Source organism: Schistocerca americana, chromosome 3 (assembly GCF_021461395.2).
Source record: "Schistocerca americana isolate TAMUIC-IGC-003095 chromosome 3, iqSchAmer2.1, whole genome shotgun sequence".
Classification (NCBI taxonomy): Eukaryota; Metazoa; Arthropoda; class Insecta; order Orthoptera; family Acrididae; genus Schistocerca; species Schistocerca americana.
The window spans coordinates 257,597,826-257,886,183 of NC_060121.1; the positions used below are offsets into that span (position 1 = coordinate 257,597,826).

General features: G+C 43.6%; 2 protein-coding genes across 2 annotated transcripts; one reads left to right on the forward strand and one right to left on the reverse strand.

Moving 5' to 3' along the window:
- Window positions 1-118,312: 118,312 nt before the first annotated feature.
- On the reverse strand, window positions 118,313-124,903 carry LOC124606005 (vicilin-like seed storage protein At2g18540; the record flags this gene model as incomplete). Its single annotated transcript, XM_047137968.1, has 2 exons — window positions 124,847-124,903; window positions 118,313-119,086 (listed from the first exon to the last, which is right to left on the reverse strand). Coding segments are annotated over exons 1-2 (831 nt in total), but the record flags the coding sequence as incomplete, so codon positions are not given.
- Window positions 124,842-240,552, forward strand: LOC124606208 (protein THEM6-like). The gene is made up of 3 exons (XM_047138180.1): window positions 124,842-125,061; window positions 216,658-216,872; window positions 237,732-240,552. The coding sequence occupies exons 1-3, from the start codon at window positions 124,902-124,904 to the stop codon at window positions 237,978-237,980; spliced, it is 624 nt and encodes a 207-aa protein (XP_046994136.1). The 5' UTR covers window positions 124,842-124,901; the 3' UTR covers window positions 237,981-240,552.
- Window positions 240,553-288,358: the final 47,806 nt, after the last annotated feature.

Genomic DNA, 288,358 nt, shown 5'->3' on the forward strand with positions numbered 1-288,358 from the left:
AATATTTGTTTTGATATCCCCTACAACCTCCCAGAGTATGTCGGTTTAAATACTTTTCACCCTGTATACTCTACTATTCAAAAAAGAAAAATATGGTTCGAAAGAACAGGGAACTAGAGAAACATATATTAGAGCCCTACGCCACAGCGGGGAATACTCTACCCACCTGCTGGCCAAGGCGGCACACCACGATACGTACGGCGACTGAAGCCGTGGACAGCGGCAATCTGTTATTAATGGCGCGTTCTCGAAAAATGTAAGTACGCAGTCTCGCGTTCGGTTAATTCGGAACGCAGGTACTTTCCTATGAGCCTCTGAAACCCTGGTGGATTCCAGTGTGCAGGTTGACCCGTTTGCTGGTCTGCATTTTCTCGAAGCCGAGGAGGGGGCACAAATGAGGGGACGTCGCCATATCCTCTGCTTGCCGCTAACGGTATACAGTTATCCGTCCCGTCTGAGTTTGTTTCTGGTTCCGTTGCGTTAGCGCTTGGCCGCATTTGAATTTGTTTCCTTAGCGCCTCCTCCAATTTCTTCTCCATGCGCGTGTTGATCGCTTCCTGTTGCGCTTTGAACGAAAGGAGAGTCCGGACCTCTTCAGTCTCGCTCACTGTAATTGCAGTTGTTACCTCCGAACCTGTCCCTAATTTGCGCAGCTCACATTCTAATTTGTCCATGGCCGTTGAGTCGTCATTTTGCCGCTCTTCCACGCATTCGATCTTCTTGTTCAAATTGATCACCGCCTCTCGTCCTTGCAATCCTATGCGTTTACTAGCTTTCAGCGCTTCAGCTGCTGCTCGTCTTGCGAAACTTGCAACACTCTTGGCACTCTCTGCCATCGTCTTAGCATCATCTGCAATCTTTAAACCTTTCATTGCTTTGGTGTTTACTTTCCTTAGGTTTTTCTGGAGTTTATTTGCCCATGACTTGTGTTCCTGTCGCATCTGATTTACCTGAGCCCCGATATTTTTTATGTCCGACCTCGTCTCATTAATTTTCGCCTCCATTCCATTTAGTCCATTAATCTGTTCCTCCATCCATTCAGTCCAGACTCCATTCCCTTTAGTCTATCAAGTTTCTTCTCCATTCCCATTAAAAATGCCACTAGACTGAAGTCCTCTTCGTTTTCCTCAGTATCGTGATCGACCGAACTGATACATGATTCCTGCGTTGTAGTTCCCGCCTCATAGCGTTCTGATATCGCCCTCTGTCCGGATTTCTAATAAGCACATCTGCCTCGATATGTTGTGGTACTCACATCTGTCACACGCGATCTGACACTGCCTGTCCCCTCAAGAAAAGCCATCTCGCTTTCGTCTCGCTGATCCCCTTGTTGTGCGACCTCATTGTTGCTAGCACTGTTCAACAGCAACGCTTCCCTACGTCCAAACGGTGCCTCAGTCGTTTCATTGCGCTCTTCCTCCATGACGTATGCTTTATTTTCCCGCTCCCAGTCTACTTGTCTAGCCCTACTTCTCGTTATCATTCGAATTCACTGTCAACAACAACTTTAATTATCCATGGAACACGTGGACAACCTATTATCTAACTCACAAGATATATGCAGTGTAATGCAATGACGGTAGTAAACGAGATTCAAAATCAAAAACAACCAAATACAAAGCAAATACAATAGCAAACACCACAAAAATAATACGACAACGCCGTTAGCAACGACGGGAAATCGGTCGACTAATGATACAGAAGTCGCTGACACAAATGCACTATAAATAAAACAAATAAACACATAAACAACTCAATCAGATCATTAAATATCTACAGCATAATAATGAACCATATTTTTCTTAATAATGCGCACCTATTCGGCAAGTACGCAAACTGATAGCATCATGGAAGTGAAAAGGACCAAGAATCTGGCAGCGGTACGTCAAATGAAAAAACTTGGTTGATAAAGTAAGAGATCCTGGGAGGGGACGCCAAATGAAAAGCTTCTACTTATGTATATAATCTAGACTGTAATAAAAAAATGGTAAGGAACTGTTAATCAGAACTAAGGGAGAACTTGTGATCTAAATCACAATAGAATTATTCATTATTAACATTACAAGACAACAAAAATGACGAAAGAAACATTACACAAATATCTTTTATTTAACAAACGTTTTCGCTAACATGAGGTCTATGGTGTACAAAGTGATCACCTGGGGATCGACACACGACACTAACCAGAACACTAATCGCTTTATCTGACTTCATACACGTGTATCCGGGTTATGGCACAAAATTACGCCACCACCAAGCATCTAAACTCTACTATTCAAAAAAGAAAAATATGGTTCGAAAGAACGGGGTGCTGAGAACATATATTAGAGCCCTACGCCGCAGAGGCGAATACTTTACTCTGCTGCTGGTCAAGGCGGCACACCACAATGCCTATGGCGACTGAAGTCGTGGACGGCGGCAATCTGTTATTAATGGCGTGTTCCCAAAAAATGTAAGTACGCAGTCTCGCGTTTGGTTAATTCGGAATGCAGGTACTTTCCTATGAGCCTGTGAAACCCGGTGGATTCCAGTGTGCAGGTTGACCCGTTTGCTGGTCTGCCAAACCAATTTGACTCTGGCCATGACTGTGAGCGACGGAATTTGTCATATGTTTAGACGGCCGACTCAAGACAATTAAGTACACCCATGCTTCACTCATTGTAAGCGTGATGATATAAGCAGTACCTCTGACGGTTCAAAAGGTGACTGGCACAGGCTCTAAATGGCACACTTGCAAAGGACACAAGTCTCACCATTTAGGTAGAGACCTGCAGCTCTTTACTAGCGAAGTGCCAGTACTAGAGTGACGTCTTCCTTTCTGGTCGCTTCTCCTCAAATGGTTCAAATGGCTCTGAGCACTATGGGACTTAACTTCTAAGGTCATCAGTCCCCTAGAACTTAGAACTACTTAAACCTAACTAACCTAAGGACATCACACGCATCCATGCCCGAGGCAGGATTCGAACCTGCCACCGTAGCGGCACGCGGTTCCAGACTGTAGCGCCTTTAACCGCTTGGCCACACCGGCCGGCGCTTCTCCTCAGCTCGGTACCAAAAGCACATTTTACATTACAGACTCCCCCCACTTTCGCACAAGCCACTCATGAGCTGGAGCCTGGCATTGTTAGCTGGGAGAGCGACCTTTGCTTTGCAAACACCGATTTGACCAGTCAGAGACTTTAAAGTTAATTGTGAGAAAAAGGACAAAAGATTCTGCTTCGCAGCCTCTTCCCCACACGTTTGCCGTGTCTTTTGCTATCAAAATGCTCAGGGCAGAATTACAGCCCTCCATAAACAGCTTGTTATCTCCCCTGTTGCGTCCATTTCAAAGTTTCCAAAGAAAGGCCATAAACTCGCTAAACGCCTCGTGCTTTCACAAATATGTTTTGAAACAGAGGCTGGATGTGTGGGCGCCAGTCGCCCTGTCCCACGGAAATTCGCAGAACGTTCACAGTTCTTTTGTCGGCTTCCTCCCTAACAAGAGCCCATCCTCGGCTTTATTGCGGGGTCTACAATACGCTAGCCAGTGCAGCCGCGACTTTTCAGCGCTACTCTGTATGCCTGGATGCACCTGCCTGTCGTCTGGTGTCAACTAAATGTGTTTTCACAAAGAGACGGCGGAACTCGGCCGTCGGGAAATGTCTCCTCACGTTCCGCAGAAGAAACGCGCTTTGCTGGGTCCACCATTGCTGCAGCTTTTATTGCATTCGCTTAAATCGGGACCCTATTCCTCTGAACGCAGGTAAAGCTTACCGTCATTCCTTTCCTAGAGCACGCAAACAAGACCATTAACTATTGCCCACTATTTCATCATAATGTATGAAGCAAAATCGCAGTAAAGATCATATTCCATAAGAACATGAAGCGGCATAACACCGAATCAGAAGTGAGAGTGCCCTGCAATCTCTCACGCTCGAGCGGCCCATCTCTACAACAGGAACAGGCAGGTATCTCTCGGGGAAGCGCTAGGCTTTGACGGTTACCGGCCACTCAGAGCGCTACGCGTGTATTTTTCGGTGCAGTATAGTTTAAGGACAAAGCACTCTCTTCCTGGACAACACATCGAGCGTTCGTGATTTGATATGAAGGCCTTTGCAGCAGGCTTCGAGATTTCGGATTGCATCTACATGACTGTAAACCATGATTGCATTGTGATTATGTAAAATTGTCTTCTTTGTGCACTGCATTTAGCATTCTGACCTGCTATGGAAAGCGTTACGCCTTTGTTCTGGCTTTTGATCTCATCAGAACACGTAATGATCAGCATCCCTTTCTGAGTTAACAATACAGAAATTCAAGTGACTTACAGACAGGTTCCCTTGCTTGCAAAGTCGTGTTTCAGAAGACTATTAATTTATTTTGAAAGATTCTTGTGGAATTATGTTGGAAGGGGACGTTAAATGGTTTAATCTGATGTTTTTGCTTGTCCATGACTTGCTTTGTGTATCTTACTTGCTCAGATATTATACTGGATTTAACATACGTTTGGTTTTCTTGAGTTTATTATTTTGCACCTTAACCTTCGTTCACAAATTCAGCCACATGTAATTTACCTCAAATGGCTCTGAGCACTATGGGACTTAACACCTGAGGTCATCAGTCCCCTAGAACTTAGAACTAGTTAAACCTAACTAACCTAAGGACATCACACACATCCATACCCGAGGCAGGATTCGAACCTGCGGCCTTTGCGGTGGCGCGGTTCCAGACTGAAGCGCCTAGAACCGCTCGGCCACAACGGCCGGCCGTATTTTACCTCCATGTGTAAATACTTCCAATTTCGTTCATGCAAAATCTTGCTACTCATTTACACTGGCAACTGCGGAAGAGCTATGATGTACACACAAGCATCACTTGCAATTACCTACCATGAGAACTTTTCAACAATTCAGGTAGAGCGACCCAAATGTAATCCTATGAGACACGCAGAGGTAGAGATGGCATCCATGTATATTATTCCTTCTACCACAGAAACTCTCACTTTTCAGATTATTGGGTAGCGTAGGACAGAAATGGACACACACATTTGTCCTGCGTGCGTCGTTTCCAGATCATGCCAGCCAATATGTCGACTCGCCGTCAGGGATGCACTACTGACCTATGTTGTTTCTCAGTTTAGCAGTCTGCAGCGATCTTTACTAGATTCCAATATGATTAAATGAGCAGATGTTTTGGAGTCTACCTTAAAGTAATTGCTTAAAAGACCACACTGGTCACTTTGGAGCGGAAGTTACGGCAATGAAATAGTGTAAATGTACCAATCAGGCGTGGGAATTCAGCGAAGTAAGATGAGTCAACGCAGAGAAGTGACACAATAGCAGAAAGTGGCTATGGGGTTTGGTCACTTGAACACATCACGAACAAAACTGCCCAATTTGACGGGGGCTGCCCAACGTGTGTACAAGGAACGGTGAACAACTTACACTCATGTAATGCGGTCTAAGAGCAACGCTCGTAGAAATGCCTACTAACCCAAGGAACTGCAGTCAACTGTCCCGCCTTGTCAATGACAGGCGGTTTCAAACCCGGCAGGAAATTATGATGTTAGCGAATTCAGTTTCCTCTCAACTAGTTTCCGAGCAAACATTGCGAAGGAAACTGCATGCAATTGATATTTGGTGTCCAGTACCTCGCATAAGCCGCTGTTCACAGCTGTACATAATGCTGCGTGTATTCAATGAACCAAAAAATATAGAAACTGGACAATACGTGGCTGGAGGTGTTTATCGTGGACCATGAGTCGTAGTTTTGCCTCTTTTCGCATGATGTAAAGCGTTAAGTGCACTGATGGTCCGAAGAGACGTTTAACTCGCTGTGTGTAGCGTTGAGATCAGAAACGTAACGAGTACGTATCCAATGTTGCGAGTTGGATGCTTCACGTAACAAGGCAACGCTGTTGTATCACTGCTAACGGGCTTCGTTCATTCCCGCTGTAGTTCCACGAGTATGACGAGTCTTAGAACTGTGGCGCTGCGGTCTCTTTATCTCGTCGACTCGTTTTCTATTACTGAAGAACGCAGGAGTGTAACGCTACTCGCGAGCTATTGTTAGTACGGTAAATGAATCCACAATCTTGCTGCTGTAAAGTAGCACTTTACAAGGCAAAATGGCCGGTTGTCGCGATCAGATGGCCTTTAGCGAAGCTGTACTTTGTGAGTCTGTACAGGGTGTAAGACGAAAATTAATTGATGCAATATACAGGGTGTTTATAAATGAACATGGGGTTTTAACGCTTTATAATATTTATTACATTAAACTTACAGTTTTAAATGGTATGTCAAATGAAAGAGCAACTCAAACACACCGAGCGAGGTGGCGCAGTGGTAGCACACTGGACTCGCATTCGGGAGGACGACGGTTCAATCCCGCGTCCGGCCATCCTGATTTAGGTTTTCCGCGATTTCCCTAAATCGGTCCAGGCAAATGCTGGGATGGTTCCTTTGAAAGGGTACGGCCGACTTCCTTCCATCCTTCCCTTATCCGATGAGACCGATGACCTCGCTGTTTGGTCTCTTCCCCCAAACAACCCATCCCCAACTCAAACAGTTATGTTTGACACCAGTGTACATGCTTCTGCCGCAATCCGCTACACAGCGGTAGCAGCGAAGATGGCGACTAGTGAACAGAAAGCGTTTTGTGTTTTGCAGTTTGCAAAGACCGAATCTGTAGTTACTGTGAAACCTGCATTCCAGCTGAAGTTCGGTTGTGATCCTCCAACAGATAATAACATTCGTGGATGGTATCATCAATTTGAAGATACTGGCTGCTTTTGTAAAGGGAAGAGCACAGGACGACCAAGAGTTAGTGAACAGACTGTTGAGCGAGTGAGAAGTCGTTCACTCATAGCCCAAAGAAATCAGTCTTGAATGCTAGTCGTGAATTACAAGTTCCTGTGTCGACTGTTTGGAAAGTTTTGAGAAAACGCGTACAACTATCTCCTTACTGTTCACAGTTACTACAGGCTCTAAAGCCGGCAGACCGTGGATTACATGGCAACTTCGCAAACGAAATGTTGTTTCATGACGATGAAGATGATCTGGATCATGTTGTCTTCAGTGATGAATCGACCTTTCTCCTTCGTGGACATGTTAACACCCACAATGTGCGCATCTGGGGCTCAGAAAATCCTCACGAGGTGGTACAAATGCGACAAGATTCCCCTAAAGTGACTGTTTTTTGTGCCGTATCCCAGCGGAGAGTTTATGGGCCTTTCTTGTTTGGCGCTTCTTACCTTGATACACTAGAGCAATGGCTCTTCCCTCAGTTGGAAGAAGATGAGCCAGAGAACTTCATTTTCCAGCAAGATGATGCGCCACCTCACTGGCATAGTGAAGTACGCGTCTGGTTGAACTTCACTGTACCCAAGCGCTGGATAGGCCGCAAGGTGCCCAATGACAGGACTTGCTCTGCATGGCCTCCACGTTCACCTGACCTAACGCCGTGCGATTTTTTCCTTTGGAGCTTCATCAAGGATCGTGTGTTCGTGCCTCTGCTACCAGCAGACCTCCCTGAATTAAGAAACCGGATTGAAGCAGCTGTTGCTACAATAACTGAAGACACACTTATCAACGTTTGGGAAGAACTCGGCTATAAATTTTATGTGTGCCATGTGAGAAATGGTGCTCACATTGAACATTTATAAGGTTCTTGGTAAAACTGTCTGAGTTTCTCTTTCATTTGACATATCATTTACAACTGTAAGTTTAATATAATAAATATTATAAAGCATTAAAACCCCAATATTCATTTATAAACACCTTTTATACAATTGTAAATGTGTTCTATCAGAGGAGAAGTGATATTCGGAATAATTGTCATGCTATAGGACGCACTTCAAACGAAAAACACACAAATTTTGTCTAATACAAACAAAAAGGTTGTATTCTTCTTTATTCCATCTCCATCATGAGAAAATATGTATGCTATGTCTGTCGAAAGCTGGACACAGAACAACGACATTGTTATATCCCTGTGACAAAAAAGCGCGCTGTTTCTGTATTCATTTGGTCATGACAAATCGCGTCTCTGCCGTCGCTACAGACTCGGTAGCGCCTCAGAAGTGTGCATATGTCAGTGTAACTGTTAGACATTCTCTGGATAGATATTAAAGTAAATTTACAGCAGTCTTAGGAAAAGTTTTATCTATATAGACGTATGTAGAAACGAAACAATATTCATTGCTAACCGATCAGTCGTCAAATTGGTACATAATAATCGTATTCCCAATGATTTCTTCTGTGATTTAGGCAGGTCGGACATTTTGTGACATTTCGGTTTGCACTCGAGAGAGGCTATAAAGCCGAAATCATGATTTTTTAAAACAAATGAACAGTACTTTACAATTTAATAGCGGAAATTTCTTTCAAGACGGTTGTGTACATAGTGGGAATGCCACCAGTCTGTGGTTATAATTGGGAACTCACGTACTCGCTCTCCTTTCTGAGCGAGTCAAGTCCACTTGTACGTGACAACACACACAGGTAACGCGTGGGCTGAGGCGGAGCCTCACGAGCCGGTCTACGGCCGCATGGAGACGGCAAGCTCACAGATGACGTCACAGCACTCGCTGACGGGGCCAACGAGATATACTGGCCTTGCAACGAACTTGTGGCGTCACACTAGTCGGCTTGTCCGCCACACTTCGTGAACGCTCGACTCCGTGCAGGGTCCACGGGAAATTAATATTTAATTGGAAAGGTACCCACTACGTGCCTTAATTTTGTCGTGAGCTATCGGGAACTTTTATGCATTTAATCGTACATTTAATAATTATTAAAGTAGCCCGAAATAGTTACCCGCTCCGCACCGGAGACGGCTGCTAGCACTCGTAAGCCCTGCAGTGTGCCGGCCAGGGTGGCCCAGCGGTTCTAGGCGCTTCAGTCCGGAACCGCGCGACCGCTACGGTAGCAGGTTCGCATCCCGCCTCGGGCATGGATGTGTCTGATGTCCTTAGGTTAGTTAGGCTTAAGTAGTTCTAGGTTCTAGGAGACTGATGACCTCAGATGTTAAGTCCCATAGTGCTCAGAGCCATTTGAACCATTTTGAATCCTGCAGTGTCACGGGCTGTGACGTACGCGCCGAGACCTGTCTTTCTCGCAGGCCTGGAATCGCTGACGAGTGTAAAGCGAGTATACGGATCTCATTTCTGATCTCTACTAGTGTGGAGGGTCTCGTTTAGACCGTAGGTGGTTCTGTGATGATTTGTGGGCGTTTTTCGTATCGCAACTTGGGGCCGCTCATTCGGATTACCGTGAACAAGAACCAATATTTTATCATTATCGATGCCTATGCGAGACCCTTTCTGCTACACCTACATGGCATGTTTGCTGTGGTCACTCCCGTCTTCCAAGACGACGACTGTCGTGATCACCAGCTGCACACATGCGTCTCTAGTTTGACAAACAGGCATCCTGCCACCCCTCGACTGGCCCGCTAAAACTCCGGAACTTAACCCCACAGGAAATATCAGGACCACTTACAATACAGATTAGCCGAGCGGTCTAAGGCGCTGCAGTCATGGACTGTGCGGCTGGTCCCGGCGGAGGTTCGAGTCCTCCCTCGGGCATGGGTGTGTGTGTTTGTCCTTAGGATAATTTAGGTGAAGTAGTGTGTAAGCTTAGGGACTGACGACCTTAGGAGTTAAGCCCCATAAGATTTCACACACATTTGAACATTTTTAGAATAAAGAGTGAAATGTAGCAAACACGCCCTTCCTCGCTGACTTGAGGCAGTTTCATGAAATACTTTTTTTGGCAACCTTTTTTTAAAAATGCGGACGTACGATATGAAAGATAGATGAACATCTGGATATCTATCATTATACTCCTAAACAATTCCATTTGAATTCCCTTGATAAGCTTAAAATTTTTCTTAGTTTAATAAAATACTCACAGTAATTTTTAACTGAACAGTGATTTTCGTAACAATGCTTTTTTTCAGAGTATTTTTTGATCTCTTGAGGCAGTTTTATGCCTCTTCACTTTGCTGAGGTTCCTTTTTCTGCCGTGTCCCATTAATCTACTAGTAGTTTGATTGATTGGTTTTCATTCTGACTTTGTAGTGCACAGTAGCGAGCGCCTATTTAAAGTTGGCCACTCGCGGATTGCGTCTGTGGGCAGGCAACATACACTCTGCTTCGAGGAAACGTGTAAGTTATGCACGTAAATTCTTGCGTTTTCAATTTGAGAATTCTTCCTCTAAACCTCAGTCATTATTGCGAATATTTTTAACCTTAAGAGTTGCTAACACTACAGTCTTTCGTAGTTATTTGTAGCCTTAGTTCCGACAATTAGTGTGCTGATGTACATTCTGAATGCCTCTCCTGGCCTGTTTAGTTGTCGCGAAACTGTGTAACGTAGGAACGTGAGAATTGTTTTTGGACCGTGCTAGTACTCAATTCTTTAGAAAATCAAAAATTACAATCTCACCACACTTATTTAAAGGAAATAGGAAGCCAGGGATCACTAGTGATGGACAAATTTGTGATTGTTAAACAATTTTAATTTGACTCAAAACAGACTTTATTATAAACTTCAGTTCATACATTTGCCCTCTTACTGCTGCAATATACAAATCTTCACTTTAATTGAATTACATAAACACGAATAAGAAACTTTTTTTGCGCCCTCAACCACACCATAGTAGGCACGGTGAAATAATCAATCATAAACAATCGGTCTTGTTTAATCATACCCCAAAAGACTAGTAACACTATACACTTCCATCACAAGTTACACAGCCACATAATATCACAACTTCCTGAAAAAAGAAAGATCTTAAAGCTTAATAAAACTTAACTGCCTACATAAAGGTCTACAGTGAAACATGCTTGTACTAAAAATGCAAAGCGGGTCAACCAAGGTCGAAAAACTGGCACACAGGAAAAAATAGGAAGTTGCACTTTCATTAAAGATACAGAAATGATTATCATAAGTGTTAAATAAGAATGGTTAGTAATAACTCCACCAGTAAAATGACTTACAGAAACGCTAATATTAACAAAGTGGTCTCACTTAACTAACGGACATAATGACTCGGAATGATTCCCAAATTGCACTTAACTTTAGAGAACAGCGTTAAGGGCCGGCCGAAGTGGCCGAGCGGATCTAGGCCCTGCAGTCTGGAACCGCGTGACCGCTACGGTCGTAGGTTCGAATCCTGCCTCGGGCATGGATGTGTGTGATGTCCTTAGGTTAGTTAGGTTTAAGTGGTTCTAAATTCTAGGGGACTGATGACCTCAGAAGTTAAGCCCCATAGTGCTCAGAGCCATTTGAACCATTTGAACAGCGTTAAGGCACACAGCAGTGTTTGGAAGCAATAACGCTACGGCCGGAAGGCAATACGAGCGTTCACTCCTCACGGCTTGTGAACAGGCTCACTAGCAGAGCGGTATATATTTATATATAGTCCGACCGGCCTCACAATGAGCGGTCCTGACAAGAATACATAACCACACCGACGCCAGGAAACGAACAGACTTACCAAAGGGCCTGCAGCACAAATAGATTACAATGAAAATAAGGTCAAATCACAGCCACGCTGGAATATATAATAAGCATGCCCCCAAAATCTTATGGAGCAATACGCTAACATTACCCGTCTCTCAGTAAATTAGCAGGAAACTTAGAGATCACTTCCAGTTGCCTTAAGGCACTTTCAACATTAAATAAACATACCAAATCCTGCCGTGACAAATGATTAAACTATTAACTCTATGGCTGCAGGGCGCGTACACAACTGCAACCAGTCCCAAAGCGGTCAATATGTCCTAAAACAAGTTGAAATTTGCATGAAAACCACTTAAAACCCAGACTCCACAGATGATGAGAAACGAAATGAGGAACATCAGCCTGCTTAAAATAGACACTGTGGAACCAAGTTCAGAACCATCTCCGGCAGCTACCCCTTCCACAATAAGTTTCAACAAGCTTCTTAGTGAAACACAGAATAAAAGTTACGTAACGGATCTTGCAAATTAGGAGCTGGGAAGCTGTTCAGCGTGAGACGACGAACCCACCACAATTTTGCACGTCAAGGCGCCCAGTGATCAGCGCCGTACATCCGGCGCGACAAAAGACAAGGGCGGCGAGCACGGCGAGGCCCGTGCACCACGGTTAGGGACGCGGGCTTGTTTTCGACATAAGTTGGCTAGTTGAACGCCGACCGGAGACTCACCCGTCACACGTTCACCCGTAAAACCTCCGGGGGGAACAGGACAGCCGAATATCGATATCAGCGATGCAAGTAGAACATCCTACCGCTGGTCGCCACGGCAGGCGAACTTTGGTTTCTTATATAATTAATTTAATTTCCTAGTATTTCACTAAAACCCATACTTTTATGTACGACTTCATACACGACGGTAAAGAGGGGTGGGCTACAGAGTGGTCCGGCAGCTGTCGTCGTAGGAAAGCTGGGCAGGAGCAGAAATTATTAGCGAACAAATTAACACAGTAAACAGAAGATTTACTTAACTTGAATTTCTCCAAATGTAGGAAGACTCATTACAAATAATGCAGTCACCTAGGAGGAGGCACTCTGAACTAAACACGAACGATGGTGTCGGAACCACGACTAGGCGGCGTCTGCGAAGCATCACTTAGCAAAGAGGCATCAAGTGCGAGTGGACTGTGTGGCTACTGCCGGCCATCCTATATCGTGGAGCAGAGGGCGCCTGTAGCCCAGAGCTGCTAAGGGCGTGGCTCAGTGCGCACACACCACTGGGTCCGCCAGATCCTGCACAGGTGCTATTAGCGTCTGTCGGAAATTTGCAATTTCGATGCCAACTTTGACACGTGTGGGGTGGTATCTATACGTGATACCACAAGTATGAACAAGGGAAAGCTGAAATGTGGAAGCAGTACACAGAGGATCTATGCAGGATGGTCAAAACCAGTCCGAAAAGCTTGTAATGGTGTTGTAGTGGAGGTTGCGCTTAAAAATAACTGTTAAGAAAAAAATTAGGTACGTTGTGGCGTTTCCGAGTTATTTAGTGTTGAAATTAGCCAATCAGGGCATTGCGAGAGCAAATTCAAGCAATTTCGCTCGCTAAAACTCAGTAATAGAGACATCTATAGGTATTTAACTTACGACAATTGTTAGAAAGCTTATTAAGCGTTAAAATGTGCCTTTTCAGAAGTGATAAATTTAAGCTAGGTGAGCAAAAGATCTACATCTACATCCAAATGGATACTCTGCAAATCACATTTAAGTGCCTGGCAGAGGGTTCATAGAACCACCTTCACAATTCTCTATTTTCCAATCTCGTATAGCGCGCGGGAAGAATGAACACCTATACCTTTCTGCACGAGCTCTGATTTCCCTTATTTTATCGTGATGATCGTTCCTCCCTAAGTAGGTCGGTGTTAACAAAATATTTTCGCATTCGGAGGAGAAAGTTGGTGATTGGAATTTCGTGAGAAGATTCCGCGCAACGAAAAACGCCTTTCTTCTAATGATCTCCAGCCCAAATCCCGTATCATTGCTGTGACACTCTCTCCCATATTTCACGATAATACAAAACGTGCTGCCTTTTTTGAACTTTTTCGATATACTCCGCCAGTCCTACCTGGTAATGATCCCACACCGCGCAGCACTATTCTAAAAGAGGACGGACAAGCGTAGTGTAGGCACTCTCCTCAGTAGGTCTGTTACATTTTCTAAGTGTCCTGCCAATAAAACGCAGCCTTTGGTTAGCCTTCCCCGCAACATTTTCTGTGTGTTCTTTTCAATTTAACTTGTTCGTAATTGTAATACCTAGGTATTTAGTTGAATTAACGACTTTTAGATTAGACTGATTTATCGTGTAACCGAAGTTTAACGAGTTCCTCTCAGTACTCATGTGACTGACCTCACACTTTTCGTTATTTAGGGTCAACTGCCACTTTTCGCACCATTCAAATATGTTTTCTAAATCGTTTTGCAGTTTGTTTTGGTCTTCTGATGACTTTATTAGTCGATAAACGACAGCGTCATCTGCAAACAACCGAAGACGGCTCCTCAGATTGTCTCCCAAATCGTTTATATAGATAAGGAACAGCAAAGTGCCTATAACACTACCTTGGGGAACGCCTGAAATCACTTCTGTTTTACTCCATGACTTTCCGTCAATTACTACGAACTGTGACCTCTCTGACAGGAAATCGCAAATCCAGTCACATAACTGAGACGATATTCCATAAACATGCAATTTTACTACGAGCTGCTTTTGTGGTACAGTGTCAAAAGCCTTCCGGAAATCCAGGAATACAGAATCGATCTGAAATCCCTTGCCAATAGCACTCAGCCCTTCATGTGAATAAAGAGCTAGTTGTGTTTCACAGGAACGATGTTTTCTAAAACCATGTTGACTGTGTGTCAATAGACCGTTTCCTTCCAGATAATTCATAATGTTCGAACACAATATATGTTCTAAAATCCTGCTGCATATCGACGTTAACGATATGCGCCTATAATTTAGTGGATTACTCCTACTTCTTGAACATTAGTGTGACCTGTGCAACTTTCCAGTCTATGGGTACGGATCTTTGTCGAGCGAACGGTTGTATATGATAAGTATGGAGCTAATGCATCAGTATACTCCAAAAGGAAACTAATTGGTATGCAGTCTGTACCAGAAGACTTGCTTTTATTAAGTGATTTGAGTTGCTTCACTACTCCGAGGATATTTACTTCTACGTTTCTCATGTTGGCAGCTGTTCTCGATTCCAATTCTAGAATATTTACTTCGTCTTCTTTTGTGAAGGCATTTCGGAAAGCTGTGTTTAGTAACTCTGCTTTGGCAGCACTGTCTTCGATAGTATCTCCATTGTTATCGCGCAGAGAAGGCATAATAGTTTCTTGCCGGTAACATGCTTCACATACGACCAGAATCTCTTTGGATTTTCTGCCAGGTTTCGAGACAAAGTTTCGTTGTGGAAAGTGTTATAGGCGTCTCGCATTGAACTTCGCGCTAAGTTTCGAGCTTATGTAAAGGATCGCCAATCTTGGGGATTTTGCGTCTGTTTAAATTTGGCATGTTTGTTTCGTTGTTTCTGAAACAGTGTTCTAACCCGTTTTGTGTACCAAGTAGGATCAGCCCCGTCTTTTGTTAGTTTATTTGGTATAAACCTGTCAATTCCTGCCGATGCTATTTCTCTGAATTTAAGCCACATCTGGTCTACACTTACAATATCAATTTGAAATGAGTGGAGATTGTCTCTCAGGTAGGCGTCAAGTGAATTTGATATGTCTAGTCGGTCTGAGGAAATTAAATGAAGAAGATATTTGGCGACACAGCCTCTGGCAGGCCGCTTCAGTTTGCACACACGACGACCTGATCGGCTTTATTTCAGTTCCAAATAACTCAGAAACGGCGCAACGTATCGAATTATTTTTTTCCCCTAACTCTCATTTCTCAGCACAACACCCCCTCCGCCTTGCAACACCCTTGAAAATCTTCAGATTGTTTGTGGCCACCCTGTATACAAGGAAACAAACTTGAGAACCATGTTTATAGACTCCGAAGAGGAATTTTTTGAGAATCGGATGAGAGATGTGGTATTGCGAAAAGTATTTGACAGAGCTTTGGAAGACCTAAGTAGGAAAAAAAAGCTCCTGGAATAGACGACATGCCTTCAGATTTATTGAGATCCTTGGGAGAGCCAGCCACGACGAAACTATTCCACTTGGTTCAAATGGTTCAAATGGCTCTGAGCACTATGGGACTCAACTGCTGTGGTCATTAGTCCCCTAGAACTTAGAACTACTTAAACCTAACTAACCTAAGGACATCACACACATCCATGCCCGAGGCAGGATTCGAACCTGCCACCGTAGCAGTCGCACGGTTCCGGACTGCGCGCCTAGAACCGCGAGACCACCGTGGCCGGCTATTCCACTTGGTGTGCAAGACAAAATAAACAAGTGAAATATCCTCAGACTTCGAGAGTCAAGTAATGTATCCAATTCTAAAGAAGGTAGGTGCAGACACGTGAGAATACTACCAAACCACGAGTTTAATAAGTCTACGTTGCAGAATACTGACATAATTTACAAAAGAGTGGAATAACTGATGGGAGCTGACCCCTGGGAAAATCAACTTGGCTTCCTCAGAAATTTGGGAACATTCGTGGTAATACTGACAATATAAATTATCTTAGAAGGTAGGTAAAAGAAAGTGAAACCCACGTTTACAGCATTTGTAGATATAGGGGAATCTTTTACAATGTCGTCTGAAACACGGGCTTTGGAATCCTGAAAGTAAAAGGGATGAAATACGGTGAGTGAAATGTTTTTTATAACTTACGCTGAAACTACACTGCAACTCTAATAGTCCATGGACATGAAAGGCAAGTAGTGGTTGAGAAGGGAATGAAACATTCTTGTAGCCTATCCTCGATGTTATTCAATCTGTACATTTAGCAAACAGTAAAGGATACCAAGGAGGAATTCGGAAAGGCAATTAAAGTTCATAGAGAAGAAACAAAAATTTTAAGATTTGTCGATCTCACATCTACATCTACATCATACTCCACAAGCCGCCTAATGGTGTGTGGAAGAGGGTACTTTCGGTACCACTATCTGATCCTTCCAATCCTGTTCCACTCGCGAATAGTGTGTGGGAAGAAGGATGTCGGTAAATCTCTTTATTGGCTCTAATTCTCGAATTTTCTCCTCGCGATATGTATGTCGGGGAAGCAATATGTCCTCTGACTCCTGAAAAGCGCTGTCCCGAAATTTCAATAGTAAATCTCTCTGTGACGTACAACGCCCCTCTTGTAACGTCTGCCAATGGAGTTTCTTTAGCCAGTGGAGTTTCTTTAGCATCTCCGTAACGCTCTTTCGCCAGCCAAACGATCCCGTGACGAAACGCGCCGCTCTTCGTTGGATCTTCTCTGTCTCCTCTATCAGTCCTACCTGACAGGGATCCCATATAGATGAACAATACTCAAGAATCGGGCGAACAAGCGCCTTATAAGCCACTTCTATCGTGGATGAGATATATTTCCTTAAGATTCTTCCGATGAATCTGAGTTTAGTGTCTGCTTTTCCCACTATCTGTTTTATTTGGTCATTCCACTTAAGGTCGCTCTGGATAGTTACGCCTAGATATTTTACGGCAGACGCTGTCTCCAGCTGTTTGTGCCGGCCGCTGTGGCCGAGCGGTTCTAGGCGCTTCAGTCCGGAACCGCGCTGCTATTACGGTCGCAGGTTCGAATCCTGCCTCGGGTATGGATGTGTGAGATGTCCTTAGGTTGGTTAGGTTTAAGTAGTTCTACGTCTAGGGGACTGATGACCTCGGATGTTAAGTCCCATAGTGCTTAGAGCCATTTGAACCATCTGAATCCATATGTTTGTCATCAATAGTGTAGCTGTACAGTAGTGGATTTCTCTTCCTATGTATGCGTAATAGGTTACATTTATTTACGTTCAGGGTCAACTGCCAGAGTCTGCACCATTCATCCATTCTCTGCAGGTCGTTCTGCAAATTCTTACTATCTTCTGGCGTTGCTACTTTGGTATAAACAACTTCATCATCTGCGAATAGCCTTAAAGAGCATATGACGCTTTCTACTAGACCATATATATATATATTGTGAATAACAACGGTCCTATCACACTTCCCTGTTGTGTTCCGGATATTAACTTTACATCTTTCGATTTAGTTCCGACGAAGAGCGACTTGTTGAGTCCTATCTGCAAGAAAGTTTTGAATCTAATCGCAGATCTGCTCCGATACTCTGTAAGCTCGTTTTTTTTTCAATAATTGGCAATGCGGGACGGTGTCAAATGTCTTACTGAAATCAAGAAACACGGCATGAATCTGAGCGCCGTTGTCCACTGCGCTGTGGATCTCATGGAGGAACAGAGCTGGCTGAGTTTCGCAGGATCTCTGTTTGCGGAATTCAAGTTGATTTTATACAGGAGCTGTTCATTTTCCAAGAACCTCATAATTCTTTAGCATAAAACATGTTCCATAATTCTTCAACAGATTCATTTTAACGATATAGGCCTATAATTGTGTGAATCTGTCTTACGGTGCCGGCCGGTGTGGCCGAGCGGTTCTAGGCGCTTCAGTCCGGAACCGCGCGACCGCCAAGGTCGCAGGTTCGAATCCTGCCTCGGGCATGGATGTGTGTGATGTCCTTAGGTTGGTTAGGTTTAGGTAGTTCTACGTTCTAGGGGACTGATGACCTCAGATGTTAAGTCCCATAGAGCTCAGAGCCATTTGAACCATTTTTTTGTCTTACGAACTTTCTTAAAAACGGGAATGACGTGCGCTTTTTTCCAGTCGTTAGGTACCTTTCGTTGCTCAATTCTGCGAGAAACGGCAAATAATTTGAACAACAGTTGATCGGGATAGATAGTGTCTTGAAAAGCGAGTAATAGATGAACATCAGGAAAAATAAACAAGAGTAACGCAATGTAATAGAAATAAACCAGGCGATTCTCAGGGAATTAGTTTAGAAAATGAAAGATTACACATAAAAGGGGAGTTAATAAGTAATGCGACACTTTTTTTCTGAAAGCAGGTTGGTTTTATTGGGATTCCAATACACCGCATAATTCCCCACGCTTTTGGCTACAAAACCTTATTCCTCAATATAATCTCCGTTCAACATCACGGCCTTACGCCACCTTACTGGGAGGGCCTGTATGCCCGTATGCTACCACTCTACAGGTCAACGTCGGAACCAGTAACTTTCCCATCATCTACGAAGTGCCTCCTTCATTGGGCTAAACAGATGGAAGGTGCGAGATCCGAGCTATAGGGTGGATGAGGTAGAACAGTCCAATCAAGCTTTGTGAGCTCCTCGCGAGGCCATGCGTTGTCATGGAGAAAAAGTTTGTTTGCATTTTTGTGGCGACAAACATGCTGAAGTCCTTTCTTCAATTTCCTGATGGTAGCGCAGTTCAGAGTCGATCGTTGCACCATGACGGAGGTACATCAAACAGAATAATTCCTTCAGAGGCCCCGAAGACCGTCATCATAATTTTACCGGCTTTGAATTTTTTTCTTCACAGGAGGGGCCGTGTGGCGCCACTCCATGGATTGCAGTTTTGTTTCTGGTTCAAACTGACGAACCTATTTTTCCATCACCTGTCATGATGTTCGACAAAAAATTGTCACGATCTGCCTCGTAATGTGCAATCAATTCTTCGGAAATGGTCCTTCGTCGCTCTTTGTGGTCTTCTGTTAGTTCAAATGGCTCTAAGCACTATGGAACTTTACATCTGAGGTCATCAGTCCCCTAGACTTGGAACTACTTAACCCTCGCTAACCTAAGGACATCACACACATCCATGCCCGAGGCAGGATTCGAACCTGCGCCAGCAGCAGCAGCGCGGTTCCGGACTGAAGCGCCTAGAACCGCTCGGCTACAGCTGCCGGCCCGACCTTCTGTTAGGCGGCGAGGAATCCATCGGTTACATAGTTTTGAGTTCCCCAACGGTTGGATGAGTATGTCACCAACTACCAACAGACACCTCCAGTTGACGTGTTTGAGATCCGTCATCACCTCGAATGAGAGTGTCCGCACGTTCCAACACAGCGGACGTCACAGCTGTGTGCCGTAGATCGGATAGATTTGAGCGATCTTGTTGCCAGGATGACATGTCTCGCTCAAATCGACTCACCGTAGTTTTGTTGACTGCCAGGTCTCTGTAGGCATTCTGCAAGCGTCTATGAATATCTACAATGCGATGGTTTTCCGCCAAAAGGAACTCAGTGACAGCTCTCCCTGTAACGCACCTCAATTACAGGCGCCATTCTGAAGGCTACATATAGCGCTGCCACTTGACGGTACTTCAAAGAACTATAGGGGCTGAAACGAGAACATTCAACGATGTTCCACAACAAATTCCGCGTTTGTTCAACTGAAATTGGCCTAGAAAAAAGATGCGTTGCATTCTTATTGAACGCCTCTCGTAGCAGATGAGTTTTTCTATTTGGACAGTAAAACGAAATGATGATCGAAGTAGAGAGCATACAAAATGCAGGCAGGCAGGGCAAGAATAGCGTTTCTGAAGAAGAGAAATATATTAACATCTAAAAAGATAAATTTAAGAGCTGGAAAATCTTTTCTGAAGGTATTTATTCGGAGCGTAGCCTTGTGCTGTAGTGAAATGTGGATGATAAGTCATAAGAGTCGAGGGGCATGAAAGGGAGGCCGTGGTTTGGAAGGAAGTGAGACAGGGTTGTAGCCTATCCCCTATGTTATTCAATCTGTATACTGAGCAAGCAGTAAAGGAAACAAAAGAAAAATTCGGAGTAGGAATTAAAATCCATGGAGAAGAAATAAAAACTTTGAGGTTTGCCGATAACATTGTAATTCTGTCAGAGACAGCAAAGGACCAGAAAGAGCAGGTGAACGGAATGGACAGTGTCTTGAAAGGAGGATATAAGATGAACATCAACAAAAGCAAAGCGAGGATAACGAGATGTAGTCGAATTAAATCGGGTAATGCTGAGGGAATAAGATTAGGAAATGAGACACTTAAAGTAGTAAATGAGTTTTGCTATTTGGGGAGAAAAATAACTGATGATGGTCGAAGTAGAGAGGATATAAAATGTAGACTGGCAATGGCAAGGAAAGCGTTTCTCAAGAAGAGAAATTTGTTAACATCGAGTATAGATTTAAGTGTCAGGAAGTCGTTTCTGAAAGTATTTGTATGCACTTATGGAGTGTAGCCATGTATGGAAGTGAAACGTGGGCGATAAATAGTTTAGACAGGAAGAGAATAGAAGCTTTCGAAAAGTGGTGCTACAGAAGAATGCTGAACATTAGATGGGCAGATCACATAACTAATGAGGAGGTTTGAATATAATTGGGGAGAAGATAAATTTGTGGCACAAATTGACTAGAAGAAGGGATCGCTTGGTAGAACTTATTCTTAGGCATCAAGGGATCACTAATTTAGTATTGGAGGGCAGCGTGGAGGGTAAAAATCGTAGAGGGAGACCAAAAGATGAATACACTGAGCAGATTCAGTAGGGTGTAGGTTGCAGTTGGTACTGGGAGATGAAGAAGCTTGCACAGGATAGAGTAGCATGGAGAGCTGCATCAAACCAGTCTTTGGACTGGACAACAACAACAACAACAACAACAAGTCATTGAAACAAAAAGAGAATAGAAGCTTTTGAAATGTGGTGCTGTGGGACAATACTGAGGTTTAGATGTGTAGATCCAATAGGAAATGAGTGGTTCGTGAACCGAATTGAAGGTAAAAATAAAATTCATGGGACCAATTGACTAAAAAAGGAGAACGGTTGATGGGACTCTTGTTGATGCGTAAGGAATTGTGATGTGGTAATGGAAGTATTGGAAGCAGAAATTGTAGAGGGAGACATAAACTTGAATCAGTAAGCAGGTTCATACGGATGAAGGTTGCGGTACTTATGCAGAAATGAAGAGGCTTGTACAGGATAGACAAGCATGAAGATCTGAATGAAAGTAATTTGCAGGCTCAAGATCATAACAATACTATTATACAGGGTGGTCCTTGATCGTGACCGGACCAAATATCTCACGAAATAAGCGTCAAACGAAAAAACTACAAAGAACGAAACTTGTCTACCTTGAAGGGGGAAACCAGATGGCGCTATGGTTGGCCCGCTAGATGGCGCTGCCATAGGTCAAACGGATATCAACTGCGTTTTTTAAAATAGGAACGCCCATTTTTAGTATATATTCGTGTAGTACGTAAAGAAATATGAATGTTTTAGTTGGACCACTTTTTTCGCTTTGTGATAGATTGCGCTGTAATAATCACAAACATATGGCTCACAATTTGAGACGAACAGTTGGTAACAGGTAGATTTTTTAAATTAAAATACAGAACTTAGGTACGTTTGAACATTTTATTTCGGTTGTTCCAATGTGATACATGTACCTTTGTAAACTTATCACTTCTGAGAACGCATGCTGTTACAGCGTGATTACCTGCAAATACCACATTAATGCAATAAATGCTGAAAATGATGTCCGTTCAACCTCAATGCATTTGGCAATACGTGTAACGACATTCCTCTCAACAGCGAGTAATTCGCCTACCGTAATGTTCGCACATGCAATAGAACGCGTGCAAAAAATCTGTCCTCGTCCCGTAATTTCTCTTGTGCGCAGTGGAAGAACTGTACATGACGTTCAGAGTCGTCGCCATGCAATTCTTGGTGCATAGAAATATGGTACGGGTGCAATCGATGTTGATGTAGCATTCTCAACACCGACGTTTTTGAGATTCCCGATTCTCGCGAAATTTGTCTGCTACTGATGTGCGGATTAGCCGCGACAGCAGCTAAAACACCTACTTGGGCATCATCATTTGTTGCAGGTCGTGGATGACGTTTCACATGTGGCTGAACACTTCCTATTTCCTTAAATAACGTAACTATACGGCGAACGATCCGGACACTTGGATGATGTCGTCCAGGATACCGAACAGCATACATAGCACACGCCCGTTGGGCATTTTGATCACAATAGCCATACATCAACACGATATTGACCTTTTCCGCAACTGGTAAACGGTCCATTTTAACACGGGTAATGTATCACGAAGCAAATACTGTCCGCACTGGCAGAATGTTACGTGATTCCACGTACTTATACGTTTGTGACTATTACAGCGTCACCTATCACAAAGCGAAAAAGTGGTCCAACTAAAACATTCATATTTCTTTATACTATACGAATATGTAATAAAAAAGGGAGTTCCTATTTAAAGAAACGCAGTTGATATCCGTTTGACCTATGGCAGCGCCATCTAGCGGGCAAACCATAGCGCCATCTGGTTTCCCCGTTCAAGCTAGACGAGTTTCGTTCTTTGTAGGTTTTTCGTTGATACTTATTTCGTGAGATATTTGGCCCATCCTGTAGTCTCTTGCTTTTCTTTTCTGTAAAACATGTCACCTGGTGATGATTTTCTAACGAGTGGAAACCGGTAATGAAACTATTTGTGCAAGCTGAGGCTAGAAAATACAATAATATGGTGAACAATGGATGTCATCCGCCAAAACCGCCAATATCACTTATTCATAAAGATTTCCGAAGATGGCAACACAGAACTGCCGAAACCGGTACTCTATAGGAATAAATGATTTTAGCGATCTCGGCTGTTGAAAATTTATCCAGTGTTAGTAATACTACAGATCGCCTCCCGCGCTATGTCTTAAGTGTACAATAATATGATGGTTTGTGTCGGTGTAAGTAAAGAACTTTCGGCTGTCGAGTTTCAAGAGCTTCCTTGCGCAAAACTGCAGATTCCACAGCAGTTTGGAATTCCTCCGAATGTGGCACCTGTTGTTCAGCGGGTCGGTATGGTAAGGAACCTATGGGGAAACGGAAGACGTCAGCGGTTTTGGTAGGCGCTCGCCGGGCGCGCATGCGCAGTGCCGCCGCGCTCGCTGCCACGGCGTCGAAACATCGATTGCCGTGAGGAAGGCTTGGCTAGCATCAGTCTGTGGTGTGCAGTGCGCCGAGCCGGACGGAGACTACGACCGCCTGCAGCTGCGAGACAGGTCAGTCGCCGGCTGCCGGTGTCTTCCCGTCCGCCGGACAGACATATTTCAATACCATGCCTTCCAGGAGGACAAACTGTTGTCACGCCTTACTCGATCCCGTTATTCGATTTTCTTCATAACAACAGTTTTCCGTTAAGGAAGTAGTGTATCGATGAGGTGTTTAATAAAGAATGTCTAGAGTTGTGCTGAAGATCATTGTTATATGAGCAGGTGTTTGTGTGATTTATGGACAACGAAGAAATTATTTATCTGGCAGAACTGACCACTGTTTCGAATGTTCAGTCTCCAACTCTCTTTCCGTTATGCATTGTCGTGTGCATTAGAAATTTTAAATGGCTTCTGAATTATAACTTGTTTTGTGCAGTTTGTTTACAGTTGAGCCATTGTTGCTACATTTTCCCCTCTTCTGTTAGAAGCCGAAGATGTAACTAAGACTTTTTGAGTAAATAGTTGTCGTTTATAAAAGCATTCGCTATATTTTCCTGTACTCATTAGTCGAACAGTTGTTCTAATATTTCTGTTTTTACTAGAGGAACGGATATCGTTTAAGTATACAGTTTATCACAGAACTAAGTTTAGCTAGATGGCAATTGTCCTTACCGGAAAGGTGATTTTTTTTAAAACACTTCTATTTTCAGAAGCGACTGTGTGATTATAATGCAAAAATTCATTGTAAATAACTTTTTATGACGTATTTCGGCCCTTTTTATTGCGTGTAGTTCATTACAACTAACTTTAAAGGAGAAGTTGGTTTAAGGAACGTAGAATTTTCAAGGGTTGTTGACACGACCTTTTATCGCTCGAAAAGTCGATATTTGGAGGTAAAATTAAGGCGGATATTCTTGTTTCCGAATAGACGCGAACCGTCGAAGCGTGTAGGGCGGGATATGTCAGCTGTGTTGGAGGTAAAGGAGTAAACGAGCATGTCAATAAAGACGTCCGTTAACGCAGCACTGCGGACCCCGCATTGCTCAACAGCGCCGGGTATGAATCTGCTCTTCCGTATATTTGCTCCCTATTACGTGACTGTTATTTGTTTTTGTTGCTATTATTATTGCTATTGACACCTTTTATAAGCCGCATTCATAGGATTATTTATTAGAATCTACCGAGTGTAATATTTGTTTATATTTTTGTTGGCACAACAAATTACTTACCAGTGTAAAATATTAAGGCATCAGCCATCCTGTGGCCATTGATTAAAAGACTGCATGTACTTTTTGCGTGTTTCATCGAGAAGCAGTCGTGAACGCGTAATGGGTGGTGTGTGAATGCAGTCAGTTTGGGTACATAAGCAAAGACGCAAATTCTGTATAAGGTAATACTTACTGTGGCTACGTTGGGCTTGTAACTTTTTGTCAGAAATTAAATTTTATCGGTAGGCTGTATTATGATGAATACATTTTAATTTTTGCCGAAAGCTTTCAACCCTTACGAAACCATGATTTTAAATCTCAACAGGTTCATAGCGGCTGTGAAACCAAAAGAAGTTAGCGTTTAATAACGCTAATAAAAAAAAACGAGAAAAGTTTGTAACAGTCAGAACATACGCACAAAGTTTGTCTATCGGAACAGAGAGAACCAAAAAAGGAAGCATGAGCTCTGTATAAACTTGTTTGTCCAGCAAAGTCACACGTTTTTTACACACATTCTTGCTGCGTGTGGTTGACCTTTAATATTTTCTCATAAATCTGCTGCTCATTATTAAAACCCAGTTTTCTCCACCGGTTAGTCCTAGTATTAAAGACTCCCCTACAAAGCTAAAATGCTGGAGGATTCCCCGATTACCTCGAAAAGGAGAATGCTCTTGGCAAAAAGCAGGCATTAGTCCCGATGCTCAACTTGCTTTCTATGTGGCACATACTGAATCTACGATTCAGAGAAGCGAATACTCTTTAATCCGTCACACTGGAGCAGTGTTTAAGGTACTAGACTCGCTATCGGGAGAAGCGGTGTTTAAACCTCCGTCTGGTTAATCAATTTAGATTTTCTGCGGGTTCCCTAAATCGTTTAAGCAAACACCAAGAGGGTGCCTTTGACACGCAAAAGTACTTCATAACTCTCATTTTCGTTTCCTGAGCATATGTGTAATACCCTAATCTTGGTTATGGTGTACAGCAAAAAATTGACAGGATGTTGCTGAGTTCATCCATTCTTTACCGCCCATTCACCTACCGTTCAATGAATGCGTTTGCTCGATCAGATATGTTTGCGATAGGACGCTTCTGATAGCGCATATCTTTAACGTTAAATGGCGCTGCTTTAATCTGCTACATACCTCGTAAATGTTTGATTTAATGTGGAACTCACTCGACTCAGTATCTCTTGCCCGTCCGGACGAGAATTATCAGGTATATTTAGAGTCGTTTAGTAGTCATTGCGTTCTGGTAGGAAATGGATTAAGGAAGACTGTTTCCACTGAACAGCACAATATAGATTTTCCGAAATGGTAATTGTTTACGCTCCGCTTAAACTTTAGTCTCATATTGAAATTAACCTCATCATTTGAGTTGTGTTATAGAAAGTTTTGGTCCTCGGTAAGTGTGTGTGTGTGTGTGTGTGTGTGTGTGTGTGTGTGTGTGTGTGTGTGTGTGTGTGTGTGTGTACTCCATAAGCCAACTCAGTGCGTGGCGGAGGGTACTTCGGGTATTGCTATGTTCCCTTCTGTTCCATCTGGTCGCACGTAAATTAGTTTGATGTTCAAATTGAAGGCAAGAGAAAAATATTAAATTCTCAATTAACAAAATTATACGTATTAGTACCATATCACAGTTTGTTCATTACATATGCACAAGTCGGTGGAACCGAAATAAGGAGCACCAGTATTGTAAAGACCACTCAAACTGAGCAAAACATCAGCCATATCAGATTCATTAGATTTTAAATCGAATAAATCGCGGAATTAGCCCCTTCCTTATCACATTCTTAACGAAGATGTCACGCAGTAAGTAGGTTCGCATTAGTTGAGGAGACCTCACATTACTTCTGTTCATAAAGCTATAAGATGTGAAAGAACACAAGACCATCACTTCAAATATCACTAATTTCTATATGTTACAGGGTACTAGAGCACATTGTGCTCTCTAATAGAGAATAAAGGGAAAAAGAAATACCTCTTAGAAAACCACCAAGGGTTCAGGAAAACTGATTCTGTGAAGATTTAACATCCTGAAAATGGTACATGTAAGTAAAGAGGTAGCTTGTCTTTCTTGATTTGACAAAGGCGTTAGAGCCTGTAATCTATTGTTGATTGAGAAGAACGGTACGATGATGATATGGAGTCACCTTACATGTGGAACTGACTGAGAATCCTCGGCTGATGGAAACAGTTAAGTTCTACTGGACGCAGAATGTCCAATAAAACTAGAGTAACAATGGCTTTACCCCAAGGAAATTTAGAAGGCCCCCTAACGTTCTTGAAAGAAAGAAAAATTCATATGGTGTCAGTAGCATACTGATTGCTCACTCGTGTTATAAGCAGGGAAAAGAATAGTCACTAGATGTTCCATGGAAACGCTGAATAGTTTGGAATGACAACACTAAACATTGAGAAATGAAAGATTTCTACAGCAAAGAACCAGCCCAGCAGTAGCTTTCCTGAACCTATAAAATAATTTAGATACTTGGTAGGGTAATGGTAAAAAGCGATGTAAAAGTGGGACGAACGTGTAAAATTAGTAGGGAAGATAAATGGGACGCATTTGTTAAGAGGAATAAAAAGTCTGACATTTTACAATGAGTTTTTCTTCATGCCACATGTTTCGGAAGTTATCTTCAATGTTAGTGTGTAAATACAACTGATGAATTTAGCGTGTGTGTACACACACACACACACACACACACACACACACACACACACACACACACACACACACACACACACGCGCACGCACAAAGCGCGTGCTCGAGTATGAGAAGACACTTCTAGAAACATTCGCTGAAAGTATGAAACAGTGAGAAGGTCACCATTCATTGTACAGAGATGGACTAGTGTACCTCGCTTTTGTATTTGTGGAGACCATTCCTGCACCTGTTCCTCATAATAACTCCCCTTATATGGTTTTACAGTTTGCGAATTCCAAGAAAAAATATCCCCGTGTGTGCTGACACAGAGGAGATAATTGGTGTTGCTACATGGGCAGCCAGCGCTGAAGAGCTGTGCGATTTTCTCAGAGGACACTTTCTTGGAAAATAAGCACCGTATGCCTGCCGCTGGCGGCTCCTCGGATGCTCAAGCATTTGTGGAAAAACTTTCTCTGCAAAACCGTAATCTTTCGAAAGAATTGGTCCTGCAGTTAGTTACTTGTGGAAATGGAAGTACAGAGAGATGGACTTGCGTGGAAGGAGGGGGCATGGGAAAAGGATGATTTATATGCTGGCAGGTGTTCACCTCTGGCTATGTGCAATGGAGGAGGCGTTCTTTAAGCCAAACAGATCACAGCCCATAACCTTAGGAACCATTAGAGAATACTTTCTGGTTGCTGATGCACACCGTGGTGATGATTATCAGTCTGGATATCTTCAGCAGTACCAAACATTTGTTTTACAGTAGTGATTCAGACTGTATAATACCGAGTCGAGAGCTGTTATCTCGCGAATACTTTAAAAGGCCACATATCCCATTGTTTCACCATTGCTTCGTTTGCTGGTAATGCCATTTGGTACGAAAAAGTAGTGTAATGGTTGTAGTTTTGTTAGTGTAATGGTTGTAGTTTTGTTGTTGTTGTTTTTTCAGTAACTTCATACTTGACAAGGAAATTTCAGATTTGGTAAACCGGCACGTGTCAGATAACACAGCTCCAACTGAAGCTGTAGAAGTTGCTGATGTCTCCGCGCACTTTTTATAGCCTGATTATTCACGTCCCACTCTTCTGCTTACCACAAACGTCGAGTAATGCTATATAGAAAATTGAACTTGTTTCTCTTCAGCTTCCTTCGTGGGTTATAACAATGACAGAAATAGCAGATACATTTTCTGTGGACAAACAATCTTTGATGGGATCGTTGTTGGTTCACTCAACCAATACTTAGTTTGAACTATGTAAAGAAAATGTGGGGTCTGAAAGTAATTAATACCTTTACGATAGTTCATTATTAGACACCTAATCTGCCCTTAATCTGGGAGTTGAAGCTCATTCTCCTAGGATGGTTGGTGTCGGCTCTTCTATACAGGGTGTTATGTGCCGTATATACTCAAGACTCAGGGAAACAAAGTGAGGTCCAGTAAATGTGGTTCCGGAAATGCATACACTGTGAGATGAACACATGTTCATAGGAGGGGCTTAAAGTAATTATGGGTATTAGTATAGTCAATGGATTAATACCCTGTCAGCATGACCAACAGTGTTCCAATGTCGTTGTCAGAGCCGTAGGTACATATTAATATGAACATTTGGTAGTCTGCAGTCATCTGTATAGAGTAGTTGTATCGTAGTTCGTAATGTTACGTATTGCGTGATTTTTAATTGTATGTATCATGACGTCTCAGTACATACACGAAGTCTCAGTACATACACGAAAGATTTAGTTTGCAATTTTCTGGTGATTTAATCTGTATGGCGGGCCGGTGTTCGAACCTGGAACCTGTCCCTTTTGCGGCAAGTGTTCTATTGACTGAGCTACCCAGGCACTCTCACGAAAGCCTCTCGAAACTTTGCTTTCGCTAGTACCTCTCTCACAGCTTCCAAACTTAACACAGGTTCGCTAGCTCTACTGGAAAGAAAAGGATATTGCGGGAAAATGGCTTACCCACAGCCTAGGGACTTGTTTGTAGAATGTATTTGCACTCTGACTCGAAGTGTGCGCTGATTTGAAACTTGTGGGCAGATTAAAACTGTGTGCAGGACCAATAAACTTTGCAAAGGTTGAGAGTTCGAGTACTGATCCGGCACAGTTTTCATATGCAAAGAAGTTTCAATTCTGAGGACGCGCTGCTGCGGATTGAAAACTCATAATGAAGTATTCTAGGGGTTTACTGTTTCGATGTTTGTACCAGATGGTTGTAATTAAAGTGCAGCTATTCAAAGAGATCCAGTATAGGTTGTTAATTATCATATGGCAACGAAACTTGGTAGAAATTCTAAGGAGTTAAGCAGAACCGATTTACGGTGGAAAATATTTCCAATTTTGCCCACCATGTGCAAATCTGGCGCTGTGAATGCAAGAGACGTATAGAAATGACATATAGAAATTTGCAATAGATTAGGAACGCGACGTGGTCAGGATAGGTCATACAAGAGAGAATGACATAATTTTCATTTTATTATTAAGCGCCGCTTACAGTTTGTTCAATATGAACACCGGAGACTTCGACGAAATGCTGTATAGCGCCAGATTTGCACCTGGTGGCCAAAATTGGACCTAATTTTGTTCTGTGTAAATCTGTTCCGCATTAACGCATTAGTACAACTACAAAGTTTCGCCGGCATTCAATAATTACAGACCACACCGGACCTCAGTGAGCAACTGTACTTTAATTATAATACGTATGTGCTTCAAAAAGCAAGTTACACTCGTCTCACGCCAAGGCCATTGCGCAACAAGAGTGGCAAATTATCCGAAGAGAGTAAATGTTCCGGTTTTCCTGCAGACAGTTCCACTGCGGTACGGATAACAGGGGCATCATAATAGGCGGCTGGAAACGTGCTCCAAAATTGAAGTGTACGAGACAGCACGATTCTTGTGGGCAAAATGTCTAAACTGTATCGATTCATTGTGAAATTCTGGCTGTATGTAGACCAAATCCAATGTCCAGCCTTAGTGAAAGAATTGGCCAAGGACACATAGACGTTGGTAATGCTGATCGGCAATGAAGGACTTCGACCATTGTGTATGGTGTCCAGACAATCGAGGTGGGGGGGGGGGGGGACGCAGCAAATGCAGATAGCAATAGATTTTCTAGCGACAAAGACATTCACACAGCGGTTCTCAAATGGCTCTGTGACCAAGGAACACACTTTAATCGTTGAGGAATTGAACTACTGAGACAACTCTCCGGCCGTTGTTTATAGACTTGGTGACTGTTGAATAACGGTGTCGTGTATCTGTCAGTTTGAAGTGTAGTGCATCATTCAGTAACTTTGTTGGCCTCTCATAGTAGTGTGCAACTTGTGGAAGTCCCATGGTAAGAGTTGTTAGAAAAGAGGAAACATTTTTCTGACATTTCTTAACAATGGAGGACTACAACTCAAGAAGCAGATTTTGCGAAACTGATTTCTGCTATGATTTATTAAAATATTTAACACACGAAGAATTACAGACCTTGATTGTGCGTTGGCACTGACTGAAATCGATGGGAAAAGCTGAAAGTTTGTGCCTGATTTGGATTCAAACCCAGGTCCCCTGCTTACTAGGCAGATGCTCTGACCACTGAGCCATCCAGACAGTGGTCATTGCAACTGCACGTTCTACCGTAGCACGCCTCCCGTCAAACCCAAATTCTCAACTTATCCACAAATGTAGTACTCCTTGCCTATTATCCTCATTATTCGCGGCATTTCGCCGATTCTCGTAAGAGTTCCACCTGGTGTGAGATCGCTGACCGACAATAATGCTCTAGGGGCACCACCTCTGTAGTGTCTGGGTAAGTTGAGAACATGGGTCTGATGGGAGGCATGCTAGGGTAGTCTCAGTGGTCAGAGAATCTGCCTGGTAACCAGGAGACCCAGTTCAGCACACAATTTTCAACTTTCCCTATTGATTTCAATCAGTGCCCACTCGCAGCCAAGGTGTGCAATTCCTTTGCGTATTAATTCGTAATGGATGCTGGATCAAAAAATGTCTGTTTTGGGACATGTCCCACTTGCACGTTAGCTCAAATCTCTGAGCTACTGCGTACCCTTATACAATTTTCATGGCGTGTCGTGAGTACAGGATTGAGGATTTGGAGGAGGTAATAAATTTCGCGCCACATTGGTATGGGTAATTCACAGTAGATATGTAAAGTGTCAGCGACGTGGAGCTGGGCAGTTTGCCGAGTCCCTACGGAGTTGGAACAACAGAGGCCTGGTGGGCAGTGCCAGTGCGTAATGCGTGCGGAGGTTACGCAGCTTCTCGGAACAGCCGCTACCTGGCACGCCAGTGACCGCACTTTCGTCCTTGTTCGCTTCTCGCTCTCCCAGCGTAACCGTAAGGACTCGCAGCTGTTCGCGCCGCGTAATTTCCCACTGCTCCTTACCTTCTAGGAACGTGTGAAACGCGCGTGCAGCTCAGAACACAAACTACTGAATGTATAGTAATGCAGGAGAAGTGCTGCTGTCGGCAGCGCGGAGCATATTCCACTGAGGAGACTAAAGTTATAGGATAGCGATACGCACACAGAAGGATGGCGGTAGTACAGCGTACACAAGGTATAAAAGGGCACTCCATTGACAGAGCCGTGTTTTTTACTCAGGCTATTCATGGGAAAAGGTTTCTGACGTAATTACGATCGCACGACGCCAATTAAGATAATCGGCCGTGGCAGAGCACGCACTGAGTGAGACCGACCACGTAATACGAGGGTCACTCCAAAAGAAATGCACACGCTATTTTTTAAAATCCGTGTTTTATTCTACATGATTGAGTTTTACAGTGTGTACATACATCCTTTAGGAACAATATTTTCATTTCTCCACATAATTTCCATCCCTCTCAACTGCCTTACGCCATCTTGGAACCAGCGCCTGTATACCCGCATGGTAAAATTCTGGACCAACCTGTTGGAGCCACTGTTTGGCAGCGTGCACAAGGGAGTCATCTTCAAACCTTGTTCCACGAAGAGAGTTGTTCAGTTTCCCAAAGAGATGATAGTCACATGGAGCCAGGTCAGGACTGTAATGCGAGTGTTTGTGTTGTCCATCCGAGCTTTGTGATCGCTTCCATGGTTTTTTGACTGACATGTGGCCGTGCATTGTCATGCAACAGCAAAACATCCTGCTTTTGCCGATGTGGTCGAACACGACTCAGTCGAGCTTGAAGTTTCTTCAGTGTCATCACATATGCATCAGAATTCATGGTGGTTCGTTAACTCCTTGCACATTGTCTGGATGTGTGTGCAGTACGAGGCGTGCCGCTGCGAGGACAATCCTCAATATTGCAGTGGCCGCGTTCGTCACGTAACCCGCTTGCCCGCCGACTAACTGTACTGCGATCGACAGCAGCACCTCCACACACCTTTTTCAACCTCTTGTGGATGTTTCCCACTGTCTCGGCCGGACGGGGTGGCCGAGCGGTTCTAGGCGCTGCAGTCTGTAACTCTGCGACCGCTACGGTCGCAGGTTCGAATCCTGCCTCGGGCATGGATGTGTGTGATGTCCTTAGGTTAGTTAGGTTTAAGTAGATCTAAGTTCTAGGGGACTGATGACCTCAGATGTTAAGTACCATAGTGCTCAGAGCCAGCCCCACTGTCTCGTTTTCACAGCACAGGAATTCTATGAGAGTACATTGCTTCTGACGAACGTCAAGTGTAGCAGCCATCTTGAAGACATGCTGTGACGGCACCACTCACGGGAACAGGTTGAACAAGTTTGAAGACAAGCGGGAAGGATGTATCTACACACTGTAAAACTTTCACGCATGCAGAATGTATTTTTACAAAAATAGTGTGCATTTCTTTTGGAGTGACCCTCGTAAAATTCTCCGACACGCAAGTTCTGGCTGTAGCCACGTGTTCAGAGAAGCTGTAGAAATACAAAAACATGTGAATAGCTTCAACAAGAAAGAGGAAAGCCTTAAGGTAAAGGGATCCTGGTTTCCAGTACTGCAGCGAACGACCGTCGCAGGTAGCAAGAGAACCACACCAGAAATGACCGCGGAGAAGCCCTCGGACGTTGGCACGCCAGGTACATACAGCCTGCGGCCACGAGCTCGGCTCCAGTTCGCCGCCGGCAATGGAGGGTGAAGCTTTGACAATGCCAGCCATTCGTGCGGGCGAAACATCAGTAAAATCAGATGAACGTCGGGGAGGAGACCAAACTACCAGGTCATCGGTCTCTTGGGATTGTGGAAGAATGCGGAAGGAAGTCGGCCGTGCCCTTTCAAAGGAACCATCCCGGCATTTGCCTGAAGCGGTTTAGGGAAATCACAGAAAACCCAAATCAGGATGGCCGGACGCGGGATTGAACCGTGGTCCTCCCGAATGCGAGTCCAGTGTGTTAACCACTGCGCCACCTCGCTCGGTGGGAATTAAGACTTTGGGAGAGTAATGGAAGTTGGAGCTAGACGCACGGGACATGCCATATCAGAAATCGTTAGACAATTTAATATACCGAGATCCACAATGTCAATAGCGTGTCCAGGATACCTAATTTCTAACATTGTCACTCACCACGGACAACGCAGTGGCTGACGGCCTTCTCTTAAAGACCGAGAGCAGCGGCGTTCTCGTAGTTAGCAACACTTTGTGAAATAGCCGCAGAAATCAATGTGGGACCTACGACTGACATAACCGTTAGGACAGCGCGGCAAAATTTGACGTTAATGGGCTACGTCAGAAGATGACGGACGTCATTGCCTTTGCTAACAGCACGACATCGGCTGCAGCACTTTCCTGAGCTCGTGACTGCATCGGTTGGACCCTTTGACGACTGGAAAACAGTGATCTGGTGAAATGAGTCCAGATTTCAGTGGCTAACAGCTGACAAGGGGTAGAACTCACGAAGCCATGGATCAAACTTGTTAATCAGGCACAACGCAAGTTGGTGGTGGCTCCATAATGATGTGGGCCGTTTTTACATGGAATGGACTGCGGTCCAGCTGAACCGATCATTGACTAGAAACAGTCGTTCTGCTATTTGGAGACCATTTGCAGCCATTCACGGACTTCATGTCCCCGAACAACGATGTCATGTCACCGGGCCATTACAGTTCGAGATTGGTTCGAAGAGCATTCTGGACAGTTCGAGCGAGTACTTTGGTCACTCAGATCGCCCGACAAGAATCCCATCGAACATTTAAGGGACATAATTGAGGTCAGTTCATGCAGAAAACCATGCACCAGCAACGCTTCCTCAGTTATGGACAGCTATAGAGGCAGCATGGCTTAATATTTCTTCAGGAGACTTCCAACGAATTAGTCTGCAGAAGGAGCTCCGACACGATATTAGGTGTTATCCCATGACTTTTGTCACCTCGGTGTAAAGCATAAGTCTAGGGATCACGAGTAAAACACGGGTGAACTACGCACACCCGCAGATTACGCGTTTTAATTATACAGGATTCCTTTAAAATCCAGGTATTCCATAAAATTATAGCTTGTTAATTACTAGAGACCGAGCGCATAATGTTTGTTGTAAAGCATTTAGCAGCTGCGTTTTTTCTGTTGTGCCAGAATTTCAGTGTGATCCTCTCGTCACTAGTAGAACATGAAGGCGATTTTAGAGCTGTGCCCATGTACGGTTCAGCACTGTAACATCAGTTCTGGTTGATGATTGTGTAGCAATGTCACAGACTGGAACTGTGTGCACGCAATCCTTAACACCACGAAATGAAGTCTAATGGCGGGGAGTGCGCGCGTGTTATGGAGTGGAACCATCACGTCTCTTTATAAAAAGTTTTTGAACCACCTCATTGTGCTTGTTTTGCCGGTGGTGCGCTCCCATTCTGGCGTCGATAAATCCGCAGTAGGATTGTCACAGGTTTGGTTTTTCCATACCAGATGACATATTGCGCCTTCTCCTGGTCTGTCGCCATTTTGGTGCACTGTCAAACGTGCAACAAAGGACAAATAAAAAAAACTTTGACTGCTAAACTTTCACAAAAATCGCAATTCTCTATTTCTTATAGTGTCCAAGTTGTGATTACAAAGGCGTTTTTCGTTGCGACGGGATCTTCTCACGAAATTTCAATCACCAGTTTTCTCCTCCGGTTGCGAAAACATTGTCACCCACCTACATAGGGAGAAATGATCATCACGATAAAATAAGAGATATCAGGGCTCGCACGGAAAAATTTAAGTGCTCGTTTTTCCCGCGCGCCGTTAGAGAGTGGAACGGTTGAGAGACAGCATGAAGGTGGTTCATTGAACCCTCTGCCAGGCACTTTATTGTGAATAGCAGAGTAATCACGTAGATGTAGATGTAAATGTATATGATAATGGGACTTCATGGACACCGTATACACTGAGGTTGATCTTTGACGAACGTATTACATCTGTAAGCCAGTTTCAAATAACTGTGTTAATCAGAAGAGAGGCTTTGCAGTACCTGATTTGCTTAAAGGGATACAAATCTGGGAAGGAATACAGCCAGGAAACCTTTCACTACGACACCCTTGAAATAGGCGTTCTTGTCACATCAAATTCTTCCAGATGTGCCTTGCAAGAGAACGGAGAAAGTGTTGGCCGTGGAAGAAGTTAATAGGTTGGAAATCCACCGCCTGTTTGCGGAATCGTGGCGAACTTTTCCGCAGTAGTCTTGTGCTGCTGGAAGCTCTCCGGTGCTGCTTCGTGCGAAGGACGACAACACGGATAAGGCGTAGACGCTACAGCAATTGACGTCTCGCAGCATCGTACACTTAAATGTGTGTGTCTGGAAGAGTAAAAGAAACACAAGAACCAACTACTATTACGCTCTTCCCCCCCCGATTATCTTTGTATTGCTTCCGCGCGTGCTAAACGATCTTGTGACGAAAGGCGTCTCTCTCTCTCTCTCTCTCTCTCTCTCTCTCTCTCTCTCTCCTGCCTGTTAAGAAAGAGTCACAGACTGATACACAATACTTAAGAATCGATCGAACAAGGTAACTTCTTTCGTGGGAGGGGCAATTTGCTTACGGTTCTTCAAACAAATCTGTTGGGCTTACGCTTCTCCTAAAGTAAGTCTTCTGAGGACGTTCCACCTCAGATAGCTCTTGGCGGTTACTACTGTGTATTTTACAGTTTTTACTGTTTTCAGTTATTCATCCAACAATAATGTAATCTAACAGTAAAGGTTCTCTTCACCAATTTATGCGCAATATATTCTACTGGCGTAGTGTCAACGACCGATCTCTACACCAACCGCCGATCCACTATAGGTCTTTCTACATTTCGCAGTAGCTTCTGGCGGTGCCTTTTTCCTATGTAATACCGGTTCATCCGTCAACATCCCCGTGGAGTTTATCCACCGAATCACTTTAACATATTGTGAACTTTAATGGCTTTTGGCGTAATCTCCAAGTTTCTTTTACACCCGAAGATTTCGCTTCTCTAATAACGTTGCACCATCTACTATGCAGACCTCAGTCCAGCCAGATTTAATGAGATATTCAGAACCAGCTGAGTTACATAAGTGTTCTCAGTACCCATGATGATTAGTATAAGATTTCTCTAAAAAGATTATAATATGCGAGCATAAAAATGCTTCCACAATTTTTCAATAGTGTTACTTATGCAGAACTATTTACCGATCACAATACTCTATAGTTTGCTATTATGCGCGCATACGTCAAAGTGGCAGTTTCAGGTGAGCGTGTTTTGAACTATGGTTGCATAAGATATCTGTAGGGGTCGGGTCTGGATTACGACTTTTGACGCTGCCAACCCTGACAGTGATGTGGTGACCGTTAACAAAGGGTGCCAATGTAAAGTTTGAGTATCAAACAAGCATTAGTTTTGAAGAATAAAGTTTTTTCAAAATATTCCACTCTAACACAGAGCGCCTTGAGAGAGGGAGGTGAGTCTTGTTGCTCTGCTCTGCTCTGCTCCTATCCCGTCTCCTCCCGCGCCCTTGGGGCAGTGAGTTCTCGTTTGCTTACGCTCGTAGTTGGCTGCGACATTAGTGTCCGCAATGTAACTTCAACGTCCTATCAACACAAGAGTAATAGCGGAGCAGTTGCGTGGAGGGAGGAATCTGAGGTCTTCCTGAGTGCGCTGCTTCGAGAATCGTCTGAAGTTATGCAGGGAAACTCCTCAGATTTAGTTATAAGTTGGCACAGTGGATAGGCCTTGAAAAACTGAACACAGATCAATCGAGACAACAGGAAGAAGTTGTGTGGAACTATGAAAAAAAAAGCAAAATATACAAATTGAGTAGTCCATGCGCAAGATAGGCAACATCAAGGATAGGGTGAGCTCAGGAGCGCCGTGATCCCGTGGTTAGCGTGAGCAGCTGCTGAACGAGAGGTCCTTGGTTCAAGGCTTTCCTCGAGTGAAAAGTTAAATTTTTTATTTTCAGACAATTATTATGTCCGTCCGTCCGATGCGAGGTAACTGCGCTGTAGTATGATGACGCTACACCTAAACACATCGAAACACATGACGTCAGTCGACTACAGCGCACGGAAGAGAGAGTATTCCTGCTAACGAGGCTCCCTGGCTGGCAGTAGACTGTTCACTACTTTGGACGACAGTGCATTAAATACGTGAGATGCATTCTGGGGCAATAAGAATCCAGCAAATACAGCTCGCGACTTCAATAACAATGTCAATGAATATTTTCCGAACTGTAAGGCATCAGAAAGCTTCTTAAGGGATCGAACGATTGTCGAACATTTGTATGATTATTTCCTACATTTGTTGATACAGTACGTGTGGTGATGATTGTCTGAAAGTAGAAAATTAAACTACTCCCTCGAGGCAAGACTTGAACCAAGGACCTCTCGTTCCGCAGCTGCTCACGCTAACCACGCGTCCACGGCGCTCCTGAGCTCAGACTATCCTTGATGTTACTTATCTTGCGCATGGACTACTCAGTTTATATATTTTGCTTATTTTTTCATAGTTCCACACAACTTCTTCCTGTTTTCTCGATTGATCTGTGTTCAGTGTTTCAAGGCCTATCCACTGTGCCAACTTATAACTAAATCTGAGGAGGGTGCGATGGCGAGGTTCCCTTGTGAGTAGAGATTTAACTATACTGAAGTCTCGCTCAGTATTGTTAGTCCTCCATCTAGATGTCGTTAAAGTTCGCTGACGTTTTAGAGCAAATTAATATTACTGTTGGGGAAAATCAGTGCTAAGCGAATGTTAGAGATAGTGGAGAGATTATAGCATAGTGCATTCTGGCGTCCAGGAGGGGGAGACTTTCCTGCTACACCTTACAAGCATAAAGTTTTCCCACACGTCAGTGCTTGAACTGGCTGAATGCGAGCTTCGTTCCTGCTACTAACAATGTCCCACATAATTATGCAACACAACACAGTTCTTAGTCTCCTCTCCTATTTTTCTTCACGTGTAAATCGGTTTGAGGATTTGACGATGGCTAAGTGTGTCACTTTGACTTTTCATCAGCCGGGAGTTCATTTCTTACCATAATTTTTCGCTTCGTACTCTTCAGTTTCACTAAACTTAAGCATCGCTCAGCTGCATCATGCTCTATCTGCTTCTCTTTTCTCAATTTATCACGTTTCAAAAATGGTTCAAATGGCTCTGAGCACTATGGAACTTAACTGCTGAGGTCATCAGTCCCGTAGAACTTAGTACTTAAACCTAACCAACCTCAGGACAACACACACATCCATGCCCGAGGCAGGATTAGAACCTGCGACCGTAGTGGTCGCGCGGTTCCAGACTGTAGCGCCTAGAACCGCTCGGCCACCCTGGCCGGCTATCACGTTTCACTCCTTCACAAAACTGTAATGGAGGCTTATATTTAGCGTAAGTAGATTCTGTGCCGGCAAAAAGCACGCCTTAGATGTACCATCATACTTCTGGTATCATCTGTGTTAAGTCAGTCGCGAAAGATATTTTCTAGATATGTGTACGTGCATGATTGTAGCAGTGTGTGTGTGTGTGTGTGTGTGTGTGTGTGTGTGTGTGTGTGTGTGTTCAATATATTGCTGGCTAATGCTCTACGTGTTTTTTAGTATTATCATTGCTGCTTTTTCTGTAGCAAGCTGTCGGCCCCTTCCGTGTACTGGCTTTGTCTTGACGTTTCGAGACACTTGGTCTTCTCTCACTTCAGTTGTTCTACACTGTCACCCATACATCGTTTTTGGGCATGCGTTCTCTCTGCGTTATGCATTTGTTGTCGATGAATCTTTACGAAGAAAACTCTGCCTAGAGTTAATATTTTCTGTCACACAGATTTAGATCCATCCTGGTCATACAACAGGGACAAGGCATACTCCGTAAGTTTCTTTGATGGACACGGGGTTAAAACCACTGAAAATTCTTATCTCGAGATTCTTAATATAGAAATCTATCAAAATCAGTTTAATATAGATTACAGTACTGGATAAAATTCAGTTACAAAAATATTTAGACATTAATGCGGCTTATTGTGAGGGCCTTTTCAGCAAGATAAGTGTCCTTTAAGAAGTCTTTACTACTACCTCAATTTTTCACACTGATGCGCGATGGGAGCTTTAGATCCTGCCCGTTGGAAGATAGTTCGTAAACAGTATGCTGTCCTTGTGCCAGAAAGTGGGACCGTAACCTTGTTGTCAGGTAGCCTGATAGGCCAGTTCTCTTGAACTGATCTGTGATATTTCATTATTAACTAAACAAACGTTTCCGGCTTTTTTTGAAATTAGCTTCTACAACCCTGGGAGCGTCCTACCGAAAAACTTCATGGGGGAATGTAGTGAGACACGAAAATCTCGCCCGCAGCTAGATCATTAGAGAAACGGTGAATCTAACAGGGACGGGGAAGAAAGCAAGAAAATATCCCGGAAACGCCTTAACAAATAGGAAATATGAAAATGAGGAAAAACTTAAATCTGGGTAGCCGTACAGCAAATTGAATCCTGCTCCTCTCGAATAAGAGTTCAGCGGCCTGTTTGTGCCACCTCAGTCGGTTCTTAATTTCACCTTGGCTGTAAAGTGTACATTTTCTTTCCAGTTTACAGTTTGGAGATGAAATATCATACAAGCACACCACACAAAAAAAATCGGTCACTCTCAGGAGATATCACGCTAATGCCGCGTGACACCGCCATTAGCGTTGATAGTCTCAACTCGGTGAGGAAGAGTCCACAAGTTTCTTCCGGTAAGCCACATCCAGGTTAAGGGACAAATCTGTGATCAGATCCCGCCAAGCTACCAGATACATATCTTAGACTGCTACGTTTTACCCGCTGTTATATGGAATTATCGGGTGATTTAGGGGGCCAGTCTAAATGCGATAGCGTATTTGAGTGGTCGTGGAACCAGGAACGTATGTGTGTGCACCTCTGAACAGTTACATCGAAAGAGGGGTGTGGTGTCACCGCCAGACACCACACTTGCTAGGTGGTAGCCTTTAAATCGGCCCGATCCGTTAGTATACGTCGGACCCGCGTGTTGCCACTATCAGTGATTGCAGACCGACCGCCGCCACACGGCAGGTCTGGTCTAGAGACTCCCTAGCACTCGCCCCAGTTGTACAGCCGACTTTGTTAGCGATGGTTCACTGTCTACATACGCTCTCATTTGCAGAGACGACAGTTTAGCATAGCCTTCAGCTACGTCATTTGCTACGACCTAGCAAGGCGCCATATTCAGTTACTATGAATGTATTCTGAAACAGATAATATTGTGAATCATGTACCGTAAACAGCGACGTTCATCATTAATGGATTAAAGTTAAGTATCAAACTAATTACGTCCGCTTTCTGGCTTCTAATTCCTTGTCATGTACCAGACCTCACGTCAGTATAGTTCTTCCCTCCTCATGCTATCCTGCGTGAGCTAAAACGCGTGCATTTCGACCTCCACTAGTAACACGGTGGTGGCTCTTCTGCCAACACAAGGGGAGTGTCCATACCATGCGATAGTTGAACTTAAATAGTGACAACTATTTTTTTATAACTGATACAAAACATACACGTTTTAAAGTTTTACTATCCTTCGAAGTAGTCACAACCATTGTTTATAACCCGTTGCCAGTGATGTGGAAGTGGTAGGATACCCTTAGCAACGCCAGTTGTGCTGATAGTGGCGCGGTCTGTTGTCTGACGAATCTTTGTAACAGTTTTGAAGCGAATGTCATGAAGTGCTCCCTTCAATTTAGGAATAAAGTTGAAGCCACATGGGCTTAAGTCTGGGGAGTGTAGTGGGTGGCACAACACTTTGCAACCCCGTCGATCGAACAGTCCCGAACTTGCAACGTATACACCCCAGCATTGCCCTGCAAAATGACGGGCGGGTCCAGCAGAAAGTGCCGCCGCTTCTTTCTCCAAGCTTGTCGCACGCTTCCAAAACTGAGCAGCCTGGCGGATGAAGCAGCGACGCTTTCTGCAGGATGGTGCTCGGGCGCATATGGGGTAGATTCTGGCTTGGTCGGTCAATGGGGCTGGGAAATGCTGTGCCATCCACCACACTTCCCGTGAGTTCAGCTTGATTCCTAAATTCGAAGAATGTGGTGGTAGAGAATCATTTTTCTGCTGACCGTGTTTATGAGCAAATATCACGTTACGTCATCACTTATTGTAGCAGAGGCAAATTATAAAAGATGCTATTGAAAATAAACAATGAAGATACACAAATTTAAAATGCTAAGATGCTAGATTGTTGAGACTTAAATATGACCGATATCAGATGATAAACTTTGGACTGGATGACTTGCGAGGTATGTGAACCGAGGCGTCTAATAAGTGGAGTGCTCTAATATAAAACACGCGAGCAGTAACAACTGTTCTGTTGTTTTTTTTTCGGATGGTACCGCTGCAGTGACTGTCTTCTTGTTTTCAGCTCAGTGCGAAGCGCCTAGTTTTCGTCAGCTGTGACATAAAGGTCACTCCATTGGCCTCAAACTGCTCCAACAGTTCAGATGAAACTGGTTAGTCTTTGGATCTTGTGGTCTATTCTGAGCATTCGTAGAATCAATCTTGAGCACACCTTTGAATATCCAAGAGCAGTAGTAGTTCGTGCAAAATTTTACCAGTGTGCTACAACGTGGCCTTTAGCTTTTTGACTTAAAAGGGTAGTAATCGTAGCTAAATTGAGTATAGTAATTTTGTGCGTATAAAACTGAACTACTTAAACATAAATCTCAGAATTAATACTTTAATATTGCGACGAATAAAATGAAAAAGTTAGTAACAAGAGCCGAACACATGTGAAATGATTTCAGTCCAAGAACTAGACCACTCAGCTACGGCGCCATTATAACAGCAGCTCCTCAAAAATTCCTGATACTTTACATTTGGACAGTTTCAAAGAGAGAAGTTACCTGGTGATGTGAGTAACGTAGCACTCATAGTGCCGGAAGGGATGACGTCACGTCAGAGCATGTGCAGCCCAAAACACAGCTGCGTCTCTTCTGAGCTGATCGTTGGCAGAATGATCATTTCAGCACTCGATACTTGCTTCTAGTTACCACTCAGAGGGCGCTACAGAATACATTTTCGTTCCTTTTGTCTGCATACGATCGTGCATCCAAAGAGAGCTGTAATTTTAGTGCGATTACCGGCTCGGATTTGAAGAGATGGAATTTTCGTATGATATTTACAGTGTGCTACACCACATAATTGCACAACCATCTGCCACTGTCAGAGTATCAAACATAACGCGCGCGCGCGTGCGCACACACACACACACACACACACACACACACACACACACACACACACACACACACACACACGTCGAGTTGTGACGCACCGGTCTGTTCAAATGGCTCTGAGGAGTAAGGGACTGAACTTCTAAGTCATCAGTCCCCTAGAACTTAGAACTACTTAAACCTAACTATCCTAAGGACATCACACACATCCATGCCCGAGGCAGGATTCGAACCTGCGACCGTAGCGGTCACGCGGTTGCAGACTGTATCGCCTAGAATCGCTCGGCCACACCGGCCGGATCAGTGGTCTGTAGGAATGAATAATGGCATCCGTACGATTCACCACTTCGTGAGCAATGGCTGTGATGCGTCCCGAACGTGGCCGATCATTGAGCTGTTTCTGCACTTCCATACTCTTTTACTCCCTTTAACCATCACCCATCAGCACTATCACCATATACTGTACGCAAACGCTTATGGATATTCACCTAGTTTCTCTTTATGCAACCAAGAATTGTTACGTCACATGACTTGTAACGAGCGTCTTGCGTACCGCTGTTTTGATGGTTCTCTACAGCTCTGCCACCTGTTTGAAATGCTCGCAATATGCAGGAGAAACTTCGTATTAAAAGTATCTATAAAAACTGGGCATTATTTATTGAATGAATTTCTTAGGTTGGCTCTTCTACAGACCACGAGCGAGCGATGTGGCGCAATGGTTAGCACACTGGGCTCGCTTCCGGGAAGGCGATGGTTCAAACCCGCGTCCGGCCATCCAGATTTAGGTTTTCCGTGACTTCACTAAATCGCTCCAGGCAAATGCCGGGATGGTTCCTTTGAAACGGCACGGAAAATTTCCTTCCCCATCCTTGACACAATCCGTGCTTGTACTCGGTCTCAAATGACGTCGACGCTGACGGGGCGTTAAACCCAATCTTCCTTCCTTCCTCCTTCGGAGAGAAACTTGCTGGCCGCGTCACTGACTGTGACCGTGATTGCCGGACAGTGTTTGTGTGCGGTTACTTAGCCTCGAGCATGGGCCGCCGTGCATCACGGCTGTGCGCCGCCATGAATCAATAATACCACGTCCCTTGGTGAATGCCGCGCCTCGGCTGGAACGGAACTTAGTTTCTTCAGGATGAAATATTTGTTGCTTAACGAAGTATACAGTTTCTAATTTAACGAAAAATGTTTAACGCGGTGGAAACGCACTTACAGACTAAAACCAGTCCCTCAGCGTCGTTCCAGAGATGCAGATACTCAGTCGCTAGATCAGTTACCATAGTACATGTACTCCTAAAACGTAGTTACTACTTTCACAGTTTTATAGATAATTTGGATTTGAAACCAGTCGGACGAGACATCAGGATCGCATGAAAATATTGTCTAAACCATGTTAGAAGGGCCGCGCGGTTCGAGGCGTCATGTCACGAATTGCGCGGCCCCTTCCGCCGAAGGTTAGTCCTCTCTCGGGCAGTAGTGTGTAGGTGCAGGGACCGTTGTATAAAGGAAACTGAGAACTCTGTGGCATGATGAGACTTTACTGTGATACGGCTTACTGAAAAGGTAATATAGTTCTTAAAATAGTTCTTCTATAGCGTTCTACTATTGTTGATCTTTAGTTATTCAAATTTTCTTCGATACAATAGTTGAATGTTTAAAATCTTTTCTAAACTTTGAGACAATTCCAGTAAAATATGCAAAGAGGTCCCGTAGGCTAGATCACCACCAAGAACTGATTTTACAGTTTTTTAAAAGAATAAAATTTTCTGTCGTATACATTCCTGTCCAATGGCCCTACGTATGGATATATTCTATGCTTACTTAAGCGATCTGTGTGTATATTTTGGGACAGACTGCTATCTTTGCCCCAATAATTGCCTGTTTAGTATATTAGTTCCTCAATGCTTGACGGGGCCGAAAAAGCATGCTTTTGCTATGTTGCTAGGTCGGCAGTAACAAATCTCGATAAATACGGTAGCATGACTATCGTCCTTATTGCCAATTATGCCTTCTGTTTGGTAAATAGTATAATTTTAATCCTGATTATTCTTGCTTTCTGTTAGTTCATATTTTTACTGTCTTCGCTCGTCTGATAGGTTTGACAATTTTAAGCAAGACATAAAAAGTTCTCTTCAGATTTAATGTATGCTAGTTACTTAAGTCTCTTTAATTGTCCTCTACTGTATTTTTTATGCTGTTTTTTTACTTCACTTTAGTGCCTAAATTATTTATGTTCTTGTAGTCATACGTGCCTACTATCTGATAACGCAAACTCCAGAACTGGTCCTTAGGGTAGCAGTATAAGAATCTCTAGAGAGGTTCCATGTTGCCGTGGATACAGACAGCCGTCTCACTGAGCAAGTTAGTAACCTGGGACTAAACATAGCACGCAATTAACAAATGTAGAGAATAAAATTTTTTATCCAATGTTTTATCCAATGGTTTATTCGTTATTTCTCTTCCGCGTGTCCTTACAAATGTTTCCGCAAAGTTTCACTGTCGTACGATCATTCGTTTTTTCGTGGGAGTAGAGCAAGTTTAATCATAACCACCTAGTATTTCAAGTCACCATCTTACGAAAGAGCTACACCAAAAACCGTCTAACTCTTTCTATTAAATGATTTCTTTTGTGACCAGAATTTTACTCAGAACTTCTGTTTTTGAGCTGACTGCACAAGAACATAACTATATTCAAAAATTAGCCATACTTCGTCGACTGTTTAATATACAAGAGTTTCCACCACCAAACCATACTGCAGCGTAGTCGAGAACGACTCTTTAAATGCTATAGTGCTGTACGGGTGTTGGCAAGAATACTAAATTAGTTTCGGATAATCAGAGGTAGTAGATGTTATCTGATCACCTGAGAACAAACGGGTAAAAAGAAGCGCAAGAGTGTCTATTTTATAACGGTGAGGGGCCTTGAAGATGTAACGTGCAAGTCTAGAACAAAAATCTGACGTCACATGAAAGTATAGTGTAATGGACACCAATTATTTTTTGCAAACTAGTTCCGATTTGACCACGCCACAATATTTAATGCAAGCTCGGTCATTCCAGAAAAAGTCCGTTTTTCAACAGGTCTGAAGCCAAATCTCGCCATTTAACATTACCTCTTGTTTTTTCGATGCTTTCAACATATGCAGAAGAGGGGAGCCGGCGTAAGCAACAGATTTGCCATATCACTCGCTGCTAAAACAAATAATTAAGAAGACAAAGGAAAACATTTTTAATGACAGCAGATCATTCGCTCCTATCTGGAACGATGTGATACTACTACGGGGAAAACCCATGTAGTCTCTGATACATAGTGAACTGTGATAGCGGCTGGTCAGATATTTGACAAAGATATTCACCAAACCGCCTTGCAAACTGAAGTTTTTTATTTTCTCTACCAGTTTCGGCAACTCATTATGCCATCTTCAGGCCCCATATGCACGTCTCAAAAATAATAGGTATTGTCATACTGGGGCCATATGTTTCTGGATGCTGTGTATTCTCAACTGCAATTTGTTTTGCAGTCAAGTCTTCAAAGGAAGCTCTTGAGAATTCTCGACATTCAGAAACATATGGCCCCAATATGACAATATCGATTATTTTTAAGAGGTTCATATGGGACCTAAGGATGGTATAAAGAATTACCGAAACTGGTAACGAAAATAAAATAAAAGAACTTCTCAATTTGCACGGCTGTTTGGCGTATTTCTTAGTTAAATAAACCTATTTAGAGTTTTAATGTGCCTTACAGACACACTCGGGCAAAAATTAACAACTCACAGAAAAGATGGATGAACCTGGAAGGTGCTTTCTGAACCCAACGTGGACAGCTTGATAGAAAAAATCGCGTAAAAATGTTGCACACCGCTATCTGTCGCGCAATGCTTGAAACATCTCGGTCAGCTTAGCAAGCTGGCCTCCAAGTAACTATTAATAAGGCTGGTGGGACTGGAACTTGCAGCTTAGCTTTTGTCGGACTTCAGACTGAAGTTTCTTCTGGGAATTTACCCCCAGCGGGCGGAGACTTGGTGTGCTGATGCAATCGCAGAGATAGCGATCAGAGGTAAAGCATTCTGAAACCTGCCGGTCCCAGAGGCGTGCAATTCCCGCTGCGGGTCCGGGGTAAGAATCTACATCTACATCTATACTCCGCGAGCCACCTTACGGTGTGTGGCGGAGGGTACTTATTGTACCACTATCTGATCCCCCCTTCCCTGTTCCATTCACGAATTGTGCGTGGGAAGAACGACTGCTTGTAAGTCTCCGTATTTGCTCTAATTTCGCGGATCTTTTCGTTGTGATCATTACGCGAGATATATGTGGGCGGTAGTAATATGTTGCCCATCTCTTCCCGGAATGTGCTCTCTCGTAATTTCGATAATAAACCTCTCCGTATTGCGTAACGCCTTTCTTGAAGTGTCCGCCACTGGAGCTTGTTCAGCATCTCCGCTGACTAAATGTCCCCATGACGAATCGCGCTGCTTTTCGCTGGATCATGTCTATCTCTTCTATTAATCCAACCTGGTAAGGGTCCCATACTGATGAGCAATACTCAAGAATCGGACGAACAAGCGTTTTGTAAGCTACTTCTTTCGTCGATGAGTCACATTTTCTTAGAATTCTTCCTATGAATCTCAACCTGGCGCCTGCTTTTCCCACTATTTGTTTTATGTGATCATTCCACTTCAGATCGCTCCGGATAGTAACTCCTAAGTATTTTACGGTCGTTACCGCTTCCAATGATTTACCACCTATGGCATAATCGTACTGGAATGGATTTCTGCCCCTATGTATGCGCATTATATTACATTTATCTACGTTTAGGGAAAGCTGCCAGCTGTCGCACCATGCATTAATCCTCTGCAGGTCTTCCTGGAGTACGTACGAGTCTTCTGATGTTGCTACTTTCTTGTAGACAACCGTGTCACCTGCAAATAGCCTCACGGAGCTACCGATGTTGTCAACTAAGTCATTTATGTATATTGTAAACAATAAAGGTCCTATCACGCTTGCTTGCGGTACTCCCGAAATTACCTCTACATCTGCAGATTTTGAACCGTTAAGAATGACATGTTGTGTTCTTTCTTCTAGGAAATCCTGAATCCAATCACAAACCTGGTCCGATATTCCGTAAGCTCGTATTTTTTTCACTAAACGTAAGTGCGGAACCGTATCAAATGCCTTCCTGAAGTCCAGGAATACGGCATCAATCTGCTCGCCAGTGTCTACGGCACTGTGAATTTCTTGGGCAAATAGGGCGAGCTGAGTTTCACATGATCTCTGTTTGCGGAATCCATGTTGGTTATGATGGAGATTTGTATTATCTAAGAACGTCATAATACGAGAACACAAAACATGTTCCATTATTCTACAACAGATTGACGTAAGCGAAATAGGCCTATAATTATTCGCATCTGATTTATGACCCTTCTTGAAAATGGGAACGACCTGCGCTTTCTTCCAGTCGCTAGGTACTTTACGTTCTTCCAGCGATCTACGATAAATTGCTGATAGAAAGGGGGCAAGTTCTTTAGCATAATCACTGTAGAATCTTAAGGGTATCTCGTCTGGTCCGGATGCTTTTCCGCTACTAAGTGATAGCAGTTGTTTTTCAATTCCGATATCGTTTATTTCAATATTTTCCATTTTGGCGTCCGTGCGACGGCTGAAGTCAGGGACCGTGTTAAGATTTTCCGCAGTGAAACAGTTTCGGAACACTGAATTCAGTATTTCTGCCTTTCTTCGGTCGTCCTCTGTTTCGGTGCCATCGTGGTCAACGAGTGACTGAATAGGGGATTTAGATCCGCTTACCGATTTTACATATGACAAAAACTTTTTAGGGTTCTTGTTTAGATTGTTTGCCAATGTTTTATGTTCGAATTCGTTGAATGCTTCTCTCATTGCTCTCTTTACGCTCTTTTTCGCTTCGTTCAGCTTTTCCTTATCAGCTATGATTCGACTACTCTTAAACCTATGATGAAGCTTTCTTTGTTTCCGTAGTACCTTTCGTACATGATTGTTATACCAGAGGTATTCCTGCCTGTCGTAAGAGGCGACTAAAAGGAGTTTCAACCGTTTCGGCCTTCCATGTGATGGTCCCCCTTGGGGTTTGACCTCCATTTTTCAAAATTCTACAGAAGTACGAGCCTTTTGGGGAAGGACACCTTACGTGGTGTACCACTGGTCCTAAGTGCACTAAGACCTTGGCACTCAGCATTGTACCGGCGTTGTAACCATACCCACTATTCCTCAAATTGGGCCTAAACGCCTGATGGGTTGTAAAAGTTACGCCCATAGTGCGTCCCCATCTGCACCAGCGATCATGATGGACTTTCCATGGCACCAGAAATCCAGCACGGTAGCCAGCCCGTTGTGGTGGGGTCGTCATGTACCCTCTAGGTTGTAGCCCCCTGACAACACAGGGATCGTACTGCCGATACCTGAGCTGCACCCTTCCCACGTCGGCCAAGGAGTAGATGCCCATCTCCTTGGGGCATCAGGACTCCCGGCAACGGTCATCCTGCCAGGTGGCCCTTGCTGAGGCTGGGTGGCGCCCATGGGGAGAGCCCCTGGTCGGAGTGAGTGGTATGGGGGCGGACGTTTCACAGATGAAACGTCAACACGTATCAGGTCGCTCTGCGGCAGAGTCTTTCAAAAGAAAAGGTACCGTTTCTAGTTCTGGTTCTCCTGCCCTTTCCCCCTTGGCCACTCCCTGGGAGGAGGGACAGGCCCACCGGCTTAGGGCGAAGTACTTCCCCCGCTATTTGGTCTGTTCTCGAACCGATGGGGGGACGTTCGCCACCTCCAAGCCCATGTTCTTTGTTCAGCACATTGAGGACATCTTCGGGGAAATCGAGGCTCTCAGCAAGATGCGTTCAGGGTCCATTCTTATCAAGACCACCTCCGCCACACAGTCGGCGGCGCTCCAGGCGTGCGACCGCCTAGGGGACATCCCAGTGTCCATTGTCCCGCATCTGGCACTAAATAGGACGCAGGGGGTTATTTTTCATCATGACCTCCTGCTACAATCTGATGAGCTCAAGGCCAACCTGGAGTGCCGAGCGTGCATTTCGTCCGGCGAGTACAGCGCGGCCCCATAGACCGTCGCATCGACACCGGGGCCTTTATCCTCGCCTTCGAGGGGGACGTTCTCCCGGAGAAGGTAAAGGTGATGTGCTACTGGTGCGACGTGCGACCTTACGTCCCGCCTCCTATGCGCTGTTTTCGGTGTTTGCGCTTTGGGCACATGTCGTCATGGTGTGAGGCTGAGCCCCTTTGTGGCGATTGTGGACGTCCTCTTCGTGAGGAACATACATGCACCCCACCACCTCGGTGCATTAATTGTCCTGGCATCCACTCGCCTAGATCCTCAGACTGCCCCGCATATCAGAAGGAGAAGAAGATACAAGAACTCAAAACTTTGGATCGGCTCTCTTATTCTGAGGCCAGGAAGAAGTATGACCACCTCCATCCCGTGCCGTTGACCACTTCGTTTGCCTCAGTTGTGTCCACTCCTTCTGCGGTATCCTCACCCCTATCCTGTCCCCCCTCTGCCTCCTCCGCCCATCAGGGGGCTCTGCCTTCACCTCCCAAATCCCTCCCTTCCAAATCCTCCTCCCCCGTGGCCCCCGCCCCTCTGCCCCAGGGGCCACCCTTCCTCCTGCTCCTCCTCCTCCTCCTCCTCCTCCTCCTCCTCCTCCTCCTCTCCCCCCGCCACCTGAGAAGCGATCCTCTTCTCAGGCGTCCATCGGGGAAACGTTCCGGACCCCAGCTTCCGAGGTCCGGCGTTCCAAAACGGACCCCTCGCGTGAGGACCTTCTTCGGGTCCAGCCCACCATCCCTGCGCCTCCTCGGACTTCCAAGAAGGCCTCCAAGAAGAAGTCTCTATCCCCCTCTCCACCACGGCGCGTTTCGTCTGACGCTCCATCTGTGAGTCGCTGCTCCCGGCCGTCCTCAGTTTCGCCGGGACGCTCTGCTGCCAGGCGCTCAGCCGGCCTTTCGTCGGCAAATGATGCGGCCCGTCCTACACAACCAGGGACAGCGGCCGCAGCTGGCGACGAGTCGATGGAACTGGATCCGCCTCCCGTCGGTTGTAGCGTAGTTCCCTCGCAACCTGGCCCTCCGCGGCCGTCGAGGTGACCAGCTCTTCCCCCGTCTCGTTCCCCCAACCTTTTGACTAGCGATGGCGTTGTTTCATTGGAACATAAGAGGTATTCGATCTAATCGGGAGGAATTACAACTGCTCCTCCGCCTGCACTGGCCGCTCGTCCTTGGTCTCCAGGAAACCAAGTTGCGCCCGACTGACCGTATTGCCTTTACCCACTATACCTCGGAGCGGTATGACCTCACCCCTGTGGACGGTATCCCAGCTCATGGTGGGGTCATGTTGCTCGTTCGGGACGATGTTTATTACCATCCCATCCCATTGACCACCCCACTCCAAGCAATAGCTGTCCGCATTACTCTTTCTGCTTTTACTTTTTCAGTTTGTACCATCTACACTCCTCCATCATCTGCTGTTAGTCGGGCTGACATGATGCACCTGATCGTTCAGCTTCCCCCGCCGTTTTTATTGTTTGGCGACTTCAATGCCCATCATCCCCTTTGGGGCTCTCCTGCGTCCTGTCCAAGAGGCTCACTCTTGGCGGATGTCTTCAACCATCTCAATCTTGTCTGCCTCAATACTGGCGCCCCGACTTTCCTCTCGGACGCTACTCATACCTACTCCCACTTGGACCTCTCGATCTGTTCTACCACTCTTGCCCGTCGGTTAGAGTAGTATGTCCTTTCTGACACCTATTCGAGCGACCACTTCCCTTGTGTCGTTCGTCTCCTGCACCACACCCCATCCCCATGTCCTTCGAGCTGGAACATACTGAAATACATTTAGTACGAAAACATGACTAATTTTTATCAATGGAACAGAAAAGAGAAAATGTGGCTGTAAACTATAATCGTTGAGTTTAACGAATTATCTTCATACAATTGGTTTCAGAGTTCAGTAAAACATCTGGTACGGTTATCCTACGCTCCATGATGGTATTTGTTTGAGCAATGTTTTTCGCTGTAACAGCTTCGTTCACACACTAGCCTTAATGCAGAGGATTGATTACATAGTTGTTAATAGTACATAATGCTCATAATTTTGGTAAAGTGTGATACCGATAAAATTTGAGTCTATACCACTGTTATATGCTGTCACAGTAGAAGTAACATAACTGCCTGCTTGCAAAAAAGGAAATTCGTGGGAAAATAGTTTCAATACAAAAGAAATTAACTTGGTGACTCATCCGATATTGCGTAAAATTCTGCAGAAGGTCTTGGAAGTCTGACATAAATTGCTAATATGGAAGTTTCACCAAATATGTGTGTTCCTGTAATAAGATTCTGAGTTCTTTGTAATGGGTGAGAATATTGGAGCTGCCGAGTTTATCAACACTGCTATAACAGGTTCTTAGCTATCACAAACATCTCCCAAAAACATAGCTATAACTATGGTATCGTTGAACGAAGATGGGTAGAATTTTTTGCTATACAGCCATCAGAAATACGTTTGACATATAAGGAGTTTTAAAACGGAAAGGTACGAGACATCATAACAACCAGACCGTGTACAAAAGGCATGGTGTCTGTTCTTTCGTACATGTCAGACAGAAGACACCACGTGCCCATCGCCCGCCGCCTTTTATCCCGGGAAAGCTACCAGCAGTTAACTGATAGCACACTCAGTAGACCTGCGGCCCTCCTGGAGGGGCTGGGCAGAGAAAAAATTCTGGCCCCCTATCTGAGACTGATACCCCTGCGGGTCCGGGGTAAGAATAGGCCCGAGGTATTCCTGCCTGTCGTAAGAGGCGACAAGGAGTCCATCCCCCTCACGGGGGTAGTTAGCGCCTGCGTCCGGAGACGGACGGTTTCACGACCTATAATCGTGGTCTTTTTGGTTTTTCTCTTCTCGTTTCTTCCTTCCTTTTGTTGGTTCCTTTCTTTGCTCTTCTCTACTTCACTGTCTTCCTTACTCTTTCCCTTGACTTCTCCTTGCCTTCTCATTGCCTTTTTCTCCTTGCCTTCTCATTGCCTCCTTCTCCTTGCCTTCTCATTGCCTCCTTCTCCTTGCCTTCTCATTGCCTCCTTCTCCTTGCTTTCTCATTGCCTTCTTCTCCTTGCCTTCTCTGGTCTCCGCCTCGGCGTTTGAGACAGTCTGTCCTCTTTCTCCCTCTCTCTTCTTTTTCCTCTTCTTCCTTCCTCCCTGTGCGTGTCTGAAGGCCGACCCACGCGTTTGCACGCGTAGCCGGTGACGGGGTAACGCGTAAGTCCCCGCCCTGGGTAGACATGTAAGGCACGCGCGTACCCCCTGGTAAAGGCCAGGCCCGGGGAGGGGTGATTGCCTGAGCTGATACCTTCTGACCATGCCGATTGGTCCCTCCGTCTGTTTCTCGGGAGGTGTGACCTGAGGTGTAAACATTCACCTAAGGCGGGAGTGCCCTCTGAGAGGGTCCCCACAAGGAAGGAGCGCGCCATCGGAGACGCTGGCAATCATGGGGGATTCCTCCGCAATGGATTCTACTCCATCGCTTTCGACTTCGACCCACAAACGGAAACGTGACCAGCCAACAGTGACAAAAGTACTACCGCCTGCCCCACAGTTCCTCGTAGTTTCTCGATCTGAGGACGGAAAGGATTTTTCCTCTGTCAACCCTTTCGTTATCCAGAAGGGCGTAGATGCCATAGCCGGATCTGTCAAATCTTGTACCAGGTTGCGTAACGGTACCTTATTACTAGAAACTGAGAGTGCCTTTCAGGCACAAAAACTGCTTCGGGCCACACTCTTGTACACGTTCCCTGTCCGGGTGGAGGCCCACCGCACTTTGAATTCGTCTCGTGGTGTAGTCTATAGTAGCTCCCTCGACGGATTGACTGACGAGGAGATTCAATCTTTCCTCGCTGAGCAGGGCGTGACGGCTGTCCATCGGGTCATGAAAAAGGTCAACAATGACCTTGTACCGACCCGGACAATTTTCTTGACCTTCGATAGTGTTAAGCTGCCATCGCGCATCAAGGCGGGCTACGAGGTTATTTCTGTTCGCCCCTATGTCCCGACACCTACGCGCTGCTACCAGTGTCAGCGTTTCAATCACACTCGACAGTCTTGCTCCAATGCGGCTAAATGTGTCACTTGTGGCAGGGATGCCCATGAGGGTGACTGTCCACCTCCGTCTCCTCGTTGTGTGAACTGTCAGGGTGACCATGCCGCATCCTCCCGCGACTGTCCTGTCTATAAGGAAGAACGCTGTATCCAGGAAATTCGAGTCAAAGAGAAAGTGTCCACCTCGGCTGCTCGCAAGCTATTGGCTAGTAGGAAGCCCACGCTGCTCCCAGCGGGGAAATACAGCACTGTCCTCGCCTCTCCTCGGACTACCCGGGAGGTAGCAACCCAGACATGCGATCTGACCTTCAGCACCACGGTCGTCCGTTCGGCCAGTGCTAAGATCGCGCGGTCGACGTCTCCTCTTCCTCCCATCACCCCACAGACACCAGCCACTTCCTCAGCTTCTGTTCAGTCGAAGACCCCGAAGTCAGATGCACGGGCCTTCAAGAAGGAACCATCCCGTGCAGACTTCCTCCGTCCCTCGACCTCCCAGCCTTCGACTGGTACTTCCACCAAACGTCCTTCTAAAAAGGCGCATAGGAAGCACAGTTCTCCTTCTCCGCCGCGGCGCCTTTCTTCTCCTGCGCCACTCAGCGGTTGCCGCCCCAGGCCGTCATCCGTTTTGCCTGGCCGCACCGCTGGTAGCCGAACATCTGGCCGTTCACCGGCGGAGGAAGCTCCCCCTCCCGGCCATCCTCCCGAGATGGCCGATGACCCTATAGACCCCATGGACGATGACTGTCCGCCTCCTGCTAGCGGCGGCAGTGCTCGCTCGAAGCCAGGCCCTAAGCGGCCTTCGAGGTGACCCCTTCTCTCATCTTCCTTTTCTTACGATGGCACTTATTAACTGGAATATTCGCAGCATTCGCTCCAACCGAGAGGACTTGAAGTTGCTGCTCCGCTTGCATCGTCCGCTCGTCGTAGCCCTCCAGGAAACGAAGCTACGCCCATGCGATCAAATTGCCTTGGCACACTACACCTCTGTGCGTTTTGACCTACCCCCTGTGGTAGGTATCCCAGCTCATGGAGGGGTTATGTTGCTGGTCCGGGATGATATTTACTACGATCCCATCACGTTGCACACCGGCCTGCAGGCAGTTGCCATCCGCATTACTCTCCCCACTTTTACGTTTTCCTTTTGTACCGTTTACACTCCATCGTCATCTGCCGTTACCAGGGCAGACGTGATGCAACTTATTGCTCAGCTACCTGCACCATTTTTGTTACCTGGAGACTTCAATGCCCACCATCCCCTTTGGGGCTCTCCAGCATCCTGCCCGAGGGGCTCCTTGTTAGCAGACCTTTTCAACCAGCTCGATCTTGCCTGCCTCAATACTGGCGCCCCTACTTTTCTTTCGGACACATCTCACACCTATTCCCATTTAAACCTCTCTATATGTACTCCCCAACTTGCACGCCGGTTTGAGTGGTATGCACTTTCTGATACATATTCGAGCGACCACTTCCCGTGTGTTATCCATCTCCTGCAGCATACCCCCTCTCCGTGCTCATCTAGTTGGACCATCTCCAAGGCAGACTGGGGGCTCTTCTCTTCCAGGGCGACCTTTCAGGATCAAACCTTTACAAGCTGCGATCGTCAGGTCGCACACCTCACGGAAGGCATTCTCGCTGCTGCTGAATATTCCATCCCTCACCCTCCTTCTCCACGTCGCGTACCGGTCCCCTGGTGGACCGCAGCATGTAGAGACGCTTTACGTGCTCGTCGTCGTGCTTTACGCACATTTAAACGCCACCCTACAGTGGCGAATTGTATCAATTATAAACGATTACGTGCTCAGTGTCGTCGTATTATCAAAGAAAGCAAGAAAGCCAGCTGGGCTGCTTTCACGAGCACCTTCAACAGTTTTACTCCTTCTTCTGTTGTCTGGGGTAGCCTGCGCCGGCTATCTGGCACTAAGGTCCACACACCAGTTTCTGGCTTGAAGGTCGCGAATGACGTCCTTGTGGCCCCTGAGGCTGTCTCCAATGCCTTCGGCCGCTTTTTCGCAGAGGTTTCGAGCTCCGCTCATTACCACCCTGCCTTCCTCCCCCGCAAACAGGCAGAGGCGGCTAGGCCACCTAACTTCCGCTCCTCGAATCGTGAAAGTTATAATGCCCCATTCACCATGCGGGAACTCGAAAACGCACTTGGCCGGTCACGGTCCTCTGCTCCAGGGCCAGATTCTATTCATATTCAGATGCTGAAGAAACTTTCTCCTGCGGGTAAAGGTTTTCTTCTTCGTACATACAATCGCATCTGGATTGAGGGACATGTTCCCGCATGCTGGCGCGAGTCTATTGTTGTCCCGATTCCTAAGCTGGGGAAGGACAAGCACTTGCCTTCCAGTTATCGACCCATGTCGCTTACCAGCTGTGTCTGTAAAGTGATGGAGCGAATGGTTAACTCTCGTTTGGTTTGGCTGCTCGAGTCTCGACGCCTACTTACGAATGTACAATGTGGATTTCGTAGGCGCCGCTCTGCTGTTGACCATCTGGTTACCTTGTCGACCTTCATTATGAATAACTTCTTGCGGAAGCGCCCGACCGCGGCTGTGTTCTTTGATTTGGAGAAGGCTTACGACACCTGTTGGAGGGCGGGCATTCTCCGCACCATGCATACATGGGGCCTTCGCGGTCGCCTCCCTCTTTTTATTCGTTCCTTTTTAATGGATCGACAGTTCAGGGTACGTGTGGGTTCTGTCCTGTCCGACACCTTTCGCCAGGAGAATGGGGTGCCACAGGGCTCAGTTTTAAGCGTCGCTCTCTTCGCCATCGCGATCAATCCAATAATGGATTGCCTCCCAGCTGATGTATCAGGCTCCCTTTTCGTGGACGATTTTACCATCTATTGCAGCGCCCAGTGTAGACGTGTCCTGGAGCGCTGTCTTCAGCGTTCTCTTGACCGTCTTTACTCCTGGAGTGTCGCCAATGGCTTCCGTTTTTCTGCCGAGAAGACGGTCTGTATTAACTTCTGGCGCTACAAAGAGTTTCTCCCACCGTCCTTACGACTCGGTCCCGTTGCTCTCCCAATCGTGGAGACAACCAAATTTTTAGGCCTTACATTTGACAGGAAACTTAGCTGGTCTCCACATGTGTCATCTTTGGCCGCCCGTTGTACCCGTTCTTTAAATGTCCTCCGTGTTCTCAGTGGTCTGTCGTGGGGAGCGGATCGAACCGTCCTACTTCGTCTATATCGGTCGATCGTCCGCTCCAAGCTGGATTATGGGAGCTTCGTATACTCCTCTGCACGGCCATCCATCTTACGCCGCCTCAACTCCATACAACATCGGGGTTCACGACTTGCGATCGGAGCATTTTACACCAGTCCCGTAGAGTCTTCATGCTGACGCTGGCGAATTGCCACTCACCTACCGGCGCGATATACTGCTTTGTCGGTATGCCTGTCGGCTACTGTCAATGCCCGACCATCCGTCTTATCGTTCCTTTTTTGACGACTCTCTTGACCGTCAATACGGGTTGTATGTCTCTGCCCTGCTACCCCCTGGAGTTCGCTTTCGTCGCCTCCTTCAACACCTTAATATTTCACTCCCTGCAACCTTTTGAGTGGGCGAGAGCCGCACGCCACCTTGGCTCCAGGCTCAGGTCCGCGTTCACCTCGACCTCAGCTCGCTCCCAAAAGAGGTCACCCCCGGTTCGGTCTACCACTCCCGTTTTTTGGAACTTCGTTCGAAGTTCATCGACATGACTTTCATTTATACAGATGGCTCTAAGACCAATGACGGGGTCGGGTGTTCCTTTATTGTCGGGGCACAAAGTTTCAAATACCGGCTCCATGGCCATTGTTCGGTCTTCACAACTGAGCTCTTTGCCCTCTACCAGGCTGTTCTTTACATCTGCCGCCACCGACATTCTGCTTATGTCATCTGCTCAGATTCCCTGAGCGCCATCCAGAGCCTCAGTGATCCGTACCCGGTTCACCCTTTCGTACACCGGATCCAACGCTCTCTTCAGCAGCTGGTGGACGTCGGTACGCCGGTTAGCTTTATGTGGGTTCCTGGCCATGCCGGTATCCCTGGGAACGAAGCTGCAGATGCCGCGGCCAAGGCTGCGGTCCTCCAGCCTCGGACAGCTTCTTGTTGTGTCCCTTCGTCCGATTTTAGCAGGGTCATTTGTCGGCGCGTTGTGTCGCTGTGGCATGCCGATTGGGCTGCACTTACCGACAACAAGCTTCGGGCCTTAAAACCTCTTCCCGTGGCTTGGACGTCCTCCTCACGCCCTTCTCGGCGGGAGGAGGTCGTTTTAGCAAGGTTAAGAATTGGACACTGCCGGTTCAGCCATCGCCATCTGCTGACGGCTGCGCCGGCGCCGTTCTGCCCATGTGGGCACTTGCTGACGGTTAGACACATTTTAATGTCCTGTCCAGATCTTACCACACTGCGCCTCGATCTTAACCTGCCTAATACTTTAGATGCCATTTTAGCGGATGACCCACGAGCAGCAGCTCGTGTTCGTTGTTTTATCAATTTGACAAACCTCGCTAAGGACATTTGATGTTTTTTAATCCTATGCCTGTCAGTCTGTCTTTTATTGTGTTTTCCCTTTTAGTTGTTGTTGTAAACTTGTGCCTCGCGGTGCATTCTTAGAGTAGTCAGGGCGCTAATGACCATTGAAGTTGTGCGCCCGAAAACCACAAAAAAAAAAAAATCTGAGACTGAACTCAGGACCTCAGACCGGAGCCTACTTCTCAAGCCGCTAGAACAAAAGTCACAAAAAATAATTAAATTAATAAGTCTGAAGAGGAATTTATGAAAAATATGTTCAATAAACGGAAAAAGTGTCTTGCACCCGTGGCTTCGTTAGAACTTTCAGAAACGGAGATCTAAAGCCATGAGGACGAATCGTGGGTAATGTCTGGACAGCTGAGATGCTAAGGGCATTGCTAGCCAAAGGAAATTTCCAGGTTAGTCCTGGTCCGGTTTTAGTGAACGAGTAAGTTTCAAAACAGCACAAAGCAGAATGAAGAATAATATTCTGAAACAGGTGTATGGGTAAAGTAACAAGTTTTCTATGGAAATAGAAAAAAATTTGCCTTATCCACGTAGTAGGCGTGATGCAGATACGGGAGCAGGACAAAACTTACAATGTGCCTTCAGTGGCGTTCAGTCCCGTGGGAAGTACATAATCCTTAGAATCCTCTTGGCGTACTATAGAACTGCATATCTACTGCCATTACTTGTGCTTCTGTTGAGGATCTCATTTGTCCAATTGCCCACTTTTCTACGCGCACATCATTACAGTTTACATCACCTGTCGCCGTTAGTCGCTGTGTATCGCTTGCGATTTCTAGCATTTTTATCCGTGTTTGTTTCATCGATTCAGACGGACCTATTTCTGTTCCACATGCGATTAGTATTTCGTAACCCCCTTTCGCTTCACCTAAGTAAAAAAAGTTAAAAATATTGCTTTTCTAGGTACGGTTTAACTGTTCAGTGTTCATTTACACTGCCTCCGATTTGACAACGAGCTCTCCCATCGAGTTAGAAGTATACGTTGACGGGGAGGAGATGGGATGGAGGCGGAAACATCTGCAGTTTAGTATGGATAACGTGGATTAAGAGTAAAAGGGGTTGGGTTGTTTGGGGAAGGAGACCAGACAGCGAGGTCATCGGTCTCATCGGATTATGGAAGGACGGGGAAGCAAGTCGGCCGTGCCCTTTGAAAGGAACCATCCCGGCATTTGCCTGGAGAGATTTAGGGAAATCACGGAAAACCTAAATCAGGATGGCCGGACGCGGGATTGAACCGTCGTCGTCGCGAATGTGAGTCCATTGTCTAACCACTGCGCCACCTCGCTCGGTAAAAGGAATGAAGACGAAAGTAATGAGTAGCAGTAATGAGATTAGCGAGAAAGTTAACTTAGAGGCCATCAATTGTTTTTATAAAGTAACTTTGCGACCTTGGAAGCAAAATAACACATGACGGTCGAAACAAGGTGCACGTAAAAAACACAGGCAAAGAGGGCAGTTCTGGCCAAGAGAAGTCTGCTAATGTCAAAAAATGACCTTAATCTGACGAAGAAATTTCTTAGGAAGTGTAGAGCACAGCATTGTATTGTAGTGAATCATAGACTGTGGGAAGAAGTGAATCGAAGAGTTTGAGATACGGTGCTGTGGAAGGTTGTTGAAAACTAAGTAGACTGATATGGAATCTGCATACGGAAAACACTGACAGGAAGGAGGAACAGGATGACAGGCAGGACCGGTTTAAGGTCGAAGTGACCCAAGCCGGCGGTTGCGGCGGAAAAATTGAAAGGAACGCCAGAGACACCATAACTGTTACGATATCAAGAACGTATCACAGTATATACGCCACCCCTGGAGCTTGGTCTCGTGGAAAGAGACCTCAGGTCAGCCCTACATCGCAAGGTCCGCGATGTCTGGAGCTCTGAATGGCCTGTCTTGAACACGCCAAATAAGCTCCGCATGGTCAAGTTGTCCACGGCCGAATGGGACTCATCCTTGACGGGCACGCGTAGGGACTCAGTTGTTCTCTGCCGTCTCCGAATTGGACATACGCGGTTGACCCACAGCTATCTCCTTCGTCGTGAGAACCCGCCCAAGTGTCGCTGTGATGCAGGGCTGACAGTGGTCCATCTTCTGATTGACAGCCCCTTTTAGCCGTCAATGCGAACATGAGGTGACCGAGGCGTGTAACCAATGGCACCCCATACCATCACGCCGGGTGATACGCCAGTATGGCGATGACTATAACACGCTTTCAGTGTGCGTTCACCCCGATGTCGCCAAACACGGATGCGACCATCATGATGCTGTAAACAGAACCTGGATTCATCCGAAAAAATAGTTTTGCAATTCGTACACCCAGGTTCGTCGTCGAGCACACCATCGCAGGCGCTCCTGTCTGTGATGCAGCGTCAAGGGTAACCGCAGCCATGGTCTCAGAGCTGATAGTGCATGCCACTGCAAACGTCTTCGAACTGTTCGTGCAGATGATTGTTGTCTTGCAAACATCCCCATCTGTTGACTCAGGGATCGAGACGTGGCTGCACGGTCCGTTACAGCCATGAGGATGTCTGTCATCTCGACTGCTAGTGATACGAGGCCCTTTGGGATCCAGCACGGTGTTCCGTATTACTCTCCTGAACCCACCGGTTTCATATTCTGCTAACAGTCATTGGATCTCGACCAACGCGAGCACCAATGTCGCGATACGATAAACCGCAGTCGCGATAGGCTACAATCCGTGAAGGTACGCATTTCTCCTCCTTACACGAGGCATCGCAACGTTTCACCAGGGAACGCCGGTCGACTGCTGTTTGTGTATGAGAAATCGGTTGGAAACTTTCCTCATGTCAGCACGTTGTAGGTGTAGCCACCGGCGCCAGCCTTGTGTGAACGCTCTGAAAAGCTAATCATTTGTATATCACAGCATCTTCTTCCTGTAGGTTAAATTTCACGACTGTAGCACGCCATCTTCGTGGTGTGGCATTTTAATGGCCAGTAGTGTAGATCACAGGGCTATACGGTTAAGTCCATCGCATTTAGACGGAGAGGAAACCGGATTGAGGCTGTTATGGGCGTGTATGACCTGCGCCCAACAATTTTTGTTTTGACGAGCATCCGCGTAGTTGAGGGCAGTGGTGCGGCACGCGCCTGACTAGTTGGCGCCACCAAGGTTGCACTCGAGGAGGCGGATGGACGCGTCCCTGAGGAATGCAGGCTCCGCGGGCTGTCTGCATGTAAACGGCATTTTAATGCCAATGGCAACTGCTTAACATGAATCTCGAAATGCGGAGCCACCTTCATGGCTAGACCGACAGCACTTCCTCCTATTGTACAGGCAACACATGCAGTTCCTTTGTCGGCGGCTAGTGCTCGGCAGATGCTGATACCACAGATTGTAACTGTTTAACTCTTAAGACAGCACTGTTCTCAAACTGAAGGTTGGTTTCACAGCATAGAGCTTTACTTTGTATGGTCTTACTGTAAGAGATGTACCTTTGCCTTACTCAGATAGTCGAACTGATTTATCCAACTAGACAATGGAGGACTTAGAATTTAAAATAGATTCCGACCGACGGTGCAACTTGGCGTTTTTCACATTAACAAATTATTGCCAGAGGTAAGAAGGGGTACTCCAAGACCTATTACGAACCGAACCCTGAACATTGATTTGTAGTATGACACATACCGATTTCGTGTTTAGTATCTTTTTACAACTGAACCAGAGCCTCATTTAAGGTTAAGGCATTTTCAACCAAATTCTGCATTCTCAGATCCAGGATAACAGTCTAGTTTCAGCAAAGTGTAATAAACGTCGAACTGGGACCGTAAACTCACCGCAGTGGGGATTTTCTTCCACACTGAGGGCGATGTTGTACTAACTAGTAACGACGTTCTTTCATAGTTTCCTTCCACCAACGTCATTTGCTTTCAGCCTCAGCTGGTCTTAATCACTGTCGGCCATGTACATTTTCTGGCCCTATTCCCAAAGCTTTCGATTAATTCACCACGGGAACTTAAATACAAAAGCGAACAGATGGATTTTTGAAAGTAGACCGATTATACAATATGCAACAATTCACAGAAACTCAATCACTTGTTGCAGTAGCCAGAAAATGTCATGCAGCTGCTTGTGACGCAGTAAGAATCGGAAGCCTTTGTCAACGAGAGCAGACAACCACCTAAATACCTGTACTAAATCAAAACTCCAACTATTGTAAGCATTTTGATACGGTTTGCAATTAGACTGATTGACGAGGAAGTTACATATATAAAAAATCTTGTTACCGGTACGCCAGATAAATCGTCCGGTTGTGGATACTTAGTGCGACCCGTGTGAAGTTGGGCAGAACGTAAGTTATGCACAGTTAAATGTGGAACAAATACATGCGTTTCGTAAATATTCTATGAAAACCAGCATGGTAGTCGTTTTGTATCTCCATATACATCTTTCAGTAATATAAAAAACACATAATGTAACTTGACAGACAGCTAGACAAAAGAAGAAACTGCCCAGCTCGAGGTAATGATCTCAAATGTATTTTTGGAAAGCCTTTGCCCTCAGAGATTGTTAATAATACAAATAAACACCAAAAGACGTATTTGCTCTTTAATTTAAAGACTGCGCCCCGATCCCGCAGTAATGGCTATTTTTTCGCTGTAACAACTAGGCGACCACGATTGTAATCAGGGGTCTTGCCTCTTTGAGGCATTCCTTAAATACTTTCCTTATATACGACATTGAAATGTAGAAAGACGTACAGCACACACGATGTACACGACGTAATACAGCGAACGCGATGCACTGTGTGTAATCGATGCTCTGCCTTGCATTCTGTAAGAATACCTACCAAACAGTTTTCGGTAAGCTTCTTTGATGCCATGTCAGTCACATCACCCCATAAAAACGTACCAATAGCTGCCGCGATAGACCGCAGACGTAACTAGGCCTGTTATTCAAATAGAGGGTCGGCGCTCATCTGTGGTTTTTTTATTACATCACCATGAAGTCTACGCGTCATCTGCTGATGAAAATACCACCTGCACCTCTCCAGTCAAATAGTTGTGTACCCGCTGCGTCTAGCTACTCTTTATATTTTATGTCTTAATTAGGTTTCTTTCCCAGTTCAAAATTTCAACATGTGGATCTTAAAGTTCTCCCGGCCTACTGAAGACGTATTGAAGTAGCGGGAATGCGACTGGTCTTTGTTTACGTCCGAGAAGATATTTTGCCTGAGCCCCTGCCGGTCGTTTTATTAGGTGCCAGTTATCCACTAATAACGCGATACGACAATTGTATGTCTCTTCTCCCCAGATGAAATAAGTTACTCGAAAGTAAACGACAGGATATAATTTCTCAACTTCATCAGCATCATAGCGATACCCATTTGTTTAGAACCCTTTTAAGAGCTGGCGTTTTCTACCACCTTAGTACGTATGTCTGTAAGGGTATGATACACTTTAATACTCTCAAAGACTTACAGCTTAAGTTTGTATATGTTCAGTCGCTGACCAGAGATGCAAACAGTATAACAACTGGACTCTTATTCAGTCTACAAATGGCTGAGACGAGTCAGTGCGAAATTCATGCAATCAGATGAAATGGTCATTAGTTTCATATTACCAAAGATCGGCATTATTTGATTTTGCCGCACATTCGCTTGCCTAATCCTCACATGACGAAGTAACTAGAACTGATACAGTAAGGAAGAGATTACCACATAGATATCAACTCTTAACTGAAAGGGAAATGAGTAACCTACGTTGTTGCTCATACCTTAAGCAAAAGCATTGTCAACTGGCTGTAAAACACAGGATGGAGAAATATCTTTTATTGTCTGCCGTGCTCTCAGCAAACTCCGCTTAAACTGAGAATCAGTCTGATAACTGATCGTAATACCAAGTATCAGACATAATTTCCTACCGGTAGTGGAACTCAAGCCCAGTCTGTCTGTTTAGTCGTAACGAACTCGGCTAAATTTACACACAGAATAGGAAAACAGGGGTGAAGTTTCGCAACACTTGTCAGATGTGAGTGGTTACATATATTCGAATAAAATAAATTTTGTGGTCTTGGCTCGTACATACAAATAATCCGCGCCGATCGAAAAATATTAATAGCACTGAAATAAGTATGAAAATACTTAACGCAGTGAACGTAATAACAACAATGTATGCAGCAGATATGGTTCGAGCAGTTGAATAATGCAAGTCACAGCTAATAGAAAACATCAGGTAATGAGGCGAGGGAGACATTGCCAAGTAATGATACAACAGCAACAGAAAGCTCGGCAATATCTGAATGACATAATGACTGGGTGACGAGCACTCGTGCTACCACTGTCAAATTATGCAGTGTATTATCGCGATTTGCGAGTATTAATAAGGCTGAAATGATAGGTCGTCGAAACTGTAGAGTTAACAAAGCTTCTGAGGCCTCGGCATTCAGGTAAACGTCTAGCAACGTGGCGGCTAAACTGCTAATGCTCGTTGTGCCCCGATGGCGGACTATACCTATCACAGGACTGAATGTTACAATAAAATGAACCGCCTGCAGCCGCCTTATGATCTTACTGTGTAGCTACCAGTTTAGGCGCTTCAAAGCGCCATCTTCGGCCTTAGTTGACGCTGAAGGGGCTATCACAATCCATATGTACGCTGCATCAGTGCCCAACATAGCTAGTTTACGCAGACTACCTGCAAGTGTGATGTCAGCATTCCAACCATCAACTCCTAGTTGCCAGTTGGGAGTTGGAGTGCTGACATCACAGTTACAGATTGTGTGCGTAATCCACTTATGTTGGCCACTGATGCAGCGTATATATGGTTCGCGATAATCCCTTCAGCATCAACTTAGGCCTGAAGATGGCGCACTGAAGCGCCAACACTGGTAGCTACAAAGATCATAAAGACGTCTGCTAGGGTTTCATTTTCTTAAAATAATGAACGCCTGTGGCTCCAAAGACCTCTAGTCAAAAGGGTGGTCGTACGAAGCCTTGAAGCGAATGTTGTCCCGCCTAACTCAGCCAAAGAGAGAGCTGGCTGTGCTCCCTGACGTTTTTAAAAATTGACCAGAATGCCATTACCTTGTATGATTAACATGTGCCTCTCGCACTTGGTCTGAAGGAAACACTTGGGCTGTAAGATTTCAATGACTTTGACTTACTACCGCCATGTTCATGCTACATGTTTATCTATACATTGAGTGCTCATACACACAGGCTCCTTTTTAACAGAGCGAATAAACCTCTTACCTGTTGTCTCGTCAACACCTCGGAATATGAATAAAACAATTATTTTTTGTCATTAGTTTTCTAACAGGTTCGATACGGCCCTCAAAGAATTCTTCTCTTGCTGCAATCTTATCTGAGTAGCACGTCCCACCTACGTCCTCAATTATTTGTTGAATGTGCTCCAAACAATGTCTTCTTCTAAAGTTTTCACCCTATACAGCCCCCTCTAGTACTGCAGTAAAATGTAAATGCCGTGTGGCTAGGGCCTGCCGTCGGGTAGACTGTTCGCCTGGTGCAAGGCTTTAGAGTTGACGCCACTTCAGCGACTTGCGTGTCGATGCGGATGATGAAATAAGGACAACACAGCACCCAGCTGGGAATCGAACCCGGACCGTTAGCTATGACAGTCAGTCGCGCTGACCACTCAGCTACCAAGGGAGTACTGCAGTGACGACAGGCACAGTTTCTGTATTGCAGCCGGCCGGGGTGGCCGAGCGGTTCTAGGCGCTACAGTCTGGAACCGCGCGACTGCTACGGTCGCAGGTTCGAATCCTGCCTCGGGCATGAATGTGTGTGATGTCCTTACGTTAGTTAGGTTTAAGTAGTTCTAAAATATAGGGGACTGATGACCTCAGAAGTCCCATAGTGCTCAGCCATTTGAACCATTTTTTTTTTTCTGTATTGCAGACCGAAGAAATGTCAGGTTCTCAAAGGTGGGTACATAACTACAAATGAAGCATTATTAAGTCACCATTTATTCAAGATAAAGGTCAGTCATATGAGGAGAATGGATAAAACGCAAAAGTTCGCTAAAGATTGTTTCAAGATAAAAGTCCTAACTGTATAAGTTATGCATTCCTGATTCAAATACCAGTCCAGGCTAGCAGGGTGTAATCAAGACTGTTTACATTAGTAACCCGGAGCAGAAACATAAAGCGCTCGATGGTTACTCGATGATCATTGCTAGGCAGCTCGCGAATAACTGCTAGTGGAATTCTGCGGTAACTGCTCAGCACAGCACTGCAGTGGACTACACTTCACTAGTCGCAAGTCATCTGCTGTCGTGGATCTATGCGGCCTCCAAAATACTGGGCGAGAGAAGGGTTATTTGTCCCATCCTATTTTCGCATACGTGACCGGCATGAGGAAATACTCCTGGAAATTGAAATAAGAACACCGTGAATTCATTGTCCCAGGAAGGGGAAACTTTATTGACACATTCCTGGGGTCAGATACATCACATGATCACACTGACAGAACCACAGGCACATAGACACAGGCAACAGAGCATGCACAATGTCGGCACTAGTACAGTGTATATCCACCTTTCGCAGCAATGCAGGCTGCTATTCTCCCATGGAGACGATCGTAGAGATGCTGGATGTAGTCCTGTGGAACGGCTTGCCATGCCATTTCCACCTGGCGCCTCAGTTGGACCAGCGTTCGTGCTGGACGTGCAGACCGCGTGAGACGACGCTTCATCCAGTCCCAAACATGCTCAATGGGGGACAGATCCGGAGATCTTGCTGGCCAGGGTAGTTGACTTACACCTTCTAGAGCACGTTGGGTGGCACGGGATACATGTGGACGTGCATTGTCCTGTTGGAACAGCAAGTTCCCTTGCCGGTCTAGGAATGGTAGAGCGATGGGTTCGATGACGGTTTGGATGTACCGTGCACTATTCAGTGTCCCCTCGACGATCACCAGTGGTGTACGGCCAGTGTAGGAGATCGCTCCCCACACCATGATGCCGGGTGTTGGCCCTGTGTGCCTCGGTCGTATGCAGTCCTGATTGTGGCGCTCACCTGCACGGCGCCAAACACGCATACGACCATCATTGGCACCAAGGCAGAAGCGACTCTCATCGCTGAAGACGACACGTCTCCATTCGTCCCTCCATTCACGCCTGTCGCGACACCACTGGAGGCGGGCTGCACGATGTTGGCGTCAGCGGAAGACGGCCTAACGGTGTGCGGGACCGTAGCCCAGCTTCATGGAGATGGTTGCGAATGGTCCTCGCCGATACCCCAGGAGCAACAGTGTCCCTAATTTGCTGGGAAGTGGCGGTGCGGTCCCCTACGGCACTGCGTAGGATCCTACGGTCTTGGCGTGCATCCGTACGTCGCTGCGGTCCGGTCCCAGGTCGACGGGCACGTGCACCTTCCGCCGACCACTGGCGACAACATCGATGTACTGTGGAGACCTCACGCCCCACGTGTTGAGCAATTCGGCGGTACGTCCACCCGGCCTCCCGCATGCCCACTATACGCCCTCGCTCAAAGTCCGTCAACTGCACATACGGTTCACGTCCACGCTGTCGCGGCATGCTACCAGTGTTAAAGACTGCGATGGAGCTCGGTATGCCACGGCAAACTGGCTGACACTGACGGCGGCGGTGCACAAATGCTGCGCAGCTAGCGCCATTCGACGGCCAACACCGCGGTTCCTGGTGTGTCCGCTGTGCCGTGCGTGTGATCATTGCTTGTACAGCCCTCTCACAGTGTCCGGAGCAAGTATGGTGGGTCTGAGACACCGGTGTCAATGTGTTCTTTTTTCCATTTCCAGGATTGTAGTTCAGCGATGTTGGCGCCCCTGTCAGAATGGCGCCGTCCGGAAGGCTGACCATAAACGTCATTCTTGTTATGCTGCTGACGTCTATGGGTAGGGAAACTAGCGAACGTGGCTGTATTGCCGGAGGGGCTAAGCTCAAGGATACACCAACCACCTTGGAGTTTATATCATGTGCCCGAATGAAAAAGGGGCTACAGTTAAATGTAAAATTTTAATAATACTTTAATTACAGTTCATGTCACAAATAACAATACGTAATTGCCGTTTACGTTGATACACAGATCGCAGTGGGTAGGAAGAGAGCGGATGGGTTGTTGATAGGGTCCATGCTACCAGTGTCCTGTACGTCCTTGTCACAGGTGAACATCTGACCTTCCAGAGATTGTTTTAACATATGCATGTCACATGTCACGTGGGAAGATACAGGGGCTGTAAGGATTGTGTTCCACGATCTCCCATAGAAATATTTGAAGGGGCTCGAGGGACTTCTTGGCCACTTCTGGCTTCGCGTGGTCCTGGAAAAGCACTATCCCACTCGAGAGCTTGATCCTGCGCTATTTCTTGATGTTCTATCAGAGCTCAGCCTTAACAGTGGTACCCAATGGTAACTGAGAATACCACCACGTCTTATCTCCCGTCCGTCCCTTCTCGTCGGTGTTCGCGCTATGTTTATTTCACCATTGATTCTGCGGAAACTCTCATTCCTTATCATTCTATCTAGTTTTAAACATTCGTCTACAGTACCACATCTCAAACGCTTAGATTCTTTATTTCCCGATTTTCCCACAGTACATCATTCACTAAGATACAATGCTGTGCTCCAAACGTACATTCTCAGTATTTTCGTTGTCATATTTAGGGTGACATTTAATAATAGCAGACTTCTCTTGGCCAAGCATGCTCCCTTCACCTATGCTAATCTGGTTTGTTGTCCTACTTGTTAAGTCCGTCATGTGTCATTCTTCTTCCAATGTAGCAAAATTCCTTAACTTCGTGGTCACCAATTTTGACAATTTTCTCACTAATCTCATTTCTGATGATCATTACTTCCGTCCTTGTTTAGTTTACTCTCAATCGATATTCTTTAATCATTAGACTGTTCATTTCATTTAGTACACCCGGTACTACTTCACTTTCACTGAGGATAGCAACCCGTCAGTGAATCTGATCACGTTTGTCCTTAGTAAGTACTAGCTATTTAATGTTTAGCTTTAATCGCTTCGACGTATTTATTGATTGCAGAGTATATATTGCAACTTCTCAAAGCTTTGGACGTACAGCGTCGTGTAAAGGTTACTCTGAACTTACAAGAGAACAGATATTTCAGAAATAATTTGAAGAGGATGTGGTGTCATAGCAGTTACGTCTAAAAATAGTTTGGACAAATGTTTCTGGAACGAATCTCGACTATTTAGCGATATTTAAGTTATAGGTTCTAGTTAAACAGAGGCACGAGCCTAGGATTTTGTCTTTGAGGGAGTACTCCAACGAATTGTCGCTAAGAGATGACTAATGAAGAATTAGATAAAATTTGTATATTCTGATTTCAAAAATGTTGACATGCCGTCGTCATTGTTTATAGATACTTGCATATTTTTGAGTGTTACAGATAATGTGAAACAGAACTAATACTTCTAATACACAAGCCCCTATTTCCTGAGAAAGTACTTGGAAAACTTTCAGGCAACTGCAAGCTAAAAATTTCTTGCCATCCCTATATGACCTTCCCGTAGGATCTTGAAGTTTCGATTAATAGCAGCTCACATGGAAACACACGAGGAAGCACTCCTCCTGCATTCGGTCAAATTGAAAGTAGAAGATATTTAGATAGAAGAATAAAGTTTTGCGCTTTCGTATTCCTACACGGATTTGCAAAATGTATATGTAGACCCATTTCCGGTCACAGTGAGAATGGGCTGCTGGATGCTCGTGTAACATTACAAAAAGATTGCTAGCGGAGAGAACACTTCTGCACAGTGGACTTTACACGCAATCATGTCATAAAGAATGTATAATTTTATTAATATTTCTTTGTTTGAGTATAGTGAATAAAATTCTTACAAAAATTAAATCCACTTAATCTCAGGAGATAATGGTGTCCGGTTTGAACATGAGGTAGATATCGAATCTCCATTATAAAGTTGCCCTTCCGCCTCTAAAACTTCCGCTACTTACCTCCATAGGGTAAGCGTCAAATTCTTTTCGTATAAGGGTTCGGCGGTCAGCAAGTAAATCTGTGAGATAACTGAAATGCCAATTTAAAGTCAGTCACTAATATCCTTGCATCATTAAATAAAAAAAATTTCAAAATAATCATGGACGCTTTAAGAGACTGTAGGATGTCTTAAAAGCAGAATTGTTGACCCTCCCTGAGAACCTACGTATCATACATCGGTCTGTGCGTCAGTTGATAGTGCCACACCTACGTATTGCTATAACTTTACCTTCTGGAAGCCAGCGAAAAACCAAAAAGAAACATAGGAACACGATTTCAAACAGATTAGTCTGTGTATTGTCGTCTTTTTTGTCCGAATGTAATAACACTATATTTGTATTTTTACTGCGATACGATGAAGTATTGTGATCTGTTATCAGTTACTGTGTGTTCAGTTTGTACTTCACAGAATTTAATTTTAATTGTCAGAGTACCGTTTACGTAATAGTGTTGGGTGCATTGAATGCTCGCAAAGCGCCAAAAAGTTGTCGGTGATTGTCACGTTTACTGCAGCTGATAGGGAATTTAGGAAGCACCAACAGCTGACATTGAGCCACCGTCTACTGATAGTGTTGTACAATCTACGTGTATCAGTACGGCTTATCTTTCCGTCACAAGGTCATTCACATAGCGGAGCGCTTATAAGCCCTATTTCTCAATTTATGACTAAAGTATCCGTTAAACTTACTGTTCATTCAGTGCAATAAAACCTACTTTTCTTCCTGAGGTGACGTTAGCTTGTCAGTTTTCTAAATACTAAGTTAATCGTAGCTGCCGAAGCACTTAAATAGCGCACACAAGTCACGCAACACGACTAACAACTATGCCAATTGCCTATTAGTGAAATGACAGATACACTTGCGCAAAATGTTCAGAAAAACAGAATCTTTAAAAACTATAGAGGACATTCATATTCACAGGACCTGTACATTAGCGTGTTCCGCAGAAATGATTGTCATTTGAACCATATCGGCCCGCGGGTTCAATTTAAATATCGGTATCGCGGCGCACCACCACCTACCGTTAAAATGCGCCTTTGGTTCTCGTTGTCGCTGTAAACCGAAGGTAATGGGTAAGTGTGAGCAGACGTGCAGGATGCCTCGAAGACGTATGCGCGAACCGTACCATCAAGTCAGTGAGTTTGAAAGAGGCTGCATTTTTGGCATGGGGAATGTCGTGCATCCATCCGGGAAATTGATGCTCGTGTGAGAAGTGTTTCGGCACTGCAACGGCCGTGTGCATAATGGTTCACGGAATGCCGTAGAACATGACGAGGTGAATCAGGTAGCACCAGCCAGACAGCCCCGAGAAGATACAGCTCATCCGGATGGTATTGCAGAGCAGATCTGCGTCCTCCTAGGCTCTGGTGCAACAGTGGAACAGTGTAACACATCCTAATCTATCAGGGGTGACAGTCCGTCGCTGTTATTATGGCATGGGTTACGCGTGCGTCATCCACTTCTCCGCCTACCGTAAACGAATGTGCAGAAACATGCTAGATGACAATAGTCTATGGAACGACATCACTGGGGACAGCAATGGCATCAGGTAGAGATTTCGGATGAATCCGGTCTCTGTTTGAAAATAATGGCCGCATTTTGGTTCTCAGACAAGAGGAGCGGCATCACGGTGACTGCATTCGCCCAAGACAGAGCGCAGCCTCAAGGCCTTATGGTGCGGCGTGCTATCGGACACAACCACAAATCAGTTCGTGTGTGTCCAAGGCACTGTAACCAATGTGATCTACGTGAATGGCTTCCTGCGATGGGTAGCCGTACGCTTTCTGCACAACACCCCCAGACGCCATTTTCAGTATGACAATGCACGAACATGTACGTTCTTGGTGTCACAAGATGTCTGCCTTTTGCGCTGGCCGGCCACCAGACTTGTCGCCAATCGAAAATGTGTGGGATACGGTGAAACGACGGGTGCAGCACTGTGACCCAATGCTAACCACCACACATGGACTTTGGAACCAGGTAAATGCAGCATGGGTGGCTATACCACAGGACGCCATTCGCGCCTTATACGCGTCGATGCCATCCCGCATGGGACAAGTTACCAGGACCCATGGCGGACCCTGTGTCTGCAAGGCAGTAGGACGCATGCTGAACTGAGGTGACTGCAATGCTAATCATTTCTGCAGAACATATTAATGTAAGTGTCCTGTGAATATGAACGCTCTATCTGTAGTCGTTCAAGGTGCTCTCTCTCTCTCTCTCTCTCTCTCTCTCTCTCTCTCTCTCTCTCTCTCTCTCTCTCTTTTTTAAGTTTAAACTTGGTAGTTGAAAGCTATGTGCCGAAACCTCTTGCCAACCCTAAGAAAGCAAGTACTTTTAAATTCCGATTACAGTATCACCCATGTACTCTGATCTAGAAGAGTCATAGCTATCCTACCTTTAAATACTATCATTAGCTTTAAATTACTTTGAATGTGTGTGATGCCAATAACACTAATCTGAATCCATCGGCAAATAAAATTGAATACGAAGAATGGTTATCAATTATATACAGAATGGCTTCCGCATTACACCATCACATGCAGGAGTAACTGATACGTATTGAAGCTGTGCCCTATTAGAAAGAAAAATTCTTCTACTGAATTATATGAAGTCTTTGCAAATGAATACTGTTCCCAATCTCATCTCTAAACGTTCATTTAGGCCCTGCAATTATTTCTTACCTTCCAACGGATAATTCAGCTCTGCTGTATCTTGTTAAATGTAGGAATATTAAGTGCTCAGCTACATGAACCTGAAATAAATAACTCCACGGTCATTTGTCTTATCCTACTTTAGGCTTATTTTGCAAAGGAGAATTTTGTTACCTTTCTCAAAATGCAGTTACTTGTCCACGCAATAGTGAAAGGCGTGACAACACAGTAAAATTATGCTTTCCATTCAGACAGTGAAGATAAGCTCCAGTGAAATATTTGCGAGTGAATAAAAGGGTGTTTTGAAATTGTTAAAATCCTTTTAATAACAGACAAATGACTCGTACTAATATAATTGATAATTGACCCTCCCCCCCTCTAGCGTTATCATATTCTATAAAAATTAATTCCAAGTATTTAAATTACCTAAAATTTACTCTTTGGTTTTCTGATGAAATACTTTTAACTGAAGGTGAATAACAATGAATAACAAAAATTCTGAACATATGACTCATAATTCGCCCTGAATACCAAAATGTAGATATTTTTAAACACAGTGATCTTTATTTTAAAATAATTACTCGGCTATCGCTCGCAGAAAATAAAACTCGGTGCATATTACCTTTTTCACAAATTGCCGTCTCTTTATAAAATCTCAATAGTCGTTTATACTCAATTACACATCACGGAGTACCTCAAAATTTCATTGTCTGCTAAACACGTCCGCCATCAAAGATCGTCAGCGGTGACCCAACACTCTCTCTCTCTCTCTCTCTCTCTCTCTCTCTCTCTCTCTCTCTCTCTCTCTGGAGCACATTCATTGACTAGCTGGAGCTACTACTACTAATAACTTCTGACAGCGAAATAATACGCATCACTCACTGTATTTCCATGTGACACTTCTTCCGACAGACGAAAACCGGAGTAGAAAACCGTTTTTCGCTGTCGTGTTTACATGTTAAGGTCTGAAGCGGGTTGGCTAGGCCAGATAAATATGGCGTCTGTAAAACAGCCGTTACAGTTTCTGATTTAGTCAGCACAATCGCTGTTTCTTTTGATTAGGCGAGGTGTAAACGGCTTCAATCTAATAGCTCAACTTATTCTCCACTGAAAAAAACCGCTGTGTCCATATTAGCCAAAAATTTTTTAAAAAAGACGAAACCTGACAAACCAAGCAAGTTTCAAAAGCGGTTGCGTTTACATGGGAGCTAAAAACCGATTGCGGAATTGGAGAAAGCGGCAACTAGAAGTGGATTTCCAGAATCGATTTTGTTTTTACGTGACCACCCAGAAGCAGTATTGGGAAATCGGTTTACGAAATCCTGTTTTAGGAGCCCCATATAAACGGGATGGTTCCTGTGTTGAGCCGTCCAGAAATGCTCGTAGCGGCAAACATTTCTGCCATTTCTCATGGTAGATACTCCCTTCGGCCTTTATTGATAACACTGCGCAACAACTCTTTAAGTAATTTGTTAGATTGTTTCGGTCTTCAAATGGAAGAAAATATAAATCCTAATACATAACTTCGTTTTTAAAGAAAAGATAGCAACTTTTCGATAGTTCTGAAAATGTCTTGATTTCTCATATTACAAAATAGCAATGAAATAACTGAATTTTCTCATATTGACAACTCGGAAGCAAGCTATGTTTTAGTAAAAAAAAAATTTCAGTATCAAAGATCACATAAATTGATCAGCTGCACCCTATACTTCGTCTAAGTTGGATCCATGAGATATGTAACACTTCACGGAAACATAAACAGATGTAAAATTGTGGTTCTTGCTGTATATCGTGCTATTTAAGAATTATCAAGCCTCTGTGTGCCATGTATGCTTACAAGCCCGTGTGCACAAGGTGCTTTTTAACTGTAAATGATTTTGTCGACAAACCTATGTATCATTGACTATTTCATTCATTCATCATAATGAGAACAAGCACGAGGTACTAACTCACAATGGAACACGTTTTACAACAAAAAAATTTTGAAGATGACCAGTTACAAATGTCGAAAGCGTTTGTCAACAATAAAGACTAATTTGTGATCTAGGCTATTGAAAGTTTATTCCCTGGAAATGAAAAGTTTCCTTAAAGGAATTAAGATATCTAAGGGCAGGAACTTGAAGGGATACTGGTTGCCTATAATCATAAAGAATGGTGAATTTTTTAAGGACCTCTGATAATAGTAACAATACTCCACCATTCCAATTGCTCACTCAACACTACTAAAAGACAATGGAACTGGCAGACAAATTCTTAATGTGCTAACTCACGAAGAAATCCGGTTGGGATATTAACATGACTTCAAAAGGTTTTCATTTTTGATGGGTTTGCTCAATGGGTACGGAGTTTTCTCTGCTTATGGGACAGTAGGGATATTAGCAGCCTCAAAGAGCCTGTTCAGTGGCCAACTGGAGAAGCTCCTGGTTGGACGTGAAGAGTTGAAGTGTCGACCACTTGCATCTTGGAAGATCCTCTTCCACTTCTTCATGTTAAACTAGTGCTCAGTAAGTAATTCAAGGCATTTGATCCTGATTCTGAAAGCTTAAAGAAACTGAAAATGGTTTTTCATAGAAGCAGAAATCATAGGTGGAATTTTCGTGGGTCCTGCATAAGTGACAAATTCAAAGATAAACGTAGAAACCTTTCATGCATTTGTTTTGGGCGGTTGTACGAGTAGTAAAGGAGAGAAAAGTGGTTTCAGAATATCTGTAAAGTAGCACGTTCCCCACTCATATTTACGGATATTAGTTGGAGTCTGCCCTACATTCAGAGGAGCAGCGAGATTGATTTCCCCAAGACTGGCGAATTTGAAAGAAGATACCAAGGCTGTTAGGCGAACGGATGCCTCCTGATTAAATCTGGGGGCTGAAAAGAAATGTGGCATAATTTAAGAGAGAAAGATACGGTGAAATTTTAGATTGAATGTAAAATTTCATATCATCTTCGTGATACAGGATCATTTTTCATTAATTAGTTGTATACAAGTTTGTGCTTGCTCTTTCATTTACGTAATTAGTGGCCTTTTCTGAAATATCGAAAATGAAAAGTTTTTAAAAACGTTAATTTTTCCTTCTGTATTACACGAACAGAATAAAAAAATTGTTAAATAATGTAATATATCAAATTTTCACCTGGTAGGCCTTACCTGGTATGTCACATAGTGCGCCGGCCGGAGTGTCCGAGCGGTTCTAGGCGCTTCAGTCTGGAACCGCGCGACCACTACGGTCGCAGGTTCGAATCCTGCCTCGGGCATGGATGTGATGGATGTGTGTGATGTCCTTAGGTTAGTTAGGTTTAAGTAGTTCTAAGTTCTGGGGGACTGATGACCTCAGAATATAAGTCCCATAGTGCTCAGAGCCATTTGTCACATAGTGCATATAACTAATCACACACTGCTAAGCAAACCAGATAAAAGGACGATTATAAGAAATCGACGAGAGAACGTTGTTGAAATGAACATAGCTCTAATAAGTCTTATTTGAAACATGAATAGCTCGAAAAAAAACTATCAAAAATAAGTGGAAAACTGAAAAAGGTTTTATTCATAACTAAAATGAACCTAATTCCAGTTTTTCTACTGAAGACTTATTAAACTTTATACAGAGCGGGTAATAAATTGTTCCTGCATATTTCTTTAATAACAACGGCACGAAGCTGTAGGTGATCGGAGGATATCAGTGAAATATTGCAAATGGAGACACTGCTGTAATTACAAAACTAAAGAAAGGAGCCAATCTCAAACCGCAGAATTGAGACTAGCTGTGAATGCGAGTGTTACGTGATTCGTGGCAACGCTGGCGGGCGAGGGATGCATACTCTGGAAATGAGGTTCCGTGTGAGACAAATGCACCGCGCGTGTATAGTACAGCAGTTACTGTTGCTGGCGAAACCTGCCTCATTCGGTGCTCTTCCAAACCAAACCGAAGTTCACTAAATTAAATTTGTCAGGGTTCTGTATATCGTTTAGTGCGCTGTGTATTTGTCTGACGCCTTACGGTTGTAGATTTCAGATAAGGATAGCATATATATGACGAACGTTACACTCTTGCATAAAACATTAAGCCTCTCAGGCATATTTAGAATATGACCAGTACCGAGAAAAAAGCAAAAATAGCAAAGCGGACAGAAAAATTAGAATGATACAGTCAATAGTTCCAGCAGAAACACAATTCTTAATAACTGTCTGGCAAAAACAATTTTAGCTCTGACAGATGATACTTCAGCGCATTGCATACTTGATTATTTTGTGGCTTGCTGGCATTATTTTTTCTTGGTAGCCAGAAAATAGACGTGAAGTAGCTCATTTACCTTGGCAGTTTTACCTGCCTGTACAGATAACTTTTTGTTATTAAAAACAATTCCATTACAAATCTCAATACAGAGCTTTGTTCAATCTGAATGTCAATCTGCCAGTCTTACATTTTTCACTTTTCACTTGTACACAACTTCTTCCTGTCTTCTAAAGGTTTTCTCGTTGTGTAAATTTCATTTTTATTATGCTTTTGTTTCAAACAAATTACAGTATTCATAAAAGCTAAGGTGCTGCTAAAACGGACAGCATAAACTTCTGAAGTCTTGCATATGGACACAATAGGACGCAACATTTCCGTATTCTGAAAGAATGCAGAGGTTGAAAATTACCTTGTCTTTAAGTAGGTTTTACATACGAGAAACCCCGTTAAGTGCTATCTTACTGACAACTGAGGGCGAACAGACGCGGCAAGAGCAGAACGATTGTTCCGATATGAGTCATCTAAGATTAACATGATACTAACTTTAACTATTGAGGGGACTTACGGTAAAGACAAATATTCAAATCTGACTACCATTTGCAGGCATCTAAAGTGTCCTTTCGAGGATAGCGATACCGTCAGTGCACGAAAATTCGTGTTTTTCTCGTATTTTAACGATTTGAACTTCAGTTGTAAAGCTTCTACGTACTGACAATGAATCTGCCTTGGAGAAACAACGCACCACCTGGTGTTATACGTTTAATGATTTGGCACATTTCATTTACTAAAATAATTTCTTCTTCCTGCTTAGTTTACTACAAAGAGAGGCTTATTTTCAATCAGGAGAAACGCAGAACTTCGTGCATGCCCTTAACTTCATATGAGTTAGGTTCTTAAGTGTCTTTACTTTTTCTGTACTGTTCTCGTATCTTTACTTAAAAACCTTTTTCGTAAGGTAATCCTTGAAATGAGCAAGGAAGACAGATTATGGTATGATCCTAGTACACATTGTAGACGTCTCCAAATTAATGTAGTATATTCCACTCGCTTCGTTGTTACAAAGCTGAAATAATAAGGAATCTTTAAAGAAACAAAGTAGTTAACTCTCGAATAGTCTTGTATTGAATTTCACAACAGCGATGCGCTAATAGGTTCTGGTTATGAAGAACAGGCTTCACGACATTCATGGTTTATTGTTTTTACCTCTTTGCTAGGTTCTTGCCGCTTCGCGTTTAGTAGGTAATCTCTTTGATGAAAAAGTTATCGATCTTGCACTCTCAAATAATGCGCGAGAGCACTATACCTAATTCATTTCTTGCACTTCAATGCAATTAATTGCTCCTGTCCTTCCTTTTTAGACAACCATCCATCGTAGTGTTTTGATCTTCAGATCTTTAATAAGTATAGATCACTTGCTCAAAGAGGCAAGGTGATGTTAGATTGGAGATGACGAGTGCACCAATAATTTTAAAGAGAAATACTCATACCAGCGGTCAAGAGTGCCCATCGCTAGTTATGTGGAAAAATAAATGGAACTTAGTTACACAATATAGTACATCCGAAGTACTCTCTCTCTCTCTCTCTCTCTCTCTCTCTCTCTCTCTCTCTCTCTCTCTCTCTCTCTCTCTCTCTCTCCCCCTACCGTAGATATCCTTAACGGATCGTGATCAGGCGATCAGTGGCCACCTACATTGTTAAGCTTGTCGTCAACGTGGATAACTTTCACTAGACAGAGCGCCGAATCCGTGGAGTGGCTTGGCTTTAGTAGGTCAATGCTTAGCGCTAGCCACCAAAACAAGACTTGAGCCTGGTATTTGAGTTGGCCTACTTTGACCGTCGGCTAGTAGCGGAAAGCAAACTGTTGGTTTACTCCTGTGAACAAACGTTTGAGCAATCAAGTCTTACGTTTTATACTGTTATTCGTAAATTACCATAGGCTAATAACTTAGGTTCATCACGCGGCGTCAGTCTGTGTGCACATAATGCTTTTTTATCTGCTTCTAAAAGTACAACTATATTCGTGAAACATGTATTTACTTCCTTTGGAAAAAATCTGCACATGCTCAAGATTCAGTGGGAGTGAGCAATCAAGTAACTTTCCTGCTCATTTCTTTACAAAGTTAGATTTCTTTCAAAATTCATGATTTTAGAGGTTTAAATCGTTCGCAGGGGTATGTGCTACACTGCAAAACTGCATGTGCAGCCGATATAGTCTATTACATGGCAAATAACATCCAATACAAACTTAATTTATTCGTAGTATTGTCGCCAATATGGAAAAACAGGCGGTCCTACCTAAAGTTAGATAGCATGTCAGTTGTGAGTTCCTGTAAAAGGCTGTTAGAAATGCGTGTCTAATTACTTCAATACAACGATATTTGATGAAAGTTAGATCATGTCATCAGAATATTGTGAATCTATATTTTTTCTATAATGCTTTATTATTGTTTGATATCAATTCAGTTATCATAAAATTGCTGTTTAGAGCTATAACAACACATTTATGTGATTCTGCATGAAGATCTGGCTTACGATAGTGAAACGAAATAAGAAAGATTGTTTAATGCATTATCCTCTTACTGAAAATATTTCGCACCGCCTGAGTCACTTATCTCTTCTCAGGTATTGTGAAAAGATTAGACTCGTATAACATAAAATATCAGATTAACCCTGCATGAACATAATGCATTTGTTGATACAACATTTTAAAATAGTGCTACAAAATAAGTCTATTCGTAATGTGATTATAGAAAGCCTTTCCACAACCTCGAGCGGGTCATCCCTAATTCTTCTTTGTTTTCCTCCATGTGGAAGCGAGTGAAAGAAATCATGACGACTAGGTGGGATAAATGGAAACACAACAGCCTTACAATAACTATTACAACGTTATATCGTGCAGTAAACATGCAAACAGCTGATTCACATGATCTGCTCAGAGGCAAGAACTAAAAGTGCACAGGTATCTCTGGTGCAAACTATTTCATGGCATAATTAGTTTTGTTTCCCTTCACCAGGGAGCAGCACAGAGTACGATCTCACGTCTACCCCATTGCCACAATAATTTTACACCCATTACCTTCTCCAGACGAGGTGTAGTCAACCATTTTTACCTACCGCCTACTATGGAATCTGTTAGTAATAAAATTTTCTAAACGCCCACCTTTCCACAGTGATGATGATTTATGAAGTACGAAAGAAACTTTGCTTTCTAAAATTAATAAAACAGAGTTATAGCAAATTGAAGCATATAATAATGATTACTTACCAAATACTACGACAAAATTTTATGAAAACCTAATGAATGTTTTTAAAATCCCTACCGCCCCCCACGAAAACTTACACCCATCAATGGGCTTTAGGGACCAGGGTGACTACCATTGCTCTAGATAATTCTTCGTTTTTCTGGGAAATGTCACTCGTACCCTTTTTATTTTGATCCCCCTCAACTGTCTTTGTCGTAATCGTAATTACTTTCTTCCTCGTGAGTCCGTCGTACAAAAAACAGTAAAAATGCTGCTAAGTCACCAAAAACTTTGAAGACAATAGCAAATAAAGTGTATGTCTCAGCTTGTGGAGACTTGAGAAAACAGAGGAATAAAACTGAGATACGCAAGAATCTCGCGAATTAATGTTAAAAAGTAAAAGAAAAATTTAAAGGTGTGAAAATAAAGCATTAGAATCAGAATGCAAAAAAGTGTGAATAGGTCCCTGCGTGTTTTAGGGTACTAGAGTCTGTTCTGAGCTCGAGCACTGGCGTTCCTGCAGAAAAAAGGCTTCTCTCAACTAACCGGGTTCTGTGTGATCAGCAAACTTAACATGTGCGAAGCACAACTTGCTTCATTCGCACACAGTGTGCTGCAACTAGTAGACGCAGGTGAAGTATATTGCATTTGAAACAATGTACCGGACGAGGACTCGAACTGGGACCTTTGTCTTTCGCGGGCAAGTGCTGTACCGGCGGAGCTCGACTCACGACCCGCCCTCACAGCTTTACTTCTGCCACCTCCTACCTTCCAAACTTCACAGAAGTTCTCCCGCTGCAAGAAAGGAGCGCTAGTTTCGCGAGGTATTCAGGAGAACTGTGAAATTTGGAAGGCAAGTGACGAGGTACTGGCGGAAGTAAAGCTGTGAGGGCGGATCGTCAATCGAGCTCTGTCGATACAGCAGCCAGCGAAAGGTGAAGGTCCCGAGTTAGTTTCGGTCCGGCACACAGTTTTAATCTCCCAAGAAGTTCGAAATCAGAGTAAAATGACGCTGCAAAGCAAAAATTCATTCTGGAGATGCATTCCATCTTTCTAGATCATCCAAAGGCGATCGATACCGTACCATATTACGAGCGATTACGGAGATGTGATCGACGGGCAACCTTAAGAAATATACTCTAACAAAAAAAGAATAACCGCAAAGGAATTATCCGAATGGGACAGTAAGCGTGTTATGTACATGTACACACACACAAGTAGCACTTTCAGAAAAAAATTGAGTGATTTATTAAAAAGAAAGGACTTCACAAACTGAGAAAGCCAACGTGTTTGTCCGTCTCAGGCCCTTATGCAAGCAGTTACTCGGCTTGGAATTGGTTGTTAGTTATTGGATGTCCCCTGTATGCTATAGTGCCAAATTCTGTCCAATTGGCGCTTTAGTCAAAATCCAGAGCTGATTAGGGGGCCTTACCCATAATGATCCAAACGTTCTCAATTACGGAGAGATCTGGAGACTTTGCTGGCGAAGATAGGGCTTGGCAAGGACGAAAAAAGGCAGAAAAACCTCTCTTAGTGTGCGGATTGACATTATCTTGTTGAAATAGCCTAGGATGGCTTGCCAAGAAGGGCGACAAAAAGGGACGTAGAGTATCGTTGACGTTCAGCTAAGCTGTAAATATGCCACGGATGACACTTCAATTATTCCTGTTTTCGGGCCGTATGGCGGGCGACAATCAAATTGGTGGCCCGAACACTCTCCGGGACCTCCCGAAACACTTCATTGGTCCTCAGGGCTCAGTTCGAAGCAGGACTAATCACTAAGGGCAATTCTACTCTACTCAATGAGACTGCAGGCTACGACAGCGATTGGTTAACAACTTGACTGTTGTCCCCCATACGACCCGGCACCCAAGAGTGATTGTGCAGGGAGCCATTTCATTTCATAGCAGGACAGCTTTGTCATCCGTGACTGCTTTACAACGCAGCGGTACGTCAATTATGTTCTAAGCCCCGTTTTTGTTGCCCTACATGACAAGCCATCCTGCGCTTACGTCAGTATGGGTTGTACGTGTCCGCCCTGCTGCCCCCTGGAGTCCGCTTTCGTCGCCTACTTCGACAATTGGGATTTGCCCTCCCTACCACCTTCAGAGAGGATGAGAGCCCGACTCCACCTTGGCTCCAGGCTCCGGTTCATATTTATCTCGACCTCAGCTCGCTCCCGAAGGAGGGTACTCCGGCTGCAGTGTATTGCTCACGGTTTGTCGAACTTCGTGCGCGACTTGCCAGTCACACCTTTATTTACACTGATGGCTCCAAAACTGACGATGGTGTCGGCTGTGCCTTTGTCGTCAGGGCCGTCACCTTTAAATACCGGCTCCTCGACCAATGTTCGAGCTTTACGGCCGAGCTTTTTGCTCTCCATCAGGCCGTTCAGTATGCCCGCCGCCACCACCATTCATCGTATGTACTCTGATTCACTCAGTGCTCTTCAGAGCCTTGGAGCTCCTTATCCGGTCCATCCCTTGGTGCAACGGATCCAGCAGTCCCTCCATTCTTTTGCTGATGGTGGCTCTGTCAGCTTTCTGTGGGTTCCCGGCCACGTAGGAGTGCCTGGGAATGAGGCTGCTGATGCTGCAGCCAAGGCTGCAGTCCTCCTGCCTCGGCCCGCCTCCCAATGTGTCCCGTCATCTCATGTTAGTGGGGTTGTTTGTAAGAGGCTTGTGTCGTTGTGGTGGGATGCTTGGTCCTCACTTCAAGGAAACAAGCTCCGGGAAGTAACAGTTCCCAACTGCTTGGACAACCTCCTCCCGACCATCTCGGCGAGAAGAGGTCCTTCTGACCAGGTTGCGGAGTGGGCATTGCCGGTTTAGCCACCGCTACCTGCTCTCCGGTGACCCAGCCCCGCAGTGCCCTTGTGGTCATGTATTAACAGTGCGCCATGTTTTATTGTCGTGTCCCCGTTTTAGTCAATCTCGTGTTGTCCTCTCTCTGCCATCTACTTTACAGGATATTTTAGCTGATGACGCTAGAGCAGCTGCTCGTGTTCTTCGATTTATTACTTTGACTGGCTTATCCACAGACATATCTCTTTCACTTATTTTATCTGCATCTTTGTAAGAACTTTCTGGTGTCCCCCCCCCCCCCCCCTTGAGTTTTACTCGATTCTATGTGCTCTAACAATTGACTGGGCGCTAATGAACTCAGTAGTTGAGCGCCCTTAACCCCCCCCCCCCCCCCCAAAAAAAAAAAAACCTGCGCTTACATTTCAACAATATAATACCAGCCTGCACACGGCGGGAGTTGCTACGGCTTGTCTTCGTGCTAACCAAAACCTACCTTGGCCAGCAATGTCACAGGATCTCTCCCCTATTGGGAACCTTCGGAACATTATGAACGGGGTTGTCTTTGAAAGAACTTCGGTACGTAACACCCGATCAGATACTTGCATCATTTTATTACCTTCGCCAAATCTTACGCCTACACATTCTTCCCACTACTAAAGATGTAATTCCTTCATAGCAATAGTCCTCTAAAACCCTGTCTTATGAGCCCTCCCATACCCTTTGCACAGAGTTATTCTAGTAGCCACATTAGACTTTCATTCGAATATCAGTTACCAACTCACAAAGCACTGCACTTTATTTCAGCTGCCACAACAAGTTAGTTGAAACTACCTGCTGTTTGCATAAACCGGTAACTTTTCCATCCCCTTCTGTAAGCTCATCCTATACACAAAAGCTACATATACATCATTCATTCTGCACAGCTCACTTGCAACCCTGCCAGTTCTACGTTAATCAAACCGGCAGTTCCAGCACGCGACGACTCACTGACAACACTGAACCATTCAGAAACTGAATGATTGCATCACTTACCGCTCACTAACGCTGCACAGTACCAATGGTCTGCCTGGAGTAACTTCATCACAAATGAAACTTCCTAGCAGATTAAAACTGTGTGCCAGGCCAAGACTCGAACTCGGGACCTTTGCCTCTCGCGGGCAAGTGCTCTGTGAAGTTTGGAAGGTAGGAGACGAGGTACTGGCAGAAGTAAAGCTGTGAGGACTGGGCGTGAGTCGTGCTTAGGTATCTCAGATGGTAGGGCACTTGCCCGCGAAAGGCAAAGGTCCTGAGTTCGAGTCTCGGTCCGACACACAGTTTTAATCTGCCAGGAAGTTTCATATCAGCGCACACTCCGCTTGAGAGTGAAAATCTCATTCTGGATTCATCATAAATATTGGAGCGTAAGAAAAACAAATCAGGGTCCATCTGTTTCTCCACAGGAGTATATTCAAGCCAAGAATTGTCACCGTGGCCATAGGCCACTTCAAATATAAACCTGTGTCGGCACCTATTTATATATAAAGTGCCATTTAAATCACTTAATTTTTAAATATTTTATAATTTCACGACCTACATATCAGTGAAGGTAAACTGGCTGCCACCAGTCCGCCAGGTAAATCGAAATTACCAGTGCAAAAATTTACTTCATTGATCCCTTCTGTTGTCCCCCACTTGAACGCAGCATTACTCAATCTACCAAATTGTAATCATAAGTTTCCTGTGCAGACAACCCGTGGAAATGTCCAGCAATCCCGCTGCCACACTTCGTGGCGGTTTCTCCTTCTCCCTTGCTGAGACTTCCTGGCAGCTACGTGTAATCCCATACTGCACCTGTTATCAGCAATGCCACAGGCTGTGTTACGCCAGCTAGCATGCGGCGCTGCATCGTGTTTTAAGACACCGCCTGCAGCAGTTTACTGCACTGACAGCCTCCGAGGAACGTCCAGTCTCCACGGTGTGAGGTCCATCGTTAACACTATCCACTCAGCCTGTCTGGCTACTGCGCGCCCTTCAGATTCTGTACTGCACTAGGCAGTGAGCTGGGTTACTGTGTTTGTTAGCTTCTTTACATCAGGCGAAGAGATCTGCTGTTCTTTTTATAAATTGACTTGGCGAGTGTTAAAAGTTGTCATCTCAGTATTTTTGCAAATTAAGTTATCTTAAAGTTCTATCCGGTAAAAATGGCGGAAGTATCTAATTAGAGAAAGTTGCAAAAGAAAATGTCTAAGGAGAAAACATGAAATCTTTGAGATTTGGCGATGACAAGGTAATTCTGCAAGAAACTAAAGACTTCGAAGAGTAATTGAAGAAAATAGTTATGAAAAGTGACATAAGATAAACATTAACAAAACTAAAGAAGAGTTGATGGAATGTAGTCGAATTAAATCAGGTGATGGTGAAGGAATTAGATTAAGAAATTACACAAAGTAGTAGAAGAGCTTAGCTATTTCGGCAGAAAAATAACAGGTGATGATCGAAATAGAGTAGACAGCCAATAACAATAAAAGCATTTCTGAAAATAATCTAAGGCAAGAAAAGGAGTTATACGAATGGGACAGATATCGGTAGATGTGTTGTACATATGCAGAAAAACAAATGTTTAAAATTTCAGAAAAACTAGACTATTTATTAAAGAGTGAGTTTCACAAATAGAGCATGTCAATAACGCACTGGTTCACCTCTGGCCATTATGTAAGCAGTTATTGAGCTTGGCATTGATTGGTAAAGTTGTTGGATGTCCTCCTGACGGATATCGTGCCAAATTCTGTCCAGCTGGAACCTTAGATCATCAAAAATCCCGAGAAGGTTGGAGGTACCTGCCAATAACGTCCCAAATGTTCTCAATATGGGAGAGATCAGGCGACCTTGCTGGACAAGGTAGAGTTTAGCAAGCATGGAGAGAAGCGGCAGAAACGCTCGCCTTGTGCGGTAGACATTATCTTGGTGAAATGTAAGTCTAGGATGGCTTGTCACTAAGGGCAACGAAACGGTGTGGAATATCGTCGACGTACTGCTGAGTTGAAAGGGTGTCCCAGATGACAAACAAAGGTGTCCTGCTATGAAAAGAAATGGCATCCCAGACCATGACTTCTGGTATATATGTGATGTCCGTTGTTTCGGACATGTGAATAAACAGAATTTGAGTGGCATGCTAAGGTAGTCTGTGCAGTTGAAATGACCACTGTGTCCGGATGGCGTAGTGGTTAGCCCATTTCCCCAGTAAGCAGGAGACTCTGGTTCCAATCCGGTCCGGCACAGACTTAAAACTTTCCTCACTGATTTAAATCAGTGCCCACTGTCAGCTAAAAAGTCATTAAGTCCTTCGAGTCTAGATCACTCATGTTGTCAGATCATATGGTGAGCGACAGTCAGATTGGTATCCCACTGCCGTCCAGACATGTCTTCTACGCCGACATTGACTAGAGAAGAATTGTCTTCCGTAATGAGTCCCGCTTCGAACTGGGCCCTTCATGGGAAACCATCCTGTGCTTCATTTCAACGAGATAATGCCATCCCGCAAACGGCGAGAGTTTCTACTTCTTTTCGTGCTTTCCAAACTGTACCATGGCTAACAAAGTCGCCGGATCTCGTCCCAATTGAGAACATTTGGAACGTTATGGGCAGGCTCCTCCAAAGAGCTCGGCACTTAGACAATGTAGCGCACCAATTGGACAGAATTTGGTATAATACACCTCAGGAGGATACTGAGTAATTCAATAAAAGCCAAGCCTAATAATTGCTTGTGTAGGGACCAGAGGTGAACCAACGCGTTGTTGACTTGCTCAGTTAGCGAATCTCTTTCTCTTGAGTAAATCAACCAATTTTTAAGAAATTGTAGAAATTTGTTTGTCCGAACAAATAAATCACATCTACAGATTCACGTGCAATTTCGATGATTCCTTCGCGGTGCGTCTTTCCTTAGTGTATTTAGACAATGTATATTCAGTCATTTTCAAGGCACATATGCAAAGAGAGCGCGCTGTGCAAGGAAATTTAAAACCTCGGTTAGCGAGACACACGCGCGAACTAAATACTTGCGCCACCATACAACCTAAGGTAATTAAAGTCGGAAGTTATCAATAGTGAATATTAACATTTAAGAAAGTACCATTAACTCTGTCCCGCAAGAAACTATTTACAAGGTTAATTGCTAATTTAGTGTAAATTGCTAGAAGTGCACGCCAGAATCTCTGTAGTGTTACATTCAATAGGAAGCGAAAACAACGTTCTGCAGTAGGTTTGCCCGGTTGTTGTGTGGGCGCTTACGTTGTACGCATTGGTTCAAATGGCTCTGAGCACTATGAGACTTAACATCTGAGGTCATCAGTCCCCTAGAACTTAGAACTACTTAAACCTAACTAACTTAAGGACATCACACATATCCATCCCCAAGGCAGGATTCGAACCAGGGACCGTAGTAGTCGCGGGGTTCCAGACTGAAGCGCCTAGAACCGCTCGGCCACACCGGCCAGCTACACATTCATCCTCTACAATCCTGATGGTCTGACGAATGTATGACATGTCACAACTGCAAGGAATGTGGTAGACGCCGGATCAACCTTTCTAATCCCTTGGAGGGGCTGTGCTCTTAGCTAATATTTTAAAAACACACTCCGCAGCGTTAATGATATTTCGTTCGTGGTCGACCAGTCATATAGATTTTTTTTTAAGAAATTTTCTCCATTTGACTGTAAATTCACCAGCTGCGACATAGTTGCGTATATGAACAGAGATCCAATACTGTCAAATGTTTTTTATTCCAGTCTTTGATCACAATTACAATTCTTTTGACAATCCTCATATCTTTTCTACACCATGTCCTAAGGTTATAAGGTCGTAATGGCATAGTCAAAACATATAAATATACTCAGCACGATGCCATTACGGCCTTATCACTTTAGGACATGGTGTAGAAAAGATATGAGGATGGTCATTACTGACTGAAACCGGTCATCGTCAAAAGAATTGATATTGTGATCAAAGACTGGAATAATAAACATTTGCCTGTAAACTGTTTATTTCTTTTAAATAATACCAGCTTCGTAGCCATCCTCAGATGCATGTTAAAATATATATGACATGTCACAGCTGGGTCAGATGTATTTGAACATTTCGAAATGCACTTTATAATGGCTACAAAGCCGAAGTCATGATAGTGTAAAATAAATGAACAATTAACAAATAGCGGAAATTTCTTTAAAAATGCACAGCGTTTCTCTGCGTAATACGACCAACCCGTTGGAATTTGAACTGCGTAAGTCAAGAAGGCCGTAGACTTAACGTACCATCTAGTTATTTGCATCACTCACCCGATTCACGATATATAGCGCAACGCACGTCTCGTTTGTGAATCATATGGTGGTGACAACTGTCGACATGAAGACAAAATTCAGTGACAGTTGGCTTCTTATAAACGGCTTGTCCGAACGTAGTATCAACCCTCCTCCTCACCAACACATCAACGGAGGGAAAACAGGCGTCCTTTCGGGTGGATTAAATTCAAATGTTGTAAAAAACCAGCTGTTTTAATTCACTTCAGTAAGGCAAAACAGAAGTATCGTCTACATATATAAAACAGGTTACAGTGCCGCAGACTTCACATCACCCTCCTCGAAATCTTCCATAAAACGGATGGCCAAAAAAATAAAAGGCTCCCCATCGCAACTTCATCTGTTCATAGAAATGGCAATTGGAAAAAGTAGAAATACGATCGTTAATTCAACAGCATATCTAGCAACAATTAACCGTAACGAATCAGAGGAACGAGAGTGAAGACAACACACCAAAACTTACTAAAATAAGCCATTCTGGCAAAGGTTCTTATTTCAGCGAGTGTGACAGCAACGTTGGGTGAACTACCGTTCACTAACGGGCCATTCCTCATTGATTCAACACACTAAAAACATAAACAGCACCTCGAATGTTTGCAAATATTAGTGGCATGGAGTATAAAATCTTATCTATGTTAATAAATGACTTTCTTATAGATTTTACTTATTTTTAAAACGCATTTCTAGACAACTAGATAGTCTGCGGCTTTAGACAGTACACCCCTCCCCCGCAAGCCCCACGGACCTAGTCAAGTGGAAACCTTCACAGCGTTTCTTTACGGCCACAAGGACGTAATGTCCCGGTGTTGATTGCAGCATCCGGTATGTTGTTTGTTTACAGTGCACTTGAAACATGGGCGAGCTTTTAAGGCAGAAGGTCTCGTCCGCCCCATCACACGCATCTCCGGCACTAGTTCCGCAAACGATATAAGTACTTAAAGCACGTGAGCACCTTGACAATACAGGTCAGAAATACGGCTCGCGTAAGCGCCAGTCACAGTAACGTCTCGCAGATATGTCCACCTGTCTTCAAAATGTTTTAGATGTGGTGTAGGTGAAATAACATTATTTAATTGTATTGCACATACGAGCAACGCCAATTGTTTGTCACCACTCTTTTTCTCCCTGCAGCGGTGTATTGAAACGGCGCTAATTAATTTGCAATTACACGTGTAATTAGTTCCGACTAAAGGGTTGATTGGACTTATTGTCAACTGGTACATGATCGTATCGGAAATAAGGGCATGCTCGCGGTTAAGTATCAGGTGGAAAAGTAAACAGTACATCCGCCACTAGGCGGCGCTAGTAACGCAACAAGTACCATTGTATTTAAAAAAAATAGAAGTAAAATTATATTATGTTTTTACATTTCTCCATATTTCATTTAACAAATAACACATCCGTATGCATTAATTTATATACATGTATACATATCTTGTAAAACTTTAATAAACATGAATTTACGTAAGATTTAGACAATAGGAGACAGCTTCACACTAATGACATTTCATTTTCATTACAATATGAAATAAAGTAAGATCTCTTAAATAAAGTAAGTAAATAACAAAGGGGATATGAAATGTTTTAAGAAAAGGTATGTATAGGGGAACACGTCAGAATTAATGACAAAGGAAGAAAACTAAACTAATCCTTCACAAACTTGTTGTCGGACCCAGCTGGAGGGGTATGCTTAAGAGCAATCAGCACTCACATCGGGGTGGGAAGTATAAGGTTCTTTTTTAAATATTTTCATTAAAAATTAAAAGAAGAAGAAAGAAATAAAACACAACACCTAGAAGAAATAACAGTATATACAATGTTAAAAAATTGCACAATATGGAAAATAGTTACCGATAGAGGAGAGAAATCGTGAAGCCTGAGACAATTATTAAAGCCTGTAGTTAAAAGAAAATGTCCATGATAGTTAAGGGCGAAAGAATGGAAGTTCATCGTTGCTTACTTTTCTGTGGAAGCCATGAAAAAGTGAAGGGGGAGGAGGGGGAGGTGCGTGATTATGGAGTTTAGAATGAAATAAAACAACCACATGGGGTCACCTCATGGAAACGGCAGTTCCTCGATAAAAGATTGGCTACAGAACGTTAGTACGATCTATACCGAAGTTCCAGACGAAAGTGCCACATAAATTCGGTCATACAGAAAATAGGAGTGCTACAATGGGAGTATCCTAAAAAAGTATAGCATCTCCACGAAAATGGTCTGTTAATAATATCTTGATCAAGTGGAGTGGTGCCATTCGGGACTTTATCGTTTCAAATCTCTTTTCGGTCATCCGAATTTCGGTTGTCCGCGGTTTCCCCAAAAACATTTAAGGCAAATTCATGAGTTCCTTCGATAAGAACAAAGTCGATTTCCGTTCTGATCCTTCCCCAGATAGAGGTTGTATTCATTTCCATACGAACTTACTGAGGATAAAAGTCAGTGTTTGACCGTTACAACATGTATGAACGGATGAAACAGTAAAGATTAAGCATAGTCACACAGTTTATCATGGCTTTAATTAGCGCGACAGCATGACAGAAATAATCATTCTCTACCAGTAAACGATGCTCTAAATGCGTTACGCATCAAGTAAAAGGTTAAGTGTGAATCCGAATGCTCTGCCGAATTTGTGCATAAAATGGAAACAAGTCGGCAGAACACCCGAAAGCAAACTTTAATCGCTCCGAGAGAACCTGAGATCACAAAGTAAAAAGTTAATATTCAAATTCGGTCAGCGTCCGTTACAAGAAAAGCTGGTCATATTTCCTCTGTCTACATGCACTTTCCAAACGCCCACGATGGTAAAGTCAGACTTCTGCGTACCTCGGAAACGTAAGGTGACCCGATCTTTTCGCACTGTCTACGAGCAAAATAGAAAGGCTGTAAATGATACTGCCAGACCAAGTACAGTGAGTCACACTGTCTGCTTTGGCTTGCAGGACACTCGTAAAACTCATCCTTTACGGAACTAATTTACGACGCAGTTTTTAGCATACGGTCTTCGCGCAACAAGAAACATAAATTACTGTGCTGAAAGTTGCTCACGAGAGGTCACCCACCACTTTCAATAAATGACAAGATATGACGACCATACTTGTCATTCAGACACTGCAACATAAATTCTGTTATTTCTTACCAGTCACAGGCCGGTCAGTATACCGCAAGTACTCTATACTTCTTAGCTTACAACGTGCGGTAAACCAGAGTGCACTCTCGATGAGTAGCACAAATAAGACTCCTTTATTCTGCAGTGCACGTAAGAGCTATGAAACGTTACACACAGGCCACAGCGGAGTTCGACCTATCGCAATAGGGCATACTAGGTTATCGACCGGTACAGAAGGCAAACGCATGCTCTCAACTTCAATTGTCAATAGTTCGCCTTTTGTGTTCGAAGAGACCTTGGTTATACTTCGACTTGGCATTCGATACATTTTTCCTACCGTAACTATCGTCAGTGTCACAGAATTGTACATAAACTTCCAACAAGCTATTGCCGCTCACTGTGGAACATATTTTTCTCGCATGTGGTGGTGTTTCTGGGAACTGAACAACCATTTAGGCATAAAAATGGTGTTCGAAAACACCGGACACGAATCAAGCTTGCTCTGCACATTCATTATACCCTGAAGGCAGTAAACAGCGCAAACGACCGCTTCCGCGATTCTTGATATTCCGAAAGAGCACCATATAGTTCCGCAACATCCACTAGCAAATGGAGTATCCAATTAGTTATGCTGTTGAGGGGCTTCCTAGTAAACAGAATTCAGAATGTCGTTCTTAAGGGGCTGGAAGAGACTGACATATACACTGCTTGACAAAAAAGTGAAGCACCAAAAAAAGGCGAGGAGCAAAATAAAAGAAACTCGCGGGTTGGGAGAATATGTAATGTTATTTCAGCGATTACATCAAGTCATATTTATAAAGAACTTAGCAATATCAGCACACTTATTAGTATGACGTTACAACCCCTCTGCGTGCTCTGATCCGGTTCGGAAGGGCGTGAAAAAGCCGTTTTAGCCTCGCTTGAAGCGTGCTAGTCCATAACTATTGTAGTCTCTCCTTGATATCGTGGTCACTGGCAATGGGGAAGAACTGACGTCCGAGCTGGTCCTACGCGTATTCTTCCGGGGACAGATCTGTGGATCTTGCTGGCCACGGGAATATCTCAACAGCTTGCAAACAATTCATAGGTAAAAGTGCCTTGTGTGGACGAGTATTGTCCTATTGAAAAAATGGCACCACGATACCTTCGCATGTGAGTTAACATAAAACGGTGTAAGATATCTCTGAGGTTCCGTTTTGCCGTCAGCTGCCTTAGTCTCTACCACTCGTGATCTGGATTCAAACCCGACAGCTCCCTACACCACGTCGCAAAGAGTAAAACCGCTCTGGCTCTCCAGAACATTGGAAGACAGGAACCTCTTCCCAGGTGCTGACAATCATCCATCGTAGTGCACAACCATGATACATCGCTGAATAGAGTGCAGCGCCATTTATCAGCACTCCTTGCTTCCCGCTCACCGCACCACTCCAGACGCAGTCTGTAATGGCAGCCTAGACTTGGGATGGCAATTCACTAGTTTGGGTGTTATTAGTTTACCACCAATCGTGTGCGACTGCAGGGAGTCCATTATTGTTATCGATGGCAGTCGCAGATGTGAAAGACTTCAAATGGCCCTAGTACACAAAACGGCGGTCCTAACTTGTGTGGTCAGATATGGTCGACTGGAACATTAACGACAAATACGCATGCCTTTACGCTCCAGCGCAATCCAACATTGAGCCCATGTCAGATCCGAATGCCCCACAAATTTGAATGTTGCACGATATGACCAGCTGGCCAAATGGAGACCCGCAATGAAACCCTTTTCATATTTTAGCAGGTGCTGATCATTCTCTCGCAAGAGTACGCGGCATCTCCGTTCCTTTCACTGATCGCTAAACATCTGACGACATTCGGGCTTCTTATATATCCTACCAGACCTCTTAATAATACTACACTCGAACACCACTAACGCACTCTGGTGGTAGGTCTGTCACAGAACTGCAACTCTAATAATTTACTTCCCCACCAATGGTGTGTATCCGTACGACGCTACATTCACATCAGACAATGTCTTCGGAACGCTTCACGTTTTTGTCAGGCGGTGAGTATGCATGATTAGTTGTAAATAACTCCAGGATTTCGGAAGACGGCTACGCGGAAACTAAAAGACGTGCAGGAAAATGAAACGTATAATGGATAGAGTATCTTTCAAAGTTTAAGTTGCAGATTGCACCACTAGGGCTAAGCGTCTCTTAACATGTACAGCGGACCCTAAGCTTGCTTAAACTAACTTACGCTCACACACACACACACACACACACACACACACACACACACACACACACAAGAGCGAGGACTCGAACCTCCGACAGGGAGGACCCGCACGGCCCGTGACAAGGCCCTTCTGACCGCTCGGCTAACCCGCGCGGCTGCATTCCTGGGCAGCCTCAGCAGTGGCTTCAGTGATTAGCACGTTTGTACTGTTCGCCACGTCACAAACGGTGCCCACATTGAACACCTGTACTGTAATCCAGAATGAGATTTTCACTCTGCAGCGGAGTGTGCGCTGATAAACTTCCGGGCAGATTAAAACTGTGTGCCCGACCGAGACTCGAACTCGGGACCTTTGCCTTTCGCGGGCAAGTGCTCTACCATCTGAGCTACCGAAGCACGACTCACGCCCGGTACTCACAGCTTTACTTCTGCCAGTACCTCGTGTCCTACCTTCCAAACTTTACAGAAGCTCTCCTGCGAACCTGCACAGTTTTAATCTGCCAGGAAGTTTCATATCAGCGCACACTCCGCTGCAGAGTGAAAATCTCATTCTGGAAACATCCCCCAGGCTGTGGCTAAGCCATGTCTCCGCATTATCCTTTCTTTCAGGAGTGCTAGTTCTGCAAGGTTTGCAGGAGAGCGTCTGTAAAGTTTGGAAGGTAGGAGACGAGGTACTGGCAGAAGTAAAGCTGTGAGTACCGGGCGTGAGTCGTGCTTCGGTAGCTCAGATGGTAGAGCACTTGCCCGCGAAAGGCAAACGTCCCGAGTTCGAGTCTCGGTCGGGCACAGTTTTAATCTGCCAGGGAGTTTCACCTGTACTGTAAGTTCAAAACTTGGGAGGGCTTCTGCATTCACTGACAAGTGTGAGCCTTGTTTTCGCGCGGTCATCTACAGAAACCACGAAGGTACTTGTGCTTCGCCGCGCGACCAGGGAGGTCATCCCGTTTTGAAACTAGCTGCGGAATGCAAGAAAACGTGCAGATTATCAGTGCTTGGTTAAAGAATTGGCTGCTGGCCCTCAAAATAAATGTTCCGTTATGTAATATACGTAAGTAGAGAAAGAATCTCACGGTTTGACAAGGTCAGTGACTAATCACTGGAACAACCAAGTAACGAGTGGTATCGGTCCGGAGCGATTGAAGATGGAATGACTACTTGAACTTAACCGCGAGGGTAGTATATGTCAGATTTATTGAATGAACGTGTAGGAAAGCATCAAATTGCCTTCAATTAGGAAAGTGGAAATGTAAGCCACACGAAAAAGAGAGATTCTGCAGTTTTGCTTACAGATCTGGGACTTTTGCCATTTTGAACTGACGGAAGAAATAGAAAAGATGCAAAGAGAGAGTGCACTATTAGTCACAGGTTTCTGTGCCAGTGACGCTCAACGAACTGCAGTGGATAACTTTGCAAGAATGGCATTTCGATAACGGAGTGTGTTACTTATCAGTCGTCAAACACCACAGCCTTAAAGATACATATCGCGTAATCACCACGACGTCAAAAAGTGTGCCGGTACAGAAAGCCAATACACTATGTAGCCACCACTAAACACTGTCTGGTGCCTTGCGGAGTACGGATATATGTTATCCTAATGTTTCAAACGTATTATAATTAACGATTTCAAATGTTAATGTTAAAATGTGCCGGCCGCGGTGGTCGAGCTGTTCTAGGCGCTTCAGACTGGAACCGCATGACTGCTTCGGTCGCAGTTTCGAATCCTGCCTTGGGCATGGATGCGTGTGATGTCCTTAGGTTAGTTAGGTTTAAATAGTTCTAAGTTCTAGGGGACTGATGACCTCAGAAGTTAAATCGCATAGTGCTCAGAGCCATTTGAACCATTTGTTAAAATGTCTCGGTTATTGGTAACGATTCATTCTGCCACTGTGCAGACAGTCGCGAATGGAGACATTAGCAAAGCCAAAAAGTTAGTTTGGAACTTTCTGGGAAAATGACTCAGTAGCAATAAGCAAAATCTTTAACATTGTTAATGCCTACGTTCTCGAGTCACTGTTTTCATGTATTTAGTTCTGGTATACATATTGTTTCCAAGAGTGGAAAGATCACTTAGTATTTCTCTTGTGAATTCGCCGGCTTCATTGAGCTTGTATTTCTCGATGACGCCTAGGACGTCTCGAACATTCTGAAAATTGAAGAGAATATTGTCATCCACCTGAAGCTGTTTTTCGCGAGATTACAGTAGGGTACAGGAGAGATACGTTCTGCTTGAAGCAGACCTTGTCTCAGAACTTGAGCCAGAGAGCTCGGGTGCGCCTAGAATGCAACCTCGTGGGCTCGTCCTGGAGGTCGCTTGAGGTCGAGTGTCTTCCTTCAGGGACGAGGCCGGGGCTGGCAGGGAACAGCTGGAGATCTGCCCAAACGCAGCACCGCGGTCATCTGCTGGAGGCAACTCCAGAGGTTACGTTAGCGGAGGCACTATTTCCATTTGTTCTCCAGTTCTTTCCCGATTCAACGCTCGATGTCGTGGTCCTAGACATCAGGAAGGCACTGGAAATAGTCCCGCAATGCCGTTTTAATAATAAAAAAGAACGAGCTTACCGAGTATCTGACCAGATTTTGCAACTGGATTCAGGACCGCCTTGCAGAGAACTGAATACGTCACACAGTGGGCCAACTCGCTTAAAGTGGACAGTATAGAGATATAGGAAGATGCACGCTCTCACTTTAGTCCCACCATATCGTATGTAGATTGCACTGGTCCATACTTGTCCAACGCTGCAGTGGCATTCCAGTCTCGACATAACACACGTCGTAACAGTGCGGGTAGACAGTGAATCGGACGACGACGCAATTGTCAGATATTGTTGTCTACATGAGACAAGGTGGGTAGCACTTCATAAGGTATGTTCGACATTTTTAATGGGTGTAATGACATATATAGACTTCATACTCAAATACTAGAGAATATCATCACAAATCGTTGGCTCCAAAATTTCGTCTGTGTTGTTCAAAATGGCTCTGAGCACTATGGGACTCAACTGCTGAGGTCATTAGTCCCCTAGAACTTAGAACTAGTTAAACCTAACTAACCTAAGGACACCACAAACATCCATGCCCGAGGCAGGATTCGAACCTGCGACCGTAGCGGTCTTGCGGTTCCAGACTGCAGCGCCTTTAACCGCACGGCCACTTCGGCCGGCTCTGTGTTGTTCCACTTTTGTAAATTGCTCTCCTGCTAACTTCACTATTAAGTTAATATTTGCGCGCTTTCAGTGGACGGCTATTTTTATACCCCGCGACAGTCCCACACGATAAAATTCTCAAACTATTATCTGCACAAAAATGTCATTAGGTTATTCTGTTGAACTCATGCGGCCCTATTCAGAATTGTACGCAAATTTTTTTCCAAAATTGGCAACAATTTTAGAAAATGACATTTTTTCCCTAGTACTGTATTTTCGCGAAATTCTGCAGAGGCATTCAAATTTTGTACAGAGAACTCTAGAATTAAGAAATATCTTTTAAGAACTCTGAAAAATGTTTCTCGAGAGTCGAGTGCCAACTTCACTGGACTCGAAATATCCTCCAGTAATGCCCGATGCCGACATCAGTCCACATAGTTTTGACTCATGGATATGCCTGCCATAATTGAAGCTGCTTCGTTTCCGGTTTGTCAGCTATCTAAAAGTGCGCAGAAAGCTCGGCATAAGGGTATCCGGTGTTAACGAGAGGATTTTATACGCAAATATACCGCTGAGAAAACGATCCATGACGTATTCCATCGGCTTGTGGAATTTTCAGATCCATTCGTCTCGAGATTCCAGAAAATATCTGTAAAAGATTAGCAGGTGCTACCCGACGTAAAAGGCTTGATTTTCGAACAATCTTCCAATGGACAACCCGACAGATGGCCTTCTGAAAGCGGTAATGACCCAAGTGACGATTTGACGACGATTCGATTGAAAAACTAAAATATCGAATAAAACACTTAAATTTGGCATCTTCGACTTATGATTCGTTATCACCGCTCTCAAAATACCTCAAATCTGAAGTACTAATCGAATCCACTAAACTGGCGTATTGTGACGAGCCAGTTGCTCGACCACCATTGACCAGACGTTTTAAATTGGTGGGAGATCTGGAGAATGTGCTGGCCAGGGCAGCAGCCGAACATCTTCTGTATCCAGAAAGGCCCGTACAGGACCTGCAACATGCGGTCGTGGATTATCCTGCTGAAATGTAGGGTTTCGCAGGGATCGAATGAAGGGTAGAGCCACGGGTCGTAACACATCTGAAAAGTAACGTCCACTGTTCAAACCGTCGTCAATGCGAAAAAGAGGTGACGGAGAGGTGTAACAAATGGCACCCCATACCATCACGCCGGATCATACGCCAGTATGGCGATGACGAATACACGTTTCCCATGTGCGTTCACTGCGATGTCGCCAAACACGGATGCGACCATCATGATGCTGTAAACAGAACCTGGAGTCATCCGAAAAAATGACGTTTTGCCATTTGCACACCCAGGTTCGTCGCGGAGTACACCATCGCAGGTGCTCCTGTCTGTGATGCAGCGTCAGGGGTAACCGCAGCCATGGTCTCCGAGCTGATAGTCCATGCTGCTGCAAACGTCGTCGAACTGTTCGTGCAGATGGTTGTTGTCCTGTAAACTTCCCCATCTGTTAACTCGGGGATCGAGACGTGGCTGCACTATCCGTTACAGCCATGCGGATAAGATGCCTGTCATCTCGACTGCTAGTGATACGAGGCCGTTGGGATCCAGCACGGCGTTCCGTATTACCCTCCTGAACCCACCGATTCCATATTCTGCCAACAGTCATTGGATCTCGACCAACGCGAGCAGCAATGTCGCGATAAGATAAACTGCAGGCTACAATCCGACCTTCATCAAAGTCGGAAACGTGATGGCACGCATTTCTCCTCCTTACACGAGGCATCACAACGACGTTTCACCAGGCAACGCCGGTCAACTGCTGTTTGTGTATGAGAAATCGGTTGGAAACTTTCCTCATGTTAGCACGTTGTAGGTGTCGCCACCGGCGCCAACTTTGTGAGAATGCTCTGAAAAGCTAATCTTTTGCATATCACAGCATCTTCTTTCTGTCGGTTAAATTTCGCGTCTGTAGCACGTCCTCTGTGTGGTGTAGTAATTTTAATGGCCAGTAATGTAGAAAGTACGGTATTCATAAAAGAGCCTGGTCCATGTACGGCAACCTGGATGTATGGGACCCAGTTATGGTACGAAAAACTCTGTAAAAAACATCGTAGAACCACTTCATCATCATCATCAATCATCATACCGTGCACTCCGACCTGAACTAAATCCTGAACGCACTGCGGTTTAAACGCCTCGCTGGGCTCTTGATGCTCTCGACGCCTTGCATCACGTGGAACAAACATGCGAGTCGTTGGACCATTCTACAAGCCGCCTGCCATCTACTGCCCAATTTGTATTTAGCCCATCAAAGAGGTGTAGCTTTGTGCCACCGTGAGCAATGGCCTTTAGCGAGGCACCCGACTCGAAATGTCCACTGCATGCATTTCCCTTCGCAATGTTCGTGGTTGAGATGGGCCTGCATTCAAAGACAGCACCAGTTCCTGTTGCATTTAGAACAGCACATCATTGACAAGGCATACAGTCGTCTCAGGTCTCTTGGATTTTTTCCCACCATTGTTCTCACACATTTTTACACATTTCTTAGACATGTTGCACGCCTGCTTTGATACGCCAACAAGTCTGACAACTCTATGCGTGGTGTGCCCATGGTCATGTCCAAACATGATAGCACCTTTCTGCCATCCAGCCACGTCTCCACACAACTCACTGTACGTTCTCACTTCACTGCCATGACTTTCGTCAGCAGTGGACGCTAAAACGATCGCTTGGTAGCAGATATATACCGTATACATAGCTCAAAAGCGACTGTGAGCCTATTCAAAGAAGTAACTAAGATTTGGTCCGCTGAGCTTATTCTCATATAGTGTTTCAAAAACTTTTTCAGAAGAGGTAGAGAAAATAACGTGGATAACAGTTGGTTAAATAATCTGCAATCCGCCCAATTTTCATTTATAGCGTAGATAGGGAATACCATTTCTGAAACTACGTGTTCCTTCATTTATCGATGTGTCAACTTTACATTATAAGTGGCAGATGGGGAATAAATACTTTAAATTCAAATGGAAGAATTTAATTAGCTGGGAAGCCGTGTGCAAAATGGCAAAACAATAGACGACATTATCTGGTCTTCTTGTAGCACCGGCTTAAAGTTAACGGTATTTTTGAAGTCGCAGGTAAAGAACACACAGTAGCAATTTTTGCTTCCATTAACACTATGCTCTCGATAAGACAAACAAGTTGCGGAACATGAACTGTGGCGTAAGTGGGCATATTAAGTATGAAATGAAAAGATCCTGAAACCACTAGGAACGGTAAGAAGGCTAGCACAAAATCCAGATGGAAGTGTGAGGCGTGATAAAGTACGCTGGAAAACTTAACGCGGCATTGGAAAGAACATTAGACACACATTGTCGTTGTATACAAAGTCTATGATGTCTTGTGAAACTAGCGTAACAGGTAACCCTCGCCTTTTGTGAAACGATTGACTAAACACTGTAGGTAGGTTCAGGAAGGGAAGAGAGAGAATGCCAGATACACATACCCGTATCCCGACGAGAGGAACCAAAGCTAACCATTCATCCTGCCAAACAAACTGGGCATGATCTCTTGGTATGATTCATAGCGTCTGAGATGATCACACGCATAGCTTCACGACCTCGCGGATGGCGTTCACGCTTAGGACACTCCTGTCCTACAGTCCTTCCAAATGTAACGGAAAATCATCATTTAAAAATAGCTCTGTAACAGTTTGTCTTTACGGAGTTGTGCCTGCCCAACACAATTCTCTAGTGTCAGTGCTGGATGCGTTTTAATGGTGAGGGATTGTAACCAAATGTTAGCTGATAGCTGACAATTCGAACTTCCACCGCGTGAATAAGATGATCAAATATGGCGACGCTACTATAGTCCTTCACGAATAGCTACTGTAAAGTTGGATAGACGCCGTCGTGATGTTAGAACGTTTTCATATTGGTTCGCCCTCGGATGTCTGTCTAAAACTGTGCAAAGCGCATTCATTGCGAAGGAAGTAATTAATAGCCAAATTGATAGCTTGTAAGAGTAGCCTACAGTTCTTCCCGTAGGTACACTTTAATATTCCAAGAGCAATAAATTACAACCAAAAAGAGAATCTCCGACGCGGCCGGGAATCAAACGCGGGACTGCTCAACGCTAATCACTAGTTCACGAGCTGCAGACTCTTAATCCAGCAATTCCATACCTATGCCGCTGATCTTCTCCCAAGGAGGGATGTCATAACACAACATGGAGCTCACTGAAAAGAAATAAAGTACGAATTCAAAACTTTATTTACTGAAAGCAAAGCAAAATATATTCTGACATAGATAAAAAAAATTAAATCATATCTACGCTGATATATATAAATAGGACTGCGTCAGTACTGCATATTCCATTTAATAATTAATTTTCCAATACTAAACTAAAAACAAAGTAATTACCAGTGAAACTCTTGAGTATATTTTGCAAAGGAAAGTTTTTCGAAGGGGGTTTTAATATTAGAAAGAGACACTCTGAGTTCTTTTTGTATATTGTCTCCGAAGCTGTCAACGTACAAATTGCGGTTTAGAAAAAGTAGGATGTTGCAAATAGCAGTATAATGGTTCAAATGGCTCTAAGCACTATGGGACTTAACATCTGAGGTCATCAGTCCCCTAGAACTTAGAACTACTTAAACCTAACTAACCTAAGGACATTACACAATCCATGCCCGAGGCAGGAGTCGAACCTGCGACCGTAGCAGCAGCGTGGTTCCGAACTGAAGCACCTAGAACTGCTCGGCCACAGCGGTCGGAAAATAGCAGTATACGAAAAGTTCTTGTTTTCAGTGAAAAAACTCGCCAATCCCTGCCCAAAATTCAAAGAGCGATTTGTTACTGAATTCTTTTGATTTCCCCCCTATTTCTTCTTCGGCTGCTGAGTGATCTTCGGTGATGGAGAAGAGATGTCAGTGCGTAACTGCTGTGATATTTGAATGTGACAATTGAGTCAGTGAACGATGTTAAATCTGCTTTTTGTGATGGGCTATCACGAAGTAGAGATGATAAGCTTTGTTTACACTGAGGTGACACGTCATTGGATAGCGATATATATACACACACACATAGATAGCGGTACTATCGCGTACACAAGCTATAAAAAGGCAGTGAGTTGGAGCTATCATTTGTACTTAGGTGATTCATGTGAAAACGTTTCCGACGCGATTATGGTCGCATGACAGGAATTAACAGAAACTTGGAACATTCCATTTCGGAAATCGTTACGGAATGCAATATCCAGGGATCCACACTGTCGGGAGTGTGCCGAGAATAACAAATTTCAGGCATTACCTCTCACCACGGACAATGCAGTGGCTGACGGCCTTCACTTAGCGACCAAGAGCAGCCGCGTTTTCGCAGAGGTGTCAGTGCTAACAGACAAGGAACACTGCGTGAAATAACCACAGGAATCAATGTGGGACGTACGACGAACGTAACCGTTAGGACAGTGCGGCGAAATTTGGCGTTAATGGGCTACGGCAGCAGACGACCGACGCGAGTTTCTTAGCTAATAGCACGACATCGCCATCAGCGCGTCTCGCGGGTTCGTGACCATATCTATTGGATCCTAGACGACAGGAACCCGTAGCCTGGTCAGATGAGTCACGATATCAGTTGGTAAGAGCTGATGGTAGCGATGGAATGTGGTGCAGACCCCACGAAGTCATGGAGCCAAGTTGTCAGTACGGCACTGTGCAAGCTGATGATGGCTCCATAATGGCGTGGGCTGTCCTCTGGTCCAAGGAAGGGGTTATGTTCGGCTACTTTGAGACCATTTGAATCTATTGATGGTTTCAGTGTTCCCAAACGATGGAATTTTTCTGGATGTCAATGCGCCATGTCATCGGGCTACAATTGTCTGCGACTCGTGGAGGGGGGAAAAAATTCTGGACAGTTCGAGCGAATGATTTGGCCACGCAGATCGCCCGACATACACACCATCGAAAATTCGTGTGACGTAACAGAGATCATTTCGTGCACAAAATCCTGCACCGTCAACACTTCCGCAATTATTGACGTCTATAGAGACTGCATGACTCAATATTTCTGCAAGGGATTTCTAACGACTTGTTGAATGCATGGCAAGTAGAGTTATTGCACTACGCCGGGCAAAAGGAGGTCCGACACAATACTAGGAGGTATCCCATGATTTTCGTCACGCCAAAACTACAGAGGAGAAAGTTTACTGCTGTAATGAAAAGCAAAAACACACTGACTAAACGTAGCTATTGTGTATATTGCATGGACTGTTTATAGTTATAGTTTCCGTGTTGTATTCGATGTCATCCAAGCTCTCTGGGTAAGATACGGACCTACCCAGTAGTTCAGCATCTGATTCAGACAGACGCCTATGCATATGGAGGGATTGCTCGTTAAACCAAACGTGTGAATGTTAAACGTCCCCTTGAAACATTATAAATGACAGTACTGGAGAAACTCTTACGTTATTTGATTTTCAAACAGCTGAATAAAACTGAACGTACTCAGACAGTTCTCTCTTTACTTTTTCTGATCATCACTAAACTGACACACTATTTTTTTTAGCGCAACGGAATCTGACTTCCAGTAATCCCTACAAAACAATAACCCTGACCAACAATAACCTGTGCCGGCCGGAGTGGCCGTGCGGTTCTAGGCGCTGCAGTCTGGAGCCGAGCGACCGCTGCGGTCGCAGGTTCGAATCCTGCCTCGGGCATGGATGTGATGTGCTCAGGTTAGTTAGGTTTAATTAGTTCTAAGTTCTAGGCGACTGATGACCTCAGAAGTTAAGTCGCATAGTGCTCAGAGCCAGTTGAACCATTTGAACAATAACCTGTACCTTTCATGAATCACTTACCTCACAAAAATCTTCGTTACTCGAACTACTGCAATACAGCGAGTGCCAATACTGCCAGCTAAATAAGAGATTCTAACTACTGAAGGCACTAATTACTGACAGGCATAGTTAGCAAATGTAAGATTTTGATATAGAACGAACGATGTATTTACCTTAATAGTGTTCAAAAGTCATTATATATATATATATAAATAATTTTGTGACATACAATTAGTAGATCATAGTTCTAGAATGTTTACCGGTCTGAGAGTTGCTAATCTAGCTTCTGAGCAAGCTCTGTAGACATGGACGTTGAACAATAATTTAATGTTGTCATGCAGAAGTTGTCATGCAGAAGTTGTCATGCAGAAGTTGTCATGCAGAAGTTGTCATGCAGAAGTTGTCATGCAGAAGTTGTCATGCAGAAGTTGTCATGCAGAAGTTGTCATGCAGAAGTTGTCATGCAGAAGTTGTCATGCAGAAGTTGTCATGCAGAAGTTGTCATGCAGAAGTTGTCATGCAGAAGTTGTCATGCAGAAGTTGTCATGCAGAAGTTGTCATGCAGAAGTTGTCATGCAGAAGTTGTCATGCAGAAGTTGTCATGCAGAAGTTGTCATGCAGAAGTTGTCATGCAGAAGTTGTCATGCAGAAGTTGTCATGCAGAAGTTGTCATGCAGAAGTTGTCATGCAGAAGTTGTCATGCAGAAGTTGTCATGCAGAAGTTGTCATGCAGAAGTTGTCATGCAGAAGTTGTCATGCAGAAGTTGTCATGCAGAAGTTGTCATGCAGAAGTTGTCATGCAGAAGTTGTCATGCAGAAGTTGTCATGCAGAAGTTGTCATGCAGAAGTTGTCATGCAGAAGTTGTCATGCAGAAGTTGTCATGCAGAAGTTGTCATGCAGAAGTTGTCATGCAGAAGTTGTCATGCAGAAGTTGTCATGCAGAAGTTGTCATGCAGAAGTTGTCATGCAGAAGTTGTCATGCAGAAGTTGTCATGTGTCACATTAACAAAGAACATGTACTCTACTTCGGGTAGAAATGCCGAGTGCTGCATGGACAAAGACAAAAGGTTTACTTTGTTCCTCCAGGTGAACAAAATCAAGCAGTGAATCAAGGCATGGGATACTGGTCACGTGACCACCCACCGAGACTGCCAGCGGAGCAGTGGCGCAGGTTCCTGGCCCCCTCCAGTGAGCGAGCACGCGCTCCTAAACTTAGAGCACTCCGTCTCTGCACTTTCACCACTTTTACGATAGCCGTTATGTATCTTGCGCTTGTATTTTGGTGCATAACTGGTGCTCCTACCTGTTTTTGGCGGCCGCACTACCGTCTGCGTGATATTGTGCTGCCAACTGTTGCCAGAACTACTGACTGCCTGGCTAGTGTATAAACCTTGTCCACCAACGCCTAATAGAAGCTGGCCAGCCAGGTGTGAACTTCCATTTGGTCAGATGTAATCGTACTCTGGAGGGCCCAATAAACCACATTTTCATTCGTAAGATCATTTATCTGTTCATAATCCTGCAAAGTCACGTCTATAGACACTTCAGTATAAAGTCTTTGTACCCAGAGATAAGTGAACCTCTCGCCAGTGTGTGACAGATGTACCCATTACCCGCATCAGAGATCACTAACAACTAAACATTCCGGCGTGTAAAGAAACGATCTTGATGAAACTTGACGAGTGTGTAGAGGGGGCAACATAGTGCAGTACGTAGTTTTTTTGTTTGTGCCCAATTCCACTTTTAAGAGGCAAAGCACACCCTGAAAGGTGATTTGGCATATTAGGTTTAGAGGGAATTTCTTCTAAACGATGATATATAAAAGCAGTATAGGCTAATCAACTTCCCTAATAATTTGAAATTTTGCAAAATACTCCACCATTAAGAAAAAAATGTTGAAACATTCAAGCGTCTTACCAGAGGACAAGAAACTTGTTCATCTGGTGATACCAAAGGCTCGACGGCACAGGCGTATAGCCATAGTACGTAGATTGCTTTCTATGTTGGAACAACTTTGAGATTTTCAGATCTAGTTCTGTTGAATGACGGATGTGAATCTCCACTTGAGAAATAATATAACCAAGCTGCAGTCAGAACTATAGTCAATTCACTTAAAGGCTTGCCAATGAACTGAAATATGCCTGATACGAATCAGGGTATTTAGAGGCTTGCCCGTGGCAGTTTGAAATCCTGCTGAACTTCGTTTTACATTGTTTTCCACCGTGTATATTAAGTGAAGACATTTCGTTCATTTTACCTGCATTGTGTAAAAAAGGGGATGTTCTTAAGCATTTCTTTGCAGATTATGATTACAATGATTTTGTATCGGAAATTAATGTAAAACGTAAACTAACTTAAAACATCAAACAAATATAAGTAAAATTAATAATTAGTATAGTAATGAATGTTTAGACATTTAGTTAGGTACGTTGAATATAATCACAGCACATTCTGCGCAGCTTATTTTCCAAAAATATTTCAAAAACCACTTTTATTACATACGGAGTTATTTGGCTTGAAAACTTCTTCCATTTGTGTTACAAAAGTTTGTTCTTCAAAATTAATTAATCGTGGTGGGGTATATTGCAAAATTTCAAATTATAAGTTGATTAGCCTATACTGTTTCAAAGAACGTTAATTACTTAGAAACTTTTATATGAAAAACAGTTTCTATATGTCAACGTTTTTAAAATATTCTTTCTAAACCTAATATGACAAGCCCCTCTACACACTCGACAAGTTTCATAAAGGTCGTTTATTCACACTCGGAAATGTTCCCTTGTAAATTAATATCCTGCAGCACTTGTCAAGTTATAACCAAGTTTGCAACTATAACCCTAGCATATACAGCCCGTAATTTACACAGAAAACTTATACCGAGAGGTAGAAAGCTAGCTAATTAGGGTCTATCAGTAGGTAAATACGCACTCGTTAAGTGTGTTGCCGAGACATTGACATAGACTGCCATTTATGTGATCAAATCCTGCACTCCTAGAGCCTTGATAAGCGTACAGGTATAGAGAACCTCTCATTTCAAAATCTTTCTTAGATGCTTCGCTCTGTCGAGTGGTGCTTTCCGAAACCAGTTGATTGCATTTATAGCCTTATAATAGGTTGGATCTTAGAAATGCCCTGAGATTCGAATTGATATCCGTCCATCCATTCATCATCAGATACTAAAGCAAACTGTTTGTTGATTGATCCATCCTTCTGTCCCTCACCAACTGTACCATTTGGTTGTATTGCCGCAGTTCGTTGCACCAACAACATTTTGTAATATGAAAATTCTCTTGTTTTTTTCCTAATGATTTTTCCTTTCAAGATATATCTTATGAAGTTGTAACGCCGAATTAAAGGTCCAGTTAATTTAGTTGCTGTTCTCTGTATCCTGTCAATGTCCTTTTGTCTTTAACCTATTTTAGTACTTCATTAGTTTTTCAGCCCAGGATGTTTTTGCAGCTGTTCTCCATATCCATATCTCTAATGCAATTTTTTTCTTTGCCCCGTGTCCACCCTTAACTCACAGCTCTAAATGTTTCAAAAATATTTAGATGAGTTTCTTCCTTGTTTCTATATTAGGGTGTTTGGTTGTTAATAAATTGCTCTTACCTCTTAGTGCTACTTCAGACGCTGCAATTACTCTTTTAGCGTATATCATGCTTACGTTGTCACCTCTTATTGTCTTAAGTAGCAAAAATAGTTTTCTCGCTTTAGCATTTCATTTCCTATCATAATGTTTTCCCTTCTATGCCTGTTCAGTTTATTTATGACAATCGTTTTAATATTTTTGGCGTTTATTTCCAGTTTGTGATTATTCAAGGCATCAGACAAAATATTTAACTTGCAGTTCATATCCTTGCCAGAGTCTAAGGCTACTATTCCACCAGTGAAATGAATACAATGTATTCGTTTACCATTAATTTAGATTTCTTTGACGCGACTTATCATTCATTGCTCTGCAGTTTCTGTTATTCTTGAGTGAATGGGGACAACCGTGTTTGACACCTCTTACTATCCTAGCCCCTTTCTTAGTGCAACTGATAATGTAATTCTGTACTCGGATTTTTGTTATTAATTGAGAATTAATATTTTGTCTTGCCAGTCTGTTCCAATTGTATTATGTTCCCCAAACAGTATTTTCCAGTTCACTTCACGAAAAGAAAAACCCGTATAAAGTGGTGTAGAAATTGTTCTGTGAGGAAAATGGAAAATATGTAACGACAGACTACCGACGGTAAAGTAAAAGGCTGGCCTAGGACATAGTGCTAGGTAAAAAATAGATTATATTTTAATCAAATAAGGATACAGAAACGAAATAAAATGCAGTCATTTAAACCCTGGCTTAGTGATTGGTAGTGATCTCATAATAGTTACAGCCAAGTGTAGTAATAAACTTCAAAAGCAACAGACAAAGTGGTATGTAGACTGCAGAATGAAGATAAAACTGAGAAATTTAGAAAGGATATGGACAAGATATCTTAAGAAAGTGTAAGCTATCACTGAAGGAGCACATGCTGTGCTAGAAACAAAATAACTAAAGCCAAGAAAGACTCGGAATTTGCAAGAAATATTGGATCTCGCAGAAAAACTTAAGGAAAATATCTTCGGACCGATGCAGAAAAAAAATTTGCCAGGTGCAGGGACTACTCACGTACTGGTGGTTCCAGACAAGTTTAACACGGTTCATAAATTCTGGGAATCGAGAATCCCGACGATTTTTGGTTGTTCTCGATATTGATACTCGCAATATAACTGTCCTGAGAATTTCAAGACTTTTAAGAATGTTTTAATTTCAATAGCAAAAAAGGGGCAGTCATCCTGGAGGGAGGCGACAGTTGAAATAATCAGTAACTCTCCAATCAGAGCGCGGATGTTTCTTTCACATAAAACTTTAAACGCCATATCTACGTGCAGTAATCGTTCCTAGATATCTGATAATGGGTAAATGCCGAAGTACGTCATATGAGCAATAAAGTCCTACCTTGAAGGATGTTTATCTTCTGCCATTGCGACCCTGTCAGCCTGAATGCAGAACTACCGATTGTTTAAATTTAAAGTTTGACGTCGGACAACAAATGACAATAGAAATATTTTTTCGTTTGGTACGATAACAAGTCAAAAATTTTTGATTTTTTCCTATACTTGTATGGTGAAACCTCGCTTCTTGCCAGATTTCATGATTCTAGGTCAATGAAAAGTGCCCTATAGGTTTTAATAAGCGAGTTCGCGAGTATCAAAATAGATACATATATGGCCATTTTTTGTTGCATTGAGTTAGAAGGTTCAAATTTTTACACCGCCAAGGGACCTTGGTATATGACAAATTTCAACTTTATACGTGTATATGAGTCCTGAGAAAATAGCGAACAGTGGGGCAGACAGACCAAAACAAACGATAGTTATGTGCCGCATAGTAAATCATTAATGGCGAAGTCAAATAGATAAATAGACCACATAGCAAAAACAGTTAAAATTTACTCACAGGTAAGTCTTGGTTATCATCTCTAGTTTCAAAATTTTGTCATCGCCATTTTGTGATAAGATTATCGCAAGAAGTAATAAGATCCTCGACACTTCCTGCGAACTGTCTGAGAATTTTAAAACTAAAGTAGCCATATACTGTGGTAATTCCAAATTCCTCGCCCAGAGTCTTAAGAACCAAATACTAAATGAAGGAATACATGTTTGGTCTGTTCCTCCAGCTCTTACCTGAACAGTAACACAATCTGCTGCACATAAACTTCTTTTCTCCAATACAGCACATCACACAGCGCGTAAGTGTTTATCATTACCGACGTATAAAACTAGTTAAGTTTCTGCTTTGGATGGTGACCCCTTTGTGTTATTTACAATAACAATGTTTCCAAAACGGTTCTAACAAAATATTACGAGTTGTGTTAAATTAATGTGCGTTTTACATTATTTCACTATAGTGTATTCATTGTTACAGTATGACAAGATTGTCTGCCTGCCGCTGTGTCGCCACTTTGAAGTCCGCTGTACGCTCTCTCTCTCTCTCTCTCTCTCTCTCTCTCTCTCTCTGAGTTTTAATGGACTTTTGCTGTCAGACCACCGTACCCCTCCTGTCAGGAAGTTCCATATGCTTGACATCTCGGGGGAAATGAAAGCGCGACTAGCATGCGGCACGCGAATTCAGCAGGTGGGTTCCTAGAAGCGACTGGTGGTTACATTAATAGTCACGTGTCCGTATGAATGTCCTCTCAGATGTGCACAGTTTCATTTCCCGAGAGCGGTCGTTCTCTACGAAAACTGGCGGCTTTTTTCCAGAATAAAATTTCCTGAATAGACAAACATTGTTACTACCGATTGTGGAATTGTGTGTAAATGATTTTGTCGCCATAACCTGACGTCTAGTCCTAAATACAAAATATACTCTTGCACGTAAGAAGTAATTAAATGTTTCTAAACAAAAAGGTTTAAATGTTTTGTGAAATGATTTTTGTAGTACTAAGAAATAAAATAGAAAAATATTAGACTCGCCTTTTGAATGATGCTCGTAACCACGTACAGCAGGTGAGGTGCCGATTGAGAATTTTAAGTTCAATATTTATCTTATAATCTTAGAATTGTAAAGAGTTCTAGAGAATATTTGTCTAACCGGTTATGCAGACCGTGCATACTGTTGCTGTGTGGCCTTGGCAAATTTCTATTACCTGTGCCTGAAGGTGTAAAAAGTCCCAACAATTTTTTAGCCTCAAATTTTCAGTGGCTAAATTTTCAGTGGCTAAATTTTCAGTGGCTAAATTTTCAGTGGCTAAATTTTCAGTGGCTAAATTTTCAGTGGCTAAATTTTCAGTGGCTAAATTTTCAGTGGCTAAATTTTCAGTGGCTAAATTTTCAGTGGCTAAATTTTCAGTGGCTAAATTTTCAGTGGCTAAATTTTCAGTGGCTAAATTTTCAGTGGCTAAATTTTCAGTGGCTAAATTTTCAGTGGCTAAATTTTCAGTGGCTAAATTTTCAGTGGCTAAATTTTCAGTGGCTAAATTTTCAGTGGCTAAATTTTCAGTGGCTAAATTTTCAGTGGCTAAATTTTCAGTGGCTAAATTTTCAGTGGCTAAATTTTCAGTGGCTAAATTTTCAGTGGCTAAATTTTCAGTGGCTAAATTTTCAGTGGCTAAATTTTCAGTGGCTAAATTTTCAGTGGCTAAATTTTCAGTGGCTAAATTTTCAGTGGCTAAATTTTCAGTGGCTAAATTTTCAGTGGCTAAATTTTCAGTGGCTAAATTTTCAGTGGCTAAATTTTCAGTGGCTAAATTTTCAGTGGCTAAATTTTCAGTGGCTAAATTTTCAGTGGCTAAATTTTCAGTGGCTAAATTTTCAGTGGCTAAATTTTCAGTGGCTAAATTTTCAGTGGCTAAATTTTCAGTGGCTAAATTTTCAGTGGCTAAATTTTCAGTGGCTAAATTTTCAGTGGCTAAATTTTCAGTGGCTAAATTTTCAGTGGCTAAATTTTCAGTGGCTAAATTTTCAGTGGCTAAATTTTCAGTGGCTAAATTTTCAGTGGCTAAATTTTCAGTGGCTAAATTTTCAGTGGCTAATCAAATATCAGGAAGTGCGAATTCTCAATCTGCACCTCATCAGCTGTAGCTGATTTCGAGGATCATTCAAAGGTGCATCAAATATTGCTCTGATCTATTTTATTTCTTATTTTTAGACAAAGCATTTGAGAAACCTTGAAACTTTCATACTTTTATTTTAATTTTTTTGTTCAGAAAGCTATTCTCAGAATGAAAAGAGTTTAGTACTTGGTTCGAAGGAAGGCAATTAGACAGTTAAATATCACACTAATGTAACTAAGGAAAAAATGACCATGGTTTGAAGAGATGAACTTAGACACTTCATTTTTGCATACGTAGCAGCAGCTGTTGGTGAAATATTTTTTCCTACAGCCACAATTTTTTTCTTAATTACCTTGATTACTTTCAAGCAAATTTTTTTTTTTTTCTTCATACTCGATCTTATGCTGGGCAGTCTGATACCCCACCAAATACGGACAAAGACCCAGTGTGTAAGTTAATGGGCGTCATGCTTTCATTAGTCAAACATCTGACTAAACCCAACAGTTCTTAATACGTTTTTGTCATGACGACATAGTTCGGGACCGTGGCTGTTATTTGAAAACAAAAGTTGGTGTTGAGACAGCAACACTGACAGCAACGCCACCATGTTGAATGAGTTTCGTGCATCCACAGGACGTCGTGTTACAACTCAAATTGTGCTTAATAGGCTTTATGATGCGCAACTTCACTCCCGACGTCCATAGCGAGGTGCACCTTTGCAACCATGACGCCATGCAACGCGGTACAGATGGGCCCAACAACATGCCGAACGGACCGCTCAGGATAGGCATCACGTCCTCTTCGCCGATGAGTGTCGCATATGCCTTCAACCAGAAAATCGTCGGAGACGTGTTGGAAGGCGATCCGGTCAGGCTGAACGCCTTAGGCACACTGTCCAGCGAGTGCAGCAAGGTGGAGGTTCCCTGCTGTTCTGGGCTGACATTATGTGGGGCCGACGTACGCCGCTGGTGGTCATGGAAGGCGCCGTAACGACTGTACGATAGGTGAATGCCATCTTCCGACCGATAGTGCAACCATATCAGCAGCATACTGGGGGGCCATCAGTCTTCATGGACGACAATTCGCGCCCTCCATCGTGCACATCTTGTTAATGACTTCCTTCAGGATAACGACATCGCTCGACTAGAGTGGCCAGCATGTTCTCCAGACACGAAACCTATCGAACATGCCTGAGATAGATTGAAATGGGTTGTTTACGGACGACGTGACCCACGCACCACTCTGAGGGATCTATGCCGAATCGCCGTTGAGGAGTGGGACAATCTGGACCAACAGTGTCTTGATGAACTTGATTAGTATGCCACGATGAATACATGCAAACATCAATCCAAGAGAATGTGCTGCTGGGTATTAGTTGCCGTTGTGTGCAGCAGGCTGGACCACCACCTCTGAAGGTCTCGCTGTATGATGGTACAACATGCAATGGGTGGTTTTCATGAGCAATAAAAAGGACGGAAATGATGTTTGTGATGATCTCTAGCCAAATTTTCTGTACAGGTTACGGAACTCTCACAACCGAGGTGATGCAAAACTTTTTTTGATGTGTGTAGTTTCCTGGACATCTTGTAGGTTCAGTTACAGCGTATCGGTGATGGGTGGTTAGTAGCGACCCGCCCGGCTTCGTAACGGTAGCACGAAGTGTCTACGGCCGTGAGACTTCTCAAGCGTAGCAGTGGTAAATTATGAACATAGAATCTCCTCGCGAATCGGTGAGTGCATTGCCGAAATGTCATAATTGCCGCAGTAGTGCCTGACAAATCTTCAAATGCAGGCATAAAAACGCAGCGGGGTACATTGCTTTTCGGTATCTATACATACCACTAAATGTCATTAGATTCTCAAGTTTTTCCTTTGCTTTTACAATTTCATGTGATAGAAACCTTAAACTCCGCTTGTCGTACTTGATTTCGAACGTTTCTTATTCGTTGGTTTCTTATTCGTTGGTTTCTTATTCGTTGGTTTCTTATTCGTTGGTTTCTTATTCGTTGGTTTCTTATTCGTTGGTTTCTTATTCGTTGGTTTCTTATTCGTTGGTTTCTTATTCGTTGGTTTCTTATTCGGCGGTTTCTTATTCGGCGGTTTCTTATTCGGCGGTTTCTTATTCGGCGGTTTCTTATTCGGCGGTTTCTTATTCGGCGGTTTCTTATTCGGCGGTTTCTTATTCGGCGGTTTCTTATTCGGCGGTTTCTTATTCGGCGGTTTCTTATTCGGCGGTTTCTTATTCGGCGGTTTCTTATTCGGCGGTTTCTTATTCGGCGGTTTCTTATTCGGCGGTTTCTTATTCGGCGGTTTCTTATTCGGCGGTTTCTTATTCGGCGGTTTCTTATTCGGCGGTTTCTTATTCGGCGGTTTCTTATTCGGCGGTTTCTTATTCGGCGGTTTCTTATTCGGCGGTTTCTTATTCGGCGGTTTCTTATTCGGCGGTTTCTTATTCGGCGGTTTCTTATTCGGCGGTTTCTTATTCGGCGGTTTCTTATTCGGCGGTTTCTTATTCGGCGGTTTCTTATTCGGCGGTTTCTTATTCGGCGGTTTCTTATTCGGCGGTTTCAAAAACAGATTTACACACAATACTTACGAAAAAATATCTCAACAATCGGCGTAAGTATTCGAATAAATTTCCTTCCGTGAATACTTTAAAAGTCAAAATACACAGATGGGCAAGTATTTATAGCAGATGTCAGAATATCATTTAGTCACAAAAAATTGTTTACAATTTTTGATTCTGAATAAGGCATTCTCGTGGCAAACCTTGAAAACCAAAACGTTTGTCTGGATTCTTCTTAACGCTCTAAAGTTATTTCAGCTACTTTCGCAAAGTAACCCAACACTCTATATGCACTAAATGGTTTACAAGTGCACAGTACATTTCGAATGTTATTCAGTCCGATGTTAGCTCTCTGTTGTAGCGATTCGTGCTTCTAGAGATTAATGTGAACGTTGAGATTTCGGTAAATATCTCAGACTTTTTGGAGAGCATCGATACGGAACGCTAAGCTTTATGAGGTCGATGTCACTAGCTGCTTCCGTAAAATATACGCCTCCAGTTTCCTATTCCATTCACGGATGGTAATGCGTGTGGCGGAACCGGTTTATAGTATTTGGTGGCTTGAATTGCTTATAAATGATATTTCAGGTAGATAAAAAAAAAATTTTAATCAGTTTGATGTCAAAAATGATTATCCGGCTAATATTTGTCACTCTGCTAAGGAAATCTGCACTTGTTGTGTAGAAATGTGGTTTGTAAAGTCGTGTGAGTAGCAGTAAATTGCATGTCATTTTTCTCTAGCAAAAGGAACGTTTAGTCACAAAATACTACCCGCGCGCAACACTGACGTATCTCCTATTAAAATATTTCATGTAAATCGTCCGAAATAATTAGGCTTCATACGTCAGCAAATAAGAAATTGATATTACGTAACGTGCTATGAGCACTGTATTTAAGGATTCTATCTGAGTTGAATTCTGCCTTTTAAAGTAGATTCAGGACCACCAGTGCACATTTACTTCCATTCATTTACATCTAACAACAGTTAGGTTTGTTACAATTCTCGATTCAAAACTGCCGCCGAGATATTTTTGCTAAGATGGCGGCAGACAGACGATAGTCAATTTGTCTATTGTTATTCTCGATTTGTTACCAAGGTAATATATTCAGATAAAACTCTTTAAGCCTTTTATCTCTATTCTTTAGCATTTAAAATCATTTTCAGTGATAAATACCGACATTATTTTATACCAGCTACTAGTAAACTCCGCTGTAAGTTACTAGCGCTAATGGCTGCGCTCCTAATTGCGTAGCCGAAAATTAACACTCAAAAACATTAATTAGACTGGATTACAATTGAGATAAATACAAATCCACGTCTAGACAATAGCGACTCTATTTTTCAAATAATTAACAATATAGTTACAGGTTTTCTCTTTACAGACCTCACACGTCTCACGTCCGAACTGTTCATGGGTTAGCACAGATAGAACCACTGAACCGCAATTATCACAGATAACAAAAAGATTATAATTGTCGTTGTCCATGAATGTAGTTCTCTGATAAGTTTTAATTCATACAGTAATTTCATTATTACATAAATAATGAAATAATTCGTCATTTTTACACGATACAGTCCTTTTGTACGTATTATCGATAACATTTGTTGAGGTTTGTACACTTAGTTAATTTTAACGTTCTGTGGCTAGAACATAGTGTCTTGGATATTACATGCGGCAACATTGATAGAGGGTACCGTACTATATGAACCCCAATTCGTGTCGCGGATCATTAGGTGAGAGGGAGTGGTGTCCTTGAATCTGCTAAATGTGTCAGTTGCACCAAATATCTGGTATAAGCTTAAACAGACAAACCCGTCCATGTGTGAGAAAAGACATCCAATGAGACAGGCTGCTTACGTGACGTGTACGTCATTTGATTTTTCTGTACAGATCAGAAAGTGACCATGTATAGCATGAATCCGAGCTCCACTGAAACAATTCTGGATGTTGTTCGGGGGTATTTTGAGGATTTTGGTGTAACGGACCCGTGGCATCCGACGAGGCGTTCGAGCAATTAAATTTCATCGGATTTATACAGTGCAAACGCCGATGGTATGAGCTATGTGTGATGTTTAAACATTCTTTCTTTCAGTCAGTCCATTCAGCCATGTGATAAGTAAGAAACCAATGTATATTGTACTGACTGAGATCACAACTTAGAGCATGTAATCGCTCTGATTCCCATTAACAAGAGTTGTCAGTACCAATAATCTCTACCTTGTGGACGCTGTGAAATGTAAATAATTATGAAACATAAACTCACAAAACCTACAGAACTCAGGCAATTAGTAGCAACGTCTGAAATTATCGTATTTTGCTCTAATTATTAACGCAGTGGTGTTCAGTTTTCGTGTGTTAGCCAAAGTGCCTGAAACCAGTTTGGAAAAAATTGGAAACTGCTATTATCCATATGTATAAGATATATGTGACTAAAATCACTAATTTTGAAAGTAATTAAAAAATTTGCGGTATTATGCAACCCAGATCACAACAAATCAAAGAGTGTGAGATTTAAAACATTCCCAGCGGTGAATGCTCGCCCAAAGACGGCCAGAGGATTCTGTCCAGAAATATCGTGGCAACAAATTATAGCCATCCGGACTTCGCTCGAAATTTTATGGAAAATCAAGATACTTTCTGTGTAAAAGACAGCATTACTGCTGATACTACTGAAAAAAATGGTTCAAATGGCTCTGAGCACTATGGGACTTTACTTCTGAGGTCATCAGGTCCCTAGAACTTAGAACTACTTAGACCTAACTAACCTAATGACATCACACACATACATGCCCGGGGCAGGATTCGAACCTGCGACCGTAGTGGTCACGCGGTGCCAGACTGAAGCACCCAGAATCGCAGGCTGACCCATGGTTTCCTTTTGCGTGATGAGCCACCCCCGCTATGTGGTTGTGGAGCCTTCCAGTCAGTGGCCCACATTTTGGTTGAATGCCCCCTTCTTTTGGCTCTGCGTGCTAAGTACAGACTCCCCCACACTTTACCTTTGATGTTGGCTGACGATTCCCGGATGGTCTCTCTGGTTCTAGGTTTCCTCCGGGAGAGTGGTTTTTATTCTCAGTTTTAAAGTTTTTAATCTCCCTCTGGTGTTGGGGCAGGGCGGTGAGTGTTTGGGTGTCTCCCACTGTAGGCAGTGTTCAGAGATTCCCGATTCACCTCCCTGACCGGAATCCTCTTTTCTTCCCCTTTTACTCTGTTTTTACCCCTTCTTTTTAAGGCTTGGTTAGTTTTTCTATTCCCATACGTACTTTCTGCATTATAGCAGTTGTACCTTTTAAGTCACAGGTGGTCTTGCCTACGCTGCTTCAGCATAGTGTTGGGTTCGTTCTCTTGCCAACTTCCCTCATTTGTTTTTACTAATGACAACGTGACTGCCCTTTTACGTTTCCCCTTTTTCCGTTTTATTGTTCTGACTTTTCTGAGATGTCCCGTTCGCAGAATGGAGTCTATTTGCAACAAGGGACTGATGACCTTGCTGTTTGGTCCCTTTAACCTCAAACAAACAACCAACCAACCAACCCAGAATCGCTCGGCCACACCGGCCGGCTTCAGCTAAGTAATGTAAAATTATGACTGGGTGCTACGGTGCTATGGTTTATACTTGACATGGCCAAACTTTCCCCCCAGGGGATCCACAACTCTTTTGTGGATACGTGCGTAGCGAGCATGGGACCCCGACTTAATGTGGCCCTCCTTCCTTTTCCGCTTCCTTCCCTATCCATCTTCGCCCCCCCCCCTCCCCTCACCTCTGGCTCTTTCCTTCCCTTTCTCCCCCTCTGGGAGTATGGTTTGTGCCTATGTCCGGAGACGGACCCTCGTAAATGTAACACATTCTTCGCCTTCTCTGCTTGGATGGCTTCAGCCTTCCTTTGTCCTTCTCTTTTCCTTACCTCTTCTCTTTATTCTTTTCTTCGCTGCGGCGTTTGAGACCTCTCTTCTTTCCTTTCCCTTTCCTTCCTTTCCCTTTCCTTCCTTTCCCTTTCCTTCCTTTCCCTTTCCTTCCTTTCCCTTTCCTTCCTTTCCCTTTCCTTCCTTTCCCTTTCCTTCCTTTCCCTTTCCTTCCTTTCCCTTTCCTTCCTTTCCCTTTCCTTCCTTTCCCTTTCCTTCCTTTCCCTTTCCTTCCTTTCCCTTTCCTTCCTTTCCCTTTCCTTCCTTTCCCTTTCCTTCCTTTCCCTTTCCTTCCTTTCCCTTTCCTTCCTTTCCCTTTCCTTCCTTTCCCTTTCCTTCCTTTCCCTTTCCTTCCTTTCCCTTTCCTTCCTTTCCCTTTCCTTCCTTTCCCTTTCCTTCCTTTCCCTTTCCTTCCTTTCCCTTTCCTTGCTTTCCCTTTCCTTGCTTTCCCTTTCCTTGCTTTCCCTTTCCTTGCTTTCCCTTTCCTTGCTTTCCCTTTCCTTGCTTTCCCTTTCCTTGCTTTCCCTTTCCTTGCTTTCCCTTTCCTTGCTTTCCCTTTCCTTGCTTTCCCTTTCCTTGCTTTCCCTTTCCTTGCTTTCCCTTTCCTTGCTTTCCCTTTCCTTGCTTTCCCTTTCCTTGCTTTCCCTTTCCTTGCTTTCCCTTTCCTTGCTTTCCCTTTCCTTGCTTTCCCTTTCCTTGCTTTCCCTTTCCTTGCTTTCCCTTTCCTTGCTTTCCCTTTCCTTGCTTTCCCTTTCCTTGCTTTCCCTTTCCTTGCTTTCCCTTTCCTTGCTTTCCCTTTCCTTGCTTTCCCTTTCCTTGCTTTCCCTTTCCTTGCTTTCCCTTTCCTTGCTTTCCCTTTCCTTGCTTTCCCTTTCCTTGCTTTCCCTTTCCTTGCTTTCCCTTTCCTTGCTTTCCCTTTCCTTGCTTTCCCTTTCCTTGCTTTCCCTTTCCTTGCTTTCCCTTTCCTTGCTTTCCCTTTCCTTGCTTTCCCTTTCCTTGCTTTCCCTTTCCTTGCTTTCCCTTTCCTTGCTTTCCCTTTCCTTGCTTTCCCTTTCCTTGCTTCCTCCCTGTGCATGTCTGAAGGCCGACCCATGCATTTTCATGCATAGCCAGTGACGGGGTAACGCGTAATTCCCCGCCCCGGGTAGACAGGTAGGACATGTACGTACCCCCTGGTAACGGCCAGGCCCAGGGAGGGGTGATTACCCGAGCTGATACCTTCCGAAAGTGCCGATTAGTCCCTCCGTCCGTTTCTCGGGAGGTGTGACCTGAGGTGTGACCTGAGGTGTGAACAATCACCTAAGGCGAGAGTGCCCTCAGAGGGCCCCCACAAGGGAGGAGCGCGCCATCGGAGACGCCGGTAATCATGGGGGATTCTTCCGCAATGGTTTCCTCATCTTCCACTATGTCTGCTCACAAGCGTAAGTTCACTGAGTCTCAGCCACAGACAGTTCTTCCATCGTTGCCACAGTTCCTTGTTTCTCAGTCTGACGAAGATCACGACTTCTCCACGGTCAAACCTTTCATTATTCAGAATGGTGTCGACGCAATTGCAGGTCCTGTAAAGTCTTGTTCCCGATTACGGAATGGCACCTTGTTGTTAGAAACAGTCTGTGCCCTCCAGGCACAAAAATTGCTGCGTACTTCACTGCTCCACACCTTCCCTGTCCAGGTGGAAGTGCACTCGCTCCCTCGACGGATTGTCCGACGAGGAAATTCAACACTACCTGTCTGACCAGGGCGTAATGGCTGTTCATAGTCATGAAACGGGTTGACACGAACATCATTCCAACCCGTACTGTCTTCTTGACAGTTGACAAAGTTCAACTCCCATCGAAAATCAAAGCGGGCTATCAGATAATTTCCGTTCGCCCTTACGTCCCAAACCCTACGCGTTGCTATCGGTGTCAGCGGTTCAATCACACCAGCCAGTCCTGTTCCAATCTGGCCAAATGTGTTACGTGTGGCAAGGATACCCATGAGGGTGCTTGTCCACCTCCATCCCCTCGTTGCATCAACTGTATGGGTGACCACGCTGCTTCCTCTCGAGATTGCCCCATTTTTAAAGACGAAAAGCTCATTCAGGAAATCAGAGTGAAGGAAAAGTTGTCGACCTTTGCTGCTCGAAAATTATTCGCCAGCCGAAAGCCCACTGTGCCTCAGACAGGAAAATACAGCACTGTCCTTGCCTCTCCTCGGCCAACAAAGGAGGCGGCCACGCAGACTTGTGATCTCACCTTTAGTGTCACGGTCGTCAGATCGGCCAGCGCAAAGATCGCCCGTTCAACCTCCCCACTTTAGCCTGCTTCATCTATGGCTCACCCTTCATCGGGTTCTGATAAATCTCGATCCCAAAAGTTAGACACCCGGACTTCCAAAAAAGAGCATACTCGTGAAGATTTTTTATGTACCCCAACTTCACAACCATCTGTTCTTCCTTCATCTAAACATCGTTTCCAAGAAGGCTAATAAGAAACCCAGTTCCTCTCCTTCTCCGCCACGGCGTGTCTCATCTACAGCACCACCTGGCGGTAACCGCCCTCGGCCGTCTTCTGTGTCGCCGAAGTGCACTGCTGGCGGCCGATCAACCGGCCGATGGCTGGTGGCAGGAGCTGCTCCTGAACAACCTATGGATCAGGATCTTCTGCCTTCGACTGAATGCCGTTCCATGCTGTCGGTCGCAAGTTTGGTCACATTCTTCCATTTTCTGTCCACCCTATGTCCATTATCCATTGGAATATCCGCGGAATTCGAGCCAATCGGGATGAATTGTCGATTCTCTTACGATCCTACTCGCCAGTCACCTTCTGTCTTCAGGAAACAAAGCTGCGTCCCCACGACCGCTTTGTCTTCCCCCATTTTCAGTCAGTCCGATTTGATCTCCCCTCTGTCGAAGGTACTCCAGCACATGGAGGACTCATGATTCTTCTCCATAATACTCTCCATTATCACCCAATCCCCATAAACACTTCCTTCCAAGCAGTCGCTGTCCGTCTTTCCCTTTCTGGATACACCTTCTCTCTTCGTACTGTATACATTCCATCGTCCACATAAATGGCACGAGCTGATCTCCTTCATCTTCTTGGTCAGCTTCCACCCTCCTATTTGTTGGTTGGAGACTTCAATGCCCGCCACCCGCTTTGGGGATCTCCACATCCTTGTCCGCGTGGCTCACTATCGCTAGACGTCTTCCACCAAGCGGATCTAGTTTGCCTCAACACTGGGGTCCCTACATTTTTGTCTGCCTCCACGACAAATTTCTCTCATTTGGACCTTTCGGTCGGTACTGTTCCGCTAGCTCGGCGCTTCGAATGGTTCGCCCTTGCTGATGCACACTCGAGTGACCACTTTCCATGTGTCCTTCGATTGCAGCCTCAACTGCCATATATGCGCCCGAGACGCTGGAAGTTTGCCCAAGCCAATTGGACACTTTTTTCGTCTCCAGCGACATTCGATGACAGTCACGTTCCTAGCATCGACGATGAGGTCACTCATATTACAAACGTTATTCTGCGGAACGTTCAATACCTCGCACCTCCGAATTGCCCAGGCGCCCCCCAGTTCCTTGGTGGAACAAGGCGTGCCGTGACGCAATACGTGAGCGGCGACGTGCTATTCGCGTTTTCAGACACCATCCTACATTGGCCAAATGTATCCGCTATAAGTAGTTCCGTGCGCGATGCCGTCGTGTCATCCGCGATAGCAAGAAGGCAAGCTGGAAATTCTTTATTAGCTCATTTAACACCTTCACTCCCTCCTCGGAAGTTTGGAGTCCGATTCGACGGTTATCAGGCGCGCCTAGTTTCTCCCCGGTCTCTGGGCTCACTGTCGCGCATGATACATTAGTGGACCCCGTCGCAATTTCTAACTCATTGGGTCAACACTTTGCTGAGATTTCGAGCTCTTCAAATTACCCGCCAGCGTTTCTCCCGAAGAAACGTGCAGCGGAAGTGCGACCTCTTGCTTTCTGCTCTCAAAATCGCGAAAGCTACAATATTGTTTTCTCCACGCGGGAACTCCAACATGCACTCTCTTCTTCTCGCTCCTCCGCCCCAGGACCGGTTGGTATCCACGTCCAAATGTTGCTGCATTTATCAACCCATAGTCTGCGTTACCTCCTTCGCCTTTATAATCGAATTTGGACCGACAGTACTTTTCCCAAACGGTGGCGGGAAGTTATCGTCGTTCCTGTTCTGAAACCTGGCAAGGACAAACATCTCCCCTCTAGCTATCGCCCCATTTCTCTCAAGAGTAGTGTATGTAAGGTTTTGGAGCGTATGGTGAATTGCCGTTTAGCCTGGTGGCTGGAGTCCCGCAGTCTTTTAACGACTGCCCAATGCGCTTTCCGAAAGCATCGTTCTGCAGTTGACCATCTTGTTGCTCTCTCCACTTATATCATGAACAATTTTCTCCGGAAACGCCAAACAGTAGCAATATTTTTTGATCTGGAGAGATCATACGATACCTGTTGGAGGACAGGCATCCTCCGTACACTGTTCTCTTGGGGCTTTCGCGGTCGGTTGCCCCCTTTTTCTTGGCGAATGCGGGTAAACACTACTCTCTCCCGTACTTTCTCCCAAGAAAACAGGGTACCCCAGGGCTGCGTGCTAAGTGTTGTACTGTTTGCCATCGCCATTAATCCAATTATGGATTGTCTCCTTCCTGATGTCTCGGGCTCCCTCTTTGTGGACGATTTTGCGATCTACTACAGCTCTCAACGGACCAGCCTTATTGAAAGACGTCTTCAAGGCTGTCTCGACCGCCTCCACTCTTGCAGCATCGAAACAGGCTTCCGCTTTTCTCCCAGTAAGACCGTTTGTATTAATTTTTGGCGTCGTACGGAGTTTCTTCCACCTTCCTTACATCTAGGACCTGTCAACCTTCCGTTTTCGGACGTCGCTAAATTCTTGGGTCTTATGTTTGACAGAAAACTGTGTTGGTCCTTCTACGTTTCCTATCTTTCGGCTCGCTGTCTGCGATCGCTCAACACCCTCCGTGTCCTGAATGGTACCTCCTGGGGAACGGACCGAGTCGTCCTTCTCCGCCTCTATCGCGCCTTAGTGCGCTCGGAATTGGACTATGGAAGCATAGTTTACTCCTGCTCGGCCGTCTATTCTTCAGCGTCTCGACTCTACCCACCACCGTGGATTACGTTTAGTGTCTGCTGAACCTCCGCTGTCCAATCGGCGAGCTGTCCTAAGTCGTTATGCTAGCCGTTTGTCTTCCATGCCTGCTAATCCGGCCCATGACATTTTTTTCGACGCCTCCTTGGATTTAGTGTATGCAGGCCGTCCTTCCTCCCTACTACCACCGGGAGTCCGCTTCCGTCAACTACTCCATTCTCTTTCCTTCCGTTTTCCTAAAATTTTCTTGACAGCTTGGGGCACAGCACCATCTTGGCTTCGTCCCCGGACCTGCCTGCTCCGTGACCTTTGTTTCCCAAGGATGGTACCCCTTCACTTGTTTATCATCGGGTATTTTCTGCTCTGTGCACAAATGAAGGAAGCCACATTTATTTACACTGGCGGCTCAAAAACATCGTTTGGTGTAGGGAGTGCGTATATTGTTGGCGACACCCCAAATCGATTTCGGCTTCCCGACCAGTGTTCGGTTTATACTGCGGAGCTTTACGCTGTTCTCCAGGCTGTCCAATACATCCGTCGCCATCAGCGGATACAGTATGTTATCTGTTCAGATTCTCTCAGCTCTCTCCTCAGTCTCAAAGCTCTCTACCCTGTCCACCCCCTGGTCCATCGGATTCAGACTGCCTCCACTTGCTCCACTTTGGGGCGTCTTGGTGACGTTCCTCTGGATCCCAGGACACGTTGGTATCTATGGAAATGAGGCGGCCGATATAGCGGCCAAGGCTGCAGTCTCTCTTCTTCGGCCAGCTATTCGCACGATTCCCTTCGCCGATCTACGGAGTGTTTTATGTCGTCGTGTTGTTCTTTTATGGCATGCACATTGGTCGACACTACCCCATAATAAATTGCGGGACGTGAAAGATCTTCCCTGTGCTTGGACCTCTTCCTCCCGAACGCGTCGTCGGGAGGAGGTAATTTTAACTAGACTCCGGATACGGCACTGTCTTTTTAGCCATCGACATCTTTTAAGCGGCGATCCTCCCCCACTCTGTCCCCACTGCTCTCAGCTGTGGACGGTAAGACACCTTTTACTTGAGTGCCCCTATTTTACTCCGTTACGCGCCCGTCTACAGCTGTCGCCTGAAATATCGTCCATTTTAACAGATGACACTCGCTCAGCCGATCGCGTTCTCGAGTTTATTAGTGCCAGTGAGATGACGTCAGTCATTTGAAGCTCTTTTTGGGACAACCAACCCCTTTCTATAGTGGTTTTTTAACCTTTCCATCTGCTTTTAGTTTCTCCAATTTTTTGAGTTTCGTTCCCATTGCTGCTGGTTTCCAGTTTGGTTAGCATGCCCAAACTTTGGCATGTAACAGTTTAGTGTCAACAGCTTCTGAAGAAGGCCAAATTATTTTGGCTGAAACCTAGGTAAAGATTGGTTTCTATTTGCAACTGAGGCTGACGCGTTATCTGTTTAATTTTGTACGTAGTGAAATAATCTTTAATACCTAAATATGGTTCTTTCAACAATGAGGTGATTGTTCAAAAGCCTATGTAAGAGTGTGGGACTGTTTAGACCGGATAGACACTCAGAATGCTGACTGTGTGTGCCCGCAGGAGCGCACCTGAGTGCTGACGTGATGGCCTGGTAGCTGGCAGCCGGCAGCCGAGGACTCCGCCATGCTGGTGCTGTGCTACGTGCTGGGGGGCGTGGCGCTGCTCGTGCTCACGCTCTACCTCACGCTCGAGTTCCACTACTTCATGCGCATGGCCATCAGCGTCCTCATCGCCAGGTTCTTCAAGTCAAAGGTCGCCATCCTCGACGAAACCTACACCTATGGTGAGCATGTCTTAAAGACGCAAATGGATATTTAGAAGGTACATCACAATAGCGTAAGCACTTAGGGTGGAAGTACACAGTAAATGAAGCAAACAGTTTTCGAATACACTCTAAGACAAAAGAAGCGACGCACCAAAAGGAATTATCCGTAAAGGGCTGAAATCTGCAGATCTGATGTACATGTACAGACTAACATAATTCCAGAAAGTCAACAGCGCGTTCGTTCACCTCTGGCCCTTATGCAAGCAGTTATTCGGCTTGATATTAATTGGTAGTTTCTGGATGTCCTCCTGAGGGATACTGTGCAAAATTATGCAAATAGTGCGTTAGATCATTGAAATACCGAGCTGTTTGTAGGGCCCTACCTGTAAATTTACAAAAGTTCTCAACTGGGGAGAGATTCGGCAAACTTGCTGGCCAAGGCAGCGTTTGAAAAGCTCAAACATGAGCAGTAGAAGCTCTCACCGTGTAAGAGCTGGAACTATCTTGCTGAAAGACGTCTGCCATGAAGGGCAACAGAACTGGTTGTTAGAATACCGTCGACGTATCACAGTACTGTAAGGGTGCACCTGATGACAACCAAAGGTCATTATAACAAAATGAATACACCTAGCCGCATACAGGCGTTGATATACGTCAACGGGGACAGTTGAAAATGTGTGACCTGACCGGGCCTCGAACCCGGGATCTCCAGCTTAAATGGCAGACGCTCTATACTTCTGAGCCACCGAGGACACAGAGGATAGTGCGACTGCAGGAACTTCTGACACACCTCCTGTGAGACCCACATTCCCAACTTAATGTCCCGCACTATATTCATAGTGCCCCTGCCCATTATACTCGTTATTCACGGCTTTTTGCCGATTCCCGTATTGGGCACTGTTTGTGTCTCCGCGAAGAAGAAGAAGAAGAAGAAGAAGAAGAAGAAGAAGAAGAAGAAGCAGAAGAAGCAAAAGAAGGTAAAATGGCCGGTGAGCCATATATATGTCATCAGTTATGACAATTTCTGGCGATAATGAGCGAGAAAGTATTCCAGATATAATAAGAGGCTACGTAACAAGAGATAATTGCGTCCAAGAATGTCGAAACGATAAACGCTGATGCCATACACATACGTGATTGTATTAGGAACGTGAAGTCAGTGTACTAAGCGTTATAGGATACACACAATATCTTGGTTCACCAGTAATGAAATATTTGGAGATTTGGCGTTAACCCGGCTTTATTATCTTGGCTCACTTTTTTCCCCCGACGGAGGAGGAGGAGCTGGTCCATCACATCGCCTCCCAGCCTGGAGGACCTGGTCATTTTTACTAAAGGTTGTCTTCCTTTAGCCGTTGATAAGATAATAAGCAACTACAAGGTAGCAGCTGCTAATTTTAATTTCCCCGTTATCCCCCATACCTAGAGAGAACATTCTCCTATGTGCAACCTAGGGAGGCGTCCGATGCGAGACTAGAAACTTCACACGGGGTTAATAAAAAATGTAAATACCTTCTAAAACCGAGGGGAGGGGGGTGGTGTTGGACCCGAATTATTTTGCGGGCTGTCAGTAAAACTGCAGAATTAATGCAGTATGATAGATTTCAAATATGGACAGAGAGGTGCATGAGACATCCTTTGTAACGTAAGCTCCCGTTGGTTTTCTTCTTTCTATTCGTGTTTGTATTGGAATTAGATTGCACGCTACATGAAAGATTTGGATTCGCATTCTGGGATACAAGCAGTAAGTGTATCAGTTCCTAGAAGTTAACTGTGGCGAGCACGCGTCTGCAACCTGTGAGCACCCTAATTTTCCTCCAGTAAATTTCCACACACAGTGCTCTTCGTTTACCATCTGTCCAAAGTGACAAAGGAAGATGGTTCCTTGCTGTTGCGGCTGGTACCTCTGCGTCGAACTAAGCTCTTCTTAATAATTTTATATTATTATTATTTTATTATTATTAATATTTTATTATTATTAATATTTTATTAATATTATTTTATTATTATTTTATTATTAATATTATTTTATTATTTTATTATTATTTTATTATTATTATTACACACGTTACAGGCCTTTGTCAGACCACGCGAAGCATTTATGACTGCTTGTTCTTTCTGTCCTTGCAGTACTCTTTCATTCGTTCGCTTATTATTATAATAATAATAATAATTATTATTATTATTAACATTTACATAATTATCATCATCAGCATTATTATTATTATTTCGTGTGGCTCACTGGCCTGGTGCAAGTCTTTCTATTGGACGCCACATCGGCATCTTGTGTATCCCTAACCAATCCCATTTATATAAATGGGAAAAAGGAATCTATAGTTTAACGTAAAATCCGAACCACGTGCCGATTTAAAGACTTCTCACACCGTTGGGAGGTGACGGCTAGGTTAAAGCGCAAACTGAGAAAACCAAGGCCCGACCGGGATGCGATCCCGCGATCCCTCGGTTCCCAGTCATACACTTAACCGCTAGAGAGCCAGGCCCGACATAGCTTAGCAGTCTCCCACATCTGTTGCGTTCTGCTTCGACGCAATAGAAAACAGTTGACGTCACTTAGGTAACGATTTGTGTTGAATTGGTCCGTGAGTATCTTTAGATTTTGAAATTGTTCTTACAACAAGTTTCAGATTTTGCGGCCAACCCAGCTGCAGTGAACGAGTAGCTAATTACAGAGATCTTCATGCCCCAACGCCGAAAATGTCATGTAAGAGTTAACACCCAGTGAATGATGCTAATACTGCAATTTTGCGTTCTTACTAAGTACGATCAGTTAGAGATGATCGCTTTAATATTATGAGACATTACAATCCACATGCATCTACACTCAATCCTTCCAGATCTCAAAACGTTTCTACACGCCTCTTGCCTTGATGCTGCACACAAGCTCCGCTGTTTTTTGCTTTCCTGCGGAGCGCAAGGAAATTTCTCTAATAACCTGCTAGATCCCTGCTGGGGAGCAATTTGTCACTGCGGAACGAAACGGAAGTCGTAAAATAGTCACGTAAGTGCTAACACGCCACAAGTAGTGTCATTGTGATACGAGCATTCTGATTTCTTCTCCATCTAGGTAGCATGGCATGTAGAACTGTTTCGTCAGCTGGTTCGTTCTGATGTGAAGCATTGCCAGAGCCGGTAGCTCTTGCGTCGCGTCTTGTCTGGCAACACTGGGAGCAATAGCTCGCCACCAAATGGTCACACCCTTGAATCTGGTTCATGTGTTACAACTCGATCCATCCAGGGCTAATGACAGTTTCAATGAAACCTTTTTGAGCGTTATGACGACCATCTGAAAAGGACAGCTGCAAAGACAGTCGAAATGTTGGTTTGAGTTTTGTAATTCTACTCAGCGTTGTCGTCAGTAATATTAACTATAAGGGGTGTTCATAAAGAAACGAGCCGGAGGAATAATCACAGAAACCAGTACCTGTATCTTAGAAGTATCGACCCTGGCTGTTGAGACACTTGTCCCACTGTGACACAAGGCCGTGAATGGCTGTCTCGTAAAATTCCCGGGACTGCGATGTTAACCAGTTCCGCATCTACAGCTGGACGTCATTGTCTGAGGTGAATCGTTTGCCCCTATGCTGACAGTCTTCTTTGACCAAGATGGCCCCCTTCTGATTCACTTCCTGCAGCACTGGACGACAGTGAATGAATGCCCAGCGTTACTCGCAAGCCTTGACCACCCTTCGCCAAGCAATCAAATCCAAATGACCAGGCAATCTCACCCATGGGGGCCATTCTGCTCACGACAATGCATAGCCTCATATGGCAAACACAGCCGCAGCACTCCTGCAGAAATTCAAATTGGAGTCCGGACCTCTCTCCCTCTGATTATGCCGTTTTTGGTCCCCTTAAAAAAGGCTCTGAGAGGCAAACGATTCACCTCGCATGACAACGTCCAGCTGTACATGCGGAACTGGTTAACAACGCAGCCCCTGGAATTTTATGAGACAGCCATTCACCACCTTGTCACAGTGGGAGAAGTGTCGAAACAGCCAAGGTCAATACTTCTAACATACAGGTTCTAGTTTCTGTAATTATGCCTCCGGCTCGTTTCTTTTTGAACGCCCCCTTAAATGAGACTTGGCTGTACGGGCCAAGTCTATTTCCAAGACCTTTCTATAGAACTTCATAAGGTCTTATTTCTTTGTCTTTAACATTCATTCAGTTGTGGATATCATATGGAAGTCAAAAGCTCTTTTCGATTAAATGTGCTGATTATCCTTTGGTGCTGTTTAAACATTTGATCTGAGGTCAACTTCATTGTTAAAGCTGTCGAGATTATTGTTCTCCTTAAGATTGCCTGTATGATTCTTTTTATTTGTTTGAGATCGATACTGAGTGCAGCTAATACAGTGTTAATGCACTTGATATACTTTGTCATTAAAATGTCATTATTTTATATCTTCACTGACGAGACGTCGATATGGAGTCAAATAGAAAGAGTTGCGCCAAGGGCCAGAACGTCAGATGTCTCCCAGCCAAAAACGTCATACAATCATTTCTTTTTATTCAGATACTCTACAGAAATGCCTGCTAAGACGTGGATGACTGCGTTAGATGATGCAATATTTGTCACACCTCTTGTCGGTGGGTACTGTCAGAAAGCATTATTTTTACTTACTCACTTTAGCAGGCGGTTCCATTTATCAGCAGCTGTCTGTTCGCAGGGCCACAAATTTCTATCTTGCCCTTTCTTTTCTGACACACCTCCTTCCCATGGTTTTGGCTTTAGTTCCTCTGCACTTTGCCCGCGTCCTCTCTGGGCTGTTCCTCCCTGCCAGAGAAGAGTTGAGCAAACGCTGCCCACTGCCGTTATGGTTGTTCCTCCATCCGTCGGACATGTTCATACTATCACGGTGCTCGAGCATCAGTCCCATCTGGACAGGTTCCACCGCATCAGTCTCCTTTCTTACATATCCATTCCTAAGTCGATCCAAGCGAGTCGTCCTCATGCTCCGCCATAGCCCGTCCATTCCGACTGTCTGTTTTCTCCCTTCTTATCTCGTTCAATGTCTTCAGTGTCCTACACTCTGAGCCACATTTCAGAATTCTTTCAACCACAGCGCAACGAATACTTGCAGACTCCAAAAGATACTATTTAGCGATCAATACCTACCCCCGATTGACTTGTCCAGTGGGATATGTTCACTTCATACTAGTCAGTCTTATCGAATAGTGAACACAGATATTTGAACACTTCCGCGTTTCTTACCCGGTCAAACTCAAAAACTAAATCCTCACCTTGCACACTTCCAACAAAAAGGTACTCAGTTCTGTCCACATTGACTATCTACATTGTTTATTAGCATCTATTAATTTCCACATTTGATACGTGTCATCACCCTTATCGAGAGTGAGAAGGCATAAATTAACGTAAACGTTGATACTGTACTGCCACAGCCAGAACTGTCTATCCCGGTAACCAAGAAAAACTTCTAAATACGGCTTAAAGAAGGCAGGTGACACAGAACATGGTTGTCTTAATCTTGTACTTGTATTAAAACTTTCCGGTACCTTACCACCAAATTCGCGATGGTACGTACTTTTCACAGATCTATTAATGCATCAGCCACTCAAACATTTTCCAGTGCTGTTCATAGCAGCTACCTTGATACAGAATCATAGGCTCTTCTAATTCAACAAACACCAAACGGAGATCGTGATAGTCGGCGATAATTTTGACACATCTGGTGCACACAAAAGACGTTATCAACACAGCTTTTCCCAGCTCTAAAACCCTACTGTTCCTGAGATACAAGGACATGCGCAACATTCTCCAGTCTGTTCTTTAGTATACTACTGAACAACCTACTCACAGAAACCATTACACTTACTCTCCAGTGAGTAGTGGCATCTTTCCTGCTACCTTTCTTATATGGCGGTTTCTTGGGCTGCTTGATGTGCTTCAGTCGCTTTAATGGAAAGGTTCTAGTGCTGCTCCGACTACTACTACGACGACGTCATCCTTTTGTTTTCCGTAATTGAGTAATTTTATTACTGTACCTCAAGGACCGGCTGCCCACGAAAGCCTCGTTGACGGAGTCGCACGAGAATACTGTATTGTCGTACGCCTTAATCACAGAGAATACACCCAGACATTTGCATAGCAAAGCCTGCAGAATAGCCGCCCCTAATAGGGTCAGGTTGTCGAAAGTGGGCCGAAATCTCCTGTATCCACACTCAGAGCGGCTAAGGAGTTGCCTTGTCTCTAACGACCAGACCAGACCAGACGACGGTTACCCATTCGCTTCAGGGTCTTTCCTACACAGCTCGTTAAGGCGGCGCTCTGGTAACTACAGTGACATATGCGGTTCTTTCCTGGTTTGAGGAGAGGTATCAGAATAGCTTCTCTCCACAAGTTGGGAAACTGGCCTGTCTGCCATATCAGAATATTCTTGGAAGATTTCCCTTGGTACTGTTAGCAAATATCGAAGCACCGAAGTACCGAATTTGGTCGTGACCGGGTGCAGTATCAAGAGTCTGACATAGTCGATTCCAGCTCCCACGTGGAGAAAGGGTGGTTGTAAGACTCAGAAACGTGGGATCTGAAGTCCAACTTGTCCCTCTCTGCAGGTGCACGGTAGCAGCGAAATGCCGAATCCTGTCTGGCATCGGTAGTAGTAGCAGCCTTGGCCCTTGCGACTCGAAATGCTTTGATGTTGTCTGCTGTTGGGCGGTACTTGAACCGCCAAAGAGCCGCGCGATGACTTGAGGATTTTGACATCGACAAGTTAGCGGCATGATGGATGATTCGTGTGATGTGGTTCACCCATTTCTGAATGCCGTTGTTGTGTTCAAACACACGACTGGCCGTGCCCTGAGGAAGGCCGTTGCAATTCGGCCGTAACGTTGGTTTTAGTTTATTATTATTAGTTTTTAGCAATGACGCGGCATAATACCCAGAAGAATTTTAATCACAATGTCCGAGGAATGTGTGTGAAACTGTTCTTCGTTGACAAAAATTATATTTACACTTTTATATGTATAGGAAGAAGATTTCTGAGAACATGCAAGGGAAAAAAGTATCTTTTCATTCCATTATGGGAGTGTAGGCAAATTTTTGTTTCCTAAGCTTTCAGGTGGAGACAATGGCCGCGTACGAATGATTAGTTACAAATAAAGCAGTTCCGCTTTGTGTATTTCTCGGAGCGCACAGTTCCAGAGGTAATGGTAATACAGTTGTGGTGATGTAGCATTTAAAATTCAGATGCTTTCCTTTTTAAAAAAAAATCGCAGTATGATAAACTTCGTGTCTTTCATCACCTGCAACAAATTAAGCAACTCAGATATTTATTGACGTTTATTTAAATATAAATTCGCTGAAATGGTGCAGTGCGAGTTCAGTTGCTGTTTTTTGTTATATTATTAATCACGGACTTTGAGCTTTGCACTATGTATTATAACTTCAAACAAATTATAACTGCGCTATACTAATTCAGTTTGGGTGGTTTCGACAGAAGCAGCGCTGAACTTTAAGGAACGTTTAAAGTCGTGTTTAAACACAGCCAATGAAATTAAAAATAGGCTTGACGTTTAGCAACTGGGAAAATGAATATTTTATGGTACAATTTGTCAGAAGTAAAAACATCAAAAGGAACTTTCAATTAAGACTGTAGCTATCATTTAGAAAACAAAGAACTGTTTCCTCCTTTATTAATGTTCGGTGCCTATATACAGCCAAGGTATTTTACTGAACATTCATGTTCATTTATTATGAATTCTATACGTTCATGCCCTAATGTCTAGCTACGCCTAAATTTCTAAACATCTCGTGGACTATTTTGCGACTGCACTCAACTAGACTGGAGTTATTTCCAAAACATTTAACGTCTGGCATTCGCTCCAGCTAATCTACGTTAGAACTAGGCAAAAATTCTAATAATTATGCCAAATTTTCTTGGTCAATGAAAGGCGCTTTCAGTACACTCAGACCAGTATTAAAGGAAAAAAAGGATGAAAATGATAAATTTACCTTCGTGCGATCGGGAACTAATTCTGTTTCTCGAACCGTTACTGTTAACAATAACGAGGCACCGGTGTCGGCGAATTCTGTCCGGGGTTCATCGTCATTATTCTTTAGAGTTGAGCCTTGGTATTCAGTGGCATCAGACGTGGATGTGCTATGGATTTTCTGGTGTAGCAACCGGCCGTTGGTATTGTATAAACACTGCCCTGCACCGCACTGCAACTGTGCATATCACGTCTTTACTTGTGCTCAAACGCCCGCTCTTCTGCCTCGGTAGCTGCGCTATCAGCGCGGCGGATTGCTAAGCAAAGGGACCCGGGTTCCATTCCCGGCCGGGTGGGATATTTATTCCACTCAAGGACTTCTTGTTCTTACGGTTGTATCGTCATAATTGACATTGAGATAGCTGAATGGGCACGGTCCGAAAGCCAATAAATCCAAAAAAGAAAAAACCGCTCGCGAAGAGTAGTTCATATTGTCCATAGATGTCCGCAAGGAGGGAGGGTCGACAAGAGGTGCCACGTGCTACCCCTTGCAAAGTTACCTAACGGTTACTGCTAGTGTAGTTCTTCCAAACAGCATCCCATACGAATGAACCAGTTGTCTTTCTGTGGATACTCGTACTTCAGGCTCTGTCTGAAAAGAATAGCTCAATGCAGTCATAGGGTCGAGCCGCGCATGTCTACTTTCGTGCCCCACTGCTGATTCGCTGCAAATAACCTGTAACTGTGATCCTGCAATCAAATGGTCTGTGCACCTGGCTACAATCGCGAGTTACTGAAATATACAAAGACACAAAATAAGTGAAATGCGTAATTCAACAACAACGGTTCTATTCTGACTTCCGTACTTGATGTAGACTACAGGGAATTAGGTTGAATAATGTTAATTTAAGAAAGGTCAACTCATACAAACGGGAAATGATCCCACGATATTTACTTAAAATAAAGGAAGAAAACACCATTATCAAATGCAGTAAAGTTACGTCGAGAGTCCCTTGAGAATGATAGCACAACTCTGAAACTGAATTGTAATCAAAGATACACGACAACTAAGTCCATTCCGTAATCACAATACACGAAATATTCACCAGCTCAAAACTGTTTAGAGTTCAACACCACGATTTGCAAATTATCACAAGCCATACAGAGAATAGCAACTCATAGTATCTGTCCTCAGTTCAATTATAGAAGCAGAAAAATTTAGTTCTGCTATGGAGCACAGTAAGATCTCTTAGAAATAGAAAGTCATTTTAGAAGTTAAAGTATGACAGCAGGCATTCACCGCCCAGAATGTGCCACCCATTCGATCAAATACCACCAGATACCACAGAACGAACATCCAAGTGTTAGAATCGCTCCCTTGAACTCTTCATTCGAAAAAGTCCCAGTCTCCACTGGACTCTCATAGTTTTCCGCAACTGTCCGATTTTTCCATTGGCTGAAGGCCGTCCCCAACAAAATATATCGTTATTAAGTTCTACGGACGTGATTTGACTCATCTCGACCACTTCCTGGACAAAACTGTTATAGTACAACAATATTTAAATAAAGAAATATTATAAACATTTGGTCACACTCAGACCATTCTTGTTGTTGTTGTTGTCGTCGTCAGTCCAGAGACTGGTTTGATATAGCTCTCCATGCTACCCTATCGTGTACAAGCTTCATCTCCCAGTGCCTACTGCAACCTACATCCTTCTGGATCTGCTTAGTGTATTCGTCTCTTGATCTCCCTCTACGACTTTTACCCTCCACGCTGCCCTCCAACGCTAAATTTGTGATCCCTTGATGCCTCAGAACATGTCCTACCAACCGGTCCCTTCTTCTCGTCAAGTTGTGCCACAAACAACTCTTCTCCCCAATTCTATTCAGTACCTCCTCATTAGTTATGTTATCTACCCATCTAATCTTCAGCATTCTTCTGTAGCACCACATTTCGAAACCTTCTATTCTCTTCCTGTCTAAACTATTTATTGTCCATGTTTCACTTCCATACATGGCTACACTCCATACAAATACTTTCAGAAACGACTTCCTGACACTTAAACCTATACTCGATGTTAACAAATTTCTCTTCTTCAGAAACGCTTTCCTTGCCATTGCCAGTCTACATTTTATATCCTCTCTACTTCGACCGTCATCAGTTATTTTGCTCCCCAAATAGCAAAACTCATTTACTGCTTCAAGCGTCTCATTTCCTAATCTAATTCCCGCAGCACCACCCGATTTAATTCGACTACATTCCATTATCCCCATTTTGCTTTGTTGATGTTCATCTTATATCCTCCTTTCAAGACACTGTCCATTCCGTTCAACTGCTCTTCCAAGTCCTTTGCTGTCTCTGACAGAATTACAATGTCATCGCCGAACCTCAGTTTTTATTTCTTCTCCATGGATTTTAATAACTACTCAGAACTTTTCTTTTGTTTCCTTTACTGCTTGCTCAATATACAGATTGAATAACATGGGGGAGAGGCTACAACCCTGTCTCACTCCCTTCCCAACCACTGCTTCCCTTTCATGCCCCTCGACTCTTATAACTGCCATCTGGTTTCTGTACGAATTGTAAATAGCCTTTCGCTCCCTGTATTTTACCACTGCCACCTTTAGAATTTGAAATAGAGTATTCCAGTCAACATTGCCGAAAGCTTTCTCTAAGTCTACAAATGCTAGAAACGTAGGTTTGCCTTTTCTTAATCTTTCTTCTAAGATAAGTCGTAAGGTTAGTATTGCCTCACGTGTTCCAACATTTCTACGGAATCCAAACTGATCTTCCCCGAGGTCCGCTTCTACCAGTTTTTCCATTCGTCTGTAAAGAATTCTAGTTAGTATTTTGCAGCTGTGACTTATTAAACTGATACTGCGGTAATTTTCACATCTGTCAACACCTGCTTTCTTTGGGATTGGAATTATTATATTCTTCTTGAAGTCTGTGGGTATTTCGCCTGTCTCATACATCTTGCTCACCAGATGGTAGAGTTTTGTCATGACTGGCTCTCCCAAGGCCATCAGTAGTTCTAATGGAATATTGTCTACTCCCGGGGCCTTGTTTCGACTCGGGTCTTTCAGTGTTCTGTCAAACTCTTCACGCATTATCGTATCTCCCATTTCATCTTCATTTACATTCTCTTCCGTTTCCATAATATTGTCCTCAAGTACATCGCCCTTGTATAGACCCTCTATATACTCCTTCCACCTTTCTGCTTTCCCTTCTTTGCTTGGAACTGGGTTTCCAACTGAGCTCTTAATGTTCATACAAGTGGTTCTCTTATCTCCAAAAGTGTCTTTAATTTTCCTGTAGGCAGTATTTATCTTACCCATAGTGAGATAAGCCTCTACATCCTTACATTTGTCCTCTAGCCATCCCTGCTTAGCCATTTTGCGCTTCCTGTCGATCTCATTTTTGAGACGTTTGTATTCCTTTTTGCCTGCTTCATTTACTGCGTTTTTATGTTTCCTCCTTTCATCAATTAAATTCAATATTTCTTCTGTTACCCAAGGATTTCTACTAGCCTTCGTCTTTTTACCTACTTGATCCTCTGCTGCCTTCACTACTTCATCCCTCAGAGCTACCCATTCTTCTTCTACTGTACTTCTGTCCCCCACTGCTGTCAATTGTTCCCTTATGCTCTCCCTGAAACTCTGTACAACCTCTGGTTTAGTCAGTTTATCCAGGTCCCATCTCCTTAAATTCCCACCTTTTTGCAGTTTCTTCAGTTTTAATCTACAGGTCATAACCAATAGATTGTGGTCAGTCCACATCTGCCCCTGGAAATGTCTTAAAATTTAAAACCTGGTTCCTAAATCTGTCTTACCATTATATAATCTATCTGATACCTTTTAGTATCTCCAGGATTTTTCCATGTATACAACCTTCTTTTATGATTCTTGAACCAAGTGTTAGCTATGATTGTTATGCACTGTGCAAAATTCTACCTGGCGGCTTCCTCTTTCATTTCTTAGCCCCAATCCATATTCATCTACTATGTCTCCTTCTCTCGCTTTCCCTACACTCGAATTCGTCACCCATGACTATTAAATTTTCGTCTCCCTTCACTATGTGAATAATTTCTTCTCTCACATCATATATTTCATCAATTTCTTCATCTGCAGAGCCAGTTGGCATATAAACTTGTACTACTGTAGTAGACGTGGGCTTCGTGTCTATCTTGGCCACAATAATGCGTTAACTATGCTGTTTGTAGTAGCTAACCCGCACTCCTATTTTTTTATTCATTATTAAACCTACTCCTGCATTACCCCTATTTGATTTTGTATTTATAACCCTGTATTCACCTGACCAAAAGTCTTGTTCTTCCTGCCACCGAACTTCACTAATTCCCACTATATCTAACTTTAACCTATCCATTTCCCTTTTTAAATTTTCTAACCTACCTGCCCGATTAAGGGATCTGACATTCCACGCTCCGATCCGTAGAACGCCAGTTTTCTTTCTCCTGATAACGTCCTCTTGAGTAGTCCGCGCCCGGAGATCCGAATGGGGGACTATTTTACCTCCGGAATATTTTACCCGAGAGGACGCCATCATTTAACCATACACTAAAGCTGCATGCCCTCGGGAAAAATCACGGCTGTAGTTTCCCCTTGCTTTCAGCCGTTCGCAGTACCAGCACAGCAAGGCCGTTTTGGTTATTGTTACAAGGCCAGATCAATCATCCAGACTGTTGGCCCTGCAACTACTGAAAAGGCTGCTGCCCCTCTTCAGGAACCACGCGTTTGTCTGGCCTCTCAGCAGATACCCCTCCGTTGTGGTTGCACCTACGGTACGGCCATCTGTATCGTTGAGGCACGCAAGCCTCCCCTCCAGCGGCAAGGTCCATGGTTCATGGGGGGCAGGGGACCATTCATAACAAATATAAATGTTTGTCCATACATAAATAAGCCAGTATTCTTTCAAAAGTGCGCCCATGATAAATAAGATGGTTGTTAAATATTGGTTAAACACTCCTTTAGACCTGCTTGTCAGAAGTGTTTTTTTTTGTTTTGTTTTTTTTGCACTCTTTTACAAAAGTTGTCAGCTAACACATGCGATTGACCACTTCTGACGTTACCATGATTTTGTATTATCAGTTGTAATTATTTAAAGGAAGGTACTGATAAAGTAGTAAACTGTTCATTAAATAAATACACAAGTATGACAATGTGAGGTATTCATGCTGTATTCATTTGCTATGTAAATGTAACGGTTACACTATTCTGATATTCATTTGCAAAATGAAGATATGCAAAAAAGTAGTAAATCAACAAATAAAACATAGATATGTAACTTTCAGAGATGATGGCTGTAGTGCAATGCTATCATCTGAGATATCGTGTGCTGAAATCGAAAATGTTTATTCACTGTGAAATATTAATTTTTGTTGTTTTTAAAGATACTGAATTTTCTTATTATTGGATGTAGCTAATTTTTCTGAGATTGCAGATGTATTCAGATTTGCTTTAATACTTCACTGCGAATTGTTATAGATTCTTGCAGAGCTGTAACAAGCAGTCTTTCAACCTGTATGACACTCCGCCATTTCTTGGAGAACTGTGTGTCTCCTCTTTAGCGTCAAAATTCCCCGTACTGGGATTTACTAATCTGTGGCCACGCGCTGCTTGTCTCTGCACCTGCAGTCGGCTGGAGCGTCTACGCGATGTCCTTGCCCCGGCGGCTCACACCCACCCACCCAACCAAGCAAGCAAGCAAATTCACCTCTCGTCAGTACCGACCTTCGGTGGACGAATAACTCTCCCCATCTCGTAATGTTACACCCCCCCCACCCCCCTTCCCAAGGAATATGGAGGACAGTTTTTTTCACTACGGAATGTTCATACACTTCCAGCAGTTATCTGTGTACACCAAATATGGAGTGGATAACCATCAGTTCCCTGGAATACAAGAAGTTTTTGTGCTACCTTTAATTTTTTTTTGGCACGTCTCGAAACAGACCAGCTACTTTGTATGAAGAAATATTAATTTTATTCTTCTTTACTAATTCTGTTTGGAACACATTTTGCTGATTGTAAGCCGGCCGGAGTGGCCTTGCGGCTCTAGGCGCTAGTCTGGAACCGCGTGACCGCTACGGTCGCAGGTTCTAATCCTGCCTCGGACATGGATGTGTGTGATGTCCTTAGATTAGTTAGGTTTAAGTAGTTCCAAGTTCTAGGGGACTGATGACCTCAGAAGTTAAGGCCCATAGTGCTCAGAGCCATTTGCAGCATTTTGCTGATTGTATCGATACGTACCACCGAATGTTTACAGCCTTCAGGCATAAAGATTTTATATGCGTAAAGTCAAATATTTAATACGTTAACTAATTTGTAAAGTAATCAGACGTTTGAAGCTATTTTATACATGGTAGTTAGTCTTAAAAGAATCAGTGTGTGTGTGTGGGGGGGGGGGCGGCGCGGGGGGGGGGGGGGGGGGGGGAGGGGTCTGTTAGTGTACTCAAAAACGGCGCATATTAAATTCCATACTCATGCAGGAGTCGAACCCGCAGCGTGTACTACGCTAATCGTTGGAGTTACCCGAGTACTACAGGCGCTTTCTACCTTCAGTGCGAAAACACTTCCACCCTTAGTCCGAAAGCCATTGATCGTGCCCTTTTGGACGTCATTATCCGATCCCTTTCCGCATTACGATGACGACTGCACTGTTTCACGTGTCCCCCTAACACGCTTTATACGTATATCCTGGGCTGCCGATGCTGCCACCTCCCGTCTGTGAGTGGTTATTTCACGATGACATCACCTTAACGTGACTGGTCTGTGTAGTAGCAAGTGCAGCAAAGGTGGACAGACTCGTACAGCGCCGCTGAGTCTTCAGTTTATTTGATTTGTGGACGGCGCCGCCGCCTGTTTCACTCGTCGATGAATTCTTATTTCCTGCCGCGGCTCGCCCGCCAGGACCGTTGCGGGAGTGGAGATCGGGCAGTCCGCTACCCAACCGACACGATGTCCCCCACCAGCATTACTCGAATTTTCCGGCCGCCCATAGATAGCTGCCGCTCCTCGTACAATTAGTGCTTAAACTACTTCATTATTTTCATCATAGCTTGTTTTTTAAAAATTTTTATTCTTTGATTTGCGTAATCATTTTGAGAGTTAGTAGACGATCCGCGGCAAAATACACTCCTGGAAATTGAAATAAGAACACCGTGAATTCATTGTCCCAGGAAGGGGAAACTTTGACACATTCCTGGGGTCAGATACATCACATGATCACACTGACAGAACCACAGGCACATAGACACAGGCAACAGAGCATGCACAATGTCGGCACTAGTACAGTGTATATCCACCTTTCGCAGCAATGCAGGCTGCTATTCTCCCATGGAGACGATCGTAGAGATGCTGGATGTAGTCCTGTGGAACGGCTTGCCATGCCATTTCCACCTGGCGCCTCAGTTGGACCAGCGTTCGTGCTGGACGTGCAGACCGCGTGAGACGACGCTTCATCCAGTCCCAAACATGCTCAATGGGGGACAGATCCGGAGATCTTGCTGGCCAGGGTAGTTGACTTACACCTTCTAGAGCACGTTGGGTGGCACGGGATACATGCGGACGTGCATTGTCCTGTTGGAACAGCAAGTTCCCTTGCCGGTCTAGGAATGGTAGAACGATGGGTTCGATGACGGTTTGGATGTACCGTGCACTATTCAGTGTCCCCTCGACGATCACCAGTGGTGTACGGCCAGTGTAGGAGGTCGCTCCCCACACCATGATGCCGGGTGTTGGCCCTGTGTGCCTCGGTCGTATGCAGTCCTGATTGTGGCGCTCACCTGCACGGCGCCAGACACGCATACGACCATCATTGGCACTAAGGCAGAAGCGACTCTCATCGCTGAAGACGACACGTCTCCATTCGTCCCTCCATTCACGCCTGTCGCGACACCACTGGAGGTGGGCTGCACGATGTTGGGGCGTGAGCGGAAGACGGCCTAACGGTGTGCGGGACCGTAGCCCAGCTTCATGGAGACGGGTTGCGAATGGTCCTCGCCGATACCCCAGGAGCAACAGTGTCCCTAATTTGCTGGGAAGTGGCGGTGCGGTCCCCTACGGCACTGCGTAGGATCCTACGGTCTTGGCGTGCATCCGTGCGTCGCTGCGGTCCGGTCCCAGGTCGACGGGCACGTGCACCTTCCGCCGACCACTGGCGACAACATCGATGTACTGTGGAGACCTCACGCCCCACGTGTTGAGCAATTCGGCGGTACGTCCACCCGGCCTCCCGCATGCCCACTATACGCCCTCGCTCAAAGTCCGTCAACTGCACATACGGTTCACGTCCACGCTGTCGCGGCATGCTACCAGTGTTAAAGACTGCGATGGAGCTCCGTATGCCACGGCAAACTGACTGACACTGACGGCGGCGGTGCACAAATGCTGCGCAGCTAGCGCCATTCGACGGCCAACACCGTGGTTCCTGGTGTGTCCGCTGTGCCGTGCGTGTGATCATTGCTTGTACAGCCCTCTCGCAGTGTCCGGAGCAAGTATGGTGGGTCTGACACACCGGTGTCAATGTGTTCTTTTTTCCATTTCCAGGAGTGTATTATGTACTTGTTGCAAATATAATAGTGTTTCTTATACATTGTATTTGAATACTCATGCCTATACCAGTTTCTTTGGCGCTTCAGTGATACGTAAAGACAGAATACGGCGCTCGGTCAGCAACGCTTATGTAAGACAAAAATTGTCTGGCGCATTTGTTACATCGGCTGCTGCTGCTACAATGGCTAGTTAACAAGATTTAAGTGAGTTTGAACGTGGTGTTATAGTCGGCGCACGAGCTATGGGACACAGCATCTCCGTGGTAGCAATGAAGTGGGGATTTTCCAGTACGACCATTTCACGAGTGTACCGTGAATATCAGGAATCCGGTAAATCATCAAATCTCAGACATCGCTGCAGGCGGAAAAAGATCCTGCAAGAACGGGTCCAACGACAACTGAAGAAAATCGTTTAACGTGACAGAAATTGCTGCAGAATTCAATACTGGGCCATCAACAAGTGTCAGCGTGCGAAGGCCCACTCGTGTACCCTTGATGACTGCGCGACGCAAGACTTTACGCCACGCCTGGGTCCGTCAGTACCGACATTGGACTGTTAATGACTAGAAACACGTTGCCTGGTCGGACCGGATAGACGTGTAAGAGTATGAAGACAACCTCATGAATCCATGGACCCTGCATGTCAGCAGGGGATTGTTCAAGCTGGTGGAGGCTCTGTAATGGCGTGGGACGTGTGCAGTTGGAATTATATGGGACCCCTCACATGTCTACATAAGGCCCTGGCGGGTGACACGTAAGCATCCTGCCTGATCACTTGCATCCATTCGTGTCCATTGTGCTTTCCGGTGGACTTGGGCAATTCCAATAGAATATTGCAACACCCCACATGTCCAGAATTGTTAGAGTGGCTCCAGGAACACTTCCGCTGGCCACCAAACTCCCCAGACATGAACATTATTGAGCATATCTGGGATGCCGTGCAACGTGCTGTTCAGAAGAGTTCGCCACCGCGTCGTACTTTTAAGGATTTATGGACAGCCCTGGAAGATTCATGGTGTCGGTTCGCTTCAGCACTACTTCAGACATTAGTCGAGTCCATGCCAGAACGGGTTGCGGCACTTCTGCTGACCGCCGGGCTCTACACGATATTAGGTAGGTGTACCAGTTTCTTTGGCTCTTCAGTGTATACTTCGATTAATTCCTGTGGTAAGAGGCAGCAGGCACCAAATGGAAACAAATACAAATCCGAAAACAAAGAACCTTCGTCTCTTGTTGTTCAACGGAAATGAACAGAAATCAGAGGTCAGCTCAAGAGGACGTACTGAAATCTAATACTTCTCAGTTATCAGTTCGCGCACTGCTCATCGTTAATACAACCCTGTTCGCCGTCTGTACTGCATTGGTACAAACGATACAAAATAGTACGTGGAAGCGAGATTAAATTCTGCTTTTTTAGTTTCGTAGAGGCTTTATTTCTTAATGTCACTTTCTTGAATTTTATTGCAAATGGCACTTAAGTTCCGTGGAACCCTTGAGCAACCTCTACGTAATTTAGTTTACGAAACGTTGCTGCAGCATATCCCGGGTAACTTAAGCCCAAATATCAGTTGCAATGAATACTACTTCACTACTCTGAGAGACCACTTACTTTACTGCTTAGAGAATGGTGGTGGTGGTGGTGGTGGTGGTGGTGGTGCTTATGGGCGCTCAACATCGAGGTCATCAGCGCCCTGACACACATTAAAAGGAACGAATGTGGACAGACCTAAGAAAACTAAAGCACACACTCAAAGAAAGCAGGAAAAGAAGGAAAATGCTACAAGGAAAGGGGAAACATAGCAACAAGAATGTCACAGGAAATTTATTGGCTGGCCACTTGCATAAAATATGGGCGAGCTTGCCACACAGTGAGCAAATTAAAATCCTCTCCCTAAAATCTTTGTAAAAACATTTAACAGGGCACAGAACTTTAAAACTTTAACCACATTCGTCCGAGTGTTGCCTAAAAGAGACGGCAGGTCCGCTGGCAAGTCAGCCGCGACCCGCTGGTCAGAAAATAAAATGCAAATCCAATAAAACGTGGCGCACAGTGACCTGGACGCCGCAAGCACCACACATTGGAGGGTCCTCTCGCCGGACCAGGAAGCCATGCGTCATAGGGCTGTGGCCTATTCGAAGCCGAGTGAGGAGAATCTCGTCCCGTCGATGGGGCTGAAAGGAAGTACACCACACACGCGTTGTGGGCTTGACTATACGGAGCTTATTGTCAGTCACTTCCAGCCACTCATCCTCCCACCGACGCATGACCCGTGAGCTCAACAGCGAGGTGAGTGCGTGCAAGGGGATAGCACACTGAGATACTTGTGGGGCGAGACACGCCTCCTTGGCTGCGAAATCTGCCCTTTCATTCCCAGCAATGCCAACATGCCCCGGAACCCAGCAGAAAGCTACAACCTTCCCCAGTCGCTGTAGTCGGAGGAGGGCACCCTGGATGGTCTGGACAATTTTGTCTGCCGGATACAAACGTTGCAATGAGTGAAGGGCACTGACTGAATCGGAACAGACAAGAAATTTAGGAGAGGAAGAATGTCTCACGTGCTCCAGTGCCCGCAAGATCGCAAACAATTCTGCATCAAAGACAGTAAAAGTCTGAGGCAGTCGGACCTTGAGGACACGATATGGAAAAACAACTGAGCAACCAACAGAATCCCCTTGTTTCGACCCATCCGTAAAAACAGCTACATAGTCGTGGTGCTCAGATAAAATGGCAGAAAATGCTGCATTAAAAACGGTGGCAGGAGTGCAATCTCTCTTGTACTGCAATAAATCTAAAATCACTCTGGGCCTCTTCAGTAACCAGGGTGGTAGGCGGTTAAAACCTTGGATTTGGGGTTGTACAGACTCCACACCGAGGGACTCTAGTACACGTTGCACACGGATCCCAAACGGCAACGTAGCCCGGGGACGGCGGGAAAAAAGGCGGTCCAGAGGTGGATGGGCAACAAGATGGTGAGCAGGCGATCTGGGAGCTGCAAGAAACTTACAAGCCTGGCGCACCAGCAGGAGCTGACGCCGCATGGTAAGTGGCGGTTCGCCAGACTCAGCACAGAGGCTGGGTACGGGACTGGTCCGATAAGCACCCGTGGCCAGTCGGATCCCAGCATGGTGAACAGCGTCAAGGTTCCGCAAATAAGATGGCCTCGCTGACCCATATACTGTGCACCCATAGTCCAGCCGTGAACACACAAAAGCTCCATAAAACTGTAGGAGACGCGCCCTGTCTGCGCCCCAAGACCTGTGGCTGAGGCACTTCAGGATGTTCAGTGCCTTCAGGGTTCTGGCTTTCAAGTCACGTAGGTGTGGCAGCCATGACAACCTGGAGTCAAAAATTAGGCCCAGAAACCGCACTGTGTCTCTAAAATGTCGGACAGTATCCCCCATATGCAAGGCAGGCAAAGTAAAAAGATGACGGGAACGATTAAAATGAACACACACACTTATCGGCAGAAAACCGAAAACCCGTCTTTGCAGCCCACTCCTCTAACCGCCGCACTGTTAGCTGCAACTGACTGCTCACGTTGCAACACTGGAGGAGGAACAGAAAACAGCAAAGTCGTCCACAAATAAGGAGCACTGTACTGGACTCTCACTGTAGACGTTATACTGTTGATGGCTATGGCAAAGAGGGTAACGCTTAAAACACTGCCCTGGGGGACACTGTTCTCTTGCTCAAAGCGATCAGACAGTGTGTTACCAATGCGGGTCCGAAAAAAATCGCTGAGACAGGAAAGACCGAATGAAAATCGGGAGGCGGCCACGAAAGCCCCATTGATGCATTTGTGCAAGAATACAGTGTCTCCAAGTAGTATCATATGCCTTACTGATATCAAAGAAGATACCTATACAGTGATGCTGACGGAGAAAAGCCTGCTGAATAGCCGCCTCTAGGAGGGTCAGGTTGTCGACCGTGGACCGAAATTTTCGGAATCCACACTGCAAGCGGCTAAGGAGCTGTCTGGTCTCTAACAGCCAGACCAGACGCCGGTTAACCATCCGTCCCAGGGTCTTTCCGACACAGCTTGTCAAGGCGATACTACGATAACTACCGGGACATGTGCGGTCCTTTCCTGCCTGGTTTGAGGAGAGGGATGAGAATTGCCTCCCTCCACGAGGTGGGGAACACTCCTGTCTGCCATATGAGATTAAAACATTCGAGGAGGATTTCCTTTGACGCCGCTGGCAGATGTCGAAGCATGGAGTACCGGATGCGGTCGTAACCTGGTGCAGTGTCAGAAGTCTCAGTAAGTGCCGATTCAAGTTCCCACATGGAGAAAGGGGAATTGTAGGCCTCAGAACTGTTCGACCGAAAGTCCAAGGTCGCTCTTTCGACAGTCGCACGGTAGCGACGAAACGCTGGATCCTGATTTGCAGTGGCAGTACTTTGTGCAAAATGCTCTGCCAGCGTCTGAGCAATGGCTCTGGGTGTCGTTTGGAGGCATCCCTGGTTCAGGACAGCAGCTATTGGTAAACGGCTATGTTTACCGGAAATCCTCCGGATGGCTTCCCATACTCTTGTGGAACAAGTGGAACGGTTGATAGAGTCCAGGAACTCCTGCCATGACCTTTTCTTGCTCTCTTTAATGACACGGCGTGCCCTGGCTCTCGCGATTCGAAAGGCGGTATAATTGACCGCTGTTGGGCGGCATTTAAATCGGCGAAGAGCCGCACGCCTGTCCCGGATGGCTGAACGGCACTCTTCTGTCCACCAAGGCACAAGGCGCCGCTTAAGAGTGCCAGAAGACTGTGGTACGGACAGGTCAGCAGCATGATGGACCACAAGCGTGATGTGATCCATTCCTGTACGTTATTGTGGCGGTCAAAGACGGCCAACCGAGTGAACAGTGGCCAGTTAGCCCTGCAATCATCCACGATGGTGGCCGCTGCTCCAGCAATACACCATCCAGGAGATGAATGCGGATAGGGAAGTGATCGCTGGAATGAAGGTCGTCAATGACCTCCCAGTGAACAGTCGGTGAGGGTTGGAGAGCAGAAAGATAGGTCAATGGCTGAGAATGACCCTGTAGCAGTAGAGAAATGAATCGGAGTACCTGTGTTGAGGATGCACAACACTTGAGATGTTAGGAGGCTCTCCAAAATTCGACCTCGAGCGCAAAGAGAAGTGGAGCCCCACAGGACATGATGGGCATTGAAGTCTCCCAGGAGGAGAAATGGGCGGGGGAGTTGGTCGATAAGATCTGTGAGAGCGTCTAAGGTCATTGCATCCAGAGGGGGTAAATAAAGGGAGCAAACGGTAAGCCTCCGAGGTGAATGAATTTAAACTGCAACTGCTTGCAGGTCAGTATCCAGGGGGAGAGCAGAGGAGTGGTGGTCATTATTGACAAACACAGCGACTCCGCCTTTGGCCCTTTCTCCAGTTAGGTCATCTTTGCGATAGGACGTATAGCCCCTTAGTACAGGAGCATCAGCTGGTTTTAAATGCGTTTCCTGTAAACACAAGCACAGGGGGCGTTGCCATGCTAGGAGGTTCAGTTCCTCCACATGTGCCCGGAATCCATTCATGTTCCACTGTATAATGGGAGCCATCTATCAGGGTGGGAGTACCTTAATTCTCACTTTCTGTCGGGGAGGAGAGCCCACAACAGGTGGAGGCTCAGTTTTGGGGCGAGATGATTGCCCCAGTCTGACATCAACCTCCATCGCCTCAGAAGAGGAGTCGAGAGAGACGTCAGAGAGAATGACATCCACATCAGGAGACTGTATAACTGCAGTCTCCTTTAGTGGGCGAGTCTTCACCTTTGTCTTTGGCTTCGATGTTCTGGCCTGAGGTGGCATTGGAGCCAAAACCTCAGAAGCAGTAGGGGGTGTAGCAGCGCTGGGCAGTGCACAAGACTGGACCTGGGAAGGGGCAGGAAGTTCCGTGATGTCAGCTACCACGGCCTGGTCAGAAGGCCGGGGGGGAGCAGCAGGCTTCACAGGAACGGCAGCAGCACACGTACATTGACAAGCGCAGGTGCTAGTGCTGGCAGTAGCAACCTCCGTTTGTGTAGCGGCATCGGTTTTCAAGACTGGTTGTTTGAGAACGGAAGAAAAGGAAGCAGCGAACGTGGGCGGCTGCATGGACTTGTAGATTTTCTTCGCCTCACCATACGGGATGCGTTTTGTAGTTTTTAGTTCCTGGGAAAGGAAAGGAAAACTCTGCATTCCCTACTCCACACAGGGTGATCCCCAGAGCAGTTGACACACTTGGGAGGAGAGGAGCAACCAACTCCCTCATGGGCGGCTTTACCACAATTCCCGCAAGTGGCTTCCCCTCTACAGCCGAGAGTAGTGTGTCCAAAGTGTTGGCATTTAAAACACCGCATGGGGTTGGGGTAATAAGGCCGTACACTGAGACGTAGGAAACCTGCCTTCACATGCTCTGGCAATTTGTTGCTATTAAATGTAAGGATAAATGAGTCAGTCTTTATGAGAGCACCATCCACCCGTTTCATGATGTGTTGCACGTCGACAATTCCTTCCCTGGACCATTCAGCCTTCAGTTCGTCTTGGGGGAATGTCAACGAGATCTCTGCAAGTCACAACACCCATGCTGTAGTTCAAGGTGTTGTGAAATTCAGTCTCTATCGCAAACTCCCCAAGAAATTGTGCCTTCTAAAGGTTCGGGACTTGCTGGAAGCTAGATGTTTCAACCAACAAGGTGCCATTTCGCAAGCGCTTTACAGATTTTAATGTGCCAGCAATACCTTCTAAGCCCTTCTGTATATAAAATGGCGAAACTTTTTCAAAACTCCCATATTTTCTTTTAATTATGAAAAACACATTCTGCGAAGCAGCATGCGTTCTGTTACTACTACCTGAATCAGGAGGACTGGCTACACGAGCCCTCTTGTTGGATTGGGTGTTAGAACCCACCAGCGGTCCACCCTTTCCGCTGTCAGGAGAAGAATAAAAGTTCGAGGGTTCCATCTCGGTCCCACGAGCAGCTAGGGAACTAGAAGTCCACCTAGACAGAGCCCCGCGTGCCTAGGTAGGCCTTATACAACTGGGGTGCGGCAGGTGCCCCAGAGGTTGCCCGCTTGCGACTGTTCCACCCCAACAGCCATGCATCTTATAGGCGCGCAGCACACCGTAAGATTGAGGGGTTTTTATAGAGGTTTACCTTCCTCGCAATCCAGGCGGTCAAGCCAAGATTACCATTCCCCGCAGCACACAACATTCCACCGCCGCGCCATGCGGTGGTCGCTGAAGCATGTCCGCGGTTTACGGTGACAGGACACTGGCGGCGCTGACCAGTCCCCAGCTCAGGACCCCGGGGTCGCCAAGCCCGTACTCAGCAAATGAATGCTGAGCCCCTGGGGGGGGGGGGGGGGGGGGCTTAGAGAATAGTGTTCCTCTGTGTTCCGTATAGAGCTACGAATTCTGACTTGTAATCTGCAGTAATCCAGCGTTATTAATTTGGAAGCTGTTGTACACTGTCTATGCATTCGTCTACATAGAGGGCCAATGAATAACTACTGAAATTAGTGTTCCTTACTTTTATCAACACATGTTGGCCTATTTACATCTTACTAATTTTTCCCTAAAAGAATGTTAAAAAGAGCATCTGGAAATATTACTCTTCCCGCTACGTAGGACACAGGCAAGAAGGCTATTATCGTATATGCCAAGGAGAGTGAGTGTGGCAGAAATAGACTGGCGTTGTGGAAGAAACGTGCGTGAGCAACTGACTAGAGCCAGTTACCTGGTTACAGATGTTACAAAAACATGCATAAAAAGGAGCTGTTCGGAGAACCTGTTTGGATCCGTAGTTCCAGGCAACCTTGAGATACGTCACGTGAAACGCTTCTTAGATCTACTCCTAATCATGCTACCGGACGAGGTGGCGCAGTGGTTAGCACACTGGATTTGCATTTGGGAGGACGAATCCAGATTTAGGTTTCCCGTGATTTCCCTAAATAGCTCCGGGCAAACGCCGGGGTGATTTCTTTGACAGGGCACGGCCGATTTCCTTCCACATCCCCGACACAATCCAAGCTTGGATTCGTCAGTAGTAACTTTGATGTCGACGGCTTTTAAGCCCAATCCTGTTCCTTCTTTCTTTCGAATCATGCTTGACCTAGATTACACCATCGTGGAGAATGCAGAATGTCTGCTCCAGGAACATGTGCAATCATCGTGTAAGCGAAAGTTCCATAAAAGTTCATCTCTTAGCACCTTAGCAGAACAGTGCTACCTTCCTACGCAGTAGTTCCAAAAGTTCATATAGTTCCCTACTCTACATACTATTTGATAAAGCATTGCTATGGATATTAAGTGTGACATTGCAAAACGTCGTGACAATTCATTGTTGCCAAGGGACAAAACCTTTATACGCAGCGGTTCTGTAATTAAATGAAACAGTATTCTCACAAGCTACCGTCTTTTGGAAACAAAGCGCACGGGATCAGATTTCTTATAAACGGAAATCTGTTTGTAGCGAAAAAATCTGACAGATTGAAGTGGGATTCCTTTGAAACAAGATGCACTTTGCAACCCCCCTGCTCCCCCGTCACGTCAACGAGGCAGTTAATTTGGCAGCTGCAGTATGAGGCGTTTTTGTAGTTTCTGGACGATGAAAGCCAATGAAATAGCATGCCCATCAGCAGGCCAGTCTACAGTAGGGAGAATCGAAGCGTCGCCAGAGAATGGTGTAAAGCAGCTTGTGATATAATTTCATAATCGATTATAGTATCAAAGCCGATCGTGACGCCTAACAGCGTTTCTGAATCTAACCAAAAATTTTATGTCATAGGAATTCAATTTTTACACAAGAGACGACTTCAGCAAAATAGTCTCGTTGCCTGCTGATTCCTTTGATGCAACGAGATCCTTCCGAAGTTTCCTTACAGGATTCCGGTAAGGAAAACATGTATGGATTAACACATTACCTTACATGTTGCTACCATGAATTGAGAATCGATAGCAACCAAAGACCGTAGTTGTATGATACATTCCCTGGAGAGCCAACTCATACAGCTAATTCCAAAATTCTATCGCATCTGAATAAAGGAAGCTTTTGCGCAACATTAATATTCAGTTAAATGACTGTTTCAAAAAGTTCGTGAGTTACAGATATAATTTTATTCAAACACCCCAACTGAATTAATACTGCTAAAATAGAACGTTACACCATATGTAATTTCGAAAATGATGTAGACTCGCGACTGTAAGAGCAGTTTCGTAAGCAGCTCGAACAGTTCTTTAAGGCGACACTTCGTTTATAAATTCTCAGTCCCCTCAAAATATGTTTTGTTTTGCTAAGAACTCAGACACGTAACATGACGGCTGCTACCATATTAATACGCATTAAAACAGAGAAATTCTTCTAAGTTAATACTAACACAAATAGAGAGCTAGCCTTCAGGCAGCGTAATTCTGTTATAATACTGTATACGTTTTTATGCTTAGTTTCGTGACTAGACTCTCACTTGAGTGGGTAATGTTAAGCAGTCAACGTAGAACTATGCTACTATATTTTGTGAACCTCATTTAGGTAGACAATAATGTGAAAAGATACCAGACGATAGTCATGTGACTTAGATAATTTTTTTTAAAATAAACGCTTAACTATGACATGTTTGCACGTTAACTACCCACAAAGCCATAAAACCCTATAGCACCAATGAACTTCGGAATAGGAGACCTGGAATCAACCTGCAGCCATCAGTCATCATATTTCATTGACCAAATCCGCTAGTTTGGTCTGTGGACAGCTGGTACAGTACCATTTACATATCTGCAGTTTTCGTTTAATCTGTTATCTAAATACAAGAACAGAGTAAAAGTTGCGTGTGGATTGGTATATACGAATGTAACGCACAATATTTAACACTCAATCTCAAATTTATTTAATTCCAAATCATGTAATTTGGGAAAATGCATAAAATATCTATTTAAAAAATATGAAAAAATTACGTAACCATCTAATCAGGAGTCCAAAGGCACATACAATAGGTCTACAGTACAGTACAGAACTGTATTGTACACCACTGCTACATCATAAATTGTGTGATTTATAATTCTATCCAAACTTTGCTATGCAGCTCTACATTGTGCAGCTTTACACTACTGTACTTGGTAGTAGAGGCAAAAATAGATTTTATCATGTTACCTGGATTCCTAGCCCCTGGCACACAGAAACACAACTCGGGATTCATAGGTACTCCTGACCTAGCGCCCAAGGAGAAGACGTTGAGAGAAGACTGCCAGGACCTCAAGGAATCATTCGTGGTCCTCGCCAAGGCTAATCACCTTGCTGCTTCCCAAAGCTTAATGCAGTTGGAAATTCTACCGTGGTGCGTCTCGTTGTCATGATGTATGGCCTCTTCTTGGTTCTCCCTCAGCCAGGTAGGCTTGCAAACAGGTATTTTGGCTGTGCCACAGCTTCGCGTTCCTCATTACGCTAAATACTGGTGTATTTCCAAAGACGTTCCTGTTCAGCTCTGTGACATCGTGTGTAACAGCACACTCCTGGATGATATGGTCCGGGAGTAAAGCTGTACTCCACAAGCCATTATACGGTGTGTGGCAGAGGGTACTTTCTGTACTACTGTCACATTCGCCTTTTTCTTTTCCCGTCCCGAGTGGTTCGGAGGAATAAAGATTGCTGGTAAGCCTCCGTATGACTTAGAATCCTTCTGATTTTACTTTCATGCACTTTCGCGAGATATGCATGGGCGGAAGCAATAGATAAGCTGAATCTTCTAGGAACGTAAACTTTCAGAGCTTCAACATTGAAGCAGATCGTGATGCAGAACGCCTCTCTTGCAACGTCTGCTTCTGGAGTTGGCTGAATATCTTAGTGACGCTTTCGTGCTTGCTACATGAATTTGTAACGAAACGCGCTGCTCTTCTTTGTTTCTTCTCTACTCGCCTTATCAATCCTATCTGGTACAGATCCCAGACTGATGAACAGCATTGAAGTATTGGTCGGGCGAGGATTTTGTAAGCTACCTCCTTGCGGGTCGACTACACTTCCTGGCGATTTTTTCGCTCGTACATATATTCCTAGATATTTTATGGATGTGACTGATCCAGTGAGTGATCTGCAATCATGTAATCGTACAATAAAGGGCCCTTCTGATTGTTTATGCTCAGCAATGTGGTACATTTGTTTATGTCGAGGGTCAATTGCCAATCCCAGCACCATGAGTTTGTAAGGGTACAATACCCTTACGTAGTATCTATTATGCACTATGCAGAGATCATACATGGTTTAAGCAAAGACTGCACTGCAGTCAATAATGTGCGAGTGGGTAAGCAGTAGTCGAGTGTTGGAGTCCATGGGTGGAAGTCGAGTGTGAGAGGCTAGAGAGAGAGAGAGGTTGCTCGGTAGCGAGGCCGGAGGTGAGTGGCAGATTGGCACGCAGTGTTTCATGTTCATAAATGTTTATAATGTGAGTGATTTAATTAATTAACTCCAGCATTTAAGAAAGGAGATGTTACCATTTAGTAGTTTTCACAATAACGGAAGTGGACAACAATGAGTCTCATAACAAGGAGGAAAGATATATGTATTATGCTAAAATAATTAAAATATAACTTCACCTACAGCGTATGCGAATAATATACTTCAGTGCGAAACTGGGGGGAGGTTACAAGTTGATCCTCTGAAGGTCTTCCTGCATTTCGCTGCAGCTTTCTGGCATTGCGACTTCTCAGTACGCAACAGCATCATCCACCAAAGCAGAAATATCTGTGGTGCGTTCTTGTATTTCTGGGATCTGGACTACATCCCAACAAGTAGTGTATTGCTTCGTTGGTCAGAAACATTACGACATTGATCTTTCTTCCACGTGGGAAGGAAGTGGTAGCCCCTTCTCCCTGTTTCTACCTGGTGCCATTCTGAACGCTGGATCACACTTGTAATAGACTCCCAAGCGTTGGTAACGCTGCATTGCCACAGCCTCGAACAAGCGTTCTACGGCTCACTGTGTAGGCTCGCAAACAACGCTGCCTGCCACTCCGCAGTGCTCCAGCTCAGCACGTCGCTGTATTCGTCCACCTCTCCTGCGCGGTGGTCCGACGCACGCCTCACGGTCCAAAGTGATAAACCCAGTTGATTCTGATCCTATCCAACTCAAAGGTGAGGAGCAGTTGGTCGTCGCCTACACGTGTTGTTTTCCCCAGTCTCAAACATTTATGATGTATGTATGCAGAACGAAGCGACTAATGGAAATATTTACCAAGGCCGGAAATACAACCCGGGTCTCGTGCTCACTAGGCAGATGCGCCAACCACTACGCCACCCTGGCACAGTACCTCAGTATGCCTCCCTCCTCAATCCAAATTCCCATTCACTCCTCAGTCCACTTAGTACTCCACCTACAATTAAGCAGCGTTGCTACAAATTTTCTTTCACCACGCCAGTCTGCTTATATACTAAATTTTACTGTTAAAGAAGCCACATCATTGGGTTTAAAAAAGTTCTCTTAAGAGAATTCAACAAAATAATGGACAATCTAGAACTGCCGATACATTCTGAAATCAGCAACGCAAATGCTAATCGCCTGCGTTCGAGAAAACAACCAACAAGGGATGGCATGAACTTGAGGAACAGCAACTACCGCACTACCATTGAGTGTTCCGACAAATCTTGCCCAACAAGGCCTCCTGTGAAGAAGACGCCGCCACCTGGTTTCAACCTCCCTCGCAGACAATGGTCCACACTAAACAGAATCCGAACCAACCGTGGGAATTGTGCAGCCTCCCACTTCAAGTGGAACATAACTTCAACGCCTGAGTATGACTGTGGTGCTACACAACAGACGATCATGTACATCACCGAGTATAGGACAAGAAAGTATAATGGCAGTGCTGGTGACTTTGCTCCCGCGACTCCACAAACTATAGACTACATTCGTAATCTTGACATACAAGTGTAAATTTCAATCATGATATATGTTGTATGTCTAGCCATACGCTAAATAAATAAATTCGGTTTAAAGCATAAGATGCTTAGCGATTTGTCTAGAGTTAATTGAAGCCACATTGCAGGAAAGTTGATGCTTTTAAGTGACATCACCCCGTGTCCATTTTTCGTGTGGGAAGTTTTCTTTAAAAGCTTACAAAGGACAATGTCCGTCAATTTATTATGTTTATTATTTCCGCTATCGTATCGCGACTGCAGCTTTTGAGCAGTTATAAAGTGCAACTGCGTTACTGAAAACAAGAAACATGTGAACGAATAACATATGGCGTAATGTGATCACATGTGAAGAATTACATGAAGGATTACTTGGCATATTATTACGTGCCTGTATAACATGTGGTGAAAATACTTTTCTATTTTTTTTCCTTCATACACCTCGCACCATACCGGTGGGGTTTGATCTGTGATAAAACATCCTACTCTTCATCCGAAAGTTTTAAATGTACATGAAGACGTGGTAAACATGTTTAAAGGGTGCAGATTTACAGTTTCTAAACTCTATGTACATAAAATTGCACCGTTGATTTTGTTTTTTAAATTAAAATCAGGCATGTGAAAAGGTAAAGATAAGAAAAAAAATTACGTTTAAAACTCCCTGTGAAGACGGTGGCTTTCCTTAAAAAAGAGCACTGGAGGACCGGCAGTGAGAAAATAATTTGAGACGGGTAATATTGGGTGTTCTAACATAGAGAGAAGGGATGGGTAAAGATGGATTACGGAGCCCTGATGTAGAATGGAGTAAGTGACAATGAGTTAAAACTGAATGGGTAAATATCAGGGGGGACTTAATCGTCTGTAAGCGGGAGTCGGTTGAAGTTGTGCAGACATAGTGTGGAGTGTGTGTAAGTGTAAGGCACTGATGAGATAGTCTGCCAGAATTTATGATCAGGGGAGGGTAGGAGGGGAGAGGGCGAATAATGGGGCGGTTGGAATCTCCTTCCTGGATAGTGCATGATACGGTATGTGGATGTGTTTAATTTGGGTACTGGAGGGCGGGGGGAGGGAAGGAGGGAGTGAGTAAGGGTGTGAACTTGATGAAACAGTATATGATCCTCTTAGGGAAAGGTCAAAATACCAAAACATGAGAAAAAATATACACAGGGGTTACATTTAACAATGTACGGAAAGACGTCCCAAGCTGCATTAATGGTAGTACACGCAACTCCGTAACGTGAGTAAAACAGGTCTAAGAGGTCCTGTAGCAGCTCAGATATCCTTATTCGAGTCAGTGACTTATACTGCTATGTGTTTGAATTACAAAGGTAATCTTTGGTATGCTACGCTACATTAAGGATGAGAAGTAGGTAGTTCATTCGCTCCAATATATACGTTCAGAAGTTACAATTATCCTACTTGCTTGTATTTCGTGAAACATACTTCCATAGGTGTCCATAATGTTAAACATAAATTTATGAAATAAATTAATCTTAATCGTGAAACAGCATGTACACGTGTTGTTATTAAATCCTGGACCACATTGCTCCACTATACATCCAAACAGAGCAGTACAAAAGAAATGGTAAAAAAAAATCACGTAGCATCAAAATGACAAATGCTCTACATCATAACTATTAGAATGTAGGGGCGGGGGGCGGGGGAGGTAGAGTGCAGGGGTAAAACTGACGGGGGGGGTGGGGGGTGGGGGCGAGGATATTTCTAGGCATATTAGCACTGATACGTTGTCATATCTACAACTTTAGAAGAAAACCAAGAAAAGAAAATATGGAGGAAGACAATTTCAATACAGGCTAAAAACAATTACAGGTGTAAATTAGTTATATATTGCAAAATTATACCCTACATATGATCATAGACACAGGCTCATATCTGATAAAACTACCTTAGCTTACCCCTCTTAACGAAAAGCAACACAAGATGATTTGAAGAACATCTGACTTTGTCAGATAGCACATGCGGCCGAAGTTCTATTGGGTGTGTTGAACAACAATGATGTCAATGATGCATAGCAAGCTGAACAGTGAAGAGCAGAATGGTTTCAGAAGAGGGGTGGGCTTACTGAGAGTTTTGGGAGGGAGCTACACTGAAAAGAATGGGAAGATTTACATTTATTTGTAAAAGACTTTCGATGGGGTTATGTGAGGTGAGATGAGACACGCTTATCCTCAAAACACGACATCGACGGACGAGAAAGAAAGCTGATTGTTTTATATTTGAAAAAAAAAAAGCCAGAGTACGTGAACTGATGGAATAGCAAGAAGTCAGGGAGGGAGGTTACCTTTCATCTACGCTGATTAACATCAAGCTGGAAGATATGGTAGTGCAAACCATGATACTGGGAGAAAAATGAAAAGGCAAATATCGCGTTACACGGACAAGTAGAGCAAACTGACAAATTCAAAGACTTCAGTAATATTATGACAGAGGACCTACACTGCGACGCAAAGACAAACAACAGCAACAACCAAGAAAGTGTTCAACAACAGGAGAAAATTGTTAAGCAGGCCACTGCATAAAAATCTGGAGTAAAAACTGACCAAATGCTATAGGAGCAGCATAGGTTTATGCGAATCAGAGACATAGAAATGACGATGTCGAAAAATGGAGGCTGGAAGCACTGGAAACATGAGGATGGAGGAAACTAGAGGACTTAAGTTAAGAAGAGAGTGTGTTGATCATAAAGCTGTTATCTGGGTAGATACTATAACACATTACTTCTACTTGGTTTACGTGGTCAGGAGATGCTGCAGAGTGAATCAGATGTAGCCCCTCAATGTCATATGCAAGCTCATGGAGACAGATCTGGCGGTTTTGAGAGCCTAGGGAGTCGACAGAAGTCCACTGGCACGTACTGTTAATACAGAAGAGTGAACACGTTGTCGAGTTAGATGGCACGTCTCCCTAGCATTGTAGGAATGGCAAAAGTGTGTGTTCGATTATGTTCTAGTTGTACCTTGCTCTAATCTGATCTAACGTACTTTTTACGAAAGAGCATCACTATTGACAGGGTACAGTCTTCCCGCATCACAAGCTACAATTAGCGCCATTTCATCCCTCCAGATGCGTCGGAGGCGTGAAATGATCGTATATTGAAAGGAAGGTAGGTATACCACAAACGAACTCACCGTCAGTGTTCTCGACCGGGACTCGAACCTGGTACCTTTGCAAGTGCTCTACCGACCTAGCTATCCAAACAGACCCGCCCCCCACAGCTTTACGTCCGTCAACAACTTTTCTCCTATTATCTAACTTGGCGAAAGGCAAAGATTCAAAGTTCGGTTGCGGATCGGCACGCGGTTGTAATCTGCCAGGAAATTTGAGATCGGTACACACTCCGCTGCAAAGTGAAATCATTCTGTATTCTCATCGTCCATCATTCACAAAATCTCTCTCATTAGAGGTTAAACAACGGCCGTTGATAACAATAGATGGAGTAAAAGACAGGATTGAAGAAGGGTGGGGAAGGACAGCGGCAGTGTCAGTTCATAACGAGCAATCCCACAGCCTTAAGCAATTTATCAAAACGACGGAAAAATTAAAACTGGACGGCCGGACGGATATTTGACCCTGTCCTCCCCCACCGTGAGTCAAGTGCCTTACGCCAGCGCCACCTCGTTCGATATCTGACATAGTGCTGGATCGGTCGTTGAAATATTGTGCAGAAAATGAAGCTGTCACTCTATCTGTACAGCTGCAAACAAAGGGTGAGGCAGCAAACTCAGGGCATCCCATATATATTCAGAGCGAGTAAAATCAGTATTTCGTTACGTTAATGTGACGAATTTTTTGGTGTACGCAAATCATTTTTAACATTTATATGAGGGTTGGATCTTTCATAGTGGCAACTATTTATTTGCGTCTTATACAAAATGTTTAAAAGTTTTGCTGTCCCTCAGTCATCAGCGTTGTTTATAACCTAGAACACCTTGCCAGCGATGTGGAAGTCGTGGGATACCCTTCGCAGCGACAGTTCTGTTGATACAATGGAGTGGTCTATTGCCCGAAGTGTCTCCGTAACAGTTATGAAGCGAATGCCGTGAAGCACGTCGTTCAATTTTAGGAATCACGTTGAAGTAACAAGGACTTACGTCTGGGGCGTGTGATGGGTGACAAGCACTACATAGCCCCCATCGATCGAACAGATCAGTCATAACTTGAGCAATATCCACCCGAGCGTTGTCAGAAGGTGTCGCCGCTTCTTTCTCTAAGCTGTTCAGTGTTGGAACAGTGCCTGCAACCAGCTTACAGAACGAAGCGGCGACACCTTCTGCAGGATCCACCCATCATTTTGCAGGACATGCTCGGATGCATATGAAAATACTAATAAATGCCATATAATGAGCATTATTTCCATGTGCAATGTAAGTAACGCAAAATTAGAAAAAAAAAGAAATTTTAAATAATTCCCACTTAGGGTCTTGATCCTCCAACCCTCGGATTACGTTCAAAACTCTTTCCAGTGCACCAATCGTTGGCTGGTAACTAAGCTCAAGTCTCGCCAGACCTGCACGAAAAACACTTTTTTTCTAAACGCTTGGCCATATGAAATCACTATTGTCAGTTTCATTTACAGCCAAGCGTTAAATTTACCTCAAAATTGGACGAATAGACGTGTTCCTGTTGTAAATACAGGATGGCGCAAAATAGGTGTTTGGTTTTGTCTACTACCACATAACGTGGGGTGATAAATTTTTGTGGTACAGCAGACAACCTGAAATTCAATGCAGGTTTTCAAACTGCTTTCCTTCTACAGCAATGAGTGTATACTGTCTTCAGTGAATTCCCTGATGGCTTTCTGAGTAACATTATGTTAGACTGCCTGAATCTCTGGAAACTGCAGCATCAACAACCCGGAGTGTTGCAGATGCATCTTTGAAGGTTCTGATCTTCAAATAGACCCATTAGTGATGATCACACAGGGGCCCCTCAGATCTTCAGTGAATGCTAAGGCGTCCAGGGCAACGATCTGACCTCTGAACGTCTCCTGACAGAAATCGAAGACGACCGCAGTACAATATGGATATGCTCCATCCCACATGAATCGGTAGTTTCGGAGCATTCGGACGCGTCTCCCAAACTGTACAAAATGTTCCAGTACGTGTATGTATTTGTCTGCTGCGTCAGGCCCCTCAGTAAAGGACCCAGTAATGCATTGTGCACTGATTGCGCACGGAACTGTGATCTTCTGTTTATGGGGAGCAGCACCAGCAGCTTGAATGTGCGGGTTCTCAGTAGCCCAGTGGCGCCAATTCGGTTAAGTGACACACCCACGGATTTGACTGTGCTTCATTGCTGGATGACCTATGTCGCCAGTTCGATTTTCAGAGACCTCAATCATCTCATTTCCAACGTAATATCGCAACTCCACATCCCTCTCCTTCAAAGGTTGGCACAACTGCATTTCTTTGAGGGAGAAAGTTGTTTCTCCTTAATTATCGTCTGGACAAATCGTTGCAACATCCTGAGTTGCAGTGCTGCATGTTTGGTGATTACGTGGGCTCCTCACTGAATAAGGTTCGCACGCGTTCCACATTGCCCATGAATTCAGCTGAGGCTGATTGTACTAACCAACCCTTCCTCGAATCCTGTAGGGATTGTATTTTCAAAACAATTCATCAATGTGTGAAAAAACATGGAAAACATCACACAAAATCTGTATCAGTGGATGCTTAGTTTCTAATCAGAATTTGGCTTCAGTTGCGCAATGTAATCTCACCGAAAAGCGGTCACTCCTGATGATGCTGTTCTAGGACCAAGCGTCCTGTCGAATGTGCGTTTCACCACAACGATACGTCCAGAATTTACGTAATTATGTACGATCAACAAAAGCTGTTAGTTTCATTGCTTCCATTCTGAAATGTGAATTGAGGCATCGGTAAGTCCGCTACACAATTTTCAGAGCTACAATATAGCAGTATCACAAGAAGAATCATTTGTGGCATACAGTTAAGCCACAGTAGACAAATACTTTCTAACATTTATTTTGCGCCACGTTGTACGTGAGTCTCAGCCTGCCAGCGTTTGCTTTTAAGCGTGTGACGTTACAAGTATTCTCTAAAATGTGAAATACTGAAAAAGTTTCTTTAAATTATATAAATTATATTTTATTGTAAAGTAATTAGATGAACTCGTAAATGAATATAATTCTGTATGAAAATTGTAGTATAAAACTTGGCTGGTGGTCAGAAGTAAAGCAGCTGCAAGTACATTGACTACAGTGGTGGTCATGTGACAGTTTATAAGTAAGCATGCTCAGCAGAGCACGAGGCTATTTGTCGCTGGTCCTTGTTTTGGCAGGTTGTTATTTGGGCGGCGTGTGTGCCACGAATTCAACAAATTTCGGATTGTGATTGTGTGAACTTAGAGATATTGTCACGTAGAGGAAGATGAATTACGAACACTAACTTAACTTAATGGAGGTTTATTCAGCACTTGCACATACAAGAGCGCGGAGTGAACTGCCTCCGGCCAGAACACATACGGTATATATCATTCCAGTAAAATGATTCTTGTCATTTGTGGATATTTCCAGAATGTACTCGAACCGAATATAGAAATTAAAAATTTTTCAGTTCAGGTGGGTTTTGAACTCACGACCCTCCATGCAACGATTTAGTATCATAACCACTTCACTACGGCGACTGCGCCACTCGGTTTCTTCGACAATATGGTTAACAAGAGGACTTGCGTAGATTTTTCAGATTTTCTATACTGATGTAATTTAATTACTTATCATAATCGAACGGCTAATGTTTAGTGTGCATAGATTTTGTTAAAGCATTCGGTTATGATGATCTATATGGTTTCCCAATAGACAAGAGTTTCAAACCTTCATCACTTTTATGCAATTATTTATGTTGCTAGTTTGTCACTACATTTTAATTGCTTTAGTAAGTAATTGCGGAAAAATGTGCGTAATCTGGCTCTAATTTGCCTACAGTGCGATGTATATTTTGGGAATAATTTGTACTATTACCTTTCCTGCCTTACGACGTTTTTTGTGGCTGTATGATGTATATTAATACTTATCCACAACTTGCATTTTAGATTGTTATGGCTTACTTTGGATATATGGTATTTTCAAAATCAGCTTTTATGTTACAAGGGGTCCCACTGCTGCTATAAGACATGTAATAAAATTATCTCCTTCATATGAGTACCCAAAACCGTTTGCTTGACAGTTTTCATTTCTGTTGTATCAACTGTAGATGTATGATGGGTTCTGACACAGTGCTTGTGCAAAAGTATATAACTAGAGTGCGATGTATTTTTTGGGAAAAAGCTTTTATACTTTAAAGAAAACACTGTTTCCTTATACTCAAGTTCTGTTTGTGTTATATGAGAAACTTTTCTACTCAGGTGTATTTGTGGTTTTTTGTTTTTTATTCACTGATCGCTATGTGAAATTTTTAACTTCCAGTTCTGAAGATAATCACTATGTGATTGAAAATCGATTTTGCTATCAATAAACCATCAATTTTACGGCCAACGCTGACCTTCCTTCTAATAAGTGGACATTTTATCATTCTCTAATTAGTGTCTACCTACCCAAGGTGACATGAATTCTGCACATTGTGGAATAATAAGAGCTATAGGGTGTCGATGTGTAGCCAACCCCCTTTTATCAAGCCACGTAATCTGTTACCGGCTGCACATTGCCCTTACTCGCTGGCATGTGCTACGCGCAAACTCCACTAGCGAGTAGCAAGCACCCAGGAGTAACATCGTAAGCGCCTCGCCGTGGTCTAGGCATTGACAACATACTCGTACACCGTTCTGTTGTGAACACATACGGAAGCGCCGGTGGAGCACAAGATTTCATAATCAGTGGGCATAAGCAAAATTCTCCCTGCGCGTAACATACGGCAAAAACTACAATGTGGAAAGGTGAGGCGGAAGCAATGTACTAGTCCGGAACCTTGGCCGGCTGCGCTTGCCGTCCTTGGGCAGCATCTCGTACTCAGGCAAAACACGCGGGTCGGTTCTCCTAGGCGACCTCTTCTCGGCTCCCAGCTACGCTCGCGGACGCCCTTGGGTCGCAGCGGAAGTACGCGCAACTCGGCCAGGCGTGAAGTGCTCTGGCATACGGCTCGGACGCGGGATGAGGGCTCTGGTGGAGTGCGGTTCGATTCGAATCCCGCCTTACGCAAGCGTACCACGTTGCCCATTGGTTCCCCCCCCCTCCCCCCGACAAATTCGACGACCCGTGTAGGTAGCGTAAAAGTACTTGCCCATCGTTTGATTTTGCGTTTGACGTTAAGAATTAAATAGCCTTGCTACTTAGTTAACCTATAACACTTTATAATACAGTAATAAATTCCAATTAGATTTTCGTAATATCTGAGCAGTTCAAAATGGTTCAAATGACTCTGAGCACTATGGGACTTAACATCTGAGGTCATCAGTCCCCTAGAACTTAGAACTACGTAAACCTAACTAACCTAAGGACATCACACACAGCCATGCCCGAGGCAAGATTCGAACCTGCGACCGTAGCAGTCACGCGGTTTCGGACTGAACCGCCTAGAACCGCACGGCCACTACGGCCGGCTGAGCAGTTATCCACTGCTATAGAAACCAGCGATATGACAATACTGCTCCGCAAAAGCTTGCATTAGTCTCTGTATACAGATCAATTATTGTCAGTTAAATTAATTTTTTTTAAAATCAGTTCTCACTCTCGAAACTTTCCATTTAATTATGGGTATAGTACTTTTCGCTGGTCGACAATTTAAAGCGTCTTTCCTTTCGGAAATACAAAAATTATCCATCTTAACCCTTAAATGCATGATTTTTTTGTTTCAAGCTGTAAAAATTACCACGTTTAGTTTATAGTGCCTACATTACGAAAAAAATATTGAAAATTTTTTAGTTAAATTAACAAAGCATTATTGTTGACAATCGCTACAAACAAAAACAGACCTAATTTCAAATCTATCGTAAAGTCACTCGAATTAACTGTCTACACAATATCTACTTCGGTTTTAAAAATAATTTTCAAACCCACAAATCAGTGCACAAACACCAAAAAAAGTCTTTCTGCCAAAACACACGCGCGGCAGTACATCCACATAGCTGATTGTCGAACTGATTCAGTTCATCCTGCCATTTACGATCGCTATGAAGAACTACTAGCAGCTTAGCATCTGCAGTGGAGTGTATACACTTAACTACATAACGAATTTGTTACAAAATGTTACTCAGTATAGGATACATCGTAGAAATGAAGTCTGCAGCTGATCCGCTACGCTATGCATTAAAGCGTTAATTCGCTCCGTCAAAATATTTCAAGACCAGAGATATTACTAGTTTTCACTTTCCATGATATTCACAACTTCTATTCTTTCCCTTTTTCAAAATTAGCGATAGTCATTTAAATATTCATGATGGCACAAATGAAAATAGTGCTCTTAAAACCAACAGCTGAACTCTTTTTCACAGAATAAACTTAAATTGATAAATTTTTTCACCACTGAGTAAAACGTATTTAAATACACACATTGTATTTACAACATGTACGCAAGAGCAAGCGTGGCTGCTCAAAGATGACATGGATATTTGTTCTTTTTGGAAGTTACCAATGGACAGTGGATTTGTTGACAAGACTTCATGAAATTCTCCCTGGTAGTGGCCGTCGGCTCGAACATAACGCGACCCAGCGCCTCGAAAAAACTTCCTACCGCGCCCGAAACAATTATCTCCCTACTCAGTCTCCGCATTCTGTACGCAACAAATAAAACCAAAACCTTTCTTTGTTTCCATAAATAACAATTAACACTCATAAAAACAAGTTGTATGCTACTTCACCGTGTATCATGGATGCGTCAACACTAAACAATGACGCAGCGTCAAACGCTGCATCATTACATCAACCCGAATGATGGTTTGAACCGCACTGTTCTTTACCAGGCATGGTCCTATTTGAGGTGATATGCTTGTGTGTTCCTCAGGCTTCTGGCTCGCCCATCCATTTATAAGGGGTCTCCGAACCACCATGCATCTCGATATTTTTCACACTGCTGTTGCGAACCTAGGCACACCCTGTATAAGGACGTGTAGATGCAGCAGGATAAAGGAACGCCAGCACTGCCAGTCTCAGATGTTTTCGATCTTTTGTCGCAACATAACAGGTCGTGACCTACACTTCGTGCGGCTATTAATTGCAGTAACAACTTTATTAATATTCAATAATATCTTCAGTTTACAAGCCGCGTCACTTCGAATAAAATAACAGAGCTTTCGATAGCTCTCTCTGCCATTGACATGAGGAGTTACAATTGCCGAATGACTGCCGGTGTTCTGCTTGTATAGCTGCCTCTACAGTAAAGTCGTCGGGACTAGTGACGTCACACGGCGTGAGAGGCCGGCGCCACGCGTTTGAAACGGCCGCTCCCGCTTAGCTACTAGCTTCCAGCCTCCGTTATTGAGCGAAAGCAATGTCCAGAGCCCGCCCACATGCTCTACTAAGTGTATACTCCTGGTCTCTATTGAAATCGTTGCTGTTTATTCAGCCGCTTGTTTCATAACAGAATCCCGATATGACGGTGTTTCGGCCAAAACTGTTGTCTTTGCAAATTGTGTTTTATACCCATCGGCAGTTACAAGAATCGAGGGGTATGAAAAGGAAGCAGTCGTTGGGAAAGGAGTGAGACAAGGTTGTAGCATATCCCCAACGTTATTCAATCTGTATATTGAGCAAGCAGTAAAGGAAACAAAAGAAAAATTCGAAGTAGGAATTAAAATCCATTGAGAAGAAATAAAAGCTTTGAGGTTCGCCGATGACATTGTAATTGTCAGACAGCAGAGGGCTTGGAAGAGCAGTTGAAAGAGATGGACAGTGTCTTGAAAGGAGGATATAAGATGAACATGAACATAAACAAAAGCAAGCCGGCCGGAGTGGCCGTGTGGTTCTAGGCGCTACAGTCTGGAGCCCAGCGACCGCTACAGTCGCAGGTTCGAATCCTGCCTCGGGCATGGATGTGTGTGATGTCCTTAGGTTAGTTAGGTTTAATTAGTTCCAAGTTCTAGGTGACTGAGGACCTCAGATGTTAAGTCCCATAGTGCTCAGAGCCATTTGAACCAACAAAATCAAAACAAGGATTATGGAAAGTAGTCGAATTAAATCAGGTGATTCTGAGGAATTAGATTAGGAAATGAGAATAACATGATAGTCGAAATATAGAGGATATAAAATGTAGATTGTGCAATGGCAAGGAAAGCGTTTGTGAAGAAGAGAAATTCGTTAACATCGAGTATAGACTTCTCAGGAAGTCGTTTCTGAAAGTATTTGTATGGAGTGTAGCCATGTATGGAAGTGAAACATGTGTGTTAAATAGCTTAGACAAGAAGAGAATAGAAGCTGTCGAAATGTGGTGCTACAGAAGAATGCTGAAGATTAGATGAGTATATATCATAACTAATGAGGTGGTTTTGAATAGAATTGGGGAGAAGAGAAATCTGTGGCACAACTGGACTAGAAGAAAGGATCAGTTGGTTGGACATGTTCTGGGGCATCAAGGGATCACCAATTTAGTATTGGAGGGCAGTGTGGAGGGTAAAAATCGTAGAGGGAGACCAAGAGATGAATACACTAAACAGATTCAGGTTGATGTAGGTTGCAGTAGGTACTGGGAGATGAAGAAACTTGTACAGGATAGATAGCGTGGAGAGCTGCATCAAACCGGTCTCTGGAAAGAAGAAGAAGAAGAAGAAGAAGAAGAAGAAGAAGAAGAAGAAGAAGACACGACGACGACGACAACCACCCATCTTCTAGAAAATATTCCGCCACAACCGACTTCTCCAGTTCCCTTTAATATGACGTGAATGCACAACGCTCAGCAACCTTGCGAATGGTCTGACATATGTAAATGTTGCGACTTTCATAAGGACGCCATACACGCCAGCGACTCTAAGACCTTTGTTGTCTTTGACAGGGCGTAACATACCTTAGAGGCGGACCGGAACACTGGTCTCAGTCCATGTTTCTTCAGCACACGTAGGAGCTTGGTAGTAGTTGCTCCACACTATGGAAGGAATGTAGCTGGTTTGACCTCACATGAAAGCTTTTGCTATTTCTCCCTTGCCGTAACGCGTTTCAATTCTGAAATTCAGACTCCAGGTCGTCGTCAGAAGCATTCTTAGCCATGTGTTCAGACTTGTTCAGGGCCGGTTTCTTGTGCACGGGACAGTGAAAACTGTTGGCATTGGAGTATCGATCAGTGTGCGTAGATTACCTGTACACTGAATGACCTTGCCTTCCGCTCAGTTAAAACATCCAAGAACGGAAGCTTGTCATCCAACTCAACAGTAAATTTAATGTTGGGATGGACATCGTTCATGTGGTTGGCGGACTGCTGCAGAGCAATTTCAAATGGTTCAAATGGCTCTGAGCATTATGGGACTTAACTTCTGAGGTCATCAGTCCCCTAGAACTCAGAACTACTTAAACCTAACTAACCTAAGCACATAAAACACATCCATGCCCAACGCAGGATTCGAACCTGCGACCGTAGCGGTCGAGCGGTTCCAGACTGTAGCGCCTAGAACCGCTCGGCCACACCGGCCGGCGAGCATTTTCACCCTGAGGCCACATCAAGAATGTGTCGCCAACTTACAGCAGGAAGCAGATTTCAGGGCTTGCTCCTCAGTCCTACATGAAAAAGTTCGCGGCGGCCGCAGATAGTGAGGATCCCATGATTGTGCCATCCGTCATCTCATAATATTCGTTGCGGTATATAAAGTAAGTTGTCATTAAGGCATGTAAACAGAGATGATTTCATTGAGGCACGTTCCCGAGGACATTTACTAATATTGCTCATAGAAACTTTTCGTGTTTTTCGTTCGCTTCCGGAATGGCAGTGTAAGAACGTGTTACTAAGCTGTCCGAAGATAGGTAATTGCGGACTGTCAAACGCGGAAGTAAAGCGGTTACTTAAGAATAGTGATAGAGAGCACGACTTTTATTTTCATTTGGCTTTGGATGAGGGTACTGTGGCTGTAATCGATGCTGACCCTTCAGCGTCTAGGATCGAGAAAAATCTTTCTACACCTTCCACCTCATCGCCTTTCTATAGTGATTAACTTCCATTGATGGGTACGTAAAAGTTGTGATCTGCTCTTACTGTTTCGAAACGTGTATCAACGAAAGCATTTTTCTGCCCAAAGGGTAACCAATTTTCAAGCAGTACATTCTCTCAAAAATTCGTTTTGTAATTTTTTTTCTGTGTAACTCGAAACCGCATTTGTACTGTTTCATAGTTCACATGGGTGCAAGGACTGGTATACTAAATAGTAAAGCTCGCTTACGAAAGTCGGGTAACATCGAAACGACAGTTCTAGAACGTTATCTCAGACGAGAACGTATGTTGACACCCGGTACACAAGTCCCGGTCTGTCCCAGTATTTGCTTGAAAGCGGAACTAATGCAGTACAGTTCACCGGAAGAGGGAAAAGATGCCGAAACATTAACGCAAGTTGCAAAAGTGGCGTGAAAATTAACTTTACACATATCAATGGCACTGTGTATTTTTTCCATATGTCGTAAAATAGTATCAACAGGGAAAACAAACCATCAAAACAGTCTTGAGAAATTCATATCGAAATGTCAATATGAGCAGTAGAAAAGTTGCATGCGGTACTCTGGCGTGCAATACCCCCTTCCATGCTAAGTATGGGCTTGGGGACTCACGCCTCTAATGTTGGCAGCCGACTCACGGACAGTTGAGCTGGTTCTGTTTCCTCCGTGAAAGTTTTAATCTATATCTGGAGCAGGTGCAAGGTGGTTCGTGATAGGGCGTCCCCGCTGTGCGCTAGCTCTGGTGGATCCCCGACCCTAATTCCTTGGAAAGGCTACTCTTTCACCCCTCTTTTATTCTCCTTCAATCGCTCTTAGATTCGATTTGCCTCTTTTCTGCCGCACGCAGTTTTCTATCCTAGGTATCACACTTTGTTAGATAGTGGGCGGTCTTGACTGTAAAGGGTCAGGCGTGGGTCATCACTCTTGGATGGAGTGCCGGGACCCCACCTGCCGTCTTTCCTGTCTCCTTCATCTTGTTGTTATTATTGATGGTACAAAGATGCCATTATCTTCACAGCCTTCTCTCTTTTACTGTTATGAATCTCCCGAAAAGATTGGAATATTTCCTCCGTGGACTCATTTCCGGATAAACCACTCTTGGACGGAGGGACTGACAACCTCGTTTGGACTCTTAAGCCCCCGACAAACCAGTCTGTGCTGCAAACCCGTGACCGGACTTTCGGTCCGACTGCAGGCTGAGTGCAGACTATATTCGCCGTGACACTAGGAGCGAGAGATTGGTAGGCCCATAGCACCGACCACGCTTCTCCACCGGTAAAGATCCCCGATACTTATTTGGGCCCTCGAAAGACTGGAACGAAGAAAATTCCGCGCGCCTATCCAAGACTGAACCCGTGCTCTCCAGGACCGTAGGCTAGCGCTCTAACTGCTAGACCAACACGGCCACAAATTTGATATGATACTAAGTGCAAATGTGTGCGTACAGAAAAGTGGAGTACAAAAACTGTTTACTCACGCTCCTGGTATGTCCGCTCCAAATTGTCATGTTATTTACCAAGCCTATACGAAAAATCACTGTCCTAGTAAGACTACAGATCTGCCCCGGCTTCTCACAGATAGCACAAAGTGTCTACAGCCTGATGATTTGTCTGGCATAGCGGTAATAAATTACATGCACAAATCTTCCTCTTCAATCACACTATCTATTAGTGAAGACAAAATTCCTACAGCAGTTCCTTAGATTAGCCTACACAGAGACCGAAAAACGTGGTGACCGCCTTTAATTCAGTAACACACATAGATGATAATTATAAAGAATCGTCATCAACAAAGAAAAAAAATCAGGTGGCTACTGACTGGAATAGGGAAAACCTCTTAAAACAACGATGAAGGCATTGTGTCTTTCTAAAAAGAACGCTACCCGGTGAGAAGATGGGTCTTTCGCAACATGGAAAAACGCAGAAGGAATAGCGATGTTGTAATAAAAACGATATGGGGAATATATTTTTGTTCCATGTTTACGACTGTCGAGCACTACAAAAAATTGCTTCATTTTAAAGTTCAATTACTTTTTGAGTCCTCAGTTTTCTGACTGGTTTAATGCAGCCCACCACGAATTTCTCCCTTGTGGGAACCTCTTAAGCTTAGAGTAGCACTTACAACCTTCGTCCTCAAGTATGCCTATATCTACAAATATGTTTGTGTTTGTCTCGGTTTTTCTCTACAATTTTCACCCTCTACAGATAGCTCGAGTAACATGTAAGTTACTCCCTTGTGTCTGAACCCATTTCCTACTATCATGTCCCTTCTTTGTTCCTCTCCTCTCCAATTCGGCAGAAAACCTACTCGTTCCTTAATTTGTCACCTAATTTTCAAAATTCTTCTGTAGCACTACATCTGTCACTTCTGTTCGGTTTTCCCACAGTCCATGATTATCTACAATACTGAGTTGTGCACCAAAAGTACACCCTCAGATATTTGTTCCTCAAATTGAGATCTATTTTTGATACAACAGACTTCTCTTGGCCAGGGATCCCCCTTTCGCCGTTGCTGGTCTCCTTTTTATGTTCTCCTTGCTTCGCCCGTCATGGGTTACTATGCTTCCAAGAATTCCTTAAGATCAAAATTGTTGATAACGAAGTTGAGTATCTCGGTATTCTTTTTGTACTTCTCATTACTTCACTCTTGCTTCGATTTACTCTTAATCCATATTCACTGATGGCTGTTCACTCCATTCAACACATCCCGCAATTCTTCACTTTCACTGAGTGTAGCTATATCATTAGAGAATCATATTATTGATACCCTTTCACTTTTAATTTTAATTCTACTCTCGAACCTTTTTTTATTTCCATCATTACTTCTTCGATGTATAAATTGAATAGTGGGGCTAAAATACTAAGTCACTGTTTCACACCTCTTTTTATCCCAGCACTTCGTCCTGGGGTCTCCCAGTCTTATAGTAACCTGTAAGTTCTTGCACATATTGTATATTACACGTCTTTCTCTATGGTTTACCCCTATTTATCGCAGAATTTTGAACATCTTCCCCCATTTTACATTGTCAATAGCTTTTTCCAGGTTGACAAATCCTGTGAACATGTCATGATTTTCTTCTGTCTTGATACCATCATCAAGCGCAACATCAGAAGTGTGTCTCGGTTGGCCATAGCTTTCCTGAAGCCAAACTGATTGTCATATAATGGGTCCTCGGTTTTATTAACATCAATGACCAAATACACACAACAGCGATAGCAGTACATCGCATTCGGCGTGCTGCGCTGAGACAGGAATGTCCAGCGCAGCAGCAATTGGCACGCCAAGCTATACACGGCATGCGCACTGCTGCTGCCAAATCAGCAGCTCAAGGGTAATCACCTTACAAGAGTCCCCGTACGGCAAGCACCTACCACTCTTTCCTCCTATTACCCACTCTCGTCCTCAGGTCTATGTTGCGACAGACTTCTATAAAAGATATCTGAATAAGTGTGTGTGACACGTGGCTTAGTTACGGTGGCTGCATTGTGTGCGACACATTAAGTGTGCGATAACAACTTTACATTCGTTTTAAGGTACACGGAGCAACCGTGAAGACACGCGACAGCCAGTTATGCTTTACTCTCGAAGATAAATCTGGCTAACGTTAGATTACATGCTGATACGTTATTCGTACATCGAACGCTATTTAAAGCCAATCACGTTCGTAATTTTATTTCTGGTCCAACATTTTAGTTTAACATGAAATAAAATTTAGTGATATTGGTGCTGTTTCGTGAACGTGCCACACCTACTTGTAAAAGAGGGCGTGAGAGCACACAAGTTATTCGGAAAAACATCCGTTGGGCATTGTCGTGCTGACTATTGTAATGTGTGCGTGACTGCTTTGTAGCAGTCAAATATGGGTGTACTAAGTCGGTGGGCAGCGTTGCAAGTGGAGAAAGAATCCTGAACGGAACAGTTACACTGATATTACATAGACTGAACTATAAATAAACGTCGACAACAGGTAAGAAGCGGAAATGCGATAACGGGAATATTGTGCCTACTTTTCTCTCTAAATACTCCAGTAGATACGAAGTTGTTAAGGAAGCTGCATGATGAGAAACTGTAAATACACACATCAAAAAATATTTTGCATCACCCCAGTTCTCAGAACTTTCAGAAGGTATACGTTGACTGTGGTAATTTTATCACAGACACAATCCTTTTGAGTGTTCAGAGATGTCGCTAAACGCGCCCAAAGATGTAAACAACCATGCAAGAGCAGGGCCTCTTACACGGAGGGGGTTCCACAGCCGATCAGTTCCCGTCATTCTACCAGGAAGGAGGTACACGGCTCTTGTTGTCTGTAGTTCAACCATACTTAGACGGTCAGTACCGAGGCTCGATCGCGTCCGCATTGTCACTTTGTGCCAGGAAGGACTCTCAACAAGTGAAGTGTCCAGGCTTCTCGGAGTGAACCAAAGCGATGTTGTTCGGACGTGAGGAGAACAGAGAGACAGGAACTGTCGATGACATGTCTCGCTCGGGCCGCCCAAGGGCTACTACTGCAGTGGATGACCAATACCTACGGGTTGTGGCTCGGAGGAAGCCTGGCAGCAACGCCACCATGTTGAATAATGCTTTTCGTGCAGCCACAGGACGTCGTGTTAAGACTCACAGTGCCCAGTAGGCTGCAAGATGCGCAACTTCACTCCCGCGGTCCGTGGCGAGGTCCACCTTCGCAACCACACCACCATACAGCGCTGTAAAGATGGGCCCAACAACATGCCGAATGAACCGCTCAGGATTGGCATCACGTTCTCTTCACCGATGAGTGTCGCATATGCCTTCAACCAGAAAATCGTCGGAGACGTGTTGGAAGGCGACCCGATCAGGCTGAATGCCTTAGGCACACTGTCCAGCGAGTGCAGCAAGGTGGAGGTTCCTTGCTGTTTTAGGGTGGCATTATGTGGCGCCGACGTACTCCGGTGGTCATGGAAGGCGCCGTGACGGCTGTACGATACGTGAACGCCATCCTCCGACCGATAGTGCAACCCTATCGGCAGCATATTGGCGAGGCATTCTTCTTCTTGGACGACAATTCGGCCTCCATCGCGAATATCTTGTGAATGACTTCCTCCAGGATAACTACACCGATCGACTCGAGTGGCCAGCATGTTCTCCAGACATGTGCCCTATCAAACATCAATCGCCGTTGGGGAGTGGGACAATCTGGACCAACAATGCCCTGATGAACTTGTGGATAGTATGCCATGGCGAATAGGCATGCAGCAATGCAAGAGTACGTGCTACTGGGTATTAGGTTCAGTGGGTACAGCAATCTGGACCGTTAGACACTGGACTCGCATTCGGGAGGACGACGGTTCAACCCCGCGTCCGAACATCCTGATTTAGAAACTTCCTGGCAGATTAAAACTGTGTGCCCGACCGAGACTCGAACTCGGGACCTTTGCCTTTCGCGGGCAAGTTTGGTAGACCACTTGCCCGCGAAAAGCAAAGGTCCCGAGTTCGAGTCTCGGTCGGGCACACAGTTTTAATCTGCCAGGAAGTTTCATATCAGCGCACACTCCGCTGCAGAGTGAAAATCTCATTCTGGAAACATCCCCCAGGCTGTGGCTAAGCCATGTCTCCGCAGTATCCTTTCTTTCAGGAGTGCTAGTTCTGCAAGGTTCGCAGGAGAGCTTCTGTAAAGTTTGGAAGGTAGGAGACGGATACTGGCAGAAGTAAAGCTGTGAGTACCGGGCGTGAGTCGTGCTTCGGTAGCTCATTTGGTAGAGCACTTGCCCGCGAAAGGCAAAGGTCCCGAGTTCGAGTCTCGGTCGGGCACACAGTTTTAATCTGCCAGGAAGTTTCATATCAGCGCACACTCCGCTGCAGAGTGAAAATCTCATCCTGATTTAGGTTTTCCGTGATTTCCCTAAATCGCTCCATGCAAATGCCGGGATGGTTCCTTTCAAAGGGCACGCCGACTTCCTTCCCTAATCCGATGAGACCGATGACCTCGCTGCCTTGTCTCCTTCCCCAAAAACAACAAGGTACAGCAATCTGGATCACCATCTGTGAAGGTCTCGCTGTATGGTGGTACAACATGCAATGTGTGGTTTTGATTAGCAACAATACACTCGCGAATTACTATTTACTGAAATATTGAGGGGACGAATAAATGATTCATACGTGTTATCACTATAACCTACTCATAAAGTGATTGTGAAAAAAAGGCTTTGAGCACTATGGGACTTAACTTCTGAGGTCATCAGTCCCCTAGAACTTAGGACTACTTAAACCTAACTAAGCTAAGGACATCACATACATCCATGCCCGAGGCAGGATTCGACCGTAGCGGTCGCGCGGTTCCAGACTGTAGCGCCTAGAACCGCTCGGCCTAAAATGATTAGACTACAATAATAAAAACATATCTCACAGAATCCACACGTCATACACACATTGTCTAGATGGTTACGTCGCACATATTTAAGTGCTTGGATATCACACTTAAAACTAGTGCACTCTTTTGGGTTGACAACGCCGCAGCCAACATTGGAAGAGCAATCTTTGCGTTAACCAATGCGCTGATAAAGGATTTTTGTTGTGTCTTTGTGTCTGATACACGAGATCAGTAGATGATTCAATTTTTCTTCAGTGTGTAAATCACGTAATGGAGATGGGTTAAATCATATTCGGAACAGGTGGATGGGGAATCTCCCATGATTTAAGTGCATTCGCGTAATCGTTCTTATGAATCGCCTGCTCCTAGTTCAATCCGTAAACCAAGGAGACTTCGCTATTTTAGGCTGCAGCTGACTATGTTGTACTCCTACCATTCGTTCCTCGCTTTTTCATTAAGTTCGGCATTTCTTGATAAGGACGTCTTTCATCGAAGATTTCACCTAAGCTCATTTCTCGCTTCGCTAAGCTGTCTACTATTTCACTATCAAAGATGGGACTATGCCTTGGAATCAACAAGAAATTTATCGCTATTCCTGCTCATTTGTAACGACTTCTTTAATTTCACCCATTATACGCTACACATTTTTGTTCCATTTTGGTTTTTTAAGGCCCTTCAGTACACTTAAAGAATATATTAACATCAACGTACTGCTTCGTCTGAAAGATCTACCGTATGTCACGGCTTCTCTAATTGCGATGGCTTCCGTGTAGTAGATTGTCGCCTCCGTTATATTAAGGCTTGATAATTGTATAATGCACATCCTACTTCCTCGACGATCAATCCGTATAAGTCTTCGGCGATTTCAGGAAAGTAGTATTGTGCAAAATGTTAATTTGCCTTAAACTTTGGAGTATCTTTATACCGTGCTATGTTATCGAAGATTAGTACATTTTCTTCTCTGTAGCTGAATGGGACTAGGAATTATGGCAAGAAACCGTATTACTAGATTTTATTTTTATACAAGGTCCACCATTCAAGAGATTTCATAATCAATGGCTGGTCCCGGCGGAGGTTAGTCTTACCTCGGGCGTGCGTGCGTGTGTGTGTGTGTGTGTGTGTGTGTGTGTGTGTGTGTGTGTGTGTGTGTGTGTGTGTGTCCTTAGGATAATTTAGGTTAAGTAGTGTGTAAGCTTAGGGACTGATGACCTTAGCAGTTAAGTCCCATAAGATTTCACATTGAACATTTTTTAAATAATCAATGGCTTTCTTCTACTTCCGGAGAAATAGTTAAATTTTTCGGTGTCTGAGCACTATTTCATTATGCCGTTGGTCAGAGGGCGTCCTGTCAGAGATTCGCTTCAAAATGAATTTATTCGCAAGTTTTTCCCCTGCTTCAACAAGGAGAGCGTTGGCAGGTGTGGATAGCATGACTCCAGTACATTATCAAATATATCGACACTCAAGTTTTTCTAGTTTCGTTTTCGAATTTCCTACCCCATCACTGTGAAATATGCATCCATAATCAAAGACTGACCTCACAAGAGTCCTATAAAAGTTGTGCAGGATTTCCAGGTGAGATTCCCACTGTGTTCCAGCCAAACATCTCAATGCATTCATCCTTGTTTCTAACTTGGAACAATACGATTTGAGGTCTCCACTTTGGTCTAGTCAGTTCTCACGCCCAGAAATTTAGTTTGACTCTTGAATTGTACATTTATTCCACGAACCCTCGCACTTACATACGATGATATGTGCGACTAAATAAAATGAGGCATTTAGAGTGACTGACTGACTGACTGACTGTGTGTGTGTGTGTGTGTGTGGTGTGTGTGTGTGTGTGTGTATTTTACCACATATACTTACTGTTTTCACAAGTGTTTTTAAAACATGTATTTATGCTGTGTGTCACTTTATCTGGTATTGCAGACTGCCACAGTACATTCATCTTTTTTTTGTGATAGCTGTGTGTACCTCACTTTTCGGTGGTCTGTTAGCGTGGGGATGAAATTTCGAGTGTGGGAGACATTGAGAGAATCTAATTGCTAATATTGATTCTTATATAATCTATATTTATTTATTAATACTGTAAACGGACTTGGTATCGGTGTTTGTTTGCAAATGGGTTGCTTAACTTGTACCTGACATACAGAGCATACCGTGGTTATGTCCCTTGCTTTCTGCTGTAATGAGCACGTACAAAACATCAGCGTCCACACGGAAGATCACCTGGGTTTTTTGTGCCTCGTAGCCGGTGTTAGGAAAGAAGGCGGCTGCCTCGTGGAGGCGTCTGTCCAATTAGTACTAACAGAGCGCCGACGGCGCCAATATCCGGCGCGCAGTCGATGGGACGTGTGTGTGTGTGTGTGTGTGTGTGTGTGTGTGTGTGTGTGTGTGTGTGGGTGGGTGGCGGGGGGGGGGGGGGGGGGGGGGGAGATGAGGAAGACTACTGCAGTCCGCTGGCCTGCGTGAAAACCCCGCAGTCAGCAACGACCGCTGTTGCGCTTACATCTGCGTCGCCGGCTAAAGACTAGTGCTCCACTTTTTGAATTGTGACAGCGGCCACTTGAACATATACACACTATCTCATCAAAAGCGCGTGCGCGCGCGCGCGCACACACACACACACACACACACACACACACACACACACACACACACGCGCGCGCGCGCCTACCTACCTACCCACCCACCTACCTACCTATGTAATGTGGAAATTTCGTCATGACGGGTGGAGCCACCAGTATAAAAGGAGGCGTATTGTGATGCCAGCAAAGAGGCGTAACAGCAGGATCTATCGGTGAAGTGTGTTCAGTGACTTCGAACGTAGATTAGTCATTGGATGTCACCTGCTTAAAAAATCCACCAGGAAAATTTCAACCCTTCTAAAGCTGCCCAAGCCGACTGCTTGTGGTGTGAATGCGAAGGAACAACCGCAACTAAACAGACACATGGCAGACATTACGTTCTGACATAAAGGTAACATGGAGTAATGTGGATGAGGGCTGTAAAAATCTCGTCAAATGAGCTGAAGGTACTACTCATGAGTTCTAAGGTGCTACCAGCAGTCAAACTAACACAGTCGCTGTGCGTAAACAAGTTAAAAATAATGGGGTACAATAGTCGAACAGCTCATCATAATCATAACGTCTAGGCTTTCACGGCCAGCGTCCTCATTAGTTAAAAGTTCCGGGCTGAGAGGCCGTGGTTGATCTTTAGAATTACTACTTCCTGACGCTTTGTTGCCAACTTCCGGCAATATCTTCCCAAGTGAGTCAGCGACTGGCTGGCCAGTACGTGAAGGTCCCGTTTATATAGAGCGAATAGATGGCACCACCATACCTCAGGAGGTGGTAGTTTTACAGATCGACCACGGCCTCTCAGCCCGGAACTTTTAAGGTGGTGAGGTGTGACAAGGCAACATAGGTACAGCAAGTACTCTCCGCCACACACCGTACTGTAACTTGCGAAGGGTGTCCCATTTATCTTGACCACTTGACCACCCTAAATGTTTATCCAGATGCAAATTACAAAATGTTTCAAGCAAATGTTCTTTAGTCGTCAGGGGGACATCAATCAGCATGATTGCCTTCGTTGTAGCATTGTTTTTTTTTACAAAGATATGAACAGCGATATGACTTCTTTAAATGGCACTCTGTATTTTTTATTCGGTAATTCATTTCCTCTCATAAAGACCTATTCAAAAAAGTATCAGTGTACCATTCACTGAAACACTACGTACACAGCACACAACACAAGACAACATTGACGTTGACGTTCCCAGCGCTTAGTGCAGGTACTCGGGGTAATGGAACGCATCCACGTGCTGCCGTTGATAGAGGACAAATGCAAACATAAGTAGAATGTACACCCGTCATTCCGTCAAGCATAGTCAGTTAAAGAGTTGTGTGAGTAGAATGTGCACCAACGAAGAGAAGGTAGAAATGCTAATCATCTATGGGGATTCTAAGGTAGCAGAACAGTAATTGCAATACTGTTTCATGTAGAGGTACATTTAATAAGGTAGTTCATTCCTTTTAAATACTGTTGTGTAGAACAGGCATACAATAAATGCTGTCCTTTCTACAAACTGCATCGACATAACGTTTCTTTTATTGATGTTGTTGAAGGTAGGCGAAATGCTACGCAGACAGCGGACCTGTACAGTGAGCGATATCCTGACAAGAACCCACCTTCCCGAAGGATGTTTTCTCATCTTGTTGTGACACTTCAGAAACGGAAGTTTCAACCCGCGTCAACGCAATCGTCGTAGCACTCGTACAGACGAAGCTGCCGTAGTTGCTGTTCTCACTTCCGTTGCTATGAATCCACATGTGAGCACACGACAGCTTGAACATGAGACTGGCATTCCTAAAACCAGTGTACGTCGTATTCTTACACGCCACCGGTTCCATCTTTACCACGTACACCTACACCAAGAATTGCATGGGAATGATTTCCAGAATCGTGTACAGTACTGTCAGTGGGCACAGCAGCAATTCCTCGCCAACGCGAACTTCTCCATTGTTCTATTTACCGATGGCTGTTCCTTCTCAAACAAAGGACAGGTAAATACAAGGAACATGCATTATTGGTCCAGGGACAACTCATGCTGTCTTAGACAGGTGGAACATCAGCGTCAATGAAGAGTTAACGTCTGGTGTGGAATGCTTGGTACTTCAATTATTGGCCCTTATTTCATCAATGGTAGTCTAAACGGCACAGCGTATGCTGACTTCCTCAGACGAAATCATCCTCTTCTGGATGAAGTGCTGCTAAGAACCAGAATGCTTATGAGGTATCAACGCGATGGATGTCCAGCACATAATGCCTTGCGTGCCCGTCGAGCTCTGAACCGAAGGTATCCTGCCAGATGGATTGGTCGAGGAGGAACAGTTACTTAGCCTGCTAGGTCTCCTGATTTAAATCCTTCGGACTTTTTTCTTTAGTGAGGCATTAAAGACATTATCTGTCGCGGAGGACATGCAGGAAGGTATCGTGCATGCTTATGATTGTCTTCAGCAGGCAACACTGGAAGCAGTAAATAATTCTTTCACTCAATGAGTGCACCACTGCATCGGTGTCCAGGGTCACCACTCTGAGCGCCTTTGAATGTTCTACTCCTGGGCAATGGTACAGGAGAGTCAGTCAATTTTGTGTTATGTTTTTACTTGGTTTTCATTTGTTTCCTGACAACTCCAGCAAGTGGACGAGTTTGTGATCCCGGGCTCAAATTCAATGTTGTGTTATGTAATTAATAACGGTGTTTCAGTGAATGATACACTGTGATACATTTTTTAATAGGTCTGTAGGAGAGGAAATGAATTACCGAATAAAAAATACAGGGTGCCATTTAAAGAAGTCATACTGCTCTTCATATCTTTGTAAAAAACAAATCTTCAACGAAGGCAATCATGCTGATTGATGTCCCCCCTGACGACTAAAGAACATTTGCTAGGAACATTTTGTAATTTGTATCTGGACAAACAGCTATTAGGGTGGTCAAGATAAATGGGACACCCTGTATATAGACAAAGACGTAGGGTTACCATACGTTTATCATAAAAGGGTAGTATATATAATTAGATGTACTTCATCGATATAATCATGCGATTTACAACTTAAAAATAAACTATGGAAAAATACCCTGAACGAAAGCAGTGACTTTTCATGGTTATTTCAAAACTAAAAATGCGATACTTCGACAGTTTATTCGCCACCACTGCACTCAGCTCTCATCATCTTTTCCACTTTTGTGTTACGAATATTTTGAGGATGAAGAAACCTCTCTTAACAGTTTTCTTTGTTTCCCAACTACTAATAACAAAGATCAGGCAGACGGAATATTTGAAACTGTACTAGACACACACAACACCTTTTATGTTTTCTATTCTAAATCTGTTCCTGTCTTTGGTCCACTGTGCGTTTAAAAGACGAAAGGCACGTTGCATGCTAGCATTAGGCCTAGGAGTAAGAAAAGAAAAAAGGAAATTTACAATGCTAGATTTTTGTCAATAGTTTCACAAATGTCATTTATTTCCGATTAATTGCAGGGACAAATTATTTCCCTTGATCAAAACTCGATTTTTCTCGGAACCTAAAGAAGATAGCTTTTTGTAGATTTTTCTGAAATCATCACGGTCGCATTTTCTTGCCTCATAAAGAGGACGTGTGTGGGGGGGAAAAGGGGATGTAAGGTAATGCTAAAAGATGTAATTGGAAGGATTATGATACGCATCTGTACCCTGAGTAGAGAATGTTATGTAATCTGGTTACAATCAATAAACTCCTATGAATCTAGTTCAACTATTAAATACCACCAACTACTACTCTGCTTCTCAGATGTTCCTTATGCTCGTATATGAAAATGCTGAGCAGTCAGTTGTTCACTTGAGCCTCTTCTCCATACACGACAGTATTCCGCGCGTTTAACGTCCGAGTGTAACTTGGTACGGCACACTGTTCGTGATTGACAGTCCATTAAGTGAAGTACCAGTAGTACACCTACAGCGTCCTTGCAGCAGCAAGGTGTGGAACGCTGAGCGAAAATAAGCGAACAAAAAAGCTAAAAACCATCTAATTGGCAATGTAATCAAGCCTCACTTCAACGATGGGCATCAGAGTAGCTGGCAGGCAAGTCAAGTTTTTGTAGCTACTTCATTCTGAGTTTAGCGCTGACTTATGTCAGCATTCTTAACGTGACAGAGAGGATATGACAACATGAAGACGCAGAAACGCGGCTTCTGTTTCCACAGATTCGTCCGTACGGATTTGTGACTTCCATTGCTTCAGAAAAGCTAAAATACGTTGTTAGTACGTAAACTTAATTTGCGCCTAGTGATTCAAATTACACCTAGAAGCTGAAAATGAGAGAGAAATCAATGAAAATCTCTATACGCAGAGCGGAAACTTAGTTTAAAGAGCTATCGACACATTCAGAAAAACGTTCTAATAATTTTCTTAACTGAGTGCAAGATGATGGATAATGTGTTCAGAAGAAAACTGCTGGATTCGCCTGAAATCACTAAAGCAAGCTCTAGAACAACTAAATTAAAATGGTCATATTGTAACTTAACCGCTTGCCTGCTTCTCTCCGAGTGAATGTTTCTAAAACTGCCTACCAAAATTTCTAAAAATGATTACGAAACAAACTAATTCTTAACTTAAACTTGTGTACTGTGCAAAACTCTGACTATAGCGATTTTGTATAAAGACTTAATGGTTTGCTCAACACTGTCTAAAAATTGAAATTGTTCACATAAAAATGCAGTGTACCGTGAATGTAACCTGACGTCTGAGATAAATGCGCAACTGAAAATACAAAGAAATTCCTGGCCCGAAACTTTATTTTCACTCACCTCGCGTCTTGGCGAACATTTTTGCAGATTTCTCGAAAGCAGCTCTCAGCATACAGCAGTAAAGCAACATTAAAAACTAAGACTGAAAATTCCGTACCACAAAGTACAATGTGCCTACGTACATAATAAACTGAATGAAGGCTGGGAATTGTTACTGACAAGAAATGAACTCTGACAAAATTCACATGATACGCTATATACAACAGTAAGGCTTCAAAAATGAACTGAATGTTCACCGTAGTATTCACATAATGACTTCAAGAAATAACTTCAATCAAGTGGAATCTCATCTTGCTATCAGAGCAATCCATATAACAGTCCTACTATCTGAGCTTCGTTACTACGATCTCAATAACAATAATATTTCTACACGCTTGTATGCTTACCTCAATCGGTCAACATTCCAGCACAACTCACAAATAATCTCCTTAGTTTCTCTGTCCATAACTGCCTCAAAAAATTCATACTAAAATTTCATCAATCTCATATGACCCAAGGAGAATTTCCTGACCAGCCTTCAAAACACGTCTGTTCCCCAGCACCGTTCAACTAAAAATGCGTGTAACTTTGCTAGCTCTCTCAGGTAGAGGCGGTATAGCAACACACAGATATTGTAACAGCAAAGATTACACAGCTATATGGTTTTTCTATGTGTAAGCCGTGCGTATCGATATTAACGTAAGAAATAGAATTTACAGAATGACCAAAGTAACATGCATACCCCACAATATAAATGTTGCATTCCCAGTGCCCTTGAATTTCTTTTTTATGCACTATTATTCCACTGCTTCGGTATCTGCGGAGAATACATTAACAATGTCCATTCGAAATACAAGTGTACAAAATTCAAGATAGCGTTTGCAACAAGTATCTACTTGTTATTGTGCTCATTGGTAGTCAAAACGTGTTTCTTATGAAAAGGTATTACCGATATGTGCAGTGGTTTGCCCAGAATTTATCCTGTAGGCTGAAAAATAGTAACGCAAGAGGGGGGTATGGCTCAAAAGCTTCTGCTGGAGTGATCCATAATTGTAAATGCGTTTCTCAAATTCCAAATGCCCGGTTGTCAAGAAGCTTAAATCTATGCAGCTACACGTTGGTTTTGGTCACTTGGGATGTTAACAAGATACATAGTGTCCGTATTGCTGGCACACAGTAGTTCAGTCATGTCTTCAGACATTTCATCTCTTGTATGCTGTCAATACAGCAAGTGATGTGGCGCAATGGTTAAGGCACGAGCTGTATTCTGGATGACAAATGTAAGAAACATCCTTCCCTATTCTTATCTTTTTCTACCCTGGTCTCCGTCTCTAATATTCCCACAATAGATGATAACTAAAAATTTCATCTCGTTCGCTGGATTTAGATGATCATTCTTTCACTTTGAGGCGAGACGCAGTCCGTCCTTGCTGCCAGGTTGCGATGCCATGAAAATAGAACGGCGTCCCTCAGTTACAAATCGACATCGATTTTACAACTGAACAAGGTAAAATAAACTTCAGTCCGCACCAGGCTGCAGGGCAACACAGCATTTCTGAAACACACTACAGACGATGAGATATTGTCCGGGTCAAACAGCAGCAGACGTAAACACTGACACAAATCAGTGCAAGTCGCGAGTTGATGGGACTGCTTTGCCTTTACTTTGTTTCGGTCATTAATTTTTACAATCAGATTGTTTCTCGAGCCTGAGTGGGCGGCAACAAGCAAGACAGCTTGTTGGTTTCTTTTCACTAGCGAACGTATTGGAAATGAGGAATCACAAACGATTAACGAAAAGGTGCAATCAGTGCATGTCACATCGTTGCCACGAAAAATTCACACGCTGCACGCAATAACCAAAGCAGATCTACAGATTTTAAATTGGATGATAGAGGGTCATAGGTATAAACTGTAACTTCTGGTGCTCCAAAAGACGAATTACAGAAAAATAGTCAATGTAAAGAAGGCAACTGTTCTGTGAAGATGACTAATATTAGCTGCGCTATCAGAGTACCCATATTACTATTATTTTATTGATGTTCGGGTACTTGACATACCGTTATTAGCCTTGTTGCTTCCCGATACAGTGTTGTTAAGTCTGAATTAGTCACTCGATTTACTGCACTTTTGTCCAATCATGTGACAACACATTCTTGAGACGACAGGCTGAAGGACTTGGTCAGGTTGGTGTTCAACACCATGTCCAATAATCAAGCGCAATTTGGCTGCTGCTTCTCTGCTTAGTGTATTAGGTACTACATGTGTCGTCCATGACGTTATTCCATATCATTCCCTCGCATGAAACTTTATTGAAGCGTTCTAATTCCTTTTAAAATATGTTATTAAAAGTGCTTCATTGCAAAATATATGTCGGTTTGTCCAGTATGTTTAGTTTTTGTGACCTTTCTGGTTAGAAAATTTGCTGTTTCATTACCATCCAAGTCACAGTAAGATGGCATTGATTGAACTGCAGTGGTCTTGTTCGTCTGTTGTGATTTAATTGCGTCTTGGGCTGCTTCAATATGAACGATTTTTGCATCTTTTGTGTTAACTACTTATGTTGCTGTCTGGAATCACAAACGACTGCTTTGTCGAAAGTGTGTAATAAGTTGTTTACTGTTTTACTGCAATTCTGATGGCTTCTACTCGATTTCACCTTCAAAATTTGAGCGGTATGGCCCTAAAGTTTGATATAGAGGGAGAATTTTGATGTATAATCCTGTTCAGAAGTTTCTTCCTCCATCAATGAACCATCTGTATAGACGCAGAGCCACTGATCTTCATGGTATCTCAGATTTGTTTCCAGTGCTGTAACTCTCATTAATTTATATTACACTTTTTTTATAATGATCAATTATGTCTAGTTTATCTTGTAATTGAGGAAGCATAAACCGGAGACGGGGAGGATAAATTCTTCAGGATGAACTTTCGACTGTTTATATTGTGATCCTCTCTTCCTCATTTTAAACTGTTCACTATTATTATTCTATGAATATTCATATTTTAGACATTCAGTATGATTAGGTAGACGGTTATGTTTCTCATATTGAAGTAGTGCTAATGTCTGAATAAGTCTTTCTAAACCAGTTGGAATGCTCATGGTTAGGAAAATTGTTGATTTTATTGCACCAGTTCTAATTCTTAATGCTTGAGTGGACGATTTCTAATCTGTTCATACATATCTGGTGGTAGCCGTGAAAAGTGCTTCGCTACCATATAACTGACCTTAGGTAAGTTTCGCGTGTGTTAAGCACTCTTCTTGGATATCACCATTTACTGACTGCTAATCCCTTTAGTACAGTGAGTCTATTTTCTGCTTTCTCAGCATTTTTATTGATGTGGTTCTCCCAGTTTGATTTTTCGTCCAAATATTTATGGTGTTCATTCCGCTGTACATCTTACCCTCCAAATTTCCGAGTTACTTTTGGATGAGAGGGGAAAGTAATTTGTGATAGTTAATCTAAGACGATAAAAAATTTCTCGATGTAGTATCTCGTAGCTTAATAGGAGAAATTGAAATATTACTTTTCGCTTCAGATGTGTGTGTGTTGCCAATTTTCAAGTTTATAACAGAGTTACGTTGTGATAAACTGTACGGGAAGGAAAAACCTGAGGTCAGATACGCATCCAGCGACAAAAAACAAAACAAAAATCAGCTATTACGTAGCAAAACTAACAAAAAAAATTTTCATTAACCTGTGTGTTAGTGCTGTAGCCCAAGGACTATTTCACGTATGTGACGCTGTCCCAAGTCGTGCTGTGAGCAGGACCAGTTTGTAATTAATCAACCAACAATGAGCAGGCAGTTTCATGCGTATTTTGCGGCGTTAGCATTTCAAGCTAGTCTTGGGTTGATACAGCGAATACCGCCGTGGTTACGAACTACCAGTTTTCATAAGTCTTGACAGCAGCCCTAGTCTTGTTCTTTAGACATTAGGAATTTCCTTGTGCTGTAGCATTTCCCCCTTAGAAACTGTTACAATAAAAAGTTCTTGCCGTGACGCATTGCGTCGAACATACTAATGGCGCAAGTTGTTTCTGGAAGGTTGCCTGTTCGGGTGCTGTACGTCAAATGAACACTGTCAAGGTAAATTCTAGTAAACTATTCTACTCTTCTGTAGATGCTCAAATAGAGGCTTGCCTACCTCATATCTTTTAAAGCTGTCTCGACATCCCTACTAAAAGAGGTAGGTGCGGATGTCACAGCACTAAAGCCGAGTGAACACGTAAGAGCGTTTTACGTCGGGAGGGACGAAACCTTTAATGCATCGCGCATTTATGTTTTCCTAGAAGACGAAACCACAGGCGCATTAACTCCTCAGTCTACACGTGCCGTCTGAGAAGAGTGCTTAGAATGTTTCTACTCGAATCGAAGTGGTAATATACTGTACGGTACTGATGAACACAGGTTTATTGTCGCTGTTTGAAAACTTTATGAAACTTCTTCACTATCTTAGCAGAGTTGGGTTCTTCCACACACACACCTGTTTATGTGCTTGTCTTAGTCATTTTTAGTGATAATTTTGATAATATAATAACTTATACACTACTGGCCATTAAAATTGATACACCACGAAGATGACGTGCTACAGACGCGAAATTTAACCGACAAGATGATGTGTGAATGCGCTGAAAAGCTAATCATTTGCATATCACAGCAATGTTGGTACCGGTGGCGACACCTACAACGCGCTGACATGAGGGAAGTTTCCAACCGATTTCTCATACACAAACAGCAGTTGACCGGCGTTGCCTGGTGAAACGGTATTGTGATGCCTCGTGTAAGGAGGAGAAATGCATACCATCACGTTTCCGACTTTGATAAAGGACGGATTGTAGTCTATAGCGATTACGGTTGATAAAGGTCGGATTGTAGTCTATAGCGATTACGGTTGATCGAATCGCGACATTGCTGCTCGGGATAGTCGAGATCCAATGACTGTTAGCAGAATATGGAATCGGTGGGTTCAGGAGGGTAATACGGTACGCCTTACTGGATCCCAATGGCCTCGTATCACTATCAGTCGAGAGGACAGGTATCTTACCCGCATGGCTGTAGCGGATCTTGCAGCCACGTCTCGATCCCCGAGTCAACAGATGGGGACGTTTGCAAGACGACAACCATCTGCACGAACAGTTCGACGTTCGCAGCAGCATGGACTATCAGCTCGGAGACCGTGGCTGCGGTTACCTTTGACGCTGCATCACAGACAGGAGCGCTTGCGATGGTGTACTCAACGACGAACCTGGGTGCACGAATGGTAAAACGTAATTTTTTTCGGATGGATCCAGGTTCCGTTTACAGCATCATGATGGTCGCAATCGTGTTTGTCGACATTGCGGTGAACGCACATTGGAGGCGTGTATTCGTCATCGCCATACTGGCGTATCATCTCTTGTTCGCACTGACGGCACTTTGAACAGTGGACGTTACATTTCAGATGTGTTACGGCTCGTGGCTCTACCCTTCATTCGATCCCTGGGAAACCCAACATTTCAGCAGGATAATGAACGACCGCATGTTGCAGGTCCTGTACGGGCCTTTCTGGATACAGAAAATGTTCGACTGCAGCCCTGGCCAGCACATTCTCCACGCCTCTCACCAATTGGAAACGTCTGGTCAATGGTGGCCGAGCAACTGGCTCGTCACAATGCGCCAGTCACTACTCTTGATGAACTGTGGTATCGTGTTGAAGCTGCATGGGCAGCTGTACCTGTTCACACCATCCAATCTGTGTTTGAATCAATGACCAGGCGTATCAAGGCCGTCATTACGGCCAGAGGTGGTTGTTCTGGGTACTGATTTGTCAGGATCTATGCACCCAAATTGCGTGAAATGTAATCACATGTCAGTTCTAGTATGATATATATTTTTACAATGAATACCCGTTTATCATCTGCATTTCTTCTCGGTGTAGCAATTTTAATGGGCAGCAGTGTATATTGGTGATAATGCTTTTGTTTTGAAGAGAGTGATAATGCAGTATTGTGCTAGGGTAATGCATTATTAAAGTGTTTAAACCAAAACATTATCAGCAGAAATGATAAATAATGTTAATAAACTATTAAAATGAATAAACAAATGGAAAAGATACTGTGTTCCACTCTTACACAATTACTCAAGTTAACCATATTTCATTTGGGTTTACGTGTCCTGTTGACAATTTTCCAAATTTATGTCCAAATCGTCTTTTTCACTAGACTTTTAAAGCCTGGATTCATCATGTCCCATAGTTAGGTACACTGCGTAATGTGAAATTGACCAGTAGCCGCCAGTATAAAACGAGGCGGGTAGTATTGTATTGTCAGTAGCAACAGTAACACCAAACGGGTAAGAGAGCTCAGGGACTTCAAACGTGGACTAGTAGATGGATGTCACACGAATAACAAATACATCAGGGATATTTCAACCATCCTAAAGCTGCCCATGTCGGCTGTTGGCTATGTTACTGTGAAGTGAAAACGCGAAGGAACAACCACGTCTAAATCAAAGCCAGCCAGTCCTCCTGTGGTGACGGGCAGGGACCGTCGTGCACTGCTGAGGGTGGTTGTAAAAAAAACTGCAGGAAACCAGCCGAAGGAATCACTCGTGAGTTCCAGATTGCTACCAGCAGTCCAGCTAGCACAGTGACTGTGCGTAGGGAGTTGAAAACAATGAAGTAGAATGGTTGAGCAGCTCTTTGTAAGCTACACATTTTTATGTACATGCTAAGCGACGCTTGAGATGGTGTAAACACGGTTGCCACTGGACAATGGATGCTTGGAAACGGTGGGTTTGGAGTGATGAATCAAGCTATAGCCTGTGTCAATCCGATGGAAGGGTTTGGATATGGCGAATGCCTGGAGAATTTCACCAGCCATTACGCATGGTGTAGCAGTGAAATACGGAGGAGGTGGTCTTGCGGTATTTTTTTTTCCTTCGTGGTTTGGCTGTGGTCACTTCACTTAAGAAAACGTCAATGCGGAAGGATAGGAACACATTTTGTAGGATTGTGTATCGCGTACATTACAGGAAAAGTTCTGAGGCGACGATTAATTGTATCAGTACGACAGTACACCTTGTCACAAAGCAGTATCTGTGAGGCAATGGTTTATGCACATTTACTGTTCTGAAATAGACTGGCCTGCACATAGTCTGGAATTGAATCCAATGGAAGACCTTCGGGATGAGTTAGAACCACAGTATCCAACATAACTACCAACTCTGGTTTCGGCTGTTGAGAAACAATGGGATTCCATTGCTCCAGACACACACCTCATTGAAAATGTCATCGGCGTAGTTTAAATCATCATAAAAGCAAAGGATGGAAACACCCCATATTAACTTCCATTAATATGGTGTTCGGATACTTATGATCAGATTGTGTGTTTCCAGACACCGCGTCAGTCAAGAGTTAATCTTCCTAGGCAATGAAACGCACTTGGAGCTATTTAGCATTCTTACAGCCATTTTGCACGCGAGCTTTACATGACTTGCAATAATTCCTTCACTACGAAGCAGCCTACAACGCATCAGGTAGTTCAGAACCAGCTGCTTCCAGCGCCTGGCGAAAAGCGCTGGCGCACCATACATAACACGCTGTCTGAATCCTCATTCACTGCTCTCACTATAGAGAGAACGATGCCCTACGTTGGACGCCTTAAGTACCATCCAGCACAAAATTCCTGCGCCCGGTCTTTAGCGTGGCAATCGGTGTCTACCGCTTCTGCTGGTTCGAATCTTTCTGACTAAAGCCAGACGCTTCTGGCAAATGTCTAGTTACAGCGCATATGTGAAATTAAAACGCGAAAACTTTGAACTGTTTCCCATTCGGGTCTGCTGGCCGTGGTGGCCGAGCGGTTCTAGGCGCTTCAGTCTGGAACCGCGCGACGTCTACGGTCGCAGGTTCGAATCCTGCCTCTGGCATGGATGTGTGTGATGTCCTTCGGTTAGTTAGGTGTAAGTAGTTCTAAGTTCTAGGGGACTGATGACCTCAGCAGTTAAGTCCCATAGTGCTCAGAGCCCATTCGGATCTGATGCTCTTGCCGCCTTACATCAGCGTTTCTTTGTCTTTCATAAGTGGAACACTGTCCATTAACATTGTGGACCCCTGGTTTGTTTCCATTGTGAGTTTTCGGTAAGTCATTCTGTAAATGATTTATTTGCATTAAAAATGACCATTATTTAAATACTATTTATTTACTTCAATATATTTCAAAATTAGTCGAAAAGTCCTTAAATTAATTTTAACATGTAATCAAACAGATCTTCTTCAATTTTAACGATATTAATTTTCGCAGATACACTTAATGTTAGTGTTGAGGTACTCTTTTGGTTTACACGTAAGATGAGAGAATTTTTGCATGTATATATAGTTCTTTTGTTTCCCGTAGCATGTGTTCCTTCAGCACAGGATCAGCTTTTCATTCAAGAATTGACAAAGTTAATTTTTTAACTCGTGTGTGCATCCATCTGAAAATTGTATAAAGTTGCTTCTGTGTGTTACAGTATTTTAACTGTTTACACGTCGTATCCTCTAAGGTGTAACGGGAGCGCCAGCCCAGCATTTGCCTAAAAGAGTGTAAAACCACCCAAAAATCACTCACTTCGAAATAATACACAGCAAGCCACCAGCTGTACCAACACAACTTACTCCCCTACCGATTTCGGCTCATAAAACCATCACCGGAGGGCTATAACAATGCAACAAACACAATTCAGGATACAAAGACAAATTCAGCAAAATGTTCAGGAAAGCTATAATCGTGAGGTAACATACAAAGCTGGACATCGGTGATTCACACACCCTCTCTTGGCGCTCACAATATTTACTAATCATTACAACAGCTGGTGTCAGAAGATAACGATCACAAGCTTCAAATATGGTAATCATTCTCGCCAGATTAAGTCTTATATCACGGCCAAGTGCCAAAGACAGCAAAACAGAACTCACAAAAACATATGACCACAACAGATCAAAGAGTGTGGTCAGTAACAATCATAGGCCTTGTAGTTTGCTACTCTGTTGACAAATATGGCGTATACATATCGTTATTAATCAGTACCTACACATAAAGCAAAAGAGGACAATTCGAAAAAAGTGCATACAATGTGTCAAAAATGGTTCAAAGGGCTCTGAGCACTATGGGACTTAACATCTTAGGTCATCAGTCCCCTAGAACTTAGAACTACTTAAACCTAACTGACCTAAGGACATCACACAACACCCAGCCATCACGAGGCAGAGAAAATCCCTGACCCCTACAATGTGTCAATTATATACAAAATTTCGTATATTAATGGGCCATTTGTCTTCTAAAGCATGTGAATAAAGTTAAAAAAAGACCTTTATGTATAGTAATCATTACCTACAATAACCTCCTTTTCGACCACTGATGGACTGTTAGTACATTTCAGCCTATAAACAGAAACCAGTAGTTAAGTGTGCAATATTACAGTTAGTTAATGTCAGTTTACTATGCAGGTATTGTTTGAACAGCTAGTCGAAAATGGCTCTTTGTTTGCCAACAAAACAAGTGTTGAATTACTTGTTAACTAACATTCGTCACATCTTTAACACTATTGTAAAATGAAGAGGAAAGTATAGATGTGCACAGATTTTCAACTATCTGCTCAAAGAATACCTGGATCGTAAACTGGTGTGTTAACTAGCTGTAATATTGCAAACTGTTTAAGTATTGGTTTCTTTTTATAGGCTGAAATGTGTCGTTACAACTACACATACAAAAATGTCTTATTTTATTCAATTGTTTCAGGCAAATGGTCACATTAATATACAAAATTTTGCATATAAAATACGATTTGTATGTGCTTTCTACAATTGTCCTCTTGAACTGTATGTGTATATACTGATGTATAACGATATGTTTATGCGCTATTTGATGACAGAGTAGCAGACTATAAGGTATATGATCATTATTAAGCGCTGTCTTTAGTCTTTGATGACCATATGTTTTTGAGAGTTCCGTTTACGCTGTCTTTGGAAGTTGTCCATAATAAAGGACGTAATCTGACGAGTGCGATTACCATATTCCAATTTTTTTTTCGTGGTCTTCTGATATTAGTTGTAATGATTAGCATACACTGAGAGAGTCAAGACAGAGGCAAATCAATAAGTGCCATGTATGTGTAAATCACCAATGTCCAGCTTTCCAATGTCAATAAACTTCAACAGCCGTACGCTTTAAGATATTTTATATTATTCTAAAATCACCCAGTTTCGGCAATTTATTTTGCCATCTGCAGGCCCCATACGCTTTTATCCAAATAAACGAAGTTACCCTATAGCGCCTTAAAACACTGGGTATCATGAATTCCAATCGTTATACAAATGCTTCATACCCAGACGTGACAGCAACTGCTGAATTGCTGAAACTGGTTGCTTTCAGAATATCAAGTATCTTAAAGCATACGCCTGTTGAAGTTCATTGACATGGAAAAGTACTTACCAGCCGATGTCCCCTGGCCGTGATGGACCAGTAGAGAATGTCCAGCTTTGTAAATAACTTTAAAATTGTAACTTTTCCGAACATTTTTCTGGATTTGGCTGTTTCCTGCATTGTTTCCTGCATTGTTTCCTGCATTGTTTCCTGCATTGTTTCCTGCATTGTTTCCTGCATTGTTTCCTGCATTGTTTCCTGCATTGTTTCCTGCATTGTTTCCTGCATTGTTTCCTGCATTGTTTCCTGCATTGTTTCCTGCATTGTTTCCTGCATTGTTTCCTGCATTGTTTCCTGCATTGTTTCCTGCATTGTTTCCTGCATTGTTTCCTGCATTGTTTCCTGCATTGTTTCCTGCATTGTTTCCTGCATTGTTTCCTGCATTGTTTCCTGCATTGTTTCCTGCATTGTTTCCTGCATTGTTTCCTGCATTGTTTCCTGCATTGTTTCCTGCATTGTTTCCTGCATTGTTTCCTGCATTGTTTCCTGCATTGTTTCCTGCATTGTTTCCTGCATTGTTTCCTGCATTGTTTCCTGCATTGTTTCCTGCATTGTTTCCTGCATTGTTTCCTGCATTGTTTCCTGCATTGTTTCCTGCATTGTTTCCTGCATTGTTTCCTGCATTGTTTCCTGCATTGTTTCCTGCATTGTTTCCTGCATTGTTTCCTGCATTGTTTCCTGCATTGTTTCCTGCATTGTTTCCTGCATTGTTTCCTGCATTGTTTCCTGCATTGTTTCCTGCATTGTTTCAGTCCTCCAGCTGGACACTGTGGCCGAGCGGTTCTAGGCGCTTCAGTCCGGAACCGCGCGACTGCTACGGTCGCAGGTTCGAATCCTGCCTCGGGCATGGATGTGTGTGATGTCCTCAGGTTACTTAAGTTTAAGTAGTTCTAAGTCTAGGGGACTGATTATCTCAGATGTTAAGTCCCATAGTGCTTAGAGCCATTTGAACCATTTTTATAGTCCTCCAGTAATGACAATCTTATGAACCGAAATCGGTAGAGGTACAACCGGCGGTTTGCAATGCAGTATTTCAAGTACTTGACACCTGTAGATTGTTGCTTCATGAAAATAACAAAAACGACTCACGCTGGCAGGTGTACAAACTCACGGTCGTTAACCCGCCGGCGTTGTCAAATCTCGTCGTGAACTTCACAAGTCACTTGGAAATGGCTAGCGGATATTCATTTCTCCGTCCGTCCGCCTTCAGCCCCCCCCCCCAATTTAGGTCTGTGCTAAGCATTCAAGATGGCAGGATCACTCACAAGAGCACAGGGGAAAGGAAACCAGTAAAACTGAATATTCAAAATTCATGGCTGTGCATCTTGGTCAGACGTTAATACGAAATCAGCATGCACAGCCACAAATTTTGAATATTCAATTTCTCAGGTTTCCTTTCCACCGTGCTCACTTGCTATTTATCATGCCATTTAAGAAATGAATTGTCATCAGAAATGCTTAGCTCGGGCCTAAACTGGGTCAGAGGGCAGGCAGGGTAATGAAGGATCCGCTAGTTGTCTGCAGGCTACTTGTGAAGTTGACGACGAGGTTTGATAACGTCGGAGTCCCGCCGCGAGCATTGTCTGACCAGCGCCCCGGCTGTTGAGCAACACTCGAGCCACTGCGCTGACGGAGGCAGTTAGCCACAAGCTCAGCACGACCACGACCCGCTCGCGAGGTACGCAGTGCCCCAGTCCCACAGACAGTGTCTGTCTGCGGTCGCGCGCCCACGGCTATTGATCTGGCGCGCAGCATCGCAGTCTGCCGCGCCCTTGGCCCTGCATGCCTACCCCACGGACTGCTCGTTCACTGGAGAGCTTGTACGAGGGGATGTGAAAAAAATGAGTTACTTATATAGTGGAAAATACTGCTCACCGTCATTCAAATTCAATTATAGACCTTAAAAGTAATCTCCCTCCGTCACAGTACGACCACTTAAGCGTTCAGTCCAATGTCGAAACGCTTCCTGAAGCCCCTTTTTGATAGTCTGTGGAGCCGGCCGGCAGGTTCGAATCCTGCTTCAGGCATGGATGTGTGTGATGTCCTTAGGTTAGGTTTAAGTAGTTCTGAGTTCTAGGGGACTGATGACCTCAGATGTTCAGTCCCATAGTGCTCAGTCATTTGAACCATTTGATAGTCTGTGTTCATCCGAAAGTTGTTTAGCTCTCGATCATTCTGAAAACGACCCCGAAGCTCTCTCATTCGGGAGGACGACGGTTCAATCCCGCGTTCAGCCATCCTGATTTAGGTTTTCCGTGATTTCCCTAAATCGCTGCAGGCACACGCCGGGATGGTTCCTTTGAAAGGGCACGGCCGACTTCCTTTCCCGTCCTTCCCTAATCCGATGAGATCGATGACCTCGCTGTCTGGTCTCCTCCCCCCAAAACAACCCAATCCGAAGCTCTTTTTTTACACTGTAGGAAACAGGTGGAAGTCACACGGCTCTAGGTCCAGTGAATAAGCTTCACGTGACATCACCTCAAGGCCTGATTCAGTGACTTTTGTTTTTAGTCTTAGTGTCATGATAAGCTGGTACATTATTCTGATTAAAAATCCATTCCATTTCATCAATATATGGTCTTTTTCTTACAGTTTTCCTTCTCAAAGGCCCCTTCAATACGTCACAATAGTAATTAGCAGTAACCGCACGTTGTTCATACACCATGTGATCTATACAACGCCTTGCTTATCGAAGAAAAGATGCATGAATTTTCCTGTACTTGGTTAAAATTAGACCTTTTTGGGTCTTGGACTTCAAGGATGTTTCCACTGGGCACCGTCCTGTTTTGTCTGTGGGTCATAATGATGAAACCAAGGTTCGTTGCATGTCATGAGTCATTTTGCTTCCAGGGCAGCACGGTTCCCTCACTTCATGTGCATCTGTTCCCCACGTTGTTGTTCTTCTTTCTCCGTTTGGGTCTTCCAAGGCCCACGCGCCAATTTCAGTGCTTTCTCCTTTTTTCTTTTCTTCTTCCTCCTCCAATATTCTTTAATCTTCTCTCGTCAGACCATTTTGACCCTGTCTTCTTCCTCCTGCCTTGGAATCATTCAATTTGTAACGATTTTTTCTTAAAAACCTCTTCCCGTTGCGTCTTTTTTTCACTTACGTTGTTTCTTTCCAAATCTTTGCTAACTTCTCGAATGAGGCTGTTGTTGATTCCTTGTTCCAAAGATATTTAAAAATATGTCTGGTTAACGTGTTACTGTTTATTCTGCTTAAATATGAAAAAAATAGCGGACAAGTCTTCCGTAGCGTTTCAGTTATGTTTTCTATGTTGCGATAAGTTTCATTACTTCTTAATTGTCATACCTCTGTATTTCTTAGCGGGTCAACTATTTTTCGGACGATTCTTCTTTCTAGGACTTATAGTTAGTGTAATTTGTAATTCACAACTAAAAATTCACTTGCGTAAAGACGTTCTGGTTTTACTACTGACTTGTAGTGCCGTATTTTCAAATTTTTAGACAGACCTTTTGTTGTAAATGTTCCTGGTTATACCGTACGCTCTCTCAATTTTACGTACTCTTTCTTCTACGGTGAATTTTTCTAAGCCATTTTCTTGAATCATTTTTCCCAAATATTTAAAGGTATTAATCCTCTGTCTAATATTTAACTTCCTGGCAGATTAAAACTGTGTGCCCAACCGAGACTCGAACTCGGGACCTTTGCAAGGTAAAGTTTGGAAGGTAGGGGACGAGGTACTGGCAGAAGTAAAGCTGTGAGTACCGGGCGTGAGTCGTGCTTCGGTAGCTCACATGGTAGAGCACTTGCCCGCGAAAGGCAAAGGTCCCGAGTTCGAGTCTCGGTCGGGCACACAGTTTTAATCTGCCAGGAAGTTTCATATCAGCGCACACTCCGCTGCAGAGTGAAAATCTCATTCTGTCTAATATTTGTTACTAGGATTTCTGGAACATTTTTTGAGTTTGTCCTAAATTTTGTTTCTTCTACAGAAATTTTTAAATCTGCTTCGTTGGCTATTTCGTCAAAGAGACTGGTTTGTACTTCTGCATTTTTTGAGTTTTTAGAAAGAATGGCGAAATCATCCGCAAATACTAGACAGTGAATTTAAATACCTTTATCATCATTATCTTCTGGCACTTACCATCATTCGCCTCTTCCCCCAATACAACGGTGCATTACGCAACAATTCTGAATTACAGTCTCTTAATTCTGTACACTTTTAATTGTTCATTGTTCGTAATGGAACTGCTCTTGTGCCACAACACCTTCCGGATATTGCAGGGTGGACATCCTCTGTAGGTGGGAGGTCAAACAACCATGTCCAGTTGTCAAGCGGAATATGGCTACTACTTTTCTTCTTGGTCCATCACGAACTGTTAAGTAGTGAAAGAGATTATTCCAGTGCTTTCCTAGCACGAAATTTTATTGAATCGTATTAATTCTTGAAATACGTTGGTAATGAGTTTCGCTGCAAAATACGAAGTGCATGACTTTGCAATATGTTAAATATTTCTGCCCTTTTCAGCTAGAAAATCTTTCTCGTTATCTGCTAAGCCACTGTGAGATTATTTTGTAATTATCTTGTTCTTCTGCTGTAGAGATTTTATTACTACTTTAATTTGAATGATTTTTTGGACCTTGTGTGCAGTGTAGACCGACTCGTCTGGTTTAGCCAGCAGGGGCACGCAGTATAACGCAAAATGGTTCAGATGATGGAAGATGCATCTCGGTACAAATTTATCTGGATTTAATTCTCCATTCGTATCTCTGGGAGACGCAGGCATTGAGACAGGCAAGCCAACCGAATGCTGGAAGAACGTCTTCACCTAAAAATCTGAAAGGTCTCATACTTGAGATTTTATCGATGTCACTTCCGCTACTCATTAATTCCATCTCTCTTGGGATACCAATGTCATTAGCGAATCTTACCATTGATATCCATCCACCCTGAATTTTAATCCCACTTATGATCCTTTCATTCATTTCCGTCATTGCTTCAAAATGGCTCTGAGCACTATGGGATTTAAGTTCTGAGGTGATCAGTACCCTAGAACTTAGAACTACTTAAACCTAACCAACCTAGGGACATCACACATATCCATGCCCGAGGCAGGATTAGAACCTGCGACCGTAGCGGTCGCGCGGTTCCAGACTGTAGCGCCTAGAACCGCTCGGCCACTCTAGACGGCCGTCATTGCTTCTTAGACGTACAGAGTGAACTGTAGAGGAGAAAAATTGCATCACTCTCCATGCCCTTTTTAGTCTGAGCACTTTTCTCTTGGTCCTTCATTGTTATTTCCCGCTTAATTCTTGTATTTATTGTATATTATTACTCATTCCATTTAAATTATTCCTCATGTTTCGAAGAATTTGAAATATCTGGCACGATTTTAAGTACTAGGTGGTTTTTCTTACATCAACAAATCCTGTAATAGTGTCTTGATTTTCTTAATTGGTTCATCCATTATCAAGATCGTCAGAGCTGCCTCTCTGGTGCCTTTTCTTTTCCTATTGCCAAACAGATAGTCATCCAGCAGGTCCTCAATCTTTTCCATTCTCCTGTATGTTATCTTCGTCAGCAACTTGAATGCATGAGATTTTTGCTGGCAGTACTATAGTTTTCACATGTATCTGCATTTCCTATCTACAAGACAGTGTCGATGATAGTATTCTCGGACGTCTGATGTGTGTATCACAGATTCTATACAGTAACTTGACTAATCTTTTGTAACCACTTCCCTCTATGATTTTAGACATTCTGAAGTATACTTGTGCGTCTCACCTTATTTGATAGCAAATCTTACAAAACTCTATAAAATTCTGATTCTTACACTTGATTGCCTGCATGTTCCAGCTTTACTCCAATTTTTTTGCCTCAATCGCATTATCAGACCGTTTCTCGCCGTCGTGGGGCCTTGAATGTTCCATCTATCCGCGCTCTCCTCTGCATTTAACAGTGAAATTCCTGTTTTACTCTTGAGGTTGACTCCCTTGCTTTTAATTTCACCAAAGCTTGTTTTGCTTTATCTATATGCTAAATCTGTCCTTCCGACGACCATTTCTCTTAAGATTTCATTGAATTTTTCGTGCGGCCGTTTAGTTTTAGCGTCCCTGTACTTCCTATTTTCATTTCTAAGCGACATATTGCTACTTTCCTTTCTCTTCCTGAGCATGTTTGTAGTTCCTTCGTCCATCGATCATTTGAAGGATTTCTTATGTTACTCAAGGTTTCTTCGCAACTACTTTTCTTGTTCCCATATTTGTCTTGACAAATTCTGTGTGCATCCTTTCTTAAAGTCCATTTCTCTTAAACATAACTGCCCACTATGATATTCATTATCCCCGTATCTACAACTTCAAAAACACACCATTCAATACTCCAGCATCCCACTCCTTTACACACTAGTTCTTCTTGTTGAATCTCTTAATTTTCAGCCTATTATTCATCATTACTAAACTGTGAACTGAATCTATATCCTCTCCTGAGTACGCCTCAGAATCAAGTGTTTATTGGACACTCTCTCGCCATGATGCAATAGAGCTACTGTCTTCTCGTGTTTCCCGGCCTTTTCCCAGTGTACCTCCGCCCTTGAGAGTCTTGAGCAGTGTGCTACTGCTAGCTGAAATGTATTTTAGAACTCGGGGACTCTTTTCCTCCGTCATTTCCACTACTGAGCACGTGTTCTTGAGTAAATCTTTCATTCTATCTTTTTCAACTTACTGAGTTGCCCGTTCAGTCTCTCTCCATCTTGTAACGTCGACGCATAAACCTTGACCATCGTTATTGACGCTGGTATGGTACAGTCTGAAAAGTGGTGAACTGTTCGTGTTAATTCAGTCGTTTCCCTACCTGCTTATTCATAGCGCATCACATTGCCGTTACATTTTCTTCTGCTTTTGACACACACATCTGATCAGAAATCCTAACCTTTTTTTCCATTTCATTTCGCTGACAGCTACAGTATTTAGATTTAGCCTTCAACTTTCCTGTTTCAGAATTTGTAGCCCTGTAGTTTAAAAGTGCAAAACCTTATCGTCATCGCGTCCGTGATAGTAATGAACTGCAAACTTAAATATTACAGAGCTACCGCAGTATGACAACTTTATAGAGCATACTGTCAATAAGGCAAATTCAAATTCGAGAAAAAACGCGTGAGAAGCCTAAACAAACCTCCAAAAACTCGATTTAAACTATGAGACGCCATTACCTTGTTTTCTTTTCCTATATTTATTTCAGCAACATGTTTATCTAAAAAGAAATACTCTTATCAAATCCTTGTACAAATAAAGCGCTGTAGACATTATAACCTTCTCATTCAGAAATAAAATTCATGTGAGAAATAAAAGGATGAAGAAAATTACGAGACAGACCTCCAAGCAAAACAATTATTTTAGTGAATGTAGGGCGAGATTCGCTCATGAAATACTTCAGTCGAGACGACGGCATTGAAGAGCCTGTAATCAATTAAAACAGTGGCATTTCGGTATTTTTGATTAGATTTATATGAATGGGAATGTGAAAGAAAAATGGTGGGCGATACACAATGTGGGAAGCAAAAAAACTTTCTATCTTAACACATACATTTTGCCCTTTATACAAATTGAAAGCCTCTTATGCCATTATTGAGCTAAACTGAGCGCATAACTGGCAGCAATTCAGAGAAATTTCCCTGAAAATATTCTCATTTTTTATGTAAAATCTTGACCCAAAAATGAACATAAACGAGGTATCAGATTTGATTGATACTTTCAGAGGTATGAGGGGCAGTCGACTGTAAACAGAGCATCCGCCACAACGGGACCATGGAATGGTTCCATACAAAGGCAAACGCCACACCCATTAAGAGGTTTAATCCCAGTTGGGCATGAGATGATCAATTCCTGTTTCTTACAACGCGGTCGACTGCTGACGGATCCACAACCGCACCCACCCATCACTTCCTCGTTAGATTGAAACAGACGTTCACGCATGTCTGTCTTCAGATCGCCAACGGTTTGAAAGTCACACGTTGAAAGATCCGGGCTGTACGGAGGATGTTGCAGTGTTTGCCAAACCAATTGCTGAAATGTATCAGTCATCCAGTTGATAGTGTGGAGGCAGGCTAAGCGTGGAACCACAAGCAGTGCGCAGCACTATGTGGACACTTTGCAGAAACTGCGACACGCCATGAAGTCGAAACGCCTGCGAATGATGTCTGACGAAATCATCCTGCAGCAGGATAACGCCCGCTCCACATTGCCAATAGGACGAAGCCGACGCTTCAGCGATATGGTTGGTAAACACGCAACGTCCTCAGTGTAGCCTGGATCTTTCATCGTCTGATTGTCTCATCTTTGACGACCTGAAGAAAGACGTGCGTGGATGTCGGTTTGTCGGACAAGGAAGTCCATGAGTCGGTGCTGCTGTGGATCAGTGAGCGGCCGACCGTGTTCTACGAAGCAGGAATTGATCGTCTCGTGTCCCAGTGGGATAAATCTCTTAACGCGTGTGATTACTTTTGAATGAAATCATTCAATGGTGTCACTGTGGCAGGTGTTCGGTTCTCATTGAATACTACTTAAAGTAAAGTGATTTCATAGCTCAACTGGAAAGTAACGGGAGCTTGAACATATTTTTCACTAAACCTAACGATATGCTAACACATTACGGTTTCCTGGCAAAATCTGCAAGTGTCTTTGTTTCTTTCCTTATAAAAAGGACACTTGCTATGAAAGTGTAAGACCACACTTTGTAAACCCTAGAACTTATAAACAAATGAACCTGAAATACCGTACTCCAAACGTATTCGGAATCAGCAGAAAGTCTCGAAGTTCACAGAAGCACGAACCATCGTACACTAGTTGTAAAATGCGTGCAAAGAATTGGAAAAATATTTATGCTGATGGCAGCTTGCTTGAACGCCGATTCTACTAAAGGAAAACGCATTAAATGGCTTGAGGTCACGCCAAGTACCAAGTGAACTCCAACTAGCAGAGCACGTCGGAACAATCAAGAAATAGGTTATAAATTTCAGAAATTATTGTGATACGAAAAATTAATCAAGAATAATTCATTGCATGAATGCATGGTGTCTGTTCTTTCGGACGTATCCAAAAGAACACACGCCACGCATTCATATAGCTGATTCGCCTTATGAGCAATGGATCCACCACCTTCAGTGGGGATGCACAATTATGTCCGACCTCCTGCGGGAATCTCAAAGTACCGAGCATGGAGAACATGGACGGGGACTACGGATAGGTGGGGCTCTGTGGGAATGCAGGTCGGCCGAGATGCTTACCTACATAGTGCGCGCACTTGTATTTAACACTGTGTGCGGGTGGTGCTGTGGTTAACGCAACTGCCTGCTAACCAGGAGATCCCACGTCACTCGTCGCTCCTGATTGCGCATAAAGTCCTGATGCACATCACATCAGCAGTCTTTCCTTTCCTTTCTCTCTCCGCCACCTTCAATTCACATCATACTTCATTGAATTATTTGTTCTCCATTTTAAACATACTGTAATTAAAGAGAATTTTACACCAGACGCATTTATTTTTTATTTGCAAAGCGTCTTGTGTGGTCACTCTGGAGATGTGGGTACATAATACGAGTGTACGTTTTTTCTTGTTATAGGCTAAAAAGTTACTTCATAAAGCTGACGTGTATTTTACTTATGGTGTTTCTGCTTGTTGTTCACATATTCCGCAAATTTTTGGACTATGATATTTTGACTCGTGTCGTGCAGAATATCAAACTATTAAAGGGTGTTATTGAGTAACACAGCATATCTAACCGTTGATGTTAGGGTACTAAGATTGTCTTCTTAGAACTTAACTGCATTAAATTTTCAAGAAAAGATGAGGATACACGGGTGTGCGTTACTTCGTCTACGAAGGAACGTTCTTCCTACTAGGGCCGCTCATAGGGCTATAAAAGAGTTTACGACTGCCTTCCAGGGCTATAAGGAACGTGATATGGATGTTCAGGCGCAGATGAAGGTTGGTTTCGTAATTCGTGTTGTTACCTCTTCCGGGTTAAACTTGAGGTTCAGTTCCCTTTCTGCCGGATAACACGAAACGGACCACCGTGCAGAAGCTCTGCTATTTGGAATTAGATGCGTGTAGTGAAAAAGAGCAGCACATCCATAATTTGTCTACTAATTTTGCTCCGCAAGTCATGAATAATGACACCATTCATCCGTACATCAAGAATGCTCACTGTTAAAATACACTCCTGGAAATGGAAAAAGAACACATTGACACCGGTTGTCAGACCCACCATACTTGCTCCGGACACTGCGAGAGGGCTGTACAAGCAATGATCACACGCACGGCACAGCGGACACACCAGGAACCGCGGTGTTGGCCGTCGAATGGCGCTAGCTGCGCAGCATTTCTGCACCGCCGCCGTCAGTGTCAGCCAGTTTGCCGTGGCATACGGAGCTCCATCGCAGTCTTTAACACTGGTAGCATGCCGCGACAGCGTGGACGTGAACCGTATGTGCAGTTGACGGACTTTGAGCGAGGGCGTATAGTGGGCATGCGGGAGGCCGGGTGGACGTACCGCCGAATTGCTCAACACGTGGGGCGTGAGGTCTCCACAGTACATCGATGTTGTCGCCAGTGGTCGGCGGAAGGTGCACGTGCCCGTCGACCTGGGACCGGACCGCAGCGACGCACGGATGCACGCCAAGACCGTAGGATCCTACGCAGTGCCGTAGGGGACCGCACCGCCACTTCCAAGCAAATTAGGGACACTGTTGCTCCTGGGGTATCGGCGAGGACCATTCGCAACCGTCTCCATGAAGCTGGGCTACGGTCCCGCACACCGTTAGGCCGTCTTCCATTCACGCCCCAACATCGTGCAGCCCGCCTCCAGTGGTGTCGCGACAGTCGTGAATGGAGGGACGAATGGAGACGTGTCGTCTTCAGCGATGAGAGTCGCTTCTGCCTTGGTGCCAATGATGGTCGTATGCGTGTTTGGCGCCGTGCAGGTGAGCGCCACAATCAGGACTGCATACGACCGAGGCACACAGGGCCAACACCCGGCATCATGGTGTGGGGAGCAACCTCCTACACTGGCCGTACACCACTGGTGATCGTCGAGGGGACACTGAATAGTGCACAGTACATCCAAACCGTCATCGAACCCATCGTTCTACCATTCCTAGACCGGCAAGGGAACTTGCTGTTCCAACAGGACAATGCACGTCCGCATGTATCCCGTGCCACCCAACATGCTCTAGAAGGTGTAAGTCAACTACCCTGGCCAGCAAGATCTCCGGATCTGTCCCCCATTGAGCATGTTTGGGACTGGATGAAGCGTCATCTCACGCGGTCTGCACGTCCAGCACGAACGCTGGTCCAACTGAGGCGCCAGGTGGAAATGGCATGGCAAGCCGTTCCACAGGACTACATCCAGCATCTCTACGATCGTCTCCATGGGAGAATAGCAGCCTGCATTGCTGCGAAAGGTGGATATACACTGTACTAGTGCCGACATTGTGCATGCTCTGTTGCCTGTGTCTATGTGCCTGTGGTTCTGTCAGTGTGATCATGTGATGTATCTGACCTCAGGAATGTGTCAATAAAGTTTCCCCTTCCTGGGACAATGAATTCACGGTGTTCTTATTTCAATTTCCAGGAGTGTATAACCAGCTGCTGACATCGAGGATCTTGGGGGATCTAAATCTACGCGATTATTCTGTTGTTAGTGTTTGGCCGAGGATGCACAGGTTCTGTGCACCTTAAGAGTATTTTTTTGATGGGAAAAACTGAAAATTAACTGAGTTATTCTGAGCGATTTCTTTTTCGCTTATTTCAATGAGATTGTCGTTTCTCACAAAATATTTTGGCCTTTAGAGCAGAAAGTTGGTGATGGAATTTTCGAGAAAACATCTCGCCGCACTGAAAAAGCCTTTGTTTTAATAGTTCTCACCCCAGCTCGCTTATTACACCCCTGAAACTTTGCCCTCTTTAGTGATAATACAAAGTGAGCTGTCTTCATTGGAACTGTCTTCCATCAGTCGTATATGATAAGGATACAGTATCATGCAGCGATCAATTTAAGATCCCCTGTCAATTGCACTTATTATTTCGTGCTTATAAAGAGCCAGTTGTTTCACAAGAACGATATTTTCTGAATCTCTGGTTGTGTGACAGTGGCCTTTTTCTTTTTTAGGTCTTTCATAAGGTTGGAACACACTGTTCCAAACTACTACTACAAACCGTTCTCACTGATATGGTTCTACAATTATTGCAGGTATTCTTGATTCTTGATTCGAATTCTGGAACACTAACTGTATCACCTTTGGTTAGGGCAGCACAAGGCACGCACGGATTAAGTGTGTGTGTGTGTGTGTGTGTGTGTGTGTGTGTGTGTGTGTGTGTGTGTGTGTGCTGCTGAAAAAGTAGAAATGATGATGTGGGTGCACATACATATACAAAGGAAAACAAATGCATCGAGGAACAGAATGGTGTGAAAGACGAAAATGGCAGTTATGAGTCGAAGGACATGAAAGGGAACCCACATTTGAGAAGAGTGAGATAACGTAGTAGCATATCACCTATATTATTTAAACTGTACATTGCAAGCTGTGAAGAAAACCAAGGAGAAGCTTTTAAAGGGAATTCCAGGGGGAAGAAATAAAAAAGCTTCGTTTGTCGAAGAGATTGTAATTCTAAGAGAGACAGCGAAGGATTTGGAAGAGCAGTTGAACGGAATGAATGGGGTCTTGAAAAAGAGATTGAAAGATAAGTCAACAAAAGTGAAATTAGGTCAATGGAATATAGTCAAATCAGGCGATGCTAAGAGAATTAGATTGGGAAATTGTACTAAAAGTAGTTGAGAGGCAACAAAATAACTCATTCTTTGGATATATACCTTTTTTGTTTCTAATACCAGTTTTCATCAATTTAACTTTAAGTGTTTCAACACAAATATTTTAAGCTTTCATCCTCTATTCCACTTCCCATAGGGATTGACTTTCCAAAATTTGTTGTTTCTAACAGAGAAGTCAAATAGCAATTTTCATAGCTGTAGCTTTAAAACTGGTTTAGCAATTGTTTAATTCTTTATTTAAAACACTTTCACCCACTATTTCACACCCAAAGAAGTTAAATTTCGACAGATGCTTACACTTATTTCTTTATTTCCTACCGAGAAACAAAACACCAGTTTTCGTAGTTCTAGCTTCAAACTTGCCTAAATAGCGACATTCTTCAAAAAATTTAAATGTCTAATTTCGAAAAACCCTTCTTAAACTATACCTACCGCAAAAGATAAACACACTCTAGATTTCAAGTTTCTATCCTTAGTGGTTAGGGCTGGGCGATGATGAGTCAGTCGGGACATTTCCTTTTATATCCACAGAATGCTTGGCTGATAGTGTTACCACTTTAACGGCGTAAAAGTATATTGGCAGAATTATGAATTTTTTAAATTCAGTCAATAAGAATAAGACATACTGAAAATAAATTTTTCTTACTCTGGAATTCTTTAGGTTGGCAAGCTGAAACTGGCATTGGGTGTTTAATTTACCTGTTTCGTAAATGAGGCGTCTTCCAAAACTAAGGTCCGTCTGTTCATAAAAATGGACTCATAGGAAAAGGTTTTTATTGACAGTAATATTTTACTACGTATATGCTTTTCTTTTCCATGTAATTGCTGTTCACTTTTCTACACCTTCTGCAACAGCTTCTTTCTTCTCTCTGCATAGAAGACTGCCGCCAGGCAGTTGAACCAGTTGGTAACGAGTCTTTATTTCATCGTAGTTTTGAAATAGTTGTTCACCTAAACCTTTCTCAAATGCAACAAGTGGAAACAGTCGCTCGATTCGAGGTCGGGACTGTACGGAGGGTGATCAAAAAGTTCCTAACTAAAATCTTGAATCTTGTCCTTGTTTTTGGCAGCAGTGTAAGTGGTGTCGTGGTGGAGGATTATGCCACACGACAGTTCCCCACTGCGTTGATTCTGGATCTCGTGTCTGTTTGGTTAGCGTCCACAGTGTACGTCAGCTGTAATTGTTGACCCACAATTTACTAAATCAATCAAAAAGACGCCCTTTCAGTGCCAAAAAATGGTAGCCATAATTTTTCGATTCGAGAACGAAGATTCCTTAAACTTTCCTGGTTTGGATGAACTTGAATGGTGCCATTGCATTGACAGTTACTTAGATTCTTCGTTGGGTAAGATATCCACGCCTCTTCGCCCGTAACAATGTGAGAAAAAAAAATCATCTCTGTTTTGGCCATAGCACTCCAAAAACTGTCGTGCATTAAGCATTCTTTGCTGTTTATGCTGATCAGCGAACATTTTTGGAACCAACGAATGGCAGAAAGTTCGTGGAAATCCAAGCTGCTCACTGACAATCATGTAAACTGAGGTTACAACAACATTTTGGAATTAATTAGCCACACATCTAATAGTCATTATATCAGACCTGAGATTCCAAAAAGAAACACTAAAAGTAATCGATTTCTGCACCTCAAGTGGGATGTAGCGAAGAAGAGAAGATGGACTTTGAAAATGTGTTAGAAAACCAATAGAGTGCTAATATAGTGATGGGAGATTTTGACGCACAGGTAGGCAAAGACAGAAAGGGATTTGAGTAAGTATTGGGATGTTTTGGATATGGAGGCAGAAATGAAGAAGGGGAAAGACTCCTGGATTTGTGCCAGAGGAATGGAATGAAAATAGCAAACAGCTGGTTTATGAAGAGAGAAAGTCATGTTATCACCAGATACAGTTGGGATGGAAGAATCAAAAGTGTTACTGATTATATTCTAGTAGATAGGAAATGGGGGGAGAAAGTACCAAATGTGAAGCTAATTCCAAGTGAGAGTTGGAATTCGATTACTCGATAAATAGTACAGTTCTCAAGGCTGTCAATTCAACTAAGTGCCTGGGTGTAAAAATTGCGAACAACTTCAGTTGGAAAGACCACATAGATAATATTGTGGGGAAGGCGAGCCAAAGGTTGCGTTTCATTGGCAGGACACTTAGAAGATGCAAAATGTCCACTAAAGAGACAGCTTACACTACACTCGTTCGTCCTCTGTCAGAATATTGCTGCGCGATGTGGGATCCTTACCAGGTGGGATTGACGGAGGACATCGAAAGGGTGCAAAAAAAAAGGCAGCTCGTTTTGTATTATCACGTAATAGGGGAGAGAGTGTGGCAGATAAGATACGCGAGTTGGGATGGAAGTCATTAAAGCAAAGACGTTCTTCGTCGCGGCGAGATCTATTTACGAAATTTGTCACAAACTTTCTCTTCCGAATGCGAAAATATTTTGCTGAGCCCAACCTACATAGGTAGGAATGATCATCAAAATAAAATAAGAGAAATCAGAGCTCGAACAGAAAGGTTTAGGTGTTCGTTTTCCCGCGCGCTGTTCGGGAGTGGAATGGTAGAGAGATAGTATGATTGTGGTTCGATGAACCCTCTGCCAAGCACTTAAATGTGAATTGCAGAGTAATCATGTAGATGTAGATGGAGACCACAGATTACTGGTGGAACAGTGGAAAATGAATCAGTGTGTGAAAAATAGAAAACAGAGGAAGCTGATGAGGATACGGGATTGGAAACTGAAGGAGAGTGAATGTGCTGAGAAGTACAGAGAATTAATCACACAAAAATTTCCGAAAGAAGTTCTTTGCGATATAGAAAAAGAATGGAGTTTATTCAAAGACACTTCAGTCGAAGCAGTACAAAAAGTATGTGGTAGAACATCTGGAAAGGAAAAAGTAAGACAAGTTGGTGGGATGATACCACAATCCAAGCAGTTAGAAGAAAAAATGGAGCATGGAGAAAGTGGTGGAAAACTAAAAATGACGAAGACCATAAAAGATAGAGGAAAATAAGTGCAAAGAAATAGTGGAAGCAGCAAAAAAAGGCATGGGAAGAGTTTACAAAAAACTTGAAGATGTGAAGAGCAATAAGAAAATGTTCTATAAAATGATGAAAAATAAACGAAAGGCTTCTGAGGTACAAGTAAAGATGGAAACAGAGGACGGTACCGTGATTGAAAATCCAGGGAATATAAAAGATCTCTGGAAGGAACATTTTAAGAAACTGTTAAATGCTGAGGAGCAGGTACATGAGGAAACAACAAATAATGGAGAAATTGAGAGAAGTTGGGAAGCAGAATTAGGACAAATTACACGGGAAGAAATGGAAAAAGCTGTGAAGAAGATGAATGAGGGGAAAGCCCCAGGACCTGATGAAGTATCAGTGGACATAAGAGCAGCAGGTCCAGTGGGAATGCAGTGGCTGTATAGAGGACTATCAAGCGTGTGGAGAATTAGTACAATTCCTGACGATTGGAGAACAGGAGACATTGTTCCCATCTTCAAGAAAGGCAATAAAAAACTTTGTAAAAACCACAGAGGAATAACCCTTGCCGGCCGCGGTGGCCGTGCGATTCTAGGCGCTGCAGTCCGGAACTGCGGGATTGCTACGGTCGCAGGTTCGAATCCTGCCTCGGGCATGGATGTGTGTGGTGTCCTTAGGTTAGTTAGGTTTAAGTAGTTCTAAGTTCTAGGGGACTAATGACCTCAGATGTTAAGTCCCATAGTGCTCAGAGCCATTTGAACCATTTGAATAACCCTTATGATTCATACAGACAAGATTTTTGAAAGAATTTTACTAAATCGAATAAGTGAAAAGATAGAAAAGGAGCTGAGTGAAGAACAGCATGGGTTTAGGAAAGGAAGAAGCACGATCGACTTGATATTTTCTATCCGTCAACTGATGGAAAAAAGGAGTATAACAAAAGGCTGATAATGGTTTTTATACAGGGTGTTACAAAAAGGTATGGGCAAACTCTCAGGAAACATTCCTCACACACAAATAAAGAAAAGATGTTATGTGGACATGTGTCCGGAAACGCTTAATTTCCATGTTAGAGCTCATTTTAGTTTCGTCAGTATGTACTGTACCTCCTCGATTCACCGCCAGTTGGCCCAATTGAAGGAAGGTGATGTTGACTTCGGTGCTTGTGTTGACATGCGACTCATTGCTCTACGTTTTGGCAGGCATTGTTGGTCTTGATTGGGCACCATGTTCTTCCACCTACGCTCAATGGAGCACGTTATCATGATTTCATACGGGATACTCTACCTGTGCTGCTAGAACATGTGCCTTTACAAGTACGACACAACATGTGGTTCATGCACGATGGAGCTCCTGCACATTTCAGTCGAATTGTTCGTACGCTTCCAACAACAGATTCGGTGACCGATGGATTGGTAGAGGCGGACCAATTCCATGGCCTCCACGCTCTCCTGACCTCAACCCTCTTGACTTTCATTTATGGGGGCATTTGAAAGCTCTTGTCTACGCAACACTAGTACCAAATGTAGAGACTCTTCGTGCTCGTATTGTGGACGGCTGTGATACAATACGCTATTCTCCAGGGCTGCATCAGCGCATCAGGGATTCCATGCGACGGAGGGTGTATGCGTGTATCCTCGCTAACGGAAGACATTTTGAACATTTCCTGTAACAAAGTGTTTGAAGTCACGCTGGTACGTTCTGTTGCTGTGTGCTTCCATTCCATGATTAATGTGATTTGAAGAGAAGTAATAAAATGAGCTCTGACATGGAAAATAAGCGTTTCCGGACACATGTCCACATAACATATTTTCTTTCTTTGTGTGTGAGGAATGTTTCCTGAAAGTTTGGTCGTACCTTTTTGTAACACCCTGTGGACATAGAAAAGGTATATGACTCAGTTAACAGGGAAAGACTCTGGGAGGAAATGAAGTAGATAGATATAGAAGATGGTTACATTAATGTAATAAAGACAATGTACAGAGGACACAATTGTAGAATTAGAACACCATTGGGCAACTCTGAATGCTTCGAAATAAGACAAGGACTTAAGGAAGTATTCTATCTCCTGCACTTTTTAATGTTGTGATGGAGGGAATGATCAGGGCAGTTAAAGATATAGTAAAAGAAAAAGACAAAAAGATGATTTTTTGCAGATGATATGGTAATATGGGGTGATAGAGGTAGATGTAGAGTTACAGCTTGATGCGTGGAAGGAAACAATGAAGTAGTATGGATTTAAAATAAATAACGATAAGAGTGAAGTGATGGTATTTGGAAGAGAGAAAGGGATCAACGGAAATATTGCCTTGAATGGAGATCCCCTCGAAGTCGAAGAAAATTTCACTTATTTAGGGAGTGAAATATCTAGGGATGGAAGAATAGCCAACGAAATTAATAAGAGGTTACAGAAGGGAAGCAATTTCTACCAAACAATAAAACACCTGATCTGGAATAAGGAAGTTTCAGAAAGAAGCAAGACTTCTTATGTATAAGAATTGTTACTTCCATATTGTCACCTATGGAGGAGAAACATGGGCAATGACAGAAAGGGACTGGAGCAGACTGCAAGCAGGGGAAATGAAATTTCTCAGAGCAGTTAAGGGAAAAACAAGAATGGACAGAGCAAGGAATGTAGAGATTAGAAAGGACCTTAAACAAGAAAGTATGAGAGAAGAAATTGAAAAAGAGATTAAGATGGTATGGGCATGTTAAAAGGATGCATGGGCACTCTCCCCAAAATTATGGAAGAACTAATGATGGATGGGAAAAGACCTAGAGGGCGCCCAAGAACACGGTGGAAAATGGGAGTGAGAATATCTGTAGAAAGGAGACGTGTGACCTGGCAGCAAGTGGAGGAAGAAAAGTGGTGGGAGGACAAAGCCAAATGGAGAGGACTCGTCAGCACCCAGACCCGGCAGTAGCTGGAGCGGGATTCGGAGATAGACAGACATCTAATAGTCAATCACCGATCATTTCGAAGTTTTTAGTTCACTTGATCAACCATGTCGTCGGTCCGAGTACCGGGACTGCCACTCCGCTGTTCATCGAGAACATGTGTGCGACCATTTTGAAATTCTTGACGCCATTCTCGAACTTGTTCGTTACTCATTATATCAGGTCCGTACACTTGGCATAACTCAGGATGGATTTCAGCAGCCGAGGGACCCTTTGCCAGCACTGCGGTAGTTTCCTAAAAGGTCAGTAGACAGCGTTGCACCCGTGAAACTTCATTCAGGCCTACCATCAGTTAAATGTTGGTCAGCAGGCATAGTTTTGGAGTACGCCTTATAGATGCCTGAAATTCATGAAATTTCGATTGAGATGAGTAATTTCGAAAACCTGTTTCCCCTCAAGAGTATGATTTTACAGTGAGTTATTCAGTTTCGTTGACAGCTAAAAAAGTAATTAGGGTTGCATTATATATACACTTTTTTAATACAGTTTCAGTGCAAATTTAAATTTTAGAATTTTTGTTGTTTTTGACCCATGAGTTTGAACTTCATCCTCTTTGTTGTGGAGCGTATTCCCCATCTCTAGCTAGGTCCTTGCTACTTCCATCGATTCTAAACTGTTCGCGGTGGAAGTTTTCCAATCCAACAGTCGCATCTTTGAGCCTTTTTGAAAGTCGTTGGATAGCTGGAGGGCTTTATTGACTTTGGTGTAGTGGCAAGGTTAATCTTGTCTCGCGGATCAAAGCGAGTCTTCAGACACTCACTTTGTGTTTGACAGTGCAGCAGTACAGAGATGTAATCTGGGTGCGCCAATAAACGTTTCAAACGAGATCTGCGGAGCAAGAGCTACGTCGCGTAATTTGTCTCGGGCGTCACAAGACTTACAGCTTGCGCGAAAACAGCACTAAAAAAAGTTGCATGTATCTTGCCACCATCTAAGTTTTTTAGCTGTCAGCAACACGTAATTCTCTGTAAATCCTTTACACTTCAGAGGAAAATAAGTCTGCGAAATTACTCATCGAAGTCAAAATTTCATGAATTTTAGGCCTATTAATTACTAAATGTGGTTACCGTGGCCGCGAGTCTGACTTCCGCTCAGGGATCGAGACGAAAGAAATGTTCCGTATTTATTTCATTGACAACTATAATAAGTCATGGACATTTACCTAAAATTTATTAATACAGATGTTAGACTGGTGTACGTACCACGGAAGTGGAAAAACAGTTGTGCTAAAATAGTACGTCCTGTTTGCTCAAAAATATGGGGACAGTTTTTATGGACATTAATGTGAAGTGCGTCCACCCATCGTCTTTATGACGGCTTGGAAACTGTTGGGGACGCCTCCAGTGAGGTGTCTGAATGTCTGTGGAGGAGTGGAAGCAGATTCTTCGAAAGCCAAAACGAAAGACGGTAGTGATGTTGGACGCTGGGATTTGGTTGGTTGCTTGGGGACCGTCCTGGGATTTGCCTGAAGCGTTTTAGAGAAATCACGGCAAACCTAAATCAGGATGGCCGGACGCGGGCTTGAACCGTCGTCCTCCCGAATGCGAGTCCAGTGTGCTACCCATTCCGCTACTTAGTTTGTGAGATCAGGTCCGAAGCTGATGTTCTAGCTCTTCTCAAACGGTCAGGTCGGGACTCTGGGCAGGCCGGGAACCCACAACCAGTGCCTCGCGGATGCTGCTTTATGATAGGGAGCATTTTCTTGTTGAAAGGGAGCATTGTCTCCGAAGTCTTCCTCTACTTCACACTGTACACAGTGCTGTAAAAGTTCATATCCTTCGGATCTAGCGATTTTTTAGGTGAAGGGGGCAACATCCCAACCACGAAATTGCCTCCATATTACTCCTACTCCTCCTCCTCCTCCTCCTCCTCCTCCTCTGTACCACCTCATTATTGCCGCTACACATGATTGCAGGTAACGTTGCCCAGACATTCGCCAACCAAACCTTTCTGTCGGTTTGCCGTATGGTATAGCGTGATTCGTAACTCCAAATAACTCGTTTCCAGTCATCCACTGTATAGCGGCGTCGCTCTTCACATCACCTCAAGCATCACTCAGCACTATCTACAGAAATGTGTAGCATTGTCAGGAGTTGCTCGATTTTTTTGTACCGCATTCTTTTTACAATACTGGCCATTAAAATTGCTACACCAAGAAGAAATGCAGATGATAAACGGGTATTCATTGGACAAATATATTATACTAGAACTGATATGTGATTACATTTTCACGCAATTTGGGTGCATAGATCCTGAGAAATCAGTACCCAGGACAACCACATCTGGCCGTAATAACGGCCTTGATAAGCCTGGGCATTGAGTCAAACAGAGCTTGGATGGCGTGTACAGGTACAGCTGCCCATGCAGCTTCAACATGATACCTCAGTTCATCAAGTGTAGTGACTGGTGTATTGTGACGAGCCAGTTGCTCGGCCACCATTGACCAGACGTTTTCAATTGGTGAGAGATCTGGAGAATGTGCTGGCCAGGGCAGCAGTCGAACATTTTCTGTATCCAGAAAGGCCCGTACAGGACCTGCAACATGCGGTCGTGCATTATCCTGCTGGAATGTAGGGTTTCGCAGGGATCGAATGAAGGGTAGAGCCACGGATCGTAACACACATGAAATGTAACGTCCACTGTTCAAAGTGCCGTCAATGCGAACAAGAGGTGACCGAGACGTGTAACCAATGGCACCCCATACCATCACGCCAGGTGATACGCCAGTATGGCGATGACGAATACACGATTTCCGGCGGGGTCAGGGATTTTCTCTGCCTCGTGCTGACTGGGTGTTGTGTGACGTCCTTAGGTTAGTTAGGTTTAAGTAGTTCTAAGTTCTAGGGGACCGATGACCATAGATTTTAAGTCCCATAGTGCTCAGAGCCATATGAACCATTTTTTGAACGAATACACGCTTCAAATGTGCTTTCACCGCGACGTCGCCAAACACGGATGCGACCATCATGATGCTGTAAACAGAACCTGGATTCATCCGAAAAAATGACGTTTTGCCATTCGTGCACCCAGATTTGTCGTTGATTACACCATCGCAGGCGCTCCTGTCTGTGATGCAGCGTCGAGGGTAACCGCAGCCATGTCTCCGAACTGATAGTCCATGCTGCTGCAAACGACACCGAACTGTTCGTGCAGATGGTTGTTGTCTTGCAAACGTCCGCATCTGTTGACTCTGGGATCGAGACGTGGCTGCACGATCAGTTACAGCCATGCGGATAAGATGCCTGTCATCTCGGCTGCTAGTGATAAGAGGCCGTTGGGAATCCAGCACGGTGTTCCGTATTACCCTCCCGAACCCACCCATTCCATATTCTGCTAACAGTCATTGGATCTCGACCAACGCGAGCAGCAATGTCGCGATACGATAAACCGAGATCGCGATAGGCTGCAATCAGACCTTTATCAAAGTCTAAAACGTGGTGGTACGCATTTCTACTCTTTACACGAGGATCACAACAACGTTTCACCAGGCAACGCCGGTCAACTGCTGTTTGTGTATGAGAAATCGGTTGGAAAAAGCACGTATCCTCTCATTGCACTCTGTCCAGCTTATTTTTAGTATCCTTCCACACATCATTTCCATTGTTTCCGGGCGCTACATGGCCTGTTTCATTAACACCGATGTTTCAGAGCCGTATAACAATAAACTCAAGACAGTTCTTTTGATGCATTCTTTCCTAGCTTTAATATTTACGTGCTTGCTTGTCAGAAGCAGTTTCTCGTTACTGAAAGCATGTTCAGCGAAGACAGTTCTTCTGTGTGCTGCACGTATTGTCTTGATTGTCAATGCCGGCTGTGTAGCAGAACCGACTACATTGTTGTTTGATTTCATCATTTTATTATACCACTTTTAGTGTGTGTGTGTGTGTGTGTGTGTGTGTGGTGTGTGTGTGTGTGTGTGTGTGTTACGACGGCAGTTATTTCGAAGAAACCGATTTTCGGCTATACCACTTCAGCCCGTCTGTAGAAAACCGTCAAAATAACCGGTTTATGAAATAACAGATTTAAAATTTTTTTATTCCTATTATTTCGCATAATAAATGTAGAAATCAAAGATCTAGAAAACGTCGCTCCCTCATTTTTAAGATATATACAATCAAAACATTAAATCACAGAAGGCCGATCGGAGTGGCCGAGCGGTTCTCGGCGCTACAGTCTGGAACCGCGCGACCACTGCGGTCGCAGGTTCGAATCCTGCCTCGGGCATGGATGTTTGTGATGTCCTTAGGTTAGTTAGGTTTAACTAGTTGTAAGTGCTAGGGGACTAAAGACCTTAGCAGTTGAGTCCCATAGTGCTCAGAGCCATTTGAAATCAAATAAGCAAATAACGGAAAACTTAATCCGTTCACCGTCAGCTGCTTTTCGCGAAACGTAGTAAGCAGTTGAACACTACAAAAAGCATTCCCCTACTGATTCTCATTTATTGAATCTTTGCTCAAAAATCATGTTGTAATCGAGGATCATACGACTATTTGCGCATTACGAATATTCAGTGCTAAAGGATGAAAATATCATGTTAATTTGCTCATTTTCAAGCAGATAACGGCATACTATGTAGGTACATGCGGCACATCAGCTACTTTCTATTTTTGCTGTAAATGAAGCATTGTACTTCATTGCTACGTAATTTCATAAAATATTTCCGGACTGGAATTGATGCCATTCTGATATACAAAAAATGTCCAACGGCGACATTGAGGCCTTACCAAATAGACCAGAAGAGGCAAGTCTTGGACAGTGCACGTACACGCATACCACCCAACAGGCCACGCCTCATCTACATCTGCATGGATGCTCTGCAAATCACATTTAAGTGCCTGGCAGAGGGTTCATCGAACTTCACAATTCCATATTATTCCAATCTCGTATAGCGCGCGGAAAGAATGAACACCTATATCTTTCCGTACGAGCTCTGATTTTCCTTATTTTATCTTGGTGATCGTTCCTCCCTATGTAATTCGGTGTCAACAAAATATTTTTTGCATTCGGAGGAAAAAGTTGGTGATTGGAATTTCGTGAAAAGATTCCGTCGCAACGGAAAACGCCTTTCTTCTAATGATTTCCAGCCCAAATCCTGTATCATTTCTGTGACACTCTCCCATATTTCGCGATAATACAAAACGTGCTGCCCTTCTTTGAACCTTTTCGATGTACTCCGTCAGTCCTACCTGGTAAGGATCCCACACAGCACAGCACAGCAGTATTCTAAAAGAGGACGGACAAGCGTAGTGTAGGCAGTCTCCTTAGTAGGTCTGTTACATTTTCTAAGTGTCCTGCCAATAAAACGAAGTCTTTGGTCAGCCCTCCCCACAATATTTTCTGCGTGTTCTTTCCAATTTAAGTTGTTCGTAATTGTAAGGACTAGGTATTTAGTTGAATTTAGGTCTTTTAGATTAGACTGACTTATCGTGTAACCGAAATTTGAGTTCCTTTTAGTACTCATGTGAATGACCTCCCACTTTTCATTATTTAGGGTCAACTGCCACTTTTCGCACCATTCAGATATTTTTTCTAAATCGTTTCGCAGTTTGTTTTGATCTTCTGAGGACTTTATTAGTCGATAAACGACAGCGTAATCTGCAAACAACCGAAGAGGGCTGCTCTGATTATTTCCCAAACCGTTTATACAGATAAGGAACAGCAAAGGGCCTATAACACTACCTTGGGGAACGCCAGAAATCACTTCTGTTTTACTCGATGACTTTCCGTCAATTACAACGAACTGTGACCCCCTCCGACAGGAAATCGCAAATCCTCCTGGTGACAGGTACTTTGTCCCAGCAGTGCTGTAATAGTTCTTATGCCATATGTTCGTTGCTCATTTCTGTCGGCATTAGTTTTAAAACAGCATTGATGGCTTTTCCGAAATATTTCAAAGCAATGCAAATTTTACAAAAAAAATACTTTTTATAAATACTTTTAATAATGAAAATATTCAGCTCCGCTGCTATGGCTAATCCATATGTCCGTTTTTATCTGGTTGTTAATGAAAACAAAAAATGCCCGTTATAACTGAGACCATATAAATACGGAAAAATAACGGTTATTTAGAACTGAAATATCGCTATCGGTATCAACCGATCAGGTTTTTGCCATCCCTAATATGTGTGTGTGTGTGTGTGTGTGTGTGTGTGTGTGTGTGTGTGTGTGTGTGTGTGTGTCGGTTGAGACGGTGGTAAGCAGTGTACTTCCTGCGGCAGGTGTGTGCCTCACGACGGACGTGGACACGCTGCTATTCCACATGAACAACGCGCGCTACCTGCGCGAACTGGACTTCGCCCGCGTCGACTTCTACGAGCGCACCGGGCTGTACCGCAAGATCCGACAGAAGGGAGGCGCCGTTGTCCAGGGCGCCTGCACCATCCGCTACCGCCGCTTCGTGCGGCCCTTCTCTAGGTTCAAGATCACCTCCAAGGTAAAAACACACTCGCTCACACTTACTGCTACTACTACTACTACAGTGCGCGCAAAATAACGGGGCCGCTAGATGCGCAGTGGGCAGGGCAAGCGTGGCGAGGGCGGTAGTGGGTGGGTGGCTGGTGGGAGTTCGTCAATGCACTGTAGGGGAAATGCTAAGCGCTAGAGGAGCACTGCGATCCAAACCGTAGCCTACGCTCATAATTTCGGTAAATAAGTAAAGGATCTCCACACCCACACTTCCATGGTGACCATGAAAAAACATCAACCACCTCTGCTTTGGCAAGTACCCAAAAATAATTCCTATGAAAATGCAACAAAAGCAGCGATTTCTTTTCGCCCTACGTGTTGAAGCATCCCCAACTCTCTTGTGGTTACCTTTTTAGGTAATCCACGTCGACGTCTGCTCGTAGATACGCATCGTCGGTTGGTTTTCCGGCTTTGCTTCTCGACGTGACAGCGACGACTCTCCGATGAGGTGCAGGCCTTGCGTTTTGCTATTACTGCGAGTCTTGTAAATATCGCTTTTATTTAGTAATTTGCCCGGCTAAAACTCTCCCCTTTTGTGATTAAGACAGCCTGCGCCACCTTTCGGAGGGAGTGGGGACGTCAAGGAGTCACAAAAGTTCATATTAAGCAGTCCGTTAAACACGTAACCGTTAGCGTATTAGTTAATGCCTACGCTTTCCGCTAGATGGTGCTGACTTACTGCTGAATAGCTTTGGTTCCGTAAAACCTTCACTGATTAGTACTAGGTAAATGAAATAAGCACAACATTCTTGTATTTCACTTTCACTCTGTATTCAAGGATTAAGATGGTGATGGATGATGGTCTATTTAAAAGGTTCCTAGCCTGGAGGAATCTAAATAGTCCGCAAATGCCGATATGCAGATTCGCAACTATCGGTACACGACACTTTCAAAAGTCCACACATTAATATCTGAATACCGGTACCTATGAATTCACTCGTATCAGCAGATAATTTGAGTTTCTCTCGTCTATATGACCGTAAAGTTCCAATCTAGCACTAAAGTCCTAAAATCCCCTTAACACTCCGTTGCTACAACAGTCAGAGATCGTACACTACATCACTTTTAATCTCTGTAATATTCTAACAGTTTATCGTGAATCTTAACACGATAAAGTCCAATCTAATTGTCTCGCTGACTGACACGGGTTCCCCGCCCTTTAACGAAACAATCAAGGAAAGAAGGCGGCAATAAAGACGATCAGACCTTTTTATAGGTTTTCATCACAAGAGTTTAACGTCACTGCCTTCTCCATGACGGAGATTCCGTGGCTTTGCTGTACTTAGACGCTAAACTACGTGCTGATATACTATAATTTTGATCTGCAATTACCGAACTCTGATTCTACACTATTTTCCCCTCTAAAAATTCTATTCTTAATTTTAAATTATCCTTTATATAGTTTTTATCACTGTAAACCGAACCGATGTGTTACATTGTTCGTCATTTTTAACTTTGAGAAAAGGGTCACGTGTGGCGAATTTTGAATAAAACCTAAATTTCTCTTCTTGCTGTGTTAAAATTCGCTCTTTTCCTAAAAGACAGCAGAGTTCATACAACGTCTCCTCACCAACAAATTGTGCAGACGAACCTACGAGAAAATTGACTCAATGGTTTGCTTGGTTTATCACGTGAGGATCTGAGGCCAAGGAATGTGAATAAGCGCATCCCATGTACAAAAATACGAGGCGTGTTTAAGTAAGGTCCATTTGGACATAAGTACACAACGACAGGTTTTTCAAAATAGTAAATTTATTTTCGAACAGTACATACTTCACTTTAGTTTCGACATAGTTGCCAAGTTTGTTCAAACACGTATCATACCACTCAACCAATTTTAAAATACCCTCTTCATAAAAACTTGTCGCCTACTCCGATAACCAAGAGTTCACTGCTGTTTTCTCGTCGTCGTCGTCGTCGTCGTCGTCGTCGTCGTCGTCATTGTAACGGTTGCCACTGAGGTGGTGTTTGAGGTGGAGGAATAGATGTTAATTGCTCGGCGCAAGGTCAGGACTTTAGGGTGGGTGGTCTAAAACTTCCCAGCCAAAACTGTCCAATAAATTGCGGGTCTGACCTGCAGTGCGAGGTCTTGCATTGTCATGGAGAAGGACAATTCCTTTTGTCAGCTTGCTGCGTCTTTTGTTTTGAATAGCTCTGTGTAACTTTCTCAGGGTTTGACAGTATGCTTCTACATTCATAATGTTTCCTCGTTGCATGAAGTCGACCAACGAAACACCATGCCTATCCCAAAACACCGACGCCATGATTTTGAGCTGGGACAGAGTCTGTCTGGCCTTCACCTTTACAGGCGACTGTGTGTCTCCATTCCATGCTCTGTTGCTTCGATTCGAGCGTGATATGCGAAACCCATGTTTAGTCTCCAGTTACGATCCCACTCAAAAAACCATCACCTTCTTCGTGATTGCAAGAACTTCATCGCACACTCAAATTTTTGGTTTTTGTGGTCCTCTGTTAGGAGTTTCGGGACCCAACGGGAGCAGTTTCCTAAACTTTGGGTGTTCAGGAACAATGTTGTAAAGCACTGATTTCGACACGTCAGGATATCCGTTAGTGAGACTGTTATTGTGAAGCGCCTGTTCTCACAAATCCTCGCTTCAACTGAAACCACCAAATCGTCTGAAATCAAAGAAGGGCGACCGGAGCGGTCCTAATCATGGACGTTGTCATGGCCACCTTTGAATTCTCACTCTCACTTACGCATTTTTCTTTCACTCATAACAGTATCACCGCACACTTCGCAAATCTGTCGATGAATTTCTGCAGCAGACAGGTTCCTTGCTGACAAAAACCGTACCACTGAGCAAACCTCACACGCGGCGGCCGAGTTTATAGTCTTAAACATTTTGAAAACACACAACAGAACCGTACAGGTTAGCTACAGAGCTGAAACTGAGTACAGTTGATACCGAGGCAAGCCGGTACACGACGCACGCCCTCCTTGTGGTATGCTCGCGAACTGCTAGTGTCTACAACAAAACGGACCTTACTTGAAAAACACGCCTCGTAAATGTCTCTCTTCACTTATATTGTTCCAAAAACCTACAGCATTTCTCATTGCACCAGTTATCGATGGGCCTTAAAAATTATTCTTTCATCGGAAAAGTCTGCAGTTAGTGGAATGACACGATAGATAATGAAATTCTACTTAATAACCATATGGCAAAATACTCGTCTCCTTGCGTGCTATCGTTTGCCAAAATCTCTTTTCGATCTCTCATACCGTTTATAGGACAGAAGATTGTTGTCGATATTTCATTCTGGATTTATCACAAATTTGTGTGCTACGACAGCAATTTCCTCGAGATTGCAGACACAGATCTCTACCTAAATCTAAAGAAAAATTCAGTATGTTAGCTAAATTTCATATGCAGCAACATATTATGTAATACGCACCAAACGCTAAATCATAGAGACCCTTATTTTTCATTGCAAACTTTTTCTAGTTTCACGCAGTGTCTTAATTAAACGCAAATATCACAATAACTATGACCATTAACGAAATGATGGGCAAGTCATGATGAAGCTGACATACAAAGCTATAAGAAACGCAAAAACTATTTTTTTAGCAAATAGTTTTTGTAAAATCGTTTGACAAAGACTGCAGGGCGTGCCCCTCGATTCTGTCATCACAGCGCTTCGCTGACCAGACGAAAGGGGGCAAACAATAGGCCTCCCCTTCCGAACAAATGAACAAACTCGTCTAGCGCTTTGGACGAAAATTGGGCATTGTACATCGGCCACCGTAACCTGCACGAACCCCCTCTTCTCGTAGGCAAAACTGAAGTAAAAAAAAATCACAACGTACGTTTCTATACAGGGTGCTTACAGTATCACAGATTACTGCAGGACGTACTATTGGTCAAAACTGTATGTCCAGAAACCAATACCTGTGGAGATACTTTTAGTATTCGGTGGTGCAAGTCTTATTACTGTTGCAGTTCGTTGCTCATGTCTGAATCTCTGTAATTTGCAGAACACTGATTTGGCGGTGGGGTTAGTAACTTTAAAGTAAATCGGTCAAGTACTTCTCGAGATTTTTGGTAACAATCTTTCCCCGTTATAAACTCTTATTTTGTCGTTATTCCTTTAGCTCTCCTCGAACAGTAAATTCAAATTACTACAGTTGAGGATGTATCAAAAAGAATCACCCGATTTGGCACGCCAATATTTCTAAAACAAACATATTCAATGATTTTTTTTCTTTTTGATGAACAGGAAACTCAGTTCTTTCCACACCTATTCATAGGCGTTAAATATACCCCCTTGAAATGCACGACATATGTCAATGCGGTATAGAAATTGTTCCCACACTACAGCGAGCTTGTCTTGAGTTCGCCACTAGAAATAATGACATACAGTCAGGTCTGGCGATCTCGAAGGCCAGTAATGAAAGGCTGAATCATTTTGTCCAGTATGACAGATCCGTCGTTCAGTAATCCTTTGATTCATAATTTCCCGTACTTCCTGATGCCAGTGTGGCGGTGCCCCATCCTACTAGTAAATGAAGTCGTTCGAATCAGTCTAGAACTGTGGAAAAAGAAAGTTCTCAAGCATATCGAGATACGGGCTTCCTGTAACAGTATTCTTGGCAATTAAAAATGGACCATACACCTTTTACCGTGAAACTGCACAAAACACATCAAATTTTGGAGAGTCCCTCTCATGTTGTACAACTTCTTGAAGTTGTTCCTTACCCCATATTCTCGCATTATGGCAATATCTCCATTTAACTGGAATGTTGCCTCGTCGCTAAACACTGAGCGTGGAAGAAAACTGTCACCCTCCATCTTGCCAAGATAGAAATTACAGAACACACGTTGTTTGACAGCTTCACGACGAGCTTGCACTCGCTGAATTTTGTATTGTTTCATGTGTAAACGTCGACGCAACACACGCCAGACGGACATCGGGGGCATGTTGAGCTGTCGAGCTGCACGGCGAACGGATTTCTGCGGACTACTTGTGAAATTATGGTGGATGTGTTAGACTTCTGTGTCAAATACTCGGGGACGATCCGGCGATTTGCCTTCACACAAACAGTTTCTCGGAATTGTGCATGCCATTGTCTAATGCTCTGTGCTGCAGGAGGATCCACACCATACATAGTACGAAGGTCACGCTGAACAGTTATTAGTTATTACAGACCCGCACTGCGCAAAACGTAGAATACAAAACTCTTTCTGTTGCCCCGACACCATTTTTACTAGAACTGAATTGGGCGCACGCTGCTGCTACCTAGCGGGAACCGTGTAAAACACTATAGAGTTTGCTCAATAGTACGTTGTTCACTCACATATCTCAAGTAACGTAATAGTTATTATTTTTTAAGAATCTGATTATTCTTTTTGATGCACCCAGTCTATTACCTACATGTATGTATAAAGTCAGATTAAGAAATCTTATGTAGACAGCTACCTTTCTCTTTTCTTCGAGGTAGTGTAAATCGCCAAGTCACACTTCAGCTTTAAGCATAGTTCCGCTGTCATTCCCTAAGTTCAATGGCAGTGGTCTCCAGGCCCGAATTATGATGGCAGTGGTCCACACAGTTTTTACAGTACGTGTGTGGATCACCTCCATGAAGGCAAATTGAGTACCTCATTGCCGCCACATTATCCCCTACTACAGTGTTTTCTGCAACTCATGACCATAACTTCACCAAGAAGCTCAATCAGGCACGTGCATTAGTTTTTGACTTGATTCTAAACCATTTCAGGTCAGATATACTAATCTTGAATAATGACCATCTAATTTATACGGCACATATTTCCGGATGTTACGGATGAGATATAAACTTGTTCATAAGTTCAATCATGACCATTTGTGTGCTAAGTCACTAGGATGTTCATGCGTTGTAACCATAGCTAAGCAAGTGCTTAACAATTACGTCTTAAAAAAAATTCTAGACCTAGTCGTAATAATGACTATGCTGGCTTTATATTAACCTTCCCCCTCCCAAGTCCGTTTTAGGTGATTAAACTTCATGCTTATGCACAAAAAAATTTCCTAGATAGGCCATACCTTGTAAGCACATGATGTCCTCATATCATGGCCAATGAACATAAATGTTAAGACAGTCGATCTAAGTACGTTCTGTACAGGTTAACATATATGCCCTTTTCCTCAGCTACACCTTTTATTTCACTTTACTAGTAAATTCAAGATCAGGAGTTAAGTTCACGTCTTGTCCCAACAAGTAACTATCATACAGTTTATGCGCAGACGCAAGGTATTGTGTCCGCCTAAGCGGGCTTCGGTCAGTTCCAGCACAGGGCTCGTGTTTGCCGCAAAGCGGTCGCGAGGTGGGGCCGAGGCAGTGCCAGATAAGTTTTACATTCTGACGATAATTTATGGATCTGTAGTTTTAGCTTGACGAGGTCCACTATGGACAAACGATAGATGCTGTTATTCAGAAGAAGGTTGGGTTATCCCGACTGAAACCTAGGTAAATTTCTAGGTACACGGTGCAACTGAAGCTGTTCATTATTAAAATTAACTTCCAGATGTATTTTGGTGAGACTACTTCACTACAATCAGCATTCAGAATATCTAGGGGTTACATTGGACCCGACAAAGTCCTTCGAGAGGCATCTGGAAAACATCGCTGCAAAGATACCAACTAGGAAAATCATCTTTCATCAGCTGTGCGGAACAACTTGGGACTCCGCTGCTGGAACCCTGCGTACTTCGGCACTTCAACTGTTCTACTCTAGTGCGGAATATGATGCTCCTAACCGCAACTCCCTATCCATCAAGACGCGGTCATCCTAGAAAGAAACCGGCTTCGATCAAGAAAACCATCCATGAAAACAGCCATGGAACTGCAAACGTCTCAGTTCAACTTAACTCATGGGAACGAGTGCCCTGCACATTGATAAAACTTCCTGCATAAGAAGGAACCCTCCCTCCCCCTCTTACGCCTTTGACTAGTCGCGCAGAATATAAACAATAATTTAACAGCTACGCCCCAGTCATGGTAGCAGCACACTCTCTCTTCATAAATGGGGTAAGGCTCCATCTCCAAAATGAGATTGTGGAGCAGCCAGACAAACCGTTAGTCAAATTGTTACAGAATATCCCAAGAGGACCTGTCCTAGCAATTTCGACGATTTCCTGACCGCAATCAATGACGCAAATGATTAGGCTCTTTAGACAAAAAAGATGCACCACGAAGGAATTAACCGAAGGGGCGGGAATCAGTAAATAACGATATAAATGTACACAGAAACAAAAGGTTGCAATTTCGTAAAAATTGAATGATTTATTAAAGAGAGCGCTTGACAAATCGAGCAAGTAAATAACACGTTGGTTCACCTCCGGGCCTAACGCAAGCAGATATTAGGCTTGGCACTGACAGTTGTTGGGTGTCCTCTTGAGGGATATCGTGCCAAATTCTGTCAAATTGGCGCGACAGACCTGCAGAATTTCGAGCTGGTAGGAGGGCTTTGCCCATAGTGCTCCAAACGTTCTGGACTGGGGAGATATCCAGCGACCTTGCTGGCCAAAGTAGGGTTTGGGAAGCACGGAGACGAACATTATCTTGCTGAAATGTAAGCCTAGGATAGCTTGCCATGAAGGGCAACAAAACGAGGAGTAGAATATCGTCGACATACTGCTGTACTGTAAGGGTGCCGCGAATGGCAACCTAAGGGTCCTGCTATGAAAATAAATGGCAGCCTAGATCATCACTCCTGGTTGTCAGGTGTTATTGTGAGCGACAGTCATGTTGGTATACCATCGCTGTCCAGAGTGTCTCCAGACATGGTCTCGGCCTGGAATCTCGATCTTCAGTGACGGACGCAGGATCCCGTTGGTTGTCATCTGCGGCACCATCAAACCCAGCTGTACTTCGATGATATTCTACATCTCGTTTTGTTGCCCTTCACGGCAAGCCATCCTAGGCTTTACAAGATGATGATGCCCTCCCGCACATAGCTGCCAGTATTCGTGCTTGCTAAATCCTACCTCGGCCAGCAGGGTCGCTGTATCTCTCTTCGGTCCTGAAAGTTAATAGCACTATGAACATGGCCCTCCAAGTCCGGAATTTTCACGATCTAACGTGATAGTTAGACAGAATTTGGCATGATATCCCTCAGGATAACATACTACTACTAGTACTACTACTACTACTACTACTACTACTACTACTACTACTACTCTGTGAATCAATGATTAGGCGGCTAACTTCTTGGAGAAGAGCCAGAGGTGGACTAACGCATTACTGACTTATTCAGCCGGCCGCTGTGGCCGAGCGGTTCTAGTCGTGACCGCTATGGTCGCAGGTTCGAATCCTGCCTCGGGCATGGATGTGTGTGATGTGCTTAGGTTAGTTAGGATTAAGTACAAAGTTCTAGGGGACTGATGACCTCAGATGGTAAGTCCCATAGTGCTCAGAGCCGTTTGAGCCATTTGAAAGCTACACAGTGCGAAAACAAAATTGCAAATACACCCGAAACATGAAAGGAAATAGCCTGAAAGCTGTTAGGAGACATCCGCATGTGTAATAGCACTCCGTCTGCAGGCCACAAGTGGCCCATTGGGACCATCCGACCGCCGTGTCATCCTCAGGAGAGGATACGGATAGCAGGGGCGTGTGGTCAGCACACCACTCTCCCGGTCGTTATGATGGTTGTCTTTGACCGGAGCCGCTACTATTCGGTCGAGTGGCTCCTCAATTGGCATCACGAGGCTGAGTGCACCCCGAAAATGGCAACAGCGCATAGCGGCTGGATGGTCACCCATCCAAGCGCCGGCCACGCCCGACAGTGCTTAACTTCGGTGATCTCACGGGAACCGCGGCAAGGCCGTTGCCCACATGTGTAATAGGGCTGTTGATAATATATCTAGATACAGATATTTTTTTTCAAAAATTGGCATACATCGCCGATATCTTTCTTCCCGACATGTCATATCGAAATGGCAATATACAGTGCCGATATTATTTTTTATTACAGTGTTTTCGCAATTTTCAGTAAATATTTAAAATTGTTCCTTTGAAACTGTAGACGAACGTAATTTGAGTTTCACTGTGTGAAGGAATCTTGTTCGTTGTTTAGCTTTCATCACGCCCAGTCTCTAACATTTTTTTCCGTACCTGTTTCTCCACATCGATATTCTTCAAAAACAATTGCTGCAAATAAAGAACAAACATCTAAATGACAAGATTGGTCTTCGCGATGGGCGGAGACGTGAAAGGGAAAATATGACGTAATCTGCGCTCGGCGCTACCAACACAAACTGCAACGTTTAGCTTCACCACGCAGTTTTGACACTGTAACTGCTAAGTCGCTGGCGTCTGCTGAAACGAAAAAACAGGGAAGTCGACATGAGGCGTCCCAGAAAAATCCGATGCGTGACGAAACCGAGCGACGGACGCTTTGGACACCTTTTATAATGCCACATACATGCAAGCAGCATTGTCAGCAAAGTGGTTATCACCAAGCGTGAACGTTCATAGTTTTCCTTTGAATTCTTGCTCTAGAGGGATAAATAGACTACTAGCTTGTTGATGTACAGAGTATCTAATAACAAATCAATAGTTAAATATACCGCTCTACGCACGGCACTATATTTACAATGTACAGCGGATATTGTTGTAGGCTGGTACGAGTCATTTTTTCTGTCGATATATCGAGGGCCGATATTGGTATTTTAAAATATCGATATATCAGATTCCCTATAATTTTAAAAGATATTTTTAAAAATATCGACAGTCCTAGTGTGTAATATCGGTTACATGCCTGCCATTTGCTAGATACCGTGGCGACTTCTACACTTGATGATAGCATCATAGCCGAAATTCGACAATGGCGGATCACAAACAATTATTAAGTCGATGACTGAAATAGTCATTTCAGATTATCATCATCATCATCATTACCTAAATTCTCCATTGGAGAACGATAAGCAGTGGACATCCAATATTTCTTAAGATTCTTCTTATTTTTCCCGCCGAAGGCCTTGTTTCTTTCTTTCTTTGTTTCTTTCTTCTGTCCACAGCGGTCGGTAGGGTTTTGATTCTGTCTCTGAAGTAAACTTCCACTTGTCAGTTTTGCTTCTGAACGTGTCCTATCTGATGTTCGTTATGTCAATTTGTGCTTTTCCCAAATCGTTCTTAACTTCAGTTACTCAGCGTATTGCTGCATTAAGTGATGTCACATAGTCCAAGTCTAAGCCGGTATCAAGCCAGGTTTAAAAAGGAAGAGGTGGAGGAATAACACCTCGTTAAAAAAACCTTGGTTCACCTGAACCGGGTGATAGTACCTTGTAAGGGTTCCTTGCCAGGATATCGCAACGGCAGTGAAAGAGGAGACGCAGATCAATGAAATGTAGGTCTGGCGGAAGAAGCAAGCGTTACAAAGAAGATAAAACATATTTAAAAGTCCAGATACGTCTGTTTGGTAACCGCCGGTACTCTTGTTAGAATCTGTTCACCGTATGAGGTACGGCTGAGCATTGGGCTCAAGCAACTAAAAATCCTTAGTTTTACCCAAACAGCATTACCTGGGACCTAATTACAAGCAGAATGATTCGTATAAGTGTGGTGTTTGTTGTTGTTGTTGTTGTTGTTATGCAATGTCCTTACCCGGTAGTTCTCAATGGTAAATTCGTTTATACACTCGAATCACTACTCTACATTTCACACTTACGTGCCTGGGAAAGGGTTTTTCGAACCAACTTCAGAATATTTCTCTAGTGTTCAGTTCTCAAACATCGTATGGTGAAAAACGAACACTTAAATCTTTCTGTATAAGCTCGATTTCTCGTGCATTATTGCGATAATAATTTCTCCCCATGCAGGTTTGCGGCAGTAAAATATTTTCACATTTAGAGGAGAAATTTGATGATTGAAATTTAGCAAAAAGATTTCGCCGCAACGAAAAACCCCTCTGTTTTAATGATTGCCATGCCAGCTCGCATATCATATCCGTGACACTTCTCCCGTATCTCGCGGTAATATGAAACGAGCTGCCCTGCTTTGCACTTTCTCGATGTAATCAGTCAATCCTATCTACTAAGGAGTCCATACCGCACAGCAATACGCTAGCAGAGGACGGACAAGTATATTGTTGGCATTCTCTTCAGTAGACCTGCTGCATCTTGTAAGTGTTCTGCCAATAAAACGCAGTCACCGGCCGGAGCGGCCGTGCGGTTCTAGGCGCTGCAGTCTGGAACCGAGCCGCCGCTACGGTTGCAGGTTCGAATCCTGCCTCGGGCCTGGATGTGTGTGATGTCCTTAGGTTAGTTAGTTTTAATTAGTTCTAAGTTCTAGGCGACTGATGGCCTCAGAAGTTAGGTCGCATAGTGCTCAGAGCCATTTGAACCAAAACGCAGTCATCGGTTTGCCTTCCCCCAACATTATCTACGTGATCCTTTCAATTTAAGTTTTTCGTACCTGTAATTCCTAGGCATTTAGTTGACAGCCATTAAATTTGTGGTTTATCGTGTAACCTCAGTTTAACGGATTTCGTTTCGTACTCATAAGTATGACCCCACACTTTTTACTTGGCTCTGAGCACTATGGGACTTAACATCTATGGTCATCGGTCCCCTAGAATTTATAACTACTTAAACGTAACTAACCTAAGTACATCACACAACACCCAGTCATCACGAGGCAGAGAAAATCCCTGACCCCGCCGGGAATCGAACCCGGGAACCCGGGCGTGGGAAACGAGAACGCTACCGCACGACCACGAGCTGCGGACACTTTTTACTTACTGAGACGCAATTACCATATCGTGTTTGTCATCTTGCAGGTGTTTTTGATCTCCTGATGACTTCACTAGACTTTAATAGACTGCTTGGATTGTCTCCTAAATAGTTTATACAGATTAGGAACAGCAGAGGGCCTGTAATACTTCCTTGGGAGCGCCGGATATCATTGTTCTACTCGATTTCCGTCCAATACTGTGTACTGTGACATTTCTGACAGGAAATGACGAATCCAGTCGCACAACTGATGCGACACTTCCTACACACGCAGTTTGATTAAGGGAGGGCGGGGGGGGGGGGGGGGGGGGGGGGGAGGGAGGGAGGAGGACGTGAAACGGGCCGACTTGGAGCAGGAGAGGCACCACAGGACATTTTAATTTCCACTGTCTATACTTTTACAAATAAATTCATAAAACTTTGTCAGCATGACCAGGAAGGATTCAGGATTCACACTCATAGCAGAGGAAGTTCAAAAACATAACAAAACAATTTTTTTTTACATGTGAAATTTCATCATTTTTTCACTTGGTATTGGCTGCATTTGTTGCTGTAGGTACCTTTCTTCATAAGTAAGAGATTCTTCCATGACTTTTGCACAGCATACAAACCATACTCTCAAGTTTATGAAACTCTAGAGTTTCCCAAATCTGTTAAAAACTGTGGTAAAAATTGAGATAATTAACTATAAAATTCGAGTTTTCTCTAAACACGAAGTTTAAAACGTAACAGCCCATTCATTTTTCCATAGATTAAATAAATTCTAGAGTTTCATACATCTGTAAGCATGGTTTGTAAACTGTGCAAAATTCATCGAAGAATCTCTCTTACTTATGAAGAAAAGTGTACCTATGGCAACAAATGCATCCAACAGTAAGTGAAAAAATCATGAAATTTCACATTTAAAAAAATATTATTTTTTCGTGTTTTTGAACTTCCACTGCTATGAGTGTCTATCCTGAATCCTTCCTGGTCATACTGACAAAGTTTTATGAATTTATTTGTAAAACTATAGACAGTGCTAATTAAAATGTCCTTGATGCCTCTCCTCCTCGAAGTCGGCCCGTTTGACGTCCTACCTCCCCCTTAGTCTCATGGGAGGAATACGTTTGTGTGCTCTTTCCGCAAGTAAGAACTTGAGTAGAAGTCAAAGACGTGCATCGTGCATTACCCTGAGTAAAATACGCAGTTTCCTCGTGTCAGCTGCCGCCGCAAAGCGGAACAAGGAGTCAGCAGTTTTTCTGGTACACAGGCTGACACGTCAGCGGAGCACGCTCGCGTATTTCATAAGCTGTGCACGCTTGTTTGACAAACATACAGTATACAGGTCGAAGACAGCCCAGTGGAAGTGCCGAACGGACCGTTACGCAAAGGTTGTAGAAACCTGACCCACCTCCCCGAGTATTCAAATAACCTCCAAGTGTGCATGTTTAGCAGGTTGTTCATTATGAAAATACTACGAATTTCATTCAAGGACGGAGCAGTTACGTCAAACGGTACCAGTTTGACGAAGTAATCTGGTATGATTCAGGAGATAATGGCACCAATTTGTAAATAAAGTAGAACAATAGCTCCTTAAGTAATGAACACTAGATCAGTAAAAAGTCTCATTGCTTCTGTAAACGTAAAGTGTGTTCGAAAAGACCTACATTTAGTAGGAGACAATAGCTGTATTTACATGAACAGCTTCAAACATGCATGCTGGCTGTGCAGAAAATAAGTGGCGGTGATAGGAGACAGTTCACTGCCCCAGACAGGAAATCGGAGACACTACTTGCCGTTGACATAGCAGCAGTCGCTAAGTGGGTGAGAAGAATGAAGTCTTGCGCTAAATGAAAGTGATTACATAGTCCGTGCAAACAATTCAGAGACTACGTGAAATGTATTCGTAGTTGCGAATATGTTCTATCATCAGTTGGGTAATGGATTGAGCATGAAAATTTGTGTCGGACAGGGACTCGAACCCGGAATTTCCGCTTATCACGATAAGAGTTCGAGCAAACAGTGTGGACACTTGTTTGTACGCCACGCCGACCTTAATAGCTCTTGGGAGGAAACAAAACACCATTCCAGTTGTTGACGCTTTGCTGCCAAATAAAAAAAGAGAAAAATATGAAATTTTTACGCTGTTAAAACTAACGTGCCCGAATGGAACCCTGCATCTCCGATGACGTGGTTCGAAAATGCCATCGTCCAAGCAGCTAACTGTTTTTTTACTGGCCGGCCGCGGTGGCTGAGCGGTTCTAGGTGCTTCAGTCTGGAACCACGCAACCACTCCGGTCGCAGGTTCGAATCCTGCCTCGGGCATGGATCTGTGTGATGTCCTTAGGTTAGTTAAGTTTAAGTAGTTCTAAGTTCTAGGGGACTGATGACCTCAGAAGTTAAGTCCCATAGTGCTCAGAGCCATTTGAATCATTTGTTTCCTGGTGTCTCGTTCCAGCCTACAAGGAAAACTAGGAAATACGCTGTCACATACGAATGTGTTCCGCTATGGCACAACTTCGATGGAAATGCTGGGTGATGATTGACTGTGTATTCAAGAAAGCATGCCTGAAAACCAAAAGCTTCAGGACTTTTGCGACTGTTTTGTGGGCCAATGACTCAATAACGAATACACACAGAGATGTGCACGTGCGATGAAAGACGCCATCACACTAATAGTCTCAGGATAGAACCGAAGAATAAGTAAATTATCAAAAGTTCATCAGAATGTTTATCCTTAGTGAGGAATGTCTGAGAAGATGCAGAGTACCACAGCCACCAGTTTGACCGACTAATTTTAAACTTTGCTGGGAAAAGAAGAAAACAGGTCAGCAGGGGAGACTGACAGTACAATTCAAAAGGCTTTAAAGAAACTCTAAACCAAAGGTAACTTACAATCGTTTCTGGCTAGTGTGGCCTATGCACAGAAGTTAAAATTTCGAAGAAAACGTCATATCGTTGAAAAATTTGTAACTACTGAAAAGTTGGTTACATTATTCATTGTCAGTCTCGTAAGTACTGTAAATACATTTTATGGGTGACAGAACGAGACTACCTCGTCGTGCTGTTCTCTGGAAACGACGCAAAGTCGGCTAAATGTTACTTGAAATTTGTAAAACATTCCCTAATGAAGACTGAAGACGCTATCTCAAAGACCAGGCCTTTTCTAGGGAGGTTCTTAGAAACACAATCTGTATGGACAGACACCGAATGCAAAATATTTGCCGGCCGGAGTGGCCAAGCGGTTCTAGGCGCTACAGTCTGGAACCGCGCGACCGCTACAGTCGCAGGTTCGAATCCTGCCTCGGGGCCGGCCGCGGTGGTCTAGCGGTTCTAGGCGCTCAGTCCGGAACCGTGCGACTACTACGGTCGCAGGTTCGAATCCTGCCTCGGGCGTGGATGTGTGTGATGTCTTTAGGTTAGTTAGGTTTAAGTAGTTCTAATTTCTAGGGGACTGATGTCCTCAGATGTTAAGTCCCATAGTGCCCAGAGCCATTTTTGCAAAATATTTGTAGCGGGAAAGTAGGCAGATGACATGCGATTAAATCCACACTTTCTCCCAGCATGAAACTAGTAAAGGCAAACTATCATAGAAAATGACTGGTCGCAGTTTTGCAACCTTTCAGTATATTTTAAAACTAATTTCTAGTAACACATGTCGTGGACTACAACAGGCCTGTTCATACGGCTAGGGGAGCTACAGCGCTCACGCCGTCGCGGTAAAATGAAATAAGGCGCCGTCGTTACGTAGCGCGCCTCGGTCAAGTGGTAGCGCAGCAGAAGGGCAAACAACGTACTGCCCTCAGATGAATGACCATAAAGTAGGGTCGTCGTAGCCTTAGATACGACACATTGCTTAAGGGAATACTCCACCCACAAATTTAATCTTTCTTCTACTTCGCCGATATTAACGATGTTTTAAAATCGTTTCTATTAAAGTTTTCAAGTCCGTAACTTCATTAGTTTGAGTTTAAAATTTTAACATGATTTTAATGGTATTCTTGAAAACAAACTTTCGGTACTTACTCCATAATTTTCCCATGCCAGATTTTGTAGATACAGCCAAAAGACATAGTTAAACGGTTCTGTGCATTCATTTTACGAGAAATATTAACAATTCATCAGTGTTTAGTTAAAATTTCAACCTTAAAGTTTCTTTAACTATCAGTACATAATTGTGATGATAAAATGAACATATTTTCGATAATATTAATCCATAGAAATCGTAGACTACTTCCTGAAAAAATTTAATTTAGATCGGTTAACATTGATGACAAAGTTGACACTGAGCTTAGAAAAACAAACTTGGGGTAAGATAGATTTTCACATTTTATCAAAAGATGAATATTTCTAAAAGACGCATACCCATTAAAATTCACCGGCAGCGTAACGTTCTCTCTTCCTGCCTGTATGAGGCTGCTTCTCGTAATTTCATGATCACGGTAGCCTTTTCCTTGAATTTTCTGAATAAGAAAGCTCTGCGTCTTCTTCAGAAGGTGCAGTGGAAGGGATATCTGATTGTAAGTCAACGCCCATTTCCTTGGAGCTTGTTGATTGTACTGAACATGACTTCAGTGTTTTCCCTAAATTTGTATTTACAAAGTCAACAGGCAAAGTAATTGATTTCCAATGACTAGCTGCCAATAGTTGCGCTTAAGTGTACCTGGAGAGCTTGCAATTTGCTTTGCCCGGTTTGAGTTTATGCCAAGTTCGGAGAAAAGATGGTTGGGATTAGGAACTTGAAAGTGGTAGGATGATCAGTCTATATGTTTACTGTGTGCAGTGGTGTCCTGATACGCTTGATGATCTATGTATTAATGTGCTTCAAAACTTTAAACGCAACCAAAAAAAAAGCTTTTAAGCGATATGACTGAAGAAAGTTTTCTTCATATGGAAGCAGAGAAATAAACGTGTCAATTTTCCCAGTATTGTCACTATGAAAATATACATACTTTTTATTTTCAGTAGAAACAATCAAAGAACGCATCTGCAGCTAGATCAAATTACCACAATGCTTTTCAGTTTGTAAGGGGTTGCGAAGTTTCACTGATTTTCTGGTCATGTTGAGTGTGCAAAATTGGCTACAGTTAGAACTCGCACATCTACTGTGTGACGTTTGCGTGGTTGGTTTTATAGCAAAGCTAGTCTCGTAGGGGACAGTGAAGTGAAGTAGAAGGAAGACAAGGAATTCTGGTCAGATGAGTATCGGGTAATATCAACAGCAGCAGAAAATGGTATAACAGGTGTAGGATTCGTTATGAATAGGAAGGTAGGGTAGAGGGTGTGTTACTGTGAACAGTTCAGTGACCGGGTTGTTCTAATCAGAATCGACAGCAGACCAACACCGACAACGATAGTTCAGGTATACATGCCGACGTCGCAAGATGAAGATGAACAGATGGAGAAAGTGTATGAGGATATTGAAAGGGTAATGCAGTATGTAAAGGGGGACGAAAATCTAATAGTCATGGGCGACTGGAATGCAGTTGTAGGGGAAGGAGTAGAAGAAACGGTTACAGGAGAATATGGGCTTGGGACAAGGAATGAAAGAGGAGAAAGACTAATTGAGCTCTGTAACAAGTTTCAGCTAGTAATAGCGAATACCCTGTTCAAGAATCACAAGAGGAGGTGGTATACTTGGAAAAGGCCGGGAGATACGGGAAGATTTCAATTAGATTACATCATGATCAGACAGAGATTCCGAAATCAGATACTGGATTGTAAGGCGTACCCAGGAGCAGATATAGACTCAGATCACAATATAGTAGTGATGAAGAGTAGGCTGAAGTTCAAGACATTAGTCAGGAAAAATCAATACGCAAAGAAGTGGGATACGGAAGTACTAAGGAATGATGAGATACGTTTGAAGTTCTCTAACGCTATAGATACAGCAACAAGGAATAGCGCAGTAGGCAGTACAGTTGAAGAGGAATGGACATCTCTAAAATGGGCCATCACAGAAGTTGGGAAGGAAAACATAGGTACAAAGAAGGTAGCTGCGAAGAAACCATGGGTAACAGAAGAAATACTTCAGTTGATTGATGAAAGGAGGAAGTACAAACATGTTCCGGGAAAATCAGGAATACAGAAATACAAGTCGCTGAGGAATGAAATAAATAGGAAGTGCAGGGAAGCTAAGACGAAATGGCTGCAGGAAAAATGTGAAGACATCGAAAAAGATATGATTGTCGGAAGGACAGACTCAGCATACAGGAAAGTCAAAACAACCTTTGGTGACATTAAAAGCAACGGTGGTAACATTAAGAGCGCAACGGGAATTCCACTGTTAAATGCAAAGGAGAGAGCAGATAGGTGGAAAGAATACATTGAAAGCCTCTATGAGGGTGAAGATTTGTCTGATGTGATAGAAGAAGAAACAGGAGTCGATTTAGAAGAGATAGGGATCCAGTATTAGAATCTGAATTTAAAAGAGCTTTGGAGGACTTACGGTCAAATAAGGCAGAAGGGATAGATAACATTCCATCAGAATTTCTAAAATCATTGGGGGAAGTGGCAACAAAACGACTATTCACGTTGATGTGTAGAATAGGAGTCTGGCGATATACCATCTGACTTTCGAAAAAGCATCATCCACACAATTCCGAAGACGGCAAGAGCTGACAAGTGCGAGAATTATCGCACAATCAGCTTAACAGCCCATGCATCGAAGCTGCTTACAGGAGTAATATACAGAAGAATGGAAAAGAAAATTGAGAATGCGCTAGGTGAGGATCAGTTTGGCTTTAGGAAAAGTAAAGGGACGAGAGAGGCAATTCTGACGTTACGGCTAATAATGGAAGCAAGGCTAAAGAAAAATCATGACACTTTCATAGGATTTGTCGACCTGGAAAAAGCGTTCGACAATATAAAATGGTGCAAGCTGTTCGGGATTCTGAAAAAAGTAGGGGTAAGCTATAGGGAGAGACGGGTCATATACAATATGTACAACAACCAAGAGGGAATAATAAGAGTGGACGATCAAGAACGAAGTGCTCGTATTAAGAAGGGTGTAAGACAAGGCTGTAGCCTTTCGCCCCTACTCTTCAATCTGTACATCGAGGAAGCAATGATGGAAATAAAAGAAAGGTTCAGGAGTGGAATTAAAATACAAGGCGAAAGGATATCAATGATACGATTCGCTGATGACATTGCTATCCTGAGTGAAAGTGAAGATGAATTAAATGATCTGCTGAACGGAATGAACAGTCTAATGAGTACACAGTATGGTTTGAGAGTAAATCGGAGAAAGACGAAGGTAATGAGAAGTAGTAGAAATGAGAACAGCGAGAAACTTAACTTCATTGACTTCGTGACCATCAATCCTGATGTTAAGGAATTCTGCTACCTAGGCAGTGAAATAACCAATGACGGACGGAGCAAGGAGGACATCAAAAGCAGACTCGCTATGGCAAAAAGGCATTTCTGGCCAAGAGAAGTCTACTAATATCAAATACCGGCCTTAATTCGAGGAAGAAATTTCTGAGGATGTACGTCTGGAGTACAGCATTGTATGGTAGTGAAACATGGACTGTGGGAAAACCGGAACAGAAAAGAATCGAAGCATTTGAGATGTGGTGCTATAGATTAATGTTGAAAATTAGGTGGACTGATAAGGTAAGGAATGAGGAGGTTCTACGCAGAATCGGAGAGGAACGGAATATGTGGAAACACTGATAAGGAGAAGGGACAGGATGATAGGACATCTGCTAAGACATGAGGGAATGACTTCCATGGTACTAGAGGGAGCTGTAGAGGGCAAACACTGTAGAGGAAGACAGAGATTGGAATACGTCAAGCAAATAATTGAGGCCGTAGGTTGCAAGTGCTACTCTGAGATGAAGAGGTTAGCACAGGAAAGGAATTCGTGGCGGGCCCCATCAAACCAGTCACTAGACTGATGACAAAAAAAAAAGCGGAACGGTCATCGCGTCGGAATGCCACGGACGGGGACCCGGGTTCGATTCCCGGCTGGGGAGGGAGATTTTCACCCCTCAGAAACTGGGTGCTGTGCCGTCCTAATAATTTCATTCCCATTGTCGACGCGCAAGTCGCCCAATGTGGCGTCACACTCAGTAAGACTTGCACTTGGCGGCCGATCTTCCCGCCTGGAAACTCCCAGCCACTGACGCCATACGCTCATTTTCCCTCATCTCTCGCGGCGGCCGCATCCAAAATTGCTCTGTGTTGCAAATGTGAAGCACTTTTGAAGTGATCCGCCGTGTTTCTGTGTCGCCTATAACCGAGACATAGCCGGCAGCCGATGTGGCAACACTGAAGCAGCAAGTGACAGACGTAAACTATCAAGTAATTTTGATCAGGCTACACTTGTTTGACAAGCCCAGTAATATGCGTCTACCAGTTAAAGTTTGGAGGATTCTATACTATTTACTGATTCGTGCTCACATGCTACATCAGTTGTTAGTATGACTATTTGTAGTACAAACAGAATGTAGTGTTTTTTTTTTAATATTTAGTGAAGGTCCGTTTTCACAATATCACTTAACAATTCTTGGGAAATTTTCGTTTACCAACTCTTCTGTTGCTTTCTCTAATGGAAATCATTATGGCACTAGTCCGCAGCTCGTGATCTAGTGCTGCTGCCTCTGGATCACGGGGTCCCTGGTTCGATTCCCAGCTGGGTTGGGGGTTTTCTCTGCCCAGGGACTCAGTGTTTTGTCCTCATCATTTCATCACCACCACTCGTGACAGTGGATAGACTGGATTGTGTAAAAATTGGACTGTGTAAAAATTGGTATATTTTATGGGCGCTGATTACCGTGCAGTTGAGCGCCCCCAAACCAAACATGATTATTATTATAGCACTAATATCGTCTGCAGAAAATACCAATTTTGCTTGTTGAATCTTAAGTGGAAGCTCATTCACATATGAGGAATAGAAGTGGACCGAAAATTGAATCCTGTGGGACTCCCTTTGTGTCCTTTTCCTTCCTCTTACAATCACTAAAATTTTCTAGCTTTCCGACCTTTTCTGAATTATTCATCATAGTTCACACAGTCAAATGAAATTTTTCACCCTCAAAGATAATTTCAAATTATACTAATACTTTATGTTCAAACTTTATGCAGATTACTTAATGAGACGTTGCATGTACAGGTGATCTACTGGGACACGAAGTCGGTGTTCATGGAGCACCGGTTCATCACGCCCAAGGACGACTTCGTGCGCGCCATCGTGATCTGCCAGCAGCGGGTCATCAACTGCAACGCGGAGGATATCATCAGCGAGCTGCTGGGCGCCAAGGACGAGGAGGTGGGCAGCCGCAAGCCGCCGCTGCCCCTCGAGGTGGCCAAATGGATCGAGAGCAACGAGATCTCGAGCGCCAACTTGCGCAACGGCTGCTGACCCCGGCCCGCGGGGGCCTCTCCTGCCCCCAACGGCGTCGCCGCCCCCGAGCCAGAGCGTCCCCCCGTCCCCGCCCCCGAGTGCCCTCCCGCCCCCAACGGCGTCCCTGTTCCAGAGGCTGACCCTGTCAACTAGACGTGGCCCCTCTGGCATTATTTATTCCTCCGGCAGTGCCCACGGGTCGGCTGGCGAGTGAAAAAGACTGACAGCAGTGCGTATCTCCCCATTTGTGACAATCAGTAATACGAAAGAGAAACGAAACTCCGGTTTCTATCTCGAGACCTGTAACTAGTCGAGGAATCACTCTTCTGTAGCCTCCCTGCTACGGACAATATATTTATTCGTCGCTGACAACAGCTGTACGTTCTTATCTAAGTCAAGAGGAAGTAAGTTGTTTCCTAAGTTAAATGTAAGATGTGGAACAGTGCAGTACGCTTCTATGTAACTGGTTGCACCCCCTAAACATTGGGATGAGGCTACCCTCAAAAAATATTCAGATTTATCCGTATTTGTCTCTTTCACTAGTGATCTGTCCTACCTATGCATAATATTTTAAAAATCTGGAAGTCAGTCTAAAATATCGATTTAAAAATTAACTCCACACATTTCATGTCAAAAAATACTGGATAGTATACTAAACCACTATGTTCACCAGCAATTTCAACCATTTGAGGATGATCTCCGATCAGGTCTGATAATTTTAGCAAATGACAAAGTTCTTATGTGAACTGCTGTAGCATGAAAAGTATATTGCTGTTGGAATAATACATAAAGTGTGAGTTAACAATGAGTATCTCATGCACTGTGACCTATTACATTGAGAATTCAGGAAACCAAAGCACATGAAATATGAGCTGTCAACTGGACAAATGCAAGTAATATTAAAACTAAAACTGCTGCTTATTTTATCAACGACTTTGTAAGTGCATAACGTTCCTCAGTTAAGTCTACTGTCTTTTTCTTTAACTTTTTGTACATTTGTATACATCCCTACTACTTCAATGCATATGTCATGTGCCCATCTTCTGCCTTAGGCACACACAAAAAGTAGTCATATCAACACGAAAGGATGAAGACTGCTGCAGTCAAACAGAAATTTTCATTACTGGCTTCTAAATCATATTGTTTCCTTCTATTCTAAGTAAAAAATAAGCCTTATCAGTTCTTTCTTTCTTTCTTTCTTTCTGTCTTTCTTTCCCTCTTCTTCCACTTTCCTCTAGAGTCTGATATAATTATGACATTGTATGTTGAAACTTCTACTACTACTTCTTCTTCTTCTCCTCCTCCTCCTCCTCCTCTCTCTCTCTCTCTCTCTCTCTCTCTCTCTCTCTCTCTCTCTCTCTCTCTCTCTCTCTCTCTCTCTCTCTCTCTCTCCTTAAGTATTAAGCTGTGCTGAGCCATTCAAACTTATAAAGGTAAAAAAAAGCCTGTATTTTATGCAGCCAGATGCAAAATACTAATTATACAAGCACCATTAATTCAGAGAGCAAGATGATTATTTTTCTATCTTTTATAAAAGCAGTGCAATTCACTAGTTTGCAAAAAATTATCTTTTCAACTAATTTGAATCTTTGAGTTTAATTATGACAATTTCATAGCAAAGTTTATAAATCCATTTCTTTCCATCTAATGGATGAAAGTTAATACATTCTGTGTGGTGTTCCTATGATCTACTAGAATAAAAAAGCTATCACTTCTCAATGTAGCAAAATCAAACCTATCTAAAGAATCCCTTCAGGTCATTAGGTACCTATTATCTCCAGTTGAAACTGTCTTAACTAGACTTAAAATAATTAAGTTAAAGATGTTAAGTAATGTAGGAGAAATGTGTGTGTGTGCCAGAAAAGGACTACCTTACACATTCTCATTATAATATGAGAATAGTTAATATTGTTCAGAATGATTATGGAAATATTTACAAATATATATAAATATGTATAGAATCAAAATGAAAATGGATTATGGTGCTGTCCTCTCTCATGCAGAATGATTTGACTTTTTATGTATGTTATGTCACTTTCTGAAAGCAGTGACAATCCCTTTGTAAAAAGTATGCTATGCATACTCTGCACAACATTGTTAGATGTTCACTGGGAATACACAAAAGTTTGAAACTGTTCTTTACATTTGTGCCTGCTCTCATTGTGACTGAAGATTCTCAGTAGTATGTGTTAAACATTATTATTCATGGGTAGTTTTATAACAAAGTATTTCTTATGAATGAACTGTGATAATCTTTCATACGCAGAAATAACTGAAGTTAAGATAATGTACTTTATTATTCTAAAAGTACAAAGCCTGATTTGTCTTAAATGAATATTTGTTAATAGCACAAGTATTGTACATAGTTCTTGATTTTATGCAAAGTAGTACAACCCAAATCATTCAAAAAAAGAAAATAGTAATTTTGTAAAATTAAATACTGCTCCTATGGCAATTTAATTTTTAGCAAGTTCTGTTAACTAAATCACACATGAATTGTTGATCGTGAAGTCCATGTTTACTATCCACAGGTACATCCTGGACCAATGTATTTGTGCCAGAACTCTCATAATAAATATCAGTTGTTAAATGTTGTAGTTAATTAAAAAATTTAGCTTTAGTGTTTTAAACATATTTATATAGTTAAACTACACTCCAGTAATTTTGGCTTGTTTTGAATGCATAGTGAATGTTGTTTTGAATTCTAAATTAAATTATGAATTTGTATGTGTGGGGAATGGGTAGTGGTAGTGGTAGTAGTAGTAGAAAGAGAAAGGAGGCGCAAGCTATGACTTAAATATCCATAAAAATCGGAAAGCGGTTATAATGAGAACAATGCCTAAATTTTGAAAGATTACAAATCATATTACAATACATCAAAGAACTATTCACTTACTCTCATCTAATTTTTTTTGTTGTTGTAGTGTTATCTGATGAGCTGAGAAAGTGGCTTCATACATAACTTTTATGAATACATGAGTGAAGGCAGATTGTAGAAGCAGTAACACATTTTTAACGAAGTATATTGCACTAATAAACAGCACAGGGCCACAATGACTTTGGCTTTGCTGTATTAAATGTTTCTATGCATTGGTCTCATTAATGCAACAAGAGCACAGTGAAAATTCAATGCAACGGAATAAAGTAGTTATTATTTGGAACTGAGCGCAGCAGATACTAAAGCATTCTCCAGAGACAATGGTGTTAACGTACATAACACATTCAGCATAAACATGGTGCATCATTTAACACACACTTGACCATGTTCATATCAAGGTAAGTATTGTTTCAAAATTATTTATTTTGTCTTTGTATGTCCTGTCCACAATAGGGTAATGGGTCCATCAAATCTGGCATCTTTGCGTTATATTTCAGAACATCATATAATTACGACGTGAAATGTTAGATACTGTCATTTTTCAGGTTTGTATAAGGTGCTTGAGAGAATTAAAACATGGACACACCAATTCACGGGTAATATACAGAGACATAAAAAGCAATGTAAGGAAAGATGTACTATAAGCTGAGGTACACGACACAATTTCCGAAATATTCGCCACCCGTACAGTAGGACATACCTGTTTAATAAGAACTTTTGTAATGCCTTGTAAGATTACGACATGTAGATAAGAATTAATTTGGAAAGCAACAGCGAGTAAGCACAATGGCGGTAAATGAAGCAGTACATGAGTAAGGAGTATAGCAAAGTATTGTGCTAGATGGAAGGTTAAGCAAGGAAGATGTTATAGTTAGGAAACACGTTCATAACATGCCTGGTGAAAATCCAACACACAATTTTCAACTTTTCCACCTTGAGAGATGGGCTTGGAAGAACAGGGAAGCTTCCAAATCTTCCTGTGCATCTTGGATTTGACATGAGTTCTGAAATGGTGATTTTCTAAAAGAATTACAGCACCAATGCTGAAACTGTTTTCTGTCAAATTATGAATTACTAACGAGAAAGTTACTCCGCATTTTAAGAATTAAGTGGTTGTCTTACCTGCTTAACATTTTTGCCAATGTTGTATATGGTTTCCCCAAATTTTTTTCCCCAGTGAATGTAATCGAATAGTTTAAGTACTTTTCGATATATTCGCTCAAAATAATATTTTTGTCTGTGGGGCTGTGTTATAGCATTTAGTGGGGGAAGGGCCTTAAAATGTGTGTTCATTACTACTAGAGTGCAATGAACCATACCAAGGTGGGTAGCAGGGCAGCAGCGTTTTCAGTAATTGCAGGGACATCAACCTGGATGATCGACGGATATGATCTTAAAACAAAAGAGTCCTGCTACGTCAGAACTGAAACTGGCTGAAAATAAAGGAAAACTATATCTTATATTTCTTGAGTTCATACAATTCTACTGTACAGCTTAATGATAGCATCCTCCTTGCTAAAATACTCAACAGGTAAAACAGTTCACCTTTTGGATATATAGGGACTGCTCAGAAGCATGGTGTCAAGTGAAACAGGACTGACATATTGTCGGCTGGAGCATGGAATATTAGATACTTGAACTGGGTGTGTAAGTTAGAGGATTTATTAAAGGAAATTGATATGCTAGAGGTACGTATGAGTTGGTGAAATGTGGTAGCATAAAGAACCCGACTTCTTGTCGGGTCTCGCTTGCTTACCAACACAAAATAAAATAAGGGTAATGCAAGAATTTGTCTCATAATTAATAAGAAAGTAGGAATGCATGTAAGCTAATGTGAACAGCATAGTGAACGCATTACAGTAGACAAGATAGACATGAATTGAAAACACTTGCCACAGTAGTAAAGGTGTAAGGGGCAGTCAAATGAAAAAGTAAACTGCTCACTGTTACAAAAGTAATTGCCGTTAATGCTAATACAGTTATCGCACCGTGAGACAAGATGGCCAGTGCCTTCACCGAAAAAATGTCGGCGGTTGCCTATGGAACCATGATTGTACACAGGTTCGCATGTCTTCGTCTGAAGCAAACTGACGGCTATGTATATCTTTCTTCAGGGCACAAAGAATATGGAAATGGCATGGGGACAGATTGGGACTGATGTGTAAGAGCTGCGCAGCAAAACTTCGGCACTGTAATCGATACAGCCTTAACAACATGCGGTCACACCAGCATATCTTCCATGCAGTCTCGACCTCTCACCATGAGACTTCCATGTTCACCGACGTCTATTTGCTTTGGGTACGACCATGGTTCTATAGGCAACTGAAAATATTTTTCCATGAATGGCACTGACCGTTTTGGCTCACAGTGCGCTAAATCTATTAAGCTATGGCGAATACTTTTGAAATTATACAGTTTACTTACTTTTCCCATATCGTGTTTTCATTCAGCTGCTTCTTATATGTATGCCTACTAGTTCAACAGAAGAAGAGACTAAAGGAATGTACCAGGTAGTTATAATTAAACTGAGTGCTGCAGTGCAGGCTGTATGCATCGCATGATTTTTGGTGAAACACTTCAGGTATTGTCGTCAGTCACTGCACTCCTGGAGTGTACTAAAAAAAATAAGTTCCACTTTCTGCCACCAGATGGAAATACGGCGCTGCAAGCAGTCAAGATGTTGTGTGGGTGCAGGAAAAGTGGAGGAACGATCAAACACACGACGATTTTTCAGACATGTTTATTAGGATATGGTCACAAGTTACATACAAAATTTGTTAAATTTGGTCTCCTGACTCGGCAACTTACTGCATCCATAATACGGCATTGTCGACAGCTGCTCACAGCACCTGCGGTGTGATTAGAGTGCTATGTCTTCATATGCTGTCCTTCAGATCAGTAAGAGTCCAGATACATCCCTGACAGCTAAGATCTTTCAGGTATCCCCACAACCAGAAATCACGTGGGCTTTGGTCGGGGGATCTGGAAAGCACGCATCTTGAAATTGGCAAGAGATTATGCAGTCTTTACTGAAGATTTCTTGATGCACATAATTCACTGAGCAAGTGACATTTTGTGTCCTCTAGTCTTCCATGAAAATAGTGGTGTGGACACAGTTGCATTCTTGCAAAGCTGGAACCACATGTTGCACAAAGATGTCCTTATAACGCGCAGGTGTCACTGTACACCTTACAGATCTACGAGATGTCATCTCTTTGAAGATAAACGGAGCTAGTGAAAACACACCGCACAGTTACATAACCTGAGTACTGTGGATATTGGTGCACAATATGTGGCGAAGTAGAACGTCATGTGAGACATTAGTGTGCATTCACGGCATCGTGGAGAAAAAAAAAGTGCCTCGTCCGTTCAAAGAATATTCCATGGCCACTTGTCATCCACTTCTAAGCGTGCCAAAGAAATGAAGAGCAAAATCACGGCTTTGTAGCCTATCGCGGGAGCTTCATTTGGTGCACATTCTGAATCTTGCAGTTATACCAGTGTAAAAAGGGCCTAAAAGTCTTTTGAGCTGTTGGCCAGAGGAGAGACAATAATTATTGACACAGTTTGAGCACTGGCTGCAGAATTTGAGGCATGTGCTGCATGTCCGGCAACAATGGCCATGGGAATGGGGTGCCTCAATCTCCTCGCTGCACCACCCAGTTCACATGCTTGTTCAAATTCCTTGATATATTAGCCCATTTATTAACATGGTGCCTCTTTGCAGCTGTTATTCCCGCTATGCAGCGTTGCTATTGCTGCCGTTCTGACAGAACTACACCGGCAGTGCGGGGTCTTTCTCTTCAATGTCCATAGCGTTTCATATGGAAAACTTCAACATTCTTAACCCTTTACACCAACAGTCACATCACTAACGAAATCAACACGCGTTGCTAAATGAAAACAAGCACACTGGCTTCAAAACAAGCACACTGGCTTCAAAACAAGCACACTGGCTTCAAAACAAGCACACTGGCTTCAAAACAAGCACACTGGCTTCAAAACAAGCACACTGGCTTCAAAACAAGCATTTAGCATTCTCACTTCTTACAGCGCCATACATTTTCACCTGTTGACAGAAAGTAGAACTGTTTTTCAGCATACTCCACGAGCACACCAATTAATCAATATACTTACGATGTTTAGCATCCTGCAATGTGTGCAGCTTGCACTTCTGAACTTGAAACACTGTCACCTTAATTATAACTACCAAGTATAATAAAAGAGAGAAATTAATCACGTAGTTAAGGGTGACAGAAATTCTTGACACGGGACTGAAATTACATAGCAAAAGAAAGACAAGAAGGGGAAACAGTAGGACGACATGGAACTGGAGGTGAAGTATTGAAGGGAAATTCTCTCCTAGAATTTTGCACACAGCATAATGTAATCATTGCAAATACTTAGTTTGAAAACAAAGAAGCAAGGTCGTATGTGTAGCAGAAACCTGGGCGTACCAGAAGATTTCAACCAATTACATAATGGTAAGACAACTTCGAAACCAGATTTTTAACTGCAAAAACTTAAGGAGCGTATATAGGTTCTGACGATAACTTATTATGAACTGCAGATTGAAACTGAAGAAATTCCAGAAAGGCATGAACTTCAGGAGTTGATATCCAAATAAATTGAAAGAACCAGAGGTTTTGGAGTTTCAAGGGGAGCATTAGTCAACGATTGACTGAAACATAGCTAAGGTACACAATACGAGTAGGTAGCCCTGTGAGATGAAATACTGAAACCACAGAGGGTACAATAGGCAAAAAAAGTCCTGTTAGAAATTCTTGGATAAGGCTTCAGTTGTTGAATGTAACAGACGAAAGGAGAAAATATTAAGATCCCGAAAATGAAACACGCAAAATGGAATAGATACGTTCTAAAAAATGAGATTGACATAAAATGCAGAATGACTAATCAGGAATGGCTATACGAGAAATGCAAGGCTGTAAAAACAAACATAACAATGGGACAGACAATTGCAGCTTATAGAACGGTAAGAGTCCTTTGGAGAAGCACCAGAAGGAATACAAAAATACCCTTGGCAAGCCTGTACTAAGCAAAGAAGGAAAAGCTGAGAAGTTGGAATATATAGAGGATAATATAGAGGAAACAAAACAGAAGACAATGATAGAAGCATAGGTAAATACGATACTGCAAGAACAATTTGACAGAGCCCTGAAAGACATAAGTTGAAACAAGGGCCATGGAGTGGACATCTCAGCACTATTGAGACCCTTGGGTGAACCGAAATGGAATGTATCTTGAATCTATAAGCTGAATATAACAAATGTAAAATAGAGGTAATAGAATGTAGCTGAATTAAATCAGGTGATCCTTCTAGAATTTATAGGAAACGACACAAGTAGACTAATTTTGCTATCTTGGCAGCAAAATATCTGATGAGAGCAGAAGTAGAGGAAATATGATATAAAGATTGCCAATAAGGCATTTCTGTTTCAGAAAGTCTTTTCTTGCTAACACCGGATATAAATTAAAGAGCAGGGCGCCTCTTCTGAAGGTATTAGTGTGGAGTGTAGACATTTTATGAAAGTGGAAAGTGATGGTGAATGGTACTGAAAAGAAGACAATAGCTTTCGAAATGCAACGCTACAAAAGAATGCTGAAGATCAGATGGATAGATCGCAAGCTGATGCTGTATTGAATGGAATTGGTGAAAAAATTATGGCACAACTTAACTAAAGGGTTAGGTTAATAGTGCACATCCTGGGGCATCAAAGATACGTCAGTATACGCGGAGCTGACAGAACCTCACCACCTGGTGTGACTGACAGAATCTCTACAGATATAGAAATGAACGACTCAATTTTGTATCTAAGATGTGACTGGGAAACAGAGTACGTCACATGATCCCTCGTGGATACTCTGAGAGTATTCCATTACATTTTTTAATTTTACGTCAGAAACAAGTGATTTTATTCCGAAAATGAGTTTCCAGCGGTTTGTATACAACCTAAAGCAGTCGCGGTCCAAATAGTCGCTTTTCTTCAGTTCATAGCTTACCAGAAGCAGCATGGAAGCTTTAAGGCGCGTTTACACTGAGTTCGCAACATTGTTCACTACATTGTTCGTAACATTGTTCGTGGCTAGTAATGGACTACCGATGTTCGCAACATGTTGGCAACATGTTCGCAACACAAAATCAGTGTTCCACGGCCGTGTCGGTACAGATCAAAGAAACATTGTTCGTGGCCTGCTACCACTAAATTCCGCTACGCAGCGTTAGTGTTAGTTTGTTCTGAGTGAATGTTTTGGTGTTCGTTTTGCTGGAGTGTAGTCGTGCGTTTATTTTATGTCCCTTTATTTGAAATGGAGTGGTCGCGAGACAAAATTTTCCAGCTCATGTCGCTCTATGAGGCAGAGGAGTGCCTGTGGAATGTACGTTGCGCAGGTTACAAAAATACTAAAATCAAACATGATTCATTACAAAAAGTTCCTGCGGCGTTTGGCACCAGCAGCAGTGACGTGGACAAAAACATTAAATCTCTCTTGTCTCAGTACCGACGAGAGAAACGAAAGATAGAGGAAAGTAAAAAATGTGGATGTGATACTGACACACTTTACGAAACGAAGTGGTTTGGATTTAAATATCTAATTTTCCTGGGTGATATGGAACTATTTGAGATATGGCTGGCTTTGGTAGGAGTCTCCTGATGCCAGAAAACGAAGAGTAACAGCAAATCTTTGGTTCACAGGGATTGATTTACTGAAATTTGTGACTTTCTTTGAAACAACTGGTCCTATAATATTCAACAACATTTCAATATCTGACGGCGATGTCGTACTAAAGTTGCGAAAGCCAGAATCGTCTTCCAAATTCAGCTCACAAAGCATGTCATTCCCGCCACGTCTTCTATAGTATATTTTGGTCCACCGACGACGACTGCATCGTTTTCTTCGTCTGTTTATTTCGTTTAAGTATTATTAATGCAGCACCAAATGTCATTAACTCTTCCTCTTCACTTGACATAGCGTGTCTGCTGATGTGAATATACAAAGTAACCTATCAGTTCACTGCAGCAGACTATGTGAAAACGTAGAAATGTTGGTCGCTGGTGTAAACGGGAATGCGAACAACCAACAATGTTGCCAACATGTTGAGGGAACAAGTTGCACACAATGTTCCGAACAAAAACATGTTCTGAGCTCAATGTAAACGCGCCTTTATGCTTACAATCGTTCAAGTCGTTCTGGACATGGCAGAGTAGCCCTTTTGATTTGAACTGCGTCCTGCATCTCAATAGACACAAAGAAGACAAGTCATAGGACTAATATCTTGCCAGACCACCTTTTGCCAGCATAGCACAGCAACCCGACGTGGCATGAATTCAAGAAGTCGTTGGACGTCCCCTGCAGAAATATCGAGCCATGCTGCCTCTATAGCCGTCCGTAATTGCGAAAGTGAAGTGTTGCCGGTGTAGGATTTTGTGCATGAACTGACATCTCGCTTACGTCGCATAAATTTTGAATGGAATTCATGTCGGGCTATCTGTGTGGCCAAATCATTCGCTTGAATTGTTCAGAATGTTCTTCAAGCCAACTGGGAACAACTGTGGCTCAGTGATATGCTGCATTGTCATCCACAAAAACTCTGTCGTTGTTTTGGAATTTAAAGTCCATGAATGGCTGCAAATGGTCTCAAAGTAGCCGAACACAACCATTTTCAGTTACTGATCGGTTCATTCCATATAAACATTCCCCACACCATTATGCAGCCACCACCAACTCGCGCTGCACCTTGCTAAAAACTTGGATCCATAGCTTCGTGGGGTCTGCGCCACACTCGAACCTACCATCAACTCTTATCAATTGAAATCGGGGCTCTTCTGACCAGGAAATGGTTTTCCAGTCGTTTTGGGTGCAACCGATATGGTCACGAGCCGAGAAGAGGCACACCAGGCGATGCAATGCTGTTGACAAAGGCACTTTCGTCAGTCTTCTACTGTCATAGCCCATTAACGCCAGATTTCGCCGCACAGTCCTAACGAATACATTCCTTGTACTTTCCACACTGATTTCTGTGGTTATTCCAAGCAGTGTTGCTTGCCTGTTAGCACTGGCAAATCTACGCAAACACGGTTGCTCTCGATCGTTAAGTGTTGTCAGTGGTGAGAGGTAATGCCTGAATTTCGGTATTCCCTAACGACTTCCGAAATAGAATGTCACATGCGTTTAGCTCCAACTACCTTTCCGCATTCAAAGACTGTTAATTCCTGTCGTGTAGCAATGATCACGTCAGAAACCTTTTCACGCGAATTACCTGAGTAGAGATAACAGCTTCGCCAATGCATTGCCCTTTTATAACTTGTTTACTTGATACTACCGCCATCTGTATCTACGCATATCGATGACTTTTGTCACCGTGTTCAGAGTAGGTGAGAAGGCACTCTACCCCTGCAAGTTTAGTATCAAATCCTATTATGCGAGGGGCCAGGGCAAGCAGTGTATTTAACACTAAATTCTTCTAGAATCCTCATATGGAAATGATGCTCTAATCCCTCCTTATCTAACTCCGACTTCTGCTGTTGCACATGAATCAAGAAGAAACACGAACTGACTGTAATGGACCCTGAAAGTGGAGTAGAAGAGAGTTTGGCACCTGCAATAATTTAATTTGATAGAAATTAATTTGATAAAGGAACGTTTCATTAACGTGGTGAGAAATGAAAGGGTTGCTCTACCGATCTACAGAATGAAAGTTCTGTCCAAAATAACAATTTCATTTATTATGACTAAACTCAAAATAATAAACAAAACACATTAAACATTTACAATATGTCAAATTGGACATTCAAATATATGCTGTGAAGGTGAAGTCGTCCATAAACTAGCCAAGTGGTATGTGGAGCCAATTCCTTGCAACTCAAATCTTAAGAGAAACACCCAACCAACCCAACATTAATTGCTGCTACAGTAGTGAGAACTCAGACAATGAACACCCAAGACAGAACCACGTTAGAAAAGACGGGAACAGTCGCCCTCTGCTGAGCTTCGATTAGCACATAGCAAAATTCCCCAATCTGCCGATGCTGCGGACATACATTACCAAGATCTCTTCTTAACTGCAAGGATACGAACTAGCGTACCGGAGGCGATGGCTCGTTGCTTCGACGTCCTGTCGTGGTGATGATAATGTCGCGAGTATAGCCCGAAACAAATTATCCTGGTCTGATTGTTCGGACTAGACTTCCCAGCAATACAAATGCGCCTCTGAGGGAGACTAAGGCTTGACACACAATCACTGACAGTACAGTGATTGATTTTAACAAGCGAAGTCGCACAATAACACCAATACAGTCAACTTTAGCCAAAACTGCTCAAGACGGACAACATAGGCCGCTTATACGCATAACGCTCAAATGCCAACTGTACTCGGAAAATTACGTTGAAGTCAAAACTTCAGCAATTTCATCAAACAGTTTCAATTAAATGAAAGTATATTAGGCAGCCAATGAAAGGCAGGTTGTCCAGAGCAGCGAGAGCTCAGCCTTGTAACCTACTCTGACTGAAAAGTGGGACTCCCCTCTACCAAGAGCACCCGTACAAGCCAAACACAGAACATTACCGCCCCCACCATAGTGGCCATGGTTAAAGGTGCCAATCAGAAACTCGAAAACCGGTGGAAAATTCCACTGTATTGCCGAAGCACTACTATTCCAGCAATGGAGATACTTGGCGCCAATTTCTGCGCTGATTTTGCTACGTCACGGAGCTATCCCTGATCAACCCAACCACAGTTATGATTTTGCAGAAAATGCGGGAATTTGCCCGCCAAGACTGCCTGGGAACACAAGTCATTCTAACGCCTCGCTCATCAGAAAGCGTTTTCACTAAGTTTCTGCGAAGTAACGGAATCTCTAACCACAGCCATTCCTTCAGTCCCCTGTGGGCGTGTCGCCCCCCTCCCCTCCCCACCACCCCATCTTATGACAATGTTGGCGTCTGGACAGCATCCACTCAGCTCCCTCACACCCGTCAGCATAACCCTTTCTAGATCAGCAGAACCCACCTGTCAACGGACCACCCGGGTGACGAGAGACACTGCATGGGAAGTCCGCGTGTGAAGGAACAGCAACTTTTCACCACACGCAATTAGAGAGGAAAATATTCATATATTCTGAGTTCTCAATACTAGCCTTGTAATGACCATACTCGGCTATACTTCCTCAAATCGAATTACTCAGAGTAAGATATAAATATGGGAGGGGGCAAGTCACTGTGTGCATCGTAAAGGCATGCCACCTCTCAATTATGCAAGTTCGTGGCTATGTTACTTCTTCTTAATTGTTGGAATCACTTGTGGGAATCAACTGTTAGAAGCCATATTTACATGTTTTCACAGTCACAGTCGCACTCGAGTTTTAATTTGCAGCCATGACAGATGTGAGCGGTCATAGTTATGCTACTGAGGAGCACTCAGTGCCAACTGTGTAAGTGTACGAACTGAAACACACAGGGTAGACAATGAGACTGATTATGGGAGCATTTTCTGAAAGATTTAATAAGGCAGCACTTCTGGAATGGGAAAGATGTGCTTTTGCCTTTGGCAATGTTAAAGAGAGGCCGAGGAGTGGAAGGAAGAAGACACGAGAAGGAACATGTACTGGAGTCTCTGCTTTGATTGAAGAATCTACTATGAAGTCGACACATAAACGTACTTCGGAATTCGGTATACTGAGGACAACAATGTGAGATCACACAAAAAAATACCTTTTCCACTTACGTTCATAAAAGAGTTATCGGATACAGACTGGAATGAGTGCGATTTAGCATGGCATACTTTGTTAATTCAATTCCCAAATGCAATGAACTATGTCAAAGTTATGTTTTCACATGAATGTGCCATTTATCGTAGCTCAAGTGCTAGAAGTATTGTAGGCTGGACCAAAGAGAATCATTATTACACAGTCAAGTTAGAAAAGAATCCACCTCTTGTAATGACATGGTCAGTGATATCACAACAACTGCTTGCACCTGTACATTTTTTTTTTGGGACCGTGAATGGTGCCCACATTTACACATGTTTAAAAATATGCTTATACCTCAGCTTGAGGAAAGCGGCCTCACAGAACGCGTATGGTTGCATCAAGACTGAGCGCCGCCTCATTATGCTCGTGCAGTGCACGAGTTCCTCAATCAACACTTTCCAGGATGGTGGATGGGCCGTAGTTCATCAGCAACACCAGCTCCCTTGAAATGACCACCAAGAAGTCCTGGACTGACCTCACCACACCTTACAACTCGATTGGGGACTCATTGAGGTGCATGTATAATCACATCGTTAAGCTAACAAACGGAGAACTGCGCAATGCTGTTGAGGATGCATTTCACACTATAACACCAGACATGCTAAAAAATACGCCAAGAAGACTGTGGAGGCGTATGAAACTGTATTTACAGCGTGATGGGGAATTTAATAATATATTTGAGACTTAATACGCAAACAAATAAAATCAATTAGCTTTCGATATTAAGGGATATGGAAACTTCCTGACCACCCTGTACATAAACGATTAACATAGCCATCAAACGTTTCCAACGGTTTTACAAATTATTTCTGACGATTTGTAAAGGTCCTGTTACAGGAAAATTTGCTGTAATACAAGTTCACACGGATGCACAGGCCGATGTGGTTCAATTGGTAGAGTAGTAGTAGTAGTAGTAGTAGTGGTGGTGGTGGTGGTAGTAGAAAGAAGAAGAATTTCCAATAGATTCAAACAATGGATTAAAATAGGTTCCCAACCAATTGTAGTAGAAGATTCTTAACCATGGATTCTCAGTCAGCTGTAGCACAGCGCCCACACAATATTTTGATGGATAACAGGATTATTTTTTAACTAACACCGCTTTTTGTTGTAGGTACATCTTGGTGTGATAGAAATTTGATATTGGTCTCTAGACGAAACGTTAAACTCCAACCATCATACCTGTAAACAGAATTAGACCTATTGTCAAGACTAGCACTGCATGTTTAAGTGACTCTTCCATTGGATATCTAAAAGGTGACACACTGGGTGATCTGAAGATGTGAGTGATATGTGAAAGAAGTTCATAATTGATTGATGGGATAGTGGAACTTCTATTAGTAAGCATACGTTTTCCCTTAGGATTTCTAAATCATTCTTTGATGAATTCCTGTATGATTCCTCCAACAAATCATTTGTGTAGAAGGCTTTTTCTCTAGTCATGACAGTGGGTTCAAGAGATGTGATGTGATCCGACCATGCCTCTAATCTTGAGGAAATTGTACAAGTGTTCTCGGTTGTAAGACACTGAAACATGTTCGACTATATAGTTCCGACGTTCGTCGCTTTTAGACTTATTCTAGGTGATGAGAAGTTTGATTTTATGATGGCTACACTGAAATATTGTGGACGAAGTTTAAACTATGATTACTCCTTACAAAATGGTAATATGGTGTGAAACTGAATAATTTGTGTGTTGCACAGTGGAGATTGTATAACACTTCATCCCAAACATCTATATGTTTCAGCGAGAATTGTAACAAAATGCCCTCCAAAACAAGATGATGATGAGCAATTTAAAACAATTATCTTAAGTACACTGGTGCAGTCTGCACGGTTCTAATTTCTGAATTCAAGATGGTGACCCATAACGTCATCAGTAATGTTAGATTCCAAAATGGCGATCCAAGATTTTATCCTGGCTATAAGAGCATAACCTGCAACATTACCAGTATAAAATAGTTCATCCATTTTCCGTTGCACTACAGTTGTTTATCCCCATCACTCATCTTCAGCATCCAGGTTTTATACCTATCAAGTACACCTGCCACTTGTGCCCTGTACTCTGTAGTGAAAGGCTGATCGTCGTCATGAAGCGTCATCAGACATGTATCGCCTCCAGATAGAGAAAAATGACTCATATTGTAAGTATTAAACCACTCCTCTCTCTGGATGTTTATAATTTTTTACCTGTATCTGTGTGTATTTTTCATGGTTTTCTTTTATTTCTGCCTCAGCATAACAGCTCCCTGACATATCTGATGTAATGCTTGATACATCTAAGTAGCAGTGGAAATCAAGTCTGCACACAGCTTGACTCCATGATGCAGCACCTGATATATCGGAGCGTGACATAGAATTGTTTCCTCACTTCAAAGAGCCATTATATCCAACATATATATACCTATCGTCGAGCCATCAGCATTGCATAGGGCATCTGATACATTAGAGCAGAAAACAATTCAGCGTACAGAATGTTTCCATACCTCGAGTTTTCACTTTCACCAACGTTTGCACCACTCATCAAGCTGATATAATGGTTTAATGCAGCTATGGAAGTGGTGTTATTTGCTGTAACGTACTAACTGAATGCGAGTGACAGTAAACATATAGTTGTAGGTAGCTCCTCAGATCATGATTTAAATGTAACAGGAATTTTTGAAAATCCTCGATTTAGTGACATGAATGGTAACAGTTATGTCAGAATTCAACACTCAAAGACGCAGTGTTGTTAGATTATCATGCAATATGTGTTGGGGACTAACGAGAACACTACTGTGTGCTACATCAGCCATCGAGGGTGTGGTGTATGAGCGTGGCGAATTGTGTCCATATGTATATGGCTTTTTTGGAAATGTCTGGCATGTGCTTACGAAGCTTACACGCCAGAACACTTCACTTGAAGTCGAATACGAATTTCGATGAGGGCTGTGCTTCAACACCCAGCATGTGTGATCCATCTGCATCATCACTAATTGACATTGCTAAGGAGTTACGTGTGTATCTATAATTAATTTGTGTATCCTACCATATTAAACCAAATTTTAAAAGGTGAAAATAAATGAGCATTTATCTCTCTATCTGTGTTTCATTTCATCATAAACTACAAACACACTGAACAAAATATATAGTTAATATTACGAAACTATAAAGACAACTAAAATTCTTTACATGTTCAGTAATCTACACTGAAGAGCCAAAGAAACTAGTACACCTACCTAATATCCCGTAGGACTCCGGCGAGCACGCGGAAGTGCAGCAACACGACGTGGCATGGACTCGACTAATGTCTGAAGTAGTGCTGGAGGAAACTGACACCATGAATCCTGCAGAGTTGTCCATAAATCCTTAAGAGCTCGAGGGGCGTAGATCTCTTCTGAACAGCACGTTGCAAGGCATTCCAGCTATGCTCAATAATGTTCACGTCTGTAGAGTTTGGTGGCCAGCAGAGGTGTTTAAACTCGGAAGAGTATTCCTGGAGTCACTCTGCAGCAATTCTGGATGTATGGAGTGTCGCATTGTCCTGCTGGAATTGCCCAAATCTGTTGGAATGCACAATAGAGATGAATGGATGCAGGAGATCAGACAGACTTCCGTACGTGCCACTTGTCAGATTCGTATCTAGACGTACCTGGGGTCCCATATCATTCAACCGCACACGCCCCACACCATTACAGAGCCTCCATCAGCTTGAACAGTCCCCTGCTGACATGCAGGGTCCATGGATTCATGAGGTTGTCTCCATACCCACACACGTGCATCCTTTCGATACAATTTGAAACGAGACTCGTCCAACCGGGCAATATGTTTCGAGTCATCAATAATGTCGGTATTTATGGGCCCAGGCGAGGTGTAAAACTTTGCGTCGTGCAGTCATCAAGAGTAGACGAGTGGGCCTTCGGCTCCGAAAGTCCATATCGATGATGTTTCGTTTAATGGTTCGCGCACTTTTTGATAGCCCAGCATTGAAATCTGCAGCAATTTGAGGAAGGTTTGCAATTCTCTCAGGTTAAACGATTGTCTTCAGTCATCGTTGGTCCCATTTTTGCAGGATCTTTCTCCGGCCGCAGCGATGTCGGAGATTTGATGTTTTACCGGATACCTGATATTCACGGCACACCTGTGAAATAGCCGTACGGCAAAATCCCCACTTCATCGCTACCTCGGAGATGCTGTGTCCTATCGCTCGTGCACCGACTATAACATCACGTTCAATCTCACTTAAATCTTGATAACCCGCCACTGTAGCAGCAGTAACCCATTTAACAATAGCGCCAGACTCTTGTTGTCTTCTATAGGTGTTGCCGAGCGCAGCGCCTTATTCTGCCTGTTTATTTAGCTCTGTATTTGAATACGCATGGCTATACTAGTTTCTTTGGCGCTTCAGTGTAGATAAAAAGGCAGTCGAAACATATCTCATGAGGAGGATTTGGAAACATTTATCTGTGGGCAGGAGCTCGTAGAATAATTGTAGCACAAGCTTAAGCGAATAGTTGTCCTTGCTCAGTGTACATACATACTTAGTAAAACAGTTCTTGATACGAGCGTCACAACTTGTCAGCCCAGTTATTGTTATATCAAAGAGACTTGGCACATTCTAACATGAGATGAAACATAATACACACATCAAAAAAAGTTTTGCATCACTCCGGTTCCGAGAGTTCCAGAACCTGTACAGAAAATTGGAATAGAGATCAACATAAACATCATTTCCACCCTTTTTATTGCTCATGAAAACCACCATTGCATGTTGTACCACTATATAGCGAGACCTTCAGAGGTGGTGGTCCAGATTGCTATACACACCAGTAGCTCTACTACCCAGTAGCACGTCCTCTTGCATTGATGCATGCCTGTATTCGTCGAGGCATGCTATCCACAAGTTCATCAAGGCACTATTGGTCCAAATTGTCCCACTCCTCAACGGAGATTCGGCGTAGATCCCTCAGAGTAGTTGGTGTGTCACGTCGTCCATAAACAGCCCTTTTCAATCTAACACAGGCATGTTGGATAGGGTTTATGTCCGGAAAACATGTTGTCCACTCTAGTCGAGCGATGCCATTATCCTGAAGGAAGTCATTCACAAGATGTGCACTATGAGGGCGCGAATTGTCGTCCATGAAGACGAATGCCTCGCCAATGTGCTGCCGATATGGTTGCACTACCGGTCGGAGGATAGTATTTACGTATCGTATAGTCTTTACGACGCCTCCCATGACCACCAGCGGCGTACGTCAGCCTCACATGATGCCACCCAAAAACAGGAGGGAACCTCCACCTTGCTGCACTCACTGGACAGTGTCTAAGGCGTCCAGCCTGACCGGGTTGCCTCCCAACACCGACGATTTTCTGGTTGAAGGCATATGCGACACTCATCGGTGCAGAGAATATGATGCCAGTCCTGAGCGTTCCATTGGGCATGTTGTTGGGCCCATCTGTACCGCGCTGCGTGGTGTCGTGGTTGCAAAGATGGACCTCGCCATGGACGTCGGGAGAAGTTACGCATCACGCAGCCTATTGCGAACAGTTTGAGTCGTAACACGACATCCCGTGGCTGCACGAAAAGCATTATTCAACATGGTGGCGTTCCTGTCAGGATTCCTCCGAGCCATAAAGCGTAGGTAGCGGTCATACACTACAGTAGTAGCCCTTGGGTGGTCTGAGTGAGGCATGTCATCGACAGTTCCTGTCTCTCTATATCTCCTCCATGCCCAAACAACATCGCTTTGGTTCACTCTGAGAAGCCTGGACACTTCTCTTGTTGAGAGCCCTTCCTAGCACAAACTAACAATGCGAACGCGATCGAACCGCGGTATTGACCATCTAAGCATGGTTGAACTACAGACAACACGAGCCGTGTACCTCTTTCCTGGTGGAATGACTGGAACTGATCGGCTGTCGGACCCCCTATGTCTAATAGGCGCTGCTCATGCTTTGTTGGTCGATGTGGCCGAGCGGTTCTAGGCGCTACAGTTGCAGGTTCGAATCCTGCCTCGGGTTCAAATGGCTCTGAGCACTATGGGATTTAACATCTGAGGTCATCAGTCCCCTAGAACTTAGAACTACTTAAACCTAACTAACCTAAGGACATCACACACATCCATGCCCGAGGCAGGATTCGAACCTGCGACCGTAGCGGTCGCGCAGTTCCAGACTGGAGCCCCTAGAACCGCTCGGCCACACAAGCCGGCCCTGCCTCGGGCATGGATGTGTGTGGTCCTTAGGTTAGTTAGGTTTAAGTAGTTCTAAGTTCCAGCGGACTGATGACCTCAGAAGTTAAATCCCATAGTGTTCAGAGCCATGCTTGGTTGTTTACATCTTTGGGTGGGTTTAGCGACATCTCTGAACAGTCACAGGGACTGTGTATGTGATACAAAATCCACAGTCAACGTCTATCTTCCGGAGTTCTGGGAACCAGGGTAATGCAAAACTTTTTTTGATGTGTGTAGTTCAGCTATTGCAATGTCAGAGAGTGGGGTCGAGATGGAGAGACTAAATAGTTGCAAAAAAAATTACTCTGCTACTGTAAAGCCGTAGCAAAATGATTAATTTCACACGACAGATTTTATCATAACACCTTTCACCGCACACAAATACCCATACACTGGTGTCCAAACCTTTATTTCCCCGTCCTGTGTGTTATTAACGATCTAATCATACAAACGGTAAATCAGATGCCCATAAGATCTTGTTCTGCACGGAAGATGGCATTCCGATCAACATACAACCATGCCAACGATGAAGTCAGGGCACCTATGAAACGAGGTAGTCCCACATCCACAATCGCTATGTACACAGTCACAGAAGGTGCCTACCAGACTCTCTGCAGTGGAGGGCAACAAAAAGAACGGAAGCAGGACAATCGCAAACTGATGTGGCCCGATGGCTTAGTGTGTTCTGTTGTTTCTTGGATGTGGCGACAGTTTATAGAGACCGAAACTGTATACCAAAGACCAGGGCTGGGCCGACCACATATCAGATGAGAGGACTGTCATTTGGTTGTAAGGGCACGGCAGTGCCGTCTTAGTGCTGCACGGTAACTGGCATCTGAGCTCGAAGCATCCACTTGACGTGTTGTATCGAGGAAAACGGTGTGCAGAACGCTTCGGCAGAGTGCCTTTACTATCGGAGACCTTCTGTATGCCTACCTCTGACGCGTCTTCACAGAAGGGAAGGTCCTAGAGTGGAGTCATCAACATGCCACCTGGTGGTCGAACAGTGGGCCAATGTTCTTTTTACAAATGAGCCCCGATTTAGTCTGGTGAGTGATTCTCGGTGGATTCGGATCTGAAGGGAACATGTAACACTATTTCAGGACCCAAACACTGTGGAAAGACACCGATAGCGAGGAGGATTCTATATGGTGTGGGTAGGGATTACGTTTACCTCTCGAACATTTGTTCATGAAATTGTACAGATGAATCGGCAAGGTTTAACTGCTGTCAGGTATCGTGGCGAGATCTTAAAACCTCAACTGCGATTGTTGCTAGGTGCTGTGAGCCCAGACTTCGTACTGATGGACGATAGTGCTCGGCCTTATAGAGCACAGACTTATCTTAGAAAATAGATTAAGGAAAGGTAAACCTACGTTTCTAGCATTTGTAGACTAAGAGAAAGCTTTCGACAATGCTGACTGGAATACTCTCTTTCAAATCCAGAGGGTGGCAGGGGTTAAATACAGGGAGTGAAAGGCTATATACAATTTGTACAGAAACCAGATGGCAGAGTCGAGGGGCATGAAAGGGAAGCAGTAGTTGGGAAGGGAGTGAGATAGGGATGTAGCCTCTCCCCGATGTTGTTCAATCGGTACATTGAGCAAGCAGTAAAGGAAACAAAAGAAAAATTCGGAGTAGCAATTAAAATCCATGGAGAGTAAATAAAAACTTTGAGGTTCGCCGATGACATTGTAATTCTTTCAGAGACAGCATAGGACCTGGAAGAGCAGTTGAACGGAATGGACGGTGTCTTGAAAGGAGGATATAAGATGAACATCAACAAAATCAAAACGAGGAATTAAATCGGGTGATTGTGCCAGAATTAGATCAGGAAATGAGACACTTAAAGTAGTAAAGGAGTTTTCCTATTTGGGGAGCAAAATAACTGATGATGGTCGAAGTAGAGAGCATATAAAATGTAGACTGGCAATGGCAAGGAAAGCGTTTCTGAAGAAGAGAAATTTTTTAACATCGAGTATAGATTTAAGTGTCAGGAAGTCGTTTCTGAATGTATTTGTATGGAGTGTAGCCATGTATGGAAGTGAAACATGGGCGATAAATAGTTTGGACAATAAGAGAGTAGAAGCTTTCGAAATGTGGTGCTACAGAAGAATGCTGAAGATTAGATGGGTAGATCACATAACTAATGAGGAGTTATTGAATAGAATTGGAGAGAATAGAAATTTGTGGCACAACGTGACTAGAAGAAGGGACCGGTTGGTAGGACATGTTCTGAGGCATCAAGGGATCACAAATTTAGCATTGGAGGGCAGTGTGGTGTGTAAAAACCGTAGAGGGGGACCAAGAGATGAATACACTAAGCAGATTCAGAAGGATGTAGGTTGCAGTAGGTACTGGGAGATCAAGAAGCTCGCACAGGATAGAGTAGCATGGAGAACTGCATCAAACCAGTCTCAGGACTGAAGACCACAACAACAATAGAGCACAGGTGGTTGATGTTTTCTTGGAAACAGAAGATACTGCACACATGGCGTGGCCTCGCTCTCCCGATTTGAATCCCATAGAGCATGTCTGGGATGCATTAGGGAGACAGGGTGCATCACGTTAGCATCCACCAACCTCTCTCCAAGATTGCGAGTACCTTTGCAGGAAGAATGGGCGTTATTGCCTCAACATGAGATTGATGACATCATTTACAGCATGTCCCGTCGCGGTCAGGGCTATACTGGTGTCAGAGATGGTCACGCCCCATACTGAACACAATAACCAGTTGTCAAAATGTGTGTGCAAATCCGTTGGAAAAAACGAAGAATATTTTTGTCTAGCGTTATGCATGTTGCAGTTCTTTACGTTCTGAATTCCTTGCCTCATTTCTACTTTACTATCACCTGTTTATACTGTTTTGTGGCAAATTGAAAGCAATCTTGCAAAATTTCGGTTTGTTGTTTTAATTTTGGAACCAGTGTATTATATAGCTTTACGCAGAGAACTCTCAAAACTGCCAGCCTCAGACATCCATTGCATAATAGGCGTAAAACGTAAGACTAGACCTAAAGAGGGGCCTTACAGTTCATGTTGTTGCTATGTTGATGAGACATAGCACATTTTACAGGAGATGAGCCTTAACAGTTCAATTGCTGCAGTGTCAGAGAGTGACTTTAACTGTTCATACATTTTCAATTGTTGTCACTATTGTAGTGAGAAATGTAGTCGTTCAGCTTAGCAGTTCATTATTAGAAGAGGCCAAATGTGCGTGTAAAGCAGTTGATGAAAAAGTGTGTGCAGGTGCACCACGTAAGATGTCTGTGGGATGGAGGGAGGAAGGCCATCCTGCTTGCAATTGAAAAACGTCTTCAGGCTCTGACTGGCTCCTTTGCCTACAAGTTTGGATCTGCACTGGTAACAAACATCATTTGCCCTAAAACTGGTATAGGAGGGATGGGGTAACCTTGGGAGACAATGGCCTTTGTCCCAGAAACCCAGGTTCAGACTGGCATCTTCTGTCTAACAGGCAAGCTTGAACCCACAGCAGACACAAACATCCTTTGTCGCAGGCGAGTTTCATCAGGTGAAAACCCAGATAATCTGACAACAATACAGACTGGGCCAGTATCCCTTGTCAGCCATCTTGCATTCCAGCATGACAATGCACAATCTTGGAATTTTGATGTTTCCACCAGTTTATACTTAGGACACCAGCCTTACATCCACAGTGACATCATGAGAGTGGAAGGAAAATCATGTAGCAGAACTGGACTATTTTGAATTTCCCACCCACACACATAAGGCAATGGCCTATGTCGGAGAGCGTGAGGGGAGGGGAGGGGGAAATCTGGCAGTGGTGCATAATTTCATAGAGAGAGAGAGGTGGGGGGGGGGGGGGGAATCTGGCAACAATGCAGAGCACACCAGGACTCTCCTTATGTGCCTACTGGTGTATATGTGCCAGTTGGTTGTATGGAATCAGTGCAGTGAGGTGGCTCAACATGGAGATGTGACAGAAAGGAGCTGTCACATTGGGATGTGTCCATGACAACATTGTGAATTAAGTTGCCCAACCAATTTGTTGATGTATCAACCCTGACTGCACAACGTGTGTACAAGAAATGGTGTACCACTCACAGCTATGTACCAAGGCATAAGAAAACTGATAATTGAAAGATCATAACCAACAGGGCCAAAGAGAAATATCACGCTTTGTCAGTGACAAATAAGTTTCAGACCTGACATGAACTGCTCCTGTCACCGAAGTCAGTCCCATATCAATCATTTTCTGAGTGAACATCGTCAAGCGAACTTTATTTAATGGATATTTGGCATTGGACTACCTTCCAAAAGGCTCAAAGCTGGTCGTCTTCAGTGGATCATACACACAAACTGGATGGGGTTTGACTGGAGGTGTGTAGTTTGGCCCAAGAAGTTGTGAGTTTGCTCCTTTTACTTGGTGTATAGCACATGGCAGTTCAAATGAAACATTTAGCCCACAGTGTTTGGTTCAAATGGCTCTAAGCACTATGGGACTTTACATCTGAGGTCATCAGTCCCCTAGACTTAGAATTACTTAAACCTAACTAACCTAAGGACATCACACACATCCATGCCCAAGGCAGGATTCGAACCTGCGACCGCAGCAGCAGCTTGGTTCTGGACTGAAGCGCCTAGAACTGCTCGGCCACAGCGGCCAGCCCACAGTGTTTGGGGGGGGGGGGGAGGGAGAGTGTAGTTGAGGACAGAAGGGGTTCTGTCATGTATTGTTTTCTTGCCATAACTTCTCATTTGGGTAACGCTAAAATGAACGAAGATGTTGTTATCTCGTGTGACCTTTCTTTCTGCTTCCTCAGAATAAGAATGCTATAGACATTCCAATCTTCCAAGGTAACGGCCATGTTCACAGAGCTGCACCCACATGTTCCTGGTCTGACAAATACTCAGGCTGGCCTGCTATGTCAGCAGATAATCACACAGCAAATGTCTGGGAGTATTTGAAGAAGCAGGGAAAACACAGTGATCAGCATCCCCACAGCATAATACTATGGGATCTACTCATCAAATAGCTGCTGCAGGAGATGGCGTACCTGAAGGAGCTTGTGGAGTTGCTTCTTATGGTACAGTCAGCGAGTGATTGTCCATGGCAGGCAGACGGCGCTGTTGCCAGATTTCAACTGCGAAGCGCACACGGTTGCTAGCGAAAAGAATAGTTGCCTATGAAGTACCAACAACGCTGAGGTGTTCCTGTAGGAATGTATACAAAATTACGTTTACGTGATTGGTCGAGGTACACGCGCAAAACTGCCATGCAAAGCCCACAGTAACTGTCAGGAATCTGATCTCGCCGAATCTGCTATGGTCAAATGGGCTTATCAAAGCTAGAGGTGGTGACACGCGATATTAACGTGATGTCACCTGGTTGTGGCTGATCTTTTGTCTGGCGTGCATATTTCTATGTTGTTCTGTTACTTAAGTCGATTTTCATAAATAGTCATATCAGATCCAGTCCATGTTGCTTTAGGTACCGTCCTCTGAGGGGTAATAGGAGCTGAAGACCCTAAGGTACGTCCATATACATTTCTTTTCTCGTGTGCTACTGCAGATGAATGGAAAAAAATTCCATACATGGGAAAATGGCTGAAAAAATGCAATAGACGCTGATTCGTTACAACGTCCTCAATTCTCTTGCAAATCTACACTGCCCGAAAAAATGGTACCCGTGGAAAGACGACGTTAATTTTGATCTCGTGACGGTATATGCCATCTGGAGGGTAGTAGATGTACTGATAATGGTTTCAACGTCGTCCGCCAACAGATAGCGTAGTGGCATAGCTACCGGAGCGCCATGTGGGTCTACCCTTGAACAGGGAATGCTCACAGCCAAGAGGCCCAGTGTCAGGCAAACATATGAAGCAAGAAGGCAACTACGCCACGGAGATGCACTCGTGCTTCCTACAGCCAACTGAGCGAGTTTCAAAAGATCCCACTGTGGCCTTCTGAGTAGTGAGATGTTCCTCTCAGAGAATTTTCACACAAATTAGACGTGCTGCGTCAGTTGTGCAACAAAGCTGGTATCGGCGGTCACGTGAACATTCCCACAACGGTAGACGAGGTTCTGGACGTCCAGACAGCATAGACACCCGTCAGTATCGTCATATTGTAAGGGCAGGAATGGTAGATCATACGACTATCGCAGCATAGATAAGAGGGCTTGTGAGACTAGACGTGTCAACATGAACTGTTGTGAACTGGTTATCAGCAGTAGAACTACACGATTGCACACCTCTAGCACGTCTTCCATTCACGTCAGAGCATCAACGTGCACTGCTTGGCTGGTCCCATCATAGGACCATTTCGAAGATAGAATGCTGCAGAGTGGTCTTCAGCAATGGAAGCGCATCCTGCGTTCTTGCTAGTGACTGTCGTTTGTGTGTTTGAAAATAAAAAAATAAAAATAATAAAAGAGTACGAGATGCGACAATAATGAGACTGATATGAAAAAAATGTTGCTTGTCGTTTTAGTCAAGCTTAGTGTTGTCGCCTTCAGAGTAGTTCCCTTCTGATTGCACACACTTTTTCCAGCGCTTCTGCCATTGATGGTAAGATTTCTAGAACTCATCTTCCGTAATATCCTCCAAGAGCCTCGTCACAGCTTTTTGAACATCTTGTGTTGCTTGAAAATGATGTCCCTTGACCGCCGTTTTGACTCTTGGAAATAGAAAAAAGTCGCATAGAGCGATATCCGGTGAATAAGGTGGCTGTGGTACTACTGAAATTTGTTTTGAGGTTAAAAGTCGCTGTACTGACAGAGCAGTCTGGGATGGCGCATTATCGTGATGCAGAATCCAATTATCAGCAAAGTTGGCACAGACACGAAGAACTCTTTTACGAAGTCTTTCTAAAATTTCTTTGTAGCAGTATTGGTTAACTGTTTGTCCAGGATGCACCCACTCTTTATGAACAATTCCCTTGGAATCGAAGAAGCACACAAGCATGCATTTCACTTTTGACTCTGACATGAGAGCTTTTTTTGGGTTGGGTGATCCCTTTGAGCACCATTGCGAAATTTTGTTTTTTGTCTCTGGATCGTACTGAAAAAAACAACTTTCATCACCAGTGATAACACAGCTCAACAATTCTGGATTGATTTCCGTTTGCTCTGACAGATCGGCTGCCACATTTTTCCGTGTTTCTCGCTGTTGTAGTGTGAGATTTTTGGGGACCATTTTTGCACAAATCTTTCTCATACCAAGATCTTCAGTTATTATTAGAAGAACCGTTTCTCGATTGATGTTCAGTTCTTCTGCAATCATTTTCACAGATAATCTTCGATCAGATCGTACGAGTTCACGCACCCTGGCCAAGTTGACATCCGTCCATGATGATAGCAGATGGTCGTCCACTGCAGTCTTCATCTTCAACATTCGTTCTGCCCTTCACTAAACATTTTATGCCAACGAAAAACTTGAGCCTTTGACATAACCTCCTCTCCAAAAGCCATCTGATACTTATCGTAAGTTGTCGTCGCTTTTTCACAAAAAGAAATGGCATATCATTGCGCAATATTATGCGGTTCCATTTCCGTGACGAGAGACACAAACACAAGTTGGCTCATTACAGCACAACTCACGACTGAGCAGTTGTATCGATGTGCCGCTTGGACTTGAAGCAGCTTATAGAACAAGGTCAAAGATATTGTGCCTACGCAAGCCTGCAGGGTTGCAACATCTTGCAAAGAAAATCAGTCTCATTACTTTATTGTCGCACCTCGTATACCTTGTGAGTGCTGTATCTTTGAGTGTATACATCCAAGACACATTGGCCCCTCACCTGGTCTTATCATCTGGGGTGCGATAAGTTACAGCTCTCGTTGTGTTTCTGAAGGGGGCGCTAAACATCGCTCTGTTCGTGCAGAATGTTGTTAAATCCGTTCTTTTGAAGTTCTTGCAACAGGGAGGTAATGTGTTGTTCCAATAGGATAATGCTCGCCCACACACTGCCTGTGAAACTCAACGTGCTCTGCAAGGAGTGCAGCAACTTCTATGGCCAGCATAATCTCCGTAATTGTCTGCAATCGAGCGTGTGTGGGATATGATGGGACGAGAAGTGACTGGCGTGACTCATCAACCTACAACTCTTACAAAACTACGTGAACAGATCGAGAAGGGGTGGCATAACGCATCTCAGGTCAGTATTCGCCATCTGCACGGTCGACTGGATACCTGAGGCAGCACCTGCACTGCCGCCCTTGTAGGCTACACCACTTACTAACATGGGTGTTTCAGCATGGGTCAATACCTGGTACCTCAGAAATGCTGTTGCTATTGATCTGTAAATGCAAAAATTTCATATACTCCTGATGCATTGTTGCAACAGCAAATCTTTAGTCATCTGGAGACCTCTATAAGGGTGTACTAACTTATTCCAGCAGTGTATGTCAGATGTTACTGTACAATTTTGTTACTCTTCTTGGGAAACTAGTGTGCATGCCTCAGCAAGCTAATGTTATGCATAATGCAATTTATATGCTGGAAGTAACTCTTCCTTTAATTACGGATGGATTATTTCTGACCAGTGTTGAAAACATTTCTTATTGTTTCTGAAATTGTAAAATACGTAATGGAAGTCCTCCATGGCAACGTAATTTATTTTATTTTTGCTAAATTTTTCGTGTAATGAAACTATTTTACTACTATATTTTCAGATATACAAAAGTAATAGAATAACATAACGTTTTAGCTTACATTCTACTGTGTAATGGTACTTGAATTACTTAACCATTATGGCACCTCACCTCAACCTCTCGATACCAGCAATATTCAACTGTGTTTCTGTAAAATAGTTAACATATTTCTGTGACAACATTCAGATTTGATTTCATTAATGTAGAGGCGCTTCGATACATCGATATGTATATATTGCAATGATATTATTCTTATGTGTATTCTTTCTTTTGTCACTATGATCATTGACATACTTGTAACTCTGATTTTTGGGCGCGTAAACGGTTATTAGAGAGTCAAGCTTTGGTCGTCATGTTAAAAAGACGCAAATTGTAGTCAGTTTATGAAATGTGAACTTTAACAGTGAGGAAGATATTTTCAAGTATGTTTTATATTGTGAAGTGATGTTTTGGAACGAGTTACGTGATATTGCAACAAAATTAATAAAAAAGAAGTGTAACTTAAATTCGGAGTGCTGATTACTTTTTTACATCACCATTGTCCTAACTTGGAAAAGTTTAATCTTCAAGAATGGTTCATGAAACACAGCTATAAAACTTTTGAATAACGCAGAATAACACCTAGGCCTCTTTGCATCCAAGCTTGGAATCATCACTACCTAGATTTTCGACGATTGAGCCATGAGTTCGCAACGAGACCAGTGTGGGAAACACGAAAAGATGAGTGCCTAGTTTATCCATTACTTCAAGAAATGACTTTATTAACTGTGCTCTAATGACACCTGCCACATAATATAACTTTGTTGTTGCCCGAAAATGCAATATTTAGCAGCGTGAGCAACACTGCAATCATAATTAATTTTTGACCTTTGTTGTGGTAGGGTTGTTAGAACTGAAATTGTAAAAATTAGAATTCTTTTTAGACAGCTGGTTCCACTCAATAGGAAAACTAATTTCTTTGTCTCTATCATGCATTTCTAGGACAAAAATTTCGTTTAAAAATTCATTTTATCAATTTTTTCAGCTTAATGAGCTTCAAATTTGTTTCTCTGTGGGCTATTCAGTCGTATGATCTCGTATTTTGAAGATAATTGTTTGATCTGGACTTCCATGATGCTATTTTTTATTGTCTTCTGATACAGCGATCAGTAACAACAACACTATTTCATAAATATACACCACCTGACCAAAAGTTTCCCGACACTCCTACGTAATGCCGAATTGACCACTAGATGCCACGAGAGGTAGTCCAACCCGCCCACTATAAAAAGAGTTGGGGAGTACTGTGTTGTCAATGCTTATTCGACATTGAGATGGAGTATAGAATGGAACACTGCGACGATGCAAAGGATGTGGCATCTCGACAGAGCTCGCACCCCACCCCACCCCAGATGCCACTTACAATGGACCTGCTCTTGGCTGCTCACCACTCGACGCCTGCGTGACTATGCAGTAAGCTACTCACCATTTTCCAACCGGCCCCCAGCTACACCACCATGATGGGGATGAGACTGCAGTTTTTATCACCCAGTATGTGGTTTGCATCCCCACAAGCAACTCTACCATCACACAGCCTGATGCCGCCATGCTTGGTGTGGCACCTCAAGACATTTCCATACTGCTGGAAATGAGGAACTGCCGTACCTCATAGGAATCTTTCCTAACAATGCACCACAATAGGAACAGATGAAGTTCGCAACGACATCTAGAAAGCAGCCTCCTTCCACTGGCACCGACGATTCCTCACTCCATTCCGCTCCCTCCAATCTGTAAACTGGAAGGTATAGAGGGAAGACACGACACCAATATCCCAGCAGAACCAGGACGACGATTTTGTCGCCAATAAGTGGAAGCACACAACTAGGAACACAGATTTCCAACAAGTGCAACCGCTTCAGGTGGCAAACCGTTTCACCGAGCTGCCAAAAACCGTGCAGAGCGTGATCCTGCGCAGTCACATGCGAGTAAGCATCCTCCCCAGCCACCAACTGTCGTTGAGTTGAAGGACGCCTTCAGCAGCTCCCAGCTCCAATTTTACTGACTGATTATTTTATTAAAATTAGATTTAGATCGCTGTGTTTTCCAAATATGTTACCAAAAATTATTCCAGCTGAGGATTAAGGGGGCTGCCACTTCTACATTCAGTCCACGTCATTGGGCGAGACCGCTATAAAATCACCCTGGGGACAGACGAAGAATACAAGGATGGTCATGCGTGCCCCACCAACTCCATCTCAGGCCGCTGCACAACGTCGTGGACGTCGGACGGAAGGTACCGCCCCCGCCACACTGCTGCAGCACTCTCAGCATGTCGCTCATCAGCTGCCAGTCGGTGTACAATCGCAGTTCCAGCCCCGAGTATCGCACCTCATGGCCACTCACACCAGAAGAGAGGAAACTGATGAGATCACATCTCTAGTGAGGTCTCTGAACGAGATCATGTAATAACTTCCACTTCTCGTCGCCCCCCACGTTGGTTCCGTGAACTCCAAGAAGCACCGTGGATAATATCCACATCTGCAGTCTCGTTGTTTGAACATCTAATGGAAACAGTCTGTGCTCCCAGCAGGATGAGTTTCGTCAGCTCTCCGACATACCACAGTTGATTATATGTCTCGTATGCAAAACCCAAGTACAGGAACAAACTACAATTGCTACAACACCAACTGGCAGACAACAGCGGAGGACTCGCCGTCTACACCAGAACGTCGCTGCAGCGCTACTAAGTAGAACTGCCGACTTATCCATCCTTAAAGCCGCATGAGTTACTGTCAAACCTCAGTTGGGGAGATTATTTTCGTGAAACAGAGGGTTGCTCCAAGAGGAGTGGTTTGTCTTGTGGGTGATTTCTAGCCAAAAAGCACGCAGTGGAACTCATACCCCACGAACAGCAGCAGTCGTCATCTTCTTCACGCAGCTTAAATGAACGGTGCAATCGCCCTGGGGCTGTGTGCTTCTACCATCTTCCCAGCAGTGGTCAACTAAACGTATTCGACACCACCATTCTGAAAGACGTCCGTCAATTCACGTCACCCACGACGCGTAAAGCCCTATCATCACTGCCCACTGGCCATCCCAACTGTAGAGGCATGGATGGTGACAGCTTCCGAGCAGAAGTGCTCGATATTCTTGAAGACGTTCCAAAACCAGGTGAAGTGCTGGCCAAAGGGGCACTGGCCTTCTTCACTCGCGAGCTACTTAGAGTAGCAGACGCAGCCACACTGATACGTCCGCAACAGCCAAGAGAATTTTCTCAACAACTCACTCCTCTTATCATGGAGGCAATAACACAGAAGAACTGGCTGTTTAGGCAGTGGCAGGTCATCCACCAGCCAAATAAAAAACGATGATACCTTAGTCGCAAGAGACTCGAAATTAAAGCGACAGTCGACGAATTCCAGAGATGGGATTGGGCATTCCTGATGGCAACTCTCAAACCTGACGATGGCCCAGCTTGGTGCACCACCAAACCGTTCCTGCTTTTGTATGTCCATCCTTTCAGCAGGACGTTTCTGCGACGACAGCCGTTTATTATCTTGACAAAAAATAAAAACACCTACAGTCGTCCTTATGATTTTATTTTATTTTCTCGCTACCAGTTTCGACGCTTCATTGCGTCATCTTCAGGCTGTTTTGATGCGGTACAGGTGGATGCGATCCACATGCAAAACCCATCAGTTGCCAGCCTTACTGGGTTCGCAGATAATCTGAAACTCGCGTGTCAGCACTCCAACCATCAACTGGTTGGTGTGCTGACACGTGAGTTTCAGATTATCTGCGAATCCTTTTCCCTTTTAAATATTCTAACCTACCTGCCCAATTAAGAGATCTAACATTCCACCCTCCAATCCATAGAATGCCAGTTTTGTTTCTCATGATAACTACATCCTACTGAATAGTCCCCACCTGGAGATCTGAATGCGAGACTATTTTACTTCTGGAATACTTTACCCTAGAGGACGCCATCATCGTCAAACGATACAGTAGAGCTGCATGTCCCTGGGAAAAATTATGGCTGTAGTTTCCCTGCAGTACCTGCACAGCAAGGCTGTTTTGGTTGATGTTACGAGGCCATATCAGTCAATCATCCAGACTGTTGCCCCTGCAACTACTGAGATAGCTGCTGCCGCTTTTCAGGAACCACACATTTGTCTGGCCTCTCAACAGATACTCCTTTCTTTGCTATGGTTGCACCTGTGGTACATCTGTATGTATTGCTGAGCTACCCCACCAATGATAAGGTCCATGATTCCTGTGGAGGTCTTCTGCATGAAGGAATCGGCATCCTGCAACTGTGGGATAATTTCGGCAGTATGCTCAATCATTCTGCAGTCGGCTTATCTGGGACCTGGGCTGCCAACCACATCACAGGCCGACAATACGTCGGTCAGACCTACTATGAAAAGCAATGGCACCCCAGACCATCACCCCTGGTCGTCAGAATGTATGGGAGGAGGCAGTCAGGCTTGTATCACACTGCTGCCCAGGGTGTCTCCAGTCCAGACACATCTTTGGCCTGGAATCTCATTGACTGAAGTAGAATTGTCTTCAGTGATGTGCCCCACTCCGAACTGACTCCTGATGATATGCAAAGACATGTCTGGAGACAACATACACAAAGGGGGAATACCAACTAGACTGTCGCCCACCAAACTGCCCAACAACCTGGAGTGATGATATAGGGTGCTATTTCATTTCACCCCGTTGGTTGTTCCCATGGCACTCTTACAGCACTGCAATATGTCGACGATGTTCTACGCGCCGTTTTGTTGCCCTTCATGGCAGGCCATCCTGGGCTTATATTTCAGCAAGATAATGCCTGTCTGCACATGTCGAAAGTTTCTACTGCTTGTCTTCGTGCTTGCCAAACTCTACCTTGGCCATCAAGATCGTCGGATCTCTCACCTATTGAGAACGTTTGGAGCCATATGGGCAGGGACCTGCAACCTGCTCAAGATTCTGGCAATCTAACGCGCCAATTGGACAAAATCTGGCACGATATCTTTCAGGAGGACATCCAACAACTCCACCAATCAGTCCCAAGCCTAGTGCCTGCTTGCACAAGGGCCAGATGTGGGCCAGCGCATTATTGACTTACACAATTTATGAAGTTTTTCTCTTGCATAAATCATACATTTTTTCTGAAACTGCAATCATTTTTTGTCTGTACATGTACATCGTGTCTACCGATTTCCATCCCATTTGGATGATTCTTGCGTGGTGTGTCTTTTTTGCCATTGAATGTATAATTAGTCATTTATATAAAACACGAGCTCTTTTTCCGTAGCAAGAGAATGGAAAATACTGTTTGTGATCCTCATTACCTCACAGCAAGGCTTGCAGTTGCCCAACTGTGACCATAGCCAGGTAGCCATCCACACACTCAGCAACTTCAGCGGTCGCCTGTTTGGGTTTGCGAATGCCGGAGAATGTTAATGCCATCATGTGTAGTGCCACAGTGAAGTATAGAGAACATGGTGTTAGGATAGGGAGTGTTTTTCGTGATTAGCGTGTTGTCCTCTTATCACACTTAAGAAAAACTAAATGTGAAAGGATATAAACACATTTGACAATACTGTGTACTGGGCACAGTAGAAGAACTGGAGAGGATGATTGATTGTATCAGCATGACAATGCAACCGATTATAAAGCTGTGATGCATTGATATGTGAACAATTACATTCGTCAAGTGGACTGGCCTGCTCAGAGCCCTGGTCTGAATACAATGGAACACCTTCAGAATGAGTCAGAAAGTCAACTTCGGTCCTGGCCCCTGTGTCCAGCATCACCACCTTCTCTGGATTCGGTTTTTGAGGGGGAATGTGCTTCCATTCCTCCACAGACATTCAGGCAGCAGAGTTCACTCTTTCATAAGGACAAGGGGTAGTCATGTCCCATATTAATGTCCACTAATAGGTGTCTAGATACTTTTGATTTGATAGTGCACGCCGGCCGCTGTATCCGAGCGGTTCTAGGCGCTTCAGTCTGGGACCGCACGGCCGCTACGGTCGCAGGTTCGAATCCTGCCTCGGGCATGGATGTGTGTGATGTCCTTAGGTTGGTTAGGTTTAAGTAGTTCTAAGTTCTAGGCGACTGATGACCTCCAATGTTAAGTCCCATAGTGCTCAGAGCCATTTGAACCAATTTTGACAGTGCACACTTCTTTAAAATGTTTGATCATGGTTGGTTGTTGCTGAGCAGAGGACGAGAGTGCCATCAAGTACATGTCTGACAGAACAAACACTACACACATAATAATATACACTCCTGGAAATGGAAAAAAGAACACATTGACACCGGTATGTCAGACCCACCATACTTGCTCCGGACACTGCGAGAGGGCTGTACAAGCAATGATCACACGCACGGCACAGCGGACACACCAGGAACCGCGGTGTTGGCCGTCGAATGGCGCTAGCTGCGCAGCATTTGTGCACCGCCGCCGTCAGTGTCAGCCAGTTTGCCGTGGCATACGGAGCTCCATCGCAGTCTTTAACACTGGTAGCATGCCGCGACAGCGTGGACGTGAACCGTATGTGCAGTTGACGGACTTTGAGCGAGGGCGTATAGTGGGCATCCGGGAGGCCAGGTGGACGTACCGCCGAATTGCTCAACACGTGGGGCGTGAGGTCTCCACAGTACATCGATGTTGTCGCCAGTGGTCGGCGGAAGGTGCACGTGCCCGTCGACCTGGGACCGGACCGCAGCGACGCACGGATGCACGCCAAGACCGTAGGATCCTACGCAGTGCCGTACGGGACCGCACCGCCACTTCCCAGCAAATTAGGGACACTGTTGCTCCTGGGGTATCGGCGAGGACCATTCGCAACCGTCTCCATGAAGCTGGGCTACGGTCCCGCACACCGTTAGGCCGTCTTCCGCTCACGCCCCAACATCGTGCAGCCCGCCTCCAGTGGTGTCGCGACAGGCGTGAATGGAGGGACGAATGGAGACGTGTCGTCTTCAGCGATGAGAGTCGCTTCTGCCTTGGTGCCAATGATGGTCGTATGCGTGTTTGGCGCCGTGCAGGTGAGCGCCACAATCAGGACTGCATACGACCGAGGCACACAGGGCCAACACCCGGCATCATGGTGTGGGGAGCGATCTCCTACACTGGCCGTACACCACTGGTGATCGTCGAGGGGACACTGAATAGTGCGCGGTACATCCAAACCGTCATCGAACCCATCGTTCTACCATTCCTAGACCGGCAAGGGAACTTGCTGTTCCAACAGGACAATGCACGTCCGCATGTATCCCGTGCCACCCAACGTGCTCTAGAAGGTGTAAGTCAACTACCCTGGCCAGCAAGATCTCCGGATCTGTCCCCCATTGAGCATGTTTGGGACTGGATGAAGCGTCGTCTCACGCGGTCTGCACGTCCAGCACGAACGCTGGTCCAACTGAGGCGCCAGGTGGAAATGGCATGGCAAGCCGTTCCACAGGACTACATCCAGCATCTCTACGATCTTCTCCATGGGAGAATAGCAGCCTGCATTGCTGCGAAAGGTGGATATACACTGTACTAGTGCCGACATTGTGCATGCTCTGTTGCCTGTGTCTATGTGCCTGTGGTTCTGTCAGTGTGATCATGTGATGTATCTGACCCCAGGAATGTGTCAATAAAGTTTCCCCTTCCTGGAACAATGAATTCACGGTGTTCTTATTTCAATTTCCAGGAGTGTATATGTACCTTGACATTAATGATAACTTCAATGCGAATGCACACTATGTCCGAACTCCTGCTGGAATTAGGTACAGCTGCGAGCAATAAAGATAATGGATGGTGAACATTACACGTGTAGTATGCGACAAGTTCAGAATTTGGGTTTGATGTAAAGTGTGTACAGATAGCCGAAGCAATTACGGCTCGTGTCCCAGTCTGGCACAAATTTTCGCTTTTTGCCACTGAATTTAACTCAATACCCAATTGTCAGTGAGATCTGTATCACTCTTAAATCATTACTCAAAATAGTATTTTTTTTAGTTACCTGTAAGATGCGAATTTTTGAGATATGTGGTTTTGCTCTCGTAACAACGACACAAAACTGATTGTAGAGGTGTCCTGCAGCCAACTATAGAGTACCCAACATCAAAAAACGGTAGTTAGGATTCTGCACAAACTCAGATATAGTCATTTATATAGAAGGCTGTTCACAAACAAGAAACACTGGCATCAATACATATTTCTAAAACTATACAGCTAATTTCAAAATACATGCAATACAATAGTTGAAACAACATATTTATAACAGTAGGAGAGATTATGTTTATTACATGGCAAGGCATAATACGAAAGGTGCAGACAACAGATCCTTTTATATAGGCATAAAACTGTTTCACAAACTCCCAAAGTATCTAGAAAGTTTAAAGGAAAGGTCATTTGAAGTGGCTTTAACGTAGCATCTTACCCATAAGTCTTTTTATAGGACCAAAGAATGTCGATCAGAGGAGTGGATTATCATCATTTGTGGCATATTTTTACAAGTAAAGGAGATATACGAAGGTTGCCCAGAAAGTAATGCACCGCATTTTTTTTTCAACTATTCTTTATTGAACATAATGGGAATTACACACATGAAAGAGTGGTGATTTATCTACACACCCTATCTTTCCATGTAATCTCCATCCCGTTCTATCTGCTTCTATCTCCTTCCTCCAGCACGAAACAAGGGCGTGTAAGCCCTGTCACTGCCAAACCTTGTCCTGGAGCTGCAGCCAGTGCTTCGCTGTGTGAAACACCTCCTCATCGTCCTCAAAATGTCTTCAACGAATGACATCCTTTATTGGTCCAAACAAGTGGAAGACCGAGCACCTAGATCAGGTGTGTCCGGTGTGGCAACCGTGGATGGTCTCCCTGGCTGCTGCAAATCGTGGAGCTCTGCCAAACCACCTCCTGATGACCTCACCTTCTGTGCCCAGCGACTGACTGTACTCCTGTCGACAGCAGATACTCCATAGACGTCGCACGAGCGTTTGTGAATATTCCCCACAGTTTCTTTCTCTGCAGTGAAAAATTCAATAACGGCACGTCGCTTATAACGTAAATCACCCACAGACTCCATTTTGAAACTGTCCTCCAGCTACGCTATCTGTCGGAAGTGATGGAAACTTGGTAGGCTCAACCAGGAGACTTCAAATAATACATATGTGACATTTCGCATTCGTAGCATTCTTTTCAGCTGAGGAAAAAATGCGGTGCATATCTTTCTGGACAACCCTCCATAACTTTTTTTACAACTGTTCACAGAAGATTATGTCATGAATTGTAATATAAGTCTGCAATATACAATACACCTGTAGTTGTCTATGGAAAATAACTAAATAACCCAAATATTGAACCCTTTTTCTGACAATAACCTATTAACAATGGTATGACTTTTGTAAAGTTTCTTGAGGACATCAGATAGAACCAACGTTTCTTTCCACATACAACATGTAAAGAACAGGTTACGAGTATGAGAACCTAAGTGTCACAATAATGGTAGCATGAAATAATCTAGAAATCTCAGGTCAAAGAGTAACTAGGGTAATAACCCGGAATTGCAGTTACATGGAGTATTTACGAGGGTTGAATAAAAAGTAATGCCTTCATCTTCGTTAATTGGGTTTGGATGCGAATATGTTAATAAATCAAACGCAGAAATAATCCATAGAATGTGGTCTTTATTTACCAATATCCACTTTTCCGCATAATCCCCAGCCAATTGGATACATTTCTGCCAATGATGTACAAGTTTTCTGAAGCATGTCTGTTTCAGCAACCACAGTCTCACAGTTCTCTCAACGTCTTCATCAGAGGCATAATGGTGTTCCCGCAGATCGTCTTTCATTATCAGGAACAGATGAAAGTCAGACGGTGCTAAATCAGGACTGTATGGAAGATGCCGTACGGTGGTGAGATTCAGTCTCTGAAGTTCTGCTGTGGTGTCACATATAGTGTGTAATTTGGCATTGTCATGCTGCATGAAAACATTTCCCTTTTCCTTTTGGACCCTTGTCTGCTGTCGTTTCAGAGTTCACTGTGTTGTGATGTAATGCTCTGGATTTATTGTTGTTCCACGTTCAAGGAAATCAACATGCATAATACTATCTGTGTCCCAGAACACTGTGCCCATATTTTTCCAGCTGAGGGCTGCGTTTTGAATTTCTTTTCCTGGGGTTAGTCTTTGAGTCGATATTCCATAGACTGACGTTTCACCTCCGGGTCGTAATGGTGTACCCACGTTTCGTCTCCTGTCATAACCGAATGGAGAAAGGCGTCACCTTCATTCTCGTAATGCGAGAGGGATTCCTGGCAAATCTCAAGTTCTGCACATTCATTTCAGGAGCCTGCATCCAGGGTACCCATCGTACACAGACCTTTCGATGGCCAAGCAAAGCAATAATGTGACCCACACGTTCTTGTGAAATGCCGATTGTGCTTGCAATTTCTATCTGAGTGATATGACGATCGTCTGAATCAATCAGTCAACATTTTCTTTCTGAAACTCGATGGTTGCTGTCACAGGAGTCCAATTCTTTGTCTGTCACGCAGGTCAGATGTTCCCACCTCAACATCTTTAAACTAATTCGCTCAACAACGCACAGTACTCACACCAACACAATCACCATAAACTGCTTTCATTCTTTGATGTCAAGAATTCAGTGACTGCACTTTGCTTAAAGTCTGAACAGAGTTCCATACTTTACACTGTAACAACACAACCGTTCACTGCTAAGGCTTCCCGCCAACGGAAGCTGTAGAGAAGAGGCTATGGAACAAGCCAGTACATGCCGCATACCAATTCTGTCAACTGTTGAAGAGTTACGAAAGTGGAGGCATCACTTTTCAGTCAACCCTCGTTTATATCACTGCACACTCGCACTTGTGGAGGCAGAATGAAGTTCCACGTGTCGTCCAGCATGTGTTGCTACTGCTTTCTTGAAACCTGACGTTGTACTACTGCAGTCGGTGGTTTAGCGTGAGGTACCAAACTTGGGCGTTGTTTTTTTCGTCGAAGCGCCGGGCATCCGACGTGTCTCATGGTGACCACGGTGTACTGGAACATTTCCTGGCCTCTATTCCCGCAGTTTGCTGGTGTGGAATTTATGTAACTTATGCAACAACTTGTGTGCATTTGTTCTAATAATAATAAAACAGCAAAATAAAATTATTCGGGTTTTCCTAAAATGTTTCCTTTAATAATATTTCATAAAAGTGCAAAACAACCCCTACATTGCCCTCCACACAACTTTTGCGTGTTTTTGACTCATCTGACCCTACGTACAGTCGTGCTCAAAAGTATCCAAAAGACCTGAATTGCGTTTCAACTGATTCGCATGCAACTCACATAACGCAGCTATCTAGCAGGTCCTCTAATCGCTCCTCGGTACAGTCGTTTGACTATTGAAAATGGTTCCAATAAGTCACCAATAGAAAACACTGTTCTTTATCGCAATAACTCAAGATCTAAACTAATACCAAGGTACAACAAACATCAGGGAACACCTTATCACAGATAAGACTGTCCTTTAGGCTTGTAAGCTCACATTTATTACAATCAATGACATGCCTGAAATGAGTTCATATTTATGTACTTCAAATGACATGACGAACCGTCTCGTTCTGCATATGGATTCAAACCCACGTCATGCAGACTAAGCAAAGACATCGTGAGTCACAGAAACTAACAGCCATTCCTGACTAGGCATACAGAGAGTGATATACCTCGATTTTAGACAGTATCAGTTAGCAAATATCAACTTTAAATTACATAACATAAACATTTTTAACGGACGCGAATTCCTACCCAGCATCTATTGTCCTTGTTAACGAACTACGAGATATGTTAAATATTGCTTCTTCACAAGTAACTTACTTGAAAAACCATAAGGTAAAGCTTTGTGTTGGACAGGGATTCGAACCCAGAACCTAATCGGATTGTTATTGAAGCACAATCAACTGCGACCTATCGGATTTTCTCGCCAGTAGCTAGATGTTTTAACTTAAATGACGAGACGAAACATTCATTTTTTCCTTCCCAGGACTCCAACCTAGCACCTATCACTGTTACATTCTACAGAAAACGAACGTTAAATATGGGTTTATTACACCAGCAGCGACATGTGAGCATTTTTCAACTGGAAATAATATGAAGAAGAGTTCAGTGCTGACTGGGAGTCGACCCCGCACATATCGTTGACGACTGCACACAAAGAGATGTCAGCTACCGAATTTTTCTCCACCAGCAGCTCGGAATAACATCCTTAAACTTATAGTGATATCGTAAATAATTCTGTGTCTCACTGGGCGTCAAAAACGTCAGATATCGTTAGTGTTGACAATAAATGAAAATACATTAAAAATCAAAATTATTATTCACCAGCAGATAGGTGTTATCATGCTAGAGCTTGATAATCCATAATGAAAACTTTAGTGCCGGGCCAGGATTCGAACCCATTCACGCGCAATATGTGGAGATGTTGAGGAATCTGCAGTTTTCAACAAAGAATAACTTGTAGTCAAGCTGTATTGTCACGAAGTGATCAAATTCTGCGTTAAGGGCAGTCTGAGTTGCATTCCCAGTTCAGAACTAATTTTATCAACATACAGAGGCTCAAATAAAAGATGTAATAAGTTACCTGTGACCCTACATAGCGTTTGTTTCGTCACTAGAAATAAATCACTAGTATAAGAAAGTTTACTGCTCATAGAGTTTCTACACGTCGCGACTCCTGACTACACTCCTGGAATAGGAAAAAAGAACACATTGACACCAGTGTGTCAGACCCACCATACTTGCTCCGGACACTGCGAGAGGGCTGTACAAGCAATGATCACACGCACGGCACAGCGGACACACCAGGAACCGCGGTGTTGGCCGTCGAATGGCGCTAGCTGCGCAGCATTTGTGCACCGCCGCCGTCAGTGTCAGCCAGTTTGCCGTGGCATACGGAGCTCCATCGCAGTCTTTAACACTGGTAGCATGCCGCGACAGCGTGGACGTGAACCGTATGTGCAGTTGACGGACTTTGAGCGAGGGCGTATAGTGGGCATCCGGGAGGCCAGGTGGACGTACCGCCGAATTGCTCAACACGTGGGGCGTGAGGTCTCCACAGTACATCGATGTTGTCGCCAGTGGTCGGCGGAAGGTGCACGTGCCCGTCGACCTGGGACCGGACCGCAGCGACGCACGGATGCACGCCAAGACCGTAGGATCCTACGCAGTGCCGTACGGGACCGCACCGCCACTTCCCAGCAAATTAGGGACACTGTTGCTCCTGGGGTATCGGCGAGGACCATTCGCAACCGTCTCCATGAAGCTGGGCTACGGTCCCGCACACCGTTAGGCCGTCTTCCGCTCACGCCCCAACATCGTGCAGCCCGCCTCCAGTGGTGTCGCGACAGGCGTGAATGGAGGGACGAATGGAGACGTGTCGTCTTCAGCGATGAGAGTCGCTTCTGCCTTGGTGCCAATGATGGTCGTATGCGTGTTTGGCGCCGTGCAGGTGAGCGCCACAATCAGGACTGCATACGACCGAGGCACACAGGGCCAACACCCGGCATCATGGTGTGGGGAGCGATCTCCTACACTGGCCGTACACCACTGGTGATCGTCGAGGGGACACTGAATAGTGCACGGTACATCCAAACCGTCATCGAACCCATCGTTCTACCATTCCTAGACCGGCAAGGGAACTTGCTGTTCCAACAGGACAATGCACGTCCGCATGTATCCCGTGCCACCCAACGTGCTCTAGAAGGTGTAAGTCAACTACCCTGGCCAGCAAGATCTCCGGATCTGTCCCCCATTGAGCATGTTTGGGACTGGATGAAGCGTCGTCTCACGCGGTCTGCACGTCCAGCACGAACGCTGGTCCAACTGAGGCGCCAGGTGGAAATGGCATGGCAAGCCGTTCCACAGGACTACATCCAGCATCTCTACGATCTTCTCCATGGGAGAATAGCAGCCTGCATTGCTGCGAAAGGTGGATATACACTGTACTAGTGCCGACATTGTGCATGCTCTGTTGCCTGTGTCTATGTGCCTGTGGTTCTGTCAGTGTGATCATGTGATGTATCTGACCCCAGGAATGTGTCAATAAAGTTTCCCTTTCCTGGGACAATGAATTCACGGTGTTCTTATTTCAATTTCCAGGAGTGTATATTGTGGTTCGACCTAACACCTACTTGGTAGAGAAGGAATATCATGTTTAATGTGAATTTCAGACCACAATGCCATCATACCTTCTTCACTTTGTGTAGCCAGAAGAGAATATAATCCGTTTCTCCCTACCAGAAATCATGAGCAGAAGTTTGAATCGAACCCAGACCATAAGTGTATGAACCTATCATCAAATCAACAGACCACCAGTCCTCTTCCAATTTAAATAGGAAGTGTTCCTTTCCACTCTGTCTACTCTATTGCGCTATCTGTATGTTGAATACGTCATGCAGTGCAAAAGAAAAGCTGTAATGTCCGTCTCTCAGAAGTCTGGCCATATGCATTATCTCACAGCACTGTGGAATGCGGCAGTTCTGGAGGAATTGTTGTTGACTTCTGGAGCTGCTGTGGCTATGTGTCTGCCAGTAGCACAACAGTAAATGTCGAGAGTTCGAGTACATTCACTACTACATTTTTTTTAAATGCAATTCTGCTGTCTGCTGAAGTTATCAATGTAATGGAACTTTGATCATAATTCCCTCCACTTCTCAACTCAAAATAGTCGCATGTGGAAAAAGGGCTAACTCTTGCAACATTTTGTTCTTTTCAGTTTTAATAGACAGCCAGGCAGCAGATGCATCTCCAAACTTTTGTATTATGATTGGGGAGAGCGCATCGTGCCAAAATAAGTCAGAAAAGTGTTTTCTACATTATCTGTCGTGTGGTAGTGGTATTTTATTCTTCATCAAACCTTGTTTGACAGCTTTAACTCAGAACAAGTGTTCTACATGCATGTAATCAATAAACTGCATGTGCAGTGTCAGACTGTTATAGATACTATCAGAGAATTCGCATATTTTGCTGATGATAAATTTCTCACTCATGTTTACTATTGTTTTAACAACACTAAAAGAAACCTTACGAAAATTGTGCACTGTATTATAAGAAATGAAATAATACTATCCACGATAAACATTGTGACGAAAGTCTGTTTCAATAAAACACAGTATCTGCACACAAGCGTGCCTCTATCGGCACGAATTAGTAAATTACTACTCACTTGGGTATCGATTGGGTCTGTGTTTGATTGGTATGCTGTGTCGTACTCATGTGGTAAGCAAATGCGACATTTCTTAAATAAAGTTCTGTATTCCTAGAAACCCAAAATTTGCTTGTCAGCAACGGAAAGAGGCGTTACCTGTTATGCAACATTTTAAGTTTTTCACCATTGCACTATGAGCCGAAAGTATTTTCATCCGATTTCCTTATCGATGTTTCATCTGACTGCTTGTAGCTCTTTCACAGAAGGGATAAAAACGTTACAGTCAGCAAGACTGGAACCGCAAATCGTAACAGACACTTTTCCACAGGTAAGCACGTTACCATAGAGCTAGGGCAGAGGTATGTTTCCATGTTTTCTGTTACAAGGACAATAGTGGCCAGAACTCGAAAACCGTTATTTAAAGGACGAGATTAGATGCGATTTCCAAGTGCAACGACTTTCCTGGGCTGAAAACCGTAAATTTACAATCTTTTCTTACACCACAAGCGATAATAACTCAGATTATTCAATGGAAATGACAGGAAAAATCAAGTGAACTTCGAGGCTTCATTCCGTGCACACCAGGAAGCAACGCGTCGATCACAGAGTTGCCAAACATACCTTGCCTTGTTGCCAAATCTCAATTACATTACCAGCAGGAAGAAGACGAACCGATGTTATCCTACAGCGGGCTGGGAAGTGAAGAGACAGCTGCTACGGCCCGGGATACGTAATCCGCCTGATTCACATTTCTGTAACTAGGTTTAGGGACTGGAGCGTAGTTACTAATAATACTCAGAACTGACTGCAAACTAAGCATCATAAAACAGTAACTCTAATAGTTGTTCTTATGTTTCTTTCGTAAGTGTACTCAAAACTAAGACACTCATTGACGGACGGTTTCATGCATGGCTGATAGTCGAGCACAACAAACAAATAAAAATAAAAGAAGAATGTGTCTGTGTGTGTGAGGGAGGGAGGGAGAGAGAGAGAGAGATGATAATAAGAAAGAATAAGAGAGAGAGTAAAAAATTGTTGTAAAAAAATTGAATCATGGTATGTAAAGAAATCTTTAATTAAAATAACACGTTCCACATCATTACGAAATATCCATGATCTATGGAACAAGTATTAATCTAATCTAATCTAATCATATCATATTGCTGATTATTCATGAAGAGGCATGAATTACCGAAATTTTTGCCAACATCGCTAACCAAATCTAAACTTGAAAATAAAAAGACGACAGTTTTTGTAATTAACCGGGACTCCTATCAAAACCCTTTCGTCCCTGTTAACTAACCACGAAAGATGTCTGATATACCTCCATTCAGAAGTAACAAAGTGTGTATGCATTTAAAGATGAAGCACATGATATGACGTTCTGTGATGGAGATACGAACCCAACACGTAATCGGATTGTTAACTAGTTAAAATCAAACGTTACGTATCGGGTTTTCTTACCAGCTGCTAGGTGTTTGAATCTAACAAGGGGAGGCCGCCAATTGTGAAATTCAGATTCGATTCATACTGCGCATAATAAAAGCTCATGGCCAGAGGTGTAATGTGGCAAAGCACCAAGATGCACTTCTCAGCCGTTGTCGAGAAAATCGACAGTTAAAAGAAACCGTTGTGGTGAAATACTCTCTTCGATTAATAGTTCTGTATAGCGTCGTGGCGCAGCGGTAAGCGCTCGGGTTTGTAATCCGAAGGTCGCCGGATCGAATCTCGCACCATGCAACTTTTTTTCTAGTATTTGTTTCTTGTAATTCAAATGTATATATATATCAGTTGCAACAATTATGCATATAATAAGTTGTTGAAAGTCGATTGTCGTGGAAAAACTGGCGACTTCGAACATCATTATGTTTTCCGCAAACAAAGTTGTATTTCACAAATGTTATTAATTGTCTTCATAATGTTAACCACGTATAGTTAACGGAAGACGTAGAAACGATATTCCGAAACGAATACGTATAGCGTAAGTCAAACGTTCGAATTGGAATATAGACCCCACTAACACAAATTCGCTGTGGCAGGTATGAAATATAAACTCCGCTACTCGCTCGTTACGCTTGAAGGACAGATGAATGGGCCGAAACGAGCCGCCGCATAACAGTGTAGTTGCGTGCTAACTTCGAAAGAAGGTAGATGCGGTCCCTAGCGCAACTTATAACATCGTCGAAAATCAGTGCGGACGGGAGAGCTTTGGTACACCCTGTTAAAAAAACGGAAAAATGGAGGCGGTACAATTGGAGAGCGATCCGCCTTCACCAACATGCATAAGCAATTCATTAATAGTATTTGAATTACAAAAAACTAATAATAAAAAAAATTGCTCGGCGCGAGATTCGATCCGGTGACCTTCGGATTACAAAACCGAGCGCTTACTGCTGCGCCACGACGCTCTACGAAACTATTAATCGTAGAGAGCATTTCACCGCAACGGTTTCTTTTAACTGTCGATTTTCTCGACAACGGCTGAGAAGTGCATCTTGGTGCTTTGCCACATTACACCTCTGGCCATGAGCTTTTATTATGCGCAGTATGAATCGAATCTGAATTTCACAATTGGCGGCCTCCCCTTGTAAAATAAGGATACAAATATTTGTGCCTGAGCGACAATCGAACTGCACACCTACCATCCTTCTTTATCATCCTCGAATACAGCTTAAATATTAATTGCTTACTCACGAACAGTAAGATGTGTGCGTGTTTGACCAGAAAAAACGTCACCTATTGCGACTGTTGGCAACAAATGAACAGACATTAAAAATGCTCGTTAATTTTCACTAGCAGGCCGATGTGCACGTGATAGGGCTTGAAATGAAATTATGAATATTTTTGTACTGGAACGGGATTCGGACCCACATACTTACCTTTGGAGAAGACCTAGAGAAGATTGCAGGTTTGGGAAAATGAGCGAAATGATTGAACTATACCGTTCCGTGAGATTCAGATCCTCGAAAGAGGAGATACGAATTCGAATCACAGTCCAGCACGAAATTTTTCAGCGTCTCTAATTCAATCAAGTGCAAGTAAAATAAGAGCCCTGTTCCTTTAAATGGCTGTCGGTTCATCAAATACACATTTATCTCGGCGTCTTGTGTTCAGGTTAATATGAAAATCTCAGTAGGAGAAGACGACAACAGGATGCCGGTGATGCAGGCAATAACACCCAACTATTTCTGTCGACTCAACACCATTACGACAGACAAATTGGCGTCTCAGTGTATTTTGATTATAATTCGTTAGCCTTCTAGCGACCTCGTTCTAATACCTCGTGAGAGCAGGCATAATATTTTGCTTTTTGAACATCGAGCAATAACACACAATAATAGTAGATGGAAGGATACAAAGAAACAATCAGACTCATAGGTGTGGATCCAGTTCATCATAGAAGACTAAACAAGAGGGAAACATTACGAAAGCAATGAATATGGTTAGTATACATTATTTGTATATATCTGAAGATGAAAACGCGCAGATCTGCACTTTAGTTTCTGTCTTAATGGGCATGATTTTTAGTTTCTTCTCCTCTGAATTTACAGATGAATTGATTATTACACGGCACAGAATGATTAGTTAACCGTGTTTCTTATAGCTTCCATTCGCACCAACATTTTTCTAGATTCTCAGGCAGTTCATGAAATTCTACTTGTATGATCACATAGATGCAATCGATTTCGAGGTGAAGGTGTTTGTTTTCTTGCTTTTCGTGACAGGGGGCAAAGTTGATTTCCAAAGACTTTTTATTGTACTGGAATAATCTTTTGTCACAAAGTAACAAGGTAAGTGTTTTATTCATATATATTTTGTGGGAAACTGTCGTGATGGAAGATTATACACCTGAATGTTTGACATAACTGATAGGAGAAAACGCTGCATATTAACCAAACCAAACGCCTCCTCTCCGTATCCTCCTATGACATGAGCATGGGATTCTCCTCGCTGTTCCTAGCACGCCTGAGAATTGGCAACATTATCACAAACATTTGGCAACACAGATTTATTTTATGGAGCTACGAATTTCCAGAAAAAATTCTGTAACTAAATCGGAAGAAAACCTTTAGACATCAAGTCCTCTTGGTAGTTCGACTCAGTAAGTCGTATTAATGGTGATGGATCTCAGCTTTTTTCTCTGAAGAAATTCAAATCGACCATCAACGGTACGAATTTCAATATTGTTCTTCACTTAAGACTCACATGGCATGGTGATAAGTATGAAGGAAATGAACCTCTTGATTACTATAGGCCACCTATGCTAAATCTCCTCAATAGCAATTAGCAACACTCTGCAGACATTTACTGACAGTGGCTCTAGCAACTTACTTTTTCTCTGGGTAGCTTCAAATATGAGCAACTTTGTCGCCTTAAATCCAGTTGAATATTTTAAATATCACTTTTGAACAGCATTCACTTTTCCATTAGTTAATGTATGGACCTCAAGACAAGCAATTTGCCTGAGTAGCTACAGAGCAGGATCTGAAAGGTATTGACACAATGTTTCACATCCATTTACCATAGGGAATCAAAGAAGGAAACCAAACACATTACACTGCATTTACTCTCTGCGCCTTGACTAACACATATGAATTCATGACAAATAAAATTATTTGAAGAATCTCCCAAGAAAAGAAAAATAACAGGATGTGACGCTTTAATTATTGTGCACTGGATCAGAAACAATGAAATTAATTCTGTGCCACATTGATGTAATGCATACTAGTGTAATAAAATACTCATCAAATAAAAACGGTTCTGTGCCTCCGGTGCTATCGAGAGTGGAACACAAAACGTAGACAGATTTTATGGGTCACCAATCAACAACATTAAAGCATTTTACACCGTCGAGAGTGAAGAGTGGAGCAAACGTTGGCGGCGGAAGGTGAGGCAGCACAGTGCCTCAGCCCCCGCCCGTAGGCAGCAAAAGGGTCCCAGAGAACTCAGACGCATGCGGTGTTCAGAGGCAGATGGTTGGCCAAGAAATCTCTCACATAAATATTGTTGAACCAAACTGTTATTACCAATGTGATAGAAACCGAAATATTTTGTAGATTCGCTTGATATACACTCATAGCTTCAGCACTGAGAGGAAAGGGGCGGTAAAAATTTTGTCGACGTGTGCTTGCGGTTCCCAGACGTCATGTTAGCTAGTCTCGCGTTTTACCTCAAGACTGCTGTCATAGTCAAGACTGATGTACTCAGATTACAGTCAAGCCTTCCTCCGGGAAGTGCCACAGTCTACAATGTTGCCAGATCGAGCATATTGCCGGACATAGATTCTGAGGGGAGCACGGCTGTATCGTCCACCTTATATGAGTGACTCGTCGGTCAATTTTTTTGTCTAAGACTGCATCTACAACACATATTGCACGCTGAAGACTCAGAAGAATTAACAAATTAGTTTATGAGAGCAATGTTAACTATAGCGTTCGAAGTATTCATAGTATTGTATATGTGTGTGTAAATGCCTTCCAATGCCCACTCAAGGGAGACAACGATACACAGTCTAGCTTCAATGTTATAAATACGCCTCAGTTTGTGGATGAACTCAGACTTAGGTTGATAATCATTTTGAATATTTAGCAGTACTGTACCCATTGGTGTTAAACTCGTTTTCAACCAATGATTCCCACAGCTACAGGAACGCTACTTGTGATACATCTTAGACAAAATACTTACGCAATGCTCTCAGACGAAAAGATCAACCTGACATAAATTGTGGGAAGTTTGTTTTACAACCTTCGTACCTGGAAAAAGAGCTTTTCCTATTTGAGATATCTGTGAACGTTTCTCCATAAGACTTTTTAAGAAGAAACTGAATTCCATCAGCTACGACAATGTTTAATGAAATCGTCTTAATGGCACTAAATCGTGGTTTTTGAATCGTTTACTGGGAGTACTATGCCGCATTTCGCTGGCTGGAAGGCAAAAAGCTTACTGACAACTTTCACACAAGGAAAGGGGGACGAAATGTCTCCCACTGGAAGATCATGTTGTTTTATTTAAATGATTACAAAATCAGCTAAAAGGAACAGTGTGCTTGTCAGTATAAGCACATTACTGTTGCCAGTATGATGTTGCACTGCCCAGGGCATTAATGATAAAGGGCCCATTTAGGTCAGGCATATTGTATACAGAAGTGGAAGATTAAGCACCACTAAATTCTACAATCCGTATGCATTGCATACACACAGGAATTACTGTTACAGTGTGCTACTGGAGCCCAATGAGTGAATTGCATTTTTTCTGATGAGAAAGAGCACTGTCTATTAAACCTGACAAGAACAAAATGTTGCAAGAGTTAGCCCTTTTTCCACATGCGACTATTTTGGGTTGAGAGGTGAAGGGAATTATGTTCAAAGTTCCATTAGATTGATAACTTCAGCAGACAGCAGAATTACATTTAAAAAATGTAGTAGTGAATGTACTCGAACTCTCGACATTTACTGTTACGCTACTAGCAGACACATAGCCACAGCAGCTCCAGAAGTCAACAACAATTCCTCCAGAACTTCCGCATTCCACAGTTCTGTGAGATAATGCATATGGCCAGATCTAGACTTCTGAGAGACGGACATTACAGCTTTTCTTTTGCACTGCATGACCTATTCAACAAACAGATAGCGCAATAGAGTGGACAAAGTGGAAAGGAACACTTCCTATTTAAATTGGAAGAGGACTGGTGGTCTGTCGATTTGATGATAGGTTCATAT

Excerpts from the sequence above, each read along its gene's own strand:
- LOC124606208 (XM_047138180.1), top strand. The coding sequence starts at position 124,902 with ATGCTGGTGCTGTGCTACGTGCTGGGGGGCGTGGCGCTGCTCGTGCTC. Across the intron at positions 125,062-216,657 it reads CGACGAAACCTACACCTATG|GTGTGTGCCTCACGACGGAC; the intron begins GTGAGCATGTCT and ends TTCCTGCGGCAG. Across the intron at positions 216,873-237,731 it reads GGTTCAAGATCACCTCCAAG|GTGATCTACTGGGACACGAA; the intron begins GTAAAAACACAC and ends TTGCATGTACAG.